The sequence below is a fragment of the Antechinus flavipes genome, chromosome 3 (genome assembly GCF_016432865.1).
Source record: "Antechinus flavipes isolate AdamAnt ecotype Samford, QLD, Australia chromosome 3, AdamAnt_v2, whole genome shotgun sequence".
NCBI lineage: Eukaryota > Metazoa > Chordata > Mammalia > Dasyuromorphia > Dasyuridae > Antechinus > Antechinus flavipes.
In genome coordinates, this window is record NC_067400.1 from 24,943,950 (window position 1) to 25,200,679 (window position 256,730).

The window sequence follows — 256,730 nt, forward strand, 5'->3', positions numbered from 1 at the left end:
AAAAATAAGTCAAATGCAAAAAGGTACTCTATTCTTAAGGACTCTAATAATAAAGAAATAATATGACACAAAGTCATGCCTAGGGAAACGAAGGGAGAAAGGGAACATTCTTAAGGGCTATGCAGATATCTTTTGAGCTTTGTATGTATGTGTATATATGTTATCACTAAGTATATCCTACTCATAGGCCCAAGTTTTTATAGGTGCATAGAATGTAAGAAATAGAAAGAACTTGAGAGATCACTGAATCCTAACTACTAGTTTTACAGATGAAGATACGGGGGTTAGACAGGTGAAGTTGATTATGTAGTATCACATTTCAGACAATCATTAGGAAATGCCAGAACCAGCACACAAAGCCAAATCTCTTCTGAGTCTAAAACTTTTTTATGATCACCAAAGACAATCTTGAAAGAGGAATAAATTTACCAAAGGGGAACTGTCCACAAAAAAACAGTTTGCTGAAGGATAAAATTGGAACTGCCAGCTACATACCTTTGTCTCATAATGTTATAGGCTGAGTTGATAAGGAAATGGTCCCCCAAGTATAAAGTAACTATCTCTTAGAATGCCTTAATAGTAATTCAAGCAGTATATAAATGGCCAATTATGTTACAAATATAATTTTTCCCTGTAACAACAAAATTGCACATGATTGAAACTTTGTTTCTACTGTAATTCTAACCTACACAATAATTTTGGTATTTTCCATAGATATTATGAATCAAACACTTTCCACTTCTAATCACAATGTATTTTTGCAACACTAACCTCAACCTGTTATCAAATTGTTTCCAAACTAATGCAAGTATTTTACACTGCCATGCAAAATGTTTCTTAACCTCTGGTCATTCACATGCACATGTATGTCCTCAGGCATTTTTGATAGAGTGAATGAGAAGTTTCCTCATCCTTTTGACAGAGCTAAAAAGTCAAGATGTTGGAAAATTGTGATCACTGGAAAGATATTTTAATTATGAAACCATCAAAATCCACAATAAATAGTCTTCAGAGATAAGCCTTATCTTTCCTATCACTGAAGTATTAAAGCCATATTTCCATTGAAACATCATCTGCATGTGTTACTATCCTTCTCTTTGAAGGATTTACAAATTAACTAGTATGTAACATGTCTTCAATTATTCAGAAAAATATATAAGTGTAGTCCCAGGTTTCCAATGGTACAAGTAAAATAAAAAAGTTATGTGTATGTGTATCTCTCTCTGTGTGTGTGTCTCTCTTTCTTTGTCTTTGTCTCTCTCTGTTTCTGTGTATTTCTTTCTCTCTTTCTCTCTCTCTCTCTCTCTCTCTCTCTCTCTCTCTCTCTGTGTGTGTGTGTGTGTGTGTGCATGTGGTTTATAGATTACTGTTGTTTGCCATTCATTCAAGAAGATAACCATGAAATCAAAGAGTTGATGCCATAACATGTGAATTGGATTTAAATGAGAGAGAGCTGTGTAAGATCATTTGTCTCACTTTCCACTCCAGAGCCATATGGGTCCAATGGCAAAATATAGATGAAGAAAATTGGAGATGGTGAGAAATGGTATAGATACCTTGGCCTTTTAAAGTTAAGGTCTTCAACAAGCCTAATTTTGACTGAGTTTACATGCAAGTTATATTAGATATTATAAAGGTTAGTTTATATATAAACTTTAAAAAAAAAAAAGAAGCAGTATATAGAATGTAACTCTATTCAGAGTTAAAAATTGTTGGAGTTAGACAAGTTTTACAAATTCTCACTCAAATTAAAGAGTTAACATCAAAATTAAGATCATATATAATTGACATATTACGTTAAATTCTTGTAAATGGTAACATATTTAATCGAACATTTATATTTTAAAAGTGGCAAAATAAATTTAATGTGGATTACTAGATTACTTCTTTTCTTATAGAAAAATATTCATCATTATTTTACAATTAAGATTTTGTATACTTTTATTTATAGTTTGACTAATTATATGCAAATATATTTATAGTTATTTGTAATTATATAATGTAAATTTTAATTTGAAATATTTGGTGCAAATTTATTATAATGAATGTAAACATCTAATGAATAAATCTAAAAGAATGTTATGTATGTGAACATCTGGAGTTTCACAACATATTATTGTTGTGGTGGTTTTGGTTGTGGTGGTAATTTTTGAAAAGATTGTGCTAAGAAAATAATAATGGGAACAATTCATGTGAGGTATATTGAAAATAAGATCTATTTTTAGCAGCAGCTGAAAAAATTCCCTCTCCCTTTCACATCACCATGTTTTCCTATAGAAAACCCAGCAAAGCAATAACTTAGATGAGGTAACTGGAATTTTCCAACACATGGGATACTCACAGTGTTTCTTCAGCAGTGTGGAAATTATTTCACAATTAGCAAGAATAATTAAAGATAGGAAACTACAAAGACCAGAATTAATCCTTCCTAAAATTGTACCCAACATGAACAATTTCAATTACCTGCTTTTGAAGTATTATTCTAGTATTGTTCTAATGAGACAAAATGAGGCTTAGTGTCTTTGGGTATAAGCCCCTTTTCTTGATTTTTAAATTTATTTTTTATTGGTAATATTATTATGAACAGAAAAACATTGTAATAAACAAAAAGAATAAGAAAAAGTCTTTTATCAAAACCTTAAACAACTATGGCTTAAGAAGACTAATGGCATATAATTGCCTGCTCCAAACAGAGATGGAATCTAGAGATTCCATATGAAACATACACTCTCAGATGGCCAAAGTATTGATTTTGTGCACATATATGTTCTTATGTTTGTGTTACTTAATATACATGTATGTATATTCATTTCTGTATAAAACATATCCATGCAATGTACATGTGTATATCTATATATCACTAGATGTATGTTGATACATATATTTATCATAAATATGTATCAATCAGTGTATATGTATGTGTAGGTACATTCTATAAAACCTGAGATTTATAGGCTAGTATTCTAAGGACCATGTTTAAAGTCAAATTATTCTGACTCTTATTAATAGCCAACAATAGCTCCTAAGCCTCACTTAAATATAGTTTGGGCCCTAATGGCTCAAAGGGAATATAAATAGCAATTATTTCCATTTTAGCCAGAAATACTGAGAGTCTTCCCCTCCCACATAGAATTTTTTTTGACTAGATAAAAGAGGTCATTTTTTGTAGCCATTTCTTACCCATCCTCAATCACTGAATAAGTGTATGCTTAGTCAAACTGAGACTTTTAAAGACCTTAACTTAAAAGGCCAAGATGTCCCATTGCATCCTGTGTCTTATCTAATCATGATGATCTATATCTTGCCACTGGACTCAGATGGCTCCATAGGAGAGATTCAGGTTGGTAACTTTGCAAAGGTCTCCCTCACTTAAATCCAATTCACTTGCAAGTCACAGCATCACCTTCCTGAAGTCATGGTCCTCTTTGAGAGCAAAGGACAAACAATATCTCTATAGAAACATTCCTAAATATCTATTCCACCTGGTTTTCCAGTTGCCCCAGTTTTTTCTGGGATCACTGGAAAAAATGGAAGATCCAACAAGCAGATCTTCATGTGCATTTCCATCTCAAAGCCAACAAATCTTGATGCTACCCCCAGATAATTTTAATGAGAATAGAATTCCTATGGCTTACTGCAGTTTGGAAAAGTCTAAGGGCCAGAATAACCTCCCTCTAACATCCTACTGATTGAGTTGATCTCCAGGAGTGGGGGATATTTCACAACATGTGGGGTATTCTCAGAATGTTTGAGAGCAGACTTTAGGCCAAATCTAAATTCCTTGCCATAGTAACTGATATGAGGAAGGCACTAGAACTCACTGACTTGTCAAATAAAGAAGGATTTTCAAAACCCACAGAATTTAGCTAAATGAATAGAAATTGCTTATGAATATTCTATTAAGAAATTATGGTAATAACATTTGCTCAAACAAAAAAAAATCTAAAAAAATTAAAAAGGGATTAATTACTTAAAATGTGTCATGTGCAACATGAGACTAAAATAAATTATTCTTCCCTCTTTAATTGGTCTAATGTCCTATTGAGATATTCATGATGACTTATAGAGAGGATTATAAAAAAAGTTTCTGGAATTCTAGAAAGAACCGATAAGGAGTAAATTATGGTAAAGATAAGTTTTTTGCAATATTTCTAGACATTCTTTAATGGGCTGGGAGACCTGACTTGTAGTTCTTCTTCTGAGCTAAACTGTATAAGTCACTCAATATTACAGTGCCCCAGATATAAAACTGCAGATTACAGAGCAACTGCATATGTATATTGATAGAGAGTCTGTCCTCACCTTTTTGTTTAGTTCCTATACCTATAGTCCTAAAAACAAATTATGGCTCAACACAAACTATAAAAATATACGAAGATTCTTTGGCCAAGAGATACAAGAGATACAAGGCAACTGGCACTGATTAAATGTCTACTACGCGCTGAGTGCTGGAATCTGATGAATTTCTTTTGCATTTACTGTTTTTTTTTTCAACTATGGTATATAGATATGAAAACAATATGGCTGTGAGCAAAATAATGCACACCTATATTGTATAATGGCAAATTATTTCTGTGTATATATTCCATCTATTACCTAGATATCTGCCTGTCCTCCTATTTTTATGTACATGTATTTATTTTGAACAAGATTTGTGCTTTTGTGTGTTTGAGGAATTCCATGTGAGAAAACTCCATCCACAAATTAAAATCACAGTTACTCTGGTCTTTTCGTCACAGAGAACTTTAAATGCTGAAAGTATTAAATTAAATAACATTAAATTAAATTATTAAATATATCAAGAATTAAATTATTTGACCAAAAGAGGTGGTCCTCTTCTGAAACTGTTTATCTCTACAATGCAAGATAACCTCTTATGTTTCTTCAATTCACAAAGCAATACATGTAAGCATGAATACACAAAACAAGTGTGTAAGTATTGTGTATATATACACAGAAGTACATTTAATAAACTATATAGTACTTGTATATACGTGTATGCAAACATGCTTATATATACATATACACACACATGCTCCTACAAAAAATATATTAAGCACCTTCTCTAGGCCAAGTTCTATGCTGTGTTTCTATAGATATAAATTCTGTATGTGTTGTGTTTATGTGTACATTATGAAATCGTTTCTGCAACTATTATTATACCAATTTTGTAGATGAAGTATCAGCTCAGAACTGAGTGTGCTGCCCAGTGTCCCATCATAAATAACTATCAGAGAAGCATTACAATCCAAGTCATTTTTAATGTCAGCCCAGCTGATTTTTCTGCTATATACCGTCGACTCCCAGGTTATTATCTACCCATTATTGTTACTATTTCTCTAAGTAGATGTGCCTATTGTCTGGATTCAGCTGTCTATTTTAACAAAGACCTTCCCCAATAGAAGGGATATTTTCTTTACTTAAGGATAGAAAGGTAGCTGTAGTGAGAGGGATAATGTTATACCAGGTATAACTAATATTGGACTTGAAATCAGAAAGAATTCAGATCACACATCAGATTCATACTGGGTATATGACCCTGAACAAGTCATTTAAGATCCCTCAATCTCATTTTCCTCTTAGGTGCAATGAAAACAAAAACATCTAACTTACAGGATTGTTGTGAGGATCAGATGAGATGATATATGTAAAGAATTTTTCCAACAGGAAGCTCAATTAATTATTAACATCATTGGAATATTCTCCAGAGATAACTGCCACACCAGCTATAAAATATGTTATTCTTATTAATTTCCTTAATTATGTTAATTAATAATTGCACTCTATTAATTTTTAACTTAAAAACTGAGTTCAATTAAAATTCATTCCTCTATAATGAACTTCTCTAGTTTCTTTTATTAATTCTTACTTTAATCTCTATTTTTTCCTATGCCATTCATAGGATTTCAGGACTATAAGGGAACTTCAAGATGATCTGATTTAACCCCATATTTTAGGTGTGAAGACACGAGACCTTAGAATGGGAACTGACTAATTCAAGTTGGAAATATATCAAGAACTAAATCCTGAGGCCCCTGGCCCCCTGTCCACTGCAACACACAGAATTTCCTTTACCCTGTTGGCCCCAAGTCAGGTATGGGGAGATGCACACATAAATTGGTAAAAAGCATTCTGCCTGGACCCCAAGTTCCTAAGTTTCCACTTCTGCCTCTAAGGAAATAGATAGCTCTGCATACTACATTACTTCTGGGGCTTTTGCTATTTGATTGGTAAAATTAGGCTTCTTGTTTGTAATTTCAGTAATCAATTACATAATGTTTTAAAACTTCTTTCCTTTTATCAGGAGTCTCTTTAATCCCCACCACACAAATACCCATATATCTATTGTGGAAATAATCTTCAAAATCCTGACATCATTGACATGGACAATAATACATTTTACCAGATTAAATTGATGTAAAATGCACATGTACAGATTCATATTTTTTATGCATGGGGATATTTATAGAATATATATATTATATATATATATGTATATATGTGTGTATATATATATATATATATATATATATATATATATATATATATATATACACTAGCTAAATTAATGTATTCATTAAATGCTCAAGAGGCAAATTGGTACTATAGGTCAGAAAGACCTGGGTTAAAGAGCTGCCTCTTAACTATATAGTCTAAGTTAACTTTAACTTCTCAGGCAACTCTCTTAGGGTATAATAGATAATATTTATGTAGTATGTTTTTCTTCTGATTCATATAAGAACCTTGGAAGTTACATCTTGTTATTATTTCCATTTTACAGACTAAGAAATTAAGGCTGAGAATGAAATTCAGTGGTTTCTGTAAGACTGCACAATCAAAAAGTGTCAGATATGACCAGTACTTGGACTTTCCTAATTTGGAAATCCAGTACTCTACCCATTGTTGCTTTTAATTGAGAGATAGATACAAAGATACATAGATACATAAGATAGATACAGATTGACTATATTCAATAGTCAACATTATTTTTGTAATCTAATGTTACTTCCCTCCATAGAGTCATTGGCTTCCAACATTAGTAGTTCACAGCTCTCAACCACCCTTTCCTTCTCAATGCTCTCCTATCACTTTCTAGTTTCTATTTAAGGTAGAAAGTAAGACTATACTTCTCTATGTTCCAGACCTATATTAGTGAGGATTCTTTTTTGGAGTGTGTTATAGAAGGCCAGCTGACAATGAAGAAAGCCTGGCCCATGTAAAATTATCTTTTTAATTCTATCACACTGCCAAAAGTCTTCTCTTCTTGAAACATCTACTCTAGCTTAGGCTTCTCCAAAATGGAACTCATGGATTAATTAACTAGGATCCAAAAAGATTTCCTGGTTATGTAATGACTACACTGGATTTCTAGCAGCAACACTAGAAGGGTCCTAATTTGTTATGATTCTGAAGGCAGATGATTAATTCTTATGACATCTGGAGTTCCCATCTACTTTTAAGCTCTACAGTTCCATGTCTTTATCCTAAAGAGATAAAAAACAAAACAAAACAAAAAAAAAAAAAAAGAAAAGAAAAAAGAAAAAGAAGGATCTATGTGTACAAAATATTTATAGCAGGTCCTTCAATGATGGCAAATAATGGTAAATGAAGGGGATGCCCATCAACTTGTTAGTGGCTGACAATTATGGTAGATGATACTGATGGAATACTATTGAGCTATGAGAAACAATAAGCAAAACACTTAGGAAAGTTTTTAGGGAAAAAAAAAACTGGGAATTAAAGATGCTAACTCCCCGGATAAGAACTCACTATTTCACAAAAATTGTTCGGAAAATTTGAAATTAGTATGGAAGAAATTAGGCATTGACCCAGACTTAACACCGTACATCAAGACAAGGTTGAAATTGGGTTCATGATTTAGACATAAAGAGTGATACTATAAGTAATAAGAACAAAGGATAGTCTACCTTTCAGATCTATGGGAAAGGAAGGATTTTGTGGCCAAAGAAGAACTGGAGTATATTATGGAATGCAAAATGAATAATTTTTATAATATTAAGTTAAAAAGATTGTGTACAAACAAAACCAATGCAGAGAAAATTAGAAGTGAAGAAATAAACTGGGGGGGAGGGATTTTTACATTTAAGTTTTCTAATAAAGGCCTCATATCTAAATATATAGAGAATTGACTCAAATTAACAAGAATTCAAGTCATTCCCCAATTGATAAATGGTCAAAGAATATGAATAATCTTCAGATGAATAAATTGAAACCATTTCTAGTCATATAAAAAAGTGCTCTAAATCACTATATCATAGAAATGCAAATTAAGACAACTCTGAGATACAATAATATACCTCTCAGATTGGGTAAGATGACAGGAAAATGTAATGACAAATGTTCAAGGGGATGTAAGAAAACTGGGACACTAATATATTGTTGGTAGGATGGTGAACTGATTCATACTTGGAACTATGCCCATAGGGCTATCAAATTGTATGTACTCTTTGATCCAGCAGTGTTCCTACTGGGCTTATAGCCCAAAGATGTCATAAAAAGAGGAAAAGGATCTGCATGTGCAAAAATGTTTGTGGCAGTTCTTTTTTTTTTTTTTTTTTAGTTTTTTGTAGTTTAGTTTAAACTGGAAACTGACTGGATAGCAATCAGTTGGGGAATGGCTGAATAAGTTATAGTATGTATAGTAGTAAATGTTATGGAATATTATTGTTCTATAAGAAATTATTAGCAGCATTATTTCAGAGATGCCGAAAGAGACTTACATGAACTGATGCTAAGTTTAATGAGCTGAACTAAAAGATCATTATACATGGCAACAGCAAGAATATATGATTATCAATTCTGACAGACATGGCTCTTTTCAACAATGAGATGATTCAGGCCAGTTCCATTGCTTGTGATGAAGAGAGCCATCTATATCCAGATAGAGAACTGTGAGGACTGAGTGTGGATCATGACAAAGTATTTTCTCTTTTTTGTTGTTGTTAGCTTGCATTCTGTTTTCTTTCTCATTTTTTTCCATTTCAATCTGATTTTTCTTGTGAAGCAAGATAATTGTGGAAATATGGATAGAAGAATTGCAAATATTTAACATAGATTACTTGCCATCTGGGGAGGGAGTTCGAGGAAGACAAGGAAAAAATAGGAACATAAAGTTTTCCAAGGGTGGATGTTAAAAATTATCTATATATAAGTTTTGAAAATAAAAAAAAAGTTTTAATAAAAAATAAACAAAAAACCTGGGAATACTTAAATGAACTTATATAAGGTGAAGTAACCAGAACCATTAGAACACTAGGCATAATAACAGAAATACTATATGATGATCAGCTATGGATGACTATATTATTCTCAGTAATATAATGATTCAAGACAATTTCAAAGGACATATGATGAAAAATGCTATTCATTTACAGGGACAGAACTGATGAAGTCTGAATGCAGATCAAAGTATACTTTCCTTTAATTTTATATTTTTGGAAGTCTGTTTTCTTTCATAGCAAGACTAATATGGAAATATGTTTTGTATGATTATTTATATATATATATATATATACCTATAACAAACTGATTGCCTTTTTTAAAAATAACTTTTTATTGACAGGACCCATACCAGGGTAATTTTTTACAACATTATCCCTTGCATTCACTTCTGTTCCAATTTTTCTCCTCCCTCCCTCCACCCCCTCCCCCAGATGGCAAGCAGTCCTATACATGTAAAATATGTCACAGTATAGATACAATATATATGTGCAGAACCTAACAGTTCTCTTGTTGCACAGGGAGAATTGGATTCAGAAGGTAGAAATAACCTGGCAAAAAATACAAAAATGCAAACAATTTACATTCATTTCTCAGTATTCTTTCTTTGAGTGTAGCTGCTTCTGTCCATCATTGATCAATTGAAACGGAGTTAGATCTCTTTGTCGAAGAAATCCACTTCCATCAGAATACATCATCATACAGTATCATTGTTGAGGTACATAATGATCTCCTGGTTCTGCTCATTTCACTTAGCATCAGTTCATGTAAGTCTCGCCAAGCCTCTCTGTATTCATCCTGCTGGTCATTTCTTACAGAACAATAATATTCCATAACATTCATGTACCACAATTTACCCAACATTCTCCAATTGATGGGTATCCATTCATTTTCCAGTTTCTAGCCACAACAAACAGGGCTGCCACAAACATTTTGGCACTTATAGGTCCCTTTCCCTTCTTTAATATCTCTTTGGGTAATGCTTTTTTAATGGAGGAAGAGAAGAGTGAAAAATAAAAAACTCACATTTAAAAAATGAATGTTAACATTTTTTATATATGTAATTGTGAAAAATAAAATATTAAATAAGGAAGGACTGCAGTTTGCTATTTATTACCACATTCTGAAATAGCCTTTTGTTTAAAATAAAACTGAATAGAATCACACATTTTGATCTGCTAGGGACGACTTAAAGGAAGCATGAGAATTATCTTAATGAAATGTTTGGAATCTAGGAACCCTCTGTCTTTGAAGGAGATTAATCACTGAAAATATTTCCTCCATATATCCACTGATTAGTACAGGATTATAAGGGATACACATGTTTTGAAATTCTTTTTTGTCATTCACACAAGTTCATAATCTAATAAATGTTCAGAAGCAAAATTTGAATGCAAGAACTGCTGAATACAACTCAAAGTTTCTTCCACTATACCATGCTTCTACTTGAAGAAAACCCCTTAATGTCAACACTAATATCTATTACAACTTCATTTTTCCCTATGGAAGATCTAAAAAAATTACAATTCCATACCATTGTAAAACATTACTAAGTAAAATACTATGTGTGTGAACATCCATTCAGGCATGAGGACTGACAATCCCTATAGCTATTTCAAGGAGTTACTTATGCTCTTAATCAATGAATTTATTCAAATATCATTTAATGTCTTCCTAGAATAAAGAAAGACTAAATGACTATGGACAGCAATGAATGAACCTCTGTCTTTGATGAAATGGAAAAACTGAACTCCTCAAATGAATGCTTCATGTACCTTTGGTTAAGCCATAAGGATAGAACTTTTTCTGTATATACAATAAGCCTTTAGCTTTTAAAGGATATCAGTCATCTGTAATCCTCAGAAATTGTTTCATCCATCAAATGTTGAGTAAACTCAACAGGCACTAAGTCTTTTTTATGCTCTATGGAAAGTCAAGTGGAAACTGGTGCTAAATATATGTCCCTCCTGACTCCTACGTGAGGAGTCATAGGAACATAGATTTAGAGCTGAAAGAGATCTGAGGCCATCTAGTCCAACCTGTCTCTTCTTAAAGATGAATTAATAGAACTCTATGATATCTAAAGGGATAGCCTGGAGTCACATTGATGGGAAGTGTCAGAAGAAGGATCTGACCCCAGATGTCTGATTGCAGAATCAGTGCTCATATATTATACTACACACACACACACACACACACACATACACACACACACAAACATGCGCGCGTGCACACACACACGCGCGTGCGCACACACACACACCAAATTGCAAAGCTGAACAAAAAAGCGAAATAGTGATTGAGGGGTTGAAAAGATATTCATTGTAGTATGCATTGTCCCAGTCATTCCCAAAATAATTTTGAATGTGAGAAAATTCACTAAGCTTTGTAGCCTTGATCTATGAATATTGAATATCTCCATCACCACAATCATTATCTTCCTCCTCGTCTTCTTCCTATTGCTGCTACTTCTCCCCCTCACCTCACCTCATTGCTTTGGAACAAATTATTCTGGTAGCTCCATTATGAAGGAGTCTGAAAGAGACCCCCAAACTCTCCATGGCCAATGAAAAACCAAAGAAGGAATCTAGACTATAAAGGATGGTTGAAAGATGGCAGGGCAAGATGGTTCACTGGTGCAATTTAAGAGGCATATACCATGTAGTGAACTAATGAAATCCTACTATGAATAACAGGGTTTGTCAATGGGGCAGATGAGATTCTGATTTGATGAATAACCAATCAATGAAAAGAAATACTGCACAGTTGAAAATGGAGGATAAAGGTAAAATTGATATATTTCAGGAACAGACAGGAAACATTTACTAAAAAAAGAACCTGCAACTCTATTCCAGAACTGTGCTCCCAAGGAAAATGGTACATTTACAATTAGATACATGGGTTTGGTTCTTCTACATCCTGATTAGTGCAGTAAAGATTTCTTTCTTCTTTGATTCCATTCCCCTATTTTTTAAATTGTTTATAAAGTAACTAGTATATGTGCATAGGCATGATTCATTATTTTAAACTAAATGGCCAATGGTATGTTTTGATAAACATCAGATGGGGAGTGGAAAAACAAACTGGTTCTGTTAAAATATCTCTTTTCCTCATTAGTGGAATAATCATTCAACTTTTTAATTTTTATGTTTCAGTAAGTTAGATTGCTCTCAACAGTTTAACAACAGCAATAGCACACACATACATATACATCCTTAGATATCTTATTTGATTAGATAATTTCAATGTTTTTCTTTTATAATTGTAAAAACCAATGAAGTGTTCCATGACTTTTTTTTTTTTTGTACATAGCTTTTACAGTAGGGAAATCTCTTTCTTTCAAAAGAGATACATTACCATAAAAAAACTCAATGGTAGTTTTCCCTTCAAGTAAAAACTTTTGCTCTTTAAATAAACTTCTTGTTTAATTTTTTTTTTTTAAAGAATATAAAATGAAGTAATATTGTGCCTTTGGGAACAACAATGAAAAGATGGGAAGATTTGTATGAGATAATGCAGAAGGAAAAAAATAGATAAAGGAAAACCATATTTGCTGTGACTAAACAGGTGCAGAACTTAAATGCATTATTTCTTCTTGATTTCAGAGGCCTAACAACACAATATGCCATTGTGAATTGTGAATGCCAAATGTTGTATGTGCTGTCGAACATGGTATATTTGTATTCATTTGTTTTACAAAAGTATTTGTCTATTATAAAAGTAGCTATGGGAAAATGATAGTGATTATAATTATTGGAAAGATAGTGAGGTGAAAGATGTAAAAAATCATATATGGAATATACAATTCAGCCATCTTTCTCAGTCTTCTCCACATAAAACCACCTGAATTCTGCTCCTCAAGATCTTAGCCTCTTAAGATTCATGAGTCTGCCCATAAGAGTACTCCATGTCATTTCCAGCCCCTTCCAGACTTTTCAAATTCTACTAGAATTGCCCCTTTCAAGTCTCTCTTATTAGAACTGGTGTCCTCAGTTTCTGGAACTGTCTTTTTTTTTTTTTCATTTTGTCTTTGTTCATTAGAATTTAAACTCTGTAAAAGCAGAGATTTTTACTTGAATCTGTAGAGATTAAATCCATACCTAGTGGGATATATGCTTTGCTATTGACTTATAATACAATGTATTCTGCATATAAACTGAATAATTATCATTATCATTTGTGAACAAAATATTGTACATGTAGAGAAATGATCTCTTTTTGAATGATCTTGATGTAAAATCAAGAAACATGAAATAGTATTACTCATGTGTATGTATGCAATTCTTACATGGGTGTATATAATATATACATATATGTAAATATATAACCACATATATAATTATACATGATGTACCTTTAATCATATACATATATACATACACATATAATATATATATGTATATATATATATGCACATTCTTTGCATATATGACAATTAGCCATGAATGAGCAAGTTCTTACAAATAATTTTAATTAGTGCCACATTTACTTGGTCAAACCAGGACATAGGTTTAATCTTCTCAATGAGTAGCTGGCCCCTATAATCAATGCCACTTTTTATTCTTTCTTCCAATGAAGAATAGAGGTTAATCTTCATTACATATACATACATACATACATACACACACACACACACACACACACACACACACACCTACACCCATAAAAATAAAGAGGGCTGTATTAGGTACCATTCTGCAAAAGTTTTCCTTTATTGCTCACTACTCCTCACTCATTCAACATTTATAGAACCCAAAGCTGAAGTCATCTGTGCTTAACCATGTATGCCAGTCTTGCCTTTCCTAAAGAAGAACTAAATGAAGAGATATCTAGTTCATTTCTTCTCCATATCCCACAATACTCATACATAAAAAAAGATGAACCCCGGATATTCCGAGTGCCAAAATATTCTCGGGGCAATAAAAAATCTGAGACTTAGAGTTTCCAGAGGACACAATGAGCACAATCTACTTTTTAGGGATAAGGATAAATAGAGCTAGGATACAGGCTAGAGAAAGCATACAATAAGGAAATAGTCATGAGAATGTGGGAAATAAAAAAGAGAAGAAGGGATGATGATTCAAGAAGGAACTAAAGTTTTGAAGAACTGTATGGAATCCCAGAAGTAATCTAGACGAACCAACCAGAAAAAATTCACTTAAAATTAGCCATTTATTTATTTTTCTAGAGCACCCCAAGGAAAAGGATTTTGCTACTCCCTGGGACCAATGATTTTACTATTAGATAGCTCCAATTTCCTGTATTTGAACTCAAAATTCTGTTTCTTATCAACTGTCCAGCCCCAATCATACTTCCTTTTCTGCTTTCTTGGAACAAAGGAGATTAGCCTTATTGTTCTTTTTATCAAACAGCCCTCTGAGGCAATTAATGAATTTACTAACCACTTTGGTTTGTTTGCTCTCCCTTACTATACAGAGAAAGCTGGACTGACCTGGAAATCATTATTAGACAATACGAAGGCAGACTAAGCATCCCTCAAGATTGACATACCAGAAATCCTTTACAATAACCATCTGATTTACCCAGAACCTCCTCTGCTTTGTCAGGAATTACAGGACTGGATTAAGCTTGCACATATATTCTAAATTAGGGTTATTTCCTTGATTTTGGCTTTATAATCTCTTTCACTTAATGCTTTTTTGAGCTCAATTATGACTGCAGGAAATTGTGTATGCCCCAATTTGAAAGAAATAAAGCATGCATAAAACCTAATTCTGTTTGTCTTTCTTAGACAGAATTCTGAAGTTGACAGACATGTCCTCTTCTGCAGACTCAAAAGCCCATTTCCTGAAATGGATCCATTAGGACATATTTTCTGCTCTCCATTCTGGGTATCCTCTTCTGTATGGGAAGAATTCCCTGATGTTTGGGATCCTGAAATATAGCCTTTAAAAGCTGGTGACAGCCTCCAGAGAGATGTGCTCCAGCTCAGGCTGTATCAAGCATTCATGCATTTCATCTCATCTAAGAGTGGTATTTGAGCTGAGTGGAGAAGAGTTGAAAGCACTAGACTCCTACAGTTGTAGGGGAGGCAGAGCTGAAAACATTTTCACTGTTTGTTTCCTAAACAGAACAATATTGGTGAAACAAATTTCCTCCCCATCTCATTCTCTCCAACCTTTCTTCTGGTCTCTTTCTAATCTATTACCATCTTCTGTATTAACCTTTCCTAACTCTTTTAATTGCTATTTTTTTCTCCAACCCCAAACTGTCTTGTATTTAACTAACATGTAATATAAACTAATATTCAATGTATATATTTCCTTTATATTTAGGTCTCCGTGTATCTTTATATTTGTTCTTTTTGCTTCTTCCTTTGGAATAGAAACTCCCTACAAATAAGAGCAGCTAGGTGATATGCAGTGGATATCATTCCAAGTGAACTTGGAGTCAGGAAGCCCTGAGTTCAAATCTTTCTTCATATACTTACCAGCTGTACAAACCACAGCAAATCACTTAACTTCATTTACTTTAATTTCTTCATCTGTTAAGTGAGATCGAGATGGAAATAGTAAATCACTCTTTACCAAGAAAACCCCAAAAGCCATCATGAAGAGTCAGACACAATTGAAAATTATTAAACTATAACCACAATTCCTGTCAATGAAGGAGGTACTATTGTTTGTAATTGTATCCCCAGTCAATAGCACAATGCCTGGTACAGAGTTGCATTTTTTTTTTGGTTGAAGATTGATCATTCCTTAAGAATCATTGCACTGATGACACCTAGATATAGTTGATGGAGCATGGGCCCTGAAGTCAGAAAGAACTCAATTCAGACACTTATGAATTCTTATCTGTGTGACCCTGGGCTAGTCAGGTAACCTTAATTGCCTCACAAAAAAAAAAAAAAAAAGGAAGTTTAAAAAAAGAAACATTGCATTGTAGATTTATATCTAAAGTGATCTGAAAGACCATTGAGAATAATTAATTAATTTTGTATGTGTGTCATTAACTCTTTGGGGATCTGATGAAAATATGCATTTTGATTCATAAAATAAAAAATAATTATATAGAATTACATGCAGAGCATTAAAATATTGACCAAATATTTTGAAATATAATTATCAAAATGTTGAAACCAAAAGTTCATGGGCTTCAGATTAAGAACCCCTGGATTCCATAAGTACCCACATTTTATAGATGGATAAATTGAGACATTATACCCAAGATCTCAGAGGGAGTAAATATTGAACAATGATCACATGCTTCATTTCAGGCACTGTGTCACATATTGAACAATATAATTATAATGAAGAAATGAAGCTTATATTTAGGAAATGCTTTAAAGTCCTCCTATACTAAATACTTAAACAAGTGTTTAAGGTTTGCCAAGTACTTTACAAAGATCATCTTATTTTTTGTTGTCTAACCTTTCTTCAATCATGTTCAATTCATTGTGACTTTGGGTTTTCTTGGCAAAGATATTTTAGTGATTTACAATTTCCTTCTATTGTTTTACAGGTGAGAAAACTAAAGCAAACAAGATTAAAATAATATTCCCAGAACCGCACAGCTGGCAAGTGACCAAGGCCAGATTTGAACTCAGCAAGATGGATTCTTCCAGATTCTTGGCACTCTGCCTACTGTGCCACCTAAGTGGCCCTATATTATTCTTCAGAATAACATCTAGCCATTATAAGTGATCTGATCTAGCCATTACAAAGTAATAACACTTTGAAGTGATTGTTATTGTTACCCTAATTTAATGGATAACAAAATTGAGGGCGAGTCATTTTCTCAGGAGCAGATGATGATTATGTGTTCAAGAGAAGATTTGAGTTCATGTCTGCCTGGCTCCATATCCAGCATTCCATTCCATAAACTATACTGGTGCTGCCATTCTCTTCCAGGTCTTCTTACCCCAAACCTAATTCTCCTATTATGGGAATTAAATATGGAGGAGAATGAAGAAAGAGAGAAAAAGATGGAGTATCCTGTTCAAAGAATAGCAAGAAGGTGAATGTCACTGGACCGAATATCTAAGATGCAAGGAAATATATTATGAACAAGGTCTTCAGGCTTCCCAAAGCATCATCAAAATAAGACAGACACAGACCAAGAACTTGACTTTTTCTTACCCCACATGGATCATAAATTATTTAAGGGCAGGAATGAGGTGTATCTCTCTCTCTCTCTCTCTCTCTCTGTCTGTCTCTCTCTCTCTCTCTCTCTCTCTCTCTCTCTCTCTCTCTCTGTATGTGTGTGTGTGTGTGTGTGTGTGTGTGTGTGTAGTAATGAATAGATAATCCCCCAGGATCCAAAAGAGTATTGAACCCTTAGAAGACACTCAAAAAATAGTCCTTGAAACTATGATCAAACCTCCAGAAAACTATGTATAACTTTTGACCACTGCCAATCTACAACCTAAAGACATCCAAAATGATTTGTGCAAAAATATTTGTAACGGCTCTTTTGTGGTGGCTAAGAATTGGAAATTGAATAGATGTCCATCAACGAGAATGCCTAAACAAACTGATGTATGATTGTAATGGAATATCATTGTGCTATAAGAAATAAGAAACAGGATGATTTTATAAAAACCTAGAAATACTTACATGAACTTATGCAAAGTAAAGTGAGCCAAACCAGGAGAACATTGTACATAAGAATAGCCATATTGTATGATGAAGAATTGTGAATTGTTTAATTGTTCTCAGCAGCACTATGATCCACAACAATTCCAAAATACTAATAATGAAGCATGCTATCTGCCTTCAGAGAAAGAATTGATATTGTCTGAATACAGACTGAGGCATGGTATATTTTTACTTTCTTTTTTTTTCATTTTTTATTTGAGTCTTTGTGGAAAATGATTAATATGAAAATGTTTTACTTGATTGCACATGAATAACCTTTATCAAATTGTTTACCATCTCTCAGGGAGAGAGATAATGGAGGGGAGGAAAGAATTTGGACCTCAATTTTTTTTCAAAAAGGTTTTAACATGTAATTGAGGAAAATAAAATATTGCATTAATTTTAAATATCATAAAATATTCCTTAAAAGAACAAATTCAAATGCCATTTTCATGTTGAATAAAACAGAAGAAATATACATTGCCAAGCAATTTGCATAAGAGAGAAACTATTAAAATCGAGAAAGAACTATATTTCATTGCTGTCAAATTTTTCAACTAAAGTGTCTTCATTAAGTATGATTAGACAAAAGCTGTATTACCTATTCCAGACTACATTTTCCTTCCTGTTTTCATTTTGCTTTATTAACACTCTATACTATGATTTTGGACCGTTGGATTATTTATAAGGAAGATAGGTTTAATACTTCTCATCATCAAAGAACTGCATTAAAAAACAGATAATTTTACACTTATATACATAAACATACATACAAACACACAAATTTGTGGCATTCATATACTTGGGGCTTTCTTGGAGGCTACTTTCTGATAAATAATAGGTACCTAAAAAGAACAAATCTAGCTTGCTGTTAAAGTGGATATTCAGAGGGTTACATCTGAAAGACTAAGATACAAGGAATGGAATGGAATTCAGAGAGGATTTCTGAACCAGAGTAAGCACATCGGTACAAATTAGCCCCTGTGGCTCAGGTCAACAAAAGATAAACATTATTTTGACACATGTAGAATTCATTGGAGGCTTCTTTGCCCTCCCCTCTGGTCATTCTCTGCCACATCAAGTCATACAGCCCAAACAACATTTCAGGGGTCTGAAAAAAAAAAAAACAGTAGAAGAAAATAGTAGAATCTGCGAACAGTAAGCTTGATTTTGATTCCTGGCAAAATGCTAGAACCTGCTATGAAAAAAATAACTGCTATAAAAAGATGACTATAAAGATGAAATGTGACTTCACCAAGAATAGTCCATGTAGGACTGGTTCTGCTTTGTGCATCCCTCAAGTCTTTTAAAAACATCATCAGTCTTTTTAAATCATAATTGGTCAGTACAATAATCAATAGTTTTTTTTTCAGAGATAATAAAGTCCAGAGAAGCATATAAGAAGATTATATATAGCAGGGGTAAACTAAAATTTTGACAAACAACATGTCATGACAGATGGGATAGTTTTAGAATGAGAAAGACTTGAATTCAGTCTTCTGGGGAAAGTCCCACAAAGTGCCTCCAAGGAATTCTTTAACTTCTTAAGTTGCAAAAGAATTGTGGATTTGTTTTGAGGAGGGAGCTCCCTAGATCAATGGAATCATATGTATGAACAATAAAACCAAAATGAATGCTTGGATTGAAACTATTATCTTCATATGTACAAGATCAGGGAGACATAGTAAAAAGCTTCTAAGACCTACAACATGACATAATGATGTGAGGCAACTAAGAAAACTTAAAAAAAAAATGTTGAACTGAGATTCAGGATTCAAGAACAAATAGCCACACAGGGATTCATTTTGATCAAATCATATTTGGAATATTGTGATTATTTCTACAAACCATATTTTAGAGAAAAGAAAAGAAAGAAATTGACAAACTAGAGAGTATCCAATAGAATAAAACCACAAAGGTTAAGAGCACTTGAGACTATTATTCAAGGATCATGTGAAGGGACTAAGAACGTCAGTTTGTAGATGTTTAGATGTTCTAAAACTGTCTTTAAGCAGTTGAAAATGTGTTGCATAGAAAAGGTATTGAGTTGACCCCAGAGGACAGAAATAGGAGCATTAGTAGAGAGGACCAAGAGACAAATTTAAATTTTATATCAGGAAAAACTTCATAATAATATTAATAGACATCATTTTTATAGTATTAAAACACTCATTTTTAATTTTAACTCATTTTGTTTTCAAAAAAGTCCTGTTAGGTTAGTTGCTATTATTATTGCCATTTTGCAACTAAGGAATTTCAGATAGTGGTTTCCTGTAAAGGCAGAATGACTTTGAGAAGTAAGTTGAAAAAGGGATTTTTGTTCAGGGATGGGTCACATCAGATGACCTTTGAGATTTTTTACAACTCACCAGTTTGTTATTCTCTGAGCTACTGAAGTTTTTGTTTGTTTATTTGTTTGGTTTTGGTTTTGGCTTTTCAGCAAGACACTTACATGACCAAAATATTATTTTTATCAAGACAGTGACATGATCAAAATATTAAAAGATTATGTTGACATTTGGATAAAAATTCAAGTTATATAAATTTAAATTCAGGGACCCCTATTAGGAGACTGTTGAAGTAGTACAGGTATGATAGATTTGAGCCTTAGTGATATGGACTTGAAGGCTAAAATAAAAATAGAAGAGAAGGGATTTATTTGAAATACATCAAAGAAGAAGAATTGACAGGACTTCATAATATTTCTTTTTTTGGTCACATCAAGAAGTAGAAAGAATTCAAAAATGATTCCCAAACTTTGAACCTGGGAACTATAGGAAAAACCGTGTTATTCACAGTTAGTCATACAGTTAATTTAGTAAGAAATGTGGTCAGTTCATTTTTATTAATACTGAGTTGGAGCTAATGGTGGGATAGCTATGTGGTAATATCCAGCAAGTAGCTAGAAATGAAAGTCTGAATTTTAGTAGGATGGTTGGTAGTAAAGGATACATATGTTGAAAGTAACAGGACACAGGGGAGATTTAAAGCTCAGTAAGAAAATATCTTCCAGAAAAAAAGAGTGTAGAAGTTAACAGAATTAACCTTAGCAAATGCTTACATGTGGAAACAATCCAATGAATAGACAGAGAAGGTGCAGGTGAAGAGCTGTGATGAATATGAAACTCATAAAAAGGAGAGCATCACAATGCAGGGAGTATCACCATTGTCAAATGCCATCAAGAATTGTTTTGAGAAAATATTACATTTATATGGGGTCTAGGGATGGTGGAGTAGAGTCAAGATGGGGGAGAGCAGATACAACTTTTTGTGACCTGCTCTTACCTTCTCTCAAACCAATAGCAGATTAAGCCTTTAAACTGGTTTTGGAGTCAAATAACCCACAAATCTTTGGAGTACAATACTTTCCCAGAAGATACCTTGGAAGAACTTCAGAACAGGTCTGTTTCAAACAAATAGCGGGACATTCTGTCAACCATGGCACAGGGAGACCACAGCAAAGAGATGGGGTGGGGAGTCAGAGCATTGCAAATTGCACATACCTGGGAATCTTCTGGGAACCTCTTAGGCTACTCTGACCTGGTTGCAAGCAGATGGTTTGGCAGATTTGTCTTTTGTATAATGCAAATCGTAAACCATTGAGCCCAGGAAAAATGTTGGATTTAGCCGTGATTACCCAGCACCAGAAGTCTATCAGCAGAACTGCCCCAAGGAAAATTAAAGCAACTGTTGCTCCTTTGCATTGAGCAGACCTCAAGCCTAAAAAAAAAAAAAAAAAAAAAAAAAAAAAGAACTCTCACCATAGGCAGCTTTTATGGAGAGAGAGAGAATAGACCTCAAATCCTAAGGTTCTTAAAGGCAAAGCAACTCCAGATAAAGTCTCAAAGGTAGATATGAACTGGTTCATATTTCACAAGGCTTTCTGGAAAGATTGCATAAAAGATCTTAAAGAGAATTAGAAGAAAAATGGGGAAAAGAAATGAGATCATTGCAAGAAGGAATGGAAAAAGCATATAATGCTCTACAAAAAGAGATGTGAAAAAGACACCAATTCATTAAAAACAAAATTTGTGAAATGGAAAAATTTGTGAAATGAACAAAAAATTCAACTGGCCAATTACAAAAGGAGCTAAAAAAGGTAATTGAAGAAAATAATACACTAAAAATTAGAATTGAGCAAATGAAAGTAAATGACTCAATAAGACTTCAACAATCAGTTAAACAAAAACCAGAAAGAAACATCTTAAATACTGAAGAGCCACAATTAGCATTACCCAGGACCTAGAAACTTCTACCTTAAAGGATGAAAGGTCCTGGAATGTAATATCCTGAGAAGCAAAGAAACTTGCATTACAACTAAGAATAAGATATCCAGCTAAAATGAGCATTATCTTTCAGGGAAGAAGATAGACATTCAATGATATAAGTGAATTTCACTTATTTCTAATAAAAAGAATTTGATCTCCAAACACAGAAATTAAGAGAAGCATAAAAAGGTAAAAAGGAAAGAATTCATGAACTATATTTCTGTTATGGATATAATTAGAGAGTGTGGGTGTTATTTGATTTTATTATGATAATATGATAAAGAAACTTGAGTTGGAATGGGGATCATACTAAAAAAAGATGAAAAAGGAGATAAAGTAAGGGAAATTTCATCTCACAAAGAGGCAAAGAATACCTATTATAATTAAGGAAAATAAAGGAGGGGGATGAGCATTGTGTGAATCATACTCTCATTAGATTTGGCCCAAAGAGAGAATATCAGATACAATTGGTTTCACAGGGAAACTTGTCTCATCTTGTAGGGAAATGGGAGGATAAAGGGAAAAAGACATGGAAAGAATGAAAAATAGAAGGGGCAGGTGTAAAAAATGTGGAGAGACTCTAACAGGGAAGAGCTAGTTGAGGGAGATGGTCATTAAAAACAAAATACTGGGGAGGAGGGAAGGGAAAAAGGAAAGAAAAAAAGGAGAACTTAGGGTAAATAAGATGGCAGGAAATATAGAATTAGTTATTTTAATTGTGAATGTAAATGATATGAACTCCCCCACGAAATGCAAGCAGATAGCAGACTGGATTAAAAACCAGAATCCTATAGTATATTGTTTACAAGAAACACATTTAAAGCATAGTGATAAATACAGAGTGAAGGTAAAGGGATAGAGCAGAATCTATTATGCTTTAGGTAAAGTAAAAAAAGAAAAAAAGCAGCAGATAACAATCCTGATCAAATAAAATCAAATAAAAACAAAGATAAATCTAATTAAAAGAGACAAGGAAGGAAACTATATTTTACTAAATGGTAGAGTAGATAATGAGACAATTATCAATGAGATAATTAAAAAATATATGCACCACATGGTATAACATACAAATTCTCTTAAGAGAGATATAAGAAGAAATAGACCACAAAACTATACTAGTGGAGGATCTCAACCTTGCTTTCTCAGAACTAGATAAATCAAACCACAAAATAAATAAAAAAGAAGTTAGGGAGTAAACAAAATGTTAGAAAAGTTAGGTATGATAGATCTTTGGAGAAAACTGAATGGAGAAAGCAAGTTGTTTACTTTTTTCTCAGTGATTCATGGAACCTATACAAAAAATGACCATATATTAGGGCATAAAAACCCCCAAATCAAATGCAGAAAGGAAAAAAAATCATAAATGCATTTTCTTCAGATCATGATGCAATAAAAATGACATGCAATATAAGGCTAGGAGAAAATAGACCAAAAGTTAATTGCAAATTAAATAATCTAATCCTAAATAAAGAATGGGTGAAATAGCAAATCACAGACACAATCGATAATTTCATCCAAAAGAATGACAATAATGAGACAACATACCAAAACTTGTGGAATGCGGCCAAATCGGTTATAAGAGAAAATTTTATATCTCTAGATGTTCACTTGCATAAAATTAAAAAAAGAGATCAATGAATTGGGCTTACAACTAAAAAAGCTAGGAAAAGAACAAATTAAAAACCCTCAATTAAATAAAAAATTTGAAATTCTGAAAATAAAAGGGGAGATTAATAAAATTATAAATCAGAAATGTATTAAATTAATAAATAAAACTAAGAGTTGGTTTTATTAAAAAAAACAACAACAACAAAGTAGATAAACCTTTAGTTAATTTGTTAGAAAAAGGGAAGAAGAAAATAAAATTTTAAGTCTCAAAAATTAAAATGGAGAACTTTCCCCCAATGAACAGGAAATTAGAGCAATAATTAGGACTTATTTTGCCCAACTACATGCCAATAAATTTGATAATTTAAGTGAAACTGAGGAATATTTACAAAAATAGAAATTGCCGAAGTTAACAGAAGAGGAAATAAATTATTTAAATAGGTTCATTTTAGAAAAAAGAAATAGAACAAGCTATTAATCAGTTCCATAAGAAAAAATCTTCAGGGCCAGATGGATTTACATTTGAATTCTACCCAACATTCAAAGAACAATTAACTCTAATATTATATAAACTATTTGAAAAAAATAGCAAAAGCAGGAGTCCTACCAAATTTCTTTTATAACACTGATATGTTACTGATAGCTAAACCAGGTAGGGTGAAAACAGAGAAAGAAGATTATAGACCAATTTCCCTAATGAATATTAATGCAAAAATCTTAAATTAAATATTAGCCATGAGATTACAGAAAGTCATCCCCAGGATAATGCATTATGACCAACTAGAATTTATACCAGGAATGCAGGGCTGCTTCAATATTAGGAAAACTATCCATATAATCAACTCTATAAATAACCAAATTAACAAAAATCACATGATTATCTCAATAGATGCAGAAAAAGCATTTGATAAAATCCAACACCCATTCGTATTAAAAACATTAAAAAGTATAAGAATACCTTAAAATGATCAGTAGCATTTTGACTGAGGATTAAATGACCAGGAAGAGAGATTATATTTTATTCCAGAAATTATAGGTAGCTGGCAGAGTTTCTTCAGCAGAAGAATGATATGATCAGACTTAGGTTTAGTTGTATCAATTTAGTCACTATATGGATGATAGTTTTGGAGAAACTGGGGGAGTTTAGAAAAGGTAGATAGGAGACATTGTAAATAGGGACACCAATTACTAGGTTTTTAGAGAAACACAGATGAAAGGATTTGTATCTAAAACTGGGATTCATATGAAATGAGTGGAAATTAGGGGAAGGATGGCAAAAACAATGCAAAAGTAAAATGAACACATTGTAATTGATTATGATTAATATATCATAACATATCCTATATCCTCATTCTACAATGTGATGAAGATTGAGGAAGAGGAAAGATAGAGTATATGATTCATGATTTTAGACATTAGACAGAAAGGTATAGAAACAGATAAGCTAAGAAGAGAGATGGGTTTCAGAGGAAATATAATTAGTTCTGTTTTTGAAATTTTAAATTTGAGTTGTTAAGGAATATTAAGGTAAATGTCTACTAGACAAATTGTGGTATTCCAGACCTTGCTGACTAGTAGGAAAGTGCTGGTCTCAGCAAATATGGGCTATTTAGGGGAAATGTGAGTTTTAGTGGGGAAATAATTTCTATTTGTAAATGCTAATTTTGAAGTACCTATGGAACATCTAAGCATAACACCCAGCACAAAGTTAGTGATATGAAGATCTGAGGGTAGATAATAATAATCTATCAGTGATACCATCATTGTTCCCCCATCTCAAGCTGAAAACATTTAAGTCACCTTTGACTTGTTCTTCATTCCTATCCTGTTTTTTGTCACTTAATTTTGTTGCTTATTTATTTAAAACAGCTCCCTTCTTTACAGCTTCTTTATACCTTTTATATCCATTTTCATTGAGATTCTCATCAGGCAGCTATCTGATGCATATATCACACGTGAGTGGTATAGAAAAGATGTTGAACATTGAACCAAGACACACCTGGGATCAGGTGTTATTTGTGAAATACATGGGCTCATTATAATCTGCATTCTTCTCCTTGTATTATAATTAAAACCTCTTTGCCTGATCACTATGAACCATGTGAAACTTTTTTTACAAAGCTTTTTATTTTTAAAACATATGCATAGATAATTTGACATTGACCCTTGCATAGCCTTGTATTTCAGATTTTCTCCTCTTTCCCCTAACCCCCTCACCGAGAGGGCAAGCAATCCAGTATATGTTAAACATATTAAAATATATGTTAAATTCAATATGTATAAATATATTTATATAATTCTCTTGCGGCACAAGAAAAATCAGATCAAAAAAGAAAGTAAATGAGTAAGAAAACAAAAATGCAAGCAACAAACAAGACAAAGTGTGAGAATGTCATGTTGTGATCTACATTGTAGATCCCATTTTTAAGTGACAAGATATTTGGCAAATTTTGTTTTTACATTTTCCATAGGACTCAATTTATTTTCATCTTATCCTTTCATAGAAAACAAATAAGTAAATTTGCAATGGAGGTTTACCCATTTTGTATTTCATTTCCTTTGAGGCAAATGTAGCTCTCAATTTGTTCCACTAATAAGGAAACTTGTACAAAACATTCTTCATCATAAACATCAAAAGAGCATAAATGTAAGGAAATTCATACTCATGCTCTTTTGACATCCATAAAAAAGATGGTTTGTATTTGTAATGTCTCAGTGGGATCCAAATGGAAAACATTTCTATAGTATCATATTTGCAATAACTAATCAAGAATTGTCCTCTTTTTTTTCTTTTTCTAAGATGATTTACTTTCCAACTTGGTAATGAATAATAGAATGAAATCCAAGCAGAAAACAATAGAGATTCGGGGAGACAGAAATAAGTGGGCAGAAGGAGCGTCCAAGTATGAGAGACAGTCTGTGCAAGGAAGGCAGAGATGATATGTAGCATATTGATTCTATGGAAAAGCAAGTAAGGTTATGTAGTTATGAAAGAATGTGTATGAGGGATAGAGAGATCAAAGATCATGCAACTTGAAAATGGGACACAGAGTAAATGAAGTGATGAGCTCATGGATAACAAGAAAGTTAGCTTAAAAAGGAAAGGGTACTTTACTTAGACTGGGCATAGATGCCACTCTGATGGATATTGACAAGTATTTGTATCTTTTTGGATGTGATGATGACTCGGATGATGGTATTAACAGATAAAAAATGAAGAAAAATTAAAATACTTAAAAAATAAGCTCAGTCAAAAAAATAGCAATGATAAAACCATCATTAACTAATTTAGAAAATGCCATTGAGAGAATGAAGAATTTTAGGGGTTTGCAAGATAGTAAAACTGGAAAATTAGACAATGTATTAGAAATAAGGAAATTCAGAAGAAGAATGGTTTTCAGAAAGGAGGTAATGTTTTGAACATAATCAAGATTAGATATCAAAGTAATACCAAGTTTGGAATGTCTAAAAGATAGTTCAGGATATAGAACCAGAACTCAATAGGAAGTAGTCCTGATTACCCACGTAGAGACAATTGATATTTGGATCAGATTATTGAATCAAGCAAGATGTATTTAAACAAATGCTTCAGAAGAAACTCTTTCTACACCTAGAAAACATGCATATGTTTATTTTAATGTTCTAAATTTGAAGAACCAGGTGAATTCCTTCTCATCTTTGGTACTCTCAATAAAAGGGGTACTCTCCTAGGAACATATTCCCTCATTTCTATAGATTTAGCATATGAGTGGTTGAATGGAAGGCATTTTTCCAAACAGGGTAAAAACAAAGTGAGAAACTGAAAAGAAACCACAGGATAAGAGAAAAAAAGTATAAAAGGGGTGCTATTCTATGGCTATTAATAAGTTTCCCCACCAACAGAGGGGTCTGCAGAAGGCTGATATGAAACCTGTTGTCCAGGGATCGTATGGCAGATGTTGACTACTTTTGTCTGAGTTAAGGAAAAATTGTAGATCTTTTCTTTTCTGGATGTCAGCATCCTAAGCAAAGCAAAAATCTTAGGAAAAAAGTTTTAATGAAAGGAAGAGAAGGGAAAGCCCAATTAACAAACAAAACAAAACAAAACAAAAATTAGGATATATTCAAGTCAGGTTTTAACCCAAGTAAGAAATTATTCAGGACTCCAAATAATAGTGAATATATATAAACTGTATTAGGATGTTTTATGTGTATGGAAACTGAATGTTAAACAAGTCCCCAAAACCTGTATTGCAATTGTTTCTACATTGATAACTCACTGACTAATACAATCAACATTTTGGAAGACTTTTAAGATAAAAGCAAGCAATATGCTTAACAAAGGGATGTTAAGTTACTGCTCAATAACTTAAAGCATTGTAGAGAAGTCATTTTAAAAAAGATAGATAAGGCCTCTGACATAAGCACAATATATGTAATCTATAATGTAATGAATCTGGGTGGAACACACACAAACCCAGCTAAGAAACCAATTTTTGAAGCTACCTCCATGCCAAATACCACTACTTCCCTGGCAGAAGTAAATCATTTCTTAATTTCTTTGTCATGGATTATGTATTCACAAAATTCATTCCGGCTTCTTCTTATTAATGTGAATTTAATGAGCAATTCCTGAATAATGACTTTTTGGTTAATTACTACATAATCACAGTTTTTTTAAAAATGATACATTCTCCATTTTGGTCCATTCGATGAGGATCAGTAAATACAACTATAAAGCAATTGATTCTGCATGTCGCTTGGAAACCTTGGTGTTGATATGACAACCTTGGTATAATAAACTGGATCACCACCTTCTTTTTACTTACATGAAGAAATCATATATTTTAAGAAGGGTAATCTACTTGGATAGAAAAGTCTTTTCTATCCACTAGTCTATAGTGACATCTACAGAAAAGAATGAAAAAGGGACGAGAGAGAAAGAGATAAAGAGAGAGGGGAAGAATCATAACACAAAATGTATTAATAGTATAGGCTTTTATTTGTGTGTATACATATGTACACATAGATACATATTTTGCAAATGTTAATGTTTCCAATAAGAAAATTTGTCGAATATTCTATGATCTGAAAGAATTTAATTTATAAGAGTTCTCATGTAAGAAGAAAGTAAAAAATCTAGGCAATAGGGAATTCCCCAACAAAGTGAATCATTGTCATTTCTAAAAGAAATAAATATTTCTTTAACAAGAGGCCCTCAGTGTTAAGGGTTTTTAGTATCATGGTTAAATTTCAATGATCTTGGTCATAACTTGCCCCTGTTTTGTTACAGCAATATATCACATTGAAAAGGCAATCCTGCATTATTTTTCTCATCATAGATGGATAATTTGAATAAATAAGCTTCACAGCAGAAAACACTTTGAGTAATAAAGCAAACTCCCTGGTCTTTTCCCTATATCAAATCAATTATAAATTCAGTCTCCCTTTCATTTTTAATTCACCATAAAATCTGTCTTCCTTGTCTACAGAGAGGGATCTAGAATAAATGAGCTTTGTTCCCAAGAACCAACTCCCCAAAGTTTTTTTTTTCCTAATTTAACCTCAAAGTTGAGTTTGGAAATAACTCAGCCATATTTGTAAGAGTCATTTGGAAGACTTTTAAGAAGAAAAAAGTATCACTTACCATAGAACCTTTAAAGTGGTTATTAATTATTGTAATGATAATTTTAGTAATTATTAATCATTCTTCATTGACATAACAATTATATAATCATTAAATTAGATAGTTTAAAATAATTTAGTCTGATCATTATGGTATTAAAATTGATTACTTGAAATTATTTGAAAAGATTGAGTTAATGTTTCATCTGAAATAAGTTCAGATGTGGAAATAAATAGCTGTAGCTAAAACCATAGCTCATCGAGCCCTGTCATTTGGAACCTCTCCAGATCTTGCTGTCAACACTTTCTAGGGATCTTGTCCAATGTGCTAAAGATCTTTCTCTAAATTGGTAGATGTTTCAGGATATCAGTGGGGCACATGGGCTGTTCTGTTATCCCCTGCTCACATCACTATTTAACTGGCCCACACCCTTTAATTTTCAAGCTTTTCTTTGATAATAAAAATTAATTCATAAAGAATTAAGAATTATTCTCTACTTTCACATATAGGAGATTGGTAGCTAGAAAGTTCTCTTCTGGACAAGGAAGTCAAAGGTAACTTTGACTGGGGCCAAAAGGTAGATGTACTTCACAGGAATGGTAGAACTGATATGACTGCTATTCAGAGTGTAGGATCATAGGGAAGGAGTCCAATTTCTGGTCCAAGATTGAGATTATCGATCAGGACACATGAGCAGGACCACATTATCAACCAGGATACATGGTGAGCCTGATACTAGACAAGATGCGATGAGTGATTAGCGATCTGATTCCAGAACTAACTGATGTAGGAGTTCTATTTTCCCCCTATATAAAATCTAGCTAAGATCCCTTGTTGATATTATACTGAAAATATTCATGCCCCACAAGAAGTACTCTACCATTTGTGTGACCTGTATCTATCTTTAGTTTCTCACAGATTGTGGTATCTCATTCTTTGGAACATTGCTGTAAATATATTATTGTAAACAAGAAGGAAAAGCCTGGAGGGTCATTAGCAGTCCCAGATAATTTCCCAAAGGCAATCTAACCCAGAATGAAATAGGAGAAAGTGAGCTAAACTGAGTTGCCTCTGGGAAATTGCATAGTGCTTTTAGTAACCCCAAATTCCTTCTGGAAACAAGAGCACATCTTTTAAACACAAATAGGTATACGATGCAAGGTAGGGTTTTGGCTACACTGCACCTGAGGTGTTTAGTTTTGTAAAACTTGCACACACAAAAACACAGACACATATTGTGGTCTTCCATCACATTTTTCCAACAGACATTTTTCCTCATCTTTTTCAATTGCAACTTAAAGTAAAAGACAAATATTGCTTCTTAAAATATCCCTTGTAATTTTAAGCTCTTCCCCCACAAAAAAAGATGAAAAAGGTACATAACTTGGGTAATGAATGCCCGTGCACAAAATCTATATAGTGAATTACTAAATCATATTCTAAATTATTCCATCAGATAGTAATTTTATCTATTAAATATTACATAGAATTGTATGTTCTATCTAAATTATATAGTCTACCAAACTACAGACTAATAACACTGGCCCCAAAGGGGAAGGTTTTCTACCTTCTTATCAATAGGGTGATGGCAAGATTATCTCTAGATTTCTATTATGATATATGGTTATGGTCTTCTTCCTACTTTAAAATCCAGCTAAAATATTTTCTTCCAATAGTTTTTTCAGTAATGTTTTCCTTACCTTGATAATCAGAAGTCCTATTTGTTACTTTCACAAACATGTCCTAATTTAAATGTCATCTGCCTATTTTCTTCAAAGAGCAATTCTTGGTGCTGGAGACAGAAAGGCTGAACAAAAACAGTCCCTAATTGCAATTTCTCTGAGAAAAGCAATATTTTAGAGTCTTTATTTTATCTGACTTGATGGCCTCCATCATCCCTGAAGACTTAATTTTTTTTCATTAATTAACACTCACTTTTTCTCACTCTCCCATCTGTCCCTTCATGTGAAAATTAAGAGAAATTTTTTAAAATGCCCAAACCCTGGTAACAAATATGAATAGTCAAATAAAATAAAAATGTATTACAGGTATATTTTAAATGTAAGCTCTATGAAGAAAAGAATCATGTTTCTGTACCTTGATATCTAATAGAGTCTAGCATAATTTTTCTTGGAAATATTAAGCATTTTGAAAAGCTGAAATCCCTGCTCTGGAGTTTGCAGGAAATCTGAGTATCAACTGAGTCAGAAGAACATAGCTCTAATTTCTTCTCTTTCACTCTGTCATTTGAAATAGATAAATGATGCTGAGTCAATTCTATGAAATGTAAAAAGGGACCTGAATTCAGGGTGGAGGGTGGATAATAGTATATACTTTCACTTTTTTAATCAGTTGTTAGGAAGGAAAAATAAGATAATGCACATGAGAAAATTCAGTGGGGAAAAAGGCATATGAAAATAATGGTTCATCAACACACTAAAACCAACAGTGAAGACATAATTTGAGGATTCTGAAACAGGCCTATAGAATATCCGATGGCTATGGTCAATTTTGTTCCCATGTCTTCTAGGGTAAAATAACTGTTCCTCCTTTTCCAACATCCTCAACTTCTGTTAGTGTGTTCTTGATCTGATAATGGCTTCCAATGCTCTATGTAATTGAATTCTACAAGTACTGGAATTTCTCTGCTACTCTCACAATCATATAATCATTCAGTGATCACCCATGTATCTTAGCTAAACTAAAATATAACTGGAATGAATCGGACTTACTCTAAGCAGTTTCAGAATAGGAAGGGACAGAGAGGTATGAAGAACAATGGAAGAAAGGTCAATGCTATATGTATGAAATACACAAAAATAATAGATTTTAACAAAGCTTATTTTTCTTTTGTCCAAAACAGTGATTTTGTTACTGGGATGGATTCCTGGTGTGTTATCTCCACCCAGCTTGTATAGACACTTTTTCTTTAATTTGTGGGCTTAAGAAAGGCACTGAGAGATTAGGTGTTTTGCCCAGAATCACAAAACTAGTTAGAAAGTAGAGTGAAAGGACTTGAAAGCAGATCTTCTTGACTTCAAGAATAGATCTCTAACCATCATGTCATATTGTCTCTCTAAAGACTAGAAGGTCTCTGCACTGAGGTCAGCACTGAATATAACGAAGAGGAATCAACACCGAAACAGATCACATGTAAATATTATCAAAATTTAAAAGCTAGTATAGAGTGCTTCAGTGTATAAAGGAAAAGAAGCCTGAGGGAAATCGGTCAGGAGACTTCTAGCTATGAGAAATGATGGTTGAAGTAGATATTGAAGTAGATGGTTGATAAGAGTTGGAAGAGAAAAGGATTCCATCAAACACATCTCTTTGGATTTGGTAATTGGAGGATGATTACTTTTCTTTGATTTTCCTGTTTACTGGGTCAAATCGCTCGTGTCAGTCCAAATCCATTTTTCAAATAAATATTCACCTTGATTACTGCAGATAAGTCAGCCAATGTTTTGCCAATGATCCAGTGCTATAGGCAGCACAACCACCCTCGCTCCACTTGTCCCTGAAAGCAGCCACTCCTTTTAAATAAATGAAAGTTAAATATAGAAGGAAACACATGTTTTCTGGATAACCAAGCTCAATAACCAAAAAGTTAAGGACAAAGAAAAGATTAACCCTGGAAACAGAGCTAATATGAAAATGTCTACTAATAAGTATGGATGCCTGGAACAATGAATCTTCTGTTGGGAATAGAAAGATCTTCCAACCAAGCCTCTCAGAAAGCTTACCAAGCCAGTTGGTAAAGGAAAAAAATAATGTCAAGAAAGGTCTTTTCTTTACTGCCCCACCATCTGATCCTATGACTGAGTCTATGGCCTTTTCTAAAAAGAGCTATTTTTAAAAGTCCCTCAAACTAAAAGCAAATATGGAGCACATTCTTCTGGTGAACAAATCTACAGTGAATAAAGCAACATAAAACTGTAGATAGGACCCTGGACTTGGAGTTTAGAAAACCCAGATAAAATCCTGCCTCAGATACTAGCTCTATGATCCTGCTCAAATCACTTTAACCATCTTGTGTCTCAGTTTCTTTTATTGTAAAAATTAGGAAGTTAGATTTTAGCGATCCTTATGTTATCAACTTTAACTGAATCTAGGAGCTAGAAGGAAAAAGAAAACCTTTAGTATTGAGTGCAGCAAAGCCATGTTTTGCAATATTTAGACAACCAGAAGAATAGCATATGATAAGGATGATATACTCCATGGAGCTCTCAAGAGGAATTACCGTCAACTATCCAGCAGATACTATTAGGCAGATAGAATAGTACATAGTAGAGGGAAAAGTGTCCAGCAGAAACTATGCATGCAGTATCCAGTTGAATACTATCCAGAAAAGTGTCCAAGTGGGAAGCAGACCAGGCAACAGTCCAGCAGCTTTTCATTGGGAGTGAGTATGTGTATTTATTTGTGGGAGACCATGCACCACATTTATGGAGAAAATTTATTGTTTCTTTGCTTTCTATACCATTTAAATTAATGCCTTAATTTAAGTGTGTCATCTGTCTGACCATTGAAGGTAGAAAATCATTATAAGCTATCTTGTTAGTAGGCAGGAATGTACAGAACATTTGAACTTGGGTGAGCCTTTTTTGGGGGGACTCATGCTACAAGTTTTCCTACTCTTTTCAAAAAAGAGAATAAAATATGTCATGTTAGAAACTCCTCAGATGAACTTCCTCAACTTTCCCTTCTATACAACTTTATAAAAATTCCTCAAATAAAATTTTGAAGTGATAATCAACACAAAAACAGAATGAAATATTTTTTTTCTTTTTATTTTCTTTTCCTTTCCATCCTTTCTTTTGTGAGGCAATCAGAGTTAAATGACTTGCCCAGAGTCATAGCATTAATATTAGTCAGTGACTATAAGTTCAAATTCAGGTCCTAGGGTGAGATATTTTTACTAGCCTAAAAATACTCAGGAGATTATCAAGAGTCATTTGTGATACTAGGGGGAAAACTGCCTGGAGTCCACAGCCATAGTGGCAGTGAGAACAGTCACAGCAGCGTCAGGAGTTCTCACAAAAGAGCTAATTCATAAAAGAACTAGATGTCTGCTAAGAAAGAAATTATTTCAGATTAGTTGGCATTTGCAGGATTCTGAGTCTTGTACAATTCCGGGTCAGTTCCAGCATGAAAAGAAGCACTGGGTGATATCCCCAAGGGATGAGGAGTCTGGTTTCAATTTCAAGGCAAAGAAGGTCACCATCACTTGTGAGTACAAGGGATCAGAGCCTTCCTGAGTAAAGACCAGAGCAGCACAGATCAGGAGTGCAGTGACTACAGCTCTCCCAGGATCAAATCACCCTGAAAAAAAATTTATATATATATATATATATATATATATAACATATATATTACACATATATAATTATATTATATATATTAATATATATTAATTATATATATATATATATTAATTTGCAGAACCCCAGAACTAACTCAGAATACTGTAAAACACACACACACACACTGAAGCTTGGAACAGTATCTTCTTCCCACCTCCAGGTAATCAGAGCACAAGTTTAATATAAAGGTCAAAATCAATAAATAGTCTGAAAAATAGCAAACAACACTACTCACCAACAAAAGAAAACAATAACCCTAGCAAAAAAAGGGAAAGAAAAGAAAAACCATCAAAAACTATTCTGGTGACAGAGAAGACAAAAACATAAAAAAGACAACAATCTGAAAATAACTACAAAGAAATCCTGTAAAAATGTTAATTGAACTCAAGACCAAAAAGAACTCCTGGAAGAGTTAAAGAAATGGATAGTAGTTGTAGAGGAAATATTGGATAAGGAAATGAGAGTGGTGCAATAAAATTATTAAAAATAGCTTGGTAAAATAAGCACAAAAATGCTGACGAAAACATCACCTTAAAAAACAGAATTGACCAATAGGAAAGAGAGTTACCAAAACTCACTGAAGAAAATAATTCCTTAAAAATTAAAATTGGGACAGTCAGTAACTCTGTGAGGCATAAAAATAAACAAAACAAAATCAAAAGAATGAAAAATCAAAGAAAATATAAAATAGTTCATACTGACCTAGAAAATAGATCAAGTAGATATAATTTAAGAATTATTAGACAACCTAAAAGATATGGCAAAGAAAGAGGCTAGATATTATATTTCAAGAAATTATCAAGGAAAATTGTGTCAATGTCTTAAATCAGAAAGGTGAAATAGAAATTAAAAGTATCTACCAATCACTTCCTAAATATATATCCACAAATGTAAACTCTCAAGAATATTATGGACAAAGCAGCCAGATAGAATTAAATATTTTTGAGTTATAGTCAGGATCATACAAGATTTAGCAGCTTATGATGGGAGAAAACATGTTATGTTAAGAGAGGGAAGGCTTGGTATATGATATTCTAGAAGGCAAAAGAGATAAGTTTACAAACCAGAATAGATTTACCTAACAAAACTGAGTACAATCTTCATGTGAGGGATGGGGAACCTAAATATTTAATGAAATAGAGCACTTTCAAACATTCATGATGAAAAGACCAGAGGTGAATGGAAAAGTTGACATTTAAATACTAGGCTAAAAGAAAAGCATAAAAGATATAGATGAAAGAATACTCCTAAAGAGCCTCAATAAAGTTAAATTGTTTAAATTCCTATATTGGAAGGTGATAAATGTAACTCCTAAGAACTTTATCATATTACAGATTAAGGGAAACAGTGGTTAGAAGCAAAGTAAACTTTCAAAGAGGAACAAGATAAAATGAAAAAAAGAAACCAAAGTACATGGGGTAAAGGGAAATGCATAGCTAATAATCATAACTGTGAATGGGATTTGCCAATTCATAAAATGAAAGTGGTTAGAAAAATGGATTAGAAACCAGAATCTAATAATATGTTATTTACAGGAGACACACTTGAAATAGAACACAAACTTAAATAAAGGGATGGAGCAGTATCGTACTTCAGTTGATCTATAAAAAAATAAGCATTCATGAACTCATTAAAAGAATAAATAAAAAAATATGCATAACTAAAAGAGATAAACAGGGAAACCACATTACGTTAAACCATCAACAAATAAATAATATCAAAAATATTTCTATTAAGCTTATCTCATAAGGCTTCATTTCTTAAATATACACCAAGAATATATCTGAGTCAAATTTATAATTTAAATGCCATTCTCCAACTGATAAATTATCAATGGATATAACTAGGCATTTTTCAAAAGAAATCAAAATTATCAATAGCTATATGAAAAATGCTCTTAATCACTGTTGTTTGGAAAAATGCAGATTAAAATGATATTGAATTTCTACCTCACACCTATCAGAAATTACAAATGCTGAAGAGGATGAGGGAAAAATAGGTATATTAATGAATTAATCCTTCCATTCTGAAGAAAAACTTAGAACTATCCCCACAGGTCTATAAAGCTACCCATACTTTTTAACTAAGCAACAGCACTAATAGGTCTATGTTTCAAAGATATTCAAGAAAAAGGAAAGGGAAATACATAAACAAAAATATGTATAGTAGTTCTTTTTGTAATGGCAAGGAATTGGACTTCAAGGGGGCATTTATCAATTAGGAAATGACTGGGAATCTTGGCACAATTGGCTACAACTTATTCATTCATTTCTATCCCAGTAACCAGTCTTTTGCAATAAGGGAGAATCAGAATTAGCAATGATTTTTTTATTAGCAATGATTTTTTTTATCTTGGTAGTTTCTATCCCCTCATCAAGGTTATCATTAAGGCAAGTCATAAAATAAATCAGCCTATTTTTCCAATTATGAATTGGAGTAGACCATTATTGAGTTCCCCTCTAAATCAGAAATTCTGATATTTGATGATATTGGATAATACCTTCTTCCTAATGTCTTTATGTCTTCTGCAACACTCCTATTTCTAAATTCTCCTTATATTTTTGTTACCATTCATTATTTTTATTCACTATTTTTTCAGCTCTGAATAAGTTTTGACATATGATTGTGATAGAATACTCTTCTATGAAAAATGACAAGGTTGGGGGTGGTTTCACAAAAAAAAGTGACAAGACCTGTATAAATTGATTCAGAGTGATGAGAGAAGAATAAATAATTTTGTACAGTATGAGAAATGTTGCAATGATGATTAACTATGAAAGATTTGACTACTCTGATCAATACAATGATTCAAGATAATTACAAAGGGCCCATAATAAAAAAAAATCCTATTCATCTCCAGTGAGAGAATTGATCAACTTTTAGCACAATGGAAGTATATTTTTTTCACTTTCATTTTTTCTTGCATTGTATTAAAATACAACTAACATGGAAATATGTTTTGTGTGATTTCATGGGTTTAACTGGTATTATAACACTTGCTTTCTCAGTTATTAAGGTGGAAAGTGTGAGGGAGAGAGAATTTGAAATGAAAAATTTAAAAAGAAAAATTAAAAATAAATTTTAAAAATACAAATACAAATAATTTTAAAAAGCATAAAATTTGTTTGAAATGCTCATTTGCTGATTAAACAACACTAGACAACTAGCTGGCACAGCGTATAGAATGTTGAACAAGGAATTGGGAAAAACTGAGTTCAAAAGCAACTTCAGACAGTAGGTCTGTGACTCTCAACAAGCTACATAACAACTTTCAGTCTCAGTTTTCTTATGCGTAAAAAAGGAACAAAAATAGCATCTACTTCACTGGGATACTGTGGAAATCAAATGCACCAACATATACAAAATGCTTTACAACTCTTAAAGATCCTATAAATATCATTATTAATTTTCATTTGCTCTTCTAAATGGTCACTATTTAGTAATTTTTTTTCATGTATCAAAGTTAAGCTTACTGGACTATAGCTTTGTAGACTCTGTCTCCTGCTTTTTTTTCTTAAACTAAAAACATTTGTTCATTTTTAGTACTGTAGCTCCTTTCCTTTTCCTCACGATTGTTCAAACATTTTTGAAGGTGGCTCAGCAATGACATCTGCTGGTTCCTTAAGTATCTAAAGATGCAGCAAATGTCTTGTCAAGTGACTTGAATTCATTCATAGCAATGAAGTTCTCACTGGCTGTCACCTTTTGTTTTCTTAAGTATCAAGTGCTTACTGGTCATTTGTAATCTGTCATTTTCAAATCAAAGGTCCTTCTCCTAGGGAGAGAATGCAAAGGCAGATGAGATTCTGGCAACTTTATATTCTCTTTCTCTGCTATCAGGTATTATCCTATTTCTATCTAACATCAATTCTATTGCTTGCTTGATCCTCCTCTTTCCTCAATATATAAAACAATACCCTTTTACTGTCTCATCTTTATTTGCCAGCCTCAGATGATTCTAAGATTCAATGCTTCTGATGCTATTTTTACAGGACTTGGTCATGCTCTTTCTATATCCTTTATTTATTTCCCTTTCTTCTATTTTCTGCATGAGTTCCCCAGTGTCCATATTGTTCTCTTAAGACAACTCACTTTTTTTCATCATAATTGTTTCTTTTGTGTCTTAAGAATCTCAATCTTAGAAGTTTTCATTCCTCCTGGACTATCTCCCTCTATAAAAATGTTAATCCTTGGGGTCCTATTTATCATTTGTAGAATCTCTTCTCCTCAGATCTAAAATTTACATCAACTTATTTTCAAATTTATTCTCCTCTATCATGAAGTCTAGGACAGAATTATAACTTCCTGCTAAAGTTCCCATTCATTTCCATCCCAGCAACCAGTCCTTTGCAATTAGGAAGAATCAGAATTAGCAATGATTTTTTTTAAACTTGTTGTTTTCTATTCCCTCCTTAAGGGGATTATTAATCAAGTCATAAAATAAATAAGCCTATTTTTTCAATTATGAATTGGAGTAGATGGCCAAGATTGAGTTCCCTTCTAAGTCAGAAATTTTGACATTTGACAATATTGAATAATATCTTAATGTCTTCTGCAACACTCCTATTCCTTGCTTATCATCATATTTGTCTTACTATTCATTATTTTATTCACTATTTTCTAGCTCTAAATTTTCTCCCTCCTACTTCCCTGTCTCTTCACTGAGAAAATGTAAAAAGCAAAACCTTTTTCAAATAAAGTGAACAAAATTCCTGCATTTCAATCTTGATGTTGTCAAAAATGGCCTAAATTTGAACTTAGGTTCATCACCTCTCTAGTAGTATGTAGCATGTTTCATCATGAGTTCTCTGGAATTGCAATGATTTCATCGGTTATTTGGGTTGATTGAGTTGAGTTCCTAAATTACCCTGTTATTTGTCTTTACAATATCAGTGTTGTTGTTCAATTATTTTTCAGTTGTGTATGACTTTGTGACCCTATTTTGGATTTTATAGGCAGAGATACTGGAGGTTTTTTGCCATTTCCTTCTCCAGCTCATTTTACAGATGAGGAAACTGAGTAAAGCAGGGTCTTACCCAGTGTCACAAAACTAGTTTCTGAGGCTATATTTGAACTCAGGAAAATGATTCTTCCTGCCTCCAGGTCCAGCATTTCAATACCAGTTAGTTGCCCAACAATATCATTTGTTACTGTTATTCTATTTCTCATTTTATAAATTTCCCAAGTTTCTCTAAAACTATCCCCTTCATCATTTATTACAGTAAAATATAATCATATTACATTTATGTACTGCAACTTGTTCAACAATTGCCCTTACTATTCATTTTTATCTCCTTTGTTCGTTCAACTTTCTACTCCTGCCCTGTCACTATGGATGTATCTCTCAAGTCTCTGTCCTCAATCCTCTTCCCTTCTTCCTTTTTTCCATTAAACATTTTCATAGCATCATATACTTAAGTCACATGAAATAGAGAATTATAGGGCTCTGATGCCACTTTTCTTCCTTTTACTAACCTGATATTTCTTGTATTTGTTTATTTTTTCCTCATATGATGCTGGCACCAAAGCTTCTATAGGCTTTCTTCCCCTCAGTCTGAGCTAATACAAGCAGATTGCTAGTTGGTCTTACTGTCTCAAATATATTTTCACTACCATCCCTCCTATATCCAGTTCTCACTGCTATCTTTCTAAATCTCAGGTTTTTTCATAGCATCTATCCATTTCCAGTCAATAAATTGTGGCTCCCTATTGCTTCCAGAATCAAATAAAAAAATCTATTTAACTTGAGCTTAAATACTGAAGTTTAAAATCTTTAGACTCTCATTTTAATTTTCTTATGCCTTTTCCCCATCCACATATTCTAAGATCTAATGATAATGGCACCCTTCTTTTTCTTAGCACAAGACTTTCCATCTCCTGATTCCTGGTATTTTCTGTGGCTGTCACCATGCCTGAAATAGTCACTTTCCTAACAGCTGCCTCTTGGATTCCCTTTCTTCTTTCAAGACTCTACTAGAATCTTGCTTTCTGAAAAAAAGAAAAAAAACCTTCCTGATACCCCTTAAGGCTAGAGTCTTCCTTCTAAAATAATCTCCAATGTTTTTGTACGGATCTTGCTCATACATAATTATTTACATGTTGACTTCCTCAGTAGACTGTGAGTTCCTTGAGGACATACTGTCTTTGCCTTTCTCTGTATTGCCAATGCTTAGAATAGTGCATGACATATATTAAGCTTATCAGTTTAAAGTTTTATTTTAAAATGATTGTGAAAAATTATGTATACATATAATAGGAAAAAATAAAGTGCTCCTTTTAAAAAGGGAAATAGAAAAAAAAAAAGGTGGTGTTACTTACAGCAGTGAATATTAGAGATTATTTAGTCCAAACACTTCACTTTATAGAGAAGAAAACTGGGGCCGAAGGATATTAATTTCTTAAAGTTTATGCAGCCAGAGAATTGGAAGAATCATAATACATATCTAGGTATTCTGATTACATCTTTTCTAATTCACTCATTTTAAAAGGAGAAAAATGAGGCCCAAGGAAGTCAAAAAATTTGCCCAATTTCTCACAGGTAGTAAGTATCAGAAGTAATGTATGAACCAACATAGGTTATTCTCATTAAAGTACATTAAGGATAGCTAAGAAGCCACGCTCCTAACATTTACTTCAAGGAGCATGGAAATGTTACAGGATTTGTTGAATAATATAATAAAAGTTAAGAGGTAAGGATACAATAAATGGCATTTACTTAATATTACAGGATTCATTCTTAGTCATCTTTATCCAATGGACATTGCCTTCTACTTGACCTAGAAAGCAGTGACCTTGTTCAACAAGAGAACACAGCTTGCTTTAAAGAGAAATGCTTTCTGTGATTCAGTGGGGTATCTATGTTGTCATATGTCCTTGAAATGTCATCACAATATAATCCCCCAAAGAACGAATACCATATTATTTGTGTTGTATAACAGATTCTCTAAAGAGGAGGAAAATGGGTTGTAATCTTGTCATTATACCTACATGGAACATTTTAAGGAAGTAAGCAGATTTTTCACATAAGCAATGAGAACCTGCACAGCTTGCAGATAAGAGAGTAAAGAAAACAGTATGGGTTTTCTTCCTAGGAGAGTCCCAAAAGATACTTAGTGAGATAGTAGAGGATGATCACCTGACAGTTCTGTAGTGTCTTTCATTCAAATCAATTCAATTCAGTATTTATGAAGCAACAATTTTGTATGAGCTGAAATAGAGCATAATGGAAATACTTTGGAGCCAAGAATACCTGGGTGCCAGTACCATCTCTCATATATAATGGCTATGCAAGTAACTGAACCTTTCACTGTTCTTGGTATTTTTTAAAAGACTATAAGATTCCAAAAAAAAATATTGATCTGAATTTGGGGACTTTTTTTAATTTAGGAATTTTCTCTAGGAATGGAATTACAAATCCAGGCACTATGGCTATTCTATTATGTGTAATAGAGAAATTTTAAATAGCAAAATGCTTGCTTTCAACCAAACTCCAAGAGATGGCATTAACAGAAATAAGAATGACACAAGTATTCTTTGCATAGGAACTAGTCTGTACAAGTTGGAAGAGAACTGCCATGCCTGAGTGGCTATAGAGCAGTTCTCAAAGTCAGGAAGCTATGGAATCAAGTCCCAGCTCTGATAACTCCTGAACTATGTAACCCTGGACAAGGTGCAAACTTTCAGTACTCTGGTCAGCTCCTTAAAGATGGAAAGCTGCTGAAAAAGGGATCTTCTCCATTAGCAGGATGAATTTCCAGAATAATTATACTACAGATATGGATTTTACTATGGCAGAGAACAAATGGAATTAAAAAAGGACAAAGAGTTAAGTTCACATAATTCAATCCCTGCCACTGATGAAAAATAGGATTATGGGCAAGTTCTTGATCCTGTTTCCTTATCTTTGAAAATGGGGTAATAATATCTATGCTACTCTTGATGCTTTGATTAAAAAAATTGTTTCTTTTGTTTGGTTTCATTTTTATTTATATTTTTTTCAAACCAGAAAGCCTGTTACATGTTAAGTTGACATTTATAGAGCACTTTAAGACTCACAAATGACTTTGTGTATGTTACTTCATTGATCCTCATAACAATCCTATATCCAGTGAATTAGGGAAGTTTATTACCCTAATTTTATAGATGAGGAAGCTGCCATTCAGAGATGTTAAGTACCTGGCAGAGAGACAGAGAGCTAGATAGCAGCAAGTATAGGATTTGAACTCATCACTTGGGATCCAGTGATATTTCTGCTTTTCTGATATTGAAAAACCTGAGTTCATACCTTCCCTCAGATGTTCACGAATTGGATGACCCTGAGTGGGCCTCTTAGTCTCAGTTTCTTTATTTATAAAATGGAGATAATAATAAGTCCTGATTCCCAGGCTTGTTGTGAAGATCCCATGAGAATATATATACATTTATATAAGAAAGTAAAAGAGAGAGAGAGACAGAGACAGAGACAGAGAGAGAGAGAGACAGAGACAGAGAGACAGAGAGAGACAGAGACAGAGACAGAAATAGAGACACACAGAGAGAGAAAAGTGAGGGAGAGAGAGACAGAGATAGGGATAGAGAGACAGAGATACACACAAACAGAAACTGACCGAGAAGGAAGGGAGAGAAATGTTCACACAAATTGAGAAATAATCTCCACTGATGCAGATTTAATTCTCACTTAGTGTGGATCTTGTTCACATGCTTCCAAATGTTTAATGCAATGGAACCATTTAGCACACTCCAGGCTCCTATGAGCATCTAGGTAGAGCCTTTTGTCCATACACCCAACATGGCTGTTCCATATCTCATTAAAAATGCAGCTTCTTTTCCTATTTTATAGTTCCTGGATGATGCCCTTCACTATTCTTCTTCAAAGATTAAATAGCTTTATAGCATAGCTTGCTCACATCAGACACTTCCATCGCTTTCTATATAATTTTCCAGGTAGCACATGTTCACGCTGATCCACTTCTAGCCAATTGTGTATGGACTTTGTTTTGGTCTCTGGCTTTTTCAGGGAGCCCTAGCTTCATCCTGGTAACCTGTTTCCTCAGCCTTTGCTCCTGGGTCAGCACATCTAGTCTGCCCATGTGCCTTCTTTCTTTTGTGCCTTTCCAGGGTATTCTCCAACAGTCCCAGATCCAGGTTTCTGGCTACTGCCATTGAAAAAGGATAATGTCCAGTATTCCAATTCCCAGACAAGCCCATGTGGAATTATAAGCTCTTGCCTCCTATCTGGATCTTCTTCCCCAGGATATAATATTTGCCATTCCTCCCTATTGTGATAGAGAGTCTCTGAGCCTCACAGAACTCAGTAGCACCATCTGCTACAAGTCTGGAAATTGAGGTATTAATATGAACAGTAAAATCATCTTCTTCCCTCAGTGAATATTTTCCCAGGCACTAAACATTTGCTTGAAGTCATTCCTCCATCGTTAGCATATTTCCATTCAATCCTATTCATCCATCTCAGAGATTTCGAGCCTTTAGCTATTACACAAATCTACTTCACAATCCTTCCCTGTTTACTTCTTTATACTTAAACTCCTCGCAATTCAATTCTCTCAACACATATCATTTCATATGTACCCACCTTCTCCACTGTTTTTTTGAAATTCCTAATCCAGTTAAACTTTTTTTAAAAATTTCAAACCTTTTCCTTTTTCACTTATTCCATTTTCTTGCAATCATTGATTGCAATGGATTCCTTCTGATGATACAGTATCTTTGGTAGCACATTTACATATACTTCCCAATAGGTAGTGTTGTGGAAATTGGAATCTCTCTGTGCTACCATCACTCAGTAACTTTGTTTTTGAGCTTCTTTTGACCCATATGTTAACCCATTTCAATCCAAATTCTGGTAGCCGTTATTTACTGAACTCTAGGACACACCCATTCTTTACTCAATGAGTTCAGTACTTTTGTCACAATCTCCATTTCCCCAATTTATGCTCTCATATCAGGAGACTTCAACCTACAGATTGAGTACTCTAATTTCCCATTTCCACAATGTCTTTACCATGACCTAGTGCTCCACCTTATTTCAGCCACACACCTCTTGTAATCTTGTAATCTTGATCTTGTAATCAATCACAAGTGTTTCATATTCATATTCATTAATAATGAAATTCCTTTATATAATCATAAACTTTTATCATTCAATCTATCTCTCTACCTTATAAACACCAACACTATTCTTTGTTCTCACAGTAATTTCCAGTCCTTCTTCCCTTTATCTCATTTCTCAGTCATCACTCCTGTATCAACCATACTCCTCTATTCTGCCCCTTTTGCTCCTGGGTCAGCACACATCTAGTCTGCCCACCCGTGCCTTCTTTCTTTTGTGCCTTTCCAGGGTATTCTCCTGGAATGTATACTATACTTTACTCCAAAGCCTGTTATGTCGCTGTTGATCTTATCCTTCAAAGCCCCAACTTTGGATTATTTTTTGTCATTGACTGTCTTTGCTCCCCTGTCCCATGCTGCTGAATAAAGCAGAGAAAAATCATGAAGTCATGCTGACTTGAATACACTACATATTTATGTTATATAATTTCAACTGGTCCCTCACTGAAGCAAGGGGATCTTTCAACAGCTCCCTAAGAATCTCACTTTCTCAAGACAGAGGCATTTTCACACCTTTTCTTCTCTGTACAAATTTTTCATGACACTAGTACATTTTTTAATATCATTTAAAAGCTGTATCACATATTTCATTGAAAAAGAGGCCATTCACTAAACACTTCCTCTGTCTCTCCTCATCCAATATCACTCAGATGCCTCTCCCAATTATATACTCATTCACCCCTGATTCATATGAAGAAATGGTTCTTCTCCTATCCAAGGTTAAACCTTATACATGTACATGTGATCTTTTTGCATCCTGTCTTCTCCAGAAGATTACCCCTTCTATCATGCCTACTGTCTCATTAATCTTCCACATCTGTCTACTGGCTATCTGCACACTATCTAATCTTTTTAAAAAATACCTTTACTTGATTTATCTATCACCACTAGCCTCCAATTTGTGGCTAAACACTTGGAGAATTCTACCTACAATTAGTGTCTCCATTCCTCCTCCCAACATTCTCCTTTAAAATATATAGAATTTAGCTTCTGATGTTATCATTTAACTGAACCTTCTCCTTCAAAAGTTAGAAATGTCAAATCCAAATGCCAAGTGCCCCATTTTCAGTTTTCCTCCTTACCTTCTCTTCACCCACTGGCAGTGCTGACTATCTTCTTCTCCTTGATTGTCTCTTCTATTGATCATCCTTTTCATTATCTTTGTTATTCTAAAACTTGTCTGACTACTCCTTATCAATCTTTTTTGCTAGATCTTTGTTCCAGTCATGCCCATGTGTCCTGGGTATTCCACTTCAGACCTCTTCTAAAATCCCTCTATTCTATTTAATTCAATAATCTTATCTAATCAACTCCTAAGGATATAGTTATCATCCTTAAACAGATGACAATCAGGTATATTTGTCCAGCATTATTGTTCCCCCTCACCTTTAATATTGGATCTCTAATTGGCTTTTGAATTTCTTAAACTAGATGTCCTTGCAAAGCCTTTGCTCCACTGGATATCTTGTCTAGGTTTTTTTTTTTAATTGTTCATACTCTCCATTGATTCTACATATTATTTGAATCATTGCTACCCTGAATTTTTCATCAGTCTTCATTATAATAGTTTACAGATTTAAATAAGTTTATATTTTAACTCCTCAATACTATTGGCAATTATGTCACTGCATTAGGCCAGTATGGCAGATCTGTACTGATTAAAAGACTTCATTTTCTAGAATCTTTTTTGTTAATTTACTTTGGTATAAATTTCAAATGAAAACATTATAATTGTAGTCAATGTCATTTCTCTTTTCTCATAAATTAACTTCTATTTATTTGTATCTGTTGTGTACACACTATACACTCTGTCTGCTCTGATAGATTGTAAGTTCTTTGAGGGAGATAATTTCTGTTTTTATCTTTTTATCCCCAGTACCTCACACAATGTCTTAAGCAAACGAGTATTGTTAGCTTGATACTATTGTTTTCCATACACAGCTGCCATGAAAACCTCTGAATACCTAGGTAACTGCTGTCTCTAGTTTAGGTAACCCCAACATTATCTCACATATTGATTCTTTTCCAGACATGTAAGCTATGGAGACATGAATATAGTCCCCCATCTGGTAGTATGGAACCATTGGGAGAGGGGAAAAAATCAGTTTTACACCCAATGATATAATATCAAAGAAAACTGAGCTGATTGTACCAACATTATCTAGTCAATATATATTTACTTTATTGTGTTCAATTATCAATAAGCTCCAAAGTTTTTAGACAAAGGTGATATGGTTGAGAAATAACATCAAGCCATATGAATATTGGACTTTGGGGGAATATGGTAGCTCTGATTAAAATCTGAATGCTATCCTGAGGGAAAGGCATTTGGAAGTATTTCATTTTATCTTGGAGGAATGAACTAGATGATGGATTAAAAATTGCAAAGAATGAATATTATCTTAATCTCAGGACAAAGCTTTCTGATAATTTTGAACACCATACTTTTTAAAAGCAGAAGACATTGACTCAAGAGGTAATGGCAGAGGCAGAGAATGGAGAACCATCTGTAGAGTAGAATCTTGAATAGGCACAGGTCTCAACTTCCTTATAGCTCTGATACTTGATTCTGAGTACTTTAACACATTTATGGTGCAACCATGCTATTAGCCCTTAAACTCTTGCTTGAAGATAACCTGCTATTTAAGCTTCCATTGAGACTGCCTTCTGTCTTTATTTCATCCAAATTCACAACTGGCACATATGAAAAAGAAGAGCCTTCTGTCTTTATCACATTGTGTGGTTAATAGATATTCTTCCTTGAACTTCATGCCCATGAGCCATTTGATAGTGAGCTGTATAATTCTCTGCATATTGTTTTAGTCAAAAATAATACTTTTATTTCCTTCGCCACTCTATTTAAGGTCCTTTTCTTTAAGAAGGAGATTTTTAATATTAAAGGCATGACTTTTTTTTTTACATTCCTGCTATTTTTGGATATTCTCCCGCCTTCATTCAATGGCCACCATTTGAACCTTATTTAGTAAAAAAAAAAAAAAAACTATTTTGAAAACACAAAGAGAGCCCATTTGAAAATGAATATGATTCAGCACACACAGTCATAGACAGCTTCAAAGACGAGAAAATTCAATCTTTACTTTCTTTGGTGCCAAAATTGTTCATTATAATTACATAGCAGATCACTTTGTTTTCATGTTCTGTTCATCAACATTAGCATAATCAATGTGTACATTGTTTTCCTGATTTCATTTATCTAACTCAATATTAATTCTCACAAATTACCAATGTTTCTATAGATTTATTATATCCCTCATTTCTTGCAGGATAATATTCCATTACTTTCATATATCGTAATTTGTTCATCCATTGTCCAATCAATGGACACTTATTTTATTTCTTACTCTTTGCCATCACAAAAAAGTTTTGTTATAAATTTTGCTATATATAGGACCTTAAAGCTATAACAACCACAGGTACCAATTGAAACTTAATGCTATGTTAGTATAGGCCAAGCCAGGTACTAAAGAAGAAATAAAATCATCCTTTTTTTTTTCCCTCATAGAGGTGAGATCTGTGTATATATAGAGTGCTTCATATAACATAAGACTTTCAGTATGTTGATTTGCTGAATTTTTTATCCATTTTTTTCTTCTTTATTCTAAGCTTTGGTTCTTAGAGAATAGGTAGAGGAAAAGATTGAGTAGGAAATCTAGATTGTATAAATACAAATTCATAATTTAAAACTTAATTTAAAAAAGGTAATGTCTCCTTAAGACTCTAATGTCTCTGAGAGTAGAGACAGTTTCCCTTTTGTCTGTTTCTCTAGAATTTAGCAAAATGTCTAGTAGACAAACACAGCTTGATAAATGCTTGTCGATTGATTAAGTCCCAATTGTCTCTAAATAGGAATATCTCTATCATCATTATTGAAATTGTTATTATGATTATGATTATTATTAAAATGGGCATAGGCTGAATCACATTAAAAGACGAGTTCTATGACAACTATCAAAAAAACAAATATTTTGTAGCCCATTTACTAGGGAAATCAGAGCTCAGATGCAGCAGCTGGTTTTCAGAGAGTGTTGGCTCATTACTCCTTTTTTCCATCTGGGTTGACTGAGGTACAAGTCAATCAAGTCAAGAGCCAGAGGTCTCAGTTACAGGGAATAGAAGTTCTGGCCAGAAATAAAATCCCAGGGCTCAGCCATTCTGATGTACTGACTTCTTTACACATCAACACAGCTTCATAAAACAAAATTTATTTTTATATTTTAAAATAGTTTACTGTTCTAAAAAAAGTGAAAATTATAATTTTATTATTAGTTTTAATTATGATGATAATAGTTTATATCAATACATGTATATATATATATATATATCTTAAGGCTAGTATATATATTGATACTTAACCCTTCTCAAACTCAGTTTCCTCATTAATAAAATGAGGATAATGGAGATGCTCCATTATCCTCATTTTACTAATGAGGAAACTGAGTTTGAGAAGGGTTAAGTATCAATAGAACCATTGAGATAGCCCTATTATATCTATGGTTAGATGTTGAATTTTGGTTCTAGGGCTTATGCACTCCTGACTAGGAAGTACATGATATGATTCAATATATCTATTCAATGTCAATCATGATTTTTATGCCTCAACCTTTTCAATATTTCTGCCTGCTGTGCATCAGCACTTTCACTACATCTTCTGAACAAGAGGCTATATGTTCTTAGCCCTAAAATTTGTGGAATTAAATTCACTCTGAAATTCCTGTCCTGATGACCATGTTACTTTGATTCAATAACTATATTTATCTGATTGACTTCTTGTTTTGAATTCCATCCACATGTCTTCATCTCATACACCTAGCCATGTTTTCATTACCTCCAAAAATGTACTTTTTCTATTATTCAGTTCTGTGACCATAACTGAATCAATTTTGTAATTGCTAATTAAAACAAATCAACTAACTGTCCTCTAGTGATTCTATTCCCCATCCCTGTGAATCTAAAACTAAAACACACCGTGGCCCCTAATTCTCTATAGGTTTCATTCTCCCTCCTTCTATTTGTGTCCCTGACACTTAAGTATTAGTTTGGCAGATTGTAAGTACTTAGTAAACTTTTTTTCATTTACTCATCTATACACTTGAAGATAAAACCTTAGCAAAATGTTTTCTCCATAAGGTAGAAAAAACTTCAAATTTACTAGAGTCAATATGGTTTGGAAAAATGGAAAAAATAATTAGATTTTGACACAGAAAATTCTTCCTCCATTCTCCTCCCCTCCCCTTTTTCAGAGAGAGAGGGGGAGGGGAAGAGAGAGAGAGAGAGAGAGAGAGAGAGAGAGAGAGAGAGAGAGAGAGAGAGAGAGAGAGAGAGAACTTTAAGATTTCTTGTTCCTATCACCTCATTCTACAGATAAGCAAACTGAGGTTCAGACTTCCACTTTGTAGAATGAGAGGAGGGTCATTTTTCCAAATCAGGAATTCTCTTACTCTTATTCCTGAGTTCTTTTTTTTATTTTCTAAAGAGGGATTTAGGTGTCACAGTCAATAGGAGGCGGGAGATTTGAAATTAAATCTGCCATCAGAGACATACTAGCTGGGTAAGTCACTTAAATTTAACCTGCTTTGATTTCCTCAACTGCAAAATTGTGATAGTAATAGCATTACCTCTCAAGGTGGTTGTAAATATGAAACAAGAGCATATTTGTAAATTGCCTACTGCTTAGTGTATGTGCTTGATAAATATTTGTTTTCTTCTTTTTCTGTAATACTGCAATGCCTTGATCTGATTTTGAAATGAAGGCCCATCATTTCTTGCCCCAGAGAAGTCTCAATCTACTAGACTATAAATTCTATTGGAATACAGAATTTATATTATTTTAACTTTGCAAAAGACCTATGATTTCATTAGTATAGAGGCAAAAGGGATGTCAAATACTCTCTAGTTTTTGAAAGCCATTCCCCTCACATTGAAATGTTTGATAGCTGACTCTCCTGTGTCTAGCCTGTTTTGTTCAACTTTAGTCATCCATAAATTAGAGGCTGGTTCAGTCCAGTTGACAAACTATAGAAAGCACATGACAAAAATCACCTATAAAGGAAAAGATTTGAAGAACTCTAATCACAATATGTCTTCTATCAATGAGATTACTGTTGAAGTAGGAACATTCTTAGGAGAGTTCAGATTGTCAGAAGAAGCTTCATGAAAAAAGCAGCAGCTGAGCTGGACCTTAAAGAAAAAGCTAAAATTTAATAAGCAGAGAAGCATGTATTCCAAAAGTGGGCAGCCATCTGAACAAGAGGACAGAAGCAAGGATGGCTGGTAAAGGATAGTCAGCCAGTCAATTAACATTTACTAAGCTCCTACTTTGACACTATTCTAAGCACTGAGGAACCAAAAATAGGCAACAGTCTCTGCCCTGGAGAAGCTCACAATTTAATGGGAAAAAAATAGTGTTGGAGAGTTCCTAGTTTAATTGGAACAAAGAGGACATAAAGGCAGCTGAACTCATGGTTAGAGCACTGAACTTCCAATCTAGAAGAATTGAGCTCACTAAAATCAGAATCAGGAAGACTTGGAGTTCAAATCCCACTTCATATACTTATGAATTGAGAAACAATGGTCAAGTCACTTAAAATTTTTAAGTGTCAGTTCCTTCACCTGTAAAAAGTGTATAATAAAATACACTTGCTGTGTAATAATAATAACTTGCTGATGAAATGTAGTATGCAAACCATAAAGGCCAAAGATAAATGAGAAGAAAGGAAATATCATTTATTAAGAACTATGCTAAACCACAAAAAATTAAACTATATTGTGGGCATCTGGGTAGTACATGGATAAAGCACCAGATCTAGGCTCAGAAAGATACACACTAGCTGTGTGATCCTGGATAAGACATGTGATGCTATTTGCTTCTATTTTCTCATCCATAAAATGAGCGAGAAAGGGAAATAATAAACTACTCCAATTCCTTTGCCTTTCCCTCCAAAAAATGTGGTCATGAAGAGTCAGAAATGACTTAAAATGGCTAAACAACAAACTATAAGGATATGAACACAAAATCAAAGTCAGTCCTTGACTTCAAGGAAATTACTTTTTAGAGGGGCCAACTATACCTTTGGGGGAGTCTGGAAGCTTAGACAGATCTATCTTGGTTTGGAAAGTTGACACCCTGAGGGGAATGCTAAGGGAATAGAGAGATATACCCTCCTCAAGAGCAACAGCAATAGTGACTGGTTATGGTTACAGAATTAGATGAGGGTTGGGAACCTGACTATTAAGACAGAAGGTGAAAGGATGACCTGGCAAGGAAGTAAAACTTGGATGGAGTTGGACTCTTGCTTTAATGGCCATGGAAAGCAGTGGCCAATCCAAAGGGGCTTTGAGATAGTACTAAGTTTTCCAAGTTAACGAGGTTAAATTGTTCAAGACATGGTGTCTGATCTGGGAAATAAATAGCTGTGAGCTATTGGGGTTGAACTGCTGTTATGAGAGTAAAATGATGTTAAAAATTATACTGGAAACAAACTATGGAAGGCTAAAGAATTTGCATCCTAAAGGGAATAGGGAGCTACTAAAGATACTAAAGGAACGAGACAGTATGTCAATCCTGTACCTTGTGCATTTGGAAGATTACTTGGATACCTGAACATGACAGATTGGGTAGTATTTACAGTCAGGGGGTCTAGTCTGGAACAGTTACAGTTTTTCCACATTAATTGCCACAAATGGAAATAGGAGTCAGGTCCAATGATCTTAGCTCCCCACAAATGCACTGTTTTGAAAAAGAATCTGGAAATAATGTATGGTTGATTCTTGTAATCAAATGCAAAGAGGGAACTGAGCAGAATTGGTTTTGCTTTTATTTTCTTAGTTCATCCACTCCTCTCCAGGCAAATGTACTAAAAGAAACAAAGACTGAAATCGGTCTTCTCTGCCACTTACTTACAGAATGTTATTATACTGAGTGAGCAGCTAAGAAACTTTCCTTTTTTTCTGATTTTAAGCAGAAGTACATCCGTAAAAGCCATGAAGCAGTCACCTGATACATAGGGATTTATCCTAAAAGCCTCCAGACAAGGAGATCTCACATCCTCCTTCAATGACCTACCCAGCTAAAGAAGTTGCATTATGGTTTATAACTGGCTACAATGGCGGCTGGTTTCCTCTCCTTCAGTAATTACTGAGAGTGGAGCACCATCATCCCCTATCTCCCACATAACTTAATTCTTTCTTTGTGAGAGTAGGACATCAGGGAAATGCCCTCTCCAATGTCAATGCACTTTAAAAAGTTGGCTGTAGTTCTAATATAAAAAAGGGCATCAATAACAGTTCTATTTCAGAATTTGGAAGCAGAGATATGACCTGTTAGAGGCAGTGTAGTGCAGTGAAAAGAGCACTGGATCAGCAACCATAGGATCTGGGTTCAAATACTGTTTGTGGCTTATAATTGAGTTGAACTGAAACAACTTACTGTATAATATCTAGCATCTATATGGTACTTAAATCTTGTAAAGCACTTTTTATGTTATCTCATTTGATTCCCCAGTTATTTTACAGAGGAGAAGGGAGAGCCTGAAGCAGGGTAAGTACCTTGACCAAAGTCACACAGATTCCTGAGACAGGATGTGATCTTAGTTCTTTCTGATTCAAGATCAGACTGTCCCAGCTAACTCTTTTCCTCTCTGGTTGTCAGTTTTCTCATCTGAAAAATGAGATGATTTGAACTAAATAGATTAGAGGTACTTTCTAACACTAGATTTGTGAACCTTGATCAATCAATCAGGCATAAATATCAGGAAAGCAATTATAAGCTGTATTGATGATGGGAGAGATGCTATTTGCTAGTTACATGGATATGGACAGAGCACCTCAGCTTCTAAATATCAATGTTTCTAATCTATGGAATAGAGGCAGAATTTGTGATTAATTGTCTCTACAATCCTTCCTGGTTCTCATGTTCATTTAAATTCAACATTTATTATTATTAATATTAATATTATTAATCACTTATTTTGTGCAAGATATCAAAGACAAAATGAAAAGCAATCCCCAAATCTAAATGTTTATATTTTATTGAAGTATAAAATATTAATGTTGATAAGTAATTGTGAGATAATTTAAGTAGGGAAAGAATATTAGAAAATAATCAATATCAAGGAAGACTTCCCATAGAAAGTAGAAAGAGTTTAGCCTTAAAGAAAGCAAGAATACTTACTAAGAGAAGAGGTGAGGAAGAAGTACTTCCCATGCTTGGAGGCTGGAGATAAGATGATATGTTTTGGTAATATCAGGTATTCCAGTTTGAACGGGATCTAGAATATGTGAAGGAAATTGATTTGTCTAAAAAGATAGCTAAGAGCCATATTTGTGAAGGCCTTTAATATTTGATTTGTTTTTCATCCTCAATATATAGGCAATAAGGAGGCCCTAAAGATTCTTGAAGAGGGGAATATCATTTTCAGGTTTGTACTTCAAGATTATTTTGGTAGCTGTTATTTGTCCTTTGTTCTTGAAGAAGATTACAAATTCAGGGAGGTACTACCATGACATGCAAGTAAATTAGATTTAAGTGAGGGAAGGCAGTGCAAGATCATGTAAGGATAATCTAGGTTTGAAACTGGCATTCAACAGGCACAGACTCAAAGAAGATGGATACAAGTTTATTATTGCTCAGAACCTTGATTAAAAGAAGACATAAGGAAACAGGAGAATTATAACATAAAAGAAATATACAATTAACAAACACAGCGATCACCATAACAATAAAGACAATATAAGAAACAAACAAGAAACTAACAGACAGCATACACCATTGCCTCTTTGAATAAGCACCAATATCTAAATTTCTTGGCTTAAAATATCCCTGGTCCCAGCCATTCGGGATTTAGGAGTGAGGAAAAAAAAAAAAACAACAACAAAACAACACTGGCAAAGTATACAAACCTTTCTGAATAACCTTCTCAAAGTCCCTTTTCACTAATGGCCTTTTATAGACTGAGAAATAAGGAGTTATGCTAAGTATTTTCATGTGATATGTGACACTTGATACAAAGGAGCCTTCCAGGTAAAAAATGCTCCATCTCAAGGGACCTACCAAGGAGAACATTTGTTTAATTCGTTAGGATGACTGTGTTTACTCAGGGAACTGGCCAGGTTTCCAAGGCAAACACAGGTCAGCAATAAAGGGAACTTAATCAAAGCACAAGGAAGATGGTCTTTCCTTCTTATGTGTCCTAGCATTCCATCAGGTAATTGAAAGCATGTTCTCATATTCTCTGCAAAAAATTACACAGAAAAGAAATGACCAGAAGAATAAATACAGAGAGGCTTGGAGAGACTTACATGAACTTATGCTAAGTGAAATGAGCAGAACCAGGAGAACATTATACTTCAACAACAATACTGTATGAAGATGTATTCTGATGGAAGTGGATTTCTTCAACAAAGAGAAGATCTAACTCAGTTTTAATTGATCAAGGATGGACAGAAGCAGCTACACTCAGAGAAAAAAAAAACACTGGAAAATGAATGTAAACTGTTTGTATTTTTGTTTTTCTTCCCAAGTTATTTTTACCTTCTGAATCCAATTCTCCCTGTGCAACAAGAGAACTGGTTCTGCACACATATATTGTATCCAGGTACTATATAAGACAGTTTGCCATCTGGGGGACAATGGAGGGAAGGGAAAAGTCAGAACAGAAGTGAGAGTAAGGGATAATGTTGTAAAAATTACCCAGGAATATGTTTTGTCAATAAAAAGTTATAAAAATAAAATTAAGTTACGTAGAAAACATGGCTGAGACTCACTAGGATTCCTTATTCATTAGGATTCCTTAGAGATCAGCTGTCTCATTTTCTCTTCCAGAGCCATCTGGGTCCAGTGACAAGATAGAGATAACAACTGGACATGGCTCTGGATGAGATGGCTTTTTCAGCAAAGGTCTTCAACAGGTCTCAGTTTGACTGAGATTATATCCATTATGGTACAATGGATAGCCTTGGGCTTGCATCTAGAGAAAACCCCAGTTAAAAAAACTGCCTCAGACACTGATTAAATGTATCTAATAATAGTTTGGTAGCTGAGCCTCTACCTAGCTGAAGTGTTTGAAAGTAGAAAGATCAGTTCAAAGACCTGATAAGTGATGTCAATCTGAGGTAGAATATTGGTCCAGCGAGTAGAAAAGACAGATTTAAGAGATACTTAAGAAAGCCTGGTAGTTAGTTGAATATTGGGTGCAAGAAAGAAAAAAAGTAGAGAATAAATTCAAAGATGTAAACCCAGATAAATGGAAAGATGGTATCACCAATACAAATAATTAATGTTGTTTTTGGAGAATGGAAGATGTTAACAACTTCCATTTTGGCTCAATCATTGGGGAACAAAAATAAAAGTTTGTGACTGGAAGACAGGTTTATGAAAGAGGTGTCAGGAGACATCCAGATGTTCTCAATTTGAACAGGACACAGTATCAGATTCAGAAAATCAAGAAAATGATTTCATGCTTTCCCTGGACATGACTTCAGAAAAGGGTAAGAGACTAAACATAATCTGTGACATTTGTGAATGAAATGACAAGAAGAAGACAGGGCAATAATCTGGTTACCAAAATGACTCATGCTCATTTTAATTCCTTCTTGTTCTGTACCAGATCCCATTAAAATATGACAAAAAAAAGCTAAGACCGTGAAATACAGCTAGCTACGCAAGACCTTTATGAGCTTTTAAAGTGATCAGCGGGAGAACAGAAGTCAAAAAGGAAAGGATGCTTTTCCTTAAAATAACTTCTGAGTGCTGCTCATTAATTCCGCTGCCTGCCAGAATGGAGAAGGAGCAAAAGTGATGAGGGACAGAAATCTTTCTGAAAGTTATACAGAGTCCCTAATGCCCGTCAATTTGCTTTTAACTCTGTTTCCTTGGCCCACAGTGCAGCCAAACTTCCCAAACTCAACTTTGTCTCACCAGATGGATTGGTCTTAAGTTCCCCAGAAGCACAACTCAAATTCTACCCCTATTCTCCTCCAAGTGTCGTGAAAAAATTATGACTTCCCCAAGCCAAGTGAAGGGAAATGTTATTTGATCCTGGCAGTGATATCTCTCTCCTTGGCAGGCAACACAATCAGTTAACATTGTTAGCACTTTGGAGCTGTCTCCGACTCTGGTCTTGTTTTGGAGCTGATGAGCCCCCTGGGTGACTTTGGCTTCCAGGACAGTAGTTCTTTTGACAGCCTGCTGTGGGTACAGATGTCTGGACAATAGATAAAGTTCCTAACCCTTGTTTCTCATTTGGTCTCCAGTGGAGCCCCGAGAAAGTTTGGAACAGAAGGCAAGGATGTTCAATGGTTTCTTAGGATGCCATTTGACCTGTTAGCTTCTAATGACTCCACATAGGATCATTGAAATTCCCTCAAAAATGACACCAAATTACCCACGAGTCTCAGATCAAACAATGATACTGTGAGTGTACTGTCACTATATAGGATAGATTGCCAAAATCTAGCAGCACACAAGATGTTTGTGCCTCTTGAGTACTTTTCTTTCATTTAAACAAATTCTGTTTTATTAATTAAATTAGACAATAGCATCTGAACATACAAAGAATTTTTAAAAGTAACTTTATATACAAGTAGGATAATCTATAAAATCCACAGTTCTATTAAAAGTGAAAATCATTTAATGGCAGAGGAGATCAGTTGTAATCCTGACTTTGGGTCATTACTTCTCCATTCTTTGGCAAGGCACTAGATCTTTCTGAGCCTCACTTTCCACTTGTGTAAAATAGGAGAGTTGGATGAAATGGTCCTTTCCAACCCGAATCTATAATGCTATATTAACTTTCTTTGCACTTATCATAGTGCCTGAAGCACTGTGGGTATTTAATAAATACTATTTAACTGACTGACTACTGTCAAATTAATAATAGAACCTTGCTTGTTACTTCATAAGCTATTCTTCTCATAGATAAATTTAGATTTGCACATTTCTCACTATTTTAAGGAAGGAAAATGGGGTGACAAATGTTTGTCAAATTAATAAGTATCTTAAATGACTACTATGTGATATGTATTGTGTTAAATAGTCCCTTCTCTCAAGGAGTTCATGCAAACAACAATGTATAGATAATCAATATATAAGACCAATTAGAAATAGTATCAGAGGTAAGGTACTAGTATTAAAAAGAAAGATTTCTTGTAAAAAGTAGGATTTTGACTGAAACCTGAAGGAACTATAGGAAATCAGGAAGCTGAGAAAAGAAAACAGTGAATTCCAGGAATGGGAGAGAGTTGGTGAGAATGCCCCATCTTGAAAGCTGGAAATTCTCATTGGAAAAAGAGCAAAGAGGGCAGAGTTACTGGATCACAGAATAAGTGGAGGAGAGAAAGGTTGCATACCTTCTACTTACATACTTGTTATATTTTTCACTAATTCTTAAGTCTTACCAATTACAACCTAATCTAATTTTGGTGTGAATGACTTGCCAAAACTTCTATAGGTCACAGAATAGGTCCTGATAGAACAGGTGAATTTAGGTCTGCTGACTTCAGATATGGGACTCTTTCCATTTTATCGTCCTTCCTTTTGACCTAAAATCATTCTAGTTCAAAATCTAGGATTTTATGCCACGTTCAGTGTTATGAATCATGTTCAACCCTCCATGATTCCATTTGAGATTTTCTTGGGAAAAAATACTGAAATGGTTTGCCATTTCATTCTCCAGTTTATTTTAGAGATAAGGAAAGTAAGGCAAACAGGGTTAATTGACTACTCCAAGCTTACACAACTGGTAAGGTCTGAAGCCAGACTTGAATTCAAGAAAAGCAGTCTAGCTAGAAAGCTCCAGGCTCATTGTTCCACTGCCACCTCAATGCCCCCCAAAATAAAGTAATTATTAAATACTTATTATGTGTCAGACTCTATACTAGATACTGAGGATCTAACAATAAATAAACAAGATAGTTCTACACTCAAGGGGTTTACATTGGAATGGGGGACAATATATAAAAGAAACTGGAGGAGGTGGAGTAGAGACAAAGTAGCTATTAAATAGGTGAAAAAGCTAGAGAGAATTGAGACAGGAGTGAAATAAGCATGAAATGATGATCTGGACTAAATTGGTGTCTCATAAATTGGGAGATTGAACTTCAAAGTGCATGTTTTTTCTAGGGTGACAAACATGGTAATCATATCAATACCATTTTGAAATTGATAAAAGTAACAATTAAGCAAAAATATATAATATGGTGACCACATCAGACAATGTACAGAGCTTTTCCTAACAGTTCTCTATCTCTCTTCTCTAAGAAAGGAAAAATGCTTCATTTTCTGTTCATTTTTTCAAGGTAATAAAACATTTCTGTAATGATGAAACTTAGTTTGCTCTGTATTACTTTCTACAGATTTTTTTTTTTACATTGTTCACTCCCTTTTCAATATTTGTAATTTATTTTTTTACAATAATATTTCATTGTTCTATTTGTATGTTTTCAGCCTTTCATCAACAAATGACACCAATTTTGTTACCACAAAGGGTGCTATAATCAATATTTTTGATGTATAGTATTTCCCAAAAGTCTTAAGGATTTAAGTTTTAATAGTTTAAAGTCAGACTAAGACTTTTAGGACACTCTGTATATTGGGACATTGCTTCCATCTTTGACTTCCTTAGACTAAATGCCCAATAGTGGGTCAAAGGGCAGTTTAATAATTTTCTCTTGCATAATTTTGCATTGACTATCCAACATTTAGACTACTTTTCAGTTTCACCAATAATTTTTAGTGTGTCTGTCTTCTGATAGATCTTTTAAACCTGGCTCTTCCCATCTTTTGCATCTTTGTGAGGATATAAAACTTCAAAGTTGTTTGAATTATTTCTCACTTTCTAAACTAATGTGGAAATATGTTTAAAATGATTATAATATATAATCTATATCAGATTGCTTCCTGCCTTTGGGAGAGGGAAAAAAGAGGAACAGAGGGAGAAAATTTGACAATTCAAAATCTTACAAAAATGAATATGGAAAACTAAATATGGAATTGGGAAAAATACTATTAACAAAATAATGTTTCATAATAATCTGCCAAAGTCATTTTTTATTCTGATTCCAACATGTAATTTATTAGCTTGATATCCTACATTTATACTGGCTATAAATTAGGGAATTCTACAGCATTTATGCTTTCATCCAAATTACTGGTATGTTATTCAGAACAGAACAAGTTCAAAGTTGGATCGGTCATATAGAAGCTACTTTCTGGTTTCACATTAATCCTTGTTCTTTGGGTTAGGTCTTCCAATTAGTTGGAAATCAACCTAATTCTTTGTTCATCTCCTGAATTCTTGTATACAAAGGTAACTATGAGACTTTAAATCCAAATACAGTATTATACAGGGTTTACTTGATATATGTCTTGTGAAGCAATGGAAAATAAAAGAAGTTTCTTCAGTATTTTCCCCAAAGGTCAGAACTGAGAGCATTGAATGACAGTTACAAGAATTCAGATTCCAGTTCACTGTGAGGAAGAACTTGATATTTCTACAGATGTTGCAATAATGGAATATACTAATAGTTTCTTGTAGATTTTTCCAAATACAATCTGGTTGGCTACTTATTCAGTAATATCATGGAATAAAGTTCTGTGTTGATTGGGAAGTTAGACGATTACATATAGAATTCACTACAATGCTAAAATTCCCTTGTTCTTAAAAACTCAAATGCCCCTGACTCTGAGCAGAAGTACAAATGTAAAAACAAATCCATGCCACTAAATTTGAAAAGTTTGAAACTTTGCAAGACCTAAAAATTTTGATTAGCCATGATAAACATGATTTCAGAGGACTGGTAATAAAAAATATTATTTGTCTCCTGACAAGGGAGGAGATAGACTCAAGATGCAGAATGAGAAATATGTCTGTGAATAATGTCAGTGTAAGAATTTGTTTCTGCTTGATTGTGCATATTTGTTATAAGATGTGTGTTTTCATTTGTTTTTCCCATTGCAGAAGGGAGAATGACAGAAAATAAATGCTTTTTAATTAAAAATAATTAAAATTTTAAAATGAATTTGTAATGGATGATCCATCAAAGGAAGAAGAAGCAAAGATCATGGTCTAATTCAAAATACAAAGCCAACTTAAAAAAAAAAAACTATTCCAGCTTGAATGAAAGTCAGTATCCAAATATATTACATATCCATATCTATTAATAGGAAAAAATGTTGAGTCCAAATCTGAAGCTTAATATTATTTAAATTTTTGATTCCTGAAAATTTTGTTCAGTATTTACTATGCACAAAGTGCCATATTCTGGGGGCAGAGCAGTAAGATTAAATAAGACATATTCTCTGACATCCAAGAGCATACATTATATTAAGGGGAAAGAAAAATAGCACAAAACAGACTAAATATAATCAATTTAAAGGAGTTGTACAATAAGCTTGCCTCCAGCTGTTGGCTATCAGAACCATGGAAGAGATAGCACCCGAGTGAGGTCTTGAAGGACCTAAAAGCTTTTTAAAGCTAAGGTTTGAATATATTGAAATGGGAATGAAAAGAGAATAAATTCTAGGTGTAGTTGCTAGGATTGTGATAAGAGAGATCAGTCAGCTGGAAATAAATAGTACTTGAATACACTTCCATTTAAGCCCTTCAGATAGACTACAGTGGAGAATGATTTTTACGACTCTACTCTGAGTGCCAAAAATCTCATCTTTGTAGAGAAATATATTTTATGTTACAACCTGTCCATCCTCAAGGCACAGACCTTTACACTGCATTACTTCTGACTTCTAGAATTCATTGCACTATTTGTTCACTCAATTTTAAATTATACCACTGTATAATATTCCTCTATTACATCCACAATATCTCCTTGTTTTCATTGCTTTAATAATATTTAAAGTGATATCTTTTGTTCTGAATACATAATAAATGTTTGTTGAATATACATTCATAACTTTTTATTAAGAGATCCTACTGTTAAGCCTATAGCCCAAGGAGGTCAGAGACCCTTTCTTCTATTTTAAAGGCATCTGGGTTGGATAGGAGTAATGTCCTGGTCTTGGAGTCAGGAAGACCTAGTGCTCAAAGCCTTACTTCCTAGGTAGCCCAGGGGCAAATACTTTTTTTCATTCTCAGGCTCAGTTTTTTTTTTTTAATCTGTAAAATGAGAATAATTGTGGCAACATCATAGAGTTGTAGGGATCAAGTGAAATATCATATGTAAAGTCCTTTGGAAACCTTCAAATTATGTAAGTGCTAGCTATTTTTCTATGAATTTCTCACACTTCATTAATTTTTTTCATCATATTATATTTGTTCAGGCATTTCCTAATTAACATCTATCCCTTTGTTTAAATGTTTTTGCTGCCAAAAAAGTTACTGCTATGAATGTTATGGGTACATTTAACACTTTTCTGTCCTTGATTTCTATGTACCTAGCAGGGAGATTACCAGAAAAAAAAAAAAAAAAAAGAACGCAGATGTTTTAGTTCCCAATCTGAATTCAACTAAGACTTATTAAGTACTTGATATGGTTAGGAAAGAGAATTGCAAAGATAAATAATAAAAAGGTTGGTTTGTTTATTCTCAAAGAACATATATTTAACTACAGGAGTATTAACGGAATAATAATACCCCATGTACCAAAAATCTTAGTTCAGTTTGAAGTCTTAACTGTCCTACAATATGGGAGACATCTCATGCATTAAGATAAAATAAAAATTAAAATATACATTCAAGCAAGTTTGTGTGTGTGCGTGTGCATGTCTGTGTTGGGAGGGAGGAAGGGACAGAGGGAGAGACAGAGACAAAGAGGGACTTGGAAATACTTGTGCATAGACAGATAGAGATAGAGACAGAAAGGCAGAGAAAAGATAAAGATGAAGGATAAAGAGAGAGAGAAGAGAGAGAAGAAAGAGAAGAGAAAGAAGAGAGAAGAAAGAAGAAAGGGAAGAGAGAGAGAGAGAGAGAGAGAGAGAGAGAGAGAGAGAGAGAGAGAGAGAGAGAGAGAGAGAAGCAGTGAGATAGACAGACAGAGAGGGAGGGGGGAAGAGGGAAGAGAGAGAGAGAATGGGATAGTCAGAGACAGGCAAATAGAGATGGAGATATCATTTTAAGAATTTATGACATGGGCAGCATAGTGCTAATGCTAGGAAAGCTTGATTTCTAATGAGAGAAAATCAAAATAAAAGAGAATTGAAAAGTTGTGAGTGTGAAATTATCTAATGGGGACAAGGTAGAAAAGGTCTGGACAGTCAAGAACAGAGGTGGGAGAGAAGTAAGAAGTGGTATCTCCCAGACTGACTTCCCAGGAATCCCTCGAGCCTCAGGGGTGTAAGTATCTCCAAAGGGAGGAGGCAGAAAAGTCTGGGGAGCCAGGAGCAGAGCCAGATACTTGTGAGCTATGGCTGGCCCAAGAAGTCCCTCAGATAGAAGTTCTGGGCAGCATCATTGAGGGAACAGGACTGATGCAGGAGAGTTGATCAAGATCTTTTGTTTTTGTTTTTGTTTTTTTATCCAAATCTGGTTATTGTTGTACTTGTTTTTCCATTATCCAACTCACATTGTTATCTTTTTGTATCATTAACTAGGCTGCCTCTCTAAAAAAATTAAAACAAAACTAAGCTAATACTTTATGCAGTCTTTTATTTGTGAAGCTGAGATCCATTTCAAGCTAGAATATACTAGGCTTTGAAATCTACCATGATTATGCTTACAACTTCTCATCTGCTGCATTAATGTATGCATTATCTATCAGATATCCATAGATCTGACAAGCCTGATATATTCTTTATGAATCTTCGCCAAATCCTTCAAAAATGGACTTTTTTCTCAGTGATTTTTATTGCTAACAGTAATTGAGCAGCTGGCTGCAGACAAGACTTAAGAGATATGCCTGCAGTTCTGTGGCTGGGAAGGGAGGAGAACAGCACCAATGATCAGCCATTACAGGCTTTGACTGTTTACAAAACTAAGTGGGCAAAACCAAAAAAAAATCACATTTATAAGGATTTTAGGGCTGGAGAGCATTTTATATTTATTATCTCATTTGACTTGTACAACAACCCTGAGAAGTAGGTGCTTTTATTTCTCCCATTTTACAAGTAAGGAAACTGAGGTAGAAAGGGACTAAATAATTTGGCTAATGCCTCATAGTGTTTGAGGGAGTTAATTTCAAGGCCAGCTTCTATCTGCCATGATTCTTGATACATAACCTTCACTTCGTGATTTTCTTCATATTTCATTGCCATCACCATGAAAAATATCCCTAACTATAAAAAAAAAACTTAGGAATATGTTATTTAAAATAAGTCCTGATGGATTTATGAGCATTTTCTTTTAAATTCCACCCTATCCCTGAGAGAGAGAATGCTCGGAAGAAGAAAGAGAAAGTGAAAGGGTGGGGGAGGAGAAAGACAAGGAAAAGGGGAGTGAAAGTCAAGAAAGAAATAAAAAGGAAGAGAGAGAGAGAGAGAGAGAGAGAAGAGAGAGAAGAGAGAGAAGAGAGAGAGAAGAGAGAGAGAGAGAGAGAGAGAGAGAGAGAGAGAGAGAGAGAGAAGAATGGGATGAGACAGAGGCCTTACCTGAACAAGCTTTAAGGTCTAAGCAAACCATTTAATACTTCCAGGCCTCAATTTTGGTCATCTATAATATGCCCGTGCACTTTCTGCTTTAAAATTCAGTTATTGTACAATTCTTCTTTCCTCTAATTTCCAAATCTTTCTCTTTGAAGCTGTGTTGTTGTTGTTATTTTGGAAGATTTCCTCATTAGCATATTAGTACGTTGGCTCTTCCTTATTCTTTCTATTCATCAAAAAGAACTTTTCTTTAATTTCTCTCCCCACCCCAAATTTGTCTCTGTGGAAAGCAATACAATGCAGTAATGTTGAAATTAAGTTCACTGAAAATAAATTTGAATCTTGGTTCTTCCACTAAATGTCTGTGTGACCTTAGTTAGCCTGGGCTTCAGTTTCTCCTCTGTAAAATAAAAAAAGTTTTCTCAAAGTATCCCTCAAGTCATTTCCAGCTTTTGACATATACACATATATACATTTATACCTGTATGCATCCACATGTATTAAAATGAACTAGGAAAAAAGTACACTGGTAAGAAATGTATATAATATTATATATTGTGTATGCATGGATATATATCATAATATATTGATTACATTATGTTCTATAATATATCAATATGACTATACTATATTTTATTTGTTATATATTTATACTCTTTGTATTAAAAATATTAGCCTATAATACTTCTATAGACATTCTAACTCATTATTGGAATAAAACTGAATTTTGAGAATTTGATTATAAATCATAATTTTATTATCCAGTCTTATGATTTCTTCCCTGCATGGAATTACCAGTGTGAGATTTTTCTCTATGTAATTCGATAACTCATCTATGATTCTGAGGAACCTGGGGCTCACGGCCACACAACTAATATATGTTAATGTCCTTGAAGTCAGTTCTTCCTGATTCCAGGATTAGGCTTCTGGTCACTACACAACCTTCTTTTCATCTAGTCCCAAGACTTCATTGAACATGAACTGGAAGGGATGGTAGAGTCATCTAGTCCAATATCCCTTATTTTGCTGCTGAAGTGAATGAGAACCTACAGAGTTAAGTGACCCACCTAAGGTCACACAAGTGGATAGCATGAGAGGCAGAATCCAAACTCGGATCCTCTTATTCTAGAGCCAGTGCTTTTTTTTTTTTTTTTTTTTTTAATGTCACCACTCTGATGACTATTATAAGTTATTGCTAATGCAATTAATTGTGTTTGTCCACACACAGGCAGTGGAGACAAATTACACACACACATATATATACACATATGTATATAATGTGAGCTAATGTATATAATATGAGTTAATTATTCAGATATTTGGCTGGCAATAGATAAAAGATACTGCAAGCAAAAGACTGCTGAAAGACACTAAGATGAAAAAGGAAAACATGAAAGAACATAAACTTCTCAAAGACAAGAGTTGTCTGTATTTTTTTTTATTTTATCTTTATATCCATGGTGCCTAGTGCCTAGTAGCATGTCTTGTACTTGTAAAAATATTTTGTTGGATTGAATTGGATTGGACTAGATTCGTAGACTGTTTAGAACACGAGTCTAACCTCCAGTTACTTTATTGGTGTTGCTGTTGTTTTTCTCAAGTTTTATTATGTTTTAAAGTGGGATCTTTTGCAATACGGGAGCCACCTGGCAGCAGCTGCTGGAGGTCTCATACAGGTGTATGAGGTATCATACAGGTATCATACAGTATACATGGATCTCTTCATGTGAGAGAGGATGATGATGATTCAAGGAGACTGAGATGCAGTTGCTGTTCTCCAACCACGCCACTGAGAGGCAGTTGTGTTGTCTGACCTCCCTCCTCTTCCCTCTGCCTCCAATTTATTTCATTCCACAAGCAACACCTGTGTCAGTTAAGGCTGCCCTGCAACTCCCTCAAGTATCACAATCCACAGCTGTGGAAGCTTTCGAAGAATTGACCTATCCCTTCACTTAGGCGTGGTCCTTAACAGGCAACAGGTATTATAGTAGTCATCAGAGTGGTGATGCTTTTTACTTCTATTATCGAGAGTTTTGCTTTATAGATTCTTGTCACATTTGAAGTCTGTTCATAATAACCATGAGATCTGCATTTTCCTAAGAGAATTCATTCCTGAAACATCATAATAAAAAATAACTAGAAAAAAGAACGCTTCTTGGATATAAATGCAGAACTTCATAAAAGTCTTCCTGCTAGTCTGTTTTGTGGACCATCACAAGTTTATCGTTTTGGGTACAGTGTGATGTACAACAAAAACATTTCTTCCATCATGGGTTTGATCTTTCAATAAGGAAGTGACCTCAATTCTGCCAAACCCTAGAGCTTGAGTCATCTATTCAGAAAAGAAGCTCAGTGGAGCCTTTTGTATTGCCAGTGGGTGAAATTGTAATAATATTATTCAACACAGTTCCGGGAAAAAAGTAAACAATAAATACATGTTATTTTTTAAAAATTTATCTCTACTTTGACAAACACTCAAGTCAGTCTTGGGAGAAATCCCAAGTAACTTTAATAATAAGTATTAGTCAGAAAAGTCTGATGGGAAAAATATAGTGTTAATGAAGCCTGGATGAGCCATTAAAATGTCATCATTTTAAGTGAAGTAATCGATGAAGGTGCGTGAAATATCTCAGATACTGGAATTCAATTGCTAAAATAGACAAGGCAAAGGTCAGAACTGAAGAACCATGGGATAAGAAATCAGTCAGTCCAAAAAAGCAATTCATTAAGAAAATTCCAGAAAAGGCAGAATGAACACTTTCTGATCATTCATATAGAGTTGGATCAAGTCCCAAAGGGAGATAACTCTACATGGTATCTTCCCCTTGTCCCATTTGAAACTAATTTTTATCCTTGATATCTCTGGTGAAGGGGCAGAAATGAACTTGGTAGAGCTAACTATTCAATATTCTTTAAGTTATATTATTATGTTATATTTATATTATTATGCATAACATATATTATAAGTTAAGTTATAACTATCAATATTCTACTCAATATATTTTAAAACTTTAAAAATATGTATCTATTTTTGCCTTGTGATTCCTTTTTTTTATAAGACAAATATATAATATATAAGGTTATGTGCCTATAGAGTGACCAGCATACTACAGCTGCTTAATAAATCAGTGGATTTGCCTAGAGAAAATCATTGTGCTACTTGTCAGCTTCATTAAAATTATAATGCTGAACATTTTCCAGGTGGCAAAAACTTAATATTCAAAATGCACACTGGGTAAAGTGATTTTGACTTTCAAAACAGACCCATCTCATACAGCATATGAAATTTAAGTTGGTGATGCTTATCTAAGACAGTTAGAAGAATTTTAATTTGCAATCCATGCCTGAAATGAATACTTTCTACAAGGTTGTCCTTTGAAGTCTTACAACTTTAAACTGTCTGTTAAATTGTCAAAAACTCACTTTGCAAGGATTACAGAAAATAATGTGCGGCTGTGACCTTTCTTGGAGTTTCTGATCAAATGAACAACATGCTTCCCCAAATTATCCATCAAAATGAAAGCCTTCAGCATTGATGCATAGTAAAAATGTTTTGCACAACTTATATTTACTCATGAACTAGGGAAAAAACCCACAAGCTTATTTATGATTTGAAGTCATTCTTGGATATTAACACAGATTCTGTTACTTCATTTTCAGTATTGATTTCACAGAAATATGCAAATTGATAATTTCCTAGTTTTTTTTTTTTGTTTGTGGCTTTTTTTTTTTTTAATCAAAAAAAAAGAGGTTCTAATCATTAGACTCTGGATAATTATTTAAAAGTTCACTTTGTAGTGTTGTTAACATCCTTTTTTTCTAAAATAAAGACATAATGTGATGAATGTTAGAGTCTGTCAAAGTATTGTTATAGCTCTAATTAAAGAAATTCTTAATTTCTATCATGCTTTATAAAAGCATAGATAGATAGATGTAGATAAATGTACAGGTAGAGATATAAATGGCTAGATGATAAACAGAATAGATACATATAGATGTGCAATAAGCTGATTTTATACATATACATATATGTCTATGCATGTGTTTATATAGATACACACACTTGTTATGCAGAATTCAACAGAAGCTGTTGAATAAGAGTATTATCACCAAGCCCATGACATATTTATTGATTGGGAATCTGAAATTTGAAATCCATCATAAATCTCTTAACTCCTTCCTTAAGTGATTTAAAAACCAAGTGATCCAAGTGTAAAACATCTGGCAAATAGGTACAAATTTTATGCTACAAAAGATGACTTACATTCCTCATTTTAAAAAGGATATGAACAGAAAATTTTCAGATGAAGAAATTTAAGCCAATTCTACTTAAATCATTATTGATTAGAAAAATGCAAATTAAAACAACTCTAGGTACTATTTCACACCTCTGATTGGCTAAGATGACAAGAAAAGATAATGATGAATGTTGGTGGAAATGAGGGGAAATTGGGACACTAATACATTGTTGGTGGTGCTATGAAGTGGTCCAACCATTCTGGAGAGCAATTTGGAATTGTACCCAAAATGACTTGTAGCAGACCCTTTGATCCAGTAATATCACTACTAGGTGTGTATGCCAAAAGAGATTATCAAAAAGGGAAAAAGACAGAAATGTGTAAATACATTTGTAGCAACATTTTTTGCAATTACAAGGAATATTCTTATTCTATAAAAAAACATTATGAGCAGACTGATTTCAGAAAAGCCTGGAAAGCCTTATGGGAATTGATGCTAAATGAGGTGAACAGAACCAAGAGAACATTGTACACAGTAACAACATTGTGTGATCATTAAGTGTGATGGACTTGACTCTTCTCAACAATACGGTGATTCCAGACATTTTCAATGGACTCGGGCTAGAAAATGCCATCTGCACTCAGGAAACTGAATGTTTGACTGAAACTTAGTATTTTTACCTATTTGTTTGTTTGCTTTCTTGTGTTTTTTTTTCCTTTTGTTTGATTTTTCTTATACAATATGACAAATATGAAAATATGTTTAAAAGAATTCCACATATTTAAGTTATAGCAGATTACTTCCTGTCTTGGGAAAGGAGAGGTAAAGAAATCAGGAAAAAAATCTGGAACACAATCTTACAAAAATAAATGTTGAAGACTATTTTTAGTTGTATTTGGGAAATAAAATAAAATACTGTTGAAAATAAATAAAAATAGATATGAACTCAGATAAATTGAAATGACTGGAACCAAAAAAAAAAAAAAAAACCTTGTCAAGAGTAATAGCAGTTTAGTCAAGAAAATGATCCAAGTTAATTCCTAAGGACTTGTGTGAAAAAAAATGCTGTTCATTTCCAGAGAAAGAAAGAAAAAACTGATGAATTCAGAGTGCAGATTGAAGCATATTTTTTTAATTTATTTTTCCTGCCTTTTTTTTAACCACACAACTAATAAGAAAAAAAATTAACTTTACATGTATAATAGATTTCTTGCCTTCTCGATAGATGGGAGGAAACTGTAGGAGGGATGTGTCTAGAATAAAAATTAATATTAAAAAACAATTAAAATTTTTAAGCTCAAAAATAAAATAAAAATAAAAAGATGATTTCTGCATGTTACTAGGTAAGTGTTTAGTTTAATTTTTTTCTCTTAGCACATGAATTTAATACTCTTAAACAGCATAATGTAGGTACTGACTTCAGGGGTACCAACTACAAACTACCTATCCTTACTTCTCTGGTAAGACTCTCATCCATGTACTCCCATAAGCTCCTTGGAGGAAATTATTTCTAGTATGCTGCGGAACTTTCCACAGGTTTTTTCCTCTGGAGTACTTTAAAAAATATATGTAGTTAGTAGCCAAGATTTGTGTTTAAATCATCCTTTTGCTCACTGTTTATATGTCTGTACAATTGATTCAACCTTCTGGGCCTCAATTCCTTAATCTATAGAGTGATGAAGATGGACTATGTGGCCTTTAATATTTATTCCAGTTCTAGATCTAGAATCCCATGATCTTGTGACCACATGAATATGAAGGAAACACACACGCTCGATATCAATTTTCTCTCATTCTTTCTCCTACAAAACCTACCTTATCTTTTCTATCACAAATCTCCCTGATAAGATCTCTTATGCAGATAAGGCTTCTGATGATGCTTCTGATGATGATGTGCTTTATCCTGACAATACAATTCTGTGTTTCTAACGTGTTGTGGTTGAATTGTGCCGACAACCATTGTGAGTGTTTGTCTTCCTTGTGTCTATGTCACAACTTAGTATTCTAATACTCAAGAGCTATCTGATTTAGTCAAAGTGGAGGCTCTTTCCAAGCATATTAATTCCAATCTCCCAATCCTTAATGACTGAGACTTGTATCTTTCCATAAGTTTCATAAAGGGAAGAAGGGTGCACTCAATGTGATGGGGACCTTCTTTGCTCTTTGTTGACCTCATGAAGATATTAATGGAGATATATATATATATATATATATATATATATATATATATATGTGCCCACTTTTCTCCTGCCATTGCTATTGATTTTATTAGTATTTCACAGAATCTCTTGCATTAGATATTTTCTTTCCAGTTACATAGTTACTACTTTAATTCAAACTTTCATCACTTTTCACCTAAATCATTGTAATAGCCTTCTAATTGGTCTCTCTGCCTGAAGTCTTTCAACATTAGAGTCCATTTCATGTATTATCAAAGTAATACTCCTTTCAAAGTAATCTCGAACTTATGTGAGCCCTATTCAATCAATGAACTGGCTTCCTATTGCCACTAGACTGAAATTTAAATGTGTGTGCAAATATGAACACACACCACACAATAATCAAGCATTTTTCCTTATTTCTTTCTACACACTGGTGGGGGGAAGAAAGGGAGAGAGGTACAGAGACAGAGAGACAGAGACCAGAGACAGGGAGACAGAGACAGAGACAGACAGATGAGGGGGGACACGGAGGAAGAGGGAGAGGAAGGAAGGAAGGAAGAAAGGCATAAAAACAGACAGGAAGGAAGGTTTTCTGACTTTGACAGAGAAATACCTACAGAGGAAATCATGAAATAATTAAATCCCCCTCCACATGATCTCTTATAGCCTAATGTCAGACTCATTATCTGATTTGTCAAAACTTCTTTCATTGACTCTTTATGTTAAGATGGTCTATAGTACCCTCCAAAAACAATATTTTTCTGTCTCTTTCCTTGTTGATCTTTGACCAAATATTCTCTACCATGTTTCCCCTACTGCTTTCTGAAATTTTCTCATAGGGCTTTGTTCTTAATGTATTATACAATTCTTCTCCCTTGACCTGTCCTGGTTAGTTTAAATTTATATATATATATATATATATATATTTATATTTACTTATTTATTTCCAGTTCATGTGGCTCAGATTCATTCCATCAAGATTCAGAGATACTTTTGTCACATTAAAAGCCATTACTCTAGAATCTTGAATTCTTTTTGTTTCATAAAAATTTAACTTAGTAAAGACACATGAAGCCATGCCTTTTAATGTTGCTGGTTTAATAATATGCTGATTTAATAATAAAAAGTTTTAATAATGCTTTTCTTGGATTGTGTCTTCTGCGGATTACTAGAAATTGTAACAATTTCATCACCTTACATTATGGTTTCTGTCCATGCTTCCTACCTTATAAGGTATATATAAAGAAATTTTGTCTTCTTCCTTTTTTCAGTTCAATATTTCATTGATTAGATCAACAAAACTCCAGAACAGGGATTCATATATGTGTGTATGAATGTATGCATATATATATATAAAATTATGGATTCCTTTTGAAGATGAATGATACCTAGTAACCCCTTCTCATAAACATGAAATCCATAAAAGAAAATACATGGGATTATAAAGGAAATAAATTCTCCTGAAGTAATGTTATAAAAATAGGTTTAAGAAATAAGTTTGCAAACACTATAATTTAAATACCCCTGTTGTAAGTATTTTATACAGTCATTTCCATATTCATACTAACCATGGTCAATAGTCCATTCATTCCTTTATGTTAATCCATGAGTGGAAAAAAAAAACTTTATCTTTTGTAGACACCACTTTTTAAATCAACTTTCATTTTCTCATTCCACCTCTCTTTTCCAAAGTCCTTGCTCTTGATCAGTCAGGGAGATGAAAACACCACCTGTCTCCTAAGGTCTTCAGTTCCTTTCCCAGGATTTCCTAGTCCTTGGCAGTGCTTTCTGTATTCCTTTTGGCAGGATCATTTGTCCCTGTGTGAATCACCAGAGGTGGGTAGTACTCATCAGATTTGACAAGTCTTAGGAGGTTGTCTGTCACATCTTGGATATTTGCCATGAGAAGATAGCAGAAGTGTCTATTGTTAATGTCAATTCAACAAATATCTGTCATCGTGTTCTTCAGCAAGAAGATACCAAACAACAATGTCTCATCTCTTCTTTCCCTGACTGATTAAAAGAGTTCTCTCTTGATATCATCTATGAAGCCAGATGATCATTCTGAGGGGTATGTTTCTTCACCTTCAGAAGGTCCAGCTTTTCCCTCCACAGAATGAGCTTCCCATTTATATAGAGTCTAAGTTTTAAGTGGTTCTTTTTGTTTCTGCCTCTCACGCACCTTCCAAAGACTCCAAAATATAGCTTTTTTTCTTATTTATCACTATTTTTCTTCTTTGTTTTTACTTTGACATTTCCTACTCTTTTTATCATTCTGTATTATAATCTGGATTGTGGATGATCCATTTTTGAACCCCTTTTCCTTTTCTCATAGAAGGATGATCAATCTATAGGATCACAGAATTATAGTTGGGTTTTTTATTTTTGTTTTTGTTTTCTTTCTTCAAAGAGACTTCAAATGATATATCCCATCCTCTTCACTTTAAATATGTAGAAACTGAAACCCACCAGCTCTTGAGTTGCCTTGAGATCTTCTATTTTATTTACAGCAGTGATGGGGAGAATATGGAGCAGTTTGAAGTCTCTAGTTTATACTTTTCTTCCAAAAACTGTGTCATCTGGAATAGACTATAACAATCTAGTTAGATGAAGTCTACCCAGAGAAAAGTGCTTTGACTCCATCACTTCCATATTCCAAGAAACAATGACTCTCATTGATGCACAGAATTAAGTTTTTGTTTTTCCCACTGTCATGTCATCATTGACAGATGTCAAGTTACAGTTCAATGAAACAACTTTGGACAATCTCTTCTCTAACCATGACACCCTCAAATTCTGAAGATGATATTCTGAATACACTATATTCTTGCAGATGGAATTTCATTATAATAGATTCAAACTAGTGCTCCTATCAGGCACATAGATGGCACAGTGATAGAATAGAAATACTCGAATTCAAATCCAGCATTAGTCAAATAAGCTTGGTGATGTTGGAAAAGTCATTTAACCATGGTTGCTTTAGTTTTTTCATGTGTAAAATCAAGTAGAGAGGAAATTGCCCTACCATTCTTATATTGTTGCCTGGAAAACTCCAAAAACAGTCACAGAAAGTAAGACATGACTTTAAAGTTATTAAAATAATAAGTACTCCTATCTGTCAAGATTTTGAGGGATTCTGATTCTGTCCTCCTAACTATTATTTCTAATTTAGTTCATTTATAGATTTCAAAAATATGATACCTTTGCCTTCAGTCAAAACACTGACAAAAATGCTGAACAATACAAAGTCAAACACAGACACTCAAAGCATTACAGTGGAGATTTCCTGCCAAGTTGAACCATTCAATCATTAATAACTACTATTTTTTTTTGCAGTCAGCCATTCAATTAGTTTCAAATATGCCTAATTATGCCATTGTTTAACTATATAATTCCATCTTTTGCACAAGAATAGCCTAATGTACTTTACTAAATGATTCATTAAACTTGGTAAACTTTTTCTCCATCAGTCCTCAAACCTACAAGTTTAGTAATCCTGTCCAAAAACAGTCAATACTCTGGAATAATTTCTTGTTGACGTCAAGCTGGGAGTGAGAGAGAGATAATTTGATTTCTTTGCTGTCTTTAATAATAGGTTCCAGAATTTTCCCAGGACTTGATGTCAACTGAATTGACCTCTATATTTCAGATACTAATTTCTTCATTTCTTGGGAAATAAGAATATTTGCCTTTTTCTCATCTATGGAAATTTACCTTGTTCTCTATTATATTTCAGGTCAGTAGCATACAGTCTTTCTATCTAAATTGGAAATGTCTGTATTTGAATAACTAGTTTGAATTATAAATTATGAAAGTTCACAGTATTCTACAGGGGCTCTTAAATGAGATATTCTCAAGAACAAAAAAAGTAGTTGAAGAATAGATAACTCATAGATTTTGACATGAACTTTGATAACAAATTCATTTGATTCATCAGTAAATATATCTTGGTCAGTACAGCTGATGAGTAATACATTAGACCTAGAAATGAATATGTTGGAGTGAATGGGGTAGGTTGATTAAGGCTCCCACCATCTTCATACCTTGCTCCTTCTTAAAACAACTTCTGACTGGGCATCCCATTGATCTGCTCTGGGTCACTGAGCTTCTGATTCCTGAGCCTTCTTCATTTCCAGTCCATCTCAGATCCTTTTACTACAGACTTCATTTCTAATCTGTCATTGTATTGATCCATTATAGTTGCCTAAGATTTTGATTGTTCATCATTCATCATTTTAATCTTATACATCTTTACACCTTAACAGTCATGATCACTATCACTATAATCACACCTCTCTGTCTCTCTCTCTCGAGTTGTCTCTCACTCTTACTCTCTTCCTCTTTCACTTTTTCTTTTTCATTCTCTCATTCTCTTACTTCTAATTTTAGGAATACTATTCACACCAGCACTATCATTATTCAGAAAAATCATGTTGATACTCTTCCTCTCTGATTCCCTAAACAAAACAGCTCCCAGACCACTATATCTCTATATGTGCTACCTTACCTGTAAAATGTAAATTTCTTTAAAAAATACATTATCTTCCTCATTTATATTTATTTGTTCATTGCTAAGCCCAGTAGCAGAAATATAGTAGATATTTAGTTCTCCATTTATTGAATGAATGAATAACTGCCTTTTGATCCATTTATTCAAACTCAGGGATGATGGGGGTGAGGGCTTTTGACCACCAATATTAACTTGGTAATGAAATATATTTACAAATTAACCTAAACTATACTCTCCAAAGAAATGCAAGTAGATGGCAGTATGGCTAGAGAATAATTGAAACTTAGGAAGAGAAGTTCAAATATTACTTCAAAAACTTATTGGTTATATGAGTCTGGGCAAGTCACTTGATTACTCCAAGTTTCCTCACTTGTAAAGTGGGGGTAATAGCAACCATCTTGGGTTGTGGGTTGATCAAATGAGTTAACATGCCTAAAATGCTTTGCAAGGCTTAAAATGAATATAAAGTATATCTTTAATCTTTTGTAGGGGTTATTTAATGTGACCCCAAGACAATGATGAAATGTGTGATGAATGTATAATAAATGGGATATACTGATCATATATACTATTAATAATAATAATTATAGATAGTATTTACATAGAATTTCAAGAACTGAAAAGCATTTTACAATTCCTATATCATTTGAGAAAATGATGACTTGCATGAAAGAAGTGACATAAAGAGTTACAGAAAAAAATACAAGATTATAAAAAGGCATAGATCACTTCTTTAGGCAGAGGGGAGGATAATAGTTAAAGGGCAGCCCTAACATCCATGAAATGTTAAAATATTTAGAAGTTGGGATACTCAGGATTTGGAATGATTCTTTTGCTGAGGATTTATGAGACAACATAAAAAAGAATCAGATAAGGCAGGATGGTGTGCATTGATTGAGATCTATACCGTAGAAGGGAGTATTCCACAACTCTGAGGCTACAGATCAAAATGTCACTTCTAAAAATGATTTAGAACTTAAGGTTCTCTAATAATGGTAATAATAATAATAATATATGTGTATTTATAATTGAATATGTGTATATATTTAATATTTATGTATGTATATGCATGCATATATATTATATATTATGTATGTGTGTATATGTATACATACACATACACACACACAAACATATACACATACACATATATGCCCATACACATGCACAAGTAAGGAAATTAAAACTTAGGAAAATTGAGGATTTGCCCATGATCCTAGAAATAGAGAGGTGTAGAGCCTAGATTCAAAGCAATTCCTTTTGATTCTGAACTGAATACTCTTTCCACTGTACCGAGATAATTTGTAGAAGTAATAAGAGACTTAATTGCTCTTAGTTATAGAATCTTTACATAATAGAAAAGCAGTCACTCACTCAATTTTAAAGACTTAAAAAAAATTAGAGATTATTTACATTTAAGTTGCTTAACCTGTTTTTGAAAAGTATCTTTGTTAACTCTTTAAATGTAATAGGTTTTCTTTGCAATTTATGTATTTTATTTTATGCATTCCAAATGCTTCCAAAGTATGCATGACAACAACAAAGAATTAAGCAACTCCTGATCTTCTGCTCTCTCATTTTACTAATGTGGAAGTTGAGACCTGAAAGATTGATTGATTTGACAAAGGTTACATAACACAAATGGTAATAATAGGATTAATATTTATATATAGTTTGCCTTGTGCCAAATACTGTGCTAAGTGTTTTATAATTATTATCTCATTTGGTCTTTACAAAAACCCTGGTGTTGTATTATTAGCCCCGTTTTACAGATCAACTAACTGAAGTACATAGACAGAGATTAAGTACCTTGACAACAATCATACAGCTGGATTTGAACTTAAATCTGACTCTAGACCTGGCATTTTATTCACTGTGTCACTTAGTTGCCTAGTGAATGACAGAGGTATGTGACCAGCTAGTAATAGACACATTATGGCACATCCACGGAAAGTTTTCTCTTTTGAAAAAGAACATTAAACATCACTCATCCCTCCCTTTAAACCAGCCCAGTACTTAGAGCTATAAATTTGGAGTTGTCTTAAATACAAAATTGAAATCCCATCAACCTGTTATTATAACTTAATAGGCAATATTGAATAATCTTATATCCATAGATATATGCCCAACCTCACTTTATCAACTCTGCAATTCCAATCTACAATCACTTAAATACATCAGAATATTTCAAATAAATATCTTTTCTTCCCCAAATTGGAAATCATTCCATTATGTGTCTCCCAAAGCCAATGATACAAGCAACAGCTTTCTCCTAAATCATAATATTAACATAAGACTTTAATTTTTGAAATTACTAAGAAAATGCCATTTGGTCCCAGGAAAATGAGAAATGTTTCCTTGCTAGAATATCATCCAAGTTCTAGGACAAGAAGATTAGTTTAATTATGAAATACCTCAAAGTAATGACTTTCAAAATATCTCTTTAATTTCATGTGAATAATGCAAAACTATTTACAAATAAATATATGGCAAGTGCTGATTCTTAGATTAACATTTGAAATAAATTGTGTCTATACAGTCTGCCAAACAGACATAGGGAAAATAATCCAGTTTCTAATGATGTCAGTTTCATACCCATGATAATATTCATCATACACTCTGATTTTTCAGAACTTGATTCTGAATCATACAATTCATACAATCCTGTGCGGCAAGATTAAGACATTTTCCTCTGAGGTATGTTGCTTTTTAAAGTAATGAAACAATAAAAGCAGGACGCATGTTGTTGAAGTTACAAATCATAGTGTCATTGCTCCTGAAAAAAAAATAATTCTTTGAAAACTCTTTGACAATTTCACATTCACGTTAAATGGATAAGCACTTCCTTCAAGTGTAAGGAATTTCTCAAGGCACCTTGATTGGCAGCAAAAATCCTTTCCATTTTTTAAGTTGGGAAATTCCTCATTGTATGTAATTCTACATAAAATATTCTGTATGTGCACATAGCATTATATAGTGAAAAGACATCAGACCTTGAAGCCAGAAGACCTGAGCTCAAAAGCAGTCTCTGACTCATATCGCCTTTGGGAGTCTGAGCAAATCATTTACGCTTTCAGCACCTTAAGCTACTCTCTAAGCCCATGTTTCATAGAAGCCACCAAGTATAGGCAGAGGAGTTTCTTTACAGGAAATAACCCTATACCAAAGAAATCATAGTTCCCTAAACCTCAAATGTTCTGTAACTTATAGATTTCTATAGGTTTCAAAATCTGTAAAAATTAAAAAAATGAATGATAAATATTAATGCATCTCAAATTATCACTAATTTATATTTTTCAAAGTGCTTTCAAGTGTATATCGTCATTAAATCACTCATGTTAGATTCTAATCCCACTTCCTCTTGTTGAGACCAAAGAGATGGAGAAAATCAGGTCATTATTTTTGTCAATTTTTATTTTAAAAGTTTATCATTTACTGGATTGCCTAAAATAATTAACTAAATGAAGTCAGGATTGATTGAGTTTGAAGGCTATGATTAAACTGAACACATTTTAACTCTAGCTGTGTTCCATAAAATCAAAAGGACTCATTACCCAACAAACAGTGATTTTTAAGACGATAACTTAAACTACACTGAATTCTCAGTTTAGAGTTCAAAGTATCTGATTTCAAATCCTCCCTTAGATACTTCCTACTGTGTGACCATGGGCAATTCATTTGCTATTTCTAAGCTTCAATTTCTGTATCTGTAAAAGCAACTTTATAATAATACCTACTTCAAAATGTTATTGGGAAAATAAAATATCATATTTTAAAATGCTTTTCAAACCTTAAGGCTATGTATATGTGTGTTTATATAAACACACACACATATACATACATGGATGCCTTTCAAAAAATAACAAGTGGAAGTGATATAAAAAGAGACATTACTTGTTTTTTTTTTGGTCAATGGCCTTTGGGACTTTTCCATCTGACTTGAAATGGAAACCTTGGTTGTCATCTATATTGGAATGTTAGGTCCCTGAGAACAAGAACTAGTAGTATTACCATTTATTCGCACCATGCTTTGCCTTTAGTGATCACTTAACAAATACTTCATTCATTCAATTATTTATATCCTTCCCAGTCAATAGAATCGAAAACTGGACATCACCTTCCAGATTCTGACCAGGACAGAGAACAGTATTATTGAGGCTGAATAGTTCAAGTTGCACACACCATACAGGTTTCCATATAGTAAAAGAAAGTCTTCTAATTTTTAATATTTTGATGGAAGGAAATATTTATAATCCTCAGAAAACTAGGCTGTCATTGTTCTTCCTTCAGTAAAATTTCACCAATTGTTCATTTTTTTTTGTTAGGGTATTCTCACAAGGGGGAGATGAAAATGTCTATTGGTTTTCAAAACTACTAATTAGAAAATATGGGCGACTCTCGGGATTAACTGTTTTGGAGGCAGGGAAACATGGGGAAAAGTAGCAATAACTAAACAAACTTTTTGGTCTCTTCTATCCTAATTCTATGGTTACATGGCCCCAACCTTCTTGAAAAGAGGCGTTTTTGTTTGTCAAGTGCGATGACAAATATAACAACAAAAACCATTTCTGGCAGGGTGGTGGGAGTTGTGAGAAATCTATCAGCAACGGTGGGTGGTAAAATAGCAAATCGATGGCTTCATGTTAAAATTGTACTATATGCAATCTGTTCCTTTCAATGCTTTGCTATCATTTGGTTCATGGTGACTTAATAAGAATAGCCAGTTTTATTCAAAAAAGGAGAAGGGGATGTGAGCTAAAGAAAAAAAAAATGAAACAATTCTAAAAAAAAAAAAATCAAACCTTGGAAAACAAAGAGCTGGCAATTAGTGGTGGACATTGAAGGTTTTCAGGGAAGCTAGCACCCATAGGGCATGCCTCTTGGGTCTCTGAGTGATGGAGCCAAGTTCTTCCTTCGTCATTGCACAATTACCTTCTACAGCATCTAATTGAAATGGAAGCAAATGATACTTGGGACCATAACATTAAGTCGTGGAAAATTTGGCAGCTCCAATTAACATTTCAAGTATAAATCTAAGTGAATACAATGAAGACCAAGTCTAAAATATACTATTAGTAGTAAACATATACTTAAGTATATTGCCATCCAGGGTGGCAAGCAAGCTGAGAGAATTTTGAAGTCAGTCATAAAAATGTCCTGAATTTAATTTGAGTGCCTACAGTAATACAAACAAAAAAGACATGATATTACACTTCTTGCATTGATTCCCCAATTGAGCACAATGATTTCCAGAAGGACTTCATTAGTAGTGATAAATGAATTGCAACAATAAACTGGAAGATGGGCTGGGCCATGATATCAGTAATATGCATTGGCCCCAGAATTCATTCCAAACCCCCTTGTAAGCTGACACTAATGAACTGTGATTATCTAATATGATTGCTGAAAATTGCTGAAAATGCTGAAAATGAAGCTGAAAAAACTCATACAAGTAAAAGATTTCCTGATATTTTAATTATGCAATCATGTGTCATACACAATAGAGTAGAAACAATATTTGGGAAACAGGAGCCCGAGTTCAAATCTAGCTCTGATATTTAGTACTTGTGTGATACATGACACACAAATCACAACCCCAGTGGACTTCAGTTTTCTCATGTGTAGAATGTGGAAGTTGGACTGGATGACTACTTGGTTTCTAGGTAATATGTTTTGGAAATACCAAGAAGTAGCATGATGGCCTTGTTTTTGGCAAGGTATGGCAAAACGTTAATGATATGCAACAAGGAGCAAAAATTCTACTAGGAAGAAGGAAAAGATTAGAAAAGATATAGAATGGGCTGGGGATTGCCAAGAAATGGCATGGTAGACTGGAAAAATACAGAAATTCTTGTTAAAAATGAATCACCACAACCATCAATATAAGGCAATCTCAGGACAGCTGGGTAGTGCAGTGGATGGAACACCAGCCTTGAAGTCAGGAGGACCCGAGTTCAAATCTGTCCTCAGACACTTAACACTGCCTAGCTGTGTGATCCTGAGCAAGTCAATTAACCGTAATTGCCTCAACCAAAAAACAAAAACAATAACAAAAAAACAACAAAAATAAATATAAGACAATCTCTGCTTCAAACATGTGGTCATTAACCTTCCCAACCACTCTTAATGAATAAATATTCCATTGCTTTGGGAAGTAGAGAGATATGTAAGACAAGGAAATAACAAATTAAGGGGGAAATAACATAATAATTAGAAAGAGAATGGTAGAACACTGTGGTCATATAAAAATCAAAGCCAAGATGGTGAAGTTCCAAGAGGAACTTGCCCAACCTCTCTCCCAAACTGCTCCAAATCCCTTTAAATAAGAACTCTAAATACATTTTACCATCAGGATACCCAAAAAGAGAGTAGGATATTTTCCAGGGGGATGTAACTTAGACACTCAGGGGAAAAGATCTGTAACACCAGAGTAGGAATCCTGCATGAAGTGCAGTGCCGATTGACCCAGCACAGCCTCAGCCTCAGTGCCAGCCCAGCCCAACCATTTCCCAGCTCCATCTATGAATCAAAAGCAATACTGGAGGCTTCCAGACCTCTCAGCCCAGAGTCACCAAAGAAGATCTAGAAAGTCAGTAGAAAAGATCTGTGAAACTAGGGTGGGATTCAGCATGCAATGACAGCACAGGTTGCACCAATTCAGTCCCAGGCCTGATCCAGACCACAGCATCAGCCAAGGTGGAATTTCTGAATCAGCAGCAATGCTGAAAGCTACTGGCCCCCGGGATACCAAGAAGGACTTGTGATCCTATTCCAATGGATCTTTGAAAACAGCTTCACAAAACCCCTGAAGCTTGGGACAGTGTACTCTCTACTGTGAAAAGAGAATCCTACTTCAATTAAGAATTAAAAGTCCAGCAATGGGCTAGGAAAATGAGCAGACAACAAAAAAGTTTTCTGACCATTGAAAGTTATTAAAGTTTCATGGAAGATCAAAACACATATGCTCAGAAGATTATAACAAAGTCAAAGCTCCTACATCCAAACCTCCAAGAAAATTAAGAATTGGGATCAGGCCATGGAAAAGCTCAAAAAGGACTGTGAAAATCAAGTAAGAGAGATAAAAGAGAAAGTAGGGAAAGAATTGACAGTGATGCAAAAGGAAATACAGAGAGGAGAAGAATACCTTAAAAAACAAAATTGGCCAATTGGAAAAGAAGGTGCAAAAGCTCACTAAGGAAAATAATTTCTTAAAATAATAGAACTGAGCAAATGGAAGTTAATGATTATATGAGAAATCGAGACACAATAAAGCAAAAAAAAAAAAAAATGGAGGGAAAATGTGAACTATCTCATTGGAAAAACAACTGACCCCATTTAATTGAACAGCGTTTATTAATCAAGTAACAGGAGCTATAGCCAAAAACAACAGAAAAAAGGAAGGGATTTGCCTAAGCTCTCCTAAATTCCTCCTCCAAACAACTTAAATGTTTCAAAACAAATTCTAAAGAGGCAGAACTAAAAAAAAAATTAAAAAATAAGTAAATAAGTAAAAATAAATAAATAAATAAAAAAGCTAGAGTGGAACAAATTTCCAATCCAAGAAAACTTGAAAAGTTGACAGGAGATTTGTTTCACTGAAGTGAAAGTGGAAAGCTATCCAGGACAGGTGCCTCAGTAAACCAGGAGTAGTCCTTGTGGATGACTGAATTAGCAGCAGCTTTCAGAGATTTCAAACCACAAATGATAGGGGGATATGACATATGGACAGAAGGAGATTACAGTCTTCTTTGCTTACAACAGGGGAAAGAATATTGCATTGCCTATACTTGGTTCCATGCTGCAGTTCCAGGAAAAGTTGGAGTTCTAGAACACTAGAGAATGTGGCCTCAGAAAAGCAGGGATGTTAACCATAGTTCATTGTGGGAAAGACAATTTGTAGTCATTAACAGATGGGAGTACAGGCCTGGAATGCCAGTGAATACACTATTCCCTAGATCATATCAATTTGGAAGAACTAAAATACAACATGATCAGAAAACAGATTCTGAAAACAGTAGCATGAAACCCAAAGTTTGGGGTAGTGCCTCTTCCAATTCAGGAGTAGAGTACAAGTTCAAAATAAAGTTAAAAATCAAGAAATAAACTGAAAAAAATGAATTAAGAACAAAAAAAAAGTATCCAACTACAGAAAGTTACTATGTTGTCATAGAAGATTAAAACATATTCCGAAGACAAGAAAATCAAAAATTATATCCTAAGGCTCAAAGAAAAAATGTGAATTGCTCTTAAGCACAAAAAGAGTCCCTGAAAGAGTTCAAAGAGAATTTTAAAAATCAAATAAGAGAAGTAAAGGAAAAATTGTGAAAAGAAATGAGTGATGTCAGAAATTTATGAAAAAAAGTTAACATTTTAGTAAAGACAAAGAAAAAAGCACAAAAATTTACTTTTTAAAAAATCCTTAAAAAGTATAATTGAGTAAATGGGGGGAAAATGTACAAAAATTCCATTAAGAAAATAATTTCTTAAAAAGTAGAACAGGGTAAGTGGAAACTAATGACCCCATGAGAAAATAAGAAAAAGCAAAGTAAAACATGTGAAAATATAAAAGAAAATGTGAAATATCTAATTGAAAAAACCAACTGACTTGGAAATTAGAAGAGGAAGAAATTTAAAAATTGTTTAACTACCTGAAAGCCCAAATTCAAGAGAAGCATAAAGGGAAATGGGAAAGAGAACCTTTAAGGTATTTCAAAATTAAATATTTTACCTTACCACATGGGAGGATGATATTTATAACTCCTAAAACTTTTCCTGTTTTTAGGATAGTCAAAAGGAGTATACATACACAGAGGGAAATGGTGAGTTGACTTTGATGAAATGATATTTCATAAAATTAAGGGGTAAGGAAAAGGAATGATTGGAAGAAGGAAAGGAAAGGTAGAATGAGGTAAATTATCTCACATAAAAGGATGAACATTAGAGAGGAAAATAGATTGGGTGTGGGCAATGCTTGAACCTTATTCTCATTGGAATTGGCTCAAAGATAGAAAAATATACACACTTAGTTGGATATAGAAATCTGTCTTACCTTGCAGAGAATAAGAAAGAAATGAATTAAAGAATAGGGGAGAAGAAGACAGATTCAAGGAGACAATAGTCAGAAGCAAAATGTTTTTAAGGAGGCACAAAGTGAAAGGGGAGAGAGAGATAAATGGGGAAAATAAGATAGGGGGAAACAAAAATCATAATTATAAAAATGCAGCAAGTATCTCTGAAAAAAGGACTCAATTCTCAAATTTATAAAGAACTGAGTTGAATTTATAAGAATATAACTAATTCTATAATTGATAAATGGTCAAAGAACATGAATAGACAGTTTTCAGATGAGGAAATCAAAGCTATCTAAAGTAATTTGAAAAAGTGCTCTAAATCACTCTTGATTAGAGAAATTTAAATTAAGACAACTCTGAGGTGCAACCTCACACTTGTCAAATTGGCTAATATGAAAGAAAAGGATAGATGTTGAAGAGGATATAGGAAAATTGAGAAACTAAAGAATTGCTGTTGAAGTCGTAAACTCATCCAATCATTTTGGAGAGCAATTTGGAAATATGCTCCAAGGTCTACAAAACCTTACACACACATACCTTTTTACCTAGCAATATCATTACTTGAAGTGTATTTCAAAAAAATTTCAAAAAGTAAAAGGGAAAAGACTTCTATCTATGAAAATATTTTTGCCGGCTCTTTTCATGGCAGCAAAGAATTGAAAATTGAGTGAATGCTCAACTGCTGGGAATAGCTGAAAGAGTTATGGTGTGTGTGTGTGTGTGTCATAGAAACGACTTTGTCATAATAGAATGATGAACAGGATATTTTCAGAAAATCTAGAAACACTTACATGAGCTGATACAAAGTGAGGCAAATAGAAAACAGGAGAGTAGTGTACATTGTAACAGCAGCATTGTATGATGATCAGCTGTGAAAGACTTAGCTATTCTCAGCAATAGTGTTCCAAAACAATTCTGAAGGGCTTATGATGAAAATGCTATCTGATGTATACATATATTGTGTTTAACATATACTTTAACATATTTAACATGTATTGGTCTACCTGCCATCTAGGGAAGGAGATAGGGGGAATGAGGGGAAAAGTGGGAACAGAAAGTTTTGCAAGGGTCAATGCTGAAAAATTACCTATACATATGTCTTGTAAATAAAAAGCTTCAATAAAAAAAAGTTGAAAAAAAGTAAAATGCTATCTGTCTTCAGAAATAGATCTAATGGAATGTAGATGAAAGCATTATTTTAACTTTATTTTCTTGGTTTTTTAACTTTCTTTTCTTTCACAACATGAATAATATGAAAATGTTTTCTATTCCTGGACATGTGTAACATACCAAATAGTTTCTCCTCTCAATGAGAGAAGAGGGAGGGAAGAAAGGAGATAATTTGAGACTCACAAAAATAATGTTAAAATTGTTTTACACCTAATTGGAAAAAATAAAATGTTTTAAAAAAACAATTACCATGTACCAAACACTATGTTTGACTCTGGAGACATGAAGATGAAAATGCAAACATTCCCTGACCTTCTTCAAGAAACTTACATTCTATTGGACCTGGGAGTAAGGTAACAATATTTATGTATATCAGCAAATGCAATTTGTTGTTGTTGTTGTTGTCATCTGTTTTGTTTTGTTTTCTAATTATGGATTCCATATAAGGCCCAGGAAAGATTTCCCAGTAAAAAGCAAAACTTGAGATGAGTCTTGAAGAGAGCTAGGGATTCCAAGAGATAAACATGACAGAGAAAATTCCAGGCATGGAGTATGGCCTTTGCCAAGACACTGAAGCAAGAGAAATTGAATTAGACCATGTACAGAAAGCAACTAGTTGGCCAATTTGATTGGAACACAAAGTATGACTGATCTGAAGTGCATGATTCAGCCTAGGGAGAAAGACCATATGTACCGGAATTGACATTGAATCATTTATGCAATCTGGATAAGGGAAAGGAAAAATATCCAAGTCTCTTGGCATCTTTTTGTAATGGAAAAACAATCATGGATTTAGATTTTCTTAACTGTTGGCTCAGAAAACAGCATGAAGCTTATGAAGATCAATTTCTAATCTAGATTTAAAAGGAAATTTGATGAAAAACTTCAGTATAGAAATGTAAATCTTTATGCTACAGTTTATCAGTTTTCTGGGACATTAAATGGACTAGAAAGAGTTTTGTTTAAATGATCACAGTTGTGATCTTATCAGGTAGCTAGCCAATGGAATACAACTAGAAATACTTATCAAATGAGAACTAAAACACAGGCTGTTAAATAGTGCAGGGAAATATCTTCATTGCATATGTTAGGCTGTATGCTAGGCATTTAAAAAGACATTAAAAAGAAATATTAGTTATGACTTACTAATGAATTTATGTAGTTTTCAAAAGTGTCTAATACTTCCCAAGATAAATCTTCAGAAAGACTTGTTTTGTTCTTATTCAGTTATTTCAGTCATTTCTGACTCTTCCTGATTCCATTTAGGATTTACTTGGCAGAAATGCTAGACTGGTTGGCCATTTCCTTCTCCAACTCATTTCACAGATGAAGAAACTGAGATAAACAGGGTTAAGTGAATTGCCCAGGGTCATACATGTAGTAATTATCTGGGGCTGGACTTGAAGATGAATCTTCTTGACTTCAACTCCAGCATGCTAAACACTGTGGCCCAAATAAACTTATACTCAGATAAAAAGTCATAAAATCCAATGTTCTCTTCTCTAATCAGAATGCATTGCAAATAAAACAAAGTTAGAGTTTGAAGGAACATTAGAAATATAATCTAAGTTACTTATTGTATATACAATGAAAATGACAGAAAAAAATGGACCTGCCCAAGGTACAGGAAAGGACCAGGACACAAACTCGCATCTGACTCCAAATTCAGGAAAAAAAAAATTTCCCCATTGAACCTGCCTCTAGAACATTCTAGGAAGTATAATTTAATAAACTCAATAATATGGAGGTCATGCAGAACAGGGGAGCCAAGAAGGTGAAGGCTCTTGAATTCATGCCAGAGGAAGAACAAGTTGAAGAAAGCTTCATTTAAAGTAAGAAGATATAAGGAACATGATAGTCATCTTGACCAATTCAAAACACTGTCACAGAGAAGAGGGATTAAGTTTTCTCTGCTTGGCCCCAGAGGCAGAGCTGGGAGCCATGAGTCCAAACTGCAGACAGGAAAATCTAAGTTGAATATCCATTAGAACTGTTCTATAGCACAATGGCTGCCTCAGGAGCTGCTGGATTTTCCACTTACTGGAGGTCTTTGAACAGAAGCTAAAGAATGGTTTTCAGTTTTCAGGAAGTCAATGCTAAGAATTAAGGTGTCAAAATTGATTTTTGGATTGTTGATGCTAGTTTCAATTGTATACAATTAGCCATACTCTGAAAAAAAAATTGAATCTATAAGGTAGCCCTGAGTCAAGGCTTGGTCCATTGTCTAACATATAGTAGGCAATTAATAAATGCTTATTGAATATTGAGTCATATATTTGTGCTATTATATGTAAGTGATCCCTTTTCTCCTTACAGTGACATTATAAGATAGCATAGTTGTTTTTTTTTTTTTCCCCTATATGACAGATGGGGAAATTTGTCTAATATTTTATTATGAGTAAGTCAGTGATCAGACAAAGACCCATGCTTCTTGATCCTTGACTCAGTTCTTTCTATAGGACCACACTAATTTCTACAATAGTATAGGAGAATCTCAGTATAGTTTTATGTCATTTTTTTCTAACTACCATTTAAGTGATTTGGATACCTTGCCAGTAATTACAAGCAAACTTTTCTTTTCATCACTGAGTCCTCTAATCTTGACTCCTGTAGGCTACTCATCTCTACATTCTCCACCACAGTAATTCTAATGAGCTTCTGTTTTATTTATTAGTTACCTTGTTCTTGTATGCTATATAATGAAACCCAAGAGCCGAGTACTTTCCAAGAGAACCTTCAATTATGGTAGCTGCCACTGATAGTTATGACTGCCCTAAGGGACAAATTGTGAAAGCCATGTATCTCTGTAGACTTTTACTTCATCACTAGCCCCAAAATGATAAGTTGCAACATGGTCGGAGCTCCCATAGATCTGGAAGAATACTTGGTAAGGAAGGAAAGAAAGTTCCACTGTGGGGTTTCCAGGAAGTTCTAATTATTTTCAATTATATTGCTCCAAGATCTAGAATAAAATGAAATCCTCATCTTAACCCTCATGATTTCCTAGAGTAGCATAGAACATCAGACTCCTAAAATGATCTGCTTTGCCCTAAAATTTAATTGCCTGAAAATTAGGGTCAGTCCAGGAAAGAGTCTCTTGAGATGACCATGAGTTCCTCACATTGAAAATTTGTATATTTATTAATGTGGTTTAAGTTGTTGGGGGCAAGGCTTGTGGATGAATTTAAAAACATACCTTAAATGATTACTTTGTGCAAAACCAATAAATACTGAGAATATAAACCCAAAAGCAAGATAGGCCTCAAGAAACTTGCATTCTAACAGGAGAGACCCACATATGAAGAAATGATAGCCTGAGTATTTATTTGGACAATCACATAAAGATCAGTGAAGCTCTAGAAGAATTGATGGACAAGCTCTTTTCAGTAGTTAATCTCTAATTAATCCAATTATGGTTCAAGGCTAAAAAGTGGCAGTAATGGAATTGAGGAAGAAGAGAAGAATATCAAGATAGCTGAAGTGCAATGAGGAACATGATTGGGACTGGTTCAATATAGCAGATTACCTGATACACTCAACAACCCTAATGATGCAGATTGCAGAATGGGACTTCCCAAGTTAAGGTGGTCTATCCTCCAGGCAGTCTTGTGATATCAGGGCATCAGAAGTACCTTAAGGCTTTGCCTAAGGCTTGAGACTATATGATAAGATAGCTAAGATAAAATTTAGCTCAAGAATAGAGTTGACAGGTCTTTCATTATGTGTTTGGGACTTTAATTATGCTTAAGTGAAAACACACCAAAGGAAACAGCTCATTACACCTTCCCTTTACTTTTATATTAATTCATTCAAATAACATTTCTTAAGTGTCTACTACAATTAATACAAGTGTTATAGTTATACAAATGTTTCAGGAATTGTACTAGGAGCTGAGAAAAAGAAATCAAAACAATTCTTGCCTCCAAAGTTGGCCACCTATTAAGGTACAATTGTACATGCATAAAAATATATGTAAAAATACAAATTAAAGCATAAGGTAAAATATGAATAGATGGACAGATGGTACAATGTCTGGGCACTTGTTACTTCTCTCTGTTGTCTACAAGTGGGGTCCTGAGCTAGCTATCTAAGGGTAGACTAATATGATGATACTGGATGGGGGAAGAGTATAATCAATGCCATTTCACCAGATCACTCTCAGAGAAAGGACAATAATTAGCTTACACTCACCATTATAATTCCCTACCACCAAGCATAATTTAAAGGCCATCACCACAAAAGGAATGTACTGGAAGAAAGGGAAAAGGAGACGTGAAATGGTACAAATTATCTTTCATAAAAAAGAGGCAAGAGAAAGCTTTTGCAGTGGAGGGCAAGAGAAAGGGAGTGAGTGAACCTTAATCTCATCAGAAATAGGAATAACATACATACTCAATAGGGGTAGAGAAATCTATTTTACCCCACAGCAAATAGGAAGGGAAGGGAATATGGGAGGGGGGGAAAGGGGAAGGTGACAAAAGAGAGGGCATTTTGATGGAGGGAGTGGTCAGTAGCAAAACCCTTTTGAGAAGGGACAAGGTGAAAGGACAGAGAAAATAAATGGGGGAATACAATTTGCAATAATAATTATAAAAAAGTAGTGAGGCATGTTTCTCTGATGAAATATTATTGTGTTCTGGGAAATGATGAGCAGGATGTTCTCAGGAAAAAAAAAACAACAACAACAACAACAACAGCTGGAAAATCCTTCATTAACAAAATGAAATATACTGCATACAAAATAATAGCAATGTTCTAGTATGATCAGCTGTAAATGATTTTGTTATTCTCAGTAGTATAATCATCTATAATTACTCTAAAGGACTTATAATAAAACATCCTATCCATATCCAAAGAAGAAACTGATCGAGTCTGAATACATATCAAACATTCTCTATTTCTCTCCCAATTTATTTTTTCTTGAGGGTTTTTATTTTTATTAGCATGGGAAGATCTGTTTTCGTACACAACTTGACTTTTTTGAAATATTTTACATAACTTCACAAGTAGGCTCTTAATTAGGGGTGGGGATAAGGAAGAGAATCTAGAAATCAAAAATCTTAAAAACAAATGTTTCAAAATCACTTTAAATGTAACTGGGAAAATGTTAAATAAATAAAAATTAAATTTTAATAGCCATCACCACAAAAAGCTGTTTGTAACTATCAAAAAGCATGGAAAAGTCATGGTTATACAAATTAGAATAGATCCAACAATAAAAATGACAGTAGTAGTAGTAGTAGTAGTAGTAGTAGCAGCAATATAATTTATATAGCATTTTAAGGTTTTCAAATTACTTTGTAAATATCTATTTTTATCTTCACAACAACCCTACTAGGTAGGTATTATTATTATCCCCACTTTACAGATGAAGAAACTTAGGATGATAACTTGCTCAGGGCTTGCCTATAATCAAATAACTAGTAAGTGCCTGACACTAAATTTGAAATCAGATCTTGCTGACTCTGGGCTCAATGTTATATCCCCTTTGTAGCTAACTGAGTAGAAATTTATACAAGAGTAAATGAATCCTTAGACTGGGAGAAAGATGAGATTTCAGTCTAAAGCAATAGAGAGAATAATCTCACCAAAGGGAATTTCACTTCCCATTACCTCTAGTTTGGTAAGCACTAAAAATCAAAGGATATACAAAGGTGGAGGTTAGAGAGCCGCTCTCTCTCTATGTCTGTGATTATGTCAGTTCCTAGCAGCCATTCAAAAGTTAAAATTTACCTCTCATAATTGTCTAAGTTTTCCACTCATCTCCAAAAGTCTCTTCTTCATTCACCAGGTAGAACCCTTCATAGTCCAGCATTCTCTCAGCCAATCAGGAACAATTACTCCTTCTACTTATGCTGTCTAGAAGCCACAGGTGGAAGATAGGGATGGGGCACTGGTATAGGCTAGTAGATGTTCAGTTGAAAAAAAATTAAAAGACACTAGAATCAGAAGGCGGGTGAAACTTTTCTTTATGGAAGTTTTGATCTTGGTCAAACCACTCTATTCTCCATTTCTCTGAGCTTCAAACTTCTCAACAGTAAAATGGGGAGGAAACATATACCACCTGCTTCACATTGTTATTGTGGATTAAGTCCTCTGTAGTGCTGCAAATTTCTTAATAAATACCAGGTGGACAAGTAACATTTACTTGAAAGGCAAAACTGGTCCCTGACCTAAAGGAGCTCAAGATTTAATCAGGAGCTATTATCAGAGAAAAAGGAGTTATTTTCTTCTCCCTAATCCTTCTTATAAGTCTGTTAATACTTGTTTTCTGTACTTAAAATCTTCCAGGAGCCTATTTCATTAGCATGAAGGTCTTTCTACTTTTCCCATTCAAAAAATAAAGTTGCAACTTAATCCTCATTAAAATTTCCTTTTATTATATTTTTTAATCATCAAAATATTCCTCTGGCCAAAGCAATTTGTAAATATTCTGATGTTGATAAATTGCAATTAATGATATAAAATGGAAAGAGAGACTGAAATAGAGTCACACAGAGAGAGAAAGAAACAGACAGAGATGGACAGAGATAGATACATAAAGAGAAGGACAGATAGAGAAAGAAGGAAAGAGACAGATAGACAGATGGAGAGACAAACAGAAAGAGAGAGACAAACAGAAGTCGGGGGAAGAAACAGACAGAGAAAAACTCAGAGAGAGGAACAAATAAGGAAAGAGAAAGAAAAAGACAGAAGAACAGGGTGTGATAGATAGGGAATGGGAGAGAGATAAACAGACTCAAATAGATGGACAGAGAAACAGGCAGAGACAGAAAGAGAGCAAGAGAGGAATCTAGTTGTATATGCACTCAATTTCAAGGGACAAATAAAACAAAGCTAATTGCTTAGGTACTTTATATTCCTGATGTAACTGACTCAGGTGCACATAAGGTAAATTGCAATGAATAGAAGGAAAATGCTCATTTTTCTGTAAACCACCCAAAAGAGCAAAAAATGTCTAAAAATAGCAGCAACTGAATCAAACTCCTAAAAGTATAAGTCTTTGAAGTTGTGTCCACAAATTAGAAACACAGCTTTGATTAACCTCAAGAAGTGATTGCACACAGTAACATTTATACAAGCAATTAAACAGTGTACCCTAAATAATATATATGTATATGTGTATTGTGTATCTACATATATAATATGGTTATAATACATTGATACATATTTATACATATTTAATATCCATGTAATACATCTTAAGATGGAGTTTAAGATGAATGTGTATAGGCTTGTAAAGATATACCTATGTATATGTATATACACATATACAGGTTGTCCCAAAAGTGTTAGTGTAATTTTTATTAATTTTAAAAATAATATGTAATAATAACAATAAAATTTTAATTCATTAATTTAATTAACTTCATTAATACTTAAATATATGTTAAATGATCGAATCGCTATTAAAATATTAATAGCTTAATAATGCACAAAGACTTCAGGATCATTCTATACATATGTATACATGTATGTATGTGCATGTTAAATCTTATGTCTTAGAATGTTATGCTTTTATGAGAGAGGATATGGTTCACTGGAAAGAATGAAGTATTTAATATCAGAGGACTTGGGTTGATTATTACTTGCTCACTAAATGAAATTAGTAAATTCATTTTACTTCTCTGAACCTTGCTTTGCTCATGCGTAAAATGCAAAGTTTAGACCAGGTGACCTCTAATATACCTCCCAATTTTACATCTATCGTTGTTATTACTGTTGCTTACATTCTCTCTGTTTGTCCGGTTCATGTCTAGGATAGCAGAGAGCTGATAACATGACACCAAATATGGATCTGTAATTGTGCAACAGAGTGAATAAACAACCTGTGCATTTCCTTACATATTGAAAAGAGACCAATTTGCTAAAGTTCCCCTGACAGATGAAATGAGGAAAGTATTATTTTTGGATGCTGAAGGCTATGTTCTAATGAGTTATGTGGCCCTTAGGCACATAATTTTAACTTTCTAGGCTTCAGTTCCTTCCTCTGTAAAATGAGACAGCTAGACCAGAATGACCCTCAATGTCCCTTACACTATGTGACTTAGAATCATTATTCCCATTGCAGGGTCCCTTAAAGGGCCACATGCTAGCAGATTTTTCTTATTCTTCTAGATACTCACATCTCTTAAATTACTTCTTATCTATTTGTATGTTCTTATCTACATAAATGATATTTTTCCCATAAAGTATAAGCTTTCTCTTTATCCTCAGTAACTATTGCACTGTCTGGCATAAAATAATAGTAGCTAATATTTGTATAGCTTTTATTCTGAACTAAATACTTTACAATTGTGATCTCATTTGGTCCTTACAATAATCCTGGAAGGTAAGTACTGTTTTTTCACCATTGTACAGATGAGAAAACTGAGGCAAACAGGAAGTGTCTCAGGTCACATTTGTACTCAGGTCTTCTTGACAACAGGCCTGTTGTTGCCCTCAGCAGGTGATTAATAAGTACAGGGCAGATAGGATTGATGTGCTGCCACGTCAGTTAAAGTTCAGCTTCCATTATTTCATTTTCAAATAACCTAGAGAACTTACTCAATCGTTGTGAACACAACTTTGACATTGCTATGATGTTTGTGATTTAAAACTTGTGATTTAAGTCCTTAGAACTAAGAAGCAACATGGGAACGGGAGCTAAGGCTTCCTCTAACTCTCTTTCTGTCATATTATTGAAATTCAAAATGAGTCACAGAAAATGCTCAAAAAGGAAGACTAAAAAAAAAAAAAAGCTCCAACATGCATTCCGTGCATTCAAAGTTTCAGTTCAAATCAAGTCTTAATAACCATGGAAGCTCATAACTGAGTTTCTGGCAAAACTGTAATTGTCACTAGTATAAAGAGATGGCAGTATAATGAGGCTTCATTGGATGTCCTGAAAGGTTGGGGATCTATTTCAGCACTGCTGATTGAGGTAAATGGCTAGTCATTTTATTCCATTTTATGGACCCCCAAGTAAGGCCAGCTTCGTCTTATCTGGAACATCTTAAAAGATGTCCTAGCTTTAGAGCTATAATTATACCCATTCATGGCTTAGATTAATCCTCAAAGAAAAGATAAATCACCCTGTGAAAAATTGCATTTGTGTCCAGATGCAGTTTCAGTGTTGGCAAGTTTCACTTAAATGTTTTCACTACAATTCAATCTATCAGTTAATCAGCAAAAATCTATTAAGCTCCTACTATGTGTCATACCTATCCTAGACCTTAGGGATACGCAAATATAGATGTAATAGTTCCTACCCTCAAGAAGCTTACATTCCATCTTGGAAACAACAGATACACCCAAGTATACACAAACTTATACAAAACAAATCCAAGATAATTTAGGTTCATGTTTGGGGGGTGGGGGTGGGGAATGGGATCAGGCACTTACTTGCATCTATAATCATGTTATAATCACTAAATAAGAGAGGAGAAAGGTAGGACCAAGGACATTTTTTTTTCTTTAATGGGGGTTGGGAAGAAGGAAGAGGGGATTGGGACAATGGATGAACCAGTCTAGCTGATATGAAAAATCAGGCATGTCACACCAAAAGAAAAACCCAGATAGTTATATGCTCTGACACAAAGAGCTTTGCAGGCAATTATATTTTAAATTCCTGGACACTAGGGATTGTGTTATCTTCCTAGTCATCACAATGCCTAGAATAGGATCTGCATAAAATAGGGAGCTGAGTTATGATTTCATTGGTACAGGGAACACCTAGATGAAAAAAAAAATTCCTCCTACTAATGCAAGTAGTCCTTGGCAAGCTATAAACTTTCAATTAATAATTAATAGAGAACTTCCTGTAACAAAGCCAGGTGTTAATTGCCCAGGATCACTCAGACATTATGTGTCAGCCGGAAGACTTGAAGCTGGGTCTTCCTGGTTTCCTGACCAATTCTTGATCTAGTAGTCCATGCTGCTCTCACCATATGCCAAAAATAAATAAATAAATGAAAGTCAAGTGGCTGATTTAATTTGTTATGTATCTTTCCATCAAAGGATAATTGATATACTTCTTCAATATAATGATACAAAAGGATTCCCCAAAACTTAAAACATTTTACTCACTTATTCTAAAAAGAGATTTTAAAGAGATAGAAAGTCTTGAACTAGATTCAAAAGTTCAACATCACAAATATAAGATAAATAACATGTGGTTAAATTACAAGTTGATGCAAAAAAGATCTGGAGGTCTTAGGGGAAAATAAGCTAAGTATACAAATATTAAAAAAAAAAGTGTAAGCACACAAGTCAAAAGTTTTTGCTTGTTTTAAAAAAAAAAGGGAGAATAAGATCACTTTGAACATTGAATTCTATAAAGTAAATGTTTATTTTTTTATAGGTTATTGTGACATGACCGGAGGAAATAAAAATAATGTTGATTTCAATTATATCAAATGAAGTCTCCTCTCCTGGAATAAGGAAGCTATAAACTTTCTGAACTTTCTCTGGTTAAATCATAACTGCAATACTGCATTTGGTTGTAACACAATATGAATATTACATTAATAAGAAATAAATATCCACTATATTTGTTGAGCACTGGGTGATGGATCATAGACACCCCCCCACTTCCTTGCCATTAGAGCTAGGAGAATTGAGTTTAAAAAAAGAGCCCAGGAAAAACCTCGAAGCTCCAACCACCTTTACATATGATTGTGTCATACACTCCAGGTGCATCATCTTCATCCTTGCTAGGATAATTCCCCCATGTTTGGGGTATTGCCCCTCGCCTAGCTGTCTCCTGCCCTCAACCCCTATCCTGTCAGGATTAAGTTTTGATCTTTTCATGAAATTATCGCTTGTCCATCCTCTTGGTGTCTTTGCCCCACTTATCTGCCTTTGTTTCCCCTATAATTTTATATACTCAGGTTATATATTCTGTTTGCAATCCCTAGTTAGTTAAAATTCTATATAAGTTATCTGCCTTGGTTTATCCATACTGAATGCTTTGGACAAGAATCCCATCCTTTCAACAAGCTTAAACTCTACATTAAAGATTAGAAACCAATCTCTGCTTGCCTCAGTTTCTCCGAGGCCCCAGCAAGATGTGAGAGATTTGGGAGTGAAATTAGAGATTGGAGCCTCAATGAGGAACCTTGAGCCAACTGGTTCTGGATTCTATCAGGGAGGCGGGCCCCTAGTTTGTTTCAGGGCCCAGCTGCAGTAAAAACTCACCACCAATAGACCTCTAGCCTAAGTGGAGAATCTGATTTGAAACCCCTGCAGGTAAGTTTTCTATCTGGTCTGATTGCTAGTAAATCTGGGACCCCAGGAAAGGCTAGCTGAACCAGTAAAAGCTCTGGGATGTAGTGGGGGGATGCCTTGTAATATTTCTGGGTATCTGTGTAAAGCAAAATATATATTTAGGTCCTGTTGGCACAAATTTGGGTGCCTTTGGGCATGAATCTGGGTGCCTTTGGACACAAATTTGGATGCTTCTTAAACACAATTTGATCCTGGGTGCCTCTTTGGGCACAACTTGATCTTGGCTGCCTTTGTGCACAAATATGGTTGCCATTAGGTACAAATTGGTTTGGGGTATTTTTTGATATATAGAATGCAGGAAAATACACCCATGCACTATCTATGAAGGCAAGGAATGCACTTGTTCTGCTCCCTCCAGTTTTACTCTGAAGTCTGGAAGCCTGGTTAATCTTCGAAAAGGCTCAGTTTAGGTATTTCTGTTTCTGGGAAGGACAGAGTATCGAACTGAAAATTCCCCTCACAGCATTCTGGAATATCAGGAGCTTGCCCCTAGTTTGTATTTGTTCATATGTGGTAAGAATTCTGTTACATTTGTGTGGTCTGTGTTTGTGACTTGTTTGTCTTTGTTATGTGTTGATTTAGGAGCTCTATGAAGTTTTAAAAACACTGATTGAGGAATCTGGCAATTGATCATTTCAAGATTGCAAAGGTGCTTAGCATAAAACAAATGTTTTATGAATGTTAAGTTCTTTATTGGACTTAATTGCAGCTTGTTTGCACTAACTTGGGGGAAAAACAGAAAAACCTTGGCTGCTTTTAAAATCTGGCAGAAAAGCAACTTGTTTCAAAAGCCTATTAGAAAAAAAGAAAGGGGCAAAACCTTATCTGAATCAGGTTATATCTCTGAATGGGAGGGTAAGAGAGAGAAAAAAAGGAAATTGATATCAATTGCTTTAAAAAAAAACTGGCAAGAGATATCTAGTCAAGACTTCTGAACTTGCTCATACTTTTGAGGGCTAGTTTTTTATGGATTGAAAAATTGAAAAATGGTAATTTAGTTTATCTGCAACATTTAATTAGAATTTAGAAAAATTTATTTAAGTGGAGAAAGGGTATGGCTTATTGGCTTGTCTATTGAATTTGGGGGCTTAGTATATTTAAATTGGAATTGTAATTCTGAAATTATGGGAGATAATTATTATTGCCTGATACATGTTAAATCTGTTTATTCTGGGTATAAAATCTTAGGGATTTGTTTGAATAATGAAACATTACTAGTGGCGATTTGCAGCAGTATTTGATTTGATTTGGTTTTAAAATAGCTTGTTAAAACAAAGTTCTGGTAATTTACCTGAAGAGATCACATGTTTGTATCCCCTATTAGCTAGGCTTTAAAATTTTGTCAGATCGGCTGAACATGTGTTTAAGCTTTGTGACATTATTTAGCTGTTAACTATATTGTGGATCCTAAAAGTTTTGAAGAAAAAGAAAACAAAAGAAAGGAGAAAAAAAGGTGATTTTACATACATGGGACAAAAAAGATTGATTTACAGAAACAATTGACAGTTTGAATGAAATATCTAGTTAGAATATCATAGGGAAATGTATTGATTTTGTTTAAATAAATTGGTGTGTATGTTAAAACTTTGAAACTATTTTGGATTACATGAGGTTCCTATCCATTTTTGATAGGTTGTGTTATGTTTATGTGTCTGTCATATGTAACAGTAAATGATTCACCCTAGAAAGTTCACAGTTTGAGTAGATGCCCATCAATTGGACAATGACTGAATAAATTGTGGTATATGAATAATATGGAATATTATTGTTCTGTAAGAAATGACCAACAGGATGATTTCAGAAAGGCTTGGAGAGATTTACATGAACTGATGCTGAGTGAAATGAGCAGGACCAGGAGATCATTATATACTTCAACAACAATACTATATGATGATCAATTATGATGGACCTGGCAATCTTCAGCAATAAGATAAACCAAATCAGTTCTAATGAAGCAGTAATGAACTGAACCAGCTACACCCAGAGAAAGAACTCTGGGAGATGACTAAGAACCATTACATCAAATTCCCAATCCCTATATTTTTGCCTGCCTGCATTTTTGATTTCCTTCACAGGCTAACTGTACAATATTTTGGATTCCAATTCTTTTTGTACAGCAAAATAATGGTTTGGACATGTATACTTATTTAGTATTTAATTTATATTATAATATATTTAACATGTATTGATAATCCTGCCATCTAGGGGAGGGGGTGGGGGAAGGAGGGGAAAAATTGGAACAAAAGGTGTGGCAATTGTCAATGCTGTAAAATTACCCATGCATATAACTTGTAAATAAAAAGCTATTAAAATAAGAATAAAAAAAGAAAGTTCACAGTTGATTGAAAAATTCCAAATTGCATATTGTCTATAGCAGAAACATGTTTCATGGGACAAAGGCAAAAACTATTATCCTCAGAGTCCTTTTCAATAAAAGTTACACTTTAAGATGACTGAATACAATCAATTAAAACATACAGATTATAGAGTATCCTAATTTCAGATAAAATAACCTTATCAGAATTAACATCAATAACTTCATTCTAAAAAAAAAACAAAAAAAAACATTCTAAAAATATTAAATCATTTTTCTCCAATTGAGGATCACCTATAAACTTTTGGAAATATAAATAATAGGTACAACAAAGTCTATATAAAACAAAAATATCCCACAAATAATTGTTCATATCATATCAGATCAGGTTAAAATCCTACTCCAGGTACTTCAAGAAAGCTATAAATCACATTTGTTGTATATTCATCAAACAAGAAAACCATTATGCACTTAAATAAACACTAAATAATTTTCTGAAGACAGATGGATACTTTGGTAGAAATAATCACTTTCAGAGAAATTGTGGTTCCAAAAAAACCTTTTAAAAATTTCTTGCATGGCTAAGTAGTGCAATCTATGATACAGCATAAAAAAATGACCTTGCCTTAAAGTGGCCATAGATTGAAAAAACATTCAGTTATTAACACTATGTAAATGTAGGCTGATCCTTTAAACAATAAAAGCAATTAATGCTTCAACATTAATTGGTAGTGAGCTGCAATTTTTCATTCTAAGAAGCAGCAACACCCATGAAGTAGGAGGGTGAGTGAAATTTTCACCTTCCAAGCTGAAAGATCTTTCCTTTTCTTCTTCCCCTCACTCTACTTTTCCTTATAATTAACTCTTGGATGGTGCCAGTATTTCTCAGGATTTAGTCAGCCAGTGTGTTTCCTTTCCCAAGCAAATAGCAAGTCCCTTCTATTAAAGGAGCTGACCTTCCTGTCCAACCTACTTCTCCAGCACATTGTCCTTTTCTCTCCCCATCCTTATTTCCAACATTTTCCTCCTAAAACATATTCCATCTCTCTCTCCTCCCGATTCCCAAAATTCTCTTTCCCTTTCCCTAACATGCTTTCTCCTTCTTTCTTCTTCCAAATAGTTTCAAACCAATAACCCTTAACAATTTCAGGTTTCAATATTTTGACTAACTCCTACACAATTATCAGTTTCACAATTTTCACATATGACAGACACATAAACATAACACAACCTATCAAAAATGGATAGGAACCTCATGTAATCCAAAATAGTTTCAAAGTTTTAACATACACACCAATTTATTTAAACAAAATCAATCCCTATTTAAGATGTATGAGCCTTGATAGCTAATCCCTATTTAAGCTTGATAGCTAAATTCATCTGAAATTTTCATATGAGATTTGCTATTGAATATTAAAATTTCTTGTGACTGTAGCTGATATTATTTAGGAGATTTAAATTCAGGTATGACTGTCTGACAAATGATCAAGCCAGCGATCCAATATCTGAAAAGAATATGTCATAAGTGACAGAGATTCTCTCTCTCGGAACTTCTTGGGGCAGAGCCAAGATGGCAGAGAGGACACATATTTCTTTCTGACCTTTTCCTACAATCCTCAGGCTAATGAGCAAATCCAGCTTCTGAAGCACTTCTGAACTGGCAAAATCCATGAATATTGGAAGTGCAACAAGTTACCAACAGAAAATAATTTCAAAGATCACCAGAAAAGGTCTGTTTCAATCTGAAATGGAGTGGGGCGGCCAAGTGCAAGTAGGCCAGACATAGATGCCAGCGCAGACAGTGCAGAGTCCCAGGGCAGTGTGGACTCCATGGGGTGGTGCAAAATCCACATGGCAGAAAATCTAAAAAGAGGATTCTACAGATGGCAACTCTGCCCTGGTTGCCAGCCAATAGATCCACAGAGAAGTTATAAAACATCCAACACAAACACAGAAGGTAAAAAGTAAACCCTAAAACTCCAGAATCTCATGGGACCTGGCCAAGCCCACCCAACACCAAGAATGAGTCAGCACTGACCCAGTGGAGCCACTGCCACTCATAAAGGAAGATGTTGCTTGTAGAGGAAACTTGTAAAATGCCTCCTGCCCTAAAAGCAGACCTTAACAGTTTTTTGTTTCTTTGTTTGTTTTTTAATGAGTAACAAAAGCAAAAAAAACTCTGATGATAGACAGCTTTTGTGGTGAAAGAGAAGAATAGATTTCAAACCCTGAGGAGACTAAAAGCAGATTGTCTCCAAATGAAGCCCCAAAGGATGATATAAACTGGTCCCCATCACACAAGGCTCTCCTAGAAGAAATTAAAAAGGATCTTGAAAGAGAGCTAAAAGAAAAATGGTAAAAGGAAATGAAAACTTTGCAAGAGAGTTTAGAAAAGGTATGCAACTCATTAAAAGATATATTTGATAAAAATGGAAAAAAGAGAACAATTCCTAGAAAAACAGAATTTGTGAAACAGAAAAAGAAAATAACTCCTTAAAAGTAAAATTCATGAAATGGAAAAAAAAAATCCCATAGAACAAAATAACTCATTTAAAAATTCAATTGGACAAATGCAAAAAGAAGTAAAAAAAATAAATGAAGAAAATAATTCACTAAAATTCATAACAAATGGAAATGAATGACTCAATGAAACAAGAATCAGTCAAGCAAAACCAAAAAAAAAAAAAAAAAAGTACCTAAATACCTAATAGGGAAAACAGCCAACCTGAAAAATAGAACTAGGAGAGACAATCTAAAGATTATTGGGCTCCCTTAAAAACTATGATGAAAAAGAAGAGCCTAGACAATATTTTTTTCAGGAAATCATCAGAGATAACTGCCCAGATATAGAATCAAAAGTTAAAATAACCATTGAAAGAATTCACCAAACACCTCCTGAAAGAGACCCCAAAATCAAAACTCCAAGGAATATCATGGCTACATTTCAGAACTATCGGACCAAGGAAAAAAATATTACAAGCAGCCAGAAAGAAACAATTCAAAAACTAAGGAACCATAATAAGGCTTACTCAGGACTTGGCAGCATCCACTTTAAAGAATCAAAAGGCCTGGAATCTGATATTCCAAAAGGCAAAAGAACTTGGAATGTAGTCAAGAATAAATCACACTGCTAAAATGAGCATTTTCTTTTAGGAAGAAGATGACATTCAATGAAACTGGTGAATTCTCTTTATTTCTGTTGAAAAAAACAGAGCTAAACAAAAAATTTGACCTCCAAATATAGAACTTTAGAGAAGGAAAAAAAAAAGGTAAAAATAAAAGAGCTCTTGAGAACTGTGTTTCTGTTATAAGTATACATAGAGAGTGCATGTATAACCTGATTTTATTGTTATAATATAAAAAGAAACTATATTTGGAAAGGGGATTATAACAGAAAAAAGGGGGGGAAGTGGAGGTAAAATGAGGGAAATTACATCTCAGGAAGAGGCAAAGCAAACCTATTATAATTGGGGTGGAGGAGTGTGGTGAAGATTGTGTGAATCTTTCATCAGATTTGGCTCAAAGAAAGAATATTAGACATATTTGGTTTCATTGAGAAACATCTTTCACATTATAGAAAAGCAGGAGGGAAAAAGGGAAGGGGTAGGCTAAATAGAAAGTAAAACAGAAATAGTAGGGGGAAGAGGGAGGGACTCTAAGTGGGGAGGACTGCTTGAGGCAAGTAGTGCTCATAAGTAAAATACTGAGGAGGAGGGAAAGGGGAAAAGGAAAGAGAAAATATTAGTTGGGGTTAATAAGACGACAGGAAATACAGAATTGGTAGTTTTAACTATAAATGTGAATGGGTTGAACTCTTCTCTAAAGCATAAGCAGGTAGCAGACTGGATTATAAACCAGAATTCTACACTATATTGTTTACAGGAAACACATTTAAAGCAAAACAATACATGCAGAGTAAAAGTAAAAGGCTGGAGCAGAAAGAATCTATTGTGGTTCAGGTGAAGTAAAAAAAGCAGGGGTAACCATCCTGATTTCAGATCAAGCAAAAGCAAAAATTGAACTAATTAAAAGAGATAAGGAAGGAAACTATATCTTGCTAAAAGATACCATAGATAATGAAGCATTATCAAGTGATATTGTATTTAAATTCCTAAAGGAGAAGTTAAGAAAGTCGCAAGAAGATATAGACAGATAAACTATACTAATGGGAGATCTCAACATTGTACTCTCAGAACTAGATAAATCAAACCACAAAATAAATAGAAAGAAGTTAAAGAGGAAAACAGAATGCTAGAAAATTTAGGTATGATAGATCTTTGGAGAAAATTGAATGGAAACAGAAAGGAATACACTTTCTTCTCAGAAGTTCATGGAACCTATACAAAAACTGACCATATATTAGGACATACAGACCTCAAAATCAAATGCAGAAAGGCAGAAACAGTAAATGCATTTTTTTTTCAGATCACAATGCAACAAAAATTATATTCAAAAAAGGCTTGCAATGAAAAAAGCTAGAAAAAGAACAAATTAAAACCCCCAATCAAATAACAAACTTGAAATTCTAAACATAAAAAGAGAGATCAATAAAATTGAAACTAATAAAAGTGTTGAATTAATAAATAAAAGTAAGAGTTGGTTTTATGAAAAAACACCAAGATAGATAAACCTTTAGTTAATTTGATTAGAAAAGGGAAAGAGGAAAATTAAATTGTTAGGCTCAAAAATGAAAAGGGAGAACTTTCTACTAATGAAAAGGAAATTAGGGCAATATTAGGAGTTATTTTGCCCAACTTTATACCAATAAATTTGATAACCTAAGTGAAATGGAGGAATACCTACAAAAATAAAGATTGCCCAGATTAACAGGAAAGGAAATTAATTACCTAAATAGTCTCATTTTCGAAAACAAGAAGTAGAAAAAGCTATTAATCAGCTTCCTAAAAAAAAAAATTCCCAGCATTAGATGGATTTACATGTGAATTCTACCAAACATTAAAAAACAATTAACTCCAATACTATATAAACTATTTGAAAAAATAGGGAATGAAGGACTCCTACCAGATTCCTTTTATGACACAGACATGGTACTGATACCTAAATCAGGTAAGACGAAAACAAAAAGAAAATTATAGATTATTCTCCCTAATGAATATTGATGCAAAAATCTTAAATAAAATATTTGCCAAGAGATTACCAACAAATGATCCCCCAGATAATACACCACGACCAAGTAGGATTTATACCAGGAATGCAGGGCTGGTTCAATATTATGAAAACTATTAGCATAATATTAGCATAAGTTAGTGTCTGGGCAAGAGATACAAGGCTGCTTTTAGACTTTGTCAAGGTGGGATCCTTCTGACTCAGTTTTCCAGTGATGTTCTTTTGAATGAAAACCCACCTAATTATTTCTGAGTCTGCCTTAACATGGAATTGTTACTGGGATAATTCCCTGAAGTAAAATTGAATTAAAGCTCCTTTATCCTGTGTCATGTATGTGCTCTCAGACTGAGGACCTGAAGATTTAATTTTGACTAATTATATTATATTTTACTCATGACTGCCTTTTTCTTCCTATAGCAGATTTATATGATTACAACAAATGTGAGTGCTAACTGCTATTTTGTTTATTGGGACTACAGCTGACATATCTGTCTGCCCTGTGAGACAAACATGATCTCTTGATATCTTGTTGCAGCCCTTGTGGACCAGTCTTTCTATCTCAGACTATTCTAACCTTTATTTATTAGATTTGTTTTTTTATTCTATGCTATTATACTAGTGTGTTGTGTATAGGAACTTTAATTCATTTTCAGGACTTATACATGAAATGGCTACTGGACAATTAAAGCCCTATCTACTGCTCCTTGGATGATTCCTTCAACAAAACAAAAAAAGGGGGAAAAGGAGATAAGGGACTAGGAAAGCTGATGGATTTTCCCAGAAGTACTTGGAAAAATGGGGAAACACCTTCATCAGACAACTCACCTAGGGATTAGATTGAAGGGATAGCAGCTGGGGGAGAGGTGGAAAGTAGACTTGACAAAAGTTAAACTTCAACCAGCAGGTTACAGATATCTCTCTGGCCACCATAGTAATCCTTCCCACAACCTCAGTCCTGCCTGACTCCATTCAGCCAGTACCACTACTAGTGCCACTAATTACCCCAGGCACTACTGTCCCTCCTAGCCCACCAGTTCAAATTGGAAGGTCTCCCCATTGTCCTTTGTGTCCTCACTCCTTGCTTGGTTAATTACCAATTGTATTTTTTTTTATTTTTTCTTCTTTTTTTTTTTTTTCTGAGGCAATTGGGGTTAAGTGACTTGCCCAGGATCACACAGCTAGGAATTGTTAAATGTCTGAGGCCAGATTTGAACTCAGGTCCTCCTTACTTCAAAGCTGGTACTCTATCCACTGCACCAACTAGATGTCCCTGTACATTCATTTTTAAAACCCACAAAAATTCCAGCTGGGCTGTGATTGCTAGCTCTGCTTTAATTCTGACCCTCCTCCCCCTTATTTTAATGTACTTACCTTAACAGGCCCAGTTTCTGGGACCACTTTCCAATCTACCTGTTCTTGGGAACTACCAAAAACATCACTCCTGGAAATCTCCAAGGTACAGGCACCTGTTTTGTGACTATCTCCAAGAATCTTTCTGATCTACTCCTCCAGTTCTATAATCCCAATTTTGAGATTGAAGATTGAAGATTAGATTAGAAAAGATGGAAGGACCTATGGCAAGGGCCAGATTCTTCCTGATAATCTCCTTGCCATCGGTCCTTCCATCTTTTCTAATCTTATTTTAACTTATCCACTCCCAGGTAGGGTTGGTCAAAATCATGGTTCAGAGACCCTCCAAGATGATGCAAGGATTTGAATACTCACTAGAGAAAATGGGGATATGTTAAGTGTTGGATGATGGATCATAGCCCCCTCCCCTTCTTTGCCTTCTTTAAAAAAATTGAGTTTAAACAAAAGCATCCAGGAAAAACCTTGAAGCTCCAACCATCTTTATATATCATTGTGTCATAGACTCCAGATGCTTTATCTCAATCTTCAATCTCAAAACCTCATTCAAGCCCTTACCTAGTTGTAAAGAGGCAAATTAAGATTGTCATAAAGAGAAAAAATGCACCCTAACAATTAAAGTTAGCCTAAAGTAGAATGGTCTGCTTTGCAGATATAAATATTTGTCAACAGAAATTTGGGAAGGAATGGCCATATATAGGGCATGGAATGGCAATAGAGTTTCTGATTTTTGAAGTATCTCAGTAGTCATGAATCAAAACCAAAGCTGATCAATAATTCCCTCTGCATCATCCCCAGTATATAGTCATCAAACCTTTACATCAAGGTAGTAGTAATAAAGCACTTATTAGAAGGGTTTCTTTTGTTTGCTTGTTTTTAACATTAATAATAATCTCACCTTATAACTCACTGGATCAACTTCCTAAGTAATTCCAAACTTTCAAAGTCTTCTTCTCAAGCTGGCAACAAATCCTGAAGATGTGTCTACTACTGCCTTTTAAATTCCCTAAAGTATCTTATAAAAATTCTTACTTTAGAAATGGAAATGAAAGCTAATCTTATAATTTTACAAACTAAAAATCAAATTCTTAGTCCCTTCCTATAAAATTCAAAGAGATTATCAGCTTCCAGGAAAGTGGTTCCAATCATATCTATTCGTCCTAAGTCTCAATATGCACTTGAGAGAAAGTATGGTGCTATATATTGGCACAAAAATTGGAAGTGGAGACCAAGACTTGGCTTCAAATCTTGCTCACTAGCTGTTACCCTAGGTAAGTTTCTTAAAAATCTAAACTTCAGTTTGGCCCTTCCAACATGGCATATCTCAACAACAGTATAAAAGAAAAAAAAATGACTGTGAAGGTAATTAAAATTTATCCTCAATTATCTTTTAGATTAGTTTCCCCTTTGTAAAAATCAGAATCATGTTTGTAGTATTTGCCTAAAAGAATGAGATAATCTAAGGGAAAGTTTAAACCTTAAGGCTTATATAAACAAAAGGTGGGTATTTACTCACCCAATATATTCTAACCCCTACTCTTTAATCATACATATCTCCTATAGCAAAAATGTTGTCCTCTAATTCAGTTGATTAGATTTAGTCAGCAGGCATTGCTTAAGCACCTACTATGTGCTAGACACTGTTGCTTATCATTGTGAATACAAAGATGGTCACTACCCTCCCTGAGAGTCTCATGGGGAAACAACAGACACTTAATAGAATCTAACATGTTTTTCAAGGTCAAGCAAGCATAAATACTCCCTTATCTTTAAAGTCTTCTACTCATCTGTAATGTATTATGCCTAATTATAGTTATAATGATAATAATAACAGTAACATTTCCACAGGACTTTGGGACAGGTAAACATTTTAAGCAGAGAGAACACTGAGTGAGTTAATAATGCTCTCCCTTGAACATATTTCCTCATCACTAAAATTAGGAAATTGGATTAATTGATTTCTATTGTTCCTTCCTGATTTCAGACACTACAGCTCATCAGACCAACCTCCTGTGTAAGAAGGAATAAATGTTTTTTTGACAAAATATATTTAAATGTTCAGCTTATCTCCAAGTTCTTTAAGTCCTTGGGATTCCATGTCTTCCCCTAGATACTATCCAACTCTCTTTTAGAAGACCCAGTTGTACCATCCCAGTCATTAAATGTTTTCCAAACTAGCAATAAAGCTTCAGCTCTCATGTCACTATATTTTCCCTTTTTTATGTCAGTCAGCTCTAAATATAAACTTGTGGGTGACCTGACAACAGAATGATTTCCCCATGATGGCTAATTGTTCCAATTTTTCCTCTTTGAAATGATAAAAATCTTAGCTAGAGATGAAACAGAAATGGTTGGAGATTTGAGTGCCTCAAGCACTTTCACCTTATCAAATGACTCAGGTCGATCTGCTTGGCAGACGTGACAACAGGAGGGAACATTGCGGGTGGGAAACAAGATATTAACAGGCTCAAATGAATGGTAATTAGTAGTACATTATCCCCACATCAGTGCTAGATTGGTTTCCCAATATGCATCCGAATTAACCAGGCATCCTCTTCCAATGCATGCTGATTACAAGCATATTTCTATATTATTTTCAGACTTTCCATAAGTAGTTTCACATCTATTCTCTTAAGTTTATGTAGTCTTGCAGGGGTTATCTAAAGTTGACTGCTTATCCAAATAATATGTCTATTTTATGCATAATTAATATTTATGTTAAGAAAATGCAAATGAAGCAAAATGGAATCAAGTTTATTCAGGGTTCTCTCAGAGCTTGGACATATGGTTTGGTTTCCCCAACTCTTACACTTCCATGTCACTTCTCAAAACAATACAGCTGAGAATCTTAATGTTTTTCATGACCAATAACTTTCTAAACAGCCACAAGAAAGGGAGCAACTATAATCATAATGGGATCATATATTTTGAATGTGAAGAGAATTCAAAGATCATCTAGTCCAACTCCATTTTGCAGAAGAGAAAACTCAAGTCTAAAGAATACAGGACTTCAGAAAATGACTTGGCCAAATAAGGATCAAGTGATGAAATCCAGAAGTGAACCCTGGACCTTTGACTCCCAACCTATAAATAATTCCACCACCAACATGCTTCCTGCAACTCAAAAAAATTTTAAAATCAGTCTTAGTCATATTTACTTTTATGGTTCTCATAAGAACTCTGTGAAGTACAGGCAATTATTAGTCCTACATGAAAGAGAAGATATTATTATTCAAGATCACACCACACATAAATGAGAATCAGCAGGTTTCTTCATCCTAATCCTTGAATCCTCTGTGCTGTGAGTTGTGCAGACACATTCAGTATCTATCCAGATTCTATGCATTTTCTTTATCGGCCTGATTTTTTCAGTGATTAGAGGAGACCCATTGAAGGATAGATCCCAAAGAATAATAAAGCACTGGCCAGTGGGAAATAAGCTGAAATAGAGAACTGAGCCTCCATTGGCAATTGGATTGGGCCCCTCTCTGTTACCTTCTGCCATATTCAGTGGCATTCGAATTCAACCATGGTAGTTTCTCACTGTTAATCAGTCATTGTTAATTGTTTTGAATTATCCATATCCATATGAATCAATTATCCCTGTCATTTCTCCAATCTATTAAGAAGGATAACTAGAATTTTACTGTGGAGATAAATTTTTGTTTTGATTCAAATCATTTTTCATAGTTAGGGAATACACATACCCACATGTCCACATAAATTGACTATCTTTCATGATTTAAAAATATAGACAAACACACACACAAATGGGTGAACCATCTTTCATAGTTAGGATGGAGCGAGATAGGTTAGGGGGTGAGATGGATAAGATCTAGACCTGTAATTTCATTAATAGAATCAAGAAACTCCTACGTGAGGGAATTCCCTCTGTCGACACAGGTCAGCGAATAGTTTTAGAAAGTTTCCTAGAACACAAAGAAACTGAATGATGAGGATCCAAGAAGAACTTATACCCAGGTTTTTGTGGCTTTAAGGCCAGCTTTTAATGTATGATGTCAGGTTTTTGTGGCTCTGAGCGTGGTGCTCTATAGATTACAACATATTGTTTCTCTGTCGTTAGAATAGCAGTAGTATAACAGAAGTCCTATCTCTATAATATATATTTTATATAATAAAGGTACTTTCAGAAGCAACGATAATGGGAAAGTTTTGTCTAATGATGAAGATGATGGTAGTAAGAACTAAGAACATTTTACACGTATTAAACACTTTAAAGCTTGCAAAGTGCATAGATTATTATTGTATTTGAATCTTGCTAAAAAAAAAAAAACACAGATACAATTATCCCCAGTTTGCAGATGATGAAGTTGTGGCTGACTGACACTTAATGCTTGCCCAAATATTAAAAGTTTGAGCTGGGATTCACAACCAGTTGTTCTATCAGCATCCACCTACCCATTATGCGATCTCTCCATGGTTGGTTGTGGAAGTGGAGCTACTGGCTACAGCACTAGCCACATGTTTATTCAGTGTCAAAGGTGTTACATAGAACTGTCCAATCATCCTCATTCACTTGACAAACAAACAAAAACAAGCATGGATTAGACATTCTTACCTACTGGAGATGACAAGAGATAGACAAACTTTCTTTTACATTATACTTGAAGCGGTGCTGAGGCCTTTTTCTTTGCAGAAAACTCCTCACTGGTTTCCACTGCTGCTGAGAATCAAATGGCATCTAAATTGTGTTACATGAAGCCAGCATTCCATTACTCGGTAACTGATTTTCCAGTTTGCAAATTATTCAGGTCATTGGTTTCCCTTTCTTCATCTAGTTCTTGGCATTTTTACCATTTCACTGCTTAGTAGACCTCAACAAAAGGTGTTCAGAGCAAGGAGAGCACCCCAAACCTAAAGCAATTCAGTTTGAACCTATAAAAGAATTGGTAGGGGGTTGAAACATAACTTCCTCTCCACTCCTATGCCTAAACACAGCACTGAAGTAACCTTAATGAAAAAACTCTGGAGTTGAAGGATCTATGTTCAGATCTCATCTCTCTCACTTATTTCCTAAGTGACCTCCAGTAATTCATCTCAACTCATTGGTCCTCAATTTCCTTATTTGTAAAAAAAAAAAAAAAAAAATGGAGTGGCATTGGTCAGACTCAGAAGTTCATTCTTTCTGTAAATCCATAATCTTATAAAATTGTGTGCCACAACTTCTCTCAGTTTACTCATTCATAAAATAGAGGGATTCCCTTATTTGGTTTTGAAGATTCCTTCTAGCTCTAAAATCATGGCATTATATGGATTCTGCAAGGACATTAAAATGGAACACAGTCTTTGGAAGTTTTGACCAATAAATTAAATTAAAGACTCCAGAGAGATAAAAAAAAATATAGGTAGAAAGTACAGAGGTGATAGATTATAGTTAGATGATAAATACATAATATGTAAGCAGATAAGATAGAAAGAAATAGAGAAGCCAGGTAGATAGATTGTAAATAAATGAAGAGATAGATTTAGCATAGATTATAGAAAATGAGTAGATAGATGATAGAAAGAAAGAAGATGGAGATGGAGCAAAAACAGGAAGTCTCTCAATTTCTTCCCAAATGATTCCAAATTCCTTTAAATAATTTTAGAGTATCAGAACACTCAAAAAGATGAAGTAGAACATTTCCAAGCCAAAGACAACTGCAGAATGTCAACAGAAAAGTTGTGTGACAACATGATGGGAATTCAACACATAAAAACAGTGCAAACTCTAGACTAGGCCCAAGTAGCAAACCAAAAACTCTGAATCTGAAGCAACACTGATATTTTCTAAACCAGAGACACCAAAAACAACTTGGAAGGTTGGCCAAAAAAGTTTATCAGTGGGGTGAGAGGGTCTTGGGAAACCAGCAAACCAAGACTGGAAATGAGCAATAGTGGTGATGGTGGTAGCAATTTCCTGAGGCCTTAGCTACTTGGAGGTCTCTTTATTAGTGGTGATAAAGAAATGTGTTCTTTCAATAGACTAGATCTTACAGCTAAAGTAGGGCAGACATATATTTAACAACTCCAGGGCAGAAAAGAGTGCTTGTGGTCAAATTCTGCTATCCAAACCTCTGAAGCTTGTGACAGTGCACTCCACCCTGGAAACAGCCGTAGTTTAACAGTTAAAAGCCAAGTAATGGGGCTGAGAAAATGAGCCGACAACAGAAAAAGTTTCTGATCATACAAAATGATTATGGTGACAAAGATCAAAACATACACTCAGAAGACAATAATAAAGTCAAAGCTTCTACATCCAAAGTCTCCAATTAAAAATAAGAAATGGTCTCAGGCTATGAAAGAACTCAAAACAAATTTAGAAAATTAAGTAAGAGAGAAGAAAAATTAGGAAGAAAATTGAGACAGGTCAAAAGAAAATAGAAAAAGCTGATGAGAAGGCTGTCTTAAAAAACAATTAATCAAATTGGAATGAATCACACACTGAGGAAAGTAATTGCTTAAAAATTAGAATGGAGCAAATGGAATCTAATGACTTTATTAGAAATCAAAATACAACTAAGCAAAACCAAAAAAAAAAGTGAAAAATAGAAAAAATGGTGAAAGATCTCATTGGAAAAACAACTGACTTGGGGAAAAGATTCAGAAGAGATAATTTAAAAATTATTGATGTACCTAAAAGTCATGATTTTAAAAAGAGCCTGGATATCATCTTTCAAGAAATTATCACAGAAAACTTCTGTTATTCTAGAACCAGAGAATAAAATAGAAATTTAAAAAATCCATTAATTACCTCCTGAAGAGATCATAAAATGAAAACTCCCAGGAATATTATAGTGAAATTCCTGAATTATAAGGTAAATGAGAAAATATCAAAAACATCTAGAAAGAAACTATTCAAGAATAGTGAAGTCAAGTCAGGATAACGCAAAATTTAGCAGCTTCTACAATAAAGAGCCAGAGGACTTGAAATATGACATTCTAGAGAGCAATGGAACTAGGATTACAACTAAGACTTATCTATCCGGCAAAGTTGAATATAATCTATCAGGAGAAAAGGTAGAAATTCAATGAAATTGAGGACTTCCAAGTATTCATGATGAAAATACCAGAGCTAAATGGAAATTTTTATTTTCATATATAGGACTCTGGGGAAGCATAAGAAGGTAATCAGGAAAGTGATGTCATAAGGGAATTAATAAGGTTTATCTGTTTATACTCCTACATAGGATGATGATACTTGTAATCCATTAAAAACGTCTCATTATTTAGGCAGTTAGAAGTAGTAGAGGCAGAGGACACATATGTGAATGGAATATGAAGGAATAATGCTTTATAAATGATTAAATTAAGGAGTGAGAGGGGAATATACTGGGAGAAAGGAAAAGGGAGAAGTGGAATGATGTTAATTATCTGCCATAAAAAGAGGTAAGAAAAAATTGTTTATAGTTGAGGGAAATAGGGGAATGAGAGGGTGATAGAGTGAACCTTACTCTCATCAGAATTGACTCAAACAGGAATAACATACACACTCAATATGGTATAGAAATCTATCTGTATAGTAAAAGTAGGAGAGAAATGGGATATGGGAAAGGGGTAGAGTGATAAAAGAAAGGACATTGAGAGAGTAAGTGATCAGGAGCAAAATACTTTTGAGGATGGGCAGGATGAAGAATGAAAATGGAATAAATGAGAAGAAATACAATAACAATAGTAATTGTAAAAATAATTTTGAAGCAAGTTTCTCTGATAAGGCCTAATTTCTCAAACAAAGAGGGAATTGAGTCAAATTTATAACAAAAAATAAATAAGAGCCATGCCCCAATTGAAAAATGATTAAAAATATGAATTTAGCCCAAAGGGCTATAAATTCATGTACATTTTTCATCTAACAATAACATTACTAGATATGAATACCAAAAGAGATTTTTTAAAAGAAAAAGGACATAGATGTACAAAAATATTTCTAACGGCTATCTTCTCAGAGCAAAAAATTGGAAACTGAGTGGATGCCCATCATTGGGGTATAGCTGAATAAATTGTGGTAGGTAATTGTGATGGAATATTATTTTTATATTAGAAATGATGAGCAGGATGATCTCAGAAAAACCTGAAAAGTCCTCCAAGAATGCAAGCAAAGTGAAACATACTATGTAAAAAAAAAATAATAATAACAATGTTATGAGATGATCATCTGTGAATGATTTGCTAATCTCATCAGGATTATCCATGACTACTCTGAAAGACTTATGAAAAATCCTATCCATACCTAGAGAAGAAATTGTGTTTGAATATAGATTGAAGCATTCTCTGTCTCTGTCTCTCTTTCTCTCTCTCTCTCTGTTTCTTTGTCTCTCTGTCTCTCTCTCACACATACACATATACACACATACACACTTTAATTTTCTTGATGGTTCTTTTTATTTTTTTTTCTTTTTCTTTTTCATTAAGATGGGAGATCCATGTTTCCTTTCATAACATGACTTTATGGAAATATTTTGAATAACTTCACATGTGGTTTGTTAAATTGGAGTGGGGATAAGGGAGAGAACCTATAACTCAAAAATTTAAAAAGCAAGTGTAAAAAAATTGTTTAAATGAAACTGGGGAGATTAAATAAATTAAATGTCATGAATTTTAGCTTTGGAAAAAATTTCCAATAAATAAATTTTTTTAAATAGGTCCTAAAGTGCAAAACTAGGAAGAATGAGAGTAAAGAGAAAAATGTAATTTTGTTATCAAGACATGTATGTAAATGTGTATATACATATATGAATTGTGTGTATGTATTGTGTAAATCTTATAAAAGTCTTTTACAAGTCTTAAGCTGTCTTAGAACTGTATTAAGGCTTTTTAGAAAATCCTGTGAACATATTTTAACACATGAAATGCCTTGGAATCATGGCAAAACTGGGTTCAAGATCTGCAACTGCTACATACTACCTGTATAACCATGGACAAGTCACTTAATGACTATGCCTCAGACAGCTCTCCATTACACAGAAGTTGTCACATTGGGAATTCCTTACAGATCTGAAATCAGACACAGACCAGACCAAAAAGTCTCCTAATACTCATAAAGAGCTCATGTTATAGAGCTATATGTCAATAATAATGCATTATTGAAGCCATGTGTGCCTTCTTGGGAAGACAGTAGCCTGGTCATGCAGGAGGAATGAAAGACTTCAGAGAGAGAAACCCATCAGATGACGCAAGATGAATACCTTAGATTTGGATCTCAGATCTCAGAAATCATTGAGGTCAATTCTCTCATTGTACAGATGAGGAAACTAAAGCAAGAGATAAGTGACCTGCTGGGAATCATATCATAGGTCTGAAGTAGGATCTGAATGTTGGTCATGCTGACCTCAAGTCTAATGCCCTATCATAATACAACTCCTGTCTCTTAGAGCCATGACTTGTATCACTAGATTAGGTATGAAAATATACCAGGTCCAATTCTCAATGCTACATTATCAGATACCAGCTTCCACAAATCCATGGAATTTTCATGAATGTGAGAATAATTTAGCTCTTTTCAAGCTTAGTTATCACATATTTATAAAAAGACACTCTGGATAAATACCTAGATCATTTGGAGGGAGCAAGGACAGGGTACCGATGAAGGATAGTTTTTCTTTTCCAAATGTTGCTGCCTCTTCTGATTTTACTTTAAAAGCTGGGAAAGAAAATATTTCCCAAATTATTTTCTCCAAATCCTCTTTTCAATCTAATTCTCAATGCGGGATAGATAGAAAATTAAAGGGGGAGAGGGAGGAGAGCTGCAGGAAGCATTTTCTCACTCTGAGATTGTGTTTTTCTAATGCCAGAGGAGAATCAATCAACATAATTTCTCTTCAACCAATTTGAAAGCAGGGGACGTTTAAGCTTCTACTTCCATAAGCAGATAATATAAAAAGGAGTGGAGATGATGTTGAGAAAAGAAAAAAGAAGATGGAAAACTAACCCTATTTATTTTCAGACCCAGTAAATTCATTTTGGGTTATTAAAGTACGTGTCATACCCCAGTGAATAAGAAATACTCATTTGCAAAATGCATTTTTAAATATGAACATTGAAACAAATATTTCATCTTCTGATTTGCTTTATTTTTAATTCTTCTCTAACAGTGCAATGAAATCTGTTCCATTAATATCTCAATGTTCTTTGAAATGATTTGTTATAATAATCCTAAATCTTTGTGCTGTCACAATATAATTGTTTCACACTTTGACAATAAACTATTCAACCCCAATATAATGTTTATTTGTGGGATAAATGGTTCATTTTCACCTTGGCATTTATCTGGTAGCAGGAGACATATCTTGGTACAAAATTCTATTCTATTATCATTATCTCTTATTTTAATCACAAGCATCTGGTTTTGATTTCGTTTTTCTTCCATAAAAAAGAAAATGGGAACATTCCAAGAATCAATAAAGGGGGGAAATGGGTGATATGGGTTTGAACTGCCATAATAATCATCTGCTACGTGTTTTGCAGGAGTGTTTTAAGTAGGGGCTCGATGCCCTCTTGCACATACAACCCACAACCAAACGGCAACCTAGAAAAGTAGAAAGCACATTCTCGACTGCTAATGTGACTTTTGAAAGGAGCCTAGAATTTCCTCATAGTATTGCTGCAAAGGAATTGACTCAAACAGGATCAGAAATTATACTGAATAACATGTTTAAGACTCCATCGGGGGTGGAGGGAAGGGAAGCTGACTGGCCTTAATGTGGTCTCATACATATTGCACATCTGGAAAAGTTACTCTGAGGATCCCCATATTGCTGAAATGGCTACTCTGAAACTGGTGTAAAATTTGGTAACTATTGTTAAATCTAGAGAGATTGCTGAAACCAACAAAGCCTGGATTCAGTGCCCAGCTGGGGCACACCTTGTATTGTGACCCTAAAATGTTTACATTCTAGACCAGAGGTGTCAAACACCCAAATCACCACCCTCCTCAATGGATCTGAAACAGATTAAAAAAGGAAATGTTAGAAATAAAAATATAATAAAAGATAGGTGTTAATATATAGTTTTCTAAATGAAGTTATACCTCATGGAGATCCTTATGGCTGGTTTTGTGGTCATATTTATGAGTCTAACAACCCTCCTCTCTTAAGACTAAATTTTCTTAAGACTTGATTTAGCCAACAGTTTCCTCACCAGGGTGTTGTTCTCAGTCCTAATAAGCTCACCAATTCAAGTGCTCTTCCTATTGAAAACAATGGAATTTTCCATAGGTCAGAAAGTAGGCCCCCACTAAGCAAGGAAAACATTGAGTGGAAAGGACTTGTCAGAACTCCTGCTTAGCTGGCTTCTACTTCTCACTCCAGTGCTCAACTCCCCCATTCCACTGCAAGCACATATAGAACACTCATTATCTTGTCTTTGGGACTGCCCCAGACCTGAACTCTATAATTTATTTAATTTGCATGCTATACTTCTAAAACAACATTTTTCATTTGCACTATATTAATATATCCATCTTAATGCTTGATGAATTATTCATTTTAAAATATTCTAATAATGTTTATGTGATTCTTTTGAAATATTTTAACTGTAGCTATATCCCATCACTACTATATGTATTACATATATAAGTATACATCACTGTGTATACATATATGTGTAATTATGTACTTTGGGGGAAGGAGAATAAAAAATAAAACACGGCATAGAATGCTGGCCCTCAGCTCCAAAAACTGAAATTTAAGGGCAAAAATTGTATTTCATAATTCATGGAATGCCTTTCAAGGAATCCAATTGCAAAGGGACAGAATCTGAATAATGATTAAGCAGATGTTTATTTAACTAAAGTGAATTCTTTCAGGCTGGAACAAGATTCACGTTTTCCATATGGATTTTAGTCATTTTGACATTAGGACCGCCTCTTTTCTTTGACCTTTTTCAAGCTTAACAGAGGGAGTTGGTATGGCCCTGGGCTCCTGAGCTCTGATCTATAAGCTTTTATTTTAGCATGCCCAGTCCCACATCTATTATACCAACTTGCATCCATTTCCAAGTCATGCCATGTTCTTTCCATTGCCCCCATACTCCCCTTTTTCCAAATTTTGCTCCCCTAGAAATGTCTTCCCCAGTTGAAATAGAAACTCCTTAAGAGTAAAGGTCTTGCTTGCTATTATTTGTAGTCCAAGGACTTAACATATTACCTGGCACATAAGAATTTTCAATAATTTTCCAAGTCAAGCCAGAAAACATTTATTAACCCTCGGTTTGTGCTTCAAACAAGAATTGGAAAATAACAATATTCTCCCCAAAAATGTACCTTAACATATACATGTTGGGAAAAAAATTGTACAAATACAATTTATTTAATAGTAAAAATTAAAGAGGAGGTTATTACTTCTCAAAGAACAATAATTTTAACTGAAGCATTTTAAAGTTAAGTAGTAAACATCTTGAACTTCTGTAAAAGATGTTTTTAAATCTGTCTGTGCTATCCATGCCAATTCTAGTCTGAAATGGCCCTTCTTAGAATAATGCTAATAAATACATAAAAATATGGGATCACAAAGGAAATTAATTATCCAGAAATAGTTATATAAAAAAAGTTATATTTAGGGCAGCTAGGTGATTCAGTGGATTGAGCACCAGTCATGAACTCAGGTGCACCTGAGTTCAAATTTGGTCTCAGACACTTAATACTTCCTGGCTATGTGACTCTGGGCAAGTCACTTACCTCCAATTGCCTCAGGAAAAAATTGGTATAGTCCTCTGCTATAATATCATTACCATCTTAAACATGATGGTTTATTATGGTCAGTTTTAAATAAACACAGATAATGTCACTGCTTGGTGACACGATAGAGCACTGAGTCTGAAGTCAGAAAGACTCATCTTCCTGAGATGAAATCTGTCCTTATTCAAGAGCTGTGGGATCACTGACCCCTATTTGCCTCAGTTTCTCATCTGTAAAATAAGCTAGAGAAGGAAATGCTAGACTGCGTCAGTATCTTTTCTAAGAAAACCCCAAATGGGGTCACTAAGAGTCGAGCGTGACTGACAAACACTGAATATCAGCATTGTCACACAGTTCTTTAGGGCAGAAGGAAATGAGATGGCTGGCCATTGGTTTTCTCAGACCCATGGATGATCGGGTAATTTTTCATAAAAAAGATAAAATGTAAGATCGTTGAGAGCAAAGGGCATGGAGGTATTTGTTTATTTTGCTCCTGGCAGCCGGGGGACTTTATACTTATGAGATGCTTAACAGGATCATTTTATTTGGACTGGAGACACTTCAAGGACAGGCCAGATCCCAGTTGACAAGAGAGGAGAGCGTTCAAGCTTCCAACCTGGCACTTCTTGCCCAACTCTGCCTGCTTTTTCTTCTCCTTAACTAGAAAAGGCATTTGCATGAAAAGAGGAGGATCATTATTTCTTCTGAGTTCATCTGCTCCTGCTGGTTATTCCCCAGCTCCACTCATAATCCTGTTTGCAACATCATAATCATTTACACAGCAAACAATCAGGATGTGTCACAAACAAAGAATTATGACTTGAGGGGGGAGGGGGCCACTGCAGAGGCGGAGGAACTCTATGGAAATCAAGATTGCTTCTGAGTGTGACTAGCAATAAATATGAGAGAGGAGACAGACAGACAGACAGACACAGAGGAGGGATGGAAGGATGAAGGGAGGGAGGGAAAGATGGGGAAGAGAGGGAAGGAGGGAGGAAGAGAGAGGAAAGGAAGGGGGAGGAAGGGAGGAAGAGAGAAAGAGGAGGAAGGGAGAGAAGGGAAAGATGGAAAGGAGAGAGACAGAGACAGGGAGGGAGGGAAGGATGAAGGGAGGGAGGAAAAGATGGGAAAAATAAAAGAAAAAGAGAGAGGAAGATAGGAGGGAGGCAGGGAAAGAGGGAGGGAGGAAGGAAAGAGAGGAAGTGAGGGTGGAAAGAGAAGAAGGGAGAAAGGGAGAGGGAGGGAGATAGGCAGACAGAAAGAGAGACAGAGATGGGAAGAAGAGAGAGGGAAAGAAAGAAGGATGAAGGGAAGAAGAAAAAGAGAGAAAGAGAGAAGGGAGGGAAAGCGGGGACTATGAAAGGAGAAAAGGAGGAAAGAGAGGAAAGGAGAGTTGGAGGGAGGGAGAGAGATAAAGAGATAGGGACAGAGAGACAAAGACAGAAACAGAGACAGAGGCAAAGACAGAGAGGAGGAAGGAAGGAAGGAAGAAAGGAAGAAGGCAGGGGAGGCAGAGAAAGACACAGGCAGGGAGGGAGGGAGAGACAGAAAGACAAAGAGTCAGAGATACAGAGGCAGAGACAGAGGGGGAGACAGAGAAAGAGGGAAGAAAGGATCAAGTCAGGAAGACAGAGACAGCCAGAGAGAGACAGAGACAGAGAGACAGAGAGAGACAGAGAGAGAGAGTTGAAAAGATAACCTAAGATGTTCTATAATTTGTAATCATTCAACAAACATTAAGTGCTATCTATAAGTCTAGGCACTGTACCTGACCTTGGAGATAGGTATTTTAAAATAAAGCAATTCATGTCCTTAAGGATCTCACACTGTCTATGAAAACAACACTTGAGTCCTAGAAAAACAAAATCTGTTCAAAGTCAAAGGAAAGTGATTTGAGCTGGTTGGGCACTAGCAGCTGGAGTGGTTTGGGAGATGTTCCATGTAAGGAGGATGTATTTAAGCTTTGAAGGGAGCTAAACTTCCCAAGAATCAGAAGTGAAATACATTTGATGCAGAGATGGCAGCTTGGGCAAAGGCATGGAGAAAGGAGATCGAACGCCATGTGTGATTAACAGCAAGGAGAGGATGAAGAATGTTTAATAAGCTTGGAATGAAAGGCTTGAAGGGCTGGAAACAGATGGGCTTGTATTTTATCTCAGAGGTAACAAGGAGCTTATGGAGTTTTAATTTAATTTTTTTTAAGTGTGGATCTGATCACCAGATAGATCTGTGCTTTGGGAATACTGTTTTTGGCAGCTGTGTTGAAGCTGAATTGAAGAGAGGGACTTGAGGGAAGTGGGCAAATGAGGAGGCTGTTGCGATGGTCAGGTGAGAGATGAGGGTCCTCGAAGCATACATGAGTCAAGAGAAAGGGATAAATGTGAGAAATTGCATAAAGGCAGAATCTAGAAAACTGGTAAATTCTTAGCTATGAGAGATGAGGAAAATGAAGGGCTGTAGGTAATTCTGATGGGTGATTAGAAGCATGGTGGTAAATGAAGAGAAGGGATAGATGTTGCAGGACAGGTGCATTGGACATTTTAAATTTAAGATGCCTACAGGGTTTCAAATAGGAAACATTGAGTAGATATTTGGTGATATGTGGACAGAATTCCGAATGACAATATAGATCTGGGAGTCATCTACCTGGAAATGATAACGGAATCCAAGGTGTTAATGCCATCATCGAGGGACAGATGTGGTCAAGACAAAGAGAACTCAGGATAGAGGCAAAAAAGATACAACCAAAAAGGCCATTTTCCCAAAAATTTCCAAAAAAAGTTTAATATAGAAAATTCCTTCACATATTGTTTACTGTATACACCCCAGCTCCAAGCAAATATGCAAGCAAAAAAAAAATTAGATGATTATTTACCCAGAAACTGCTTCAGAAGCAAAGGAAGGTTGGTTGCCGGAGCCTGGTGGAACTAGGAGCCCTCTGGAATTTCACATGCTAAGGTTCCTGGATGAGATCCTCATTCTTGATCTTTCTTGAATACTTTCTTCTTCTGGATATTTTCTATTCTCTAGGGATCTATGTCTCTGCCTACCTCTTAGACTTCTTTTCACTCTTTTCTGATACTTCTTCCACTGATCATGTACGGCCCCCAAAGTTTCACCTTCTCTTTTCATTCTATATAATCTAGCTTGGTGAACAAATGGATTCAATTCTCACCTCTTTGCAGATTATTCCCTGTTGGAATCCTAGTGTTAACTCAACTTGAAACAAGGTGATAACTCAAGAGAGATGTTAAAATCCTAGTATTAACTCAGTGTAATTGATACAATGCTTGTGTTTACACCTTTACTCATTGGAATTCACAAGTATGGGAGATTCACAAAGTTAACTGTGTAACTTTGAAACTCTTAGGGCCAGAGAGCACTCTAGGAAGAAACCTATAATCCCTCTCATATCCCACAATTCCTCTCTCTCATATATAAGAAACAGACAGAGGCTCTCGGACAGAATTCAGCTGAATTACTCGGGAGTGGAGCTCTGAATTTAGATTGAGAGGGGAGAGTCAGGTGAGTTCAGCCAGAAGCCCTCTCTGAGTGAGGAGTTTTACTTTGGAACATTGACTGGGGTCGGAGAGGAGCACTCTGGGAGATTGAGAGCCAGAAGCCCTCTCTCCGAGGCAAGACAGATTCACCTTTGTGCTGGCTGGAGGCTGAAGGACAAACCTTTGGATTTGGAGACATTCGGAGGGAGCTCTTGGAACCAAGCAGAGAGATAGGCCTCTAAGCTAACCGGGCTATATTGGAGACAATAACAGATCTGAACTTTTAACACCTGGCTGCATTTGGGGTAATTATTGATCTGAACTGCAGCTAAGGCTGCCTCCAGAAAACCTCCCCAAGAAACCTGCTCGCTCCCAGAGAGAACCATCATATATTATTATATTTTAAAGAAGAAAAACACCCCAATTCCTAGATGTATATTTCCAGCGTTTGTCTCTCTCCTAGGCTAATCATGCATTAATAATTGCCTTTTGGATATCTTGAACTGATTACCCTATAGGTTTCTGAAATTTGTCATGCCCCAAAAGAACTCAATAGCTTTTTGTCCCCATGCCAACTTTTCTTTTTCTAAACTTGTTATTAAGAAGGTGCCAATGATTGTCCAATTACCCAGTCTCAATGACATTGTTACCCATAATTTCCCATTTTCACTTTACCCCATAACCAATCTATTCTCAAATTATTCTAACTTCAGTATCTCTAGTATGTTTTCCCTCCTTTCCACACATAGCCAACAATGTAGTACATATTCTTCAGTACATTTCACCTACTATTATAAATGTTTTCTAATTGGACTCCTTACCTCAATTGTCTCTGTACACCAATCCAATTCTATTTATATGCCCATGTGATTTTTTTGAAAGTATAGAAATATACTACTCAATAAACTCCAATGGCTCCCCATTACCTCTAAGATCAAATATATAATTCCTCTATTTGGAATTTAAAGAATTTAAAGATTCCCATATCTATCCCCTTCCTACAGTTAAAACATTTTTTCATAATTTATTCCCCAATCCCCAAGCTCTCTGTGATACAGACTTACTTTCTATTCCTCACACATAACATTTCATCTCCTGTTTCCAGGTCTTTAGAATAGCTGTTTCCATATCTGGAATGTGCTCCCTCCTCAATTTTGCCTTTTCTTTCCCTGATTTCCTTTAATTTTTTGTTCAAATCATTTTTCTATAGGAGAACCATGACAAGTCCCTTGTGCCTCCCTCTCTGAGACTGGGCACTATATAGATAGATAGATGGATAGATATTTAGCTTATAAGAAATCTAGAAGCACTTATATAATTATTATATAATGATCACTGATTTGGATAAATGTATAGATGATACTTTTATCAAATTTTTAAGTCATTCAATTCATAAACATAAATCATTTATTACTTTTAAAAAGTACTTTGCAAAATATCAATTAAGTTTTAAGTGTCAGGTACTATGCTAGATAGTGGAGATTCAAATACTTAAATTGATAAACATTTTGCTGAGATAATTAAATGGGAAAAATCTGAAAGTTTACATTAATGGTAAGGGCATGTCCATCAAATAAAAGACATGGATCAAACTTTAATGACTACTCTCTGGGTCTGGCCATTCAAAAAGTTCTAAATATACTAAACTGTACTTTTATATACTTCCACAAAAATATAAAAAGAAACTTAAATGATATGCTAACATTTAAGCTAAAATGAATCTTCAGCATCCTCCTAACCTATCAGTTTAGCAACTCTTTTAAAAAGAAAAAAAGGAGGAAAAAAAGGAGGACACAAGTTAGTCTAGCATAATCTGATCTTGATGATACTATACTGGAGTTGTATAATCACTGCTTTTTTTTCTAGTTGTTAATTTAAAATTCTTTTAACAATACATTCAAGTATTTTTCTTAGGAATTGAAAACAACATGTATACTAATATTGTGTGTAATTTATATTTTAACATATTTAACACGTATTGGTCAACCTGTCATCTGGGGTAGGAGGTGGGAGGAAGGAGGGGAAAAATTGAAACAAAAGGTTTGACAATTGTCAATGCTGTAAAATTATCTATGCATATAACTTGTAAATAAAAAGCTATAATAAATTTTAAAAAAATAAATAAACACTGGGAAAAAAAAGGAATTGAAACCAAGCTCATTATCATATATTTTACAGATAGGATTTTCTCCTTTTATAAAAAAAATAGGATAAAACATTTAAAATGCTATGTATTGTTTAACATATATTGGATTATTTGCCATCAAAGGGAGGAGATGGGAGGAAGGAAGGGAGGAAATTTGGACCACAATGTTTTGCAAGGTGAATGTTGAAAATTATTGATGTATATGTTGTTTTGAAAATAAAAAGCTTTAATAAAAATTTTAAAAATGCTATTATGTAGACTTCAAATTAACATCTTAGATCATTTTGTTCTCCCAAAAGTTTGTATAGAATAGACATTAATTTGAAGACAAATAATCTGGTCTTTAATTTCAATTCTGTTACTTACTATTGTAAGATCTGGGAAAAGTCATTTCATATTCTATGACCTTATCTTAATTATATTAGAAGTTGCACTAGAAGTCTTATAGAACCAGAAGATCTCTCTAAAACTATGAGAATTCCTAAAAATAAAAACTATTATTATTTATTTATCTACAGAAATACATAGGTTCGAAGGCTTTTCTATACATTAGCTACTCTTCATTAACAATGTTCAACTGAATTGAAGTTAATAAAATGCTAGGTTTGAGTCTTCTGAAGTGACACTCTTACTACATGATTAAAAATTTCTTTCAACAATAAATTATTTTCGGAAATGCTCTGTTCTCTTTTGATACCCTCTGTTTTTCCTGGACACTCAACTCACAAACATAATTTCTTCCTAACCTAGATCTTATTAATGAGATCTGAAAAACAAAATGCATTTGGACACATTTCTTAGCAATCCTTAAAGTGCTCTATCAATGTGCTATCATTATTGCTATTTCTATTAGACAAAAGAAATATGTCTTAAACGTATAACAATTTCAGCAATGTTTATTAGTATGCAGGCTTTGAAATGAGACATCAATAATCTATTTTTTTTCATTAGCTAAAACCAGTATGTAGGTTCAATTGGTTAAATCTTGTCTCATATTTGCTTTAATCTGTGAACACACAAGTTAAAAATCAAGACGTTCTGATCAATCACCTTCTTGGTCAAGGGAGGGCAAGGACTTGAAGCTTTTCCAGAGAGCTCTCTTCTTCTTCTTCATCTATGCTTCTTTCCGACAATGATAGCAAACTATGAATTTCCGTGTCCAAGCTGAGGAATTCAAAACATAAATAATCAACACACAGAAGAGAAAGTTTAGGAGGAGGGGCCTTTAAGATCAACACAACACCCAAATAATGGAGGGCGTGAAGCTGGTTTTGGATCACCTGGCCTTTCCATCATTAGCTAACCATTACCTAATGGCTCTCAGAAGAATTGCACTTGGCAGCTTCTTGTTTCACAAAGGCAACTGCTTCTATTCATGTAAATCATCAATTTAACTGCAATACACAGATATAAAAGAATTTCCTCGGCAAGGAAACGTTCAGCAGTTTTCCTCTGCTCACTCAGGTAGGATCTCTCAGAGCAGGACTTTACACCAAGTCCCCTTGGCTTCTAAAAACTGTCCTCTAGTCACTATAGTGTTTTTCATAGCTTATATATCATACTGCTGTATAATAAGCTACCTTGGGTGCAAAATTATTGATTATTGTTCTGAAAAATGCAGAATCCCTATCACCTGATGCTTATCCTCAATTGGTATATTCACTTTCCTTGATGAATTGTCATTGCACTTAAAATATGGGCATAATTGTTGGCCCAACATAGATGCTACAGGGAATAAAGTATCAGGCTGAAGTCAAGAAGATTCATCTTCCTGAATTCAAATCTACCCTCAGACACTTACTAATTGTGTGACCTTGGCCAAGTAACTTAACCCAGTTTGTCCCAATTTCCTCAATTGTAAAATGAGCTGGAGAAGGAAATGACCAAGCACTCCACTATCTTTATCAGGAAAACCTCAAATAGGATCACAAAGACTCAGATATAACTGAAATGACTGAACAAGTTACAATAAGAATTTCTGAGCAATCTAGTCTTACTTTTCAAACTAATAAACTCCTTGCAGTTGGGAAATATCACTTAGTTACTAATAATCACTTAGATATAATTCCACATAACATAGAGAAAACAGTGACAAAGTACTTGGGATGTACTGAGATTATTTATTCAAATAGTCAATGATATTTACATGTAAGTTACTTTTAGTCAATGCAGGGAAATTTCTGTGAGGTTCTCCTACCAACACCATCCCCTTCAACCAACATATTAAAGAAGTCACAAAACTATTTACTTCTTCCAAATTGAAAGAGTGTAATATAATTTTACAGACTATGACAAGATACAACTTCAAGAATTATTAGTCTTATTTTCTAAATCTATACTAGTGTATCTAGCCAACTATTTTATAAATAATAGCCACAGGAAGTATATACTTGTGGGCCACATATTTTATTATGTAGCTCAGGAAAGGAATTCGGCATGTCACCAATTTTACCATATACCATTTGTTACTTACCTTGAAATGTCAAGTCTATTGGAGTTCTTTAGTCCTAGTGTCTTTGAGACATCCGTCATAGTCTTACTTATCTTCTTTGAATGTATGTTGATGCCTGATAACTTTTCAGAGTCTAAGCTGTAGTGTCTTTTTGGAGCATCTGAAATATTTTATTTGAGACATTGTCACTGTTCTACCTCATGATAAAAAAAAAGCTCAGCACGTTGTGCTGACAATTTACCTAGAATGGTAAAGAGTGTGTTGTATCAGTTCGTGCATACAACTAACTCTCCATTCCCTGCACAAAAGAGCAAAGGATACAGGTCAATGATGCAGACATCTAAAATGACAAATGATCACAAAAATCAGTGTATTTATAACTTTGTAATTATATATGAGGACTGACAGTCCAAAAATTCACCAAGTTTAATAGAAAATGACAAAGCTTGTCAATGAAAACAAAGGATTCTGTTATGTTCTATACTGACCCCCCGTTCAACTCTTCCTTGCTGTCCACATAATTGGAAATTATAGCAACTGTGCTGAGGTATTCTAATTAATACTACACTAAATGACCTCTGAAGTCCCTTTCAACTCTGATATCAATTATTTTAAAGTAAAGTGCTTCCTCAGAACAGCTGCCCTTTCTAGTGAAGATACCTTGTTCTATAGTTCAGATATTTTCTTTGGGATTAGAGCAATTAAAATTCTGAATTTCAAAGAGTGGAACCTCGAGTCTCCTTTATTTACAGATCCTGTTGAGCTATGGACCAAAATCAATGAAGGAATAAGCATCTATATAGTGATATCAAGATGTTACACAACCCAGAAGAGATGACAGTGAAAAACAAAATCAAAAATACAATTTTTCATTAATAATAATAACAAATGATATTCACATCACATGCCAAAGTTCACAAAACACTTTACATATATGATCTCATTTGATCCTAACAATACCTTTGAAAGGTAGGTGTAATCTCTACTTTGCTGATAAGTTAATGGCAAATTTTCCATATATAGGAAATAATGTCCATTGTACTTCTACATGGAGTTCAAACAAATCTGCTGTCAATGTGGATTTTCCTTCCAACTTTGCAGAAAGCAGCCTGTTGGTATTTCTTATCCAATGGAATTCTCATCTTTATCCTTCCATAAATGGTCTAGGGGAGATCTAACTAACACCTGCCTGCCTTCCTCTAGATATCTTTTAAAATCTTGTAAATGTGATGTACAAATTGTTCATCTGGAATTTCTTCTTGTCATCACTTGGTTGGCTATTGCATTTTCTGTTTATACGTGTCCATAATGGCTGCGGTGGTGTCAAGGAGGCCCTATGTGATCAGTTTATTGTTATAATTGATTCCGTCTTAGAATAAGCTTCCCTTTCAGTGTAAATGAAAAGCCATTTCTATCCATTTTGTTTTGGCTCTTCTCTACCCCAGCCATTATCAACAGCCAAAGGACAGACACACACACCAGGTCAGTCTTGAATCACTAAGGTCAACGACAGATTAATAAACTAGGGAACTCTATCCCCTCCTCTAAAAAATATTACACTGATCCCATGGCAATGGCTGACTGAGTATGAACTCAGTAGCAGGATATGCTATCAATTGCAGTAAATATCCAAGGGAAATAGCTCCTATTCAGAGGTCTGCTTGATCTTAGAAAAGGATTTTTTGTTCTCTCTAGGTTTCTTCACTTGCTAGTTTATAGCCATAAATAACATAAACCCTTCTGCTGACTGAATCCCTAGATTTTAAACAATGTGTATGTTTCGTAGCATTTTTGTTAATGAGTCCTAAGTACTGAGGGGTGAAGAGAAAGTGCTGCTTTCACTCTCCTCTTCACATCTTATTTGGGGGGGAGAGAAAGCTCATCTTTGTTACTTGTCGTTAGTTCTATTACTCAGAAACACTGGTGCCTACGGGCTCCTTATTTCTTTAAAGCTTGGAATTTCCCTTTTTCTCAGGTCAGTAAAAGACTTTATTCTCATTTTTCCATTTCATTCTGGGTCCAGCTGACTCGATTCCTCTTGTTGGTTCTAAGCAAAAGTTTAGAATTCTGTAAGTAAAATCCTGTGTTTATTACCTCCAGAAAGTACTGTGTGAGGCTTGGTCTTTTGAACATGTCTCATATCCACATGAGGCAAAATGAAACTGGAGAAAATAATGAAACCATGCTGACTAGGTCCATAAGAAATTAATGCCATATAATCTCAAAAGTGCCCTCACTGTAGTTGGCAGTTCTTTTATACATATCTGATCAATTCACAAGGCAACTCACCACACTGGCTTTTCTTAACATTTTCATCCCTCTCATCGACCCCTCTCTTACAATTCTGTTACCTGAAGATCTTGTCTCATATTTCACAAAAAAGTGTATGTAATTTATTTGCAAGAGCTCCTTTTCCTTCCACCTCCTCCTCTTGCATCACTCAAAAACCTTCTGCCACTCTCTCTTCCTAAACCCAGCCCATTGGTTGCTTCTCATCCAGTGGAATTCTCATCTTTATCCTTCCATAAATGGTCCAGAGGAGATTTAGCTAACCACTTGCCTGCCTTCCTCTATGTATCTTTTAAAATCTCACATGAAGAGGTAGCCCTTCTTCTGGGCAAGGCAAACCTCTCCAGGAACAATTGATCCCATTCTACAGAGTCTTTTACAGCAAAGTGTCCTCCTCTAACACAATCATTCTCTCACTAGTGATTGATCTCTCCCTGTCACTTCCCTTTTGCCTACAAACAGACACATAGACCTCTCCATCTTTAAAAACATTCACTTGATCCATCCATCCCCACTAATTGTCCTTTCCTCTCAGTGTTTCCTGAACTTTCTACAGTCCGACTTCCAAACTCATTCACTGGAAAATGCTTTCTATAAAATTACCATGATTTCTTAATTGTCAAAACTAATGTTCCCTTCTAAATCTCCATACTCCTTGACCTTTCTCACTCTCTTCTAATTTTTCATTTCATCCCATTTGCCTCTTGGGTTTTATCTTTCTACTCATTTGCCCACTCATTCTCAGTGTGCTTTGCTGTATCTTTATCTGAACCATGCCAACCACCTGGATGTATCCCCCATAGCCCTTTTCTCCCCCTCTTACCTTTCAATTCTACCTTTTAATATTTGGTGGTCTCTTCTATGGATTCAATAATCATTTCCACAGTTGTGAATTTCAGATCCATTTATCCGATTTAATTTCTATTGTGAACTCTAGTTTAGAATCATCAACTGTCCACTGGACACCTCAAACTGGATGACTCACGGACATTTTAAATTCAACATTTCTCAAACAGAATTCATTATTTTTATATAATTTAATATATATTTAAATAATTTATATAAATTCCATATTACTTCTGATGATTTGCTTTCAGTCACTCAGGCTCACTACATTAATATCATTCTTGACCCTTCAGATTCTCTTTCACTCACCATATTCAATCTACCCTCAATCAATCTCCTGAGTATTCTTCTTTTACAGCATCTCTGGTAAGTACCTACTTCTGTCCTCTGACACTATCACCATCCTAGTATAGATCTTTATCACTTCATACTATACTATACTAGGCTACTATAAAAACCTATTTTGGGGTCTGCCTGCCCCAGGTCTCTCCTTATAACAATCCATCCTCCACTCATCTGACAAAGTGATCTTCCTCAATTGCAGATTTGACCATTCTTCTACCACCGATCAAGTTCCATTGGTTTCCCATTAGCTCCAAGATAAAAATATAAAATCTTATGTTTGGCTTTTAAAGCCCATCAACCTGGCTTCCTTTTACCTTTCTAATCTTAAGATTGTTCCCTCTTTCATGACCTGCAGTGCAGAGACACTGGAATCCTTGCTGTTCTTTGCAAAGAAGACTCTTTATAAACTTTCACATGTTTTCCTCCATGTCTCTCTCTCCTTGTTTCCCTTGTTTACATCTCTTGCCTCCCTTGATTTCCTTCAAGTATCAACTGAAATCTCACCTTCTTGAAGAAGTATTTCCTGGTCCATCTTAATACCAGTGCCTTCTCTTTCTACTTACTTCTCACTTACCTTATCTAGATTTTGTTTGCATATAGTAGTTTGGATATTTTCTCCCCAATTATATCATGAATTCCTTGATAAAAGGGATGGTTTTGCCTTTCTTTGTATCTCTGACTCTAAGCTCAATGCTTGGCCCATAGTAGGTGCTCAGGAAATAATTGTTGATGTCTCTAAATGGTGTATGTATGTGTACATTTTTGGTTTAAGGATAGTCGAAGCTTTGTGCTTTTCCCCCCAAGATTATTACTTGTCTCTTCTCAGCCTCCCACCCCCCCCACCTCCACTTGTGTATTCTTGGCTTTCTGTTCTTCAACCAATTTCTTCTCAACTCAGCTGAGCTTTTTTGACTCCATAGCAATTGAACTCCCCTGGAAATGTGGGTGTAAACTAATAGTTTCTCACTGCTTTTCCCATGTGTCTTAATCTATCTGAGAAAATTCTATTAGGAAAAAGATCACCAATATCTCTATGATTTAGTCTCTAGAAATTTAATTATTATAACAATGAGATTAAGAAAAACAATCGGTCTAGATGTGAATCTTTTTCTTTTTCTATGTGAGAACTTGGGAAACATTTTAGTTTGATTTATGTCCATTGGATTATATTAAAACTACCCTGTATTGAACCTAACTGCTGCTCTAGCTCAGTACTGACCTTCCTCCTGTTGGCTTGGTGGAAGTAGGAAGTATGTATTTGTGCCTCTCAGTGTTGGTTATGCTTGTAAATGGCCTTAATTTGGCTGACTTTCTAAAAGTCTCTTTTCTTAGAAAAGTCAAAGATTTTCAGTAAAGATATTCTAAGCTTCCTAAATATCTGTTATTCAGCTTAAGTAATGATGACTGTCATATTTAAAGAGCTTCTCTATGAATCCTCACTCAAAACAGGCTGAGGTGCCTACTTTTGTTGATATTATCAGGACTCTCTGTCAGTTTGGTGCCACAGATTGTCCTACCTGGGGCAATGACAATGCAATTGGAAGTGTTCCGAGTCCATGCCATTCCCAGGTAGGCTTAAATTTGAGGAATTCTTGATCTCTCATTTCTATTCTGAATTTGGTGTGAAAAGAGTGAAAACCAAAAAAAAAATTGTATAGAAGACTTTTCATGCTCCATTCTTCTGAAATACTTTTGCAGTGGAAAAATATACCAGCTGGAATGCCTTTTCTAGAAGAAGAAAATACTCCCTAAGTAAATTAAATATTTTCAGTTAAGTTTAGAAATGTAATCAAACTTTGACTGCTTTCCATAGATTGGATTTCCTGATTATTTTATCATGGAAGATTTAAAACAGATAAGAAAAAAAGGTTGAATATCTGTAATTCATTTCTAGATACTCTCTTCTGTCACTTGACTATCACAGAGGGAAGAATTATAGAACACAGGCATTTCTCTATTTACGCCTCTGTAATAGACCCATATTTATAGTGTTCCTCAGGATTGGCAAAGTATTTTATTTTCAAAGTAGAACTGTGGAGTATTTTTAGTTGTGCTAAAACAATTCCTAAAACAGAAAACAGCAACCTTTGATTATTTTGCTATGATCAAGCTAGTATTAGAAGCAAGTAAACCCAATTTCCAATCTCAATTTGGTAAAGCAAGGAATTGTATATTGGAGCTAACATTTTCCTTTAGTGAAAGAAATATATTTTATTACTAAAGAAGAAACTATATTCTATTCCTAAAAATGAATGTATTTCAAGTAGTCTTGAAAAAAGTTCTATTTGGAAATTTTTGTTTTGTTTCTTTTAAAATAATCTACTAAATGTGCATTAGATTTGGAATGCTATAGAGAGAAACAGTTGTTCAGTCATGTTTGGGGATATTCTTGTTAAAAAAAAAAAAAAACACCATAGTGGTTTTGAATTTCCTTCTCTACTAGATTAGGAAACAGATAAAAGTGATTTCCTAAAAGTCCCACAGACAGTGGATGTCTGAGTCTGAACTCAGGTCTTTCTGACCCTCGCTGCAGGACTCAATTCATTGAGTCACCTAGCTGATTCAAAAAAAAAAATATTCAAGCTAAAACTTCGAAATTTAGAAGTGTATAAGGTTAAATTAATTTGGGCTTTCGATAATATTTTAAAATGTAATTCCTATCAAATAATCGGATAGAAAAATTTGGAATCCTGCCATTAAAAAAAAAAAAAACCTTTTAGATTTAGAATAAAATAACAAGAGAAAAATATACACCTAGTTTTGAAAAGAGAACAGGTTTAAGACTTAAGACTTTAGCCTCATTGAATATATACACCAGATGTCTTCCAACTTTGCAGATACTGTCACAATATGCTAATATTTGGTTCTAAACTGAAAAGTCTTTTTCCTTTAATTAGAAACCATTGTTGTTATTGTTGTTGTTTTTAATGACAATCAAAGGAGACCCCTCCATGCTCTTAAATGCAAAATATAAGCCCTTCCCCTTGTGAATTTTTTTTAATCAAAATAAGTGTCAGACCTACAATTATTAATTATATTAGTAAGAAATAAAAGAGTGAAGGTTTTGGAAAACATCTCCCCACATTGCTAAAAAAGACAATAAATGTAATGTTATAGTCCCTACAAGCTCACAAATATTTAGTTGTTTTGGCCAACATAAATGAGTTCATTGCTAACCTAAAAAAAGTTCCCAATTATGTTTCTTTTTACTCTCATGTATTCACTTCATTTTTGGTAAAATTTTATATCATCATCTCATTTTCATGAATCTTAATTTGTTGTCTTTTATGTTGGCTTTGAACCATATTGTGAATGGAATGTTATATGTAATATGAATACACCTAGTATTAGCCTTGGAGTACAAAAGAAAAAGAAGTTAAAGACCTTATATGAACTCTCTGAGTAGAAAATATGCTTTCAGTGTTATATAACTATGTATTGTGCTACAGCCATAAACAACTCCAACCAACATCTTCTATTATCAGCCTTGACACAGTTAATGACTAAGCCCTGATTTAAATTGTAAGCAGGGAAATTTACAGTGCGAGACAGAATATCTTATTTGCCTTTTGTCTCTGCTTCTTTTTGATTCAACAGTGTTCCCGATGCCACGTCACCCATCCACCATGGAAGGAAAGATGCCTACAATCCCGACAGAGAACAATGGCTGCCAACGTCACCCAAAGGACTAGCTCAGGGTGGATGGAGATTGAAGCCATCCAGACAACAGTGGGGTCATCCCAATTCACCACCTCCCTATTTCCACCATCTGCCCCACTTATTTTCATATCTTTGAAACACAAAAGCCTCCCACATATGAAATCATGGGTCTGGCTCTTACAACCCTGGAGAAATGTGTAGTTAGGAATTATAAACTGGTTCTAAATTATTTTTTGATCTTTATCTAAGATCAAACAGAACTGAGAAAATTTTTGTCAACTTGCTTAGCAAAAGGCAATTTTCAAACCCACACAGCAATGCTGGAAAAATATTGGTATTAAAAGATGGGCTTTTATAGCAAGGCATAGCATAAGCATACTGAAAGTGCTGCACATTTTCCCAAATTTATTGATCTGGTACAAAATCCTCCAATTTAATGAGGAGCAAACAGAACCTTTAAGACTTAAGACTTAAGACAGAGTACCTGTGTGACTCTTGACAAATCCCCTTATTTTCTATGTGCAGCAGTGTTTTGAGATAGATGCACATTACTAACTGAACTGATTCCCCTTTTAGTAGCATGCCATACTTTGGTTGATGCACATTGTTCAGTCACTTGGCTTTGCCTCTGAAAATATTGAAACCTGCCAAAGTGTGGGGCATAAAATAAAAACTTCTGAGAACACCTATTTGTGGTATCCTGAGCAAGATAGCAGATCTCTCTGAAGTTCCTTCATCTGCAGGGTAACAAATCTTAAATTTTCAGAACTGGAAGGGATATGAGATATGACTTAGTCCCACCCTCAACTGTGCCAGAATTCCTTCTATAGGAAAAGTATCCAATGCCTGATCTAAGTGCCACGATCAGATTAAAATGTTATTGAAAAAATATATATTTAATTATATAAAAATAAAACAGAATAGAAAATGTTAGGATGTGGTTTTCTGAGCAATATACAGCCTTTAGTAGCCCCCATTTTTATTTGAGTTTAACACCACTGCTCTGCAACGTATCAAACCTAAAGACCTCTAGTGAGTGGGAAAATACCACTACCCCCCCTTCCATCTTAAAACAACTCTAGTTTTTAGGATTTTTTTTGGGGGGGAGAGGGTTGTGTGGTTGTGGTGGTGGTTGTTTTTTTTATTATCTTGAAGCCTCAATTTGCATCTTTATAGCTTCTACCTATTGTACTAAGTTCTTCCCAATAAAGCCAAGAGGGAAACAGGAGTTATATTCCATCCCTTCCATGTGAAAAGCATTTAAATATATGAAATATATTTGAATATGAAATATTCATATTTGAAAATGTGAATTAAATTTATATAAATATAAGTATAAATAAATAATTATCATATCCCTTAAATCTTTTAAGAACTAAACATTAACAGATCTTTCAACTGATTGAGGTCCTTTATCACTCTATTTGCCCTTTTAGATGCATTCTAGCTCATTAATATTGTCCTTCAGTTTACATGAAGAGGTGAAGACTTTAGGGCAGAAACATGCTCTATGCTCTCTCTGCCACTCTTGGGAAAGATTAGGCAGTAGACTTCAGATTTCCTGGAAAATGGAACCCCCATAAACAAAGATATAAACACAATTGAGAAAGACAGAGACAGAGAGACAGTGACAGCTACAGAGACAGAGAGAGAGATGAAGACAGAGAGACAGAGACAGTGACAGAGACAGAGAAATAGAGATGGATACAGAGACAGAGACAGAGAGAATTATTTTAGGTGGACAAACACACAAGAAATTATTAATGGCTCAATGACAAACACAGATCTAACACATGTTTATATATATATCTTAGACATATGTACCTTCAGGGGAAATTTCTAAATCACGGCAAATGTACCACTATTAAAATTGCTACCAACACAACAAATGTATATATAATCCTTAACAATAATCAGAAAAGTACGAGAAACTCACAAGTTCCTGAAATGTGGACAATGATGAATTAAATATATATACCTGCATGTATACCTCAGTGGAACCTGGGTGGATATACAGTTTTCCCAAATCCTAGAAAGGTGAAAAGGAAAAAAAAAAAAAAAACAGACCACCAGCTATCTCCAGTACAGAATACTCAGCAGAAAAAGCTGAGTAGGTTCTAGAAAACTCTTTATTTCACCATCCAGAAGAGACAGAAGAATCAGCAAGGCCAGAGCAGAGTTAAGAGAGAACCACTCCTCTGCCCACAAGAAGGGACCACAGTAAAGTCCCAAAAGACCTACTTACAATCCCATCTTTAGTTCCAGTCACACTTAGCCAGATTTCATAGTCAAGTTTCTTTTTTAAGCACCCAGTGTCATTACCTATCTCCTGCCCTTCGTACCACTCCCCAAAGTCAGAAGGAAATACCATTTTCTAAAGAAGGCTGTATTCTAAACTTTGACAACAGAAAAGACAATCCAGTTCCAACATTCTTCATAATAGAAAGCCACTTCTTTAGTCTATCTTGAATAATTTAGGAACACATTTGAATAATGGTGACCAACCATATACACAAGACAAGTTACTCCCACTGCCTCATTGCCAAAATACTGGGAGTTGCCCCTGTGCCTTCTACAACCAAACGGAGGAGATATCCCTGACAACAGATAGCTATTATCAATAACCAATTCGATGCTGTCAAAATGACAAGCCAAAGAAGTCCTTGTTACCATTTCCTTTCTAAAATGTGGAATCAAAAACCATTTCCGAGATGGTCTGATCTAGAGGAGAGTACAAGTGAACAGTGCCCTCCCCAATATTAACCACTGTCACCATCAATGTGACTTCAGTCCATGCTCACTCCTAAGAGATCAGAAGACACATGGAAAAGAAGATGCTTTGTTAACTTCTGAAATCCTGGGTCAGTGTCATCTCTCAGCTCTGAATCCAAATTCCCTGCAAATTATGCCTTCCAAGAAGCTCTCCCTTGAGAGGGAGCCTCGTCCATTTCAGGAATACACCACTGGAATCATATTGTTTTCAAGAATTGTAATATGGGTCTCCATCATTTCTACCCACTTGTCTTAGTTCTCTCTCAGCAAGATGGCAAATTTAATTCTTATTGCCTTTAACCACTTTTAGACACTTATCTTGTGTAGGTTCTCTTATTGTCTTTCAAAATAAAAATCCCTAATTTTCTAAATTGAACACACAACATGCCCTCTAGGTCACTGGCCTTGACCATCCAGGTTATTCTACTCTAGATTCCAAAATGTGGTGCCCAATTCCAATAGAAGTGGGATGGAAAATGTCATCTGTGTCAAGAGAGAGAACAACTATGGAGACCGAACATGGAGCAAAGCATAGTATTTTCATTTTTTGTTTGCTTGCTTGCTTTTTGTTTCTTGTGTTTTTTTCTCCTTTTTAGCATGATTTTTATTGCATAACATGACAAATATAGAAATATCATTAAAAGAATTGCATATATTTAACATATATTATACTGTTTGTTATCTTGTGGAGGTAAGAGAAGGAGGAAGAAAAATTTGGATCACAAAGTCTTACAAAAATGAATGTTGAAAATTATTTTTACATATATTTGGGGAAAAAAACAAAATACTATTGAAAATTTTTAAAAATGTGATGCTCAGAAGAAAATCCAATCCTGAAAAATGGCTCTGATTTTTTTTTTCAGGACAGGTATATAGTGTTTTTAGAGTATGGCAATATACAAACAATTAAAATCTAGAGAGTGTTTTAAGGTCTGTAAAATATTCTATAGATCTCATCTCAGTCTAACAAGCACAAAAAAGTAATGTTCTATATATTTTTCAGAAAAAACTGAAGTTGTCAAGAGTCTTAGTGACCTGCCTAGAGTCACACAGCTTGTAAGGCAAGCTGGGATGTGAATCCTAGAACTTACTAACTTCCAGCTAGCCCCCAAGATGCCAGGCTGTCTCCAAATTTTTCTTTTATTCTAAACAGAACTCTGCTGATTTAGCTTGAAAAAGGTAATTAATTCACAGAAACCAACATTTTTATGTCAGCATAATTTTCAAGTTTCCTCCAGTCAATGACAGTTTAGCTTAGACAGAAAATAGAAATAAAGTTTGGGCATAGGTGAAAATCAAATTGTATCACTAAGCAAGCAGTCAAACCTCTGGAGCATATTGGGAGGAACTTTAGATTTCGGGCTAAAAGATCAAAGTATAAATTCCACATCTGATATTTGCTATTTGTATCAGCTTATGATACTATCTTAAACACATCTTTTTTTTTTTTTCCTTAAAAAGATGATGCTTGTAAATCCTGATCTTTCCAAGCTTAGGGTAAGGTAGTTCAAAATACCTTTTGATTACAATAGGCCTAGTAATCCCTATTACATCTAAGATAAACTGGAAAATCCTCTTTTTTAACTTTTAGAGTCCTTTACAACTCCATGGTTAGTCTTTCCAAAATCATCGTCTCTTACTCTCACACTCAGAAAACTTTTCCTATTTACTTTCTGTCTATTATTCACACATGATAAATTTCTGCCCTGTGTCCTTGTGCCAGCTATTTGTCCTTAATGGGTGGAGCCCACTTGCCCCTCACCTCTGTCTCACAAGATTCCCTCTCTTCTTTCACCTTTCCATGGGAAGCCTCTTTTGATCTTTCCACATACATATATTTCTACTTTTCCTCCCTAACTAGTTTGTGTTTTTCTTGCTGCTAATGATTATGTACTGACATATGTGTTTATTTTCTTTACTAATGGGTTGGAAGCTCTCTTAAAAATAGGAGTCACTTCCTTTTCTGCATATTCTCTGCAAAGCCTACTACAGTGTTTGAGGATTGACTGTAAAAATTGATCTTTTTATATTACACAACTTCTTCCTTAGATGTCTGCTATATATCATGAATTAGGTCCACTTGTTCTGCCTAATCCATCTTATGCAGTATTTTCACATCTTGTATAGCACAATATGTACTGAAGTACTGAGTTCAAATAGACTTGGGACAGGATGTGAAGAAGATAGGCTCCATTTCCTACCCATTTACAATTTCTTCCCTGAGAACCATTGAAAACTGTTCAATCTGTTTCCCTGTTTCTTTTCCCCTCTCTCTGCTTTTTCTGTGCTTTCCTTTTTTTTTATTCTTTTTTCCATTTTCTCCCTCTTTAAAAAAAAAATTACACCTTATTTCCTTCCCTTCACTGGCTGTGGTAGGGAATTGTATGGATTATTTGGGCCTAACCTGTGACGGAGCATTCTAAGTTTACGTTGATCTGATCAGTAATTTTGATCATCTTCCTGAACAAAGGACAGCAACCCATCAATCGACTGATAATATGGAATTATTATGGTGCAGAGAACAAATGGATTAAAGTCAAAAGATGTGGGCTCAAGTCTTGTGCCATTTATTATATACATACATAGATAAATACATACACATAACTGAATAAGTTTCTTGGCCTTTTTCATTATTCTGAAATTGAGTATAATATTACCCTCTACTGCAGGACTGCTTTAAAGATCAAATTAGTTGTTTGTAAAGTTAAAAATTCTATATCATTAATATTAGCTGTTGTAGTTTCATGTTTCCTGTTTTTAATTTCTAAAAGAATTAAGAATAGTTAGACTCTGGTCATTGCATCATCATGAGAACCTTATTAGGGTGGCCATTTAAATTTTTATCCACTTCTTTATGATTAATATTAATCTATAAAATGGGATTTAATCCCTGATGAAGACATGGCTCGAGTAGTTTATTTCTTAAGCAGAACTGCTAAATTTGTCAGTATTCAAGAATTTTCTATTCAATTTTATTATAGAAAAATATTTTCCTCCATTTATTTAGCTCATTTAACTATATGGAAACCTTTTAAAGGCTTTCATACTCAATAGGGGTTTGCAAATTCTATCAATATCTCCTTGGCTTCAAACAGAGTCTCTTAAATTGAAAAACACAACAGTTTCAGGGGAAAAATATTTTTCCATATAATTAATTTCCATATAATTCCATATAATCCCCCAAAAGGGGAATCCTTTAAAGTAAAGTGTTTGTTATGTTCAGTGAAATATGTTTTCCTTCAATGATATGAATCTCTTCAGCCCATGATAACAGAAGAGAACTGGTAAGATGACTTTCATTGCCTTTCAGTATACTAAGAAATCATTTTTCTTGTATTGTCCTTCTTACCCAATATCTTATGTGGAAAAAAATGCTAATGTGGCTCAACTCAAAATGTCACAGCTTGGAGGTGGGAGTAGTGAAGAAATGGAGAAGTTAAAAGAGACAACAGTCCAGTGTGTTTACAAAGCAGTCTTCTGGACAGCTCCTGGTCTTTTGTAGAAAGTCCATGATGGTGTGTGTGTGTGTGTGTGCATGCAGGTGAGCACTTTTAGGTGGAGAGGCACAAATGAAGAATCTTCCATTTTCTTTTCCTCAGTTTTTAACTTTTATCCAGCAGTCATTATTTTGAAATGACACTATTAAAAGAGTCTTATTCATGCTACAGCGTTTCTTTTCTGACCCCTCTGGCTGATGCATAAGACATATACATGGGGAGGAAGAAGATTTGGCCTAGAGCTAACAGAAAATAAGATGAGAAAACTGCTGACAGAAATGTTTTCCATGAAAGAGAAATGGGTTTATGTTGGTACATAAAAAGCACATATTTAGTGTGTTTTGTTTTGTTTTAATGAAGGAGGAATTATGATGGGTAAAAAATGTGTCTGGTCCAATTTGCTATAGATGGAAAACTGGGACTTTGAAAATTGCTATCATAGAAAAAGAAGATGGTAGGAAGTAACTAAATCATTCAAAGTATCATTAAATTGGAAGCACTTTTTAGAGTCCAACTCTTTCATTTAAAGATAAGAAAACTGAGATTCAGAAAGATTAAAAATAAATACACACATGTAATATGCACACATGTATATATCTATCTATATACATATATGTATCTCTCTCTCTCTCTATATATATATATATACAATCACACCTACCTACACCTATATATATTTAAAGTTCTTTATGTGTGTGAATATTACTTTGCTGTAATCTGAATAAAGTCTTAGCTTTTAGACCAAGATCAATGAATATGTTTTTTGGTTGGTTTGTTTGTTTTAGGTTGACCTAGCACAGTTTCAAACTGAGCAGGGCTACCAGAAAGGGATATCAACCCGAGTGAACTTTTCTGCATGCTGCCATATATGTATATAAACACTGCATAGGAGCAGAGCAGTGAACTCGTTTTTGTTTGTTTGTTTGTTTGTTTGTTTTGTTTTGTTTTCATGAGCTTGGGTAATAGATTATTGGGACATCTCTGAGTGTTATCTGTCACTCTATGTGTATGCATGATGCTGTGACCATATAACTGAATGCATTGTGAATTGCAAGTGCAATTAACAAATGGAATTGAGATCCTAGAAAAATAACCATCAAATATAAGTCATTTGCAAATTCATGAATTTCATGAATCAAGGCAATAAATGAACTTATTCAATATTAAGTTCCCTGGGACCAAATATTATGTGTATCCTCAGGGCTATACAGTGATCTGGATATGCTAAGTGAGTAATGAGTGTTTATTAAATTGAATTGAATTCACAATACCTATATTTCACAAGGTTGCTCTCAGAAAAGAACTAGGTAAACCTTAAGAGAAACAGATAAATGGAGCCTATTAATGAGCTAATGGGAAACATACCAATTTCCCAAGCAGAAAACTGATAGTTCTATATTACCATAAAGAATGCTGTTAAAGGAGAACTTAAAACAGATAGCAGAGATATTGAGGACTATATGGACATGGTTAAAGAACGTTTTGATAATTTCCTAATTAATGGATTACAAGTAGAGAATGTTATCTAGCTTGCCATGTGTTATTTTCCCATACATAAATACATACATATTTCCTGTGTATATCACATTTGTATAAATTTTATCACCCGACCTCTGAGATGCTGATTACTAGAAAACTTGCAGTTAGAATATTTTAATATAAGAACATATTTAACATTAAGGAACTGTGAACTTGAACCAGCAGGTAGTAGGAAAGGCACAATCAAAAAAGGCAAGGAATTCTGGAGACGTCTTATGTATATGCAAGTTGTTTCTAAGTTCTATAGAGTATCATAAAGATATGTTAACTTCAAAGGAAAAGTTCTTTCCCCTGAACTCTCATTTAATTGTTTCATTACATAACAAAAAGTTTATGTATTCTAGGATAGGATTATGTTTTATTAGACTGTATTCATGGACTTTAGGAAAGCAGAATGCCCTAAATTTAAATACTCAAAAGAAATAGTGCAATATTCCAGCAAATGCATGCTGGAGAAAGCTTCATAAAGAATAAAGAAGCTACTCACATGATCATCACTGTCTTAAAGTTTGAAGAAACCTCAGAGATCCTCTAGGCCAGTCTATCCTTATTCCAAATGCTGACCACAGTATGACCAACAAGTTAGCATTCCTCAATAGCTTAAGGGCTTCTCAGTTTAGTGGAACCCATTACTTCCAATACTCTCTGGGATAATTTTAATTGTTCAGAATGCTCTGATTGCATGGAAACTACATATGCCTTTCTGAAATGATGGCTTTTGCTTCTAATTCTGCTCTCTGGGGGCAAAAGAAAAAAGTATGACTCACTTTCTATGAGAAATGGAAGAAAATTTGATTTAGTCCCTACTTTGAAGTTTACAATCTAGTCAGGAGAGAGAACACATGCAAATATAAGGATACAGATAGAAGATAATTTAAAGGAGGAGGTATTAGAAGTTGAAAAGATAGGGAAGGCTTCATTTAGAAAAAGCTGCCATTTCTGGTCATATGAAAAAATTCTCTAAATCATTATTGATCAGAAAAATGCAAATTAAGACAACTCTGAGGTGCTACTAGAAACCTCTTGAGATTGGCTAAAATGACAGAAAAAGTTAATGATAAACAGAAGGGATGTAGGGAAAGTAGGATACTAATATATTATTAGTGGAGTTGTGAACTGATCCAACTATTCTGGAAAGCAATTTGGAACTATACCCGAAGAGCTATCAAACTCTGCAAACCCTTTTGGTCCAGCAGTGTCTCTATTGGGCCTATATTCAACAGATCATTAAAGATCATTAAAAAGGGAAAAGGTCCCACATGTGCAAAAATGTTTATAACAGCCTTTTTGTAGTATCAAGGAACTGAGAAATGAGTGGATACCTCTCAGATGGGGAATGGCTGAATAAGTTATGCTATATTAACGTAATATAATATTATTATTCCATAAGAAATGATAAGCAGGATGATTTCAGAAAGTCCTCGAGAGACTTATATGAACTGATATAAGGGAACTCATATGAACTAAATGAAGTGAACAGAACTAAGAGCAACAACAAGATTATGTGACAGACATGGCTCTTTTCAACAGCAAGGTGATTCAAGCCAATTCCAACAGACTTGTGATGAAGAGAGCCATGCATATCCAGAGCACATCCATGCATATGGAGACTGAATGTGGATCACAACATAGGATTTTCATCATTTTTGTTGTTCTTTGCTTGCTTTTTTTCTTGTTTTTTTTTTCCTTTTTGATCTGATATTTTTTGCACTATGTGATAAATACAGAAGTATGTTCAAAAGAATTGCACATGTTTTACCTATATTGGATTACTTGCCATCTAGGAAAGGGGGAAGGTTGAGAGGAAAAGAGAAAAATCTGGAACACAAGGTTTTACGAGGGTGAATATTAAAAACTAATTTTGCATGCATTTTTGCAAATAAAAAGTTATTAAAAATTTAAAGAAAAATGGTGTTTGAGCTAAGTTTTTATAGAAAATGAGGATTCTAAGAGGTAAAGATATAAATGGAATGAATTTCAAGCAAGAAGAATGGCAATATGAAGATACTGCCGATAGAAGATGATGGACCACATTTCAGAAATAGGAAAGGGTCTAGTTTGGATGGACAGGACCTACAGGACCCGTAGGAGAATGAATGATGAGGCTGAAAAAGCAGTTTTGATCTAGTGGTGAAAGATTTAAATGTCAAACAGAAAAAGTTACTGTTGCACAAATAAGGAAGAAGTAACCAAGGGAGTTCACTGAAAAAGAGCAATTTGGATGCACTTGCATTTTTAGGAAGATTATTTTGTCAGTCTAGTGGCAGAAAGATTAGAATAGAGGACAGACCGGAAGCTATCAAATACAATAAGAAATTACTGTAGTACTTCAATCAAGTGTCAGAACCTGAATTTGTATGGTTGGTTCTGTCAATACAAGGAGAAGGACTTGGGCTGTTTTGGCACTGAAATAATAAGATGTGGTGATTGATTTGGATATGTCTTGAGAAGAAGAGGAGGAGAAAGATACACTGAGGTTGAGAATCTGGGAGTCTGAAAGGTATGACAGTCTCAATAGTCAAGAAGTTTTAAGAAAAGAGGTGGACCTGGTATAAAAAAAAAAAAAAACCTCAAACAAATCAACCAATTCTTTCTAGACATACCAAGTTTGAAATGCCTTTTGGACATTGAGTTCAAAATAAACAATAGAGGAAGTATACAATGCATAACTAGAATTCAGGAGACAGTCTAGGGGTGAATATGTAAATCTGGGAATCATTACTATAGATGAGGTCCCCTAGGGTGTAGAATTAGATGAGAGAGAAAGGTCACAGTTCATATGGCATAGTCTTCATAGCCTTTAGTAAACTTCTTCTGAATGTTGGATCTTGAAATTGGGAACTTCCCAATGTAACTAATAAAATGAGGAAACTAACTGAACACAATGTTACCTACCTCTGCTCAGCGAAGAGCCTAGAACACACTTTAAATGATCAATTCCCTTGTTTTTTGCACTATGTCTCTCTTAATCTATCTTACTATTTCTCCAGGTTCTTATCACTATTAACTCATATTGATCTTTCCAATTAAAATTAAAAATTAAAAAAATCATTTTTGCAGATCAACTGAGATCTAGCTATTTCTCTTCCCCATTTTACTAGTGAAATTAATTTCTTGAGCCCAAGAATAGTATGCCATATTTATATTTATTAAATTTTATCTCATTAGAAATTTCTTATTCTGATCTGTTGGGTCCTTTTTGGATATTATTATTTAGGATGTTAGTTATCCCTCCTAACTTTGTCATCTAAGACTCTGATAAAGATGTGATTTATTTTTTCAAATAATTCATAAAAATGTTGAATAAACCAGGAAGAGATCCTTGGTGTCCTTTATTAGACACTTAATTCTAAGTTAACATCAGTCCATTAATAATTGGACTTTCAGTCCTAATATTTAAGCAGATGAAAATCCAACTAAGTATCCTAAAGTCCCCATTTCTCCATCCTTGTCATAAAAATAGCTTGAGACTTTGTTCAATGCTCTCCTAAAGGTTAGACAAACTAGACAATAAATATCCTCTGTCAAAGAAAAAAAAAACAATCTGTGTGTGAGGAATCAAGCAAATCATTTCTGGCTGGCTTGGTAGAGTCACACAGCTCTTGCTAATGTTTATTTTCCTTTTTAAATGTTGACAGATCATTCCTTTATTAAGTCCTATAATTCTGTTAAGTCAAAATTACTGATCTATATATCCAAACAACTCTCTTTCCTTCCCCCCTTTTGAGGCCCATTAACTTTAAGGTTTATGAAAAAAAATCTTCTATATCAGTCAGAAGATAGTAGTATTATGCAATACTTTCACTTTATACTACATTCTGACTATATCCATGAGGGTATCCTCCTTATGACAGCTCTATAGCTTCCCAAATCTACCTCTCTAGTCATATAGGAAAGTAATCAAGAAAATAGCCACCTGGGCAGGTGATTTAAACATTTTAGGAATTAATGGAATGATTCCCTATCTTGCTTAGTGTCAGAAGGGTATATAATCAGAAAGAATGGATATAATCTTGGTTAAAAATAATAGTAATAATAAAAATTATCTTCAATATTTTTTGCAAATTAAATCTTTTCTTCTTTTTTTTTTCTCTTTTTGGCTTTATGGGAAGGGAAAGAATATTTTCTCCTAGGCCCATCAAAATAGTGATTTCAATGCAATTATTTCACTATATACCACATAGAATATGCAGATTTAGGGAAATGAAGCTCAATTATTGGGTGATGTGCCAAGAATACATTAAGGAAAATTTTATTACTTCATTTTATCTCATACTACATCCAAGGGCTTGGGAAAAACATGTCAGAGAAAAAAACAATATAGGCTGGTAACTCAAAATGGATAAAGGACAAAAAGAAAAATCTCTCCCCATCTTGGAGCAAAGAAGGTTAAAATCAGAATGAATGCAATATAAACTTAAAAATACTTCAGCTAAATGGTACAACTGGCTCTGAAGTCAGGAGGATCAGAGTTCAAACCTGACCTTAGACACTTAACAATTACCAGCTGAATAATCTTAGGAAAGTCACAAAAACTCAATTACATACATGAATAAATAAATGAATGAATAAATAAAGTAATTCAAATTACCTGAAATATTCTTCAGTGTATTTAATTCTTTTTCCAAACTGTCTAAGGTTTGATGATCAGCAACATCTTCAAGGAATGGTTCATCTCGCTCAGTTACATCAAGGTATTCAATTTCTGAAATTTCTGAAGTAGCTCTGGATTTTGGCCGAAAAACTGCACTTCTTGGTCTTGGGTGCAAAGACATGCAGCTCCAGGAGCTATTATGAATCATTTTACAAATTGGTATATTTGCTGATGATGGCCTCTTGGAAATATGCCCTAAAACACAATGCAAAGAATTTGAATATAATTATTACTATTATCACTATCAATAAATAAGAGGGTGCATATAAATAAACCCACTAAATGTAGAGGCAATCAACAATAATTCAAGTTGAACAAAGGAGTTCATTAGACAATCACCTCTTAATTACCAATTTCACGATTTACTATAGCACATATTTCATGTGGATACTTCCTACCATGAAGTAGATCACTAGCCTCTATTTTTTTCTGTTAGTTGGTATGGGTTCACAGAAATCAAATTTATTTTAACATAATAAATTTTTTTAAAATTCTCAGGATTTTCCTACAGTGTCACATACTGGCTTAGACAATTGCTTAATTTCTTAAAAGCTTAAGCAATGGAACAAATACTGTGGCAGCTATGGCAAACTAGAATTGTCCCCTCATATTTCTCATGCAACAATTATGTAAGTTTAGTAAGACCCATCATTGTTGCCCTCAGAAAAATTAATTTTCAGACCAGCATTTATCAGTGATAGTCAGGAAATGGGGAACCCTACCAGCACTGTTGTCAGTTACCCCCATTCATCTCATCTGGCTGCCAGTTCATGACTCTGCTCCTTCTGACAAAGAGAAACCATCACCAACTCTTGCTATCTATCTTCTCTCTCTGCCCATGATCCTTCATCATTGTCCACTGATTCACTGAGGCTACATGAAGCTCTCTGGACTTAATCATCTACTCCACTGCTGACTTCTTACAACTTCTGGGGTTTTTCATGGGCCCTCCTCCTGAACTTCCCCTTCCTGTGCTTTTTCTCCCAATTAGAGAATGAGTTCCTTTGAGAGCAGGGACTATCTCACTTCTCCTGTTTGTGTACCTGATGTTTAGCACAGTAACTAATATATGTTGTTGCTTTCAGTAATTTTCAGTCATGTCCTAATTCAGGGTTTTTTTGGAAAAGGTATGGCAGGAGTTTGCCATTTCCTTCTCTAGCTCAATTTACATATGAAGAAAGTGAGGCAAACAGGGATGAGTGATTTGCCCAGAGTCATGTAGCTAGTTAGTGTCTGAAGCTAGATTTGGAAGGTTCTCTTGATTTCAGGATCAGTGCTCTATCTCTGAGATTCCTAGTTGCTCCATATATGTGGTACCCAAAGAATTGGGTACAAGAAATATATAAAAAATTAATGACTTGGATGCCTTCTAAGGGGCACCAATCTTGATGAGTGTTTCAGAACTTTATTTTTAAAATAATCTTGATGAAAATGTAGTTTATACTTATATATAGTTTATGAATATATATATATATTACATATATATGATACACATACACACATATATGTAAAGTATTTTGCAAAACTTTTATAAGTGCCATGAAAATGTCAACTATTATTTTCCTATAATAGTAAAAATTAGATTTTTTTTTTGAGAAAAAAAAGGAGTGGGGAGGAAGGACCTATATATACAAAAATATTTAGAGCAACTCTGTTTACTGCTTAATTTGCTCATTTTGGGGGGAAAAAGGAAAACGAAGGGAAGTCCACCAATTAGGAAGTGGCTAAACAATATATGGTATATGATTATAATGGAATATCAATGTGCTCTAAGAAATGATGATTTCATAAAAATCTGAAAATACTTATATGAACTGACACAGAGTGAAGTGAATAGCTCCAGGAGAATGTTGTACACAATAAATGCAATATTCTTTGATGAAGAAATATGGATGACTTAGTTATTCTAAGCAATAGAATTATCCAAGAAAATACCAAAGAACTAATGATGAAGCCTACTATCTGCCTCCAGAAAAAGAACTGATATGGTTTGAATACATACTTGAAGGATGCTAGTTTTCACGTTCTTTCATTCTTTTATCTTTTATTCATCTTTTTTGTACAAAATGACTAATATGGAAATATTCTACAGGATTGCACATGTATAACCTGCATTTTATTGTTTACTATCTCAGGGAAAGGGGAGGGAAGGGAGAAAGGGAAGGAGGGATAAAATTTAGAACTCAGAACTTTTAAAAATATTTTAAAATCCTTTTAACATATTATCAGGGGAATATGAAATTAATTTTTAAAATTATGACATTGTCTTTTTATTGAGGTGGAAATTATATATAATTAAAAGAAAACATTATAGAACCCAAATGAAAAGCTAATCCTTGCAATATTACTTAAAATATTACTTTGAGTCTCAGAATTTGGTAAAGGTTAGGACTTCTTTGGTAATTTGTAAAGAACTCAGGATGTTCTTAAATATGTCCAAATTCTAGTCAATAAGCAATTAAAAGGAAAGAAATAGCTAAAAGAAATTCTCAATTGAGCATAAGTTATAGATCTGCCTTCCTTCTATGAACTCAGAATTATATTTATTTCCAGATAAAATTTCCTTAAAATTGTTACTTATGTTTTGATTAAAGAGTTAATTTGTGGATATAAAAAAGGGAAAAAAAGGAAAATCAGGCATTGGCATTATCTTGACATATTTGGAGTCATTAATTGTTGGATATAAAGGGAAAAAAAAAAAAATCAGTGTGAATGCTTCCTACTTTCAAAAAAGAAATACTACCATCTAGTGGCGATGATTTGAAAAGCAGACAATCAACCAGAAGTGAACAAATGTTCCCGAAAAGATGGGAAGCTAGCTCAGTGTAAGCTTTAACATAGTTGGCTGCTCATGTCAAAAAATCAAGGTTACAAGTCAAATGGTGACTCCTCTGTGCCTTAGTATGAATCACCGTGTCTGAAATAAGTACTAAAGGTAATACACCCAAGTCAAGCTCTGCTGGCAAAGCATTTCAGAAACCAGGGTCATCTCCACACAGAACAAAATCTTCAGTGAAGGCTAATAGTCAGGGTAATAAAGTACAAATAATAATAGGAAATCAGACATAAGATTGGTATATATATATTTAGCATGTAGTGGTCATTTAGGGGAGGAGGTGGGGGAAAGGAGGGGAAAAAGGAACAAAAGGTTTGGCAATTGTCAATGCTGTAAAATTACCCATGCATATAATTCGTAAATAAAAAGCTATTTTAAAAAGATTAATATAAAAAGTAGATGCATCACTTAAGAAACACTGAAATTGAGAGACTTTTTCAACATATCAAAATGGCAGGAGATGAACATATTAATACCAAAAACCTTTTTGACTAGGTTATAAAAATGGGTGACTATCTTTATAGCAAGTTAGACTACATTTCCCAGTGTCCATAATAGCTTAGAAAGAGTAAAAATTAACAATAAGCACAGACCTAAAAAAGGAACTGAAGAGAACTGTAGGACACCAGTCAATACTAAGAGCTAAAACTGTAAACTGAGGTTAAGTATGTCAGTCAATTGGAAAGGTTTCCTATAAGGATTAAGAAAAAGTATTCCTTCACATTAGTGGAAAACACAATGAAGGAAAGCTCAGATCTTCATACTAACCAGATGTTATATGTCAACTAACAAAGATGGGAAATAAAACTCCAGAATATACCACACTCTTGTTCTTGTAGTTTCTACCATTAAGCTCTACAATTTTGCTAAATAATAGGAAAATCTCAGTCTCAAACATGAGTCCATTAAATGTACAGTACTTTCTATGTGAAAAGTCATCACAATGATAAAAATACATTAATATTATTAATATGAATGTTAACTATACTAATTTAGAGGGAAACAATCTATTTGGTAAGTTTCATGGTCTCATAAGTGTCAGTTAAAGAGCATGAGGTGGTACAAAGTGAATGGGCTTGGATTATAGAGGTCTAGGTTTAAGCAGGATAAAGTGTGGTGTAGGAGATAAAGTGCTAGACTTGGAGGCAGGAAGACAAATTCAAATCCTGTCTCAGAAAATAAAGATGAGTACTGATAGCAGGATACAATTCACATTTTTAGTACCATGTGACACAGTATCACAGCTGTGTGACTTGGGGCATGTCACAGACATTCAAGACTTCTGCTCCTTCTCTTTAAAATGAGAATGTTTTGGAGCAGAAGTCTTCCAGGAAGCAAATGTGATGATATTTGTAAAATGCTTCATGTACCTTGGCATAAGGAATTAAGTTTTTCATAAATGTCTAAGTCCTTCCCAACTATAAATCTCAAAAGAACCAAGCATCCCAGAAGAAAACTAAAAGAAAGCAGTCAGGGAAGAAGGCAAAAGGTCCCGGTGGATCTGCTATACAATTATCACTGAGAGATGGCAAATTCTGGCATGGAATTGTATATTTGTCTATATTTAGTTTATATTAAATTATGTTTATATTTGACAAATACTCCATCTTATCAAGTTATCATTTTGATTCAGTTTATTAGAAAGTGAATGTATTCTGGAGTCTCATAACACAAAATGTAATATATGGGAGATTGAGGTGGATTTATTACTAGATATACAAAATGTTGTTTCATAAAGAATAATTACGCAATACAGTTTTATTTATAACACAGTTATGAGTATGGATAGGTTCCAGTATATTAATGCCTGAGAAGTATGATTTTGTAGATTTATGGAACAGTAATTTGGTTTGAACATGAACTTGATCAGTCTAAGGTCATCACTGGAAAAATACAGAGCAGGGAGTTTTGTATAGTAACAAACTTTGTTGATGGGCAGAGGCTTCTGAGTTGATCATTTCCTACCAAAGTGTGTGTAATGATTCACAAGAGGTGAGGAGGGAGAAGGATTCAGCATGAGTCCAGCCACATACTGAGAGACAGAATTCAAAACTGCCAAGAGTGAGTCAGTAACATTATTTTCAGAGAATAAAGAGAGCCCAATGGTGGACCAACACTGTGGCTACTGAAGTATGAAGGGTTCTAGGTTGTTGTCAGACAACTGTACTTTTGAAGTTCTTTTTTTTTATTTCTTCTTCCTTATCATCAGGGTGCCAGTTACTCTTTATAACCACAACCAGTGGTTATACATCTATAGCAGAATTTATTTCCCTTCTCATATGCTTCAAGCTCAGACACACAACAAAATAGAACAGGAGCTTACGGTCTTATGGCCAGACAACATGCAAACAACTATGTACAAGCAAATAGTGAAACTGAGGTAAGTCTCAGAGGGAAGACACTAAGAGGAGGACTAATAAAGATGTGCTATAGATAATAAGGAGGTGCTTGAGAATTAAAAAGAAGCCAGGGGAGAGGATGGAAGAGTGTTCCAGTCACTACGAATATTTAGTTGGGAGATGGAGATGGAGTGACTAGTGAGAGCAACAGAAAGGAGGGTAGTGTTCCTGGATCAACAAGTAGATGGGATAGTAAAGTATACATAAGAACTGTTGCTCATCCTTCAGGCTATTGTTTTGCTCTGTGAGTGAATTGGATTTAAGTGAGCCAGGACTCTGCAAAGTCATCAGTCTCACCGTCTTCTTCAGAGACATTAAAGTCTAGTGCAAGACATAGGTCAGGACCACTGGTCATGGTCCAGGATTCAGGGGGAGACTCTTTTTAAGGTAAGGTCTTTCCCAAATTTCAGTTTGTCTGAAGCAACACTCATTCAGTGAGTAAAGGAAAGGTAAGAAGAGACAAAAAATGGCCGTGTTTGCCACCTCAAAAGAATTAATCTGGGAGGAAAAGACCTTCAATGTTTCTGGTTAGAGCAGAAGCAATTGCTATTTACACTCACTCTGAGCCATCAAAACCAAAACCATAAGCAAGTTAGGCTTGGACTGGAACCTATTTTTGGACAATTAGTGAGTCAGAATAATTTGGATTTAAAGGCACAAACATGACTTTGAAAGCTAGAGAATATTAGATTTCATCCTGGAGGTAACAAGGAGACATTAGAATTTCATTAAAGGGGCTATGAGATAGTCAGACCGGTCAGTTGTAAGAAGTTCAATTTCATCACTGAATGCTAGAAGGGCTTCAGAAAGGAGATCTACTAATAGCTTTTGCGGTGGTCTAGGATGATGGGAAATTGTCTGGAATAGAGATTAAGAGAGAGGGAAGCGTCAAGGATGACCATTAGCTGGAAATCCATGTGCCTTCAGTGCTTGGACATTCTGGAACCTCTTTTGCTTTATCTGAAAGTGTAGAAGTTTTTAGGGAGTTGAATTCTAAGGTGTTACTATAGTATTCTCTGTGACAATCATTTGTAAACATGTCTTATTGCTTTTACTACATTACAAGCAACATAAGGGCAGAAACCATGATTCTTCTGTATCCCTAGATCTTCTAAAATAACACTTTGAATGCCATAAATAGTATTTACACTTCAGACTGGGCTCAACATTTGAACTCACTTGAAGCAACTTTAAATTTAAGATTTATGACAATTATAAAATATATAGAACCAGTTAGCTATGGGTTCATATGCCTTATGCAAACTTTGAACTGCAATGTAAGTCTCTTGAGAATAGAAATGACTTCCTTTTTCTTTGTTTTCCAAGTGTATGACATTTGGCATATGCTTAGTAAATTTTGGATAATTGGAATTAAAGGATAATCTAATGTTCTCATCAAGGAAGCTAAGTCATTTTACAAGGAAGTTTGTAGCAAAACTGGAACTAAAATTCAGTTTCCTGTGTCCTATCAAATAAGTGTTCAAACTAATCCAAAAATATAATTCAGTTCAACAGACCTGTATTAATTACATGGTATATGCAAGGCATTGTGGCAAATGAAATGGAAAAAAAAATCTCTTCCAGGAGCTTACCATCTAATCCCAGAGAAATATAGTTATGCAAATAAATGCATTTAACACAAAAGAAAAATAAGGAAGATCTCTGGAAGAAGACATTCATGTTCAACTATAGTTTTAAAGAAATGTTCCATGAAGGAAATTAATGAACTAGAAAGCCAGTGTGTTATTAAAGTCATCAGTGTGAATATAATGAAATCACAAAGCATAATGTTAAGGTCTATGATAAAAAAGAAGACTAAGAATCCAATACTGAACTCATTGAGGAAGGGAAAAAATGACCTAAAGGACAATAAGAAGAAAATGGAAAAAAAATATGAGATGGTACAAACTTCAAAAAGAAAGGGTGCTTAATTCTGCTCATACTGTGGAAATTCAGAAATACACTTGGGTTTTCTGTTCATATTGAAGAAGCAGCTAAGATTGAAGAAGTACCCTAGAAAATAGTGTATCATAATATGGAATATATCTTCAGTTTGAGGATAATTTTCTGAGTATTTTCATGAAATGAACATTAAAGTTTTGAATGGAAATTATATTTTACCTTAAAAGGACTACTCATAAATAAAATTAGAATTAAAACAAAATTAAAGTATGTAAAGGCATTATTCTAAATTGATCAAATAACTGACCAAATCAAAATAACAATTTTCAATTAAGTTGACTCTATAAAGTTGGACAATGTGTGCCATAAATTTTATTAAATATTAAAATATTTAAAATAATTTTAAAATGTGGTTTAACTGAGAACCAATCAGTAGGATACATATAATCAGCATTTGGGCCTCAAGAAATATTATTGGAAGAGAGAGAGTATAAAGAGCAAAGCCAAGTATGTTGTTAAAAAAATGTTAAGATAAAAACAAAGTTACAATCAAACTATTTAATTGTAAAAATAAATAATATAAAATCATAAAGCAAATCATGTTTCAGTTACAATATCAAAAAATAATCTAAATTTAATTTAAGTAATCATTACAACCAGCAGATATTTACTAAAAATGTCCATCCACTGAACTGTAATAATCACATACAAAATTTAAGAAACAGTTAACATTCATAAGGAGTGAAGATTCACAACTATTCCCTCACTTTATTTTGTTTCTTAGGGGGTTTTGGATTTATTTATTTGCTTTGGTTTGATTTTCAATATTGCAAATATAAGAATTTCCAATTATAAGGAGTTTGTACTGTTTGGAAACAGAAAAGATTAGTGGTATTGGATGTTTATGTCATTAACAAGACACATAGCAATATTTTCACATTTTTCAGAGATAGATAATTCTTGTTTTATATTTTTAAAACAAAAATAAAGCAATTTAACACAAAGCAATGAACAATACGAACAAAATTCTCAGTTGATCCATCTGTCCCTCTTATTTAGCATCCTATACCTCTCTTCCTTTTCATGGTTAAATTTCTTGAGAAAGCTATCTGTAATCTGTGCCTCTACTTTCTTTCTTTTCATTCTCTTTTTACCTTTGTAGTCTAGCTTCCAACCTCTTAACTTCCAACTTCCAACCACTGAAATGACTCAATGACCATTGATCTGTTACTAGCTCAAGCAAATGGCTTTTTTTCAATCCTTATTCCTCTGAATCATTCTATAGACAGTACATTATTGATGACTATTACCCTTGATACTCTATTTCCTCTTGTAATGTTTTTGCTTTGCTTTGTTTTGTTGTGTTCTTGTATGTCTGTATGTCTGTGTTTGTCTTTGTGTGTGGACATGCACATAGGTGTGTACAATGTTCCTTCCTGCTTTTTCTCCTACCTATCTAATCATTTCTTCGGTCTACTTTGCTATATCTTCCTTCACCCAGGTTTGTGGGTGTCCTGAGAGAGTCCTACAATTTTGTTTATCTTCCTCCCTGTTTTCTATCCCTCTAACCTATTCTGTTTAATGATATCATAAGCGCCCTTATAGTCACTTATCATCTCTCTTCAGATAATCTGAGATTTAACCCATCTTTCTAAGCCTTCAATAAATCTCCATTGGCCAAGTGGACAAAACCAATTAGATGGAATAATTAGATAAAAGAAATCTTAAATTCAACATGATTTAAAACTGAAGTCATTATCTTTCAAGCATGCTTTTATTCCTCATTTCCCTATTACTATGAAGGGCACAACCACCCTTTCACTTACCTGGGCTTATAATATGGGTACCATTTTGACTTCTTTATTAAATCCCACAATCCAATCTGATGCCAAGTCCTATCAATGATAGGTTTGAAGTATCTTTCTAATGAAGCTCTATTCTACACATACATAGCAATATCACTCTGATAGAGCCTTCATCACCTCATACCTAGTTTATTGTAATAATAGCCTTTAACTGATTTCCCTCCAGGTTTTTCTTACTCCAGTCCATTCTCCATTCAGCTGTCAAAGTAATCTTTTTAAACCACAGATTTAACTATATCTCTTCTCTGCTCAATAAACTACCTTATCATGCTCAGAATAAAATGTAAAGTCCTCTTTTTGATTTTTAAAATTCTTTGTTATCTGGCCCTTCTTATCTCTCTGATCTTCTTATACATAATTTACTTTCTCATTTTGTAAATTCCAGTGACACTGACCTCACACATGGCACTCCATTCTCCTTACTGTACATTTTCATTCATCCCTGGAATTCTCTTCATACATCTGGCTTCCCTAAATTACCACAAGTCTCAGCTAAAATCTCACCTTCTACAAGAAGCCTTTCTCTTATCCTCCTTAATATTAGGGCCTCCCTTTTGAGAATTTAATCTGTGTGCATATTGTCTTCATTATTGGATTCAAAGTTATTTGAAGAAAGAAATTGTTTTGACCTTTGTTTCTTTGTAGAACTTAACACAGTGCCTGACACTGTATAGTGTGTATATCATAAATGTTTTTTACTTGACTTGAATAATTTCAAAATACTCAGAAGAAAAAAACTTCATTATGCAAATCAGTCAACCCTATTTCAAGACCAACAGATTCCATTTATGTCTTAGAAATATCCTTACCTCTTTGAGAATATAGCACACCTGACATTTTTTTCTGGTTATTCCAAACAATATCCTGAACTATTGAATCATCAGCATATTCACTTAAACTACTCTCAGATATCCACTGTCGGTTTTCTGAAATCAAAAATGGAAAATTAGAAATCTAACATTAAACACACAAAAAAAATAGCTCATTCTCTTGATGTTTGCCTAGAAAAGCTGTACTTTAAATGAAACATGCACAATTGTGGCATAATTGAATTAGCAGTAAAAAAGAAGAGTATTCTAATAGCTGAATCTATTTATTTATATCATTAAATATAAAATGACATAAGTGTACATACATAAGAAAAATGAGAAGAATTTTTCACACAATAGGTGTTCCCTAAATACTTACTGAATTGAAATGGTAAAAAAAAAAATAATAATTGTTGAGAAGTTATTTAATATTTTAAAAATAATTGGTGATAAGCATTTCAAAGATAGGCATTTGTATGTCTAGATAGTTGTTTATTATATATATATACATACATATATATCCAAATTCCTCGTACATGGGAAATTAAACACACAAATTACATGAGTATGCATACAGACCGATCAGAATATTCTATGTATTGTTATATCATGTCAGAGTGTTTTGTCTAAATTGTTTTTCCTTGAAATATGAAAGGTGTCAGACTGCAGGACAGGAGGAAAATGCACATCATATATAAGACAAAAACCAAGAGCAACAGAGTTTAGTTTGTTCAGTTTTGTTTTTAAAGAGAATCTGTAAAAGTTTCTCTGGTTTTAGAGATTCTCAAATTTGTCTTTTAAAGTAAACTGAGGAAAAAGAATATTAGATCAAATACTGCAATAATGAAATTAATACTTTTCTCTTTTTAAGAAATGTGAAATAATACTACATGCAAGTACTCTGATTCCAATGTTTCCTATTAGCTTACAAATAAAATAGACCCTGAGTTAAAATGTTCTTTTTATTTTCTCACAGAAAAAAAAAAAATCTCACATTCAGATAACAGCATTAATAGCATTCCACTTCACTTTGCATTAAATTACTAACAATTTTGATAAGCAAATTGAAAAAAATGATTTTATTCATTACCCAAAGCTGCCATAGAATCTTTAATTGGAAGATTAGGAGCAAGTGGAGGAGGAATAGGTAACAAGTAATTTATAACACTCAAATGCAAACTGATTTGATGTAATTGAGCTTTACCTGTGAGTATAGTCTTGCTGTTGGAAGGGCTGATCTCAGATTTCATTGCCAGGTTTAATTTGATTTTTTCTTTAGAATGATTTTTACCAAAGACAAAGAATTTCTCAAGTCCTTGATATTCTTCAGTTATGGGCTTACTTCTGAGGGCTATTTTTTGTAACTAGGAAACAAAACATTTAAATAAATGAAATTGATTATTTATCAATATAAAATAGATTTGAATTATCAACACTAAAAAGATATGATTCAAAATAACAATCATCAACAATAATAATGAAATAAATGCAATCTTATCTATATGAAGAGTTGAGACGAGAACATCCATTTCTCTTCTAATTATTTTTTCTTTTTTTTTCCCCTTTCATGTCTTTTTTCCTAAACAATTACCTAAAGAATGATGGGATTTATCTTCTAGAGAGTTATATATGTAGTTGTTGTAGGCCTGCCTATATAGAAATAAAAATAGTAAATTTTCTAAGATTATTAATGGGGTCAGAACTGTTTCAACTCCTTGGAAAAGATGTCCTTTCCAAGTTATGCTCATGACTTTTAACTTCATGACTATGATGCTAACTCAAGATTCTGACTAGACAGCTGTAGGTTAGAATACCAAACTCCTCCCAATATCTGTCTTTATACAGGGCAAAAGCTGGATTCAGCTCTCTCCACTCTGTATCTGAGCTGCCTTATTTTAACTCTATTAAATAAGATGGCCTACCCATCCACATGTCCAGGAACCTCCATCTCTATCCCTTTCCTGCCCTTCTCCCCTTTATATTTGTATTATATTTTAAGTTCCTTGAAACTAAAAACTTATTTTTAGTAATTGTATCCCCAGTGCTTAACGTAGTAATGGCACATAGTCAGCACTTAACATGTTTATTGGATTAAACTGGATTTGATTATTACCACATATTCAAGTGATATAAATAAAAATAACTTGACATTGGAAGAAATATTCTTAAATAGTAGCATTTATTCCTTTATGTTATGATTGAGGACTTAGAGTGTATAAGGCATTGTAAGGCAATATAGTGATAGTTAACCAACTTCCAAGAAGTTTTTAAGAGAAATAACAGGCAGGACTGATGGAAAATTAACTATGCTGGAATCACACAGGTTTTGTCCTTTGAGAAATTTGAGGGAGATGAGTGAGGAGGATCTTCCAAGAAGGCTTCCTGGAGAAGATAGTACCTAAGGTAGGTCTTGAGAACAAGAAGGGACATCAATGAGCCATTCTAAGCATGGAGCTAAGCTTCACCAAAGGCACAGACAGAAGAGAGAATAAAATAGAAGACAAAAAAATGAGAGTTTTGGTCTTAACCAATGTTTTAAAAATAATCTTTAGAGAAAAAATGGACAAAAAGTTATCTCCAGTTTTTAAATTCTCTGATCAAATTTTTAAAAAGAATACTTTTTCCATGACGTTAATAGTTCAACTGTGGTTTTGTAGAACTTTTCTCAAACAAGTCCATCACTCATAATTTGTATCTTTAAGGGAGCCAAAAACTACCTTCAAATGGATGATCATTCAGAGACTCAAAAAATTGAGTTTTTAGCTACATTTACCACCACATTCTATATATACTCTTAGACGAACACTTATCATTACATATTTCTCCTCTTTGGCCCTAGACTTATTTACTTATTGATTGGTGACTGAATTCCATGGGCAGATGGTAATGCAAAAAGCTAAACAAAATCCACAATGAGAGAGAGACTGTAATTTACATTTAATGCTTGTGCCAACTACTGAAGGTTTCCATTTTAGAATGCCCAATATCCATAGCTTACTGAGTTTCCAAATGGGAAAAATCAGTGAATTATTGTATACAGGTTCATTTTCAGAAATGCTAGCCTCTTAAAATGACATTCTTGGTTCTAGAAAAATGGAGGCCAAAGACAACACATTAGAAATCAGATGTTTGAAGCTTTTAGTAGATGCAGCCTTGCTGTTACTTAAAAATAATTTATTTCAAACAAGTTGAGAACTTCAGAATTTTAAGCTTCAAATAACTTTAAAAGTCCATAAAATCATTCCAAGATTAATGAATTTAATTAGTCATTAATTAATAATTATAGCTTCAATAGTCTATTTTCTATGAAATGTAGAATCAGAATTCCACAAGGACTTTAGAGATCATTAACTACTACACTAATAATTCTTTTCCTCCTCCTTCTAATTTTTCTTTTTAAAGGGATCTTAGAGGTCACTAACCACCACAAAATGACCCTTCTCCTACTGAACTAACCCTTTCCCTTTTATCTTTTTCTTCCCTTTAAAATCTTATCCATTATTGTTGCATTGAGCACAAAGGTGATACAAAAGAAAAAGTAGCACAATACCAGTCAAAATGAATCTCAGTAGGGCCTTTGTCCATCCTAGATTTTTACAGTATATGGAGATCATGAGAACTAGAAATAGCTTAGCCTCCATCAAATATAAATCCATAAAGAAAGTTGTGGTTAAGGGACTTATTAATTAACATCTACAGCAGAGCTCATGTGAGGCATAACAAAATTCTACTCTAGCCCTTTATGTTAGCTTTTTAAAAATCCTTATGTGTCAAGTGTATTTCTTAAAAATAATATGTTCTTGGATTTCATAGTGAATATAAACATTTATCTTTATTATTTTCTAATGCTATATTCCTATATTACTTTTCCTTTAAAGCAGTAGCTTCCAAGTTTTCTGTAATACTTATAATATCTTTGTACTTGAACTTTTTTAAGCTGCCTACAGTATCTCTATTTGACTTTGACGTTCTGGATTCTGGTCTGTGGCATATATACAAGACCTTTTACTTTGGTGTTTCTTTTAGCAGATTGCTGGTAACTTTTTTTTTTTTTCATTTTCATTTTGGTCTCTAATTTTAAAAAATACTAAGAAATTTTAATTAAAAATTGTTTGATCTTTTCAAGTAGGATGATACTCCAATGATCATTCCATATTTAAGGACATTTCTTTGTTTTATTTTCTTATAATTTTAATATTTTATTTTTAAAATTTTTAATTTTAATTAATTAAAATTTTAATATTTCATTTTTGCCTACTATCCCTTCATATATCATACATTCATTTATTTCTGTTTCATACTTTCTAATTTTTAGGAAATCCATTTCTCAGGAAAAAACTGCTGAAAAGATTCTGAGTAACGGAGTCAGAAAATTTCTGACTTTCCAATCTCTTCAATTAAAACAAAGACAGAACATCACCTCAGAGCAGTAGTAAGTAAAATAAGGTAAATCAGTTGTACAATTTGGAAAGACCCAACCTCCAAGGGTGGGCCAATGAATAAAATGCAAACACCTCCAAACCAACTCTGCAGAATCAACTAACAAGCCCTAGAGGCAAATGAGTTGAGAGAAAGCCTCAGCATTGGTGGTTTGATGGCTGAATAGGAGAAAACTGAAAGACCTTCTACTGGTGAGAGATGCCAAACCCAACGGTACTGAAGAGACATGTCCCAGACTGTGGCTGCAGTGAGAAAATGCTAAGATACACTTTGTGAGTGCAGTATGGAGGGTCAGGGACCCTGTTCACTGTGGGGCACTTACAGGACAGCAAAGTCCCTGATTTCAGTTTCATGGCAGAAAGAACAGCTAATTTTTACAGTCCAGAGCGACTGCAAGGAGCAAGATCATTTGCAGGACAGAATGGCTGGGGGTCCTAGCTGTGGCTTGGGAATGGAGAGGAGAGTCCAAGATTGGGCCCTGAAATGGATTTCAGGAAATAATGAGGCTTGGAACATTAGTCCCCATTGACTAAAATTCGATTGCACCAATAGCTGCTAAAACGAAAATAAAGCAATAAATAAGTAAATAAAGATAAGCACACAACTGAGAAAGAACCCAACCATAGATAGTTACTATGGGGATAGAAAATATCTGGTTTCATATTCAGAGGAAGATAGCAGAGCTTTTAAATAAAGCCACTCCTTTTTAAATGAGAAACGTCAAATGATCTCAAGCAGAAAAATAAGTTGTTGAAAGAACTTAAAAATTATTTTAAAAATCAAATACATGAGATTGAAGAATAGAAAAAAAAGAGCTAGAAAAGAAAATCAAGAAAATTATGAAAAGAAAGCCAACCAATTTGAAATGAAGAAGCAAGGACTTAAGGAAAAAAATAATTCCTACAAACTAGAATTTGGCAAGGGCACATTTGTAATATCCTAGGACAGTAAGAAATCATAAAATAAAATCAAAAGAATGAAAAAATGGAAGAGAACATAAAATATTCTATATAATAGATGAAAAAGAAATAAAAAAGAATAGTTGGACTTCCAGAAAATTACAATTAAAAAAAAAAGAATGTTGATATAATAATACAAGAAATTGTCAAGGAAATTTGTCCTGAGATTCTAGAATGTGAAGGCAAAGGAGAAATAGAAAAAAATCCACCAGTCACTACCTGAAAGAGCTCCCTGGAGGAAAACTTACAAGAATATCATAACCAAGTTTCAAAACTCCAGGTTAAGAAGAAAATATTGAAAGCAACAAGGAAAGAGAATTAAATGTCATGGAGCTACAAAAAAGGATCATACTAGACCTAGCAACTACATTGAAGAACCGCATGTTTTGGAATATTGTATTTCACAGAGTGAAAATCTGTGAGATCTACAGAGACATAAAATAAATATCAGGATTAGAATTCTCTATATAAAAAAGAGGTAGTAACCATGATCTCAGACAAACTTCAAATGATTTAATGAAAAGAGAAAAATAGGGTAAGTATGCTATATGTCAGATATATTAATCAATATTGTTTTAGATAAGATAGCATCAGTTTAGAATATTTCTATGATATAGAAAAGGATGAACTGTAGATTTTAAAAATAAATATAGAAAGACTTGGATTTAGGAAGTAAGTTGCTGTCCACTTTCAGAGAAACAGATGAAGAATGGAAATAAGCATAGTATGGTCTTACATAAATGTGTATCAACATACATGTGTATCTATGTGTGTATGCTTTGGTATGTGTATATGTATGTATATATGTGGATAGATCAATGTAGATATAGATAGATATAGATGCTTGATTGTAGCCCTTTTAAGGGAAGGAATGAGGGGAGAAAATAAACAAAACACAGCACAGAACAAAATAAAACCTACCATGAAACAAAGAAAAGATGGAGCTTTCAACACAATGTGTAGTGTTTACTAAAAAGGTTTTCTTCAAATTTAATAAATTGTAAACTTATTGTTTTATATTGAATCCACTCTTGTGGTTTGCTGTGTATTCAGCATTTTTTTCCTTTTCTCATTTTGTATTTAATATAAAAAATTTACAAAAATAAAAAAAATTGCCATCTTCAAAAAATAGCTGTTAGTTCTACTTTTATTTCAGTTTGCCACCACTTTCTTTTTGTATGTACTATTTGGCTTAATTTTTCTAGATATCTTTATAGTTCAAGATATTTTCTTCTTTAAGACTGCATGTAGCTGTGGACAAATTTTCTTTTGTGTTTTCCATTTAGATAATTTTAATTGACTCATAATATTTCTTCATAGTATTTAGTTTCATCCTCTGTTTATTAACATTAATATAACAGAAAATAGAGAAATATTCATCAATGTTTTTCACCATCATTATAATAGAGAATATCCTATCTAAAGTCTAATTGTAAGAATAATCTCTTATAATGTGTTCATCCAGATTTCCCTATCTAGGAATGACACTCTAATGTCTGTATCAAGATATGAAAGAACTTCCTCAATCAATTTCAACCATTAATCAGACTAACAATCCACAAACACAAATTAAATGAATGGAAAAAAAATGCTCTGACATTTAGGTACATGGCCAACACATTAATTCACCTATCTATCTATAGATGACAGATATTAAAAGATGGTCATAATATGTCCATCTAGACAGTGAGAAGTGAGAAGAAGGAAGAAAACAGGCTGGATTTCATTTGGGAAATCATGCACGACTTTTAATTATTCCAAGTTACAAATCATCTTTAGAAGAACATAGTTAGAAGACATAATAATATCACCAAGATGGAAGAAGAGGAGAAAGATGAAGAGGTGTGAATGGTTTGTAATCTGCACTGTGGAAGGGGGTATTTATATCAATGCAAACAACAGCTTTAGTCACTAGAACAACTCTTGGCTGCAGAACAAAGAGTGCTTGATATGGAGCCAGAAAACATGAATTCAAATCCTTCCTCTGTGACTCTTTTCTCTACCACTTCCCCAAGCTCAGTCTCCCAATCTTTAAAATGAGAGGGTTGACCTGGTTCCCTTAAGGTCCCCTTCTTGCTCAGAATCTGTGATCCTAATTCAGTTCTAAGACAATAAAGTCCTGTTATGGAGTCTCCCTGGTTTAAGGATACTATAAGATGTGGATGTCCAAAGCTAAAAGCAGTGGGAGATGTAAGCTATAAGTCCTTCACACTCTGAATTCAGCCTTTCTATACACAATAGTCCATCTCATACATTAAAGATTCCTTCTCACCACCCCTTGTACAGGCTTTCCCCTCTGATTAACTGCTCTTCCTCCTCATGTTGACCTCTTGGATTCCTTAATTACCTTTGAGGTTCAGATAAACAGCCACATCCTTCCAGAAGCATTTCCTGATTGCCCCCAATTGGTAGTACTGTACACATTACTTTCAATTACTTTTATACAGATACTGCCCTCACTTATTGATGTATGGTAAATCCTCACACTACAGTGCAAGCTATCTGAGAGAAGTAATTGGGATGTTCTTGTTTTTGTATTCCTAATACCTAGCACAGCACCTAGCACATGACAAGTTCTCATTGACTGATTTTTTTAAAAAAGAAAAATAAATAGAGACAAATAATAGAAAGAAATGTAGATAGATATGGCAGAATCAAATGATTAGAGTGAGCAAATTAAAAATGGTGAAAATATTAAATATTATATTAGTAATATATTATTTACTGATACTTCACCTATCTTGCCTCCTCAGCTACATTGACAGTTTATTAAATGAAGAAAATATTGCTTTTGCTTCTATCTCTTTCAAAGTATTTGGTAATGATAAAATCTAGAACTAAAAAGGATTCTATAAAGCATTGCTATAGTTCCCTGATTTTACAGATGTGAAAAAGGACACTAGTGAATAAGTAACAGAGCAGGATTTTGACCTTAGATCTTATGATACTAACTTCAACATTCTTTCTACTCAATATATTTCCATAAATTAATTTATTCAGCAAGTATCTGAGATTATGCTATTTAGATCATCTATGTTCTTAGGATGAATCATTTAAAATATGCTTCTTTTTTTCCTGAAGCAATATCGTAGAAGTTTAAGATATTACTGGGCAAACTAGATTAAGCACCCCAGCTATAAGAAATGATATGAAGTATATAGAGAAGCATGGGAAGATTTATATGAATTGATACAAAACAAAGTAAGTAGAACCAAGACAATAATATACACGATGATTAGGAAATATAAATAAAAGAACAACAACTACAAGGAAACTGAACACTGAATAATTATAATGCTATACCTTTGTCCCAAAGAAAATATATGAAGAAATGAACTTCCTATCTTCTTTATACTGGTGGGAAAAGATGGGCAAGTGAAGGCAATAACCATTTATATAGGACCTTCTATGTCCTATACACTGTGCTAAACATTTTCCAAATATTTGTTTTGATTTCATTTGAATCTCAAAACAAATCTGTGACTTAAGTGTTGATATTATCTGCATTTTATATTTCAGAAAGTTGAGGTAGATAGAAGCTAGGCCCAAACTTGCCAAGATCACAGAGTAAAATATCTGAGGCCACATTTGAATTGAGGTCCTCATAACTCCAAGCCCATGCTCTATCTACTCCATCACCTAATTGTCTCATGGGTACTGGACCCCATATGATGTTGGATATCCAATATAATAAATGTGATCGAAGTGGTTAGTTTTCCTCACCTTCATTTATTTATATATGTTGGCATACTTCTGTAATTGGAAAAGCAGGAAAGGATATATTGATAAAATACACTAATGTAAAAATTAAAGATAATTTAAATGAATTGATGTTAGTCTTAAAATCAAATAGAACCATAATACTTTTTAAATGTCTTACTTTTTGATATTACTTAATTCACTATGCAAATCTGTAGGCCAGATGTAGCAGTTTTTAAGCATCTATATTATAATGGATTATTCTAGCTTGTTTTTTTTTTTTCCTGCTAGAATGACTTATTCACTTAAGTCTCCCCACCCCCTCAAAAAATCTGTATTTTTTTTCATCTATTTCCTTGGTCCAATGATTTTTTGCCATAATTGGACAACAAATTTGTGTTCCTATTTAAACCTGCATATACCATAAATTTAGATACATACATATAGATTTATATATGTGTGTCTATATTATGAAAATTCATGTATACAAAGTACATACTTGTGTGTGTGTGTGTGTGTGTGTATGTATCCTTAAACAAGTAACATTCAGTAACAGCTAAAGGGCTTCTGAATTATTCACAGTAATAAATTTTATCATTTAGAAAGTATAATAAAGTATTACATTAGTTATCATTTACCAATAGAGATCTTTTTGTCTCGATGTTCACTGTAACAGAATCTGACTTTTAACTCTTTACCATTTACTCCCAGATGAATTAGTTACCAAGTTGCTATTAGATTAAAATGCTATCTCTCTATAATAAATATTAATCCTATCTCTAGCAATGTGAAATTCACTGGTCAAATTACAGAGTATAACTAGGTTGAGGGAATAGTTCAAATCATGAAACAACCTATTGCTTTACCTTTGAAGACTTCATTGATTTGGGACATTGTGAGTTCTTGTTTTCATGAAAACTGCTCCCTTCCAAGGTATCTTTGCAATTGGATGTCGATCTTTCACCATGGGAATCTCCTAAATCCACATTATTACAGTGAGGGGCACTTTGATGTGAAGCACAGGTTTTTTCATCAGGTTTTTTATTTTCATATAAAAAGCTTTTCTTTTTTGCTGCATTATTTTCACTGGAAACAGGCTGCACTCCTTCTATTAAATGAGGAGAATCTGAAGGGGAACTTCTTGATGATGAAACTACAATAAAAAGAAACAATATCATCCAGATCCTTTGAAAGTTAAATAGGGCAGAGATCTATAAATAAACATTTTATAATGGACTTTTTATCAAACCATTTAAAAGTGGTTTGCTGTGAAAGTACTGTGTATAGTTTGTAGATATGTATTCCAAATGTAAGATGTATGTATAGACACATATCTATTTATAGATCCTGTTATTATAATAGATAAGATGTGCCAAGAGGGAAATTGGGAAATCAGGAGACTTGGCCTCTAGCCCAAGTTCTGACATTAACTACTTGAAAAGCATTAGGGAGACCATTCTTCTCTGTAGGCATTTTCTTATCAACTACAGAATGAAGGGTATGGCCTAGATCATTTCTAATGATCCATTAGATCATTTTAATATCTTAGATAGGGAAAAGTCAATCTGAATTTTGCTTCTAGCTGATTCAGCTGGTGAATCTTTCCTCCACTACATCTTTATAAGGGCACTATTAATGAGCAACAAAATTGAAGCAATTTAAATTTCACTCTTCTCTAACTGCCCACCGATGAAGAGTGGTCAACAAGCACACAACAAAAAAGGAAATCCTGGGGCAAGGACACAAGGTTCAACTGGCAAACCTACCTCCAGGCAACCTAAATTAAATATATGAATATAAAGTGGACAGCCCAAAGAATGATTACTGCATTTGATTTCTTCTGACTCTTAATTTTTGGGGAGAAGAAAATTCTTTCAGATGGTCTTTTATTTTTGGCAATGCAATTATACAATTTCTCTGCTCTGAATGGAGCAGCCAGCTTACTGCCCATTACACCAAGAGATCTGTAAACAGTGGAAGCCATATAGCTTCACAACCCAAATTTGAGTATGTAACCCAAAGGACTATTTAATGTGCTAACAGGTTCCACAGAGCATGGCAAAGATGCAAAGCAATTAGACCTGCACATTAAAGAACTGCTCAGTCCTTTAAAATTTAGCTGCAATTTAAATTTCAAAGAAGTAAAAGGATGCCCAAGTGTCTATGTTATCAATAATAGAAAGACATTGCTCCAAGAGAGATACTTTACTGAAGATAATCAGATTTATAAAGCTCTTGGAGGTTATATTGATTTCAAAGCAACATCAAAACTCAGAGTTAAATAGCCCTCAAATCATGAAAAAGCAGATCTTTGTTCCTAAAGAAAGTCCCTTGACTACACACTCAAGTATTCACTACCACCAGAAGCAACTTTGGACAGCTTCTTTGGACAGGCAATTTTTCCTAATCTGAAGCTTCCACATCCCTCTTTATATCTTCTGCTTACTACATTTAGTTTTATCCTCTGGGGACAAGTAGAACAAACTGAATTTCTCATCCTCATGATGGACCTAACTCAACCTTATCTTTATTCATTATCTTAATGCAAAGGTTGCTATGGACAATGAACTTAACTAAAAGTCGTTTTACAGGACATGTATGCTATGAATATATACACAAACATAAATGAAATACAAAAATTCTTTGATTTCCTCTTGTGCATGGGCTGTTTGCTTAAGAGAATTATTAGGTCATGGAAATTAAGTATCTAACAAGTCCACATGGTCACATTTAAAATGAGAGTGACAAATCAATTCTTTGACCCACCAAGAAGAAGACACATTTTCTTTGCCAGATACTCAACCTGGCAGAGCACAAGAAACCAAAATCCTCATGCGGTCAATGGAAGGCTTTGATGATGTGACAGATGATAATGATAAGGCTCAGAAAGTTTCTAAAATCACTGATCATTTTGCTCTACTTTCTACCTACTGAAGGGATGCTATTCATTCCCACTAATGATTTTAAGTAACATACTAACAAAGCCCTTCCTTTCTATGTTCAAAAGGAAAAGTCAGCTTTAAAACATTTTCTTTAAAATCACATTCTAGGACTTAAGACCTTAAAGAGACCGCAGGATTTTTTCCAGCTGAATTTCTTGCTTTATAATTGAAGAAACTAACTCCCAAAGAGGTTAAGGAATATTGAAACTCATAGGATTTGTTAGTGACTAAGAGCAATGGACTCAGAGGTGGGCAGTGTCAATTAAAAAGATAGGAGTGATAGAGGTTGATGTTCTAGGACCATTTCCATGATGAAGAATGAAACTTGTACCAGAGCAAAGTCATCTCATGAGAGGAGAGAATAATGGCAATAATAATTCAAGTCACAGAGACAGAACTTTTTCTCTGATGATAGTACTTTGCATCTTACCTGGTTATAGTTGGGAGTAGAATTGGGGAGAGGGAGAGAAAAAGTAGGTATTATGTCTGAATACAGCTGAGAGTAGGATAGGGGGAGAGAGAGAAAGAGAAATCCAGTATGGGCCATAGTATTATGATAATGATTAAATTTCAGTGGCATAGAAGTGCTCTCATTTGGCTTCACATCAGGCTCTGTTGTTCTGTCCAAAAGCTCCACTAATGAATGGCACATATTAAAATGTGGGAAGAGAAATAATAGCTTTTAGAGAAGCTCTTTTTTGTGGCTTTGTCTTATAGAGGTCGATATTGTTGAAATTGATGGAAATTCATTAAAATAATTATTTGCTTGAAAATTTCATGATTTATCATTATACTTTTTATTTCATTTTATACAAATATAGATATAGATAAGACCTCAGAGGCAATCTAGTCCAACCTTCTTATTTTATAAATAAGGAAACTGAGGTTTAGAGAAGCCAAGCTACTTTTCCTCTTAGTGGAAGATTTAAACCCAAGTTCTCTGACTCAACAGGCAAGGTTCTTTCCACTGCCTTATTTTTCATCTTTCTTTTTCTTGAGATTTTATTTTAACAAATACAGAGCTAGGAATTGTATTTCTTTAGTTTACCATTTATTAATTAGAATTATAATAGAACCATAATTATGCTTTTAAAATAAATTACATAATATTAAATTTTTACAGATAAAAATTCATAATTAATTATATCATATTTATACTGAAGTTGTTGTTTTTTTCTGTTTGTTTTTAAGTTGCACCTTTAAAAGTCTTGTCACAAGCTGATGAGGTTGTTCTGCTGCATTGAGAATACGAGTCTTTATCCTTATTCAAATATCCATGCTGTTGCACAGCATCAGTGGCCTTCCTTGGTGAAAAAGGTAAGTCTTTTCCAAAGTGAAAATCCTTCTCATATTGATGAACTGCCCAACTTCAATTTGAAAACAAGTAAAAAATTGTGAAAAAATATGAATCATCAAAGAATTTTTTTAATTCAGTCTATCAAACCAAACACAGAAGAACCTCAACTTGTTCTAATACTTAAAAACAAAGCATTCTAGTTAAGTTCAGTTTTTTTCACTCTTGCATTCAAATAAATATTTAATTTTAAAGAGTTTTCTCCTTCCTATTCTAATTCTCCCAAGGAATAAAAACAAAAAGAAAAATAAACTATAAAAATAATTGAAAGATCAATCATCTATAAATTAGACTGTACCAGCAAAATATATACAATGTACATCCTTAGTACACCTTAGTGGGTACATCGTTACCAATAAATACAGGTAGATTTTTCATTTTAAGATCTTAAGTGTACCAGGTAACTTCCATAAGTTGAAATATTTGTGTCAATTAATATGTCAATTATAAATGAAATTAATATAAAAACTCTCTTGAAATTTTTTCACAAGTTTTCTTCACAAGTAGACTCTTAATGTCTAATACTATCTAATTATTAGGAAACTCTGATGTTTGTGTTACCACTTAATTCCCTATTCATCCACTCATCCAACTAAGATGCAGTAAGCATCAGCTGAGTGTCAAACATGCTATAAGAGAAAGGCATCAAAAGACACAACCCACAGGCTATTGTTGAGGCATATTAACATGCCTGACTTTATCTTGACACAGATCAAAATATAATTGGGAAATATTTTTAAAATAAGTAAAAATATACCAGAACTTAGAGAATGCTAATATATAATTTTCTAAGTTAATATATAGGCCACAGAGATTCTTATGTATGATTTGGTGGCCCCATTTCTATTCTAGTTTGATACTCCTTATTATAATATACTACAGATACAGAGACAAAAATGAAACAAATTTACTCTCAGCACAACATTAAGGGAAAAAGTTAACTCCACTGACATCATCACTTTGTCAAGCCAAACAAAAATATAATAATGTGCCAAGTTTTAGCCATGTTGAGGGTGTCAACTTCTTGTTGATGGGACACTCAGATAGCTGGAGGATATCACTGATCAAGGGTCAGGAAAAGAGGAGTGAAAAATCTAACCTTCAATGGCATGATAATATGCCACTGGAACCTCGAAATTCTGAAACCATGACTTCAATATGTTTAAAAAGCATTAAGAGGATAAAGGTCCAGAAAAACTTACGAATTCATAATAACCAGACTACACCTTGAGAGCACACAATGTCCAGGAGGTAACCATAGGTGCTCTCTCTTTTTTTTCTACAGAAAATCAATCTTATTAATGCTCTGTAGGTTGCATAGGATGATGGAATTGGATATACCTTGGGGAACACCCGAGTTTGAATTCTACTTCACACACTATCTATGTAATTCTATGGAGGTGAACCTCCCATATGCCCACAATGGCATAATAATACTATCTCACAGGGTTTTGTGAGGGTTAAGTGAAATAATAGCAGTAAATCACTTTGCAGGGCTTAAATCACTATATAAATGCCAGATGATTATGATGATGATGATGATAATGAGATAATGATAAATCAACTATAAATCACATGCAAATTTAAAAATGTCTTCAAAATTAAATTAAACTATTTAGCCAGCATTCATTTGCCAAAGTGCTTCCTTTTATAAGTAACTAAATTATACCTGGAAACAAAGTATATCCCCATTGATTGAAAAATGGATGAACAAATTATAGTATGTAAAAGCAATGGAGTATTAACATACCAAAGCAACAGCAAATCTGAGGAATTCTAAGAAACCCTGGAAGAAACTTGGGAAATGACAATGACACTAAGAGACACCAATTAGAAGCCAGATCTGATTTTGGTTGCAGAGAATAACATGATAATGATAATGACAACACACATTTATCTCCCTTCTCCATTGAGAGGCGTATATCTCTGTGTATGAGACACATAGAGGATGCTACATGATAGGCTGGCAGACAATTACCAAGGCAGCTTTTCTATGGAGTGAGTGGCATATCTGGGCAATGCATTGATATAAAAACAAATAGAATATAAAACAATGTCAAAATCAGTTCTGTTAATAGCCTCTTACCTTTGTTGACTATCAGTGTCAGCTAATTCTACTTTGTAAGGCACAAAATTCTTTGAGTCCCCAGGTTCCTCTTCATAATTCTTATTAAAAAAGATTATGAAATATTAATATAATTCCATACAATTATCACAAACAAAGAGATTAATTTGAGGGATATGCAGGTTTTATTTTTATCCCAATACTGACTCCAGGAATTCTGAATCTTGGGAGTTGTAAAATGCAGCATGAATTCTGCATGTGCCAAACATGAATTTAAGTTCCTTACTAACTGAACACTGTAGCTTCCTTCCCATAATAAAATATCAATAAAGCTATTCTATTCATTATGACAAAATGAGACAAATAAAACAACAAGAAAATCTATATAGATCACATGTCATGAAGTGGCTTTCAAAATTGAATACATATATACTATGGGAGAATAGGGAGACATCCACAGAAGGAGGTGGATAAAATCATTAAATACATAAAGTAGCTTTAAATGTACTTTCTTTACTGTAATGAAAGCTTTCCATCACATACTGTTAATAGAAATATTCAAGGTAGAAAGAATACCCTTTAATTCACACAGCCAACTAACCAAATTTTTTAAATTTCAAAAAACCAATTTATATATGTTTTCAAGAGCATATCCTTTGTGTAATATTGGTGGAAGCACTGTAAAGGGGAGGTCCTTATTACACTCTCATCATTAACTACAAATTATATTTATAATTAGAATTTGCTTTTCTACACATATGTTATAAAAACTAAAGTCAATTATTATCTGCAAATAAGCTTTCAAATTCCTGAAAAGTTGAGCCTCAACCCAGTCAACTAATTTGTCTTTCTACTCTTTGTAAATATATCAACTGGATTTTTGTTTTACAAGTGTATTAAATCCTATCAGTTGTACCTTTCCTCCTGAATAATGTCTAATTTTAATGCTATAAAATGAGTTTTGTATATTATTTTTATTATTATGAAAGGATAAGTAATATCATTCTTCTGAGATACTCACATCATCGAGTTCCACTATCTTCAAAGATGACTCAAGGTGCTCTAATTCAGGTTCTTCTGATAGGAAAGGGTCTGAATAACTTTCTTTCAGCTCTTCAACTAGAAAGTAAAACATGAAGAAATTATTCATTTCTCATCAAAGAACATTTCTTACTTGTTGATTTATTTTTTTCAAAACAGCATAGCCATTGATATACAGATATTCTCCTTTACATTCATGTGAACGTTTCAGAAATGTCAGTTTCCACAAGTGAAATATAAACTTTAATTATCCAATTAAAACTATTTTGTGACTATACAAGGGTTTAATCCTCACAAAAACTCACAAGTAAAATAGAGTTTTTATGTATATAATGAAAATATTGAATTAATGTGAAATTCTTTTTTTCTTCTCGTAAAAACCCATAATAGAAAAGAAATAAGTTTGAGTTTATAATTTTAAATTAAAAAAGAATGGGAGTGTACCTTGAAATCAGTAAATCACAGCTAAAGGTTCAGCTGCTTCCACAGACTGGTTATATTACCTTGTACAAGTCATTTAACCTCCTAGAGCATTAAATCAGAGGGGTCAAACATGCTGTCATGAGCTAAATGTAGTCCAAATCAAATTCTTATATAATTGAAATGTTTTTAACAAAATAAATTCAATAAAACATAAATTTACACGAAAAAAAGTCAATATGTTGCCTTCATGGATTTTTTTGTATGGGTTAATGATCTCTATTTCTCTTTGAGTTTGACATCAGTGTTCTGAAAATGATAACGACTTGTAATAAAATTGCCAACCTATATTGGTGGGAGTTTTTTTTTTTTTTTTTGAGATCCATAGAAGCAGTAAAATCACAGGTGCAGTCTCTATGTCTTATGCTTATTTTTAAAACATTCATTTTAATTAACACGAGATTTTTTTTTTTTATCCACAGAAAACAAAGGACAATTTTTTAAAGAAAGAATGTTTGAGAGATCTAGAAATCTCTTACTGGCCATTCTAATTGAGGATAATGCATATCAAAAAAAAAAAAAAAACTCTCTGAAGGAAGTTTAATGCATTGATGGAAGCTTAATGCCTTAAAATCAAAATCATAATTTATCAATGTTATCAAATTCAATATACCTTCAATATTATCATCTTTTTCACTTAATTCCTGGTCTTCAGTAGAAGCTGGTAAAGGTGTGGATGATTCACTAGTGGCTATAGTTGGACTTTGTTCTTTCTCCATTGACATGTTCCTTGCACTATGAAACAAAAGAGCAATGAAAATATTAAAAAGTGATTTAAAACAATTCTATAAGCAGTCTTGACTTATTTCAAAATGTATCATGAAGAAGAAGAATTATTCCTAAATAGATAGAAGAGCCTAATTCGTTCAGACAACAGGCTAAAATGTTAATTTTACAAGCTGCCTCTGCAGAGAATAACAATCATAATATAAAAAAGTCTTATAATTTATTTATAAATATGTACTCTAAGAAACTGGCTGGATTTCTATGTAAGTAGTACAGCCAATGGGCCACTTCTCTTACAAAGAACTCTGTGCCATACCACTAAGTTTTCATCTTGGTAAAATTATACCAATGAAAATTTCTTAGGTAGCACTTTACTGAAAAATTAGCAACATCTGCATCTGGTTTAGAATTGCCATTAAAAGAACACAACAACTTTACTCAAATTTGTGTAATTTTTGGTCAGAAGGAACCTTACAGATCATGCAGTCCAAATCCTTTGTTTTAACAAATCTATAAACTGAGGCATACAAATGCTAAATAGCTTGACCTAAATCAAGTTGATAATTAGGAGATGAGGCCAGACAATATACTGTGATCTATATCTGATAATTAATCTACTTTAGTCACTCCTCTATTCCTTCCTGTAAGTCTGCAGCAAAGAGTGACTACAAAATAGAGCTGCTTTTAAAGTCATTGTAACAGAATCCATGATGCAATCTTCAATAGCTTTAAGCACCCCTTGTGTACTCCATGAGGAGGGTCACAAATTCATTGTGCCCTACCCTGAGCACAACATTTCCAGATCTTGATTACTGCCTTCAGATCTGATTTGTATTTTAAGGAGCATATTAATAATATGTTATTCATGTCAGAGGAGGGAAAACAAGATGAGAAAGAAAACCCTGAATAAGCATGGGCTATTTAGCGTGAAAAAAAAAATTTTAAAGGCCATGCATAATAGTTATATTTAAGAATATGAAAGATCTTTGAAGAAACAGTGACTAAACTTGTTGTACTCTCCTTCCTGCCCCAAATCCCACCAAGTCTGAAGTCAGGATGACTTTTAGTCAAATCCAGCCTCAGACATTTACTAGCTGTGTGACCCTGAGCAAGTCACCTGTCTCTGTTTATCTTAAACTACTGGAGAAGGAAATGTCAAACCATTTCATTATCACTTATTTGCTTCCATATTGTCTCCCTTCAGAGGTACCAAGAAACTCTCCATAAAGTGATTGTCTCAGTTCTGTCTTTGATCTAAAAGGCCAAGTGACCATCCTTTTAAATTTAATAACCTGTTGGCCTTGTTAATAAAATGATTAAGTAGATCCCCTCAAAAAAATAAAGAAAATTCCCCAAAGAGTTGGACAGGAATAAACAACTGAACAATAACAAGAAAAAATGAAAGTTTCAATATAGAGTGAATTCCCTTTCATCAATGGACTTTAAGCCTAAAACAAAAACATCTGCATGACCACTTTTCTATAGCAGATTTATAAAGGGGGTTCCTGGAGAGATCCAGGTTAGAGGAGATGGCTGCTGAGGTTCTTTCTAATTCTGAGGTTCTGATTTGTAGCATGACTGAAACCCACTCAGCACTAATATATAGTACTGGAAGTCTTTGTCTCTGAGAGTGATTTATGCTTATCTGTTAGAAAAGAGAAAGACTGGAACCTCTACTTAAGTCAATGGTATACATTATGCAAATGTAACTATAGAGTGAAATGAATATGAATATAAAAGCATACATATGCAATATATATTATGTATATGATAAATATATTATACAGAGAGAGATTTGTCAGTAGATTCTGAGCTTACTTTGGACTATTTCTCTAAAGGTAATAACAAGGTCTATTGAGCTCTTATCTTACCAGTTCATTCCTGTGATCAATAGAATACATTTCTGAGGCAGTTCACCAGAGCATGGGTAGAGTCTATGACCATAAGAGCTTTTTCTCTATTAAAAAAATCTAACAACCATTATATATTATTGGAACATTGGCCTTTACCTAGGAATTATTAGATTTGTTCTAATTGAGTGAAGTGAACCTTAATAGGGAAATTCTATTTAAACGTTAGTATTTGGAAACAAGGGAGAAAAAAAGATGCCAGATCACAGGATGTTCAGACTAAAAGTCTGAAATGACTTAGGGTGACTCTTCATTTGACAAAATCTTGAGACTGCAATTCTTTCAATAAATATAAACAAAATGAAGATCTAGTTATTTACATTCTTATCCTCATGCTTTGTTTTGCTTTGTTTTTTTTTCCATTATGAATGATAATTCCCAACACAAATCACCTTGTGTACTTTTACGATGTATTTGAGAGAAATCATATACCAATAATATAACATATGGAACTGTAGCTTTTAAAATTATTAATTATTCTATACAGTACCAGAAGATGCCATAGTAGCCAATGAATGTGAATTTCAGAGATTCAGAAAGCAGAAGGAAAATCTTTGAAATTTATGAAGAAATCACAAGTACAATGAAATGCTTTGTAAAGCTGTAAATTTTCATTGCCTGGAAGTTTTGAAACACAAGCTGATTGACAATCTTGAGTAGACAGAGGGTTCACCTAATCTCAAAGATCTCATAACTGGCATAAAAGGTCAGAAAATCATTAAGTTAAAAATAATAATAATAAGTTAATATCAATCAATAAGTTATCAATACTTATCAAATAAATATCAAATTTGAAGTATCAAATAATAATATCAAATAAGTTAATCAATAAGTTAAAAATATAACTTTGTGATTAAAGTCTCCAAAGGCATTGCCCTTTACATGTTGGGAAAAGATGAGTTTTTGTTAAGGCTAGATCTAAGAAGTTTGTCTAGTTCTATCTATATACTCAAAAGCAGAAACATTTCAAGCATGATTTTAGCTCTAGCTTTCGGTCAAATTGACAGCCTGGCTGACCTACCAAGGGTTACATCTGCAGAGACCTTAACAATACACAAAGGAAAGTGAACCAATATGGCCAAAGTTATAGTTAACATTATTCTCAAAAATGTTTTGTTGTTGAATGCAGTTATCTCAGCACAACATATCAATGAAAAATAAAAAAATGCAAAAAAGTGTAATATATGATTTGATTAATTCAAACATTACTTGGGTTTAAATCAAATAGAGGTTAAAAAAAGTCTTGGTTGAAATCACAAAGTTTCATTCAAAGTTTCAATAACAATGATTTTCTGACTTTTTATGCCAGATTTCTCTTTTTTCTATATGAAAATTGTATTTTTGAACATTAGGTTAACTAATAAATACCTGTCATATTAACAAATGGAATTAGAATTCTTAGCAGAAAAATGGGAATTTCATAGTGACTTAATCTTGCCTTAATATTATTATTTATTCAATTATGAAAACAACAGATAAATTATCTCTAGAGAGATACTTTTGTACAATTAGAGAATATTTAAAAATGTTGTGTTGCTTATTAATATTGTATACATTTGGTAAATACCTTCTTTGTTTCTTAAGCCATAATCTTTCCATGTAAGTCAGGCTGTCTTCTTTAAATTCAATATGAAGGGGCTCTCTCCAAATTTTCAGATTTGTCTGTACTGCAGATGCTTCCATTTGCTCTAAAAAAAAAAAATTGTTCATCTATCATTCAAAACTAACTGATTACTACATCTCATCAAATGCTGCTCAATGCAAAGGGCATATATTTACTTTGTCTTAATCAATAGGCTTAGACTGTAAAAAAATTATAATGAATACATAAAATTAATAGAATCCAAATATTCATTTGATTTGCAAAGTAATATAAACAAAATCAACAAGTTTAAAATGCATGCATTATTTTCTTGACCTGCAACTATATAATATTGCCTTTTCAAGCAAACTGATTACTGTGAAAAAAAGATAAATTAAATAGATGTATTGCCTTTCCATCAGCCATAAAACATTAACATTACAGGGCATGGAAAGAAGAAATATTCAACCATGACACTTGCAGGAGACAACTGCCTGCCTAAATTTATTTCTTTATGATATTATATATGCCAATTCTTAGATATTATTAAAAGAAAAACTTTCATTTATTCTGATGCACTGATGATTTCACAAATACATGCACTTTTTCACTATAACTTTTGCTGTTAAAATTAAGAGTTAATAATAGTAACAGTAATAGCTAATGTTTATATAGTACCTATTATGTGACAGACTCTTTTCTAAGTGCTTTATGTATCTGTGAAAAAATAAGATTTGACCATCAAAACTCATAAAGGATACAATCAAAAGTAGCATGGACAGTAAGAAGCATGTAGAAATCCCTTCACTAACAAGCTTCTAGTATAATTGTAATATCAATGTCCACAGAAGTATTCTTCAATTATTTATTTAATGCCCATTATGTATAAGGAATTTGTGAGGAATAAAAGGATGATCAAAATACAATCCCTCAGTTGACAGACATTCAACTGATATCTTGGGTGTCATAAAATGGCTATATCTTTAAAATATCTGGTGTAGAGAAAAAGATTTGGTGGCAGGGACAACAACCTTGAGAGGTAGGTTCTATTATTATTTCCATTTTACAGGAAATGACAACAGGAAGAGGTTAAATGTCTCACTCAAAATGACATAATCAATAAGTGTCTGAAAAATGAATTTGAATTCAGATTTCCTGACTCTAGATCTAGCACTCTACTAACTATATAATCTAGATACTTCAGGTTTATATATCTCTCCAATATAGTCATGATTGAGTAAGATTAGTGAGAATAAATAGTGATCCATAAGACATAATTTCAAATAGAAATGAAAATAAGCACACTTTATTAAACACACATATATAATCATATTTTTTAAAAGGACACCTATGAATAGTGATCCACAAAATATTATTCTCAATAGAAATTAATACAACCACACACACTTTCTTACACACATATAAGTAATTATTATTTTTTTAAATGACACATATTTTATGAAAATGAATCTGTACCTGGGGAAGTTTCAGCATTCTTTTGAATATGTTTCTCTTTGTTTTCACGGTTGCTATTTCTCCACTGAATTAAAATTTCTTGAAATGATCTAGCAGACTCCTCCTCATCAAATGATCCTTGAAGCAGGAGCCCACCCATCTGATTTGTTGATTCATCCTTTTTTAATGATTTAGAATCTACCTAATTCAATTTAAAGTATTAATCAAAGATGTTATGCAATTGTTTCATTATTTTAAAATCTTAGGTATTGCAACATGACCTCTTAAAAATAAATTCCACATTTATTAACTTCCAACTATAAACATGATATTGAAATTTTCATTAAATGCATGCCTATTTCTCTAGTTTCCAATATTTTCTATAGTCTTTCAGTATTGTGAACTTTCAAATAAGAGTTTATAAACATATAAAAAATTCAACTAGATAAAATGAAGCAAAGTAGTCTGCTGTACTATACTCAAAGTTTAGTGACAAAAGTCTAAATAGAGTCACTAAGTATATAAAGATACTTTGCCTCTGCCTACAATGAGAGCAAAACAAAGGACATCAATTGGTCAAAGGAAGAAATAATTTTGACCAATCAAATTGGATAATTCAAATAATAATAATAGTTATTATTGTTATTATAAATTTCTTAATAGAACCTGAATTTTTCAACATGGCTGTCTACAGCAATCAAATACATTAAGTAGCTGTCAAATCTCAACATTGTATAGTTTTTTATCTCTATAATTATAAGATTAATACTTTTCTCATTGTTTTTCATTATTTCAATAAATTGGGTGAGCCTATTTTTTTTGATCTAGCCAAATTGAGAGATAGATATCAAAATGTCATCCAATGCTATGTTGGTGTATGGAAAGAATACAAGTAGAAGTAATACAATTAAAACTGTTATGTGTTTATTACAGGTCTTTGAACCTGCTATATCAAAATTCAGTAGCATAAAGAGCCATTCAATTGATTCATCAATGCAAACACCTTGAATCAAAACTTTGAATATATAATGAGAATTGGAGCCAAAAATAAATAGTAGGAAGAGAATGGGCCATTTTGCATTTGATAAACTGTATTATACTTTCGAAAATCCTAAATTGTCATACTGAAAGAGAAGAATGACATTTTCATTGCAATTTTTTCCAAGTATTATATGTGCCTGTGACTAACTCATTCAATCACTAAGCATGGACTTAGTAAGCACTTACTACCTTCTAGGCACTCTGCTAAGCAATAAGGAGAAAAAAATTAAAAGGATCAAGCATTTGGTAAAACAATATATATGTGTGTGCATATGTGCATCTACATCTAGACAGAGATAAACAAACACACAAAGAGGCAATGGCAACAAAAGAGATGAGATCCAAATCCTATTTCTTCTTATTCTTCCAAACCAACATTGAATATGGAAACTCTTCCACAAAAAGTCTAATTTTCAGTGGAACTTATTGGGAGAGGAGAGGGATTGATTAATAATCATTTACTAAGTGTTTACTATATTCTGGGTTATGTGCTAAATGCTGGAGATACAAATATGAGCAAAATGAAAGGCATTTCTTGCCTTCAGGGAGCTTACATTCTTCTGGAGAAAAACTACACATAAAAGGGGGCTGAAAAATATCTGGGAGGAGTTATCATTTCAGGGCCATTGTGACGAAGTCTAGAAAATAAAATTTTGTTAGTCTGGATCTTTTATAAAAATAGAAGTTCTGGGAGGAACTTACCAAAGAGAGAAGGGGACTATAGAAGAAGGAGAAGATAAATGGAGCATGGGGTCAAAGTTTAGGGGGTGACCCTCTCTTTTTATTGAATTTAAATATGTTTGTTTCACAAATAAGGGTAAATATGCTTTTTAATAAAGAAATACTAAACTTTAATACAACAAAATAGTTCCAAAATAATCATAGAGATTTAGATGAATATGAATTATAGTTCATATAATGCAAGATTTGGGCTTGTTTTCCTTCTCCTTACCTCAGAGTCAGTGGTCTGTGGAGTCGGAGTTATTGAGGCATTTACATTTTTATTACTCTCTTTTTTTAAATTCTTTTCCTCTTGAGATTCATCAGGATAAACTTCCTTTAAAAATCGTTGGGCACTATCCAATTTGGTCAAAACTTGAGTTCTCGTCTATAAGAGCAACGTGATTAAAAATCAAAAATATGTTATGAATATATTACATTGTGACTTACTTTGTTTACAACTTGATTATGAACTTTGTTTAATATGTATTAATATGTAATAGCAGCATGAATTTCTACATACCCTTATCATGATAGTTCTCTATTCTGAGACCTACTCTTAATATTGAGATAAAACAGGTTTTCCAAAGGCTTAAAACCAGCGGTTCACAATATTTGACAAGAGTTTGCACATTGGAAGGATTTTGAGTGCAAAGCAAAAAATGAAGAATATATCTATCACCCAATCAACAGCTTCATCCCAGTTAGTTATACCTGTTCACTAGCAAATAACCAATAGGCCAGATATAGATAATGATTTAATTTAGAGGTCACAACAATTCATTACAACGTTTTGTGTATCTACTCTGAAGTCTGTATGATAACAGTGGTAGGGGAGAAAATTGAATCTGAATCAAGAAAAGGAGCACATATATAAATCCTTTTATTACATTAAGATATTACTTTGTACTAATACATTTAAGGAAAAAACCCTGATATGTGTATAATCTGTGCATCTCATTAAACCCAATTAGTAGCTAATACTTATCTGCATCAGAGGAAAAAGTTCGCAAATTTATTCAACTCAAGAATTCAATTTAACAAGACTCTGTGGAAAATACATCAATGCTAATTCTTTCTTCAATTAAAAGTTTATGGCTGATTATAGGGCTCTAGCAACCAGTAAAATTAAATACTGTTTAAAATTCTTGCTACATATTGACAAATATATGTAAATGTTACAAATATTGCATGTATTTCACACAATAAAAACAAATTTAACCAATATTTTCAGATAGCATTATTATTATTCAAAGTATAGATAATGACTTAAATTAAACTTTTCAAAAAGTTGTACTTCCAATTAATACGTGAAAAAAGAATAATTGATGAATTGCTGATTGTTCTTTGGTGATGACAGTAGTCAATTTGTAGCCACAATGTATATGAGAGGTAAAAGCTCATTTATTCACTCATTCAATCAATCAACACTTATTTATTAAGCACATATTAAGCCCAAAGCAATTAGTACAACTCAAAGGAAGCCAATATAGGACAGGAAAAATCCTCTGGCTTCTACTACCTCTTTACAAGCTTTCAGAAAAATTCAGTTTTAGTGGAAAGTTTTAAAGTGCAAAGAAATCTTAACCTTGGAGTTACTGGAAGCTTTCTTGATAGGGTGCATATGAATGACATACTGAATCCTTGGTAATGCTGTAAGATTTTACCTGACCACAGACTGGACTTTATAATTATAGATACATCGCATGTTTTATAAGCCTCAATTGGTCATTTTCAGATGATGAAATTAAAGCCATCTATAGTTATATGAAAAAAGCTAGAGAAATGCAAATTAAAACAACTCTGAGGTACCACCTCACAACTCTCAGATTGGTTACAATGACAGGAAAAGATAATGATAAATGTTGAAAGGGATGTGGGAAAACTGGAACATCAATGCATTGTTGGTGGAGTTGTGATATGATTCAACCATTTTGGAAAACAATTTAGAACTATACCCAAAGGACAATCAAAAATATGTATACCCTTTGACCCAACAGTGCAATTACTGCATCTGCAACCCAAGGAACTCATAAAGGGAAAATATCCACGTGTGCAAAAAATATTTATAGCATCTCTTTTTGTGCTAACAAAGAATTGGAAAAGGAGTAGATACCCATCATGTGGGGAATGGCTGAACAAGTTGTGGTATATGAAGAAAATGGAATATTATTGTTCTATAAAAATAATGAACAAGCTGCTTATAGAAAGACCTGGAAAGATTTACACAAACTGATGCTGAATGAAACAAGCAGAACCAGGAATACATTGTACATAATAACAGGAAGAATGTGTGATGATCAACTATGAAACACTTGGTTCTTTTTAGTGGATCAGCGATACAAAGCAATCCCAATAGACTTTGGACAGAAAATGCCATCTGCATCCATTAAAAGAACTATGCAGACTGAATGTAAATCAACACATGCTATGCTCACTCCCCTTTTTTTTTCTATTTTTGTATCTCTCCCTTGGTTTTCCCCTTTTTCTCTAATTTTTCTCTCCCAACATGATTTATAAAGCAATATGTTTTAAAAATAAATAAATTTATTAGAAAAATAATAAATAAATGCAACTGGGGGAAAATAGTATAAGAAAAATAAGAGTTCAGAAAATAGCTCTACAGAGGCAATACTGACCAGAACACAAGCAAACGGGGCTGGTCTTTTAAAAAGATAAGTGCCCTCAAAGGTGTCATAGGGTGAAGTCATTACTTTTGGTTTCAGAAAGATCACATTTTAAATCCTACCTCAGACATTTAGCTGTTGGGTGACTCTGTGCAAGGCACTGGATCCCTCAATCACAGTTTCCTCATCAGTAAAATAAGAATAATAAGGATTATCCATTTCATAGGGTGGTTGTTAACATCAAATATAAAACACTTGGCAAATCTTAACCTAATACATAAATGCTGACTTGTAGTAGCAGTAACATTTGGGAAAGAAAGAAATTACTTATAAAGTATAAAGAGAGAGGCTAGAACACAGAACATTTATGTTATATTTATATATTTGTATGACAAATTAATATTTAGTGGGAAAGTGTCTAAATTTTATGTCTCTCTAGTATGGAGAGAAGGAAGTACCATAGATTACTTGACATTTGAAATTAACAAACAATACATGCACACTCAAACACATAGACACACAAAAAACATGTAGAAGTAGACTTTTTTTGGAGTAGGTAGATTTTTCTCTCTCATACTCTCTCTTTTGCTCATTATTTGTGCTGTAAAAAAGCAGTTTTGATTTATGCTTTTTTATTTCTTTTTTTCTGACTCTCTGGTTTGGAAGAGAAATAGAGAAATCCCAAGGTATTCTTCTCCAAACCATCCTCTTCCCTTAAACTTCACCTACTTTCCCCCTTGCCTCCACCATGCTCTCTCTCTTTTTAAAAGCTTAGTGGCTCCACAATACACTGTCTTTTTTCTAGAAGTATAATTAGCTGTATAAAAGTAGGCCAATAAGAGCCAGCAAATGTGTTTTCGTTGGTCTTCTTTCCTTCCCAAAGGTAATTTGGCTATTGGCTGCAAACTTCATTTCTGCTCCCAATATTCTCTCTCTCTCTCTCTCTCTCTCTCTCTCTCTCTCTCTCTCTCTCTCTCTCTCTCTCTCTCTGTGTGTGTGTGTGTGTGTGTGTGTGTGTGTGTAAATGTGTGTTCTCCCTCTCATGAACTTCATACCAGATCATTTCCTTTCTGTATGTGTCTTTTCTGGCTTGACTGTAGGATGTACAATTTACTGGGGAAAGTTGCTATAGCTAAGTTCCACTTGCAAAATAATTTGGCAAAGTTTATTCTTCTATGAATGCGCAATGATCATTTATTTTACTATAGGCTAAAATTTCCCCAGTCATGATCAATGAGTATTTTAATCCTGAATACTTAATAAATTATACTTCTAAGACAGATAATGAAGCATACCTCTTTTCTCCCAGCAGAGTGAAAGGAACATGAGAGAACAGCACATACAATGTCATATGCAATTTCATTATTGAATACTTTTGCTTAACTGCTTTGTTTTTCACAAAAGAGGGTTGAATTCAGAGGAAAGCATGGCAAGGGCTCTGATATAAAAATAAAATATATTACTATAATATATTCAACATAAATTTACACTTATTTTTAATGAAAGATGAAAGAAATTATAACTTTCAATACACAAGCTGTAAAGTGCCATTATTGCTGAAGCTCAAATATCCCAAATTTGTATAAGTCATGTGACATGTCAAAGACATATCTATTTTACTTTTCAAATGGCAGGACATCATACTACAGGAAGAAGCATAGCCCCTGGAGGTAACTGGCCTAACAATACCACACAGATTCAGTGCCAGATCAAGCACTAACTTGGGACACAAAAACCATTGCTGTAACTAAGAAGAATGTGATAGAAGTCCATCTGCCTAAAATAAGGCCCTTAGAACTGCGTGAATAAAACTACCTCTGAAACCAGGTTGATAAGTGTATTTTTAGGAGCTCTTCATGAGCATCCTACAAAACATATAATTTATAAACTAAATTTCAAAATAATTAAGAGAATTCTATATAAAATATCAGGATTTTTGAGTAAATCCAGATATCCAACATTCAGTGGCAGAAAATTCCCATATTTCTTCAGGAATCTCTCAAAAAAACTGGAACTAATGTGCTCTGTGATGCCTCCAATAGCTGTTAAGATCTGGCAGAAAGCCGAAAATGGAAGCCAACTGGGTGTTAGTGATCCTACAAATCAAATTAGCACCCCAGCCAATATGATGTAACTGCTCTTAAAAATCTAAGAGATGGATGGGATGGCAAAGAGTTGCTTGATGGTCCCACCCAGAATGGTCATAATACTAACATTGTCACAGAGAATAGAGTATCAAGTAGAATTCCATCATACCATGGTACAGATGAACAAATAAAAAATACTAATACCCCAAGAGAGCAATAATCCTTCAATAAATACATAGGGAACTGACTACGCAAGCAGGCTAACCCTGGGTATATATGAATAGATTATCTGAAAATGCATATGCTTTTATTATGCACAAGGGCTATATCATAACAAATTTGGGATGGGTTTGTGCCACTTTTAGGTTAAGGATGACACCTTGCTTTTTATCAATTATATATTTAATTTTAAATTATACAACAATGTATTGTCAGTTACTTGTATTGTAAATCAATGTTATGCAGGAGAATCATATGAATAATTTCTTTCCTTGGCCCAAATTAGAACAAATAAAAGCAGAAATCAAAGATATTTATATCTCAAAGAAGGTACTGAAATAATACTTGTAAAACAAACTCAACAAGGAGTACTGAATAATGACAACATTATTCAGATAGCAACAATAGAGATACCTTAAATGATTTTGAAAAGGATAAGCCCCTACTTAGAAGAGAATCTTTGCACTTCTTTTTGAGTGTCATAACATGAATCCATAGACTACTTATACCAAATAAAGACATTTTTAAAAGGCTAGAATTTGCTATAAACATTATAAATAAATGCAGTCTCCCAACTGTACTTCAGAAAAAATATGAAATCATTGCAGAAACTGCATTCAACAGTATATGACGCAGCTGTTGCCACAATTAAAAGGAAACTTGATGTCATGTGGGAATATTCCAAAGGAAAGGTACCAAATATCCCTATGACAAAAGCAACTTGTCACAATTATTGAAGATCTATAAAAAACAATAGATTACGTCATCATCTAACAGATACGCCCAGTAACACCTTGAACACCATATGTCACTTATTTAAGACCTCAAAAAAGAGATATACAGAATAATCTTCAAAACATAGAATACTATCAGAAGTGCCTGAAACCTTTAATCAAAAATTGAGAGTTTAAGACATCATAAAGAATCAAGGCAGCAGAAAGAACAAAATAAACATTTCAACATCACCCAAAGTCTCCGTGAAAAAGCTTGTAAAATACAAGGAAATTAGAAGGTTTACCCAGAAAATGAGAATTGTAAAATACTTGATCAACTATTTGATAATAAAACATCTTACTAAAGTGTACAATGAATCAAATGTTACAGAAAGCTTACACAGCTTTAACATAAATAATGAGCAGTTATGTTAAAAGAGGCAATTGACCTTGTTCTTTTCTTCAAAACTGGAAAGTGACAAGTCAAAATAATAATAAAAATACCCAGCATTCATATGGTACTAACTATGTGTCAGGAAGTGTGCTGAGAAATTTACAATTATTATCTCATTTTGGTCTTCACAATGCTAGGAACTAAGTGCTATTATTAAGTCCATTTTACAAATAAGGAAATTGAAACAGGCCAAGGGAAAATGACTTGCTCTGAATCAAACAAATTAGATCTTCTTGACTCTACTCCCTAGTGATGTATAATGTAACAGCAGAGCATTTTGCTAACTTTCTTTACAAAGCTAAATGACCCCCTTTTCTATGAAGACCGAGTTAGCACCCTGGATACCTTAGAATCAGCCAGAGTCAGGATAAACAAAAGTCCTTGGGGTAGAAGTAATTTGGATGGATGCAGAATCTCCATGACCTTTCCTCTTCATCTCCCGACCAAAAAGTGACTCTGTCTAGTCTTATTCCACCCTTCAGTTCCTCTTACAGTTCTCTTGATACACCAATTATCGAGCCAGCACAGAATAGTGGGAAAGATCATTTTCCAAGCATATGCTAATAGAGTATTGTCCAATTGGTAGTTAGCCTTAAGTGCTCAGTTGTCCATCCTCAGTGCATCAACTCAAGAGTTTCAGCCCTTTACACTTTTCTACACATGATAATCCATGAATTGCCACAGGATGAGAACATCAGTAACCTTTTCAAATAACATTTATTAGTTTATGTGTTTTATACAAATGATTCCTAGCTTGTATAATTTTTTTTTAAATCCATAAACACTTAGAAACCAATATGTTGCCTGAGGAACAAAAGCTTACATGAAAAAGACCCAAGTACATAAAAGAGTGACTCATAATTGATTTAATGATTAGTATACAAGAAATCTGGAAATTTCCATAACATCTAAATTGTCTATTATCACAGTATTTGGCTTATATACTCATCACTAAGTCACGCTCAGAAAATATTTATGCTGAATACAAACATTGTGAGATCACTAAAATACCTGATGGCCACATGTTAATTGATCTCTATTTAATACTTGCCAATCTTAGATCATTTGTTAAGTGTTTACTCTGTTTCAGGCATTGTACTGAGCACTGTAGGCATAAAGAAAATGATAAACATGGTTCCAGCCTGAGCAGGAGAGACAATTTGCAGGTCAACTATGCATAAATATATACATATATACATACATAAATATATATTTGAGAAAGAGAGGAAGGAAAGAGGGAGCAAAGAAGGGAGAGAAGGAGACAGAGACAAAGAGAAAGAGGACAGAGAGAGAGGGAGAAAGGAAGGAAAAAAAGAAGGAAGGAAGGAAGGAGGGAGGGAGGGAGGGAGGGAGAGAGGAGGGAAGAGAAGGGAAGGGAAAGGAGGGAGGGGAGAAGAGAGAGAAGGAGGGAGGGAGGAAGACCAGAAGAGAGGTGTAAACATAGGGAAGGGTAAAGAAAAAATTCCTTCAGAAGGTAGAATTCGAGCTGAGTTCTGAAGGAAGTTAGGAAGTGGAGATAAAGAAGAAGAATGTTCCAGGTAAGGGAGTGAGTCAGTAAAAAGATTTAGAGGCAAGAGATCAGAGATACAGTGTGAAAAACAATAAACAAGCCATTATCAATGGATCTTAAAGTTCAGATAATGAAATAATATTTAAGAAAATGGGAGAGCTAGAAAAGAACTGGGTTGCAAAGGACTTTAAAAGCAAAGAGGATTTTGTAATATGAAATAAGGAGCAAGCTAATTCAGTTTCAATTGATCAAAGATGGACAGAAGCAGCTACACCCAAAGAAAGAACACTGGGAAATGAATATAAACTGCTTGCATTTTTGTTTTTCTTCCCGGGTTATTTCTACCTTCTGAATCCAATTCTCCCTGTGCAACAAAAAAACTGTTCGGTTCTGCACACATATATTGTATCTAGGATATACTGTAAAGGACTGCTTGCCATCTGGGGGAGGGGGTGGAGGGAAGGAGGGGAAAAATCGGAACAGAAGTGAGTGCAAGGGATAATGCTATAAAAAATTACCCTGGCATGGATTTTATCAATAAAAAGTTATTTAAAAAAAAGAAATAAAGAGCAAGCAAAGTTTACTGAGTTAGGGATGAGGAGGTAACAGCTTGACAACTATCTCACTTTGGTACCTAAATGGAGAATCATCAGAGCAAGGAAAGATTCATAGTAGGGATTCCAACCAGAAGACTTTTGTCATAGTCAAGGCATTGAGTAATAAGTGTGCACAGGTTGGTGAATGGAGGAATGAAGACAAAGGGAAATATATATGAGATATATTGTGAAGTTGAAATTACAAAACCTGGCTAGAATAAAAACGTGGAGAATTGAGTCAAGAATGACATCATGATTGTTAGGTTGGATGACTTAAATGTTGGTGCCCTGAACAGTAACAGAGAATTCTTGAAAACGGGAAGTTTGGGATGGAAAGATAATGAGTTCTGTTTTGAATGTGCTGAGTGTAATATGTCTATAAGACATCCAGTGCAAGTGCCTAAAACATAGTTGGTATTGCTAGAATGGAGCTGAGGAAAGAGGTGAGGCTTTAGGTTAGATAGAGATCTAGGAATCATCTACATAGAGATGATAATTTGACCTATAGTAGCTGATGAGATAACCAACTGAGACTTCATATTGGGAGAAAAGGATCAAGAAATTAATAAGATGAATAGTAACATATAAAAAAGTATCATCGAGGGACAGCTAGTTGATTCAATGGATAAAGTACTAGCCCTGAAGTCAGGAGGACCTGAGTTCAAATCTGATCTCAGACATTTAATACTTCTTAGCTGTGTGACCCTGGGCAAGTCATTTAACCCCAATTGACTAGGGAAAAAAAGTATCATCTTCCACAGGGATAACTTGAGCGCTTTAAGATTCTACCTAATTTTAAATTTCCTGAACAGACCCTCATTTGGCTTTCAAGTTTCAGAACTTGGTCATACCAAAGCAAAATATTAAGTACTTGACGTATTTGAATGACAATGTCAACTACTGAGAATACTATGTACCTTCACCTAATAGAAACTTTCTTCAATAATATCAAAATATTTTTTGCACTCAGGAATTTTTAAAGTATCCTAAGAATAGAGGCTAAAACCTTTGATCCTGAATTTTAACCAATGGATGAAAATAATACTCACAAATACCTTGGTCTTCTCCAGCAAAAATACATCAAGCATAAATCTATCAAGGACTGCCTAGCATCCTGAAGTCAAAGTTTAATGGGAAGAACACATTTAAAGCATTTAATAATTATGCAATACTAGTCTTAACTCAAACTGATGGCATAGAAAATAGATGTTGACAGAGCTAAGAGATGATAAAACAAGAGTCTAGAATGATACATTAGAGGCTAGCTATGTTTTTTGGACTGACAGACAACAAAGGCTCACACTGGAAGTAACAACTTACAAATTTAAAACTCAAATTATAAACTGCTCTGGTGTTAAAATGTTATCTATCACCTATCAAGCCATCATCTAAAACATTCACCCATAAAAACTTAAAAACAATATTTTAATAGATGAAAGCATACCAAATATTCATAATCATTAAGATACCCAATCCAAAAGTTTCTGGAGAACCAAAAGCTAGTATCAACAAATAAAAATATATGGAAATAGGATAAAGTACTTTGTCAAGAAGATTAGCCTTTGTGTAGGAGAGATCCATCATTCTTTCCCTCAGCAATATCAACTGCCACTGACAGGACAAGCAAGTTAGTCCAACTAATGCTAGAAGAAATCTCAATGGAGAAACAGGCGGTAGCATATTCCTAGGAAAATAAAACTGCTGACATCATCAGCTCCCTTCAGTTCTAGGTAAAGACAGTCCAAGATCCTGTGTCCAAAAGCCCCAGGAATAGTATTTTCCTCCAGACTACTGACCCTACTTCCAGCCCAGTCTCAGCAACCAACATTCAGAAAAAAATCACTCATGATGAAGATGCTACCTTTCAACTGCTATCAGGTACTGAACTTTCCACCTGTTGTGTAAGCAGCCATTGCTGCTGAAAACCTAGAAATGAAAGTTCTCTCCCTTGAACTCTTCTATACTATACTATATACTATATACTATACAAACTGATGTTGAACATAGAAATTAATATGGCGTCCATCAATGGAAGTGACATAAATGAATGTACCCTGTCATCTACTCTCTAGAAATATTCTGAGGACCCACATAGCCTTTCCATCTGTCTCCTCCTAGCAAAATTTGAGCTCCTAAAGAGCCAGAACTAGTTTGTTGTTTTTTTTTTCTAGTGAGATGCCCATGATTTGTCATAATACTTTGCAAACATTAAGTACTTAAATGTTTTTGTTATCATTAAAAGCCACTTAGAGTGAAATAAAAAAGTGAACTATAAATGATGCTCACATTAATTCTACCAATAAAGAATTAAATAAAAAGTTGAAATGTGGAGTTTGGTTTATAAAAAAGGAAGATATTATTCATTAGTATCAACTCATTATCAATATTACTTATAGAAAAGTTAAACTTAAGGAAACCACACTTATGGATCAAAGAAGTTTTGTGGTGAATCAATGGAAACTGTGCAACATTAACACCAAAGATTGCAAAAATTTGGCATCTACAAGATATCTAAAAAGGGAAGAAAATGTGGTTAGAATTTTGCATCCTAAACTCACTGTCATAACTAATAGATAACTAATCCCCATGTTACAAATGCAAATCCCAACTAACTCCAAAAATGAAAACTAAGTTGCATTGGAATCAGAGCAGAAGGGGACCATTCTCCATGGACACCACCCCTCAGGTCAGAGATTGATACATAAAAAATTTTTTAATATTTTATATCTACTACTCAGGGCAGCTAGGTGGTATAGCAGCTAGAAGGATGAGCCTGAAGTCAGGGAAAAAAAAGAAATTAATTAAATAAGATACTTTGCATTGTTTGCCTACGTTTTATCATTTTTAAAATAAGCTAAAGGAGGAAATGACAAGTCACTCCAATATCTTTGCTAAGAAAACCCCATATGGGATCTTGAAGAGTCTAACACACCTAAACAACAAAAACATTAACTACTCAATCTCCAAACTACATAAAAGGAAAAGCTTTTAAAAGATAGAGATCAAGTGGACAAAAAGTAAAAACTATATGGAAATAACAGAAGAGAGAAAGGAACTTTGTCACTTACCAGTGGACTAGTCATAATGATTGCAGAGAGTCCACAGAAAATGAACTTAAATAACAATGCTCTGATTCAGCTCTAAAAGATAGTCCTTTTAGCCACTTCCATAATAGTCTCCAGAACATAAAACATACAGATTAAGAGCAGGATAGTGACTTGTCCTTGTACCTTTTCTATCTGATTTCCAAAAGATGAGAACAAGATAAAAGTAATGGTGGCAGTAGAATGGTGGTAGTGGTAAGCATAGTGGTGGTAGTAGAAGTAGTAGTAGTAGTAGTAGTAGTAGTAGTAGTAGTAGTAGTAGTAGTAGTAGTAATAGTGGTAATAGTAAAAGTTGTAGTAGGAATAGTGATAATACAAGTTTCATGACCTCTTAATAATCTATCTTTCCTGTCCCAGTCTCTCTAATGACCTCCAATCTCACATCTCCAAGTGCTTTTCAAACATCCTGAATTGGATGTCCACTAGACAACATAGCCAAAACAGAATTCCCTCTAAACTCTTCCCTCTCGTTCAACTCCTACTTTTCTTATCCTGTAGAGAATATTATTATCCCAGTCCCTCAAACTCGCAGCTCCTAGGGGTTATCCTGGGCTCCTCACTCTCTCTTACCCATTTCCAAACTATTGTAAATGTCTGCCAAATTCATCTTTACAACTTTCCCCATTATGTTCCTCTCTTTCTTCTGACCCTGCTCTGATTCTAATGCAGACTTCATTACTTCATGTCTGAATTTTTGCAGTAGCTGCTGGTGAGTCTACCTGCCTCGAGTCTCTTCCCACCCCAAATCTTCTTCCATTCAGTGACTGAGGTGATTTTCCCAAAATGCAAGTCTGATCACGTCACTACCACCACTACCCATTCAATAAACTCCAGTGGCTCTCTATTACCTCCAGAAACAAACACAAAATGATATTTGGCATTTAAAAGCTGTAATACTCTCCCTCTCTCCCAGTCCAATTTTCTTATACCTTACTCCCTGATCCAAGGACCCTGGCATCCTGACTGTTCTATGAACAAACTTTCTATTATGCAGCTGTGGCCATTCTCTCTAGCAGTCCAGCATTTTCACTTTATCCAGATCAATTATATATATTTACAGTGCATGACAAAATCATTAGCTAAGAATTGAGTCAAAAGTTGTTTTTTTAAAGAATCAAAGAAGGCATTACAAGTTTTATAAGCTTTCAGACAACTGAGTCACTAGAAAGAACACCTTAACTGAAGTCAGAAAGAACTGAATTCAAATCCAGACTTAGATATTTGTGAACTAGAAAAAAATCATATAATCTCTGTGATTCCATTTTTCTGATTTGTGAGGGTGACTAATAAAGAGTACTCATTTCATAATGTTGTGGGATCAGATGAAATATATTCATAAACCTTTAATAGTGTCTGCATACTGTCACATAACCTCTATCTACTCCACTTTTCTCATTTGTAAGGGGGTGCACCTACTTCACAGTATTGTGGGATCAAATAAAATATATTTGTAAAGTTTTAATAGTATCTGGCATAGTAGTTAATACTTAGTAATATATAATAAGTGCTTATCTCCTTCCTTCTTATTGAATCAATAGCCTTTGTACATTTTGAATCTAGCCTTTTGTTTTTCAAGCAATATATTTTTTCTTATAATTGTTTATAGATTTTTAAATTGATATGTAAATTCTTCATCTAAATTGGTATACATTTGGAAAGATAACTGGTTTTCTCATCTGGTAGTAATCAAAAAATTAGAGAAAATGATTCAGGCTCATTTCTGCACAGAAGCTGGAAGTGCCTTGTTAGAAATTCAGGTCTAACTGTGAATGCTTTGAGTCAATAATGATAGATCTTATCTTGTTCTGTTTCTTTATAGAGATCCTAGAATTTTAGTTGCTCTCTTCCTTGGTACTACTCTGTCTTTTATTATATCAATGTTGTGCAAACTTTCTGCTTTTCTTTTGATACAACTTGAATCTTCACCATGTTGGATTTATTACATAAGAGAAAATACAATGGTCTCCCAAGTGAGAACAGAGGTATGGTAAGAAAAAGCAAGACCTGACCTCTCCTAGGTATGTGCGATCAACAAAACAGAGGATGGCAAAATAATATCCCAATGCCATTTCAAGAGCCAATCATAGAGCCTTTTTTTACCCAAGAAAAACACACCTACCATTATTCCCAGCATCACTCCACTCAACTCCCTCTTTTTTCTTTGAAAAATAATTCCTTCCCTCTTTCTAAGACGTGTCATTTCATCAGCAGAATTTTCAGCTAACTCATGACTCATGTGATTTTATCATGTGATTTATTTTCATTTACATATTGGCAATCATGCACATTCATGGCAATGTGGTAAAAAAAAAAAAAAAGGGTGATGAACGTATTTTTATCTGCAAAAAGGAGAAATGGATTTGCAAAAAGTGTTCATGATTTTCCTCCAGAAACTTCTCAAGTAAAAAATAGAGGAATTTTTAAAAAGCAGAAAAGTGGCCAAGTTTGTGGGTAGATGAGATAATAATTGCCTCTGTCCTCTGATGCTGGTGCTGAATGGAGGAGCAGCTTCACAGGCTGGGGACAGCAGAACTGTACACAGGACTGGCCGTGCCAAGCCAGACAGCTCAGGAGTTCTGAGCTTGAATTGCCTGGGACTCATTCTGGAACATGTGCTTTTCATAAGGCAACAGTGCCTGCACCAAGTGGCAGGAAGATTAGAGATCACAGGTGTGTGACTTCTAGCATCATTTCCCCTGCGCCTTCCCATCTCCCTCTCATTTTTTTGGCCATTTCATAGTGATTGTGTTACAAAAAGCTAATATAATTAGGATGAATGTTTTGTTATAAAGAATTGCATGCAGAAAAGGGAAGTATCAACAATCTCTAGTGAAAGATAACAGTTTTTGGTGGTCACAGGAATCTAATCCCCTGTTCCTCACATGTTTAATGAATCAAGATTCATATTTTTGACTTACAGTTTTCTAGAAATATTAATCCCATGAAAGTTGAGGATTGACTGTAATTGCTACCCACCAGAATTATTCTTGTACCATAAGTACTATTCTATTTTCCTTCCCTGTTCCCTAGATCACTTTGTAATTACAGTATATATCCCTTGAACCATGGGTTTTGTGGTACGGGAAGGGAGCAAGCACCCTCCTTTCTAAACTCTTTTTTTTATTTTATGGGTATCATCTACATAAATTCTGGCAATAACATGAATATGACGAAAGGTAAAACAAATGTCTGACATATAGCTTTGTAGTGGAAAACGGAGGTGTTTATGATCAGAATTTAAGACCACTTCATTGCCAACATAAATTACAGAAGGGTTATCCTTAAAAACCCAGGCTTATTTTTTTTGGTGGAAAAAAGTCAAAGAAAAGAATATAACTGCAGGCAAAAATTTAGCACCTACCTAATATCTAGCAAGATATAGCTTGGTGTTCAGAACTTAATTCAGAACCACACCATGGACTGACAGATAACAAATTCCCATATTACAAATAGGAACCTACAACTATCACAAAGATCCCAACCAATAAGGTCAACCAGATTATTTATCCCAGATCAAAATGTATCTAAGACAATGTGAAATACTTATACTTCTCAAACTGCATAGAACAAAATGTTTCCAAAATACAGGTGTCTAACAGAGGATTTTATAATGGAAGCTAGTTGGATATAGTATCTGACCAGGATAGCTCATCTTCCTGAGTTCAAATCTAGCCTCAGACACTTACTAGTGGTGTGACTCTAAGGAAGTCATATAACCCTGTTTGACTCAATTTCCTCATATATAAAATGAGCTGGAGAAGGAAATGGCAAACCACTACAGTGTATTTTCCAAGAAAACTCCAAACAGGGTCCAAAAGAGTTCAAGCATCAGTATCACCAACAACAAAGACTATATATAATGGTAACAGAATGAGGTATATATCTTGTTCATTCTGCTGCTGCTGGAATTGTACTGAGGATGATCTCAGCAAGTGAATAAATGAATACAATGAACTTACATGGTAATATTTTTTCAACTCCAAAAAGCAGTTATTTTATCCACTTGTTCAAGTCCATAGAACAGTATAACAAAGAATAGTATTATTTTCTCAGGATCATTTTTATGTGAACCAGTGAAAAAATTGTTATGAGTGAGATAGTAGTAATAACAGAAAGGTTATCCTTAAGGAGGCCAGATATATTGATCGAGGTATACTATTCAATGAAGTCTCATAATCTTTGCAACACAGCCAACACATACATGCAATGTATATATTCACATAAATTGTAAAAATGTATCATTTCTTGGATTTCCAGAAAGGTACAGGTAGAGAAAATAATAAATACTCTTTATAAACTCCCAAACAACCAACTTCCATGCTACAAATATATATCCTAAAATATCTTTGCAAATTAACAAAATAAGCTGTACTAGTTCCAGAGCATCATTACTGATAGGACTGCTACCCACAACTGCCCAGACATAAAGCTAAAGATCTATTTTAGTAGATGAAACCAAACCAAATTCCCATGACCTCTAATTTATATAAAGGGAAAAGTCTTCACAAGAAAGAAACTTAGATGAAAAACAAATGATATGAGAAGATGAATTAAGTCTTTTTTTCTTTTTTTTAACTGGCACTGTAACAAGTGCAGCTTTTTGCTAAGTCTACAAAAATAACTTTGTCTTAATAAATGTTAATTCCAGTTTTATATTCCAATATAAAATCCAATACATTTTAATTTAATATGAATTTCAGTCACCTACAAAAAGCAATTATTTTTATCTACCTGCATAATATACTATACTAAACACATGTATTTATATCTATCGGTAATAATTTAAATATATATATATGTATATATATATATATATATAATATATCTACATATATATAGTTAGATTGATTTAATTTTATCTATCTATAGCTATATCATTAAGCTGCCTGAAACAAAAATTATACCAATCCTACCATCAAATAGACTTTTTAAAAGTGCAAGAATTAACTAAAACACATATTTGAGTGCATATTAATACATGGGTTCATTAAGGCATTAATTGACAGATTCATTAGTTGGTTCTAAAAAATCTGGAAAGTAATTGGGAATCATATTGGTAAAGTAACAGAAAATTTTATTCTCTTTGCCCCAGAGATCCCTGTAGTAACAAATATGATCCTTTAAAAGATTAAAAACAAGAAAAAAGTTTCCTTAAATGAATTCTAATATTCATAGCAGCATTTTTATGATAACAAAGAAAATTGAACAATGTAAATGTCTCACTGTAAGTGGGGTACTCTGTTCAGAAAGAACTGATGAACATGGAAAATTCAGAGAAATAGTATAAAATTCATAAAAATATATGCAAAATGAAGTAAGCAAAACCAAAGGAGAGGGCATATACACAATGACAACAAGGAAAATGAAAAGAACAAAGAAGCCAAAAAAAAAACCCTTCATTTTTTGGAAATATAATGATTAGGCTTGTCTCAGAATAAGAAATGGAAAGACAACAGAACGTCTTGTACTTCCCCTTCGTTGGAGAGGTGAGAACCAATAGATGAGGAATATATTTCATAAACTGTCAGACTCAAATGATGAGTTGGTAAGTTTGGCTGAAATGTTTTCTTTTTAATATTTTACTCCCTTTCTTTATAATTCTTCTATTATGAGGGATGGCTCATTAGGCAGAGGAAGGAGAGGAAGATATTTGGAATTGAAGATGATGTAAAAGGAAAAGCTATTAATATTATGAAAACATTCTCAGAAATAGCAAGATATGCAAATAGTGAATCATTATCAAAATTAAACATGTAACCAAAGTAAGATAAGTTATCACTAAGAGTTGCAAGAATATAAAGGTTTCTATAAATCATTCACATCTAGATTTTCCTTTCAAAGGAAAGCTTTCTTATATTTACTTTTTGCTAAAACACAATATATGTTCCTACATTTAAAATCCTATTCTAATATCTCATTATGACATTAATATAGCTTTATTGCTTGAAGGCTCAGGAAGATCCTATTAATATACAAAAGCTTTGAATATGGACCCAGTAACAAAAAATTCTTTTGCCCCATCTGAATTATTAAATAGGAGCAACACAACGTGAAATAAATTAGAAATCCTAATGCAAGAAGGTAAACTTAACTTCCTAGACATGTTTTTGAAATGGCATGATGCCTAAGTCAATATTCCTGGAAATGTCTGCCATATTAAAATAAAAAATAAAATGGAAATTGGGTGAGAGAGGGTAAAATTGTATATTCAGAAAAGGTATTCATATGTGAAAGTTCAGAAATCATTTGGAAGAAATGTGATGGAAAGCATTAAGAATTAGATCAAGATTAACAAGAGGCAAAATCAGAAGGAATTGTACTATTACCACGGAACAATTAGATGATAAGGGAAAATGGATGAGTTGGTGAAACAGAGCACAAGGCTGGTATAGAAGCAGGGGGGATTTCAATTTTCTAGATATCTGCTAGACCTTGCTCTTCTGCCAAAGCCTACAAGAGAATAATTTCTTGACTTCTCTTAATGATATTTTATCCTTTCAAAAAAAAGGAAACAATGAGAGGAAATTGTATTCTTGGAACAAAAAAAATCCAATATATTACAGAATAATGGTCCCCATTAAAGATGAATAAAATTGATTTCAATACTGAAAATGATGAGAGCTTAGGGGAGGGAGAATAGAGAATGAGAAAAATTCATTGTAAATCTGTAAGAGAAAAAGGAAGAAAAATAAGTCCCAAACTGATAGTTATTTTAGATTTTAGCAGAGAATGCAAAGGGTTCAGAGAAAGAATAAGGAACAAGTAGGTACCATGGACTAAAGTTCTATCTTTGTTATTTTAACTTTATTATTCATTTTAGCCTGATCACATTATCCATTTTTTATAATATTTAGACTTCTAAAAAAGTTTTAAATGGGGAAGTAAATAGTAGGGTCAGGCAACAAGAAATCTTCTTTGGTAGTCTGGAATTGTTTCTTTCGTCTCTTCCCCATGCTTATGTATTTTGGTGGTCTGGAATTGTTTCTTTCATCTCTTCCCCATGCTTATGTATGGTGCTGAAAGTTATATTTCCAGGGGAACATAATGAGGAACTCAAATGCCCATTCCAGAGCATTAGAGTAGATTTACTGAGGGACAGAAATCTTTTCCATAATTTTGCAGATAAAAGAGTAATCCAGGAAGGGACCCTCAATTTTATTTAGCCTGAACATCGACTGATTTCAAGCATTAGTCATTTGGTTAGACTACCTAATGATGTAATGGGTAGCATCTAAATTTAATGTTGTTCCTTTGCAATTTGAAAATTCTATGCTGAGATTCTACATTGGTCCTTATTTATCTTTTCTCATATGAAATGAACAATCTGTTGGGTTCTTCCTTATCAGGTTCCTTGTCACTAACGCTATATTGCCCCCTTGGCAACAAAAGGGAATATCCAATTTAGATATATGAGGTAAGTTTGAGAGAGGAATCATAAATGACACCTGTCAGCAGAGTCCTTCTTACTGCATTGCCTGCTTATGATCGATGCTTAATAATTCGTATTGACTTAACACCAACGTTGGGAAGACAGTTGACTAGAAGATGTAGTGGTTAAAAGCAATGAGGGAATTTAGCAGGATGTTTTGGGGGAAAAGATAATGAGATCCCCTTTAAAATCCTGAGTTTGATTCAACAACTCTGGAGAGCAATTTAGAACTATGCCCAAAGGGCTATGAAACTGTTCATACCTCTTGATCCAGCAGTCTCTATTGGGCTTGTATCCCAAAGAGATCTTAAAGGGGCAGAAATGTTTATGGCAGCCCTTTTTGTAGAAGAAAGAAACTGGAAACCAAGTGGATATCCATCAGGTGGAGAATGGCTGAATACATTATGGTATATGAATGTTATGGAATATTATTATTCTATAAGAAATTATCAGCAGTATGATTTCAGAGAGGCCTAGAGAGACTTACATGGACTGATGCTAAGTGAAATGAGCAGAACCTAGAGATCATTATACATGGCAATAGCAAGATTATATGATGATCAATTCTGATGGACATGGCTCTCTTCAACAATAAGATGATTCAGACCAGTTACATAATCTTTTGATGAAGAGAGCCTTCTGCACCCAGAGATGACTGTGAGAACTGAGTGTGGATCAGAACATAGTATTTTTAATCTTTTTGTTGGTTGCTTGCATTTTGTTTCCTTTCTCATTTTTTCCCTTTTTGATCTGATTTTTCTTGTGCAGCATGATATTTGTGGAAATATATGTAAAATAATTGCACAAATTTACATATTACTTGATATCCAGGGGAGAAGGTTGGGGAAAAGAAGGGGAAATTTTTGGAAAACAAGGTTTTGCAAGGATGAATGTTGAAAATTATCTATGCATATATTTTAAAAATAAAAAGCTTTAAAATAAATTTTTAAATTTTTAAAAAATAAAAAATAAATTCTGAGTTTGAGATGTCTAAGGAAAATCCAATCCAAGATAATCCAAATAGTACTTGGTGATGTGAAAGTGGAACTCAGAAAAAGGCTGAAGGTTGAATATATAGATCTATGAATCATCACAATATGGATTAAAATTTAATATGCAGGAGCTGATGAAATAAACAAAGGACCATAACTTTGGGGTAGAAAAAAATGAAGATCCAAGACAAATCCATAAGAAATACCTATATAAAAAGGCATTACTTGGACGAGGAGTCAGTAAGGGGGACTAAAGAGTAGTAAGACATTTTTATGCAATAACTGGTAAAGCAACAACCAACCAATAATAAAAATGTCATTTTTATTAATATTCATTATATGAATCAGGTCTAGATTAAGGTGAGTTGTCCAAAATCACAGAGATAGTGTAAAAATCATAGACATGGTGTCAAAGATTGTCTATAATTTCAGGAAAACATTATTACTTTAAATTTCCTGGTTTTTGAATCCATATTTGTATATTATCAAGACAAATGATATAATAGTAACAAGTGAAATAAATGATTAAACATTTTCTCCATTTTATTCTTTCTTTTAAAAAAATCAAATTGTCTAATGTTTTTATCTGCTTTATTTTTAACAGTTACTATTTCTTTTTAGCAATAAAATCATTCATGCAATCTGGGGAAATAGGTACTATTATGATTCCCATTTACAAATGAAGAACCTAAAAGAGGCAGAGGTTAAGTGACTCACCCAGCCAGGGTCATGGGATTAGTTAAGTGTTCCTGATGTCATGTCCAGTGATCTATCTACTATACTACTATTCATTTTTACAACTGCAAAACACTTGAAAAAGATTCATATCACTTATATGACTGCTCACTAGAGTCTGAAAAAGCTTTAAAATCCAGCCACCTTCAAGACACACTGTATATCATATACTTCATTGTAGGACACTAGCTAGAACTAGGAAGGAGCAAACACAGTGATTTATTGCTGATGTTCCTGAATTCCCTAACATTCTTCACTATACTGTGAGATGGCAGGTTTTCATCCAGGAAGAGTTTTAAATTCTCACCTGATTTTTTTTCCCCTAGAATGATATTATCTTTCAAATTACCCACCAGAAGAATTCTTCACTCTGACAATATACCATTAATCAAGACAAACAGGTTTGATATTTTATAGCATTTCAAGACAGATGACACTTTTCAGAAAATGAGGTCCTGGAACATAAGTTTCAGGTTAGTTAGAAAAACATTATCTTTTGTGGTTATGTCAATAGTATATAAAATGAAAACTTCTACTATTATCTCAAATACAAACTTACTCATTGAAAATATATTAATGATCATCAATAAGGGACAAGCCTTTTTTTGGAAATCTTGATCTCCCTACACCTCACAGAATTTCAACAAATAAAATATCAGGTCCACTCAAAATTCACAAGCTTTAGAAATCAAGCTGGCCAAGTCTACAAACCCTCCCATTTTCCAAACAAACAAATAAACAAACAAAAACAAAACAAAAACAAAGCAAAACAAACAACAAAAAAAAAGAAACAAATCTTAATTCATCCTTCTCATCTCTGCTCCCAAAATTCTCCAAGAAACATAGATAGCATTTTAAATCACAAATCTCCTAAATAAAATGCAACATACCTTCTTTTAAAAAATGTATACAAGTCAAACCTCATTATAACTATATGTATATATATATATATATTTTTGTATGCATGTATATGTATTTGTGTGTGTATAGATAGATAGATAGATAGATAGATAGATAGATAGATAGATAGATATAGATAGGGTTGTTCTATGATTTTAATAAACAGGGCAGCTAGGGGGCAAAGTAGATAGAGTGGTAGGCCTACAGTCAAGAAGACACAAGTTCAAATCCAGCCTCAGAAACTTTACAGCTGTGTGACCTTGGGCAAATCACTCATTTTCCTCATCTTTGGCAAACTGTTGAAGCATCTTTACCAAGAAAAATCCCAAATGTGATACAGAAGAGCTGAGCATACAACAAATTTTATTAAATTTTATTAAATTGAATACTCATGAGCTAACGTAATAACTAGGTGAGAAACCAAAAATCTTAATGTTTTGTTATCATTAGATTCTTATTAGAATTTGAACTATATTCCAAATGTAGTTTTTTTTTCTTTTCTAATTGTTGCCAATTAAGGTTTTTCCCCTCCTGTATCCGGTATACTTTTATAAATGTTCTAAGAACAGTTATATATGTTATGAATGTACATAAATTTTAATACACACTTCTTTATAAATAATGTTGAGAAAGAAACATCAGAACAAAAGGGGGAAACCATCAGAGAGAAAAAAAAAAAACAAGAAAAAAAAATAAACATAGCATGTGTTGATTTATATTCGTTCTCCATAGAGAGAGTCATCCATCTCCCTGGATGCAAATAGCTTTTTCTATCCAAAGTTTATTGAGTTTGCCCCGGATCACTGAGTCACTGAGAAGTCTCTCATAATTGTTCATTGCACAATTTTGCTACGACTATATATACTGTATTCCTAGTTCTGCTGGTTTCATTCAGCATCAGTTCATGTAAATCTTTCCAACCAACAACCAATGAAAATCAATGAGAAATATTTCCAGAAAACTCAGTAGAACTTCTGGTCCATTCCCTAGATAGAACAAAAATCATTTAGTAGGATGGGCAAGAATGGAAAAAGGTAAAGGTGGGAGATGGTCCTGTCTGTGTGATCAATATCATTGGAACGAATACACAAACCAATAAGATCATGGAGTTATTGGAGTTTTTTAATCAAAATGATATTTTAAAATAACAATAATTATATTGTCAGAAATTGATTATTTGCTGTTGAAGAGGAAATATAAATTAAATTTGGTTCTGAAAAATGAAAATTCATTTTAATTATATTTCAAATTGTCATTATTATGCTAAAAATGATGCTACATATAACATTGTAACTGTGAATCCCCAGAAAAAGAAAATTTGGGAAATGTATACCTGTCTCCATTTCCATTTGAAGATTTAATGACACATAATCATATACTGTGTTAATATCCTTAAAAGTTTTTACTATTGTTTCAAGTAACAGTTTATAATGCAGCCAGGTGCATCTAGATTAGCTGCTTTTGGTTTTTATTCACTTTTCATTTATGGGAAGAAAAATGATTTGTTACCATTTGAATGAAAGGCTTTTAGGCAGAATAGAAGAAAACATAATGGCATAGACCTTTCAACAATTTCATTTTTTTCTTTATAAAGTAATGGATTATTACTTTTATTTCAAATTAGGATAATATTTTCCCACAAAGAGAAAAGAAAAAGACTATAAAGTTCATTTGATTAAAATATCATAAAATATCAAATAAAGTGATAGAATCAGGGGATTAATCTGCCAAATATAAATTATAGGGGTACCTAAGTGATCCAGAATGGTTGGAGGAAGAGATGATCTGAACAACAGAATTTCCTATTTCACCAAAAGTATCAATTCATTTGTTTTTTTTTTTTGTGCTTCTATCTTTTTATGAACCTCTTTTAAGGGTATTATATGTTACTGTCTTAATTACATTAGTGATTTATGATTTTCCAAATTTATGATTTTTCCAAAATTATCAGCCTGAAAATAGGAAAAGCTAAATAGTTGGAAAATACCCACTATCTGGCTAGGACATGCAGCTGGAGGCCCAGTCCATTGAGTCAGTACATCAGTACATGTATTTAGGAAAGCACTGCAGATGGGCTATAGTTGGAGCCAAAATGGAATAGGAGAAAGATAGCAAATTGGATAGGATTTAATAATTTGGGTAGTGCTCTCTAACTCTCCCAAGCTGTTTTATGTGCAAAGACCCATCTTTTCAATGGAACTGTTTCTGCAGTGATACTCTATGATTATGGATACTGAAACATCCCATTTCTGAGAAATCCAAGTTGGAGGTTACCCAGAGGGCAATGTGTGACAGATAGAAACCGCTTAAAGCTTATATGCAATAATGATTTAACTTCAAGAAGTAACATAAGAGGTATTAAGAAGAAAGCCTATGACAAAAAAAGGCTGATGATACTGCAAGAATCAAAGTTAACAGGGATCCCCCACTGATACCCCAAAAATGTCAAGGCCTCCAACATAAACAGATGCTCAATAGAGGTCTGTGAAAGAATGAGAAATGGATGAAAATGGCCTAGGGAAAAAGGCAGGGCTGGGGTGTGACCTCACCTATGAAGGGAATACTCATATCAAGAAGTTTGAGATCTACTGGAGTACAAAATTGATACACTCCTTTATATTTACATAATATTTTAGTGCTCACAAAATGCTTTTCCCACAGGAACCCTAGTGGTGCAAGTATCAGTATACCCTTTTTTTATAGATAAGGAAACTAAATTCAAGATGAGTTGCTACCTGCCTAAGGACATATTTTAGGAAACATGAAAGCTATGATACAAAGCCATTTCCTGAAATAAGATTATGCATTTCTTCCCCTACACCACCCTAAAGCTTAAAAAGTTAACTCTTTTTGAATCGAACATTTTTTTTTCTAAAATTAACAGACTCTACTGTTTTTTACCCCAGCATAGTAGGCATAATTTGGCATTTCTTGGACTTTTAATCTAAAAATGTCTTAGACTCAACTGAATATCAACTATCACTTTGTGGTACAACAAACTTATCAGAACTAGACTAAGTATCCATGGACCATTGGACATAGCCTAGAATTGTTATTTTGATAAAATCCTGTTTTGATGTTGTTTTTGTTTCCTTTTCTTCAAGACAGTGGAAAATAAAAGTTTGGTTCATTGAGTGTTCTGTTCTTGAGAATCTCCTTCATAAACACTTTAATAAAGGTTGTCCATCTGTTTATACTTACATATACAAGTGCATATTTTTCACATGTGTATACCATATGTTTCATTTATGTAATGTACATAATGTTCATAAGGACAGAATATTTTTTCTTTACCTATTTATCTTCTCTTACTTGTTTGCAGAAGCAATGATAATTCTTAGTATTAAAAGATCACCTACTAAAAACTGTTGACTGATAGTTGGTATTTTCATCACAATAAGAATCATAAGGACTCATAGAGGATTAAGCATGGCTGATCATTACAGTTATTATTAGGGTCATAGATCCTTTCTTATAACTACCAAGGATTAAGTATATATATATATATATATATGTAAATTTAAAACCATTAATCATATGATAAAACATTTAAGAGAATAAAGAGAATATTTTACATCATTTTGTGAAAAACTGATATCTAAAGTATATAGGAAACTGACAAAAATCATTTCCAAATAAATAAGTGGTCAAATGGTAGAACAGAAAGATCCCAGAACAAATACAAATATAGCAGAAGGAGAAAAGTCCCAAAATGACCAATATTAATAAAATGTATATAAAAATGCTATGAGATTGTATATTATGCCTATCAAATAGTGATGAAAAAAATAGAAATCATCATTGTTGAAGGGGCTATGGGAAGACAGAAGAGTAAAATTATAATGATTCTCAAAAATATCATAGAATTATTCAAGAAAAGTGATTAAGTATTTCATATCCTTTAGCTCAGTGAATCTACTTGTGGACACATGCCCCCCCCCAAGGAAATAAAGTACAACATCTTCTGTAGTAGTGAAGAACCAGAAACCAAATGGATGTCTATACTGTGTAACAGTTGAATAATTATACTACAAGAGCATAATAGAATGGTTGAAAGAAATAACAGGTAAGAGTAAACAAAAACATGAAGGAATGTGTATGATCGAACACAGAAAAAATAAATCAAAATAAAGAGTAAATTACACAAGGAGTACAGTAAAGTAACATGAATAAAAGCACTGGAAATCTAATTAACAATAATTAACGATCTTAGTCCTAGAAAATAGAGGATCAAGGGTCCATCTTCCTTCAGTAAATATTATACTATCAGATACAGCTGTCTTTCTGGTTTATTTTGCCTCTTTTCTTTTTTTGGTTTGAGTTGCTTTTTGTCCCAAGGGAGGATTAGGGATTAGGGAACATATTGGTAAATAACTGTGATGTTTGGAGAATCTACTTTTAAAAGAATGAAATGAGAAAAAAAGAAAGCTAAATGGTAGGTTGATTTATGAAGAAAATATCTGTATGATGATTTTCAACAAATATAAAAATTAAAAATCAAAAATTAAATTAAAAAACATGGATATTAAAACTATCTATATTCATTTGTATCCTCTAAGAGTGCTCACTGCTCTGAATATCAACTATCACTCTGTGATACATAAGAACTAGGTTAAGTATCCAACCATTGGACAAAGCCTAGAATTATTATTTTGATGAAGTCCTTTTTTGATTTTGTTTTTGTTCTCTTTTCTTCAAGACAGAGAGATGGAAAAATAAAAGTTTTTGCCCATTTTTACCTAAAATTTCCAATCACTCCATCAAAATACAAAACCTTTCTTCAAATAAAAAATTAAGTGATAAGTAGTATTCAATGTTAAAAGAGACAAGAAGATACACACAGGTTATCTATGAGAGTTTTAGGAATTAATGAAAATAATCCTGTCTTTTAAATAATCAGAAACATGCTTTCAAATTTTTCACAAAACACATAAAAAGCATTTCAGAAATTCCAACCTGTAAAAGAGTAGTTCTATGGCGCTTTAATGCCCCCTTCTGATGGATTCTAGCAAAGCAGGCTGAACAATAATCTTCTCCACATTCAAGACAAACCTCAGGGGAAAAAACAAGAAAAGTTATTTTTAATGACATGATCCCTAGTGAAATTTCACATCAGCATTTCATTTTCTTATTATTATTTCCCCAGCTTAGCAAGGTGGGATTCATGATAGAATGCCTAATAGGAAGTATGAAAACAATCCATTTAAGGTTTTTCTTTCTTTATTGAAAACCTGCCTCAAGCTCTAGCTGCCAATATGGCACAAATAATGTCAAGGCTGCAACGCAGAAGGGTTACTTACACTTATGAAGTCACTGTGAAACTCCCTGAGCAACGTGTGGTCTTTGCTCAGGAGCAGGATAAGATACACTGCACATGGAGTCCATGAAAATGCAGTGTTTGGACAAAAGGGTCTCAAGGAAATTTAATGGGATCTCTCTGAGCTTGAGCTGCTATTTTCTGCAATGTTTTTACTCTGTCTGGGTTTCCATACCACGGCTTTTTCCTAATTTTATTTTGTTATTTGGTCATTTATTAAATACCTAACACGTAAAACCGTTGTATCTAACTTTTTACACTTACCAGTTGATGCTCAAAGTAACACTAAACGATCTTCTATATGATTCAAAAAATACAAGATGAAATTCATCTTAGTTAAAGAGATTCCCAAGTCACAAGAGAACAAAGTAAACATGGATAAACAGTTTTATTCTAAATATGTTCAATGCTTAAAATCCATCTGGGCAAAGAGTGTGTATGATATTTTGTGCTGCTGCCACCACCAGAACCAAAAACATGATGTGGACTCACTGTGACCCACATCTGATCTGCAGGTGAAGTGCCAATAAGGACAAGGCTGGGAGGACTTAGACAGGAAACCTAATTGTGATATCCTATTTAGTAACCTAACCCTAACCTGACTCCAATGTGAGGCTTCTTCTATTACCCTTCTTCCCTACCAAAAAAGAGTAGTACCCTAAACAAGAGTTAGATGACTGAGAACTGAGTACATCAAAAAGTACCTGTTCACGTTAGTAATTTTTTTTGGCAGTATCTGAGACATTTTGCTCTGGGAAAAAAAAGTGGTTCACACGCTAAACTGTCTGCGAACAGTCCATAAGATTACAGATTTAGAGCTAAAAGGAAGCTTCTAAAGGCCATCTGATCCAACCCCCTCATTTTCTTGCTGAGGAAGCTGTGCCCCAGATAGAAAGGTGTATGAGTATCAAAGAGCAGAGCTCAGATTTGATCCAAAGTTCTCCAAATCAAACAAAATGAACTTCCCAATGGTATCCACACAATGCCAAGAGAACCAGAGGAGGGAGGCCTAACATGTTGTGTAGACATCTGTGGAAGATTTACAGAATGGCATAGAAGAGTGTGTGTGTGTGTGTGTGTGTGTGTGTGTGTGTGTGTGATATTTGAGAAAAAGGAGAGATTAGCATTGGATGAGAAGGTATTAATGCAACTGATCTACATCATCAAAACAAATAAACAAATCCATCCAGTATGTAAAAACATGAATAAGAAAACACAGAAAAAGAGTATGGGTCCTTCAATCTTCCCAGCATCTAGACTACTTATATATATTGTCTCACCCTATTAGAAGATGAGCTTCTTGAAAGTAAGTAAGGCCTGTCCAGCTTTTCTATTTGCAAACTCAGTGCTTAACACAGGACTTTGTATGTTAGATACTTCCTTGATAAAATATTTTTAATTGATTCATTAAAAGAAGAATTAAGTTGAACAAGTGGAGGAAGTACTCATACCAAGAAAGAGATCACAAATTTATCAAAAAAGGCTTTGATGTTTTTAATTCTATTTTTCTCCTTGAAAAGAAGCTACGAGTGTCCTTTCCCCCTAGTTCTTGACAAATCTCCATATAGTTGTCAGGTATTTTACTTGAAGTTGTTCCTACTTTGTACCAGTTGCCTCGGTTTTCACTTCCTTATCCACACTTCATTATTTCAAGCCTTCATTTTTTGCATCTGGGTTACTGCAAGAACCTCCTAACGACTCCTTGGTGCAAGTCTCTCCCCATTCCAATCAATTCTCCATATCTGCTAAGTCCAGCTCATTCTTCTATAACCTGACTTCTAACCTCAGTATCTGATTACAACGCCTCTCTCCAAAATAGCAATGATCTCTTACCTACTAAATCAAATGGTCTTTTTTCAAGCCTTATTGATTCCCTCATTTTCATTCTCTTCTCTAGTTTTACTTTTGCCCCTACATTTCTCTCTCTTGCTTCTACTCCTACATACCCAATTACTTCTCAATATCCTTTGCTATTTCACTTCTTCCAGATCATACACAGAAAACATGAGTGACCCCCAATCTCTTCCCTGGGTCCTCTTCGTTTTTGACTCTATAGTAGTTTATTTGGTAAATTCATTGACTTCCATGGGTTCAATCACCATCTGTATATAAATCAGAGATGAGGAACTTTTCCTGCCAAGGGTCATTTGGATATTTATATCATCATCCACAGCCATGCAAAATATCAGTTTATAGAACTGAAGCAATGGGAGGCTGTCGTATCTAGCTTTCAGCTCATCACCTGTGGTTGAGAAATCAGTAAATGATTTCTCAGCAGAATAATGTCTGTGGGCTACATGTTCTTCACCCTTATATAGATGAATCCCAGAGCTATTATCCATCTTAATCTCTCTCTAAAGCTACAGTAGTAAATCACCAACTGTCTTTTGCACATCTTAATTGGATGTAGGAATCTCAAATTCATCATGTCCAAAAAGAATTATTTTCCCAAAAAATTCCAGTCCTCTTCCTATCTTCCCTTTATCTGTTACAGACAGCACTATTCTTCCAATTTCCTCACTTCATATCTCCCTTGTGATTCCTTACTCTTACTCATTCTACATGTCTAGATCGTTGGTAAATCTTATCATTCCTAACTTCACAACACCTCTCAATTCTACTTCTCACTACTAACATCACCACCACACAAATCGAGGCACTCACCACCTCTCTTCTGGACTCCAATAGCTTTCTAATTGGTCTTTGCCCCTCAAATCTCTTGCCACTCCAATTCACATGGCATTTCCACTAAAACCAAAGTGATTTTCCTAAAATATTAATCTGATCATGTCAATCTCTTATTCTGTGCATTCCAGTGGCTATTACTTCTAGCATCAAACATAAATTGTCCATTTCTGGCATTTAAAAACATTTTACTAACCTGACCCTTTCCCATATTTTCATACTTCTCACACTTTATTTCCTTCCACATACTCTGAGATTAAGCAACACAAGACTACTTTCTCTTCCCCACTCATAGCACTCCATCTTCTGTCAGGTTGCCTTTGATTTCTCTGTCTTCCATACCTAGAATGCTCCTGCTTTTCCCCCTCCTGACTCCCTTCATGATTCAGCTCACATCCCATCTTCTCCAGAAAATGGTTCTCCTCACTGATAACCCTCTGCATTTCACTCTTATATTATTCTCTTTCCATTTTTCTTGTCTATGTCTGATCATTTATGTGTTCTCTCCCTCATTAGAAAATGAACTCCTTGAAGACAGAGAATGTTATGATTTCTCTTTCTATCCTGTTTTAGTGCAGCATCTAACACAATTAAATGTTTTGTTGACTGACTCCTAACCAATATATAGATCAGACTCTCATTGTTTCTTACTTATATTAATGATACAGCATCAAAATCTCTCACTCTTTAGTCCACACTGCTGCCAAAGTGAGCTTTCCTTAAGCAAAAAATTAAACATGTGATTCCTTTACTCAATCATCTCCAGGATCAAATATCAGCACTCTGTCATTAGCTTTTAAAGCTATTCACAACCTGGCCCCAACCTATCTTTCCCGTTTTTCTCCCCCACTTCCTTATTTGTGATCCATCCAAGCTGGTTTTCTCTCTATTCCTCCCATACCACACTCCTATCTCCCCAACTTTACAATGGCTGTCTCCTAGATAACTGAAATGCATATTCCTACTCACTTTATTCTCTTTAAATAACTCTCTTCCTTCAAAATAGAGCCCAAGGACCACTTTCTACAAAAGGCCTTTCCTTATCTTCCCAACTGTTTAAAGTTGACCCTCATCTTGTACCTAATTTATTTGCATGTGTTTGTAGTCATTTTTGTTATTTTATATATTTTATATTTATTCTATAAATACTTATGTATATCTTTCTTACCTCCCTATTAGAAATAAATAGAGATGTTTTCCTTACTTATATTTTATGTTTTAAGGATAAATCCCAGACCATTCAGGTTAATATTCTATTCCACAATGTCCTATAGAATCTAAAATTTGTCTAGCTTGCTCCAAAGATCCTCCTTCTCAACTTCCTTTCTCTCCCTTCCTTTTATTCCCTCATTCCCCACTTACTTGAAGGCAAGGACTTTTATTCCTTCAGATAGTATCCTCAAAAACTTAGTATGATATGGTAAGCACACAGAAAGCACATATTAAATACTTATTATTGGCTTGACATTTTTATTTTAATAACAAATAAGCTTATTTTTGTCAATGAACGTAATAGAACTTAATGCAAAAGGAATTTCTTAAAAACAAGAGCTTTATCACAAAACTATTATTATTATGAAAGTCTTCTAATTATCCATTCACCAGAACTCAAAGAACATTCATACATACTTCACAAATGATTCATTTACCTACTTCATCAAGACTTTCTGTCTCATTTTGATTTGATAATGATTTAGTATTTTTTTTTTTGCTGAGAAGATTTTTGATCTTTTGACCTATACTTTGTGTAGTTGCACAAATCACCCTTCTCAGGCACCAATTATCAAAGAACTTGTTTAAAAAAATCAACCATTGCACAAAAGTAAACCTGATAGGTGATTAAGGTTCCCATCAATCACTTTAAAAAGCCTTAAAAAGATCTTCAACAGCTCCCTTTCAGATCTTATCTTCCACCTTGCCCTCTTTTTAGCCAGCTATACCAACCAGTGGTTGCCTGAACATATCTCATGAAACATATTCATATCTGGAAAAAAGGAAAACTCACTTCTTCTAAGGAGAATGTCCTTGCACAATTCAATTCTCTCTGGAAAAATATGCCCTCCCAACGCTGGCCAAGTGTTATGGAATATCTCATAAATATATTGAGGAACTGACTTTTTCCATAATAATAATAAATAACAAATATCAATTCAATGCTCTAAGACTTGCAAAGTATTTCGCATACAATTCTTTTCATTATCATTTTACACATAAGGGATAAGAAGCTGAGAGAGGATAAGCAGCTTTCCAGAGAAGCTAAGTTTTTCATGGGATTTTTTTCCTTAATGATTTTAATGTATCATTATGTCATTGTTGGGTTGCCAAGACAAAATAATTCTTGACCTGATGGCCAGATTGCTGCTGGAGAGCTCCTTTGTTGATTAAAAAAAATTGATGTTGATGATTATTAAAGTTTTAATGAGCATTTTTCAAATCATCTTTGAATTTTCTCTCTGTCTTTAAACCCAATGAGTCAAGGATTGTTATCAGTTCTTCTCTCATTATGTCTTTCATAGATAGTATCTCCTGCCTATTTGCACCATCGCTACTTAACCTTAGGACATAAGTACTTCATTTTCTAAATGCAACAGCCTCTAAAATGGTCTCCATGTTTTCATCTCTTCTGACTCTAATGTCTAAATGACCAAGACAAAGTGGAAATCATTTTAACATCATATTTCCATCTTAGTATACCTCCTCACACAATTAAGTTCCAACTCACGCTGAGTCTGCATTTCAAGCCCTTCGTGATCTGGGCTTACTATATTTTTCTAGTCATATGACCTACTATCTCTAAAAATAGATTCAATGAAACTACATGTTCTATTCACTGACTACCAAATGTGTATTTTTCTTTAATATATGTGCTGTTTTTCTTTCCCTTATTAAATAATGACCAAGTATTTATCATTCCCTAGGGGCTAGCCACTGTTATTCCCTCCATTCTCTCTGCCTATCCAAATTCAACTAATCCTTCTAATATTAATTAATTTATGGCTCCTTCTGCTTCAGTTTCCCTTAATCAATGCAAGTCACAATACCCTCTTCCTAAATTTAAATTACTACAGCACTTTGTATCATTCATCTGTCATTGAATTATAGTTTTGTATCATTCCTTTTCAGATGTAGTTATCTTTTTCCAAATAGACTACAAGCTCCTTATGGGCAGGGACCATTTCTTACTATTATTTTTACCCAATCCCACATAAAAGTAGGAAAACACTTCTGTGAACATAGTAGGCAATCAATAAATATTATATTTGAAGAGAACTATATAATTTACTGTAACCAGATCCATAAAGCACTATTTCTATTAACTGTCTACAGGCATAAGGAAATAAAATATCTGTATGAGTCGAAGAACTGGTTCCCACACAACCTGCTTGACAACAACAGTAATATTTTAAGGTTTTTTAATAAGTTAATAAAATGTTAAATTTTTTAATAAGTTAAAATCAAGTACCACAATATTTCTGCCCTCTTTATTAATGCTTTATGGGGCATAAAAGAGTTGCCTACCATAGAATTAAGAGAGCAGCTGGGTACTGGATGGCCAAAAATTGGTCTCACTGCCAGAGACTCCTAAAAATAAGCCAGTCACCCCTGAAAGCAACTGAAGTAAGAATCATCTTTGAGGAATATGACTTGACAGTAGAGAAGTCTGGGAATTCAAGAAAAGTGGAGGGTTGTGTTGTGGTGAGGAACAAAGCCATGGAGTCCAGTTTGATGAACTGCTTAGCAAAGACCCTGCTCCCAAAGGGGAATGTGAGTATGAGAAGAAAACAGCCACCGGAGCCCTGTACAACTGGAGGGACCTTTGGCCAGAAGTTGTCTCCAAATGTGTGCCTCTGTACTCTGTTCTCTACTTTCTCCCCATTCTGCCCACTGCCTCTACATTTTCTGGGTTTTACCTCCATGCTTCAGTTGCCTTCTCCCTCCAGCACTATAGTCCCCTTTTCTCACTGATTCCTTTCTCTTAATTTTGAGAAACTATAAATTTGAGGAACTATCCTTCATTTTCTGTTCTTCATCATCATGGCTCCATTTATAGCTTCCCTTGCCCCCTTTCCTTCCATCTTGGTCCCTACAAGTTTTTTAGTCTCCTTTTATTTTGGATCTTTCTTCATTAAAATATAAGCTCTTCGAAGGTTCTTCTTCCAGACTGATTTTTCCCTAAGTAAAAAAGGCCATCCTTTGTCTTATTTTTATATAGTCTTAATTACTGAATGGGTATTGCCTAAAACAAACTGAGAATGGGCTTAGCTTAAAAAGCTCAAGGTCTCCCACTCCATCTAGGGTCATCTGCACTTGTCTTGATCTCCATCTTGCCACTAGTTCCAGAGAGGGATCTGAAGGAGAAAGTAAGGCTGATAACTTTGCATAGCCCTCCCTCACTTAAATTCCATTCATTTGCATATCATGCCATCATCTTATTGGCATCATGATCCTTCCTATTCAAGAACAAAGGACAAACAACAAGTTTTTCTCAAGACAGGGAATGTCTTTCTTTTTGCTTCTCCATTTGAAATCTTATTGCTTAGCACAGTGTCTGACCCATAAAAAGCACTTAATGTTTGTTGACATGACATGATTTGATTTTTGCCATGGGCATTTTATGCAGTAGGAAGAAAATGCACCCCAGGTTTATAGGAGGGAAACATTTTTTATTCTCTGTTCCTACTTTAATATAATAAATGCCTTTTATTTGATCTAATCCTATTTCCTCACTGACTATTAGGACATTAAGTGCTCCAGTGGATAGAGCCCCAGGTCTGGAGTCAAGAAGATTTGAATTCAAATATGGCCTCAGACACTTAATTAGCTATGTAACCATGAACAAGTCACTTAACCCTATTTGCCTTAGTTTCCTCATCTGTAAAATAAGCTCAAGAAGAAAATCGCATACTGGTAAAATATCTTTACCGAGAAAATCACAAATGGGGTCATGAAGAGTCAGATCTAAGTGAAACAACTAAAATGCAATGGGCTGACCATTAAAATAAACATCGCACGTGAGTACTTTTGAATATGAGTTGTAGAAATACAGGACCACAGAAGATCCTTTGAACCTATGGGAGTACTTGCCCACACAGATCCACTCTACAAACCCATCAATGCAACCAAGTTTGAGAGATTAATATAGAAAGGAGCCTACATAATTGTAATAACACATATCCAGCAGCATATTTAGCTGTAAGGCAGGGAAATCAATAATGGTTATGGGGTCAAAGAACCTGGGTTCCAATTTCAACTTTGCCATTTGCTACTTGTGTATCTCCAGGAACATCATTGAATCTCTCAGAAGTTTCTCATGTGAAAAACTGGAAGAAAAAGGTTCACTAAATGACCATTCACTTCCAAATCTTAAACGCCATATATTGAATGGAAATAGAAATATTTTGAACTTCAGCAACAAAACTTGAGATCTATTCATTAAGAGTAATGTGTGTTTCTTAAAGAACATATATCACATTATTTGAACAAGAAATGTTTTGACTAATTTTAAGCATTTATCACTTTTAAAATGAACACTTCTACAGCATGTGCCTTACCATCCTAAATTCAAAGAGAGAATCCTGATGAAAGGTACTTACTAGTAATGCGAATTTGTTCTCACACTGTCCACAAACCTTCCCCTTTCCTTTTATTTTCTCCTGGGTATAAGCATTTGTTGCTTTATAGTTAATTGATTGTTTTACTGTTTCTAAAAGAAAGAAAATTTTAGTTAGTTAAATAATTGTAAATGAGATTTTTTTTCACTTTGTGATGAAGTAAATTAGTTGGTGTTTTCCTAATTCTGTAACAGTTATTTTTTTTAACTACAATTCACACAGTATTATGGTTAATCTCGTCTCCACCTACCAACCACAAGTATCTTTATATATTTATGTACCCAAACTAGATATTCTCTCAACAGATTCAAAGGACCAAATGAGTCTATAATGAGAACAAAAATGTACTGAATCAGTTTCTTTTTCATTTTGGACATTTCATCAAAATCCTCTCTATGCTAAACTATCCTGTAATTTTACAGGTTTAGTTTCTAAAATATCTCAACAATTCTAAATCAAAATAAAATGTTCAACTGTAGATAGATAATATGTGCATGTGCATAAATATACATGTATATAATAAAATAACTGATAGAAATAAGAAATATCTTTTAGGGGCAAACTATAGCTTTGCCTCAACTGTCTTCAAAGAATGATTGTTAACACATATATACACACACATGCAGAATTTAGAAAAAAATGAAATCAAAACTGACTAGATTTTCCAAGGAGTTTCCATAAACTCATAAATATCTTTTTGGTTTTCAATATTATAAAAAGTGGTTTATTCATCTCCCTTAAGTTTCCATAATTAAAGAAAATACTACATGTTTATGTTTATTAAACTAGCTTTCAATTGTCAAAGATTTTAAAATCAATCTCAAAAATTTTGATATGAAAAAAATTTTACTTTTATAAAGAGAGAAAGCCACAATATCATTAATACATTCACCATAAAAGCAGATTCTAATCTTATTTTTATAAAATACTCAAAAGTAAACTTAATGAAATCCAATTTCAAATGTGGTATTTTTTTAAGTTAAATGTTTTTAGTTTGAAGCAGCAATATAGAACAATTCTGGCCATTTTAAGATTGATTTTGGAATTATAAGTCTCATTAAAAGCCAGTTGCAGCAACATGTAAGAGAATGCCAGGTTGTGACCTTGTCAATGCAAGTTCTGTTAATGTTTAGGCATGTGATTTTTTGCCTACCAGTTTACTAATGTGATCCTTTTTTATCTGTAAAATGGAACAATAATATATGTTCTCTTCCACTGAATCCTAACTATAATCCTGCACTGTGATCATCGATTTGAAATCTCTGGATGGTTCCTCCAATAACAGAAAAGACTTTTCATGAACATGGAATGGATGTCCAAGATCTAAAGGCCAATTTAGATGAGTTTCAACAGCCTCGTCAAAACCCTTAGCAACAAAGAAAACCATTCCTTAATTCAAGGATAGGAGGATTGTGAAAGGACATCTACGTGCACTACCTATTTTATTGGATTAAAGGATTACAAAATAGTGACAACAATGAACATTTTTTATCATACAGGAATGTTTACAACATATTTTATTCACAGCAAACCTGTGGAAGGAGTTGGAAAAGACTGAGGTAATGATTACATCCACATATACTTATTGTGGTAATTCTCTTCATGATGAAAATCATCAACTAGTTTAGGATTTCTAATCTCAGAATGATCCCTTGAATTGCTGAGAAGTTCCCAAAGTGACTTGACTTTGATCTCCCTGTCAAAAGGTGGCCAGAAAAATCACTAGAATCCAGGCCTTCAAGGTCAACACTTGTGATTAGCCACTATAACACATTTCTTCTATAAATATAAATATTTTAAGATATTATCATTGTTCCTAATTAAGGACAGTATTAAGGAGCATTAGGAAATCATATATAGAAATTAAAAAGGAAATATTTTGTACTTTCTTTTTAGTGCAAAGTGAAATTAATATTTACCTGGAACCTGATCCTTCAGGATCTTTAATTTCACTTTTCCTGGAGATAGCTGTATGAATGAAACATGTGCTCTTAGCATATTATCGAAGAAACATAGGACTTATTTAAAGAAACTTAACAAGTATTAAAGATATTTGACATTTTGGAATTTTTTGAATAGAAAATTTTTCCTGTTGAAACAATAATATAAAAATAAATGTCATACAATTAAACAATTTTCATTAAAAGGAAAAGATACATTAAAAATAAATTTTGAAAAAATGTTAAGAATCATTGTTAAGAATTCTAAACATAAAAAAGAAACTCTCCTCTATTAAAATTTTCTTTTAGTAAATATTCAAATGTTATGTAATAACTTCCATGTACACTATTTTCTAATCTAATGCTAGCTGATTTTCATGCTTCCATAACTCAGGACTCAAGATCACTAAACCTGGATTCGGGTCCCATTTGTACCATTAATTGTGTTATATTGAGCAAATCATGTTTCCTTGGGTTTCTCATCTGTAAAATATTTTATTAGATGATCTCAAAGATCTGTTCCAGTTCTAGAAGTCCATAATTCTGATCTTGCTTTTTCTGAAATAAGTTATTCTAAATTTCTCTGGGTGTCTGTTTCCATCTCTCTGTCTCTGTCTGTCTCTGTCTCTTGTCTCTCTTTGTCTCTCTGTTTCGAGAGAGACATATATACATACATTTATATATAACGTATATATGTATATGTTTGTATATATAGACTCCTAACTCTATTATTCCAATGACACGTATCCAGTTAGACCATGATTTATGTTCCACCTCTAACTGAGAAAGATGTATGTGTGAGTATATATATACATGTATAAATGTGTGTACATAAATGCATATATATGTAAAATTATAAAAATCAGTCTTTATCAGTCTGATGTCTATCACATCTAAATACAATAAGCTTTTACATTGCCTAACACGCTTTTTGGGGATCTCAAAAGTCTTTCCCAAGGTTTAGCTATTGCAACTTTCCAAATTCTTCATTTTGCTTGACAAAAAGATTAAGGCTAAGCAATATTTAAAAAAAAAAAAAAGGAATATCAAAATGAGCTTAAAGAGCATGTTAGATGAAAAGAGCCCAAGACATTAATGAACAAGAGAATGGCATAATCTCGCTGAACTGTCTGCACAAGGAGTCATCTTATTTAAATTCATTTCTGAAGAATACACAAAAGAACACTAGATAATCTGCCAACAAACTTATTTCTTGTCTAATGATCAATTTGCAGTTTGCATACTAAGTTGCTTAATTTGTACTTGTAAATATAAAAATAACAAATGCCTGTGGTTCTACATATTTATCAACTTTGGTCTCCTCTGCTGCAAACATATCCCTAATTTTTCTCAATGATGTCAGCAATTTTGCTTTAGAAATGAAATTTAGTGTTCATCCTTCCCAAAGTTATGGCTTCTGAGATTCTATGAAGTCATGTCAAGACCCCAGGAGAAGCCTCCCCATTTAGTTAACAAAAAAGCCCAAGAGACACTGAAAAACTCCTGAGTCAGCCTGTCAGAGAAAGACTAGCAGTAATGGCCCCAAACACCTTTGCTGTTGGCAGAGAGTATGAATATAAACTAACTGCCAATTTCCCAATAGGCTTTTCTTTCCCCACTAGCATCACTCAGAGCCAGCCCCTAGGTCCAGGCTCCTAAATCCCTTCCCCCAATGCCTAGTGTCCTGCTGGACCCAGGTAATAACCCTATAAAAACCCACCAGATTGGTTAAGAGGTGGAAGTGGAGAGAGGTGGAAGTGGAAAGGTGGAAGTTCCATTCCCTCTGAGATACTAGCAGAATTATAATCAGGATCAATTCCATGGGATCCCAGAGGACCTGACTTGTTTCACCATCACCTCTGTCTGCCTTTCTTATTGTAAGTATGGCCCCTCCATAACACTGGCAGCTTTCCTATCTCAATATGGCTTCAATGTCTCCTGCTATTCTAAACTTTACTAAGCATGCATTAAAATAACCCATCACATAAAAGCAAAAAGGGGATAAAAATACCAGTCCTGCAAGTCACATTTTGATTTAAATATTATTGGTGATATAAATTCTTAATTATTTCATCTCACAATAGATAGATTGAATTAACACATCTAAATGGGGTGAAGTTGAATTGTTTGCTTTGGACATCTTACTGCTGGGTCAGAACATTTGAATAAACTGAGTAAAGATATAAATTATTATTTTTACAATTGCACAGTTCACTATTTGCCTCATATAGCAATAATCAAGAGTTTCTTCAAACTATACAAAAGAAGCAGAGAAAACAACTTAAAATGAAGATTTTGACTGCTTTTCTTCAAGAAATCCACAGGAACATCACTTTGATCTTCAGCCTAATCTCTATTTCTACATCAGTGTTTTCTTTGAATATATATAGTCAGCAAGTACCAAGAGGTGTATTCACCTGCCTGACCATAATTCTTGCCAGAACACACTCCCACTAGAAATGCTGACCCAGCCCCATCACAGCACAGCCAGAGGCACAATTGCAAGGGCCTCTCACAGGCACACTGCAACAAGAATTTATTGTGGCTCGTCATGTCTGACTCTCCATGACCCCATTTGGGGTTTTCTTGGCAAAGACTCTGGAGTGGTTTTCCTTTTCCTTCTCCAGTTCACTTTATAAATGAGCAAACTTAGGCAAACAAGATTAAATGACTTGCCCAAAGTCACACAGAGACTAAGTGTCTGAGAGCACATTTGAAATCAGCTCCTCCTGACTCCACTACCCAACAGCCCTCCAACAAGGCTCCTGGGTTTAATTAACCTTCAAACTGGTCTTAATCAAACTATTGTCTATCTCTCATTCTCCCTCCCACTGCCACTTTCTGAAAACCTATTTATTTATTTATTACGCACCTACTACTGGTAGGCAAAGTGCTAAGTGCTAGGAATATAAATCTCTTTGATAAAGAGGCAAAGGTAGCCCCCCCGCTCTCAAGGAGTTCACAATCTAATGGCATCTATAACTCATCTCCCAACCTCCTTCTTTCTGTAGTGAATGACAACTTGTGACACAAGCACTTTTACTAATAAGTGAAAATCTCTTTCACTCTCATGCTTCCCATCTCCTCCCTGCTTTTCCCAGGGCTCACTTATTCACTTCAGTCTTTTATATCCCAGATCTTCCAGATTTACAAGTTCCTTCTACTATATGAATGAATGAAACTTTGTCCTAATATGAGTAAAGTTCCCAAAAATGAGAGTTATCCAAAAGCTAGAAGAGGCTGCGTCCTGGTAGAATAGTAAGCTGCTAAGAGATAGAGAGAGAGGAGAGAAATCTTGAATTTGCTTAAACTTATCTGTGACAAGATCAATAAATTAAAAAACCATTAATAGTGAGAAAAAGACACAAATACTTCTTTTATTTTTTCATATACAAAAGCAACATACTGTTCCAACAGAATGTATACTCATGTAGAAAATTAAACCTGAAGAGAAGGTTAAAAATGTTTAACATTTGTCATACTAACGGCAAAAGCATTGCCCTTTATATATAACATCTAATAAAGCATGATTTCACTTGCTTTACTCCAATGCTGAACCTTTCCCAGACTAAATGAAATGAAAAATCATCAACTCTTAGCTGACAGATTTAAATCCTATTTAAAGAAAGAAAGGTGTTTGTTGAGATAAAAGGAGGGGCAATTGAAATCTAACAATGTACAACACTATACTCTTATTTGAAAAACATTCATTTCTCAACTCTGTGAATGAATACAAGCTGCCAGAACAAGTCGCAAATCGTATTGCTTAGCAAATTGCCTGAAAATCAAATGAAATATTCTTACCTTAACAACATTTTCTTTATTTTGTGACATCATTTGTGATTGATTACCCAATTTGCCCACCTGTCCAGATTTCCAGTGATAGCCACTTGACCTTCTGTATACACAAAGAACAACAATGTAATTACTAGATATGTATACATTTCTCTTGCTAATGAAAACAAATATATTTTCTCATTTCCAGGAAATGGAAATCTAGTTTGGTGCATGGAATTGAATCATAAAATTAAAATGACTAATGATATATCTCTAAAGTAATTATACCCTCCATAACTCTGAAAACATAACCCCTTCAATAATGGTCGTCTTAAAGTATAAACAGCAAGCAAAATAAAGATAAGGATTTCAATTGTGGAATATTTTACCACTCCAAGCACACTGTGTCTTAGAGAAAACCCTGAGGATCATCATTCAGTTTCCCAAACTTACTGATCAGGATCCAACATTATAAATATTCTGGGACGCAAATACATACACACATACATACACATATATATGCAACATTTCAGCACTAAAAGGCAACATAAGTTTTCAGGAAGGCATAACAGTGTCATTTGAAAAATTTTCCAAGCAGAGAATGTATCAATCTATTCTCCTGAGGATGAACTGTAAGATCCTTTGATCCAAACCAATGAAGAGCAAAAGCTTTCAACTGAATATTCAGAGGTGCCTAAAGTAACTGTGAATACTACAGAAGAAGGCTTCTCATTCAATTAAATAAATCTTTATTAAATAGCTCTTTTGTGAAGAGTACTTCCCTAGGAGATGGGGAATCAATCAAGTTTGGATACGCTATGGTCTTAACCCATATGGGTTGCTCTGATAATTATATTGCAAAATAATACATAATGATACCATTAAATAGATTATAGAAAGTTCCTTGGGGGAGGTAGCATTTGAATTGGATTTCGAAGGTCAAAAAGATATTTAACAAGCAGAGAAGGGACAGATCTTTTACAGTCTGGGGATCAGGAATTTTTTTAAATTAATATTTTCATAATTGTATTTGAAGATGATTTGAAGACAAAATACTATGTACTTTAGGTTCATGCATTTAAAAACATTATTCTGAATGGCACTCTGATGAAGCCAACTGCCACAGGGGGTCTATGATACAAAATAAATAAAAACAAGGATACCTCTTCTAGAGAGATAAAATGAGGAGAACGAAGCCATAGACAAGATTTTGGCAAACAGAGAGTGGTCCAAGTGGCTGAATTATAGATAAAAAGGAAATAAATTGACTACATAAAAATAGGGGTGGTCATCCAAGAACATGGATGTCAAACAAGGAGGTTTGAAGTTAGCTCTTCAAATCAAAACCACTGAAGTTTTGGAAGCAGAGACATGATATGAACAGATCTAAGTAAGGTAAGTTAGGATCCTTTTGGTATGAAGGACAGATTGAAGGGGAAGGAGAATGGAGCTAAAAAGACTTGTTAGGAAGCCATTGCCAATAATCTAGAAAGAGTTATTTCTAAATCCGATTTTTCTTGTGCAGCAAGATAACTGTATAAATATGTATACATATATTGCATCTAACATATACTTAAACATATTTAACATGTATTGGTTTACCTGCCATCTAGGAAAGGATATGGGAGGAAGGAGGGGAAAAGTTGGAACAGAAGGTTTTGGAAGGGTCAGTGCTGAAAAATTACCCATGCGTATGTCTTATAAATAAAAAGCTATAATAAAAAAATAAAAATAAAGTGGGACTATTTAAATTTAAAAAATAATAATAATCTAGAAAGAGTAATGAAGTCCTCTACTAAAGAAGTGCCAACAAGAACAGAGACAGAATGGACAGAATTTTGAGATGGATAAACTATAAGATGTAGGAAGATGGAAGAATTGTTAAAGATAATTAACTTGCCACTTAGAGAAGGACTAAATCCTAGGGAGGAGTTGTTTTAGAAATAAAAGAAAACACATTTATGAAGTAACTACTATGTACCAAAAACTATGCTGTCTCATTTGATCCTCACAACAATCCTGCCCATTTCACAGATGAGAAACTTAAATCAGCAGCAATCAAATGACTTGTCCAACGTCACAGAATTAGTAAGTGTCTAAAGAAGGATTTGAATTCAGGTCCCCTTGAGAGTCTGGCAGCAGAAAAGGGTGAATCAAGGACATCCAAAATTGATCCAGAAAAACCAGCAGCCCAGGAGCAACCAGTGACCGTAAAATGAGAAGGTAGGACTAAACTATGGTAGAAAAGGAAGCGTTTGGAGCCTTTTGGAGCAGTTAAGTGGACTGTTGGGTAGTCAAACTTGACCTCAGACACTTACTAACTATATGACCTGGATAAGTACATTAATTCTATCTGCCTCAAGTTTTCTTGTCTGCAACATGACCTGGAGAAGGAAATGGTAAACCACTGCATTATCTCTGCCAAGAAAACCCCAAACAGAGCGATGAAGATTTGAACAGAATTGAAACAACTAAACAACATCATCTTAACTTTAGACCTAAGGCATTATTCATTGTACTACTTAACAACCCACATGACGAATTTGGTTTAGTCATCATGAAATTAAGAGTCAGTGCAACATTCAGCTGTCCCATAGGCATTTGGTGACAACAGTTCAAAGCTCAAAAGACAGCTGGTGAGAGTTATCTGTGTTGAGGTGATAACATGAGATAATTAACAGAATGAGAACAAAGAGAAAAGAACCAAGAGCAGGACCCTCTTGGATTAAAGGTTTATCCTGGAATGATAAAACTATAAATAGAAAAAGCCAATGGAAAGGTACAAAGAGAACGTAGAGTATGGAGTCCGTGAAATCAAGGGAGAAGGGAGGATACAAAGGAGGAAGATGTATCTAAGAGATAATTATGCCTTTTCGTAATAAACAACTGATTCTGTCCATGAAGGATGCCACTGGTGACCTCATGAGAATATTTTCAATAAAAGAGTAAGGAAAAAAGACAGTTGCACTCGTTGCAGACAAAGTAGGAGATGATATTAGCTCATTACTTGGAGGGATTATTTAATCTTGTGTTTTACATCCCCAGGGCGTTGGACATAAAAGGCACCTCATAAATATCTGTTGTTTACTTAATAGAGTTATTAAGTCTCTCGATAAATTTTTGCAGAGGTTCTGTAGAAGAAGTAATGGTAGAGATAGGCTGACGGCTGAACTATGTAGAAGGATGAAGATGAAGTCCTTCGAAGATGAACAGACTTCTAGTCATATTAAAAGTTGAATCTGAGTGAGAGGTAGAATGATTGCTTGAGCAAGGCCATGACCCAGGCAGATGGAGACTTCCTCTGGGAATGGAAGGAGGGCTGAACCATCTATTCAATTATTCTAAGTTTAAGTGAACAGGTATGGTCAGAAACTTGCCCCTCTCCAATCCAAGTGTTAGACTCAAGTACATACTGACCTCATCTCCCACTTCATCCTGACCTCCGCTGGAGGTAACCCAGGGTTCTTACTCTTCCCTTACCCTTTATCCCACTACACTCCGCTCTATCAGTGGAGGTGGATTACAGCTGTACTGCTGGTTACAGAGGAAAGCCTTGACATCTGATCTGTGAACTTTGCCCCCAAGCCCTAATTTTCAGAAGGCCATAAAACTAAATACTCTTTCTGTTCTATGGCCTCCATTAGAATGTTAAACTTCTTGAAAACAAAGGCTGTCTTACTTTTCTGTGTTGATCCCCAAGGATTAGCACAGTGGCTAGTACCTAGAAAGGATTTTCTATTTAGTTCTATTGAAAAAAGAGTTGTCAAAGCCACTGTGGAAAAATAGGATGTAGAATTGATATAATACAAAGAAATAAAATCAAATCTTTATTCTTCCGCATGTTCGGGGAACAGAGTTCACCAGAGAAATCAAAATTACTCATTTTCTTAAGGAAAACATGGTTAGAGTCACATTAGCATATAAATACTTATTGAGAGAATTCTAGAAATTCCACCTACTCTCTTTCTTCTTTTTCTCGGCTCATGCTTGATTGTAATTGTTGAAGTTTCTTCTCCATTTCTTGGGTTTCCAGCTCTAACTGTACTTTCTCTACCTGTAGTTCCCGGACATTCCTGAAGAAAAAAGGATTGAAATGAATGGTAATTACTCCTCTTGTAAAAAAAAAAAAAAAGTGCTATGTATGTTACTAATAGAGGAAAGATAGTGAAGTAGAACATTATTAGTTTGCATTTTAATTTTTTTTCCCTTTTAACTAATTTTGCAAGGAAATTTCAAAATAGAGTGGCCCTATTTTCACTTTCCCCACCAAAAAAAAAAAAAAAAAAAAAGCTCCCAAAGGTACCCCTCAGTCTTCAGGATACTGCCTTTATTAAGATTTCCTTTACATGCTGGGCTTATTTAAATCTTAAATATTCACTATTGTTACTGCTCAGCTAAAAGCAGAAATTATAAATCATTTTCTTTCCTACATGAATTATATCCAGAAAACTCAAATAAACTACCAAAATAATGTGAGATAATTAAATTTAAAGCTATTTAACAGATTTAAATATTGCTTATCCCCCAAGTTTTTATACTTGTAATGAGATTAATCACAATTTTTGTCATTATTTCAAAAAATTCTTCAATGTAGACAATATTCACAATATGGGTAATATTTGAATTATGTTAGTAGCTAAAACCTTAATTTAACAGTTGTTGAAAATGTTAGTAATTTCTACCTATGTGTATGTATGTATATACATATGTGTGTGCTTTCATGTATGTGTGTGTGCATAAATCAACACAAATACCTATATCTAGAAAAATAACAAAATATGTCACAGTATAAACAAAAACCGACTTACTTATTTCATTACCAAAACTCATAATGACTAAAAATACAAGAGCAAAAATTCTCATATTCTACTTTGTTATTCCTCTATATTTTTAAATACATGTCTTAGTTTAATTTCAACATTATGCTTAATCAAGATGTCAATACTGAATAGGGTAGAAGAAGTAAGGGAAATATCGTTCAGGACTTCAGAGAAATGTGACTTAAAACTTGGATCTAATGTTGCAACCTGAATGATATCTCATACTAAGACGTACTTAGTCAAGAAAACAAAAATATAAATAAAAACAGAAATTAATAAATCGAAGTCCCTTTTTCCCCTTGATACTATATAATTCATCATTTGATCTCCAGACATAATTTAGAACTGTTCATATATTCAAACAAAACATTATATACTTAAAACAGATCTTAGATCTTATTGATGAGAAAACCCATCAAATTTATTTCATAAGATACAAATAAAAAAAAAGCCCATAAGCCTTCCCACAATCTATACTTTTTAATCTCTCTTCTCTACAAATCGATTCCTTTGTTCTATGTTTATCTATTATTACTCATCTTCAAAATGGAAGGTGAATAATTCAGCACTGTGATGTACTTGAAGTGAGATCAGCTTAAATTGCGAAGATCGTAGGTTAAAATTTGGCTTCTATGATTGATAATATAACTGGAATGATGATTTGTAAAACACTAGCTCCAACTGTCAGATGCACAGTCTGATGCACATACACATGGGTCTCATGGGGTCAGTGACCACAAATGGAGCTGAGAGGTAGGATGATACACAGCCTGTGGAGAGGAGTCCCAAGTCAACAAACTAGAGAGAGGGCCACAATTTTCTCCAAGTGCCACAAATTTTCCAAAAGCCTCCAAGGAAGGAGCTTGGCATCAGAGACAGAGACATTACAGTCAACACAGGGCAGGCAAGAAGCCCAACAAGTAACAGCCTTGAGAAAGTAGAGCAAAGAACGCTAATCCCCAGAGCTCACTCCCCAGCCCTTCTCCATGGCCGTCCATTCTCCAGCAGGACCCACAGTCACACAGACACACAGACTTGTATTCTGACTGAAGAAATGCCCATCTTTCTGTTGGGTACAACCTCCCCTGGGATTCTGTTGGAACAATAGCCAATCACAACTGTGCCCAACCATGGGCAGAGGAGAGGGTGATATATAAGGGAGGTTATATTCTGCCTGTACAGCCCCTAGGCTTCTGGGGAGGTGTGAGTGAGGTGGAGAGCTATATGTAGGAGTGGGGGATATGGGTGAGTGTGGCTGTGGGTGTGATGGTAGTGTTGCTGGTGCTGCTGATGGTACCACTAATACAAAGAACATACAGAGCTAAGGAACATTTTTTTAGTACAATTACTATTTTTCTCTAAAATGGCTTTTTAATTTATAACTCCACCAACAACACATTCCTCTGAATGGTTTTTTTTTTCCTTTTCCCACAGCCCTTCCTATTCCAATAACAAATTGCAAAGATATAAGCCATCTAATTATCAGTCTACAGAGACCACTACCTGCCTCGATGTCTCACCAGGGCTATAGATCTAGGATGGTCTACTCCTAATCCTTCTGATCTCATTCATTCACTAAGTATGTGATTTTGGGCAAGTCACTTGACTTCTACTTGCTTTAATCCATGGGACATGGAAATGGCAAACCACTCCAATGGCCTCCATACAGGATTACAGAGAGTCAGACACAAGAATGACTGAACAACAATACTACTCTTCCTAATTCAGGCTCTATAATAATATAAGGAAATCTTAAAGAGATGGGATATTTTGGGAGACGACCTTTGGTGGTTTAAAATTATTTTAGGAAGTCTCCAAGGGTAGCAGTATATAGTCTGGATCACCAGATTTAAATGGAACTTTCTATCCCCAGAAAGCTTTGGAAGTGTCAAACCTCAGCACAGTTTACTTCCAGCTAACTTATTCCTGATGGCTTCCCTACAGTATAGACTCATTCAGAAGACAGTGTCCTGTATGGATGAGGTGAATTTTGAGATGGATGAGAATCTGAGGTACCTTCAACTATTTCTTAGAAATTCATTAGATACAATAATCAAGTCCACATCTATATTTTATATTAATAGTTCCCTTAGAGGCATAGACACTAGAATTATCCCCTTTTCACAGATGAGGAAATCAAATCTTGGAGAAGTAAAATAATTTGCCCACTATCAAACCAGTATTCAATTTCAGGACTGCAACTTGAACTTGTTTCTACTAACTATAGGCTCAAGGGTCTTTTCATTGTAGCACACATTTTAGAGATCTCCCTAATTCTCTATTTCTCCCTAAAGTAATTTATACAGTCTGAATGAGAAAGCATTACCGTGAGTCATAAAAACCATCATGGTAGCTTTGGTTCATCTGTAGCTGAGATTATTGGCTAAGCATTCTTGTCTAAATCCAACTTTCTCCTTCAATTATTTTAGTGCCCAAATACTATTCATTTTCCTTGCTAGTTTTCTCAAATATAGATGAATTAGGTATGAAACATTTATATTTATATCTTGAAATCCTTGGATAGAAAGTGAAGGATGAGAAAAATGGAATTAGGGATGCATAACATTTGAGCTGCATTATACATTTAAATTTGAAAGCTATATTTAAACACTTTTAAAATTCTGACATCTCCAAACTTTCACAATCATTTCAATTACAGTTAATGGAACACATGAACTTACTTGGCTTTGAGTTTTACAGAGTTTCCAGTTTTTCCCCATGGAAGAACTATAAAATCATTGGTGTTCATGATTTATGATGTAATAATATCTTCTTAAAAGTATTTTGAATCGTGAAATCTTTTATGCCATATAACCTGATCATCAAATGGAACAAATAAGTTTTAGCCAAAAAAAAAAATAAAATGCAAGCCAAAATGACACATACAATGAGAAATTTAAAAAGGAAACAAAAAATTCATGATAACATGATCCAACTCAAATTCTTCTATGTAACATCTGAGATTCTATATTAGTCTATATAAACTCATCATCATATAGAGGACATACCTTTAATATCAGATCACTTTAAAAGAAAAATGCCATTAGGTACACATAGAAAAAAGTAATCATAGCATCTTTTTCCCCCCTGAGGCAATTGGTATTAAGTGACTTGCCCAGGGTCACACAGCTAGGAAATGTTCAATGAGGCCACATTTGAACTCAGATACTGGAGACTTCTGAGCTGGTGCTCTATCCACTGCGCCACCCAGCTGCTCCCATAGCATCCCATTTTAATACAAAACATGTAGTCAGGGAAGGGAGCAGAGAAAAGTTTGGTCAATATATTTACATGAAAGTAGTATATAATCCATGACACTGCTGATGGAACTGGACTAAAATTATAATTTAACATTTTCAAAGCAGTCTCCTTTAGAACAATACTAAATGAAAGTTATTCAAGTATGATTTACTATCGATATTTGAACCCATTTTGCAGATAAGGAAACTGGAGAAGAAAGGCAGTGACTTACCTAAATGCCTAAAAATATTGACGATAAGATTAGTAGTCTGAATCCCCTGACCCAAATATCAGTATTCTTTTAGAATCTATAACCTTTCAAACATAAAATTTCAAAGTTCCTTTATTGGATCAGTTTAGAGTTTCCTCCCATTGAGAGAGATTTCATCCCCTCTTAATTTTGTTTGATCCTCTAGGGATTCATCATCTCATCCCTAAATCTGTAAACAAATATTTATTAAACTTCTACTATGTGCCAGGCATGATACTAAGTGAAATATGGGGAAAAAAAATCACTGCTCCAAAGGCCCTTATGTTCTATCAAGGAAGAAAATTTAAATATTAATATATATGGGAAAAATCATGGGGAAATATTAAAATGTGAAGGCAAAGGGCCCAGTAGGTACAAACAGTTGGTGGGAACAGGAAGAGTTCTGGGTAGAAAGCTATACAGAAAGCTATACTTGAATATTTTCCTATTATTATTTTTATTGTTTTATTTGTCTGATTACACATGTACATTATTTTTTTTAAAAAAACACATTTCTTTATAAATCATGTTGGAAGATAAAAATCAGAACAAAAGGGAAAAACCACAAGAGAAAAGAAGAAGAAAAAAGAACATAGCATGTGTTGATTTATATTCATTCTCCATGGTTCTCTCTCTAGAGGCAGATGACATTTTTTTGTCCAAAATTTATTGGGATTGCCTTGGATCACTGAACTACTGAGAAAAAAATAAGTCTTTTAGAGTCAATCATTGCACAATCTTGCCATTACTGTGTACACTAAATTCCTAGTTGTACTTGTTTCATTCAGCATCTATTTGTATAAATCTTTCCAGATCTTTCTAAAATCAGCTTGTCCATTGTTTATGGAACAATAATAATATTCCATTTCTTTCATATACTACAATTTGTTTAACCATTCCCCAATTGATGGACATCTACTCACTTTCTAATTCTTTGTCACCACAAAAAAGAGTCATTACAAACATTTTTGTACATTTGGGTCCTTTTCCCTCTTTTTATGATTTCCTTGGAATACAGACCCAGTAGTAGTACAGTTGATAAAAGGGAACAGTTTTATAGCCTTTGGGGCATACTTTGAAATTGCTCTCCAGAATGGCTGGATCATTTCACAACTGTACCAACAATGCATTAGTGTCCCAGTTTTACCACATCCCTTCCAACATTTATCATTACCTTTTGAATAGTATCCTGAAGAGAGAAAACCAATGAGGTAAAGGTAATGAGGGAGCCCCCTCTAGGCATGGGGCTCAGAGTTCCCAAGCAATGAAATGACATCAGTCATTTCTCAGGTTGTTGTTAAGCTCTTAACATGTCTTACCTGTAAAATGGGTTGCAGAAAGACATGGCAAACCACAGCAGTCTTTGATAGGAAAACCCCAAAGCGGTTCACAAAGAGTCAGATCTGACCAATGTCGATTAATATTCTATCATATAACAGCACAAAGCTTTTTTTTTTTTTTTTTGGGAGGGGAGAGGGAGGTAATTAAGACTAGAAGACTGCATATAGTAGTCTTGCTCTCCTGAGTGATTTTCTTAAAGCCAAAAGACATCTTTGTTGAGATACCAAGACTACAGCAACTCATGTCAGACACTGTGGTAAATATCGGGGAATAAGAGGAAAGGCAAAGATTTTCTACCTTCAGTGCATTCTCTTCTAGTGGGATAGAGAGTATATAAGTAATGAGAAAAATACAAGAAATGCAAAGAGTAAATGGAAAGTAAACATGTAGAATAGAGAGATCACATTCTACCTTTTTACTATCTTACTCTCTCTCCATATACACATACATACATATACATATAGATAGATTTACACATATACATATTTATATATCTATATACACTGACACTCATATATAGATATGAATGTGTTTGTTTTATATAGAGAAATATATACATATGTGAATATATGTATGTGTATAGATAGATTTCTTTCCTCTGACGGCAATTTCCCCAGCATAGGCCTTCAGCACTTCACAGCTGAACTGCTGTCTTAACTTGCTGATTGGTCTCCCTCTCTCAAATCTCTTCCCTCCTTTAATCTATCGTCTACGAAGACATCAAATCTAGCTTTCTAAAACATAGATCTGAACCATATGGCCTCCTCTTCAATAAATTTGAATGGCTCTCTCTATTCTAAGATCAAATATAAAATTCACTATTTGGCTTTTAACCTGATTGGTTCCTAAAGCCCTACTAAGATGATGATACAGTGACACCTCTTACAGGTTACTCTTGACAACCATTTTTACTCCATACTTAGAAAACCTCCTTTCCTCATATCCACCTCAATATCCCTGGTTTCCTTCAAGTTTCAGCTAAGACCTTTCCCAGACCTCCTTAATCTTTGTTTCCCCATTTTATCCCATGTTTAGATATTGTTTTCCTGTGTCCTTTTCCAGCTGCCTGACTTCCTTGAGAAGAGAGACTGGTTTTGTTGCTGGTGGTGGTGATTGTTGGGTGGTTGGTCAGTTCTCTCTTTGTATTATGAATGTTTAGCACAGTGCCTAGTACATAGTAAATACTTAATAAATGTTAGCTTTTTGTCTGATGGACTAGGGAAGCCAGGAAGTAGAGTTAAGAAAGGGCAGCTGCCAGTGAAATGAGTAGTCAGAAAATTTGTTTTTCTAAAGATCTGCAGGGAAAGCTGAGCAATCTTTCTCTTTTCTGAGAGAATTCAAGCCCAACTTGGTTCCCTTGAGAAAATAAACTTCAATGATCTGGGGGTAAGGAAGATAACCCTAGAAGAAGACATTCACTCGATTCAACTTGGGTCAATTCAGTGCAGTAAATATTTATAAAGTACCTACTGTGTATATGAATTGATTATGTTTGACAAACCCTAGTTTTCACATTGACTGAATGATTTGGAAAATGTGACAGTTCTTTGAGATTAATAAGGCCATATTTAGAAAATTACTTTTTTTTCCCCAAGGTATTAAATGAAAAACCCAAAATAGTCTATCTAACACACACTGATGGCAATTCAGTGTGGCTCCAAGACCTGTTATTTTAATAGGTTCTTTGGTTATGATCATAATAATGTTATCATTGCATTAGCAAAAATGGAATGAAAAGGTCCTTGATGGGCAGAAAGACTGTCCAGTCTTAATGACCACTGCTCTTCACATAGATACATATGCAAATAATATGGATAACATATTTTGCAAATAGCTGGTTGAATTTGCTTTCTTTGGGGAAAAAAAAAGGAAAACACATAAATTCCTAAATACTGATCTCCTCCACATTTATAATTATTGTTTTATATACAAATTAACCAAATTATTTTATGCATTTTATTTTACACATGTAGTAACTGAAGGTTCCCTTCAATTAAGATTCCATCATATAACAGAACAAAGCTTTTTTTTTTTTTTTCCCATGGGGGAAAAAGAGAGAGATAATTAAGACTAGAAGATTGCATATAGATAGGAGTCCAGCTCTCCTGAGTGTTTTTCTTAAAGCCACAAGACATCTTTGTTGAGATACCATGACTACAGCAATGTGAATATGGTAAAAAAAAAAAAAAAATTACCAATCCCTAGGCAAAATATTTAATTAATAGAATAAGACTAAACCACAAATTTTTAGTTCAAGTCAAAAAAAAAAAATCAGGAATGCATACATGCTAAGATGTATGATGACAGTGGATGGAAAATGAAGTCTTTTGAGCATGTTATAACTTTTCCAGGCACAGTATTTATTAAATTATAAGATGCTGAAATATGACCTATTGTAGACTGGCTTGATTCCACAATATATATTCCTAGTTTGAGGAAATAGACTAGAAGCATTCAATGGAATAAGGCCAGAAAAATAAGGAAGCGTGAGGAGTTAGACATCAGGACAGATCAGAATACATATTGTCACAAGTCGTCACTCTGCCTTTGTCCCTAATATCTATAATCTTTTTGGAATACCTCAGGAGAAAAGGAGGATAATAAAAGTATTTTATTCAAATACATTAAAGTTTAGAAATGGAAAGTTGGGGAGGATTCATTTTAAAGGCTGAGTATTTTTTAAAATGTAGACCATTTTAGAATCCATTAAAAATAAGAATTTTTCCGCCATATATTTAAGTCAAGTAACCACTGCCCAGCTATTTGGTTCTCTCAATAATTTCTAATACAAGTCATCACAATAAAATGAAGGTGTTCTGAGTTTGTTGTTTTGTTGTTGCTATTGTTGTTTGGGGGGGTGGGTGCTAAACTAAATTCAGTTTAAAATTTTAATCTTATGAAATTTCACCTTAATAGTTCTTCAAAATTGGCTTTATATTGTATTTCTATATAATATATTTATTACTATATTATATATTTATATAATTTTACAGCTGGGAGGACCTCAGAGGCCATGTTGAGCTAGTGTATGAAACTCAGAAATGGGAACCACACAAAAAAAATTAATTTTAAAAAAAGATAGGGAATCACTCATCTGTAAGAATCCCTGAGAAGCTTCAGGTTGACCTTATTTGAAAATATCATATCATCTATGTTTGATATTTTTATTTATTTTGTTAAATGATTTCCAATTAGATCTTAATCTAGTTTGGATTACCCTCAACAACTGCTCCATGCAGCCTGTGTGTCTAACATCTCTTTCTCTTACAAATGAGAAAAGAGAAGCCTACAAAGGTTAAGTGACTGGACCCACTTCATCCAAATGGTACCAGAAGTAAGCTTTGAACTCAGGTGCTGTGGACCTCTGCATAGGCTTCATCTTTGCATTCCGTTCCCCAGCCATCTTCTGAAGCCTTCTCATCCTGGACCATTATTCTGTGTTGGCCCCTTCTACTGCAGCTCACTTCCTTCTGGGTCCTCCATTTTGGGGAGGGGTATAGACTGGCCATCCTTCATCTTCATTCCTGGTTATACTTCTGATCCAGCCCTCCATCCACCATAAATTCAAACTACATTTTTCATTGCCTCCCCCCAGTGTAATATAAGCATAGAAGGCTGATTTGGGAGCCTGAAATATCTGGCTTCAAGTACTTCCTCTGAATCATACTGGATGTGAGAATCAGGGCAAAGCCACTAGGACTAGAGAAGGTATTGAGACATTTTACATCCAAGAATTCCTTCTACCTCTGAAATCACTGATCTAGTTATTATCCTATCTTGTGTTAATTGCACAAAGCCATAGATTATTATGGTATTATTATATCCAGGTATTATTATTATATATATATTACATATAATATGGTATATTATATACAATTTGCATATGAAGCTACTTTAGCAATAATGATAATTTCCCCAATACAAAAATTGGTCTCTAAATATAAATATCGATCCTTTTATTAAAAAATTTATATATATATATATACATATATATATTTCTTTACCTGTGGAGAAAATGGCAAATTTTCAAAAAGTCCTTTCCATCTCCAAATTCTATGCTCATATAATCCAATAAATTGTATCCTCTGTCTTTACAAAGATTACCCATATCCTTTAAACAAGCTATTGAGGAAGTATTCATTCCTCTATCCCACTTCTTTTTAATTTATAACAAATAAGAAAATCTGGAGGAGAATATATTCTATTTTTGAAAGTCCTATTTGCTAAGGTTTACAGCAATGTTTTAATAGCTTAAGCAGCTTTTACATTTCAAATATCAGGCCACTTATCATAGTCTTTAAATGGTTTCCCACTTCCTGCAGAATCAAGTTTAATATCCATACTCTTGTGACTGGCTCTGGGACCATTCCCTCTACTGTCTTATCTCCTCCTTTCTCTAGCCTTATCTCCATATGCTTCAACCAAAATAACTTATTCCATTATCCTTAAATTTGCCCTACTCATCACTTGTTTGTGTATTTCAGAAATATTTTCTCCTTTTTTCTCTGTTTAATTCAATAAACTTCTGCCTTTATTTATAGTTCAGTGGCTCGTTTCAACTCTGCAATTAAACTATTCTTCTCTCTAAGACAAGATGTCTCTCTGCCTCAAACTCCTTACTCCTTCTGAAAAGTTTACTCTTTTGCCATTCATTTGAATGTTATATAATAACTTGCATGGGTTATGCCCAATCTTCCTAAGTAGACCATAAACCCTTGTAAGTAAGGAAACCATACCTCTTTGCACTTCCATCTTTACATATAAGTACTTAATGTAGTTCTTATGACAACATTGCCTTAATGATCTAAACAATATATAAAAATGCTCACAACATGCCCCTACTATTCCTAGATTCCTAATTCACAATTAACCTGTTGCTTTATTGGAGAGCAAACTGAGATAATGATATTGGAAGATTCAAAACCTTGTATGGGTAGGAGAGGAATGGAAATACCAAATTGTTTCTACTACAACCCTTTCCAGATCTGCAGTTTCATGTGAATGGGTCTTTCCTCTCTGATCTCAGAATCCAACCCCTCTATGCCTTTGTAAATGATCTTAACTAGTAACAAAATGCTCTCCAACAGCCTGAGAGCAAATTAGTCATGACTCTAGGCCAGATGTATAACATTTCCAGCTTGACAGGATCTGCTGTAACTCACAGCTATAGTCTTTGAAAACCTATAGTCACCTCCATCCCATGATGTGACATCTAGGTGAACCTTTATAGTGAAAAAAATGGGCCTCTTTTTAAAACATTAGTTATTTGGGGAGGATTTACAACTCAGTTTGACTTTTATTAAGTACTTCTTAGAAGTGTCAGCCTGAGTTAGCAGAGAGAGGATGAGTCTAAAAACAACAAAGACTTGAATTTAAGTTAATCCTATGTCATATAGATGGGTAAGCTAAGGGGAGTAGTGGATAGAATACTGGGCCCTGGATTCTTTCCCCATTAGATTACAAACTCTTTGGAAGCAAAAATTGTTTCTTTTGGATTCTATTTGTATTTCCAGTAGTTAGAATATTGCCTGGAAAATGGTAAATGTTTATATGTTAATATTAGCTACTGACAGGAAAATTAATTTTAATATTGTTAATATAAAATATAATACTCCCTTTTGAGTGTCAGGATGGCCTTATGATATTGAGACACCTCTCCCTGTAACTCTAGTAATGTTTATGCATTCCAGCTCTAGAGGTAAAGGATTCTCAGCCAGGTTGGCCGTGGCCCCACCCTAGAGAATCTTTGCTCTGTTCATCCTGTAAACAGAAGCTGGCTAGAGCTGGCCACAACTACCAAAAGTGATTCTAAAGTGCCCTGGCCTCCATATTAAGATTTGGAACAAATTAAATTATGAAAGGTTAAAAACAATCAAAATAAAGTGGGTTTTTCTGGCTCAATTGCCAAGAGCAGCTGGGCCTCCTGACCAGAGATCCCCACCCCCTTTTCATCTTAAAAGTAAAATCAAACAAAAAAAAAAAAAAAAAAACTTTAAAAAAAAAAGTTTTCTATAAGTTTTCTTGGCTGACATATGTGGGAACCCAACTCTTGATTCTCTTTACCTCGATTAAAGAAGCCTTTTTTACTTACAATTTTGATTTATTTCAGAACTAACGTTACTTCTTTAGGCTGTAAAGGAAAATGCTTGGACTAAGGGGGGGAGGGGTTCCTGTCTGCATACTTGGGGCACAGTGCTCCCTGGCAGAGATGGATTAGCTGACCCCTAATCTATGATCCTTCCAGGAGCCACCTAGTTGGGGCAAACCCCTTCACACACACTCCAAGGCTGAGTTTCTTTATCTAGAAAAGTTAAGGGATAGACTGGAAGTCAACTGTTCTGTGACCCAGATAACTGTGGGACCCCAAGATATCTCTTCACCTCTTTGGGATTCAGTTTCCTTAAGTGTAAAAAGGAAGAGGCTGAACCAGATGGCCCTTTATTTAATGATCTTTCAGTTATCCTCTATCAGTGGTGTGAACTAGGACTGGAATCGATGATGGTTTCTGATGTGTGAAGCAGCACAGGGGATGGAGCCCTGGTCCCAGACCCTTCATAGCTGTTTGACCCTAAGCAAGTCACTGTTTGCCTCAGTTTTCTCAAAGGTAAATGGGAATACTAGTGGCACCCATTTCACCCATTTCTCAGGGTTGGTGTGAAAATTAAGAGATATTTGTAAAAATGTTTAGCACGACGACTGGTACATAGAAGATGCTATATTAAAGTTGATTCCCTTCCCTGTATCATCCTGCTATCTCTGTGCCAGCTTGGAGGAAAGTCCTTTCACCACCTCACTGGGGGCCACAATTTCTCCATTTGTAAAAGCAGAAGGGGGTGAGAGAGGGGAAGTTGGCCCCCCGGACAAGTGATCGTCTGTCCCTCCGGATTCAGCCCCAGTTGCAGGTAGGGGTAGCTGGGACCTGGCTCAAGGCCGGGCCTGGCAGGTAACAGCCCCGCCCCACTCCGATCCTCAGTCCCTAGGCCCGCACACACCTTTATAACCCCAGCCGGCCAGCTGCCCCGCGCCTCCCGGGCCATGTCCGAGCTCAGATCGCCCGCCCCGAGCCCCGCGGGCCGCCTCACAGGCCCACCTGGCCCCCGGACCCACCTGTGGCCCCCAGCTCCTTCATCGTCAGCACCGCCTGCAGCGGGCGGGCCGCCCCGCCCCGCGCCGTAAGGCGCCTCTGCCTTTGTCTCCCTGGTTACTTGGCGACCAGCCGTGTCCATGGCAACCCCTCGCTGCCGGACTGTACCATTCCGAGCTGGACCTCAGGGATAGCGCGGCGGCGCGTTCCAACCGGCCCAGGTGTAAGGGGAGGAAGCTGCCTCTGTCCGGAGTGACCCCCTGGCGTCCAGAAAAAATGAAAGGGAAGACTGGAACTGTACAGTTATCATCTTTGTATTTCCATCTCCAGAGCCGAGCGCATCCTCAATAAATAACAACAACCAGCGTTGCTACAACGATGTAAGGTTTATAAAACGTAAATCTCACCTGAGACTCAGTACCCTGTGAGATGGTCGCTATTAGCTCGCTTTACAACTGAGGAAACTGAGGCAAAAAGGGCGAAACGGTTGATCAAGATCACACAGTTAAGTTTATGAGACCCAATTTGAATGAAAGTCGGGCCCTGGATCCATTGTACCCCACACCAGACAAATGACTGTGGACAGATGACCCAAGTTATGAGCCAATAAATTGTAATGATGTGCCAGAGAACAGACACGAAAAGCCGTTTGTAACACAATCTCATTTCCATTTAGAAACGTTTCTCAGATCTGTGGAACAGAGCAAGATCCAGAAATTGTTATGACGGTGATGTCTTATGAGAAAGTATTTTGAAACAAAATATAGAGCCCTTTTCTCAAACCTATGATTAGTGACAAAGTGAAAAGCAGTTAGAGGATAAAACAACAATCCCAGAAAATAACATACTGTCTACAGAGGCATAATCAATTCCTTAAGGACAGTTAAGATGATGCATATGTTGTTTTTTCAGATAACTTTCTTTCTTTCTTTCTTTCTTTTTTTTTTTTTTTTGACAGTCTTCCTGTTACTGGAGTCTGTTGATAAACAATCTCTTCCCTAAAAAACTCCATAACATACTCTTAAATTTAATTTTCATTATTAACATTTTCTCTATTGTTTTCTTCAATCTAGACAATCCACAAAACAAGAAATCAAGCCTTCATTTGCAGCTACTGTCAATTTCCTAGTAAATGCTCACACTGAAAATTTAACAATTGGCACAACACTGGCTCCCCCCATTCACAGGAGAACATCATCACTTAGCATAAAGAGAACTTTGGCTATGTTTGTTATCTGTCCTAGCTCACCTATCTTTAGGCAGCTTGATGTCATCCATATCTTGCTTCAGTTCAAAGGCTCACCACACTGGTACCCTATTAAGTGCACCCACCCACTTGATTTAACCTAGCACAACTCAGAACTCTCAAGGGGAAGCAATTCATCAAACACAGTCTCCCTAACCACAAAAATCACAAGGGTTACCTAGCACTCCTTATTCAAATAACTGTTTTGTGTTTATTTGTTTTCTGTGAACTTGGGAGTTAAATTACATTAAACTTGATTTTTTTCTGATTTTTGAGATGCTATGATAATCCACATCATGTAATGCATTTGTATTTGCATTTTTCCCTCATTAAAAATAGGAAAATAAATCAGCCAGGTATGATGGAGTTGGCAGGAAAAGACAACTCTTATTCTTTCTAGCTGTGTGAACCTAAGGAGGTAATTCAGTGCTTTGAGGACTCAGTTGCTTTACCTTTAAAAGAAAATGAACAAATCTTCCACTTCCCCTCTCTCCAGATTGTTACGATCCAAGTATCCTATAAGGCCTAGATGATTTATTGGTGTTATACTAATATAATCCATGCTTAGGCAGCCTCCATCCTCATATTCCTGGTTTCCAACTAGAACAGCTCATTGCAACGATCAGAAAAAAGGACTTGGAAAGAATAATTTGGAACTAGGGAGGGTCCTATTTGTTATTTTAGGCAACTGTTTTGACTTTTCTGGCCTTATGTACCTCATCTGTAGAAGGAGGACATTGAAGAAGGACTAGATTGAGGACCCTTTCAATTCTAGAGCAATGATCCTACATAATGGAAATGTTGTGGTATTTAGTTGAATAAATGAATTAAAAATCCAAGGGAAGAACTTCTTGGTGGCACTACAGTGGGAACAATCATAATCATGCCATATGCCAGAATGTCCAGACAGGAATTCTGGAGAAAGATCACAGATAGGTCATTTGCCCACTGGGAAGGGAATTCCCTGCTTTCTACTTTCATCATTTTCCTGGGAATACATGGATTAGAGCAAGAAGCCAAAGCATTCTTGACCCACGTGGCATTATGCTTACCTGGATGGAAAATTCCATTTCATCTTAGATGTAACAAAGACCAAGCTGACAGTATCAATTCATGAGTTACTTGATCATAAGAACTGGAATATATTTGGATGAGATTTATTAGCTTCCCTTTTTAGTTGGCTGCAGGACACAGGGAGCATTTCCCTCCAAAAAGAATCTATGCCAATTTAATTCAGAATATTGAAAAATGAGAATGTGAAAGAACATGAATTCAGATCACACTAAAACATTAGGTCTCCAGCTGACTGGCATTCTCCATGGAAAAGGTAGTAATAAACTGAGGTGAGCATTGAAATAGCATTACCAGCAATAGGGAATCAGTTAAAAGTTCTCAATATTGTCTTTTTATTACCTTTCTATTCTAGTAAATTTAGTTTCTAGCAAATGTATCCTAAACTGTGATATAAGAGTGTTTTTTTCTAATTCACATAAAGCTGGAAGGAGATAATCTTAATGAAAATTGTGTCATTAATAAAAATAATAACAACAACAATAAGAAGCAGCGCATTAAGGTTTTCAAACGCCTTTACAAATCTTATTTCATGTTATCCACATAACAATTTTAGATGTTATTATTATCACTTTATAAATTTTTATGTATGCTTCAGACCAAGAAATCATTAGGGGGGAAGAAGGGGATGGAGGATTTTATTTACTAAGTGTTCCATAAGTCTATACATTAACCTATAGAATTAACCTACAGAATGAAGGTGTTACTAGATACAGAGTTTGTTTGGATGAGAAAGCTTTCAAGCAAAGAAATTTAAGAGATCACTATAGAAATCTTTGGGAGAGTCAACAGAGTTGAGAAGCTCAGAAAGCAGCAGAAATGTTCTCAGTGAGAAAAAATTTCCTTGCTAAGAGAAGTTAACAGTCACTAGATTGTTGTGCATGGTTCCAAAAAAAGTCAATTAGGTTAGTAGAATCTTTTGTGACATTTGAGGACCAGGAGTGATCTGCATTAGGGGATGAATAGGTGAGTTGGAAAATCCAACTCAACCAATGCTCTGCTGGAAGGATGTGAGGTGGAGGACCAATTATTTGGTATTGGTCCAGAATGCCATTGACTGCTTAATTAAATTTCTCATTTGCCTTGCTATTTATATTTCCTTTATTCTCTTTCGTTCTGAAGTGATGGTTTATCCGGTTTGGTTTGGCATTGAAATATATTGTTGGGGTGGGGCGGGGGGGGGAACGGAGGGAGTTATGAATATGAATAAATGATGATCCAAAGAGAGACAACTAAATTGAAAAGCCATGAGTTTTCAGTCATGTAGGGATCTATGTACAGAGGAAAAAAGCGAAGATGAGCTTGTCCTCCCATATGTGTGGAGCACCAAAAACCTGACATTCACCCTCCCACATCCCCACCCCGCTTAGATACACTGTCAAACTTTCCAGATTGTTATTCTCCAAACTCAGCTTTCCATCACTCTGTTCTCAGAACAATCTTGCCCCCAGCCCAGAATGTACTTTCTCCAATTTTCAGAATCCCTAGTTTCCTTCATGACTTAGTTCACATACCTTGTAGAAAGGTTTTCCTGATGCCCCATTCAGTTGTTAGTAATCTTTTGCTTCAGTTTATATTATATTTACTTACCTGTGTTCATTTTATATCCACCCACCTCTTACTACTCTCACCCCTCCCACACATACATAGACTTTAGTCGTAGGGGTCCTCAAAATTTTTAAATTCACTGTCCCTTAGACTGTTGGCGGGCCGGACTATAGTAAAAACAAAAACTTTGTTTTTTGGGCCTTTAAATAAAGAAACTTCATAGCCCTGGGTGAGGGGGATAACGTCCTCAGCTGCTGCCTCTGGCCCTCAGGCTGTAGTTTGAGGACCCCTGCATTGGGGAATATAATGCCCGAGAGGATAGAAGCTATTTTATACTCTTGTCTTTGTATTCCACAATGCCTTGTACAGGAGATAGATAGATAGATAGATAGACAGACAGACAGAAAGACAGATAGATATACAGATAAAGTGATATTGTTGCCTGTCCCCTACTCCTTCAATAAAATGTGAGCTCCTTGAGAATAAGAACTGTTTCTATAAGAAGTGATGAGGGGCAGCTAGAAGATGAAGTGGATAGAGTGCCAACCCTGAAGTCAGGAGGACTTGTGTTCAAATCCCACCTCAGACACTTAACACTTAACACTTCCTAGCTTGTAACATTGGGCAAGTTACTTAACCTCAATAGCCTTAGCAAAAAAAAAAAAAAAAAAAAAAAAAGATGAGCAGGTTGATTTCAAAAAAGCCTGGAAAGATTTACATGAACTGATGCTAAGTAAAGTGAGTAGAACCAAAAGATCATTGTATACAGTAACAAGATTATGTGATAATTAATTCTGATAGACTTGGCTTTTTTCAACAATGAGGTGATTCAAGGCAATTCCAATAGATTTGTGATGGAAACAACCATCCACATTCTGAGACAGAACTATGGAGACTGAATATTGATCAAAGCATAATAATTTCCATCTTATTTGTTTGGTGGTTGTTTATTTGCTTGAATATTTTTTTCCCTCACATTTTTTTTCCTTCATTGTAGAGGGCTGAAACTCTGAAAAAAAGAATCAGATAGCAGAACACTTAAGGCTAATTATCTATTCCTCATAAGATAATGGCTCTATATACATATTTAGATGAGATGGTGATGTGATGGCTCTCCTCACCATTGGTGTTTGCTGAATGTTTTGGTGGTGAGATAATCATAAGCAAGGATTGGAGGCCTGGGGGAGAAAAGTCAGGATCATCCGGCTGTAGGAAGAGGAGGAGAGAAGCTGGAGACTCCAGACTCCAGGATGGAGGATACATCTTTGGCAAGCTGGGTGGCCTCCTTCACTTCTCTCTTAAAGACTAAGAACTTTGATTAATCCTGACTCTGACTGATCCTGAGGCCCTCCAGGGAGCTAGTCCAAACATTATACTTCACCTTTTGATTTTAGCAGATTCTGGGAGTTTTGAGACTAAGTTTTAAGTTGCTTCTCACTATATCTCAGTCTGCTAACTTGAAGTAGTCTATTGTATTTTTAAGTAAGTCTAATTTACATGACTAAAAGCCTTCTAAGGGCATGAACTAGAGGCTTCCAGGAAAAAAAAAAAAAAAAAACTGCAAAAGGAAAAAACAAACATCCTCTCTGGTATTTTCCATGCTTAGAGAAGTTTCTCTTAGAGAGGTTTGTGGAATCTGTCCTGGCTAGGCTAGTGTCCCTGGTTGGCCTGGATTCTTCTGAGGTTTGTGCTGCTATCCCAACATCTTCAACATGCCTCTGCTCCCCCAACCTTCTGCATTTCTGGCATGGAGGGTGGGCTAGTCACTGGGCTACCGACCTGCAGTTGGACACCCAGGATAAATTTGTCCAACCTTCTCTCCTAAAGTCCACCAATTTTTTAAAGCTCTGTAGATGACTTGAAAGGGCAGTTTTCTGACACCCCAAATTTTGGAGCTGTGTGTTTAAATTAGAATTCTGATTCTGAAATTTTATAAGATAGTTACTATTAATTAATGTGTGCCAAAATTGTGAACTTGTTTTTTCTGGTACAAGATTTTAGAAACATGTGTGCGTTAATATTGAAGTATTACTACTGGAAATTCAAATCTGCATTTGATTTGAAGTTAAAAAAATTTTTTTGTTCTCTGGTAACTTATTTAAAGAGGTCACATGTTTGCATCTCCTAATTAGACTATGTTGCTTTCTAAATTATATATTAGATAATTTATAAAAATTGTATGCACTGTGATTTAACAGTTTGGCAGCCCTGTTGGATATGTGGTATAAATTTTGTATAAAGCTTTGCACTACTTTATTGATGATGCCTTGTCTAGTAGGAGTTTCCCTTTCTCCCTAGATTGTAATAAATCCCTTTTTTGCTTTTTTTACCTTGAGTTGGAGTCATAGCTGTCCCACATATAAATTGTCCTGCAAAGTTCTCATTTCATTTTTCCATTTTTCTTCTAAGTCTTTTTAAAGATCTTTTTTCAATTCTTCCAAGAAAGCCTAGTGAGATGGAGACCAACTCATATCATTTTGGGAACTTCATCTAGAGGTATTTTGGCATTAGTGTCCTTAGGATTTGAGGTCTGTTGTTCCCTATCTCCATAAAAGCTATCTATGGTCAGAGCTTTTTTTTTTGTTTTTTTTGTTTTTTTGTTTTTTGTTTTTTTTGTTTTTTGTTTTTTTTTGTTTTTTTTTTTTTTTTTTGCTTTTTTTTTTTTAAAGTTGAGGTCTGCTCTTAGGGCAAAGAGAAGATTGTACCAAGCTTCTTCTGTAGGTGACAAGTGGCTTCATGTTGCCCTGAGGCCAGTACTCCTGGCTTTCCTGTATTGGATGGATATGGTGTTATTCTAGGGTTCAAGGGCTCTCTATTTGCCTTTTGTAATTGTGCTGAATCAGCTTGTCTGCTGCTCCACTGACTTCTGAACCTTGACAGAGTAGCCAATTTACTGTATTTTAGTAAGAGCATCCCAAAAGATTCCCCCAACCTGCAAAGCCTTTCTGCCCTGGGTTCCTGTGCTGCCCCTTCACTTGGCCACCTTCCCACCTCCATTGAAACATACCTTTTTCTGAAGTTCTTCCAAAATATCTTCTGCTGGAAATTTATTACATTCCAAATATTTGTGGGTTCTGTCGCTGCAAAACCAGTTCAGAAACTGGATCTGGTGTTGATCTGAAGGAAGCCAAGAAGAGCTCAAAGACTTGTCTATTCTCTTATCATCTTGGCTCTTCTCCAAGAACTATCTTTGAGTTATAGCCTTATCACTTAGCACAGTGTTTGGTACATAGTAAATACTTATAAAAGTTTTTATCAATTTCAATTTTTTTCATTCAGCAATTATTGAAATTTAAAAAGCAGTGAAAAATCAAAGCCAAAATAAAGGTTCCTGTCCCACTTCCAAAAGAAGGAGCCATTCAGAAAGGCCTAAACACAAGGACATAGCTTTTACAATCCATATCAGATATACAGTATTTTCTGAAGTTTTAGCAAAGTTATGTTTCTTTTATAATATAAAAACACAATTTGTGGATAAGTTTTACATTTTAGAAAATTAGATTTAAGAGAAGAGTCATTTCAATTGCTAGAAATTAGAGGCAGAACCTCAGACCTTCTGACACAAGAACAGATCCATGGAGTACTATTTTGCCAATATTTTTCTTTGATTTTATTGTTACAGAACTTTATCTAGAAATTCTACTTTTCTAACACCTAGTGAGCCTAGTGAAGGCAGAAGATCACAGAAAAGCTGATACTGCCACAGGCTGAGGTAGTCAAAAGCATTCAGCTCCCCATATAATAGTCTTATCTTTCATGTCCATGGCCAGAGTGCTAATTTGAGAATAGAAACACACTCTCTGTATGAGAGTTTTAAGTGTGACCCCGTAGTACCTGCAAAAATTTGTGGAGAAGTTGTTGGGAGGAGAATAGAAGAAATTTTCTTCATCAGCCACCAGATAGGTGTCACAGGGCTATCAGAGAATGACCAGAGTCAGAGATCAGAGACCAGGGGACTGTCAGTGCCTCCCCTGAAATGTCCCTTTTCTAAATTCTGAAATTCTAGAGAAAAGCCCTTACTTCAACCCAGTTATGAATATAGCTGTGATTAATATTTGTAGGAGTGGTGGTGGAAGACCTGGAAGCAAAGGCTTATCATCAAACTTAGTCCTAGTCTTTGTTTTAACCTATCAGTTATATGTAAATTTGGGGTAAAGGTATACCCTAAAATAGTGAAATTTCACAACAGCTAGACTTCACTTACCCTCAAGCTTTAGCTGAAAAAAGGCTTGAACCTCACTTTCCTGGAAAAACTCTATAAAGCTAAGATATATGCAGGGCAGATGTTACTACAGGAATAATTCAAACCTGCTTCATTTTTCCCAGCCACCATGACTCCTAGCTATAGCTTCATATGCAGCACTCTTAAGCAAATACAGATAAAAAAATAAAATTGATACCTCACACGTGGAAGAAGATAATTAAGTTATAGGATGAATTTATATAGTGGTATGTGAAAGATTCAGTTTCTTCTCCAGTTAAAAGAGTGCATCCATGTGATTTGGGGTCAAAGGTAGTATTCCTTGAAAGAAAGTTTGATATCTGTCTGTGTGATATGATGTAAAGGGAATTCGATACAGCATTCCACTAAAACAGACCTCCCTAGATCATTTTTTCTTCTGACTGACAGTCTATCTGTAGGGTTTAATTCCTTCAAATTATTGAGGAATCATTTTCTTTAGAGATTTTGTGCTTTGTAGAACAACGTAAGCCTTCACAAAACTGACACAGACCTAAATCGTCAGGATACAAATATATTTAACTTGGCTACTAATAATTATATTTAGATTTAATAGCTCTTAACAAATCAAAACAATACCACCTCCTTTCCAAAGTAACAGGAAGACAGATCAAACAGATCAAACTCAATACAGAAGAGATAATACCTAAATTTTGATTAAGAGGTCCTAAGACTCTGAATTCAACTTTCCTCCTTTCGCTAACAACACCCCCCTCTCTTTTTCTCTCTCTCTGTCTCTCTCCCTCCTCTCTTCCCCAGCCTCTCTCTTTTTCTCTTCCCCTTCCTTTCAGTTCTAAAGCTATGACAATCTGACTCTAATTTATAATCTATCCTAGAAAATGCTAAGTTATAAAAGGCCTATGGAAGAGTGAAAGTGAGATGGGAAAAGAGGATCTAATTCAAGTCTTTCCTCTGCTAACTGCAACTTGTGTGATCTTGGTGTCCTCATTAGTAAAATGAGGCATTTGGACTGGATAATCTCTAAACTTGAGCTCTAAATCTCTTCCCCATATTATTATTATTATTACAGTTCTGGTGGTCAGTCTTATCCAACTCTTTGTGACCCCATGGACCATAGTAAGCAGGCCTTTTTATTATGCACTATCTTCCAAACCCTGTCCAAGCTCATGGTTGCTGCCTCCATGACACTATCTATCCATCTCATGTGCCATTCCCTTGTCCTATTGCCTTCAGTTTTTCCCGATATCAGATCTTATTCTAATGAATCCCATTTTTTCAATATGTGATTAAAGTATTTAACCTTCAGCTCCAGTGTTTGACTTTCCAATAAATAGCTTAAATTAATATTTTTAAATATTAATTGATTTGACCTACTTTCTTTCCAAGGGACTCTCAAAAATCTGCTCCAGCATCATACTCCAAAAGCAATGATTCTGTTTGTGGGGTAAGCTCAACTTTCCTTATAGCCCAACTCTTACTGTCATACATTACTACAGGAAAAGCCATAGATGTGATTATATGGAACTTTCTTGGCAAGGTAATGTCTCTGCTTTTTAGTATGCTGTCCAGATTTTTCAGAGCTTTCAGTCCAAGGAGCAAGTACTTTTTAATTTCATGTTTGCAGTCGCCATTTGCGGTGATCTGTGAGCCCAAGAATATAAAATCTGACACTACTTCCTTTTTTTTTCCCTCTCTCTCTATTTGCCAGGATCAGTTGCCAAGGTTTTTTTTTTTTTTGAAAAGTTTCCAGCTAGCTTTCACACTCTCCCTTTTCACCTATATTGAGTCTTCTTAATTTTTCTTCACTTTCTGCTATGAAAGTAGTATCATCTGCATGTCTCAGAATGTGAATATTTTTTTCCTGGAAATCTTAATTCCAGGTTGGATTCATCCAATCTGGCATTTCATATGGTATATTCTGCACATAAATTAAATTATCACTTTCTATTAACTGAGATACTGTGAACAAGTCATGTAACCTCTGCAACCTTCAATATCTTCAACTGTAAAATGAGATGAATGGATTCAGGGACTTTTAAGATACTCTCTAATCCCAAATACATGATTTTAAATTCATCTTTTGCTTAAGCTCCCACCTCCATGCCTTTGTACTTGCTCCCCTCTAGGCGTTGCTTTACTTCCTTATTTGAATGGAGTCTTAAAGGTTTTAAGTTTTAGGTTTTAAGAGGGAACCTTTGACTTCCTTTAAGACTTAAGAACAGTAAAATCTTCTGCAGAAAGCCATTGCTGGTTCCCATCAATATTTAGTATCTTCCCTGCTATGGTTACCTTGTATCTATCCACTCTGTATGTATCATGGGTACATCAATTTATAAGCATTAGAATATAAGTCCTTGAAGACAGAAATTTTCATTTTTTTTGTCTCTGCAACACTCGCATTTAATACAGTCCCTAGAATGAACTAGACACCAGATAATTACCTAATTATTCACTGTTTGTGGGGTAGCATATATGGAGAGTAGTATATAAAGGAAAAGGTTTGGGTGGGAAGAGACAGAAAAGAATAGATGAAAGAACAAAAGCAGAGAGGGAGAAAAGAGACAAAAGGGGAAAGGAAAAGGTACACAGCAGAATGAGTGCCCACATTTACTATATATTCTGTTTTGAAGCTCATGATATTTACACATTAATGAGTTGAGAATGGTTCCCAGTAAAATGATTCTTCAATATGTATGCAATCAGTGTTTCCTGTCAGGGCCCCAAGGCAAGACAGATTCTTCTTCTCTGGTCCACAGTTTGTTCATCCATAAAATAGGGAGAATGAAGTAGCTGACTTTCAAGGTCCCTTCATCTATAATTTATGATACTGTGATGGTAAATGAAATGAGAACATGATCCCAGTGATTACAGCTAGCTTTGTCTCCTTTCCTTGGCTTGTTTCATTAATCAATCAATCAATCATCAATAGACATTTATTAACTGCTTCCTAAGTGACAGATACTATGCGATGCAGTGGGAATAACAGTCTCAGTCCTCAAAGAGCTTAAAATCTAATGGGAGGAGACAACAAGTAAACACATTTATGCAAATCAAGCTCTAGGCAGGATAATAGGAAATAATTAATAGAAAAATGGCACTAGAATAAGAAGAGTTGGGAAAGGCTTCCTGTACAAGCTATGATTTTAGATGGGACTTGACAGAACTCAGGGAGGTCAGTAATTGGAGTCGGGGAGGCAGAATATTCTAAGCATGAGAATAGCCTGAGAGAACATCCACACTAAGGCCTAAAATTCAGTCATAACTGATGTCAGAAAACAGTTGCATGAAAACATTGGTCCCCGCTATGCAATGCGTCTAGGTGCCCATTGACCAAAGACCCTCCCTCTCTCCCCCTTCTACCCTTTTCAGGAAGTAACACCCTCCAGAGACAAGAACTGTCCTGAGGCTCCATTCTTCATGCTTTTCCAGTCATTGTTGGGCTCTACTTCCTTCTTTCATCATTTGTCATCAATATTCCATCACAGATATGAAAATAACTTGGAGCATACTTTTCAAATCATCAAAAAATAGCTAATATGTTTGTCACAATGTTGATTTTCAATCCATTTTAATTTCTCAGCTTATTTGCTTTTAGGTTAGTGGTGCCAATTTTGTGAGGAAATCATTATTTATAATTGATGGAGTCCAGGGAAAAGCTCATCTTGAAAAGGAGGAAGAAAAAGGAAGCTGGCATTTCTAAAAGAAAAAGTCATTCATTTCTGATCCTTGCCAAGTTTTAATAAGTGTATCCTACTGTCTTGTTGAGATTTATGCACTGTTAACTGCACTTCATTGGAAAGATTTGCATTTCTCACTTATGTACTCAAGCTGGGAAGCAAAATAAGAGTTTCTAGGCTTGCTTGACTGGAATATATCTGACAGTAATTTTCCATCATCAAATTGATTCTTCTTCAGCTTGGGTCCCCAAGGGCAAATTTTTCATCAGATTGTGCAGAAACATATATTTGCCATTATAATAAACTTACCTTTTTCAGATGTTGCTCTAAAACATCCCCATAAGGCCACTACCACACGAAGCTAGTATGCTAAACAAAATTAATGCTTCTTACATGTGCTTCAAGCAAGCGATATTACCCATGGACCTACTGTTGCCCTTAATCTTAATTCTTGGGGCCATAAAATGTCTCTTGTAAGTGGCTTCCCTCCAAGAAAACAGTGGTTTTCCTAACAATTTTTAGCACCCCAGATGTGGGAATGGCAATAAATTCACTTATTTCCCATCATCTGCTAAATAACTGCCACCTGTCTTTGTGATGTTTCCCACTATGGTATCTTGTTTATTGTTTTTCCCTAATGATTCTCATTTGTGTTTATTTTTTTAAAATATTGTCGATGTGCCGATGTTTTGAAATTGCTCCAAGAAATGAAGCAATTATTCAATACTCTCAACGAGACTTTATGAAATCCCTGTTCTTTGCAGATCACTATGCCCCTTGATTATTAAACGACACTGACTTCTCTGACACTGTTTCACAGATTCACAAAAGCATAGATTTAGATCTGGAAGAGACATCTTGTCTAACCCCCTCAGTTTGCAGAGAAGAAAATTGAGGTCCCCATCTGCAAACTGAGAACTTTGCTACAGAAAATATCACCTTTCTGAACCTGCGATCCAATGTTGCTGGAGCAGATAGGTAATGATATTTTATCAGACAATTGTTATTCAGTAGTTTCAATCATTTTTGCCTTTTTGTGACCCCATTTGGGGTTTTCTGGACAAAAAATATGGAAGTGATTTGCCATTTCTTTCTCCAGCTCATCTGATACAAGAGTAAACTGAAGCAAATAGGGTTGCTCAAAGTCACACAGCTAGTGAGTATCTGAGGCTGAATTTGAACTCAATCCTTCTTGACTCCAGGCCTACCAATGTATCTCCTGTGCCACCTAGCTGTCCCAATAAAGAAAGCAAGTGGGACATAATAATTCATATTAATCCATAATTAGGGAAGTTGTTATATATCCAAACTACTCTGAAATTGATTAAAATGTGCAGAGTCTTTGACTCAGATTTCCCATGACTAGACAAATCTCAGTGAAGTTAATGAAAGCAAAGTCTCATATTTGGCAAAATATTTATAGCAGCCCATTTTTATAGTAGCAAAGAAAAGGGGAAAATAGAAATCCCCAATATTTGGGAAATGGCTAAGCAAATTTGGGTTTATGGAAGTAATGGAATTTTACTATACCATTAAAAATAAAGAAGAATGCAATGAAAAACAGGATGACTTATTTAAATTGATGCAAGCTGAAGTAAATAGATCATATAAAAGAAAATACATATCTATATAATGTATGTATTTATATTTGAATATACAAAATGAGTATAAAAATATAACCAGAAGCAACCATAGGCAAATAAACAATATGTATTTATACTTGAATCCAAAAGAGAAAATGTATTTTCCTCCTCACTTTGAAAAGATGGACAACTATGGATGTGGAATGTTAAATATACTTTTCAGACACGATTGAGGTATTGGTTTATTTTACTGAAGTAATTTTTTCCTCTTTCCTTTTGAATCTGCTATAAGGGTTGGGTTACCAGAGGGCGGGTGGAGCATTTCATGGATGATTAAATTCAGAAATAAAATGCTATAAAACAAGAAAGACTGATCAAAATGACGATTGAAAATAAAAACTTAAAAGCAATAATATTACCTTATGCTGCACAAATTCTGTTCTTTTCATCATAATTTTTAAAATCTACATTCATGTATCTACTTGATTCTCATAGGCCAGAGTCAAGTAGTCATGTAAGATCACTCATTTCACAGATGCACAAATAGATGCAGAGACTCAATTCAATTTGCCAAACACACCAGGTCTAGAGACCTCCCCTGATTATGCAGGTGAAAGGATGAGTTAAAGCATGAGAAATCCTTTTTTTAACAAAGATGATCTGACAGTGGTATGTAAACTAAGATCATTGCTTATAGGAGTTTTGCTTTCACTGAAAACCTGAAAAAATAAATGAACTCTAAATCATTTTACATGTGAATTTTGATGGGATATAGAATGTCTTAATTCAAGTGAAATTCAGCAGAAATCCATCGGGTGGCATTCTCCCATAAGTTTATGTGAATAAAGGATCATTGACAGCCATTACCACATTTCTCTCTCTCTCTCTCTCTCTCTCTCTCTCTCTCTCTCTCTCTCTCTCTCTCCTCTCCTTCTTTCCCCTTCCTTCAGACACCCACCTCTACACAGTCACCATAAAAACTTGCCTTTCTTAGAACCTTTTAAAATCTAAACTGGAAAATCTTTTAAAAATTAATACATCTTTCCCATACCTAAGATGTAAACCCAAAACTCTGCTGAGCTCCTCATAATCCTCTGCCACTTAGAGATATTTTCTTATTCAAAAGTCGGCAAGTTAAAGAAATTAACTGGGAAATGAGCAAACCTGCTTGCTGAGCTCCAGTCTGTCAAAAAAAACAACAGAGCTCATGTCCCTTGTGTCAACCTCATGTTCCACTAGCTGTCAAGGACAGACAGCAATAAAAGGCTTACCTCCAGGCACCTCTGAGAGGAATTGCTACAGGTCAGTCAGAGCTAAGAAGTAAGACTACATTAATAATGATCCATTCTAAGAGGTACTCTGGGATATTGCCATGAAGCCAGGATTCATCTTGATTCTTATAAGCAAGTACATGTAGCAGCAGATATGTTTTGTTTAATGCCTTCCAAAGAAAGATATGGGAGAGGAATCATTGCAATTGCAACAATAATTCCCAACCTTAGAAACACAGAGAACAATACCTTGATTTTTTTGCATCAAGGTTTTCTGTTATACTAAAACATAATCCATTAGAAGACAATAATCTACCAGTCTGTGAACTTCAAGAAATACAGATATTTATGTTTGTATATAATACAAATATTGTATATAACATCATATATATGCATATATATCCCACATTAAATGCTTCTAAACTGTGTGACCCTGTATAAGTCACTTACCTTTGTCTGCTTCAGTTTTCTTTCCTGTAGAATGGCAATAATACCTTTCAGAATTGTTTTGAAGATCAAATGAGACATTTATAAAGCACTTTGTAGATTTTTAAAATGCTATATAGATATTAGAAGGGAAATTATTTTTCTTTTAGATTAATAACTAATTATTAATTAGAATCCAGGCTTTTAATTTCTTCATTCAGGGACCAGCACCTGTAGGTCAGCCATTCTCTGAAGGACAAGGTTGATAGATGAGATTAGTCTGATCCTTGGAGTACAAGCTTCCTGATCTCCAGCAGGATCCCATTCAAGTAGGAGACCTTACTTCTGTTTAGAATATAAATAGCATCTAAATCTAGGTGATTTCCAATCCCACAGTCTTAAACCCTTATCCTTACAGTCTTTCACTGGAGTTTAGAGTAACCCAGTTCCTAAAGAAAAAACAACAACAACAACAACAAAAAGCAATCAGAATGCTCTGAGTAGAGATAAAACTCTTTTTCCAGAAAGCTGGAGGAAGCTAATCAAATCACATTCTCAGCAGGAGGAAGTGAAGACTTTCATCATTTAAAACTCCATGCCCTCATTAATTGTTAACCAATCAGGGCTGATTTTTCCTGTCAGGACATGTACTTTCAAAAAGATATTTATGACAGTTAGTGTCCCCAACAGATGTCTTTGGTTACAGAGAGAAACCACTGAATAGCAATTCATTGATTATCAGATCGCCTAATTAATCAAATGATTATTAATCACTCCAAAACTTGTTTCTCAGGTTTTTTATTCATCCCACTGGCTATATATATATATATACAGCAGAAGAGATAAAAAGCCACATGGTATTATGAATTATATACATACATATATACATGTTATACACATACATACATATGTGCATATATACATACACATATAATTAGCCTGAATCCAGCAAGATATAAATTTAATTCTTATATTTGACACACATTTTTATGTGACGGATCAGGTTACTAAACTTCTCAGAACTCTACACAGAAATATAGTTTCTTCACTTCTGTGTTTGTACCTATATGTGTATAAAAAAATATACTTACATGCATGTAAATTCCCTATTTGTGCAAGTTATTTCTCCCTTCCTTAACATCTAAATGAACCATTTCATACCTTTTAATCTATCTCTATTTGAAGAAAAATTTACTGAAGAAAAAATTTAATCATTCAACAAGCATTTGTTAAGCCATGATTATGTGCCAGGTACTATACTAGGAGCTGGTGATAGAATCAAAAGTAATTGAGTCTCTGTGCCCTTAAAGAGCTTACATTCTACTAGTATTCTTCAATTCAAATCTCTCTGTGATTACCAAAAAACTGCTCAAAATCCTTCATTGTGCTGGGATTTTAAAAAATTGAATGAGGCTTAAACTAAGCAGGCAACTGCAGAAAACTTGAAATAGGTTTGTTGTTTGGTTTGGATTTTTTTTTTAAACTGAAATTTGTGTTATATTTTTATGACTGGGTTTGACCTGCATTCAGAAAGAACAGTATGGAGATGGCTCTGGCTGCTGTTGTTGAAACTGAATGTTAATGAATGTCTTGACATTTCAGAAATATTTAAATTGAAATGAGAAGATGTAAGTGATAAAAAAAAAAAAGCTTTGTAAAATAAACACACGATCATAATCTACTAAATGCTTTTCAAAGCTTTGGCGATAAAACTTGATGGGGGGAAATTACATTATCTTTTTTTCCCCAAAAAACTAAGTGTGAGAGTAAAAAAGAAGGTAATAACTGAAAATGTCAAAAGAGAAAAAAAAATTAACTATTAGTTTGGCCTGAGGCTTAAATTTAGTTAAATATGTCTGGTTCTCCAATAGGGTACCACTTTATTTATTGACTTTGAAAAAGGGGTAATAGGGAGAAAGAAGGAGAGAAAAGGCCACTGGGAAATATAAGTCATGGAATTACCTTAGGAAAGCACAGTTCCATATTTTCTTTTTCTTACCATTAAATTGAAGATATTTAATTAAAAAAATAAAACAGGAAGAACTTGTCTTTTTTTGTTGTTTGTTTTGATATGTGTGTCTGTGTGTGTGTTTTCATGAAATGTTAACTAAGAACAAGAAAATGTGAATTATAAAACTGCTGGTGACGTCCTATAAATGCCCCCTCTTACATTCTCCATCTGGTATCCTTGGAATTTCACCTGGGTTCTTCTACTTACCCCATTCAGATGTTAATTGCAATTTCTATAACGGTTGCTTAGAAACCAGGATGACAAAGGGCATGTGGCAGCAGTTTGGGATATTGGGCCATGTCAAATTTTCCTTTCCTTTTTTTTTTCCCTCATATGTTTATTTTATGTGCGTATTCTCCTACAGCTCCCACCTCAACTAGATTAAATGTAAAGGGGCCAGGTGAGATAGAAAAATAGGATGCAGGATTTGGAGTCATGGAGATGCAGGTTCAAACATCACTTCTGAAAATAGCTAGTTGTGAGATTGGAGGTCAGGGAAGAACTATGTTATAAATACTTTGTGATCTGTATTAGTTAAGACAATTCTCCAGATTGAGAAAATTATCCATCCTTGTCTCATTGACGGAAAACAAATAGGAAATCGTAACTTTTTCAAATATTTGATATTCATTTGATAGTTCTACCTTTTCTAGGTACAAATAGGTATAAATCTGGTCCAGAATAGGAGTATTCTTAAGAGTTTTTTTTTTTTTAATCTGGTGATATTATCAGCAATGCAATCCAAGGCACTGGCCTCCATATTTTTTTAGCAGATAATATAAACTCATCAAAAACAAGGATTATTTCATTTTTGTCTGTATGTCCCTACTATGTCACAAGGAATTTGGCATATACTCTAAGCGTTTAATGAATGCTTCTTGAATTCAATTATATTTTGAAATGTCTCAATATGCTTGGATCATGAAAATGTCTTTGATTTGTATTAGCTTTTTATTTGTGTCAAGAAACGACCCTCCATTTTCTTCAATTGGCCAAATAGCCATTAGTAGACCACCCAAATATACTTCCTTTCTTCTGTCTTTGAACCTCACCAAAATTTCATCCACCTTTTCTATGCAAGGAAATTCATAGATTGTCATATCCATTAATTTATAGTCTGTATATGTTTATAGAATACATATTGTATCACTATTAGAATGAAACCTGCTCAAGGGTAAGGAATATTTCAATTTTGTTTTCATTTTCCCAGCAATTATCATAGTACTTTATATCTAGGAGGTGAATTGTGATATAAAATTCTACTCAATATTCCCTTTGAATGAATAATGTTTCAACTTGGAGTGCTGGTAGACAAAATCCATGATGTTGATTGAGAATGTACTTAATAACTTATAAGGATCTTCCAATCTTGATCTTTGATCTTTTCTGAATTTTAATTCTCAGAAAAACAAAGAGTCTTTTTCATCAACATTAAGTTAGCAATGCAAAAAAAAAAAAATTCTTAGTTCAATGGGAACTGTTGCAAGTACAGTAGCCCATAAATAAAAGGAAAGGGGTGGATGCTCTATTTTTGGAAGGAAATGCAGACGATAACAAAACTTACACAGTTAAGGGAAACAAATCATCTTTAGGAAAACTTTCACTGAAAAGAGCTTTAGATTTCAAAAGAAAAATTGTGCTGCTGAGTCAGCAGCTTTGTCAGAGAAACCGTGTCTTTCTAGGAAGGGGTAAGGAGTGTGTGTGTGTGTGTGTGTGTGTGTGTGTGTGAGAGAGAGAGAGAGAGAGAGAGACAGAGAGAGACAGAGACAGAGACAGAGAGACAGAGATAGAATGAGAGACAGAGACAGAAAGACAGAGTTTGTTAATGTGAGACAAATAGATGGAGACACAGAGAGAAATAGAGACAAATTATATGTGTTTGAGAGACAGACAGACAGACAGAGAAGAGAGGAGATGAGAAAAGAGAGGAAGGAGACGAGAAAAGAGAGGAGAGAAGAGGAGAAGAGAGAGGAGAGAGAGAAGAGGAGAGAGAGAGAGAAAGAGAGAGAGAGGAGAGGAGAGGAGAGGAGAGGAGAGGAGAGGAGAGGAGAGGAGAGGAGAGAGAGGAGAGGAGAG

General features: G+C 34.2%; 1 protein-coding gene across 3 annotated transcripts; it reads right to left on the bottom strand.

The window, feature by feature from the left end:
* Positions 1-124,789: 124,789 nt before the first annotated feature.
* ZBBX (zinc finger B-box domain containing) lies at positions 124,790-237,741 on the bottom strand. Of its 3 annotated transcripts, XM_051983124.1 has the most exons (20): positions 237,644-237,741; positions 228,387-228,520; positions 224,845-224,958; positions 220,913-221,006; positions 217,088-217,136; positions 215,151-215,260; positions 206,511-206,606; positions 180,421-180,576; positions 178,449-178,629; positions 176,958-177,078; positions 173,368-173,489; positions 172,255-172,352; positions 171,255-171,334; positions 169,012-169,181; positions 165,739-166,025; positions 156,979-157,138; positions 155,775-155,891; positions 145,901-146,158; positions 126,383-126,521; positions 124,790-125,073 (listed from the first exon to the last, which is right to left on the bottom strand). In XM_051983124.1, the coding sequence occupies exons 2-20, from the start codon at positions 228,452-228,454 to the stop codon at positions 124,968-124,970; spliced, it is 2,526 nt and encodes an 841-aa protein (XP_051839084.1). In that variant the 5' UTR covers positions 228,455-228,520; positions 237,644-237,741; the 3' UTR covers positions 124,790-124,967. The 3 variants fall into 3 exon arrangements, with proteins under 3 accessions (XP_051839084.1, XP_051839085.1, XP_051839086.1); XM_051983125.1 differs by lacking the exon at positions 228,387-228,520; XM_051983126.1 differs by lacking the exons at positions 228,387-228,520; positions 237,644-237,741 and adding an exon at positions 237,529-237,601.
* Positions 237,742-256,730: the final 18,989 nt, after the last annotated feature.

Bases quoted from the DNA above. Each gene is read 5' to 3' on its own strand.
- ZBBX (XM_051983124.1), bottom strand. From the start codon at position 228,454: ATGAACACCAATGATTTTATAGTTCTTCCATGGGGAAAAACTGGAAAC. The intron at 155,892-156,978 runs GTAAAGCTCAAT...TTTTGATTTCAG, and splicing joins CAGCAAGACTATACTCACAG to AAAACCGACAGTGGATATCT. The intron at 125,074-126,382 runs GTAAGTAACAAA...TGAATTCCTCAG, and splicing joins AATAGACTTGACATTTCAAG to CTTGGACACGGAAATTCATA.